The sequence below is a fragment of the Vidua chalybeata genome, chromosome 6 (assembly GCF_026979565.1).
Source record: "Vidua chalybeata isolate OUT-0048 chromosome 6, bVidCha1 merged haplotype, whole genome shotgun sequence".
NCBI lineage: Eukaryota > Metazoa > Chordata > Aves > Passeriformes > Viduidae > Vidua > Vidua chalybeata.
The window spans coordinates 39,261,444-39,546,346 of NC_071535.1; the positions used below are offsets into that span (position 1 = coordinate 39,261,444).

The window sequence follows — 284,903 nt, forward strand, 5'->3', positions numbered from 1 at the left end:
GAGGTCCAAGCTGGCAGCCTGTTCTTTAGCTCTCAGCTTCCCTATCCATCTACATCCCAACTGACATCTGCCTCTTTCCTCCTGACTGCTGTGACACCAGACCCTGATGTAACCTTCTAATCAGAGATCACCTTCTGTTATCCACCTCTGCCAATAGATAGTTCCCAGCATTATCCAAGAGAGCAAAGGAAAGCAAAGGATGATGACCAGACATGATCTTGGGAGTTTGCCATACCACCAGGGACACATTTCCAATACAGAAGCCTGGTTACCTGAGGGCATGAGGTTACTGTGAAAGAGCTGAAGAGATTCAAGACGGAAGTGCTGTGATGGGGATAAAACATGCCCTGCACTTTCAGGCCTGAGCCAAATGTAAGAAGTGTTTCTCTGTGAGTCTGTCCAAAAGCAGGGTGGTAGAGGAAAAAGGGACCTTGCTCTTTTCTCATTGCCCAGAAAAGAACATGGGTGATAGGACTGTGCAGGAGAGACATGAGGTGGCTGACTCTTCCTCTCCTATTCAGACCCATTGGCCCCTCACAATTTTGCTGAATAAGAAGTTTTAGGAATGGGGCTCGCAAATTCAGTAAACTACACAAAAAGTAACAGGGAGATATAGTTTTCCATAGTCCACAAGGTTGGGTGGTGGGGTACCAGAAATCTACAATGATGCCTTGAGCAAAGAAGTAATTCCTAACCCAAATATTTTTTTAGATTTTTTTTCCCTCCTCTCTTACTAAGGAGTTCACAGACACTAACTAATCCACATAATTTCCCTTGGGGATAGCCAGTAACTCTGGGAGAAATCTCTGCTCAGTATTTCAGGGCAGCCTGGCTATTTTCAGTAGTGGAAGGAGCAAACACAGCCACAAATGGAGGAGAGGAAAATCGAGTAGAAAGCATTCTCCTTCTCACTACAACAAGGGACAGGTTCTCAGCAGGTATGCTCCTTCCCAGCTGAAAGGGACAATGTGTAAGAGGATGCTCCTAATTATCTGTGGTTTCAAGGATCATATGGAAAACTTTTCCTTGGGTTAGGTTAGGTTTCTGTCACGTCAGCAAAGTGCCCTGCCACGTATTCACTTGGATTGATGCAAGGGAAGCAGCTGGCTGAGGGTTGTGGCTGACCAGGCTGCCAATGTGCTGGACTGGGTGTAATTAGTAGCTGCCTCCCTAGGGAAAAGTATAACACCAAGGCAGGCAGTCATGTCATTCACTGGCTCCATGCAATGCTTAAGGCAAGATCTAAGATAAGGAGCCAATACAGTATGTGTAGAGTGAATAAAGTTTACAATTTACACAATTTTACTGATGTTGAGGCTTGGAGAAAAGCCAGCAAATGTTGAAGGAACACATAATTTAAGGAACACAACAGATAGGTAACATGAGAGATCTTGAGGAGTGTAGTCATGGATGGCTTGCTCTGATTTGGGGTTGTGTTGCAGCCAAAAGGTCGGTCCTGCTGCACGTGCTCTCCTTTGCACCCAGTCTGGGAAGTGGCAGCTGTGGGCTGAGTTGTGTCCTGAGCCCTGCTCAAACAGCAATTGTCATTGCATTGCTGAGCTCATCTCGAGCTTGTGCAAGCGCTGCATAAGTAAGGCAAGGGCTAGAAGTCTTGAAAGGGAGGAGAGAGGACTGTCCCTTTCAGCTGTGCCAGACAGCGTTGCTGGGCTGCCACACAGAACTGCTGCGGTTTGATGGAAAGGGTGATGGGAGTGTAGAGCCAGGGCAGGAGTGTGCTGCTCCTGAGTAGTTGTTAAGTGAATGTCTGTCTGCATATACATGTGTATTTTCAGGCTTTTGTTATTCTATTTCCAATATTACAATTAAATGTTGATTTGCAAGTGTCTGGTAATATCACCTCTGGCCTGGAAGGTGCTTTGGACCTGGGAAGCTTTAGATATACCCCAAAGTAGGGTATGCTAGCTGATGTGGCCTGGGTTTCCAGGATCTGAGGACTAGTTTTAGATCTTGCTGTTCTGGTCTGTTTGAAGATGTTACAGGTGTCCCTGCTGGAAGCAGGCTGTTTGGCAGGGAACAATCACTCAAGTGATGGAAGACGCACATCACACCACATGGAAGCAAGGTGAAAAACTGAGATATTGGTAGACCCTGAGCTCCCTTCTTTCAAGGGCAGTTGACAGCACAAGCACTAACTTGCCTGAGGTCAGAACCAGCAGGGCTGTCCACCCATCAAACATTACTCTTCCAAAATTTCCAGTAGGTGTGTAATCTCTTCCCTGCAGATCACCCCACTCAGGAGTCTTCTAAATAAACTGAATCCCTCTAGTACAGGGACTAGTTGCCTGCAACCCCTACAAGCATTGGGAGTGTGCCTTAAGCAGAAGACAGTGACCCATGAAAGAAAGGCAGGCAGAGCTGACCAGAAGACAAGGTAATAAACAAGGCAAAATGAGAAAGCTCTTTTGAAAACAAAGGATTTTCAGAGTGGAATTGTCACTGTCTAACAGGCCACTAGGACTGAAGGATTTGGGTGCAGGGGGAGTAGGTAGCTTCAGCTCCATAGGGGGCTGCAATATGTAGAGGGGACGCAGAGACACTGGTGAAAAAAAACATCCATAGAATTATGGACACAGCATACCTTAAGAACCATCTGGCACCTGTGGGGAAGCCCTAAGAGAATTTGAGAGAAAGGGCTACTGTGGTTACAGCTGGAGGCAGTGACTGTTTGGGTATCAGCCTCCTGCTGGAAGCAGGAACAACAGACTCAGGAAGGAGGTAGTGAAGTCACAGAGGGAGAGTGGAGGACCTGGAAGAAGACTTCCAGCTGCTTGGACAGAAAGGAAATGCAGGGAGGAAGGGACCACAGGATGTTTAACTAGGACCAAGTGAACGTGCTGAAACTGAAGAGGAGAGCTTATGGACCCCCACACTAAGGGGGAAGAAGTGCTGAGCACCACTACACTGCCTGTTGAGGTGTCTCAAGCTGCAGCTGTAATTGCCTTAAGCTGAGAGACTGACAAACCAGAAACCTCTGCAAGCAGGGTTACTGAATGATGAAAAACAGGAGGACATGGCCAAAAAATGGATGTGCTGAAAACAGCTGAGGTGATTTGGCCTGAAATTTAGTTTGGAAAAGTTCACTGGAGCCATGTTGCTTAGTCAAGATGTTCTAAAGATAACTAACCAGTTTCTTCCAGTTACAGAACCTACTTCACCCCCACTTCCCCCCTCTTTCAGCAAGGATTTGTTCATCATCTCATATTAATCCTCTTTGATCTGCTAAGAACCTAGGTAGCTTGGTAAAGTCTCACTCCCTTGCAGCCCTGAGTTTTTCAGCTCCTTGTAGCCTGGACCTGGGCAGCGCTTCATCACATGGTTACAAGTTTTTTGTTTCTCCTTTTTTGGTTTTGGGTTGTTTTGGTGCAAGGTACCTTTGAAGACACTTTGCCTTGTATCATGCTGCCTTACTATTCTTGTTTATTTTCCACAACCTTTGCTGCCAGCCTGCAGTTCCAACCACATTTGGAACAGTTTGTGGCACTGGCTTTGTCTCATGTTCAGCCCCATGATCTGTTAGCAACTGGTCTCAGTGCAGTTACTCTAGAAATGATCTCCTACAGGTCTAAGTGGAGTGTTCAAGCCCATTTTGACCACGACACCAGCTTTTTTCACAAGCAGAAGGGATTTTTGCAGCCTGCTGTCCCTAAGCATAATGCCAGCAGCTCACAAATGCAAGGCAGCTCCAGTTCACACAGAGCCTGCACTGCAGTCGGGGGAGCCTGCAGGAGACAACAGAGCTGAGCTCCACAGCCTCACAGCTGTGGCCTTGGGCTGGACCTGCAAACAGGGCAGAAGCAGAGGCAGTGCAGGACAGTTTTTAACAGCATTGATGGGTCTCTCTGCAGGATTGCCACATACTTGCACCTGCCTCAGTGCTTAGTGCCAAGCAAAACAGCCACGAGGACACAGGGGATGGGAAGTGGGATGGAAAGTAAACTGAAGCAGCAACAGCCCCAAGCTCCAGGCAGGGCTGTGGGAGTGCCACCCAGAGCTGAAGGCTAACCACAATTCAGCTGCCATCCCACAGCACAGCTGCCCCGTGGGCTCTGTGACCCAGATTTTGCCTACAGGGCAAAACCATTACTGGGTTAGCCAAGCTCAGCTGCTACTTTGGGGAAATGGGTGTGATCTGTCATAGATAATCTTTCATTTCCTCTTCCTACAAAATTAATCAACAGGAAATCCAAGCTTCGCATGATAGTTCCAAAATTCTTTTCCAGGAAGATGCCAGAACCAAATGAATTATCTGCTAATCACAGGTGTATGTGTTTTCCACAAGGAATGGCTTTATTAAAAAATAAAATATGACTAGATAATTATTCACTGTGTTGCCCATCAGGCACAGAGGTGCGTTTGTATTTTTTTTACAAAAACCACGGGGGAAGAATAGGCTTCACTGGCCTTCTGGAATTCAGGCACAGCAATTAGTTTATGTATACGTGTCTCTGTTCACACACAAAACTTCTGGCATGGCATGGAAGTTTCAACTAGAACCTTTGTGGTTAACAAAACCTCATTTGCTTCTGTGGAAAACCAAGTATCCAGGCAGAGCTATTACTTTAATATAAGATCATTAGATGTAAGTTGGTGTGGGTTTTTTTTCCCTCCTTCCCTCCAGCTGGATCTTTACTACACAAGCTCTCTTTTACTAATCCAGATGGTTTTGGGTAGCCAGGACTAAGTGCCATGCCTGTTTGTGAGGTATAGTCCAGCCACACAATTTTTCATTCTCAATGTATTGTCTGCTGTCCATTACTTCAGCTCTTGGCAGGAATTTCTGATGTGCAAACAGTCCTTAGAGAACTTGTTCACATAAGATACAATATGTCACAATTTCTGGAAACCTTCAAGCAGCCCACTATAATCAGGTGGTCATGTTTTCCTAGGATAAACAAGTCTGTTCAGACTTTGTCCTGTGGAATTTCAGGTTGTTTGTACTGTAATCAGAGGTCCTGTTCACTGGACATTTCTGTCCTTTAGCATGTTATGGCCACACCTAGCTCCATCCCTAATTATAGCCTGACTAGAACTCAAAAGAGGAGTTAAAAGTCAATTTTCCATGTCATCCTCTGTAGCTCCCTTCTACCATTTTTTGACCTTACATGCAAGTCTAGCATTAGTGTTTGAAATATGCAGATTAATCAGGGAAACTTCAGTACTGTTTATAGGAATCTCAGGTCATTTTAGCACTGTTTTAGTCTCAGTTCTCTCAGAAGCCTGGCAGGCACGGCTCTCTTCATATTTGCATGTGCTAGGACAAAGGAGCAACAAATCATTCCATTGTGGGTCAGCAAGTGGAACACTTGCAATTACTGCACAACTCTAATTATATTTTTACTTGAGACACAGAACTGAAAGCAGACTGGATCTTTAAATAAATCCAAGTGCTTATATACCAACACTTCTAATTACATGGCATAAGCTTAGAGGTATCTTCAGATACTGAACCTAGAATACTAATTAAATTCATAGCTAAATCCAGGCATTTTTAATGTCTGTTGCTTAGATATATAATTGCCTTTTGGAAATACTTTATCTTTTATTGAGAAATTACATAATAGACTCTGAGCAAAATGCTTTAGCCTTTTTCTTTTGGTTTGCACGCCTCTTCCCCATTCATGAAGTACATTGCTAGGGATATTTCAAGCAAAACTTTCCAACTGTAAATTTCTGTGGTCTCACAAAAGCACTAAATAGCATTAGTCTCCCATGTTTTTGTCCATGGCAGACTACATTTCAAGACATCCAGTATGCTGTAAAAGGCTAATTTCTGGTGTCAACCAGGCAATGAGATGTTTGTGATACTTTAATCTTCATAAATTAACAGTGCTTGAATATGTCTGTCCCCTCCTCTGTTTTAGTCTACATTTTGGTTTACTAGCTGCTGTTAACACAATACATTTAATCGCATTGTTCATCCATGACTTTAGACTTTATGTGTAGCACCCTTTTTTCAAACAGCTCTGAAGCAGTTCACCCCAAGTGGTTGGTGGAGGCTCGACTGAGTTTTGTGAGTCTGACTGAGCCAGGTCACTCACATCTGCTAGGCCGGAATAAGAATGTCACTAGAGAAGGTTACTATAAACTCAAATGCATTTCAGCAGCACTTTCAAGCAGATGTACTAAGTAAGCCATTTTTAAGCAAACGCTTGCTTGCCTTTGTTTCTGACAATGGGAGCTTTTCCAGTTTTTTGTTCCCTCAAGCTCTTGGGCTTATCAGTCCCTATGCTGGAATATGCAGAGCACTAGGATCAGGATGCCAGGTCTTCCCAGCGGCCTCACAGGCTTTCAAAGGCAGGAGGACAGGTGAGAGAAAGATGTTTGATACATCCTCCCTGCTGAATGGCACTTAACAACTGGGCAGAAGTGCACTTGCAGCAATTCAGGACAAAAAGGGGAGTTATCCCTCTATAGATAATTTGTGCTACCCAGCAGGCAACTTCCACAGTGCAACCCTCATCACAGTGCAGGGGTCTTTGGCAAAGCAGGGAGTGCACTTCTAGCCCTGTGTATGTCAAGAAGATCTTGGAAAGGGAAAAAAAAGGGGTCTCTACTGTGCACTAAGTGCTCTTGAAGATAGGTGTAGCAAAAATAATCTAGATGTGTTAGATTATGCACAAGTGAATTTAGGAATCCTAAGCAGAAAAGCACTGGAACATGGCTGTCATTTTGTTAAAAACAGCCTTCAGCATGTCTCAAATCCATTTTAGCTCAGGGAGCATTCAGTCAACTCCAGCTTGCTGCACAACAGGTCTGTTCAGAACTCATTAGCCTGAACAGCCACACCATGCAAGACAGAAGCTTCTTTCTCCTGTGCCTCAGCTATACAATCATTCATTCCTGGGGTTATCTCAATAAAAATTAGGGCAGTGAAAACAGATGTTCAGGTTGTAGCTGTGTAACTTTTACCAGCTGCCTTATCAGGGAAGCCAACAAGCTTGCAGGTGAGGGAAAACTTATAAAAGACATGAGAGAATAAAGAGCTTTCTGCCAGTCAGCTTGATGGAGCTAAAAAGGGGAAACAATAGTAGAAGTTCCCTATTACCCTGCATATCAACAGTTAATTGAACAGGAAGCCTGGAGGCAGGGCAGACCTCAACACCCAATGCACTATGGATGCATGTGCACTGAAGTCAAGGAAATATGCTTTTTCTCTTCTACAGAGCCCCCTGAAAACACTTACCTCCTTTCACTGAGTGCAAGTCAAAAGGATCTGTTTCTTTCTGCACTCCTACACTACTGTAGTGCTCAGAAAAGTCTTTATTCATCCTTGTTTATTTTTTAGAAAATCCCTACAGATCTAGATGTTTAAAATGAAGCATTAGTTACATGGAATATGTGCCTTTAAAGTCCAGAAGCTGCTGGATATACTGCAAAGGTGGGTTGGGGCCAGGAGTGACCCAGTGACCTCTGCAGGCGATGCTGGTATGGCTGTGAGGCACTGGTGGGGCAGCAGCAATCATGATCCAACCTTCTCAACGTAATTAGCAGGATAGAGTCCAACTTGACCAGTGAGAAGTCGGCCCTTGCACCAGCCCTGCTCATCTTCCTCACTAATCTTCATTAGTTCTTCACCTAAAAGTAAGAACAATCATTAGGAGGCAGTCTTGAGAAAGGCAGCATGGCATTTTTACCCACCTAAGATGACTTGATAAAAAACAAGACTATTGGTCTCAATCATCACACTCTTCTCCCCTTAACACCCCTATCATACTGCAGTTTAATCAAAGCCAGAATCACTGATCTCTTCAGTTTTATACTCCGTACTATCACCTTGACCAAGGAACTTAAACAGACCTTCACTTCTTCTATTCAGCATCAGAAAAGTTTTGTGCCCTATAGTTCTGCCTGCTTTTCTCTCCCTAAGGAACATGCTTACAAACCAGAGTGATCAGACAGATCTGACTTTTTTTTCTTAGTGGCTCCTCTGATAGGCAAGAGGGAAGAAATACAAGAAGCTGCTAAGCTCTGGCTGTTAGGACCCAAAATGCCTATTTCCATGATGGAGTGTCTGGTTTGGCCAGTAAGGCATGAAATCAACTGATTTCTCTGACTATGACCAGGAAAGACTTTTAACATTCCCACATCTACTTTGGGAAGGGGCAGAAAGATCCCCTCCTCGACCTGTAGAAGGTCATACTTCTGCCAGAGAGGGAGGTCTGACTGCATCACTAGGCACATCCCTCATTGGCAGAGTCTCAGAAAGTCACTGCTCTTAAGCTGAAACCTTAATGGTATGCATTGCTCAGAGCAGATTCAAAAAGGAGATGACTACAGCTAACAAGTCATACCCCATTTCATTTGCTGAGTGGAATGAAAGAACCAAGTTCTAGAGCACCCATACTCCAGGATATTTTAAAGCAACAGGTTAGCGTTAGGAAGTTTACTAGCATGGTAACACTGCAGCACAGATATCGGCCTCCGGCACAAGGCTCTGCTACTGAAGGACTTCACTGACTTTCAGTGGGTGTGTTTTGGAGAGGCATAGCACAGAGATACCATGTAAAACTCAAAACAAGCAAGATCAGAGACACTCCCAAGATCACAATGTCCACTTGAAGATGAGAGGAGGGCACATGCAAACTTAAATTTAACTAAAGGAAGAAAAGGAGACAGGTCTGTTTGCTCCAGTGCTCAATCCTCTGCTGCAAGCCAGGATCTCCATTCTCGAGATACCCATTTTGAGCAACAGTTTGTATAGCTGTTTTTTGCCAGCTGACTTCTGCCTTCAGTAGTACATGTCAGTCGGGTGAGCGTCTCCCAAAATATCTATCTTCACATTATTTGAAAAGACAAGGCAGAACACCCATGTAATTTTTATATCAATGGTGCAAGGGAGAAACATTTAATAAAGGCTCAAGGCACAATTCAGCATAAATGCCCTAAGAAGGCAGGGGTCTGCTCTCCCTGCACTCTGACCAAGGCCTAGACCGTCCCTTTCCATGTGGCCTCACTATCTTCTGGTCTAGAAAAAACTGGATTTCCCATTGTGTCATCCACCTCAAAGGAGCTGGCAGTGGTCAGACCAAGGGAAGAATAAATGTCATTTTTCAAGTGGACATGCAATTCTTACAGAGTGTTTCAAACATTCAGTGAGCCCAAGTGAGGACAGTGGAAGGTTAGTAAGAGATTAGTGCTTCTGTACCTGCTTTAAAGCTCAGCTCATCAGCCTCCTGTCCTGTGTAATCATAGAGTGCTCGTACCCGTACACCTGGTACCTTTAGGTCTTCCTCATGCCTGTTGGCATCCGGACACTTCTTGGGAGTGTCCTCATCTGACCACTCCAAAATGTCTTCCTTCCCTCCGCTGCGTGTGGGGAAGGCAAGAGGGGACAAGATGGTTGTTAGTAGATTGATCTTTCACCAACCTCCCCCTGAATCATGCACCACCCTGACTCCCCCTGAGACTGCTCTGCTATAGGACAGGGTGCAAGAGGCCCAAAAGTCAAGCGAGGGCGAACAGGGAAGAGAGATTCCAGGAGACAGTAGATTTTGTTGAAAGCACTCCAGCATTGGAACCCTGAGGGCCAGGAGGATAACTCACTCTCAAAGTATTTTTACACACACACACTCTTTATGACCTCCTCCTACTCTAGCAGATCTTTTCATACAAGGAAGGCCAGTCCTAACTGGAGAGCTCAGCTGCATCCAGAGTTATTCCAGCCAAGAATAAGACAGAGAGGAAAAGCTGTGTTTTGCATCCTGATGAGATATCTGGAATTATGTTTTCCAAGTCAGGGACAAAAGAAGAGGGGAAGAGCAGCAGAAGATAGACACTGGGAACCCAAAAAACCCAGAGGCTATGTTCCATACTAACTTCACATGGGTTGGTGCCTTCAGGGTGTCACAGAAGAAGCTGTTCTGCTCCTCTTGATAGGAAAACCTGTAGATTGGCAAATAGGGCCCCTGAATCCAATTGACTGTGAAATACAGTAGTGGCCTTGAAAAATCTCTATATCCCCATTCTTCTCTGCTCAGTTCACTTTGGCCAGAGTCTACCTTTTAAAGCAGGACAGCTACTGGAACAGTAGGATGAGTCTATTCTGCTTCTCACTATTCTCCCGGCTTGCTTCCTGGTAAGTGAAGCAGCTATACCCAAACTTGTCAGGTACTACTCAGCACCATACCAGGCAAAAACAATAAGAATTTGTTACCTTCATTTAGGAAACCACACAACCCCTAACTCTTCTCACCCTGTCTGGGAGGAAGAACTGGGGAAATGCATGCCAGAATCAGACAGCACTAGTCAGACTGGGCTAAATCTTGTCACTAGAAGGATCTTTACCAGGAAGGCACTTTGTGAGGCAGAATGTGCTTGACAAAAAATTCCAAAAACCCCCTAAAAGCCCAACAAAACAAACCCAAAACCAAACAGCTACCCTAAATGGCATTTTCTACATGGCCTTTTCCAGAGTGCCACAGGTAAGGCCATTGACAAGAGACAGGAAATTAAGGAAGAGATGACTCTTATCAATCCAACTCATTCATGACCCTAGGCAGGACTGTACTTTTCCTAACCTGATGTATCCCAGAATTCAGCCTTTACCTTGTCTGCAGAGGGGTCTGTGAGACAACACCATCTCGTGTAGGCAAAATGCTGGTCAGTGTGACATCATCAGCCATCTTGCCACTCTTCTCCTTCTTGGTGATTTGCCTCTGTGTTTCGAGGGACCATTCCTATCCAGGGAAAACCAGTAATACCATCAAAGCTACTCAGATAGAAAAGCTCTGTGCATCTTTTCTGCCCAATATAAAACAACAGAAGACCAGGCTGTACTTCAGTAGCAGCTGAACTGGTCAGCTCAATAGCCTTGCTGGTATAGCAGGCTCATTTCTGTTGAATCCCAAGGTGCAACAAGAGAGGCTGTGAGAAAATCATCACAGAAAGCTGTCCTACAGCCCTGAGCACCACCTCCTGTTCTCTGACCTTGCAGCTGGATTGCTGGAATATAGCTTGGCAGCCTATGTGTGCCCCTTTGGACAGCAGACAGCTTGCAACACAACAATTTCAAAAGAGCCCAACATCCCGAGCCTGCTGAGCAAAGACATGGTCTTTCCAACACAAGACTAGTAATCACCAATTAGCTGAACAGCTAATTGTTTGGAAATAGCATTAACACACTCTAGACTGCTACCCCACCTCAAACTGAGGCCAGTTCATCGCCATGCCCGGTCCATGAGTGTTGCGCCACCACTTCAGGTCCTCCTGGTTGTCTGCAGCCATGATGACTTGGTGGAGGTCCCGATACAACGCATGAAAGCTACAACCAGAACAGACAGAACCACCAGTAATCAAATCCCTCAGCAGTTTTCCAAAAGCCAAGTAGGAAGGAAGAGATTAACCTCATGCACAATTGTATCCTCAATCCCACAGGATTAAGGATGCCAGAGCACCACCTATTCAGCCCCAGGAAAACACAGCCTTCCTTACTGGAGAGTCAGCCTGGCAAACGGGACAGGCTTGTTTGGTGTGGCAGTGCCTAACAAGTGCCAGCACAGCTCATTAAATGAGCACTGAAATAACTTGGCACATTCTTGCACATGGACAGGGAGGTGGCTCAGATTTATTGCCTCTACCATAAAAGCGGCACAGAAGATTTTTGGCTGCGCCTGTTACCCCTGTGTAACCTCTGCTTAGGGCAACTTGTGGCCTTACAGGCATTACTTCACAAAAAATCTCTCTACTAAAGGCAAAATAGGTGGAATAACCATCAATACTAGAAGGCAAAAGACCTACTACATTCCTTAGCCTGGGATTACATATAGCAACATGAGGCTTTTCATAGGATAGAAGTACACACACAGGACAGTACTGGAGAGTAGTGAAAAAGGAAGGGTTCAAAGGCAGAAAATCCTCTCTGGGGAGCTTGGCACTGCCTATAATCACAGACCCCAGCACTGGTCACTCTAAAGAGACCAAATGCCAGTTCTAATATACACTTGAAAGGGGAAGAAGTGAGATCTGGCTGATGCAAGCAGCTTTCAGAGACACCAGAACTGGCACCCCTCACCAGAGCCTAAGCACTCCAGGCTGGCACAATTCCCCTCTGCATCAGGGCCAGTACCTTTCACTGGTGGAGAGGTTGAGATGCTGGTGCAGATTCAGAAGCATCTCCTTAAAGAAGCACAATCGCTTGCGCTCTGCCTCCTGACAGCCCTCAAACACTTGCTCCATGTCCTCCATGTAGCGGGGATTGTAGCGATTCAATTCTTCCAGCATCTTCTCATACTGATCCTTGCACTGCAGCAGGAACACAGCAGTGGTGAGATGTGTGTTGCCCTGATGGCAAACAAGTAACAACCCTCCCTACTCTGGTTTGGGATTGATAAATTTTTCCCTGCTCTGTTGAACAAATACACCAAAGAATTAAGAAACACCACAACTGATATCCCAGTCCATTGCTCTCCTAATATTCTTGCAAGTTTCCTGTTCTTCCTTACTACTCTCTTTCATAGAGGACCTTCCACACTTTCCCTCTTGTGGACAGACAAATAATTTATTTTTGGTAGCCAAGTCTTCAGCTCTACAGGTTCCACTCCCTGCACCAAGTCCCCTACATTTTTTTCCTTTTTTATTTTAAATTTATTTATAAATTAGGACCTTGCCTAACTTCAAAGACCAAGATCTTATTTACTGAAGTCTCAGTCTAGCTCACTAAAACCTCAGATGATGGGATTTCGCATCGTCTTACAGGCTTCAGCTGAATCATTTCCCTGAGGGACATTACCACCAATGCTTTTTCCTTGAAAGGAGTGTCCTTGTGACCCCCATCCATACAACACACACACACACCTTCTCAGCCTCCTGAGTGCACTTCTCTACACGCTCCTGCAACTTGCGCATCTGCTCCTGTGAGACAGACGAGTCTGCTTTGGCATGGTTCTCCCTTGTATGGGCCGTTTTCTCCTCCTTCCGGGCTGCATGATAGTTTTTCTTAGAAGTCTCCACCTGCAGGAGAAGGGATGCAGAAAAAGCTATGATCCTGCCCACATTGATCCTCCAATACTCAGAGGAGGCATGTTAGTATTTGTTCGAGTCTGCAGCAACCTAACAGGAATGCCAGTTCAGCATTTAGTATACAATGCTTCAGTGGGAAGTGGTACCTTCAAATTATCTCTTTCAGTGCTCACCTGCTGTGCAGGAATACAAAACCTGTTACCAAAGTCTTCCCATATGGGAAGGAAGTTATAAAACCACAAGAACATGAGATCCTCAAGAGATCCATCCCCCTCTGGGAATTCTCTGTTACTCTGGCTAACCTAGTTTGTTTGCCCAGTGGCTCTTGAAATCAGGCAGCCAGCTCAACTACCCTTATCTCTCTTTCCCCATTCACACTTTGCTTACATCTTTCATCTTCTTCACCCAGGGTTTCTGGGCCTTGCGGAACCCGTCCTCTGCATCCTTTGTTTCCTTGAAGCCTCCAATCATCTGCTTGTGGTAGGCCTCCTTCTGCCAGGCCTTGATCTTATCCGAATCTTCACCAGCCAGGTGGTTCCGGACAGCCAGGTGAATTTCACTCAGTTTGTCTGCAGCTGTCAGGAAGGCATGCCAGGCCTTTTCCAGAGTACCATACTGAGGACCTGCAGGAACAAGCATCAGAGAAGCTCTTATACCTACTGCCCATAGAAGGGAATGCAGATTCTTTTCCTCTTACATACCAGTATGGAGTCTAACTCTGCCCCATCAAACAAGTCAGCACTGACTGGTCTCCACAGTTCCACCAGGCAGCATCGTGACTGGCTGTTAGAGCTGGATGAGATGGGCATTTCTTTGGGCAGCTTCAACAGTCCCAGACAGTGCCTACTAGGGAGAAGGTTTCTGTAGAAAATTCTCTTCCCAAATCTGGCTTAGGCTTCAGAGCAGAGAGCAACATTAATTCATGACTGAGGCTAGGTTTCTGCTCCACAAACCAGCAGGTCCTTTGGGACATCTGTCCCATTGTTTCCTGTTACTTTGTGAGACACTATCAGTTTGAGCATACTGGCACTAAATCACAGTATTAGTAGTTATTCTCAGACTGGAGGAGAAGACAGCTAAGCCATCCTTAAAGGGGGGGTATCTCCAGCTTGATTTAAGACATGGACTGCCCAAGGACTTGCCAAACTAAGCACAAATGTTTGGTTTTTTTTTTTTTAATAACCATGCACATGACAAGAGAACACATCTCCAAGTGAATCAGAGGACTGACTACAAAACCAGGCAAATACACAAAAAAGACATCCAAGAAAGTTACCCCCTCCCTGGGGAGGGGAAGCCTGTCCCTCAAGGAAACAGTGTCACCTCAGTAAGATAGCACTCAAACAGGGGAGTGCAATGATTGCTTCCTGTTCCCAGTCTGATATGCCAACTTTACCTCTTTCCACATTGGTCCTCCACTTACGGGACCATTCTGTTAGCTGCTGGGCATAGTTCTTCTCTATCTTGGCTCGCTCCTGGAAGCAGGAGATAAGGTCATTGCAGAGCCGGTAGCCGTCATCCACACGTTTCACTGTCCGCTTGTAGTTTCCAGCCTGAAATGTCACACAACATTATTGTTTATACTGTACTGACTTTCACATTCCTTCAGTACAGACCAGAGCAGGCCCATCATTGCACAGGGAGGGAACATGGACCCTTCTGAAGTCAGCATCTGGGCTCAGACCGTCCTCTGGCAGTCTCATGTAGATACAGCACTGGAGGGAAGAAGCTGAGATGCTTTGCTTGCTTCTCTCACAGCTCAGATCAATGTCAACTGAATAAGGAACTCTCATTCCACAGTATCTATGGAAGAAAGACTCACTACTCCCTGCAGTAACACACAGCATGGCACTGAACCTTCCCACAGCTCCTCCCTTCCACTCCTCAAGGGCAACATGTCACCACAGACCTGGAACTCAACCCAATTTCACCAGTGGGTGGTAAGATGACACTCCTACCTCCCTCACACTCCAATTATCCTTCCTTACCTCCCAGAAACTGCCCCCAGGAGCCTCCCCGCCAGCATCATCTTCTGATGACATCACCCTCTTTTTCTTGCAGCAGAGAATGTTTGCAGATTTCAGTTAACCTGAGAAGAGAGAAAAGTGATTTCCATCATAGCACTAGCTGAGCCTTTGCAGACAGCATAGTTCATGACTCTTGGAGCTGGAGGAGCCCAACTTGCTGCCCTGCAGTCAAGTATTGTCATCAGTGCCCCTCTAGCTGCAGATGGCAAGGTCCAGCAGAGATGCCCAGGGCTGAACCAGCCTCCTCCCTTCCTGCAGACAAGAGGCCTCCTTGGTAGGCCTGTAACACATTGGGAAAGGATGTTGCAGAAGACAATCTTGCCAAACTTTGGCTGTGCAGATATTGGACATGCTCATGAATCCAACACTCTTCAGCAGCACCAAATATTTCTGCAGAGGTTCTGTTCTTAACCAAAGCCCTCAAGAGGGTAACAGAAACTGAGGTAGCCAAAACTATTTAAAATCTGCCTTGAAAGACTTTATTTAAAGTCTTGTGTCAATGGAGATGACTCCAGCTTCCCAGTACGACTCAGGATTACAACAACTGACTGGGGAAAACAAGACTGAGCAGTCAGCAGGCAGGCATGTCTTGAATGGGGAGGAGCCCCATAAGCTGCCCACCAGCTGAACTGTGCTGGAACAGAAGTACAGAAAGGTGCTGGGGCATACCCAGCCAAATGGCAGCGCAACACATGTGCCTGTTACCCAGCAGCACTGCTTCCCTAGAAACATCCCTGCACAGCTGCTCTTTTCACTACACTCACTGCATTAGGCTCAAAATCTAGACTGGAAGGTAAAAGGTTCCTCTCATTCTCTGCTGTCTCAGAACTTTTGCCCATTCCCCTGTGCTAGCCTGCACTGCCAGTTTGTTCCTGATGTGGTACAAAGCCATGAATTCCTTGGGGAGAGGTTCAGGGTTGTTCTTGTGCAAGAATGAGAGAAGGAGTAACAGGACCCAAGCCCAGTTACTTGATGACAAGCCCAGTTCTGTTCAGACAAACACAGGTTAATGCATGGCCTTTGCTGCCACTTCTCCTCTTGCACATTCCTAGTTATAAAAAGCTTCCCTCACACCCCAGAGAGGTATCTGCTCATTCTGCTAGCCCACAGAGCACACAGCAGAAAAGATCAGGTCAAGAGTCCACATCTCCCACCTCATACAAATCCTTCTTGGTGGCATGAGCCGCACAGTGAAGCGCCCCAACCCAGACTTCAGGAATTTCTGACATTTGACTGTTTGCCCAGTGTCATCCCATGGAGTGTGTCAGAAGTATATTAATGCTGTTCTTCTGGCCTTCTTCAGAAGGCTGGAAATGCTGAATTCCAGTCACTGAAGCAAGTTGTTAAATGGGATATGACATTCAGGTACACAAACCTTGAAAAATTAATTCCTCCACCATGCCACCAGCTGTCCCTGCCCTCCCTCCCCACCATTTGTCATCTGACTGCAAAACCATCTTACAGCCTCCAGGGCATGCAACTCTACTCCTGGCCCCAGTAACTACATACCTGAAAGCTGAAAGTGAGATGCCGCAGGGGAGCAGTGGGAAGCTGGCAAGTGTGTCTCAGGCTCTTCAGACTCTGAAAAAAGACTGGAGGAGACAGAAATGGACACGGTCAGACACTTCTTTGCAGGGATGATGCCTGTTCTGATGCACACAAAGGGGTGTCCGTTTTCTACGAGCTACTTAGGAGGGGCACTCTCTGATATAGCAGCTGCACCCACTGTGCCTCCCGAGATGCCATGTTCCAGCACGTAGGAGATGCCAAATCCTTGTGTCACAAGATCTAGCCCCAGCGAGAGTTAAAATAGAAACACTAGGGTGGCTGACAGCACTGTGCAGGAAAGGTAGCATCACAACAGCTGAGCACAGGGAACAGCTTGGGCCAGAAAGGCCTAAAATAGGCACCCAGACACCCCACATGAGGCCTGGTCCCCCTCACTGGACAGTGTCCAGTTTAGCAAACCCCACCGCCTTCATGCCCTTGCTGCATATACTTTTACACATAGCTAAGAGAGAAGGACACACACATACCTTCTCCAGTCTCTTTTAACTAATGATGAAGATTTATACACAAGTCAAAGAACTTGATAACTCTACATAAAGAAAAAAAGAAAAAGCCACCAAAACTCACCAGAATGCATATTGTGGTCTACAGTCCCTTTAGTACAAGAGCACCTAGCACTGCACTGGTAGAATGTGGCCCTCTAGCAGGGGAGCTTTTTTTGTCCCTTGCTTCTGTAAGCTGCTCCAATCACATTCTCAGAAATACTTTATTTTGCTGTATGGTAATGGTCAGGTAATGGTCCTCAGCTTTCCACAGAGCAAAGAGAAGTAAAAGGTCTGCAGAGGCTAAGAGAAGCCAGGCAGAATAAGACATTTTTATTTATCTCATCTTTACATCCCCGGGGATTTACCTCAATCTAAAAAGTTTATTTATTAAAAAAAAAAAAAAAAACCAAACAAAAAAAACCCACAAAAAAACAGACAAAAATAACAAAAACCTCAACTGTAGACAAGCAAAAAAAAAAAATCCCTTCTCAGTCACCAGTATGCACTCAGCTGAGGCTGGAAGGTTAGGGCAACTGAGAGTAGAAAATGCAAAACATGGAAGTGGGAATTTTAGCCAGATGATAAGACCATTTTTGAGAAGAAATGAAAGACGTTAGGGAAAGAGAAGGAAGGAAAGAAAAGCAGACTGGGTTATTGTGAAGTAATGACTTTTGATGAGGAAGGGGAAGACAAGAGGTTGAGGGGGAAGAATTGTGACTGAGTCATCCAGGTCACTGGATAAAAGGTTAAGGCTTCCCAGTACTCCTCAATAAAACCAGACTAAACATTCCTGAAATTGCTATGATTAAAAAAAACTTTGTGAAGGTATGTAAAAGTGTATTTAAAACTCATCCTTTCTTTCTTTCTCCTGATGAAGACATAGATACATGACAAATGAATGCTGTATCACTTTTTCCGCACTACTCCCCCATCCCCACTTTATCAGGAAGCAGTGAATCACAAACATGCCTTCCATCTCTGGTTTCCAATTCAGGCTGACTACATGGTACTGGAATTTAGGGGGTAAATGTGGAAAGCTATTGTATGGCAGTATATGCTTGTTCATTTGAGGGACAGTCAGGCTAAGCAAACATCCCAAACCCTAAATCCATTCTTTCTGCATTTTCCATGTTAGAATTTGAGTCACATCTGCTTGCTTTCTCAGGAGTCACCAACTCAACCAGATTTACTATCACTAACTGGCTCTGAAATATAATAGTAGCTGTGCTGGATCAGACTAAGGTTTATCATGGCCTCATAGCCTTTCTAGACAGCAGCCAAAAGGAGATACTTTCCCTCACTTTGACTACAGAGCAAGCATACATGATGCCTGCCTGCATGCTCTCCAAGCCTCTAACCACTTGCTGACAGGAACATCCCTGAGCTGGATGTGCCACCTATGAATGAGTACTCAACAGATTTCTCTTCATTAATTTCTTCAACCTGCTTTTGAATTCATATGATTCTTCAGCATCTGTAATATCATGTGGCAAAGTATGCCACAGCTTAAGGCGCTACTGTAGTCATCAGCACAGTAGCTGGGGGGAAATACAGTGAAGTGGTATATTTCTACAGGCTAATCTCCATGACCTCAGTAAGCAGTCAGTTGAGTATGTATTTCCATAGCAGTTGTATAGCCTTTATAAAAATCCAGAAAAATCCAGCTTGGTAGAAGCAAAAAGGTCAAAGAATAAGAACGACCCTTTCCTGCTGGGCTTTTTCTGGACTTTACATACTTCACAAGCCCATGTCAGTCAGCAGATCAAATTGGATCTGCATTCAGACATAGGGAAGGTACTTAGTACTGCCCAGAGGGGCTGAAAAGAACAGCTGTTGCTGTCACCCTGAGTGAGCCCTAGACTAGCAAGTAGATTGCCAGTCCACCCCTTCATGCCTATCTATTCCTGAAATACCACATGGTATGAGCCACTAAGTGTTTGAGACCAGGGAAAACCCAAGTTTGACGGGAAAGGTAAATATATATATATGCCAAAGCCTAGACATTGTTTTACAGCAAAATAAAGATGACAGGGATACCTCATGGACAGCCTGGTTTAGCAAGAGCCACCAAATTATTCAGGAGGGCTGGCAGAGCCTATACAGTATGAGCAACATAGCTGGATTTGCATTGGATCGACGAGAGTTTTACGTGGGCCAGTACCACATACAAGACTCCTCCTGATGCCACTGCCACCTCTGCTAAGAGAAGGCTATCTAGCAAATCATATTTGCAGGGCAAAGGAATGTTTATGCCTACCTTCCCACCTTTATTTATCAGCTCTCACAGTTAAGAGCTACTTAAGACCTCACAGCAGCTCCTGCAAGAGGAGGTCTCTGAAGAAGAGGGAAAGAGTGACTACACTGTTATTCATTTCACACCTCCAGACGATTGCGGATAAGGGAATCACAGACACCACCACAACCAGCAATATCAGGCAATCTGAACCATGCAAATGACAGCTACAACTATTTCAGCTTGCTGTGTTAGAAAAGATACCTCCCTTCTCCCACGTACCTGCTCTCACTTAGGAGCCAACATAATTATTAGGCCACACCTGCTATCAACTCCTTGTTAAGTTATCAAAAAATGCTTCTTGTTCTTTAGCTGCAGAAAGATGGAATGGCTCATGACTGTCTCACTGGTATTGAGCTCCACTCAGGAAAATACCCGAGGGCTCATTGTGGTAGAGATGTTTCTACCTTTAAGCCACGTTGTTATTCTCACTCGTGATCCAATCAGGGACGTGTTTCAGACCACAGAGCCCTGCCCTCAGACCAAGGTGTCAGGCTAAAACATTCCCTTTCAAAAACATGTGAAACCCATTACGCATTGTAGGGTGTGCCTTGTTGCTTCATGCTTTCACAGCATCTGTGCAACAGGGTCCTGATCCACAAAGAAAACTTCTAGATCCAAAAGTAATAATAGCTCTTGTCCATTGAAAGCTTTCTCTCAGGCAGGTAAACCACAGAAATTCTCTTCCATCTCTACCACATTCCAATACTTCCAGCCTCCAAATGCCCAAGGCACCACTTCTATGCATTGCTTGACTGCTTCCTGAGAATCCTTATGAGCAACTGTTTTCCTAAGTTCCCCAAGATCTCTGAACTCTGCAAAGGCTCAAAGGGCTGCAGCCCTGCAGGAATTCATCCTCATAAACAAAGTTTGTATATTGCACCAGGCAAGGCCTTCTGCCCAACTCCTCTTCCCTTTCCCAACTATAACAGCAAATGCTGGATACAGACACATGTAGGAACAAATTGAGTTACATTTATCTAGTAAGTGAGGCTTTGGTGAAGACACATTTTTATTGTGGATCAATTTCTATATAGGTGCTAAAGCCAAGCTAAGCAAATGTTTTAATCAGTAATAGGTTGCTACTAACTAATTTCCACCTCAAGACAACTACCACCAGAAAACAGGAATTTGATACTTTCTGCAACCAATTTGTTTGATTCCCCGGTCATTTTTTCTGTACAGCACAGTGGTCAAGGCATTCTTTTCCCTCCAAAAACACTGGCACTCTGGTATAGGTTGCAGATAAATGTTTCAATCTGAACAATCCAATTATACAAAAAGATGGCAGCCCTCCCTTCCCTTACAGAATGACAAGCATGAAATCCCTTTTTTTTTTCCTTCTAACTTGTCAGAATGAAACTAGAGAGCTGAAGGCAGGAGGTTCCACATCACTCCAGCAGTGTAACAAACTTGATTGCTGTTGGTACAACAGAGCTAGGAAGGTCCTCAACAGAAAGAATGAAATGGGGTATGGGACAGGGTGTCCTTTCCAGACTCCCCAGCTCTGGAACTGCACATCCAATAGCTCTGCACCAGTAACTGGGATGATGTCCAGTAATGTGCTTTCCACTGCCATTATGTAGGAGGTCTGGTATTTATAGGCATACTCACCTTTCTGAAGAGGGGATAGTTCTTGTCTACTGCTAGAAAGAATGCCAAGTAACACAAAGATCCCCCAAAATCTCCCTTAGAGGTATTTATCTTATTGCTGTGTCACGCCCTCAGCAGTCACCTGACTGGGAAAGGGACTAAGCCAGTGTTTCCCAGCCTCTCCCTAAGGACCGAAGCCTGCCAGGGCTGTCTAGTACAGTTTCAAGCAAGATTTCAGCTCATTTCTCCAGCCAGGGAAAGGTCAAAGAGACACCAGGCAGAACAGTAACTACACACAGAGGTCACTTCAGCTCTGTGCAAGCTTGTAACAGAAGCCCATCTCCCAGCCCATGACTCTCTAGAGATCATGTGGCTGTCCACTAGCAAAATTCTCAATGATTATACCAAAGTACTAATGCACAGACAAGAATGAAAGGCTGACCCCCTGAATCCTGACCACAGCTTCTTTAGCTTAGTCTTCACATTCAGATCAAGTTAATGTACCAATGACAGACATTCCCCATGTGCCACCCCAAGCTGTTTTCAAAGCGTTCAAGCAGAACTCAATCCTTTCTACTATTAGCTATTCCCTGTCAGCAGCCAAGGCTACAGGACAGACAGACTTATACATTGCTGCTGACCTAGGGGTTATGATTCCTGGCTGACATAGCTTTACCAGACAGAAACTGTTTTACCAAGAAAAGAAAAAAAATCTGCTTTTATTTCCAATATGATGTCGAAGATCTTTAATATTACAGGAACACAGATCTATTCTGGTTAACATGACAGTATGAGACAATGCCAATGAAAGAATGTAGTGGGCTATCAGGGCACATGTTACGTTTTCTTCACAGTTGTTCTTTTTATTAAAAAAAAAAAAATTACAATCCCAAATACAGAGCTGAAGGAGGGAAAAAGCCAGTGCCGAACCATTGTGTACCATACTCAAACAGGGCAATAGGCATTGTTCATTTTTATTCAAAATGGTTGCTGGAATAATTTAAACATGTATGTTGTATCTATGTGTTTAGCAGCTGCAGCTGATAGCTTAGTAAGAAGCCACACACACAAGTTACCAGGAACAGCACTACCCTAGCTGCTTTCTTAGACCTATGAACAGCATCATTCCCATTCTACTCCTTAAGTCCCAGCATGCCCACTTTCTAGCTCTCACACTCTCTGTCTTACCACTCTCTCAGGGCAAGGTTTTAACCCAGGCAGATATGGGGAACCTGTAATTGCTACTGTCCCATTCCCTGGCCTCTTTATTTGTTTACTTCTATGCTGGATATTTCCCAGGGTACTTCCCACCCTGCTGCATCAGTCTCTGCAAGCAAACACCAACCACATGCACATCCCATCTTTTCATCAGATGGGACCCCAAACAACTGAAAGTTCTTTCTTCCTAAATCACTGATAAACAGGTGTTTAAAGCTCTAGTCAAAGCTAGTATATCCCTCCTCAGCAGTCTCAATCCACACTGAATGCAAACATTTTCCAGGACTTAATCTACATCTTACCTGGTAATGTTTTTTTCTGCACTTATTAACTGGTAAGATCAATAGTCCATTCTATAACACAGTTGTCTGGAACTTAGTAAAGATAAGTTATTGTAGTAGCAGGTTGGACCAGTCTATCCTCTCCAACTAGGCTTGGAGTAAGAAGCTTGGTTTGTTTGGATCTTCATGTGAACAACACTGATCCAAACAGAATAAAATGCCCTGGACTCATTTAACCCTGAGTAAAGAAGGCAGAAATAGTGGGAAGTGGTGATCAGGGGTGTTTCCTGTGGTTGTGGATGGGGAGCAGGTAGGGGGGCAAACTCCAGTAAGTTCCTGTCACTGGAATAGTCTCCTGTGATTGAATCACCTTGCAATGCCAAGAGCAGGGATCAAGTTTACATGAATGCATTAGGAAGTCCTAAGGAAGCAGACTGCAGTCAATGCAGTCAAACAAACTTTGTGGGAGCCACAAGCCAGTTAGGTCCATTCTAACAATGAGCTTCTGGTGATTTCTTGCGTCACTAGACTGCACAGCAGTCAGAAGTCTCCAGCCTTCTCTGTTCCCTTCTCCCACTTGGAAGCCACAGTGAGTTTTTAACTCATCTGCAGTTCTGCAGCTTCTGGATTTCCTTTACCAATAATTGTCTTTTCCACTGGCTGCTTTTTGAGAAAGGGGAATGGGAGATAAGAGTTGGAAGAAATTTGTCCTTCAGACCAAGTATGTGACAATCATATGGCCAATTATTTCAAAGTACTGCATTTCTTTATCTATGGCTGCATCAAATAGGTTTCTGGTTTTACATGGTAAAAGCTGATTTACTAAAACTGCTTATTATGTGAATACTTTCCTTCCAAATATTCATATAATGGAGACAAAAACATTAAAGATCATCATCAAGGCATTTCTGAAGTTCATCCAGTTCTCTGCAGAGTTTGAAGTCCCGAACAGTCTGTAGAAGGGAGTGCAACCAACTCCTTGACTTGAGAGCTGAATAAGATAAAACTGAGTGCTAGGGCATCTCTTATGGTAAAGAAGAATGAGGTTAAAGTATTACACCCATTGCTTCTGTTCCAGGTGTGACCAGTTCCTCCACTTTGACAGCAAGGCTCTTTTTTCACCTTTTGTTACCAGAGGAAGGTTTATTCTGCAGGAAAATCTGAACAGTATGAAAATAACTGCAACTTAAGGCAGATTTCAATACTATATAAACTGGAAGGACTGTAGAGTAGCTTTTATACAAAGTCATTTTGCATATTTTTTTATGGGACCAGATGTGGAAAGAAAGCATCATTTGCTCCGTGGACTGGAGAGAACTTATATTTCCTTTGTAGCATCTCCTGGTTCAAGAAGAGTTTGGCAGATCAGCCACTTTGGAGGTACTTCACTTCTAAACATATTCATACACCTTTCTGACAGATTTCCCAGAGATACACACAGGTAACAAGGCTGAAGTAGGAAAGCCATTAGGAACTGGCCTGCACTGTGGAGATTCATACTACATTGAATCATAGAATGGTTTGGGTTGGAAGGGATCACAAAGACCATCTAGTTCCATGCCCATCTCCACGGGTTTGGATGCTACCCATTAGACCAGGTTGTTCAAAACTCCATCCAGCCTGGCCTTGAACACTACTAGGGATGGGGCATCCACAACTTCTCAGGGCAACCTATTCTAGCAGCCCTTTAAGTAAAGAATGTTTTCAAAACATCTAAATCTCTCCTCTAGTTCAAAAGCATTCCCCCTTGTCCGATCACCATCTGCCCATGCAAAAAGTTGCTCTCCCTCTTTATATAAGCTTATTTTAAGTACTGAAAGGCTGAAATTCTTCTACTGAAAGGCCACAAATACTTCACACATTCTTCTTGAAGTTCATTGCCCTGCATGTCATGGAGCAACTTTTATCTGCTTTCATAGTATCTGCACAGAATCTGCTCCTTAGTATCAGTAGTGCCTCTTAAAATAAGTTTCTGGATCTCAGGCTGAAAACCAGAACTATTAACACTTCATATCCTAAATTTTATTCAAAATACTTTAGGAGAACACAGGCAAACAGGGCATTCAGCCCAAAGTGCACACATGACCGGATAGATTTTAATGTTCAGCATCACTGGAATGTCATTTGCTTTCTCAGTCCACTGCCCAAAGGAATGATTTTGGTTTCTGGTCCTCAGGATTCAACCTGACATGTGAGGAAAGAACACTGGAAGGCTTTTTAAAAAAACCACACGCACAACAAAGCAATCCAGTGGGCTTTATTTCCCTGCAATGCCTCCTGAAGCAGCTCAAAACCCTAGGTGTTTACTTGCATTGGAGAAGAAGCCTGCTGGAGTCAACAGCAAGGTTTCCCATGGGTTACCATAGCTCACCAGTCCTCATCCAAGGCAGAGTTGACTGAAAACATCAAGAAGCAGAAGTAAATACCTGTAATTATTCAAGAAGTGAAATATGCTGCATCTTCTCACAATCCTCCATGAAAGCTTCTTGCCCTTGTCAGAAAAGGCAGCAAGGCCACTTCAGAGCTTTGCACAGCAGTACTGCAGCTGGTGCAGTTCAGCACCCTCAGGAGTGGAAGAGGTTTGGCTCAGCAGCAGGGGTACTGTACTGAGGGATGGCAGCAAGTTATTGCCAACAGCAAATCACCAGTAGGTGACTGAAAGGACTATGTCCCTGAGAGCCCAGGAGGCAAGTACTGTATCTTCCTGCAAACAGGAGATACATTGCTTGGGCAAGCTCACAGTAGGGACAGGACTGAGGAGGCTGAAGACTTGCCAGCACTGTTACTTATGGGTTGCCTGCAGCAATTCTAACTCCAGCCTGGAAAAACTTAGTTGCAATAAACAGAGTCCTACCACAGTCACCTATTAAGAGAGCATAAAATCCCATACAAACCTAATGCCTCTGGATCCAGGCCCCCGGTACCATGGAGATCTCTCACATGCCTTTTCAACAAGCTGCAGTGCCCAGTGACAATCACTAGATTTAACACACAAATTCCAACTATCCCAAGTCTCAAAGGCTCATTCCCATCGTCCCACTCACAGCAAGGAGAAACCAGTGAAAGCTCAAATGTGATTAGGATGCCAATCACATTTAGTGCCTTATAGCAGTGCCCAGCTTCAGCCCACATTTCAGCATGAAGGAATTGAGACTAATGTACCGGTCATTGAAACAAAGCTGGATTATTACAGCAGAAGATGCACCATTCTTTGCACAACATTTTTCTTTGTGCTGCTGGAAAAACTTGTGCCAGACAGTCAAGAGTGCATTTTGATGTTAAATTACAGTCATCACCATGCTGCAAGGTAGTGGCAAAAAGCTACCACTTGAACAGCTTCTTAACTGCTTCCAGGATGCCAAGTTCTGTTGTAATTCTTCAAAGAGCAAAATTCTAAATTCTTCATGAAAATTTCCAGATACAGTAGCCACTGTTTTCTGACCCATCCAATAAAGTCTGAGACTAAAATATTAAGGCTTTTTTTAAATCTATCTGTCACAGTTGCCTCTCACAGAGTACCCTCTACACCCATCATACTAAGTAACTAGCGATAAAACAGCTTGCCTGATCACAAAGTCTGCTTTAAAAAGATAAGAGCTCCTTAAAGGGCTTAAACAGCTCTCGTATTGTTCAGGCATTTCCCCATGAACTCACAAGAGCAACCCAAATTCACAGATCACTGATCAGCTGATGGCAAAAACACAGGCAGTTTATTAATGCTCTCTGATCAAGAGTATAGCTTTTTCCACTCAGGTTACAAGCAGATACTTTTAGCTTTTGAGGTCCCCAGTTCAATCCCTGGATGCCAGCCATGATACAGACCAAATGGTTCAAACAATAACTGAATAATCTCCACTCTTGAGATGGCCAGAATAAAGAATATACAGTGTTTGCCATGCTTGCTGATATCATGAGTTCTGACAGAAGCTCACATCACCCCGTTGTGGTGGTAGAGGCATTCTTACAGCTTTGCATCTTCTAAGAAGTCCAATTTTTGTATTACTGTGTATATATATATATTATTACATTATTGTATTATATATACACATTATATATGTATATATATAGTTGTATTATATATATATGCATGTGTGTGTGTAAATATACATTGATTCTCTGATACATATTTATTTTCTTTTTGTTGGAAATTCATGATCATCCAGGGAAGGCCCAGAAGATTCAGGCTAGGTCTTGTAAAATCCACAAAAACCTAAAATGACTAAAAGCACCAGTCATTATCCTGTGAAGAAATTAATTTGGGTCCATAAAATTTTCAGGCTTTTATGACTTGTTTATACACATGGTCTGCCAGTGACCTGCAGCATTTTGGCACAGTCCAGCCACACACAATTTTGTTGACATTTGAGAAAAGAGTTCCAGGTGTGCAGTTGTTCTCAGCCCTATACAAAGGTGACACACTGAAGTTACTGCTTTTTGCAGCCTGAGAAGAAGACAGTCTTCACCTGAACAAGTGCAGGCAAGCCAGAGAAGCTCAAACACACAGATCACAAGAAAAAAATTAAAAAGCCAGTAAAACAATACAATGGACCAGGCACAGAATAGGGAAGGCAGCAGGCAGCTGATCTAGCTCACACATTCATTCTGTTCCAAGCTGCAACTCAAAGGACAATCGAGTAAATATTTTAGGGAACTTCTAGAGAAATACCATTAATTACACAAAACACTATCAAAGCAGACTCCATCTCACAGAAAGCACATTATGGACTTCAGGGAAAGGTGAATCCTTGCATGAAAAAATGTGCCTAGTTATGCAACTCATGGGGAGAAGCTTCACTTTGACTCCACCCAAAGACCAGCTCACACCTGGATCACTGAGTATCTGGACCCTGTCATTTTAGCCCACACACTGCAGTTGTGCATTCTGCTCTGATTCCTTCCCGAGAATGACTTGAGTCACCCACTGTAAGGCTTAGTGGCACTTCAATTCCAGGGCAGAGTGGGAGGCTCTGCTTGGGTTCTATACTGCAATCAATTACCATTATATCAGAAATTTCTTTGTGCAAATTAGACAGGCAGCTGATCTGAAGGGGAGAGAAGTTCATTTCCAGTTTCAGGAAATAGAGAGCACCAGTTCTATAAAGAGGGTCAAAGAGTGAACAAAAAGGCCAGACTACTTCCTAGGGCCAGGAACAAGTGTCTGGCGGTGGTCAGCTAACCTCACCCGCCCCACCAAGCCCTGAGCCTTCTTGCATACCTGAAGAACTGAAGCAAGGAAAGAACACATAGTTGGCACAGAAAGTGGTGGAACAAGTTAATGCGTTTGGGCCACGCTAGCTTCACTTATCGATAGCTTTACAGAGACCATGGAACCCTCCTCCCCTGCCCAGAAACAAATCAGACTGTCTTCTCAAGCACTGGATATTCAGGCCCACTAATACCCTCCCTGTTTATCAGCTTTCTCCTGCCCTAGGCTGGAGAGGACACGGTAACCCCAGCAGCCTGCCAGGGGCCCGGTGACACGGCCACAGGCAGCACCCCTGGTGCCTGTCCCTCGCCCTCCCCACCTTGCTGTCGGCAGCCAGAAGAGAGGAAGAGGACGAACAAGGACATCTTGTTCGGTCCCATCTACCGAACTTTTCCATTCAGCTGCCCGGAGTCCGGCTCACAGACCGGCAACACGGACGCCGGAGACAAGGGACTAGAGCCCCGCGAGCATGGGCCCCGGAGCGGCCCCTTTCCCAGGGGGTCCTGGGAAGCCGCCTTATCCCCGCTCTCCACAGCGTTGTCAGCGCCCGCGGCTCTGGTTTCAGAGTGGGAAGCGGCTCTGCGCGGATCCGGCACAAAGAGGCCCCTGTCCCCGCGGCGGAGCGGAGGCGCGGGCTCCGGAGGGAGGGAGGGAAAGCCTCGGCAGCCCCCAGTGACGGGGCGGCGACAGCGGGCCGGCCCCGGGAGGCCGGCGCCGGGGCACCCGGCAAAGCTTAGGGACGCAAAGGGAGCGAAACTCTGGTAAGAGCTTCTCCAGCCCCTCGCGACCAACCCGCCGGGACCGCAGCCCTACCGCCCTTCCCAGCCCCGCACGCCGTCGCTCCCGCACCTACCGGGGGTCTCCGCTGCGCCTCCAGACAAACCGCCCTGAGCCGCCTCCCAGTCCCCTTCTGTCCACAGCCAGCGCCCAGCCGGGTACCGCCTTCCCCACCCGCCCCCTTTCCATGAGGAAACTTTTCCCTCACAGTTGCCAGCGCGTCCCGAGACACGCTGCTCGCCGCGGGAAGGCGGCGCCAGGACCAGGACGGGCTCCGCCGCCAGGACCCCCAGCACCCCACAGGGCACAGGTCCGAAAAGGCGCCGGGCCCAGGGGAGCAAAGCCCACAGCAGTGACCCCACCGCTTACCTCGCAGGCGGCGTGGCGCGGCGGGACGCTCGGCGGGCAGCGGCCACCGGGGGGTGGGGCCGGTTGAGCCCTCCCCCTATTTCAGTCGCGGACTCGGGGGTCCCGCCCCGCCGGAGCTGTTGGAGGCGGGGCGGGCCCGGGCTCGGGGTGCTCCGATGGCAGCGGCGGGGCTGCTCCGGCACAGCTCCCGCCTCCCCGCCCCCGCCGCCCGGCCCTTGATCCAATTAACGGGAGCGGGCTCTGCCCTGGCAGGTGGGGTCGGAGGAGGGTGCCGGGAGGGCAGCGCCGGCTCCCGTCGTCATTCTCCCCCTACCTCCACATTGGGAAGGGCTGTAGCCGTGGGATGAGGAGGGGACTGAGGGAAGTCGCCTGGCCGAGATCCCCCTCGTGGCGGGGTCGGGAGGGAGGCAGCCGCTCGGCCCAGCCCTGAGTTCGGCTCCTGTCTGTGAGTTCGTTTATCTGTGTGCTGTACTGGCCAGCTGACCTGCAGGGCCTGGAGCCGCCTTGGTGTTGGAGCAGGAGATTCCCCAAGGCTGGCTTCCACCCAGGTGAAGTGCTGTGGTCTCGCTTGTGAGAGTGGCATGGATCACTCTCCCTGGGCTTAGAGGGTGGCATCACCTCAGTTCGTCTTGGCATCCGTCTTTCTCATTCAGCCCTATCTTGCTGTTTTCAGTCACTCTTCCATTTCTCTGAAAACGTCTATCTGAATAATTCAGACCTCATCTTTAAGTCCCCAAGTGCAATATCCCCTGGGCCAGGACTTGTACAAGGAGCACTACCAGACCTTGCTGGCCCACCTCCTCTTGACTACTTCCAAGTGACTTGGAACATAATTCCAAGGACCAGCTGTGGGTTTGTAGTGGTTTTTATTCAATTGGTGGAAAAAGGAAAGACTGAGAGCCTTGCAGAAGGAAGAGAGGAAGGAGCATGCCATAAATCTTCCACTTCTCTGGAGCAGTACTTGGGCATTTTGCCTTTCTTTACAAGTGCCCTAGATTCCATAAGAGCCAGAAAATAACTGTGCTGATGCCCTTCACATACAGTGAAATTCTGTGTTAGAAAGTGGACATTAGAAACTATTCCACCTATTTTCTTCTGAGACCGATCCTCTGTTCACTTTTACCAGCATAGGGTCCCTGGAAGGTGGACACTCATGACAGGTCATTGTCTAAGGTATCACTTTTAAAAAGTGAAGAAATACGCTTGTCTTGTCCTTGAAGTTAATCACAGTTGAGAGTATAAGCAACAACTTTGTCTTCTACTAAAGCAAAACTGATCCCTATTCTTTGGCGTAGATAATCCCTAATTCAATTAAGATCTGAGTTTTTGATTTCTGTTATCAAATTAATGTATATTAATGAAGGTCAGAAAGGCAAGCTCCTGTCATCCTTCATTCATAGTCTATATCCAGTGTTTGTTTGGTGTTATGTTTGCATGCTGATTTCTATATTGATATCCCATGTGCATCTAAGATAGCTTGTCTAAGACAGATACTGCCCATGTGGGACTTGGCCACCACCAATACTGATTGCAAGGTGAGAGTATTAAATAGCATGGCTGTTGCAATCCTGTCCTCCAAGGCTGGAATGGCTTGGGGAAGATAGGGTGTTTGGGTAAATGAGGTCATAATGATAGCGATCTTTTTGTTCATTTTAGTGGTATGGGCAGCTTAGCAATGGTCATGGAAGAGAAGGAGGTCAAATAGCATGATATTTACTCCTTAATCTCTAGGGTTTTATATTTTGTTTTACTTTTTCATGGAATATAGGCTTGTTTTCATATGCATGGCAAGCTAGTTGCTCTAATGATATATACATAGTATATATAATTTATATATGATTTATACATTTGTATATAATTGTATATTTAGCTAAAGTAGCCAAAATTATTCATGCTTTGGACAAAGGTCCTGGAAACAAGGAGGCAGAACACCTAATGGTATTACTACTACCATGAAACTGATCTTAGTTACAATATAGCTTTACCAGATCCAGTGACAAGATAACTTGATTCTGTGGGAGAGAATCATGTCCCATAACTGAGGCAGAACCTCAACAAAATTGTACATCAGAGAAAAGGCATAATAAAGAAAACCTAATATCCTGCCCATGCAGAATTCTACTCCTCTGACTTTGTCGCATACTGCAGTTCTAAGAGACTGTAAATACGTGGAAGAATATTTTTTCAAATTAGTTTTTCTCTTGCTCAGAGTACCATCCAGACACTGAGCTGTGGGACATCAGGCCAGTGGCATTTTTCTGTGCATGAATTGTGTACTGTCTGCTGTTCTTGCCATTAGTGGATAATAATTACAAAAATAACTCGTGATTCTCTAGAGAGAAATCAAACTTGATGTTAGTCATTGACACAAACACTCTATTTAGCATGTGACCTCATCTTGAGTACTTTGTGCAGTTCTGGGACTCAAAATTTAAGAATGGTGTTGAAGTCCTTGGCTGTGTCCAGAGTTTGGCTTGCCTAGGTTGGAGGAAAGCAGACTGAGGGGTGACCTTATGGCTCCCTACAGTTTGCTGAAAAGGGTAAGTGGAGTGGGAGATGCTGATCTCTACTCCTGGGATCCAGTGATAGGATGCATGGGAGTTGTTTGAAGCTGCACCAGGGGAGGCTTAGACTGGACAATAGGAAGCATTTCTTTACAGAGAAGGTAGTGAAACACCGGAACAATCTTCTTAGAGAGGTGGCGAATGCACCAAGCTGTCAGTTTTTAAGAGGCATTTGGACAATGCCCTTAATACCAGGCTTTGACTAGGTCAGCCCCGAACTGGTCAGGCAGTTGGACTGACTAGATGTTCGTTGTAGGTCCCTTCCACAGGCAATAGCCTTTTCTACTCTTTTCTAGTCCATTCCATTTCTAAAAAATGCTAACTGTGACAGCTCCAAGATGGAAATGCGTAGGTTATGCTGGTTTTTGCTAATGGGTACATTTCTAAGAAAAATGCTGTGTATTATAAAAGTGCCTGATTAGACTTTAAGACTTGCTAATTGGTTTGATGTTTATGTCCAAAACCAGATTGTATTAGTGATTATCATTTTTGTGTATGGCATTCTGATACAGCAAGTAATACAACTTTGTTACTGTTCAGGGAAAGAGCATAGAGACTGAGTATTTGTTGTTTTCTGGGGAATTTTTCTGTGCCTTTTCTAGTATGTGAGAAAATCCATAGGTAACTGTGGTTATAGCGCAAAAAATAGTAGAACTTGAAACCAAACCCTACAGAAGGCATGGCTATGTACAGCTATTTTAGAACCTGTATTCATAGCCTCCTGTGTGGATGACTGTACCTTAATTACTCAGCATAGTTACTGGTAGGCCTGAAGCCAGGGACCTTCCTGCTCCAGAGATGAGGGATAAGGTTCCCCACGGGCAGCAGACAACAGCCTCCTTTGCAGGTGTGAAGGGAAGTGCTGGTACCTCCCTTTGTGTTGGTAGAGATCTTCCTTCCCCATTCTTGTCAGCTTCCTCATGTAGGATCTAGTACTCTCTGAGCTGCTCTCGACAAGACTTTGTCATCAGCTTTTGAAGCGCCTTTTGTTGTTGATGGTGTTGATGCTATTGTTGATGTTGTTGTGTTCCAACACCAGGTGAATTTTCTTGTGGAAATGGTGTTTTGAATTTTTCTTGATTGCCGTGTTTGGGGCCCTTACCAAACAGCTTTAATGGGATAATTGGGTGCTCTACAAACTAATGAGGGGCGAATGATTTTACGTGCTGCACCAAATAACCAGGAGGCAGACAAAGACGGATCGCGCGTTTCAGGCCGGCTTGGCCCTCGCAGCCGCCTCTCGCTGCCGGGGAGCCGGAGGCGCTGCTTATGCTGATAGCCGGGGAGGCCGGCAGGGGTAGGGGCTGTGGAGGCGGGCTAGGGCTAGACAAGCACGCCGAGCTCTCCCCGGCCTCCCCCTGTCGATGGCGCTGCCCCTGCCCCTCAGCGGTGAAGAGCGGCGGGGGCCGCCGTGGCCGACGAAATCGGTGCCGCTCCGGCGGCCGGGCCGAAGCCGCTGCCCCCCCTTTCCGCCCCGGTTATGAAACCGCGGGGGAGGGGCCAGTGCCGGCCGCCGGCCGCGGCGGCGCCGGGAGAGCCGAGGCCGCGGGAGCGCAGGTGAGAGCGGGGTGGGCTTTCCGCCCAGGCCGCGGGGGCACTGGGCCGCGCCAGGGGCTGAGGGGTGGCCCCCCGCCAGGCCCGGAGGTGCCGGAACGGGGGCGCTGCCTGGGCAAGAGCCTGCGCAGTGCCCGCCGAGCTATATTTAACACGGGCAGATATCAGTGACGGCCATTCAGGAATTCTAAATAAGCTCAACGTGAACACAGGCTCAGCCTAGGGATGCTGTGCAGGAAGGTGCTGCGGCTGCGGAGGGCGTTTGGCGCACGGCCCGCTGGCTGCAGAGAAGGCCGTGGAAGGCCTGTGCTTTTCCTCAGGGGCCTGGTGGCGTTGTGGCCAGCATAACGCGGAACAAGAGTGGCTGAATCTCACCGCCGTCAGGAGAGCAGTTCCGGTGTGGTTGCCAGGCAGTGCAGGAGCCGAATCCAATTACCAGGTGGTGGTTGTGAGGAAAAGTGGCCATTATGCAGGAAGTACCTTCTGAGCCCATTTGTTGCAAGGCCAGTCAGCCCTGGCCATCGTCATAAAAATTCTGATCTTTTGCTTAGCTGAATCTAGAGAGCTCAGTGTGAGCTACCAGAGAAACGGTTAGGGGATTGTGGTTTCACAGATGTATATTATGCAGATCTGTGGGTTTCAGGCTTAAAAGTCTAGTAGAGGCACATCTGCCAAAAAATATTCTAGTGCTTTAGGATACATTAATTTTTATATGTGAACAAAGAAGATTTTATTGAACCTGTTCCTCTCTTCAGTAGAGAACAATAAAAAGCTAGTGTCACCCAATGAAAGAGGATACAGGTCTAATCACTACCTTCAGACTAACTGGGATATGTTCCATTACAGTTTTCCTCTCTGTCCTCTGGTTAGATGTGTATGACAGTCTTACCTTCCATGCTTTGTTTGCTTTCAGTGGTCAGACAGAATGGCTCCAGTGAACCAGTCAAAGGACAAGAAGCGTGAGAGGACATGTCAGCAATGGCCAGAAGAGGCAAAATCAGCTGGGAAGAGGAAACGGGACTATGGAGAACGAGGGAATGAGAAACAAGAAAAGAAGTTGTTTGTGAGAAAAACATCTAAACCCACAGGGAAAATTGGTAACATTTCGTCAGATTCTTATTCTTTCTCCCTACCAGATTTACTGCAAATGACAGGCATTGACTAGTTGAAGAGGAAGAATGCCAAGAAGCATGTTCAGACATGAGCGTTCAGATGGGGTTAGATGTTGAAGTAATAGGGAGACTGGTGTTGGGGTAGTATATCGAAGTTTTTGTCTAGTGAGTGTGTGTGCATGCCTGAATGTTAAAGTTTTGACACTCTGTACCCCTTGATAAAAGCCTGAAGCACTGAAGATGCTGTTACAGCTCATTTGAGGGTGGTCAAGTTTTATGGAATTCCTGTATTACCACATCTCTGCTTTAGTATGAGACAGACCAGTCTTGGTAATATATTCTTACTTCTATGCAATTCCAAATGCAGTTGTTAGTTTTAAGGTTGGTGTCCTACAGCATCCAGTCTGAACTGGTATTTGAACCCCTTTCTTTCTCTGTTCTAACTTTTGGTGCAGTAAGCAGGAATACTTTCTACCTCTGTTCAGATTATAAAGGACAGAATTTCCTCTAATTACTTCTCCTCATGTGCATTTTTTTCCTTTAGTAACTAACTTATGAAAAAGACCAAATCTTAAAGATTTTTGATGTAATGTGGAGTTGTGATTAATTTCTAATATACTGGAAAGTTTAATGCTTTGCATTTATTGAGGAAGTTGTCTGGACTTTACCTACAGCAACTTCATAGAATCATTTAGGTTCAAAAAGACTTTTAAGATTGTAGAATCCAACTGTGAACCCAGCACTGCCAAATCCACCACTAAACCATGTCCTTAAATGCCTCATCTACACATTTTTAAAAAATATCTTTAGGAATGGGGACTCATCCGCTTCCCTGGGCAGCCTGTTCCAATGATTGACAACTCTTCCAGTGAAGAAATTTTTCATTAAAGCCAATCTAAACCTCTCCTGATGTAACTAGGGACCCTTTTCTCCTTCCTATCACTTGTTACTTGGGAGAAGAGACCAACTCCCTTCTCACTACAGTCTCCTTTTAGGTGGTTCTAGAGAGCAATATGGTCTTCCCTCAGCTTCCTTTTCTCAGATAAAACCTTTATTTCCATCAGTGGTTTAGGAGATCACTAGGGTTACTGCCTTATGTGGAGATACTATGTGTTTTCTGTACAATTTTGGCTTAAGAATCCAGAAATTATTGAAGTGTTTTTCAAAAGTCAGAGATACAGGGGTTCTATGATTTTGCACATTTCCATTGTGTGGTCTGTAGGTCCAAACTTGGAGGAGTTAGCAGGGTGAACAGTGACTGTGGAGGCAAAATGCTCTGCTTGAAAGGAGTTCTGTCTATAATTGTAGATAGTTAAAACATCTTCTGTAGTTAATTTAGCTACATGATTTTATTGTAACTTCGTGACCTGATTTTTGTATTTGGTAAGCATTTGCCATTCCTGTAAGATACTTCAGAAAAATGAGGCTAATCATATTTTTCCCTTAACCCTTTCTTAAAAAGATGAAGACCTTTGTATTTGAGCTTTCCCATTCAGTGTTCCAGTTTGTATGTGTTCAGAATTTTTTTTTTCTCCTGATCCATATAGGACAGTTTCCCTTTCTTACAATTAAACCACCTTTTTAGAGGGTTTCTTTCAGCTGATTCTAAAAAGGCCTGAAGCTTTGTTTCTTAATAAATCATCCTTCATTGCAAAATGGAATCTGAAAAAAAACCCCTCAATTTCTGTCACCTCTGAAGAAGGAACTGTGGATACCAATTCTTCAGTGAAAAAAAAGGAATTAGAATAGAAATACTTTTGTACCTATTTCAACAAGTGTGACAAAGTGTGCTTTTCTCCATCATTGCATTAAAGAAAGATGTAATTTAGGTTCTAATCACATAGGATGATCCACGTGTTTTGAGTCTTCTGTGTTTGTTTTTTTTTTTAATAAGTGTCCTTAAATGAAAATAGCATTTGTGTTTCTTAAGAAATGCATTTGACATTTAAATCCCCTGGAGTGTTACAGGCCATTGTTGTGGGGATGATTAGATCACAGACATGGGACTGAACAGATCTATTTTTTACATAAAGGTCCCCAAAGACAAAAATTTGGAACATGAGCAAAATCTAGAAACAAGTTGTGCTGTCAGCAAAAATCACTCCAAACAGAAAGGTTTTCAGGCAGTGAGGCGTCAGCAAGTCTGTTATCAAAAATAAAACTCGCAGCGCTGTAAGCAGACTGTAGGGGGTATGGGCTACAGCATGAGCAGACAGAAAGTTCTGATTCACAGCAGGCTTTTCAGGAACTGTGTGGGAGCTCATGTTGCCATACTTGGGAAATTTTCAGGTGTTCCTGCTGATTACACATGTGACTTTTCTTTTGCTGTATGCAGGGGCTTACCACCTCCCATGGCATATTTCCATGGGGCTTTGGATAGCAGCATTGTGTTTTGGGTATGAAACATTGAAATTGTATGTTGTCCAAGAGGTGCACCACCCACCTGTGGCATTGCTTTAGTCCTTTCCTGTTATCTTTGATAAATCTGTGGGAAAGAGAGGGAAGGTTTAACAAGAGGAAGCATACACAAATCTTGGGTGGCCTGTGAGATGCACTGGACTCCATAATTGCAGAAGCTGCTGCACCTTGATGTATAAGAATTATTTAGAAGCTTTTATCTTGTGGCTGAAGCTTTTCATGGATATAGCAGAAAATGCAGATGTCTTCCTATATTGTTTATATTGAATGAGCATGACAGGTGTTGCTAATCAGTAAGTTTTACTCTTTTCCTCACTGGCAGGTTGCAGTGGAGGTGGATTTGTGATGAGAAACAAGAGAGTCCTTTCCTCTCAGCTGGAGCGGCGATGCAGCATTGTTCATTATGTCTACCAGAAAATGCTGGGAGGCTCCATTCAGGCACAGCTCAGGCAGGTGAGAAGTGTCTCCTTCAAGACCTGTTGGACATCTCAGCTCCCTACATAAAAAGATCTTCAACACAAGCAGAGGAACTTCAAGGGGCCTAAAAAGTTCCCCATATACACAGTTTGTGGCTCCAAGTCTGGTGCACCCTTATGTTTGTTAATCCAGTAAAATGCAAGAGCTGAGATGGCTTTCCCTTTTGGTTGACCCAGCCCTGCCAATTTTTATCCTCTGTTAATTCTGTACTTCCTTGAATCATATTTAAACTTGTCCACTCTCCCAGATGAGTTATTGCACAGTGATACTTTTGCATGCTGATCTGACTGTTTTGTGATACTGTTCTTGTATCCACTCTACTTTGCCAATCTTGTCAGGTTAAGTGTTGATTTTCTTCCTCTTTACAGACATAGTCTTCAAGTCCATAATGTTTTACTGTTTCGTAGAGCCGAATGCCTTTCATTTGAAAATTAATTCTTCCTGTAACATCCATAGGTGGGAAGCACCTGGGCGAGCTTCGTTATTAAAATATTGTGTGAACTTACTAACATTAATGACAATTAGAAATTGTTATCATTCCTCATTCAGAGAATCTCAGGAATGCTTGCAAAAGTCATAATTCTCTTTACCTTTTTAACAGAGATTGGAGCTGGCTTTTGTGCGTTCTCTTTCCTCATACTGCCTCTTTCGAAGAGCAAGTCCCTTTGACAGGAGAGTGACGTGTCTGGAATGGCACCCAACACACCCCAGTACACTAGCTGTCGGTTCCAAAGGTGGAGACATCATCCTTTGGGATTGTGAAGTACTTGCTAAAACCTGCTTCATAAAGGGGGTAAGCCTCTGTATGTGAGGAATGGGTGGGAGGGAAAACTGGAGTACTATGAAATACTGCAGATAAAAACTGAGGTTTGTGGTGAGAAGCATATAAGGATCTTGGGTTTCAGAGTAGCTAGTTATGGGTAGGACTGAGATGCAACAGCATGTCTGTTCCCAGGTCCCAGACTGTTTTAGCACTGGGGAGAACTGAGGCATGATGATTAAATTCATAATGAAGTAGCACTTGGTCTGTGCTCAGTGGAAAAATATTACAGCAACTGGCAAAACCAAGGGATGCTAGAAACAAGTAAGCAGAGAGGGTCTGTCTGGTTTAGGTCTCGATCTTTTTCTGCTCACCTTTTATTGTGGCAGATAAAGAAACATCTTTGGGGAGAAACAAGGTACCTTTATCTCAAGTGAGAAACTAAGGTAGAATGAATGGTGTGTACATCTGGCATACCCCCTCATTGTTGTATTCAGCCATTTCCATTCCAGCAGGGGATCAAAAACTTTGTACCTTTTATCACCCAAGTTAAGATAGATACACACTGAGAGGTCTATCCTCCAGAAATTCCAGAGTCACCTTTCTCTTTTTGTAAATAGCGTGGTGCCAGATAGCAAAGGAGTACCTTGCCTGGGGACTGAAGGAATTGCAGATTTGTCCTCCAGGAGGGCAGCTCCTGGTTTAGACATGTCAGAGACATGGTTGTCTTTCCTGCTTAGAGGGCTGTGGTGTGTTTCACTTACTGTTAAAGACATAGCAGTGCCTGCAGACTTACAGAACACACTTTTCTCCTTCCCCATCACTCAGTGGATTTTTCTTTTGTTCATCCCCTTCCTTGTAGATGGGAGCTGGAGGGGCCATCACAGCAATGAAGTTTAACCCTTTTAACCCTAGTCAGCTGTACACTGCGTCAGTTGCCGGCACTACCACCCTGCAGGATTTTAATGGCCATACTGTCCGGGTCTTCACCAGCACCGAGGACTGGGAGTAAGAATACAGTAATGCTTTGGGCCTCTGTGTCCTGCTGGCAGAAAGCACTACAGAGAGCAAGAGAAACAGAGAGAGATATGTTTGTCTCTAATATGTGAGAGCTGGGCTTCCTCTTCCCCATATACATGTTCTTTATCCTCTGAATTTCAGGGAGGCTCATTCTTTTTATTTTTCCTTGAAATGGGGTAGTGGGTAGGAAAGAGCTTTTCACTAATTGGGAGGGACTCTTTGATGCTGCTTACTTCCTGTTGTACATGAGTGAGTGGGGATCCAGTGGATTTCCTTACTTGTCTGTTCTTAACACATCACAAAGCTCTGTGCCCTGGGGACTTTCTAACCTCTTCATCTGCTAGCAGTGCTGCTTGTTGTCAGGTGTTTTTTACAGGACAATTCATGGTTCTCGCCATGCTTCTCCACAAATACCACTGACTTCAAGCAGTGCCTGCCATTAGGGTCACGCCAATTCATCCCTCTGAGCTTCTGGTGCTTGTCTAAAATACCAAAATTAAGAATCTGGGTTCCTTCAGTAGTGAGTGAAAAGAGGAGATGAATTGCTAGAAGCAGCTCTCAGAATTATCTTCTCAAGACTGTTGGTTTTTTTATGGACTCATGAGGAAGCCTGAGATCTTCAATTAGTTATTTGAGTTCTGTGCTTGAAGGTAAGTGAGAGAATTTGAGTCAGCTTTCACTTTACTTTCCCCCACCTAATTCTTTCCGAGTGCAGCTTTCATGGTTGCTTTTCAATTTAGCTGTTCACCTGCAACCTTGTAATAGGGCAGAAGATGAACCCAAGTCATGCTGGGATGACTGGTGGGGTGAGATAAAACCGTGAGAGATAAAGGAGAGATAAATTGCATCCTGAAACCTAAGTAGTTGTTCTGTGAGCAGCAGATGCAGTGCACTTGAGTACTAAAGAGTTTGGGGACTCCCTGGTAGCATTCTTTTCTTCTGTCTTTGAGTAAGGTTTCCACTTCTCCTCAGTGGACTAGCTAGGGGAAAACAACATAACAACAATAACAATACAACATAACACATAACGATAGAACATAACATTCCTGCCATGGGGTTAGCAGTAAGATTTGCACTTGGCTTTTCCTGCTTGTTGGTACCTTGAGAAAGACCAGATACAGCACTGGAAGCAGCCTCCTGGGAGCTAGTCAATGTAGTCTCTGTAAGAAAAGCTTGATGCTGGGCTCTAATGAAATTTTACATGGTTTATGCATGGAATGGTGCTGGTGTTGCTTGTGATCTCCTAAGCATGGTCTTAGCCAGGTAGTTCACTGCAGATTAGTCCTACCTCCATAACAGGAGCAGCAGTCCTTGCTGCTAATGAGGTTTGCAGCCCAAACTTTGGAGGCTCAGAATGTGTGTGCTCGGATTTGAAACAGGTTAGGAAAAAAGAGTTCTTGTGTATGTGCTCTGCTAGAAAGCAGTGCTTGTACCTAGAGAAACTGACAGTGTGTACCAGAAGGTGACTGTTAAATTAAGATTTTCATTTTCACTCTAACCTTGATGTCTCTTGGCTTTGTGTGTATTTCAGAAAGGGCCAGGAGATTCTCTCGGAGACATCAAGTTCAGTCCTTATGAGGCAGAGAAGCTTTATGTGGCATCAGGTGATGGCACCCTAAGTCTGCAGGATCTTGAGGGCAGAGCGGTGCAGGTGATCTCTCGTGCCCTGGACTGTGGCCATGAGCATCATAATGTTTGGTGAGAAGAGGGCACTGCAAGGTTAATTCTCTGTTCCTTGGGGTTAATGCTGTGTTGCTTCTTCATCTCTGCCAGTGTTAGGAGACTCTTGGTGTGAATTGGTCCCATGGGGGAGCTTGGAGACAGGGTCCTGGTTGCTAGGCAGCCACAGAGCAGGTAGGCTTTTACATTAGCTGAGCGTGCCACCCACATCTTCCCATGTTACTTTCTGGTGATGCCATCTCCTGTCTTGCAGATACTGATGGCTTTTCACTTTATGAAGTATGAGGTGAGAAGAGCAGGGTACCTTCCTTCTCTTCATTGTTGTCAGTAGTCTGTTTCGGCAGTGGGAGCTCAGGTAGAAAAGCCACACAACATTCCTGCACAATCTGAGTTTCAGTTTGAGTTTACCCTGTGGCCCTTTTGCAGACTTCAGGCTCACCATGTTAGTTTCCATTGCCTTGAATTTTTAGAATAATTTATCTTGCAAGTGAAGCTTTTGCAACAAGTTCCCAAAGGACCCCAGCTTTATTCTCACTGCCCTTCTCCTGGGAGAGCTGGCTTTAAGACATATGTCTTTATCAGATAAGTTTCTATTCAGTTTTGTTTCCTGGAGCATGAAGTTGAGACAGTTTGATGTGCAACTTTTCAGTCCAAAGCTTCTGTCTTTACTGCTGCTTCAGTGTTTTGTGGAAAATGTAATTTTAAAGCTGTTTCTCCACATTTGTCAAAGTCCTAAGGATGTTCTGATCTTTCCCAAGGTATTTTCATGTGCAGGCACCAAGTGGTTCTCCAGCCTCAATTATGTTTCACTGTTGCAATGTGTTACGCTCCACCTAATAAGCACTTCAAAATGACTTAGAAGTTGTTTCACATTCAGTCACAGACAAAGCATTGCTGATAAGCTGTCCTTTTTCCTGATACTCAGGCCCATACCACCAGGCAGGAGATTGCAGTTACAATCTCTTGCAGTCTCCCTTGTCAGGGAGGAGATGTGAACCAGAATTCCACTGCCTTCACTTTCTTGTAGGAACAGCACTGATTTGTGTCTTTCCCTCTAGTTGCTGGTACTGCAGTGTGGACGTTTCTGCAAGCTGCCGTGCAGTGGTGACAGGTGATAATGTGGGCAACGTGGTCCTGCTCAGCACTTCTGGTGAAGAGGTTTGTATGGCTCCATGCAGCATCTCCTCTACAGGAATCTTCATGGTTTATGTGCTTTCCTACTCTACAGGCACCCTGCAAAGAGGAGCAAGTGACTTGCAGCTCAGGAGATGAGTTCACTTATTGTCTGGGTGGTGAGAAATTCTCCACTTCTGCCACCCAGTAGACATTTTCGAGTACAACATTTGACATTGTTGAGTATAATGGTAATAATTTCTAAACAAGGAATTATTATCTGTCATGTGCTGCCCCTTCCTTAAGAGTATTTGCTACTAGCCAGAGTAATTATAGGGTAACCTGAAGATGTGAGCACCCTCTGCCAACAACCTTCACACTTCCAGAAACTTAGTACTGTGATGGGAGTCACTTAGGAGTCATTGCTGTGCACCCTTCCATGACCTGAGGGTAGGCACAGAGCAGTAATGCAGTGAATGGCACTCCTGCCATTGGACACGAGAGGGCAGGCAGAGGCAGAATGTGAGTCTGGAGTGTAGCGAAAGAGGAGAGAATAGTTGGAGTGGGCCCTGCTTCAAGTGCCTGCTGTACTGTCACAGTGGCAGTGCCCTCTCTCCAGCATGTAAAGTAATAATACCTGTAAAAGTTTGCCACCCAATGAGCTGTGGCCAGAGGTAGCTGTGCAAAGTAGTGGGCAGAGTCAGGAGTGCTCCAGGTGACTTGTCTTTATTCAGCATTATTTGCTGACTTAAGTTTTTTTTCCCGTGAAAGAATGTGACAGTCTTTTCTGCAGTAGGGAGATATCCATTATTCTAGGGAGGATGGGCCAGCTTCAGCCTTTAGATTGGAGATAACCTTCTGGCTTTGTACAGAAATTTATTAATGGCTGCTTTGTGTTTATTTATTGTTATTAATTGAAATATTTGTCCTACTTTCATGTTTCTTTGCTGACATGTTTCTAGAAGCTAATTATATCTCTCTCACTTTTTTTACTTAAAGGAAGGCTTTTTGGTTTTCCAAACAAAGCAGTTTTTTCCTTCTTGTTATCTTGGCAGAAGATTTTCTCTACATGTTCCAGTTTGTTTAAATCTTTTTGCAAGTGAAAGGGTGGCACTGCTTAAGGTCTTCCAGATGTGATCTTGCTTTGTACAGTGGCACTGATACTTCCCTCCATGAAGGCCTGGGCTTGTGTTTTCTTTTCTCATAGCTGTAATAAATTGTCAGATCAGAGTTTTTCTATAACGAAATAGTTATTTCCCAAGGTCATTCTTTTCCTTTCTTGTTTCCAGTGAATACACTCTTGTTGTATTGTAGAAGATTTGTTACTCTATAAATGTGAGACCTCTTTATTTGGCACTAGGAGATTATAATTTCATTTCTTTACTCCAGATCTTGATTATTTTTTTCTACATGATTTTCTGTTTGGTGTAGGTCTGGAAGCTGAAATTGCACAAGAAGAAAGTGACTCATGTAGAGTTTAACTCCCGATGTGAGTGGATGTTTGCCACAGCATCTGTGGATCAGACAGTCAAAATCTGGGACCTCAGAAACATCAAAAACAAAACAAACTTTCTTCATCTGCTTCCACATGAGAAACCTGTCAATGCAGGTGAGTTAAGGATTTCATTGCATTGGATTTCTGCAGAGAGTTCACTTGGCTGAGCTTTTATTGTGATGGCAGTGTTAGGTTTTGCTCTGATTCCAAGCTGCATGGTACTTAAAGCAAGGAAGCTGTTGGGAATGTGTGGCCAGAGGTAGGGAGGTGGCTAAGGCAGCTGCAGCACCTTCTTAGGATTTGCCATACAAACTGAGACACTGTACCTTAGAAGTGAGTTTGAAAGCAGCAGTGGCTGAGATTAGAAAACTGAATTTATTGGGGCAATCCCTTTAACAAGAGCAGAGAATGGAACTCAAACCTCTCTTTCTTGGGTGCAACTTTACCATTTGATGGAAGTCCAAACTGCAGTTGTCCATCTCATTATTCTGCTGTCTTTCATTTGAATGAGCAAGTGCCTTTCTTTGCCATGTTTCCTCCTGTGATTCTGAAATGAGAAAACATTTTCTTCTTAGGTAAGCCATCACTGTAGGTTTCAGCTTACATTTTGTAAGAGTTTTGAGTTTGTTTGAGACAGGTAGTCTGTCTTGTGAAAGTCTTACCTATTGGGACACACAGCCATATTCACATCTCAGTTAAAGAAATAGCGATGGATTTTCAGTCAGTGAAATGTGACACATTTCTTGTCAGTCACAGCATTGTGATCTTTAGTTTGCCTTATTGTCCCACTTTGCTAGCTTACTTCAGCCCAACACATGGTGCCAAGCTTCTGAGCACAGACCAGCACAATGAAATCAGGGTTTACTCATCTTCAGACTGGACCAAGCCACAGCATCTGATTCCACATCCACATAGGCAGTTTCAGCACCTCACACCTATTAAGGTGAGTTAAATCTACGAGGAGCACAATGCTTGGTGCTAGCAGCCATCTGCAAATCAAAAATGGTCTGATTTCTGGTCAAGATACTACACTGGTGGGTGGATATTTACACTGCTGCAACTCCCAGTGGAGCAGTGTTCCTCAAGCTGTGGGTGGGATAGAATGAGAGTTGCTCCCAATGTCATTTTTCTGGATTGCATCAGTGCTGAGCTCTGTCCCTTTCTCTAAGCTCTCCGTGACTGTGTTTCCTGATCAGGCAACGTGGCATCCTCGCTATGACCTCATTGTCGTAGGTCGCTACCCAGACCCCAAGTTCCCCGGGTACACACTGAACGAGCTGCGAACTGTGGATGTGTTCGATGGCAACACCGGCGAGATGGTTTGTCAGCTCTACGATCCAAATGCTTCTGGGATCATCTCGGTGAGCTGAGCGCTGCAGCTGAAAGGGCTGTCAGTAACACTGCTCTGTCTCTGGGAAAGAGGCATGGCTTAGGGACTAGAACCATATCCAGTTTACTTATGACAGACTCATGCTGTCATGGGATATGGCTGCCAGCTAAAACTGCTGACTCAAGCAGGGCTAGTCCGTGGTCCTTTGTGGGGTTTTTGTGATACTCTTAGGGAACACTTGTTTTTCCAGATGGGTTGTTGCTGTTATATAAGCTGTGGTGTTCTTATGACTGTTACATAAGCAGTGATGCTCTCACAGATTCTGTGTTTTCATTTTCAGCTCAATAAATTTAACCCTATGGGAGACACACTGGCTTCTGGCATGGGTAAGTAAAGAGAACCTGGGGTACTAAATGTGTGGGTTCTAGTCCCAGAAAAGGGCTGACTTGTTATACCATGCCATCCATGAAGCAGTAGAAGAAAACAATGGAGGGGGGAAAGCCTTTTCCTGCTAGGCTGTACCATTTCCTTTTGTTTAATTTATCTCATTTCCTAGGCTGCAGAGCCAAGTTTAGTCAGCTTTTCACAGGCTGTGTGGGATTAAGTTAGCTGGCTATAGATTTAGGTCTTAGGCCTGTGACAGATGACACTAGGAATTACATATATTTCTTAGTTAGATCAGATTTCCATGGCTATGTGGACACAGCACCTACAATAACTATTTTTCCCTATACTTTGGAAATGTCTTAGAAAAAGTCTTTTGAATTTCTGGCATTTAAGTGACATAGCCTAAGGTATTATGATTGATGTAGAGTTTCTGATTTACAGTATTTAATTTTTCTTCTCAGGCTTTAATATTCTGATCTGGAACCAGGAGGAGATGGCAGCCAAGAATCATGAACATCTCTTGAAAGCCATGACAAACGAGGAGATTGAACCATGAGAGAACAGGGGATTGGAAGCTGGAGTTCATCCAGACGTGGAGGGCAGAGGCAGGCAAACCCTGGCACAAGCAAACTCAAAAGCTAAGTTAATGTCTGGGGAGCTGTAGGAGAGGAAAACAAAAAGCAGTGATTCTAAACCACAGGGAAGGAAGTAAAAAGAGATGGATCTAGAGAACTGATTTAGTATTTTGATACTTTCTGAATCCCAGGGTACAAACTCAGCTGTTTGCAATGGGCAGTATAAGCCACGCAGGGAATTAGACTTTGTCCTTCCTCCCTGGATCTGATGTTGCTTCCCTGATCCTCTTGGCCTCTGTTTCTAGAAAATTGTGTCAATACTTGGTTCCTCCAAGTGGAGTTACTACTTGTTTTCTGAGGCACTAGAAAAACTTCAAAGATGTTCCCAGATCTTGCTAAAGTTGTAGCTTTCAGCCTACCATATCTGTTTGTCATCACTTGTCAGAGGTTCCCATTTCCTGTAGTCTGCAGTGGAGCAGCTCATGACAGGGTCCCCAGCCTGTTCTAGTCCAACCAAGTTGAGAAACCATTTGCTAACAGGATTGACATCCTGAAAAGATAGAATGTTCACAGGGGTGAATTCATAGATAGCTTGGGTATCCAAGGAAACACCAAGCTCTCCCATATGCAGGCTTGGAAAATGTGTTGGTCAAGACATCAGGCTTAGCCTGTTCTCTGCTTGCAGCTATTTAACTGAACCACAAGGAACAGGATGCCAGTGTTCTCTATCACTGATTGCAAGGACAGTACGGAGCTGGGCACCTACTGATTCTGTAGTTTCTATTTTCAGAGTTCTAGGCTGTTTCTTGCCAATGATTAGGTAATTTTTTTCACCTATGCCTATGTGCTTCAAAATGTTTGGTAAGAGTGTTATAAAACAGAAGTGAGGGATTTCTTCCAAATATCCCTGCTCAGAGCCAAATTTCAAGACTGTTGTTAAAGGGTTAAGTTTTGCTTTTTCTACTTTGTTTACAAGGCTGTTGCTGTCCCAGAGGTTGATGGGATGGGATGGGCTCCAGGCCTGTGCAGATTCTCCACATTCATGTTTATAGTTTTGCAATATTAATATCAATAAAATTTTGTACTAAATTAAAATTCTTTGATAGAGTGGCTGCTTTGAGGATACTGCTGAACTGCTTTTGTAGGGGAGAAGTTGGAGACCTTTCTACAGGAGGGCTATGAGACATAGTACTGGGTCTGCAGCAGACCCCTCCAAGTTGGACAGGATGCATCACCAGCTGTATCTATGAATAGCTGCTGCTGTCAAAACCAGTTTATGTCAAATCTCTCTGTGCAGTGTGTGGGATTGTGAAACAGGGAATTCCTTTGGGGGGGATATGCTGGAGTAAATTCTGTCTGCTTTCCAACACTGAGCACACTGGTGCTAACCCTGTGAACTTCTAGAGAAGAGGAGTAGAGTTCAGTGCGAAATTGATTTTAATAATGAAATGTATTGGAACAAGTACAGAAAGTCATTCACAGTCAAAATGTCTAAATCATCATAGAAACCTTTCCTGTGTTATGTGCAAAATTTGGTGCCTTTAAAAATAACAGGTCTGGTCCTCTTAAATGCACTTTCTATTACCTCTTTCTTGTGCCTGTTCTCACAGGCAGTAGCTTTTCCTTTATGACTGTCTTGCTGGGCAGGAGACCTAGTCTGGATCTTCAGAGGACAAAAAGGTGAGGAAGATGCTGAGAACAGCAAGCTGCTTCTGCTGATTTAGGGTTCCCATGCTGGCAGATGCTGATTACGGTGTGGAGAAAAGTCCCCATGGTACTCCTTAGGGGGAACAAAAGGAAATGTTTGTAACCTAAGAATCGGCTTCTGCATCCAAGAGGGGAAGGGAACTGCACCAGAAAGGGAAGTAAAAGTAGGAAGTGAATGTGCAGTATCACCATGTGAAGAGCCTGTGCTTCTGGTGCCTGCTGCAGTCTCTCATTTTCTGCCAAAAACTATAAGGCAGGTAGTGAGCACTTGGTGTGAAGGTCTCTGCAGCAGCTGCAGTGTGCATAGAGGCCAGGCTGGAGAAAGAATCACACTTTGCACAAAATGCCCAATTGTGTCAAATAAAGGAATCCACAGTCACCTGCCAAACCTGGATCCTTAATGTTTGTTGTCTATCCAGTAGGGAAGATAAGAAGAAAAACTATAGAACTTGGTATTTAATCTAATCTTAGGTAAACAGCTCTGCTACATCTCATAATTACAGCATAAAAACATTCTGCTAGTAAAGCATATTCCTTGGGCTGAAATGTGGACTGCCTGGAGTACTGGATACTGCTTTTAATATGTCCTTGAAGTTCAGATGTGCGAAGTAAAATTTAAACTTGGGATCTTTAGACAGAAACCAAGTTTCTTATCTTGGGGGCCTTTCCTTTCTAGAGCCAACATTGCACAAGAAATTGAGTGTGGGTTTGCTTCGGTCACAGGAATTGCTCTCTCTCATGAGAGATCTCTCTCTGATTCTACTGAGCCAAATCCTAGGACTGACTGAAAACTGCTACGTTTTCAGGCTTGTCCTTATTTCAGTACAGTCCTCTCTTGACCCACAATGTGAAGAGGGGAAGAATACCCAGTTGCCAGCAGCAACTACTTGACAGCAACCTCAAGAAACACTTTATATGTCTCCCATCATCTGCAGCAGTTCCCTCTACATGGACAGTAGATGAGTCTTGGTGCATTGTTGGTGAGCTGCACCCTCAGCTCAAGCCCAGCCTTTCTACCGTTAGCAGCCCTATGGTGTGAGGGAAAAGCACTCAAAGTAGGTTGATCCTGAAGGGAAATGCAACTGGATGTGGCAGCTGCTGCAGGCTCAAGCTTCTCTGCCAACAGTCATGGTGAGTGGTAACGTTTACAGTCACTTGAAAGGAGGAAAACTTGAAACTGGCCATGTTGGGAATCCCAGACTGGGTAAGCTGTATGAGGACCAGGGCACCAGACTTCGAAGTTAAGGTCTCATTTCCTTAGAGTAGCTCAGTTCTTTTTCTCAGTTATTTCTAAAGGATGTCACCTTTAGAAAGCATACAGAAATCAAGTCCAGTTCTGTTCTGGGAAGTAAAGGCCAAAATAGAAGAATGCTGCGTAACTGAAGGTGCCCAATCATCCTTAGGGGCAACACAGCTCCTTCCTACTGCCTGGGAAGGAGTTGAAGCAACTGTCAGGCGTGCTCTTCTCCTTCATTGGAAACGTGCCGGTAGCCAGGGGGCTGAGACTGTATGCGAAAGAGTACAGTCAAGAGGAGAACAATAAGGAGAAGGAGAATGGATCCACACACAGCCAAACCCACAAAGAGTTCTGTAAAGGAGAAAATAAATGGTCAGCATGCTATCATCCAGACTTCCCCCTTCTGCCACACTCTGGTCAAGCCTGGGCTCACCTGTGTCGTGCATGCTGCTTGATACCTTGCATTCTTGCTCCCAGTCCTGGGGAACAATAGGATCTGTGAGTTCCAAGAATCTTTGCAATGGGCATTTATGCTGACAGCCAGGGATTGTCAGTGGGAAGGGTTCCTTCCCACTCTCGTTCCGGTAAAACATCTCCACAGAGAAGTTACTGAAAATGAAACAGAGCAAGGTGGTTTCTTTTTGTGTAGTTGAAGTCATCCCTTCCCAAAAACTAAGTGTGTACACCCTTTCCTTTATTCTGGTGATAAGTTTTCCTCATGAGTCTTCCACTAGGAGCAAGCTTGCACACCCCAGGAGTGGAGCCTAGCCTAGGTATCTAACCCTCAAGGTGAAATCACAGCAGATGTCTTTACTGCAGCCCTCACCCATCATCCTCTTGGTACAGTTCAAATAAATGACATGAGGCGTATGGTGCTTGGATCTTGTTGTAGACATCTAGAGCCATCTGCAGTGCCACAAGTGTGGTGTCATGCTGAGAAAGAGGGAAAAAAACCAAATCAGTTACCCTTAGGGATGTGGCAGGGCAGCTCAGACCATACCAGTAACAGACAAGGCAGTGCTGAGGGGATATCACCTTTGTAACTTCCATGTGGAAAATAGGAGAGGAACTGTACTGCTACAACGGTGGTCTGTGATGGTGCCAGAGAAGGAGAGGAAGTGAAACAGCCATATAGATACTGCACTGTTTTTCTGAGAACTAATCTCTAGAGAGCAATTTGGAAGAAATGCTTGGCTTTCCAGGCAGTAGGCTGCTGGAAAGGGGAGACAACTGTATCCACACTTCTGAAACATTGTATTTGAGTAGCATCAACCCATCTAGCAAATAGTGGCTCCCCAAAGTCTGCCACTCTCATGAGCCTGAGCTAACAGGAATAAGGATACATTGGGAATTTTCCTTAGGGATGCCAGAAGAACAATGCCAGATACTGCATCTCCCACCCAGTCAGAGGCAAAGATGCATGTCCTGATCACTGCATGGGCTGTAGGAAAGCTAGAAAGGGTTAAAGCTATCACCAAGTCCAAATCCTCTGTAAGCAGGAGGAAATGGCTAAAAGACAGCCCCAGCTCTAACTTACCGCTGAATAGGCAAGTAGTTTTAGGTTCTGATGGGCAGAAGCATTTGATGCTTTGGTTAAATTTTTCCTTATGTGATCCAGCAGAACCCCTGAGGAAAGAGATCAGCTGGTAAGAGGCAAAAGCCAGGCAGGGCAGCACAAGGCTCCCTCCCCGGTGCACTCACCGCCTTGCAGACGAGCTTTCTCTACCCGATTGTGGATCCCAAACAGAAATTCAAAACCAAAGTCTTTTAGTTCCTTCAACCGAGTCATGACTTCTGGAGTCACCCATCCAGGCAAATCCATTTTGTGTGCTTGCTAGAAAGAGAAACACAATATTCATGTGCAGGTAGCACAGGTCACAGATTAAACAGAGAAGGGGAGGGTGTCTGGAGATCTGCCCACACTGCTGCTGCTTTCCTACACTATTTTAAATATGCAATATGCGCCTTTCCTATTTGTGCTTCTGACCTCACGCTGCTATGCTGCATACAAAGAATATATGTGGGTTTTGATGTTGTTCCAGAAAATAGTAATGAGAAGAATAAAGATTGCAACCTAGGAGCTACATTTCTGTGAAAGCACAGCTGGAATGCAAGGTTATGTTGTAATTGATACAATAATCTTACAGCATTAACTTTACATGTGGCTAATTCTGCCCTGCAGATGGCATGCAGTCAAAGAAAAAAAAACAGATAAGCGAGTGAACACAAACTCAGTGTTTCTGGTGTACCTGCACCTGTTTCCCTGGAGGCTGTGAGGGCCACTGAAAGACACTAGACAAAGTTAGCAAGTGCTCTGTGGACAGAACAGTGGGATGCACCACTGACAAAGCCATGTACTCAAACCCAGGAGCCCGAGAAATGGGAACCAAGAGAAGAACTTGCTTTGCAGCCAACCCATTACATGAAAGGATTAGTTATAATGGCAGACAAACAGCAGTTGTGGTTTCCCAGCATTAGTGAGAACAATTTTCTTTGCCACGTCCCATTAGACTTCCGGAAGTTGAGGCTGAATATCCTTAAGGGCCCATTCTGTCTGAGCAGTTCAGAGAAATTCCATCAGCAGCTTAGATATTTAGTTAGGTCTTCATTAATTTAAAAGAGAATAGCCGGTAAGTTCAGCTATTTCTTGGACTTTTTTTATTGTCTCCATCCAGACAGCAGAATGACTCTACTGGCTCAGGTGAGACAAACAATCCTCTTCAGGGCACTTTCTGCATGACTTACTAAGAAGGAGGAAGACCAAAGGAGCTGAAAATACTAATCAGCCTGAGGGTATAGTTCTGAGTGAGAAGTACCCTTTCCTTAACAACATTCTGGTTTTGCTTTGGGACTGTGGGCTGTTCTCCAAGTTCTTGGGGATTATAGTGGTTGTCAGCTGGCCTTCCAGGCCCAATCTGCAAGCTCATTAAGTGACTCTTGAAAATGAAGAAGATCTGAAATTCTTGATCTCTCTGACCAAAGGATATTTTTTTTTTACCAATACAAGTTGATTCACTGTGATTGTTACAAGACAGGAAATGAGGTTTGTGATACAAAGGGCAGACTCACGTAGTACAAAGCAGCTCTGGACTGGAATATTCTCAGCTTGCAGCAACCCAAGCTGCTACTTTACATAGAAAAGTGCTATTCCCTGCTGATTTATCTTTTACACCCCCAAAATAGTGCACACCACTGTATACCACTGCCAGCAAGCGAAGCAGTCTTGCACACCCATAGAATTAGTGTGACTCAGTTTCAAAATGCTTTGGTTTACTGCATCCATAATTCAGTAATTCACTAGTTTGACATGAAAGATCACACTGTACAGTTATATACCGAGAAACTTGTGTATAACAACTTTAATTATCCTGGATATGTGACCTTTAGTTTAGCGTTACCACAGCACAGCTAACCCAATTTCTGATTTTGTTTAAGTCTTCATGAGATATGCTTTCAACAGAAATCCACTCAAATATAGAGTTTGGTGCCCCCATCCCAAATGGTAAAGGGTAACATCTGTCTCTAGAGTCTTCCTCTGACAAAGGAAAATAGGTCAAAACCAGATGTGAGTGAACCCCACTTAACTTAGGATAGCATTATTTTCTTTTAGATATGGCATTAAAATAAGCACAGAAAGAAAAGTGATTGATTTAAAGAACCAGAGAGGTAGAGGTAGCACCAGGAATAGTCCTAATTAAGGTCCCAACTTAAATAATAAATTTAATGTTTCTTCAGTTTGCAGAGATCTCATTTCTACCCTATTGGACTTAGACTTGTCAACAGACATCTAAAGATTTCAAATTGCAGTAATTTTCTAGTGACTTTCAAGAGATACATATTATGCAGGTGGGACTTTTTCTGACTCGGACATGATATATATCTGAGCTACAGAGTGGGAGGTTATAGGGTGCAAAACCAGGTAATTCTTGGCACATGCCTCTAGTGAGTGCGAGCTGTTATTCTGAAATTAGATCATTACTTCTAATTGTAGGGTGAAAAGTTATTTCATGGGATTTTATAAAATAATTTCCACCAAATCCAGTGAATCCTAAAGACCAGATTCCAGTGGGTGTAAGATGATGGCCAGACTTACTTCACAGAACAGTGTGTCATACACACTCCATATACTCTCAAGAGAGATATCCCGGATCCCAGTCTCCTTTGCCACCATCTGCAGAAATTGCTGTTGGTTGGAGAAAAGAGAAAGGTCTTCAATTTTCTAATCTCATACTGTATTATATGCACTGGTGTTCCCTTCCCTTTTCTCAAAGCTCTGATTATACGGAGGTGATAACTACAAGCTGAGAACCACCGTCTCTCATGTAAACAATCACTTACCCAATTCTCTTTGGTCTTATTTATGTATTCTGCTGAGTGCCGTGTTTCAGTCTGTAGCTGTTCATACCGTGGACAAGGGGCCAAAGGGAACTTCAGTAGCTGGGCAGAGACAAGAGTAGCCAGGTCACCAAGAATGCTGGAGTACAGAATTTGCATTGAACATGCACAACTGTAATGAAACCCTGTAAACAGCCTCAACCCTATGGCAGCCTGCTGACATAGTCCCGATCATGTGTGGTCTGCTCAGGTGTTGCACCTGACATGCTGAGTGAACCTAGCCCCTGAATTCTCTCATCTTTTTCTGAAAATAGGAAAACCTCTGCAAGGTAGGTCCCAGGAGAAGTTCAAGACAATCTGAATCAAGACTATAGCAAATATTTTTGGACACTACAATACTTGAGTAGTCAATACATGTCTTTGAGATGAACTTACCCTTTCGTCAGACTCAGGGACTGTGTGCACAGGGATAGGCTGCCAGGAGATGTTAGGGTTGAACATCTCTTGTCCTCCTGGGGGATACAGGCCTGCCAGATTGGCCTCTGCACTCATCAGCGTCCGATCACAGTCTGTGCTGCGGATGAAGATCTGCCAGGACAGGGACAGTGCACCATTACTAATGCTCCTGCGAGTGGTGATGCTCAGGCACAGGATGATGCACTCGCCCAGGAACACTGCCAAGTGCCCTGCAGCTGCTCATGGACAACAGGGGAATAGGAGTTAAAGGGACCAAGCCTGCTGATGTTGGCCTGGACAAAACTGTAAGGACACACACAAAGGCAATCTGCTGTCTAATACTGGAGCTGTCTGGTCTGGATCAATGGGATACCCAGGTGCAGTGTGCAGAGGTTAGAGATAGAAAGGAGTCTGAGTCTGAGGAAGGATCAGAGAAGAGGAAGACAAAGATGCAGAAAACTATGGGTACAGATCAGAAATGTGCTATATTTGCAGAGCAGGACTGAGGCAAACTCCTGCATTCTGTTGTCGGTTCTAGGAATGACAGACTGTGCTCAGGAAAAGAAATGGCCTCTTCAAGCCTCAATTTTTCCATCTGAGAAACAAAGACAAGAGTGATCTGACTAACAGGAGAGTAAACAAAAACAGGGAGGACTGGGATTTTACCTGATCATTGTGGGCTCTTGGGATTAAGGGGCCAAGACTTGACCATTCTAGAGCTCAGAAGAGAGAGCGCTGAGCCAGAAAAAAGGAGAAATGAGAAAAATATAGCAATGTTCAGAAGGTCAAAATGGCAAAACTTTAGTATTCTGCTATCTGTGTACTGAAAACACTTAAGGGGAAACTGGAGAAACCAGTAATAAAACAAGAGGAACAACAGGAAATCATAAAAGAATGTCCCAGGAAACAGCATGTTTGATCCAAAACAAGAACAAAAAGCCTGAAGAATGAAATATAATGTAAAGATAGTGATTTTTTAAAGTGTTAGGGGAGAAACATAAAATATATATACTCTGCATAATCTCTCTCATGTGAAGTGTACTTCAGAACCTTACAGTCACAAGAAAAAAACCCAACTGGTCCTTTCTCTGACATCAGTGTCTGCCCACTTTTACCTCTTAACAGTGGCTTGAAAAAACTGACCCTGTACTCATTAGACAGATTTACTTTTATCCTTGGTAAGCTCTGAAGAAATGAAATATTTTAAAAGATAAGGACCTAATTCTAGGAGTATCATAAAAAACCCAAGCAATTAAGCTGTGAGTGTACATGCTTTCTTCAGCACCTTTTGCCAGGCTCCAGCTTGTCGCTGAGTCAGGTGACAGACGGTCATATGGTGTCACCCAGAGGCAACACTTCTTACAAGGGAGGTTGCTCAATTTGAGCCAGGGTTCAGGCTTTGTTAGCAGAACAGCTTTTGTTTGCACATCTTGGTTTGTTTTTCTTTCTCAAGCAAGAGAAGGAAAAGAGCTCCAACTCACAGAAGCTGTATAAGAGTGAAGTATGTTTGTAAAGGAAATACTGAGGATAGTTAAAGGATCTGTGTTTGAGCCAATGCTGGAAGTTTTGTTGATGAAGTAAATGTCAAAGAAGGGATGTAATCTGAACTGTGACAAGCTGGGTTCTTACTAGGAAGCCCTAGAAGGGGAGAAACAAGAAAAAGTGTATGGGGATTCTTAGTTTGCCCCATCTGTTCAATCAGCTTAATTGAGCTCAGATAAAATAACTGAAGTAGTGCAGAACCTGGAGTGGGACAAGGAGTCTTGGCTGCCTGCTGTCCATCTGAACCAGCCTCTCACCTGGACACCTGGTCATGTTTCAATTGACTCAGTACCAGTTGATTATTAGCAGAGGTACTTGGGAGGATTTTTGATTTCCTTACTTTTCTTTATCTTTTATAATTTCACCTGTGCTTAGTACACGGTTCCACAAGGGCTCTGTGACTTTTTCCAAAAGAAACCTACCAGTTTCTCAAGAACTATTATAAAGTGTGAGGACATCCTAATGAGAGGGGAATGAATGGCTTTGGGCAACTGTAGCTGTCAATACTTTACAGTTGAAAGGAAATGAGAGGGTCATTGCTGGCCAGTAACTACTACTAATATTTACAGGCTCTGGTAAGATTGTACCTCAAGTGCACTGGCAAGGGCAGGCCCAACACGGGCTGCATTCTCATGAGCTATTGTAACAGGAAAAAAAAAAAAAAAATTCACAAGCTTCAGTAAGAAACAAATACCAGCTACAACAAACATTGCTGTTTAGTTCCCTGGGCTTCAGAGTGGGCAGCTCGAGCAGTCTCACAACCCTGGCTGGATTTGCCTTCACATCCGCTGCGAGGGCAGCGCTGAGAGGGGGCCGATCCGTGCCCCGCGGCCAGACTCAGCACAGAGCCTGCGCTTGGGCCCTTCTTCTTCTTCCTGCAGTGGGAACGGGCTAAGGAACGAAAATACTTGGAGACGAGTCCCGGCGCCGGCGTTACCCTTCCCAAAGGAGCCACCCGCAGCCCGGGCCCGCACGGCGGCCCGGGCCCACCGTGGGGCGGCCGAGAGCGCCGCTCCCCGAGCCGGGAGGCTGGCACTGACCTCCTGCCGCCGGTACGTGTCGCTGAGGAAGTCGCGGTAGCGCCGCCGCAGGGCCTGGCCCAACTCCCACTGCTGCCGCATCCCCACCTGCAACGGCACCGGGCGTCACCGGCGGTCCGGACCCCGGCCCGGCCCCCGCCGCCCGCCCCGCCTCGCACCGCACCTGCGTGAGCTGCCCGAATCCCTGGGGCCAGGCGCTCTCCTGGTACGGGTCCCGCGGGAAGGCCTTGATGGGCGAGCGGTCCCCGTGCCGGTACACCTGCGGGCGGCACCGCGTCACCCCGGCCCGGCCCGGCCATCCCGGCCCGGCCCGGCCCGGCTCCCCCCGCGTACCCCCGTCCCCCTCACCAGCGTCACGAAGCGGAGGCTGCGGGCCCGGGCGGGCGGCGGCTGCAGACACAGCGCCAGGAGCAGCAGGACGGCACCGCCCCGCCCGCCCGCCATGGCGCTCGCACACCGCCCGGAACCGAGCGCCGCCGGCCGCCAGCCCGCGCGGACGGGGTTTCGCAGCGCACAGCCACGGCCGCGCTCCCGGCGCTGCGCCCGCCCCCGAGGAGGAGGTTCTCGGCGGCGGGACAGCCCCGCTCGGTCCCCTGAGCAGCCGCGTCGGGCTCGCCGGGCCGGCGCTGACCTCCGCTGTCAGACCTGCGGAGGCTTCGCCTCGGGCTGCAGCCGCGGAGGCGCTCGGTAGGAGCGGCAGGAATGAGGGCGCAGCGGTGTCACCCCCGCCGCAGCTTCGCTCGAGGACACGAGATTTCACAGTGTTCTGACGCTGTGCGCGTGCTCCTGGGTCAACTCGTGGGCAGAAGTAGGGAAGGCGGGCTGGCACGCACTGCCCGGCAGCCGTGGGTCGCTAATCGTCGCATCCTTCGGGTCAACCTGAGGATGCCCGTGTGGAATGGAATGCTGCTGCTGCTCCTGGCTCTGGGCAAAGAGGCTGCCCAGCGTTGGCGGGTTTTACCCAGATTTGGTTGTTCTTTACGAAACTTGGTCGAATTAGACGAGTGTGAGACGAAACCAGGCTTCTGCAGCCGCCTGTGCGTCCGCTGGATGGTTGGCCGAGGATCTCGTAGGTGCCGTGTAGAGGGAAAAATCACAGGCAGTTGAACGACTTTAGTGCTACTTAGTGTTTATCTCCACGTAGAAGTGCATAGAGGGAGGTGAATGAGGTTCTCGGCTTTCTCTTTTTTAAGAAAAGAAGAAAACATGGCTCTCGCGTTTGCAAAGTAGTCTTGGAGGCATGAGTTTGCAGTGTCAGAAAGTTGTGTGTAAGGTTTCAATAATTCAAACCAAACCCTATCCCAGAGCAACCCCCTGCATCATAAGCATTGAAGCCATGTAACTTGAGGGTGCCAAATTGTTTGTGAAGCAGGGGGGTTATTTCAGGGCAGGGTTGGTGCAATACACGAGGCTCAGCTGGACAGAATAACGTGTTTAATTTGCTCGTGCTCGAATGCTTAGTGAATTTAAACAGAATTATGTTTCCTATTTGTAGGACAGCACGAAGCCGCGTACTTTTTTTTTTTTTTTCTTTGTTTACTGATACCGCACCACTGAGGAAGTCCTTGGCGAGTGCTGGAAGGAAAAGGTTCTCTGCGGAGGGAGAACGCGCGCTGTTCCTGCGGCACCTGCTTTGGGATTGTTCTGTTGTTGCTGCTGGTTTTGCTCCGCCGCTGCGGGCGGGCAGACCGTGAGGCCGGCGGGTGCGGCGCGGGAGGGAGCTCCGGGCCCCCGTGCGGTCCCACCGCCCGGGAATCACCCGCGCCCGGCGCCTTCGCGTCCCGCGGGACCCGCGGGGGCGGAGCGGGGCGGGCGGCGCCTGCACGTGACCCGGGCCCGCGTGACATCACGGCAGCTCCGCCGCGGCGCCGGGAAGAGCGCCGGCAAGAGCGCCGGGAGCAGCGCCGGGCCGGGCCGGGCCGCCCCTCCCGCCCGCGGCTCGGGCACCTGCGCCACGGGGGGCGGCGGCCGCGCGTCGCCGGGAGCCGCGGCCCGCGCCGGTAACTTTTCGCGCTGGCTCTGGGGGCGGCGGCGTCTCCTTCTCGCCGCCCGCGGGGCCGTGACTCACGGCGGGGGACGTGGACGCGCTGTCCCGCCCCGCGGCCTGCGCCGGCCCGAGCGCCGCAGCGTTCCTTGCGACCCGGAGCCGGCGGCGCAGCGCCGCCCGCCCGCGTCGTGCTGCCGGCCGGGCCGGGCGGCGTTGGAAGGTGCTGGAAGGAAGAGGGACGGCGGCGGCCCGTCCCGCTGAGGCACCCGTGGCCTGGCGGGGTGCGGGCCGAGCTGGCGGCGTCACCCGAGAGGAGCCCGGCGGACGGGAGGGAAGGGGTCACTCTCTCGGCCTGGGTCCGGAGCCCAGCGCCAGCCGTGATGCGCAGTGTCTGCCGGCGGGGACCGAGCGGTCGCGCTGTCGGAGAGAGTCCCTTTGCTAAGGGGGTCGGAGGCGTCTGGGGAGCGGTGTCAGTTTCTCGTAGCTGTTGTCGTGCATCTGAAGAGCCCGATTTTCTGTATGCTGTCTCCGGACGTGCTGTCAGGAGATGTTTACTTGCTTTGTGGTAACTTGTTAGCTCTCCTCTATGCTCAACTTTAAGTTCTCTGTGTCATTCACCTGTTGCATCCTGTCAACACGGGTCGTGAGTTTTCTAGGCCAGAAACTTGCCTGTACGGCTGTTAGCTTGCATGGTGCTGTTAAAAGGTAACTTTGCTTACATTGGTGGTTACTCTTCATTGTGCCGTTTCACTGAAACTTATGCTGCTAAAGTCCACAGATCTGTCAAGACAGGATTTCATTATGGGCTGGAAGCAAACCTTGGATCACTGGTGAAAGAGAAATGCTCTATCTCCTGAAAATTCCTTCCCTTCTTTTCTTTTTCCTAAAGGGACAGCTGGGCTCTTCCCTGCAAGGTTTTTTGAGGAAGTCTCCAGCACTGAGTCACGTTTCTGACTAACAGTTTGGATCACTGTGTGTCAGACAGTTTCTGGCTATGACTGCAGGTTATGTTTGTCTGTAGGGAAGAGTCTTCTTGGATCTGCTTCGTGTTCCTAGGTACATGGAGTTGATCTACTGTTCCTGGGTGTCAGAGAGAGGGCTATACCTGAGGTCAGACAAAAGAAAACAGAAAACCTGGGATTTATTTTCTTTACTGAGTGGTGGGCTTGATTTTTTTTAATTGAGTCTGAATGAAAACATAACCCCCTTGCTGAAGTAGAAAAACATTCCTTATATTTTAATTAGGGAAACAAAAACTGTTTGAAAACTTCAGCCAGTTGTTCCCGAGCTCTACCCTTCTATCGTTGGGATTGTGAAATGAGGGCATTGGATGTGGTACACATTGTGCCAGGACCAGGTGGAGATTGGCCTTGCTACACTTCTTTGTCACCGCACCTGTGGCATATTCACCAGAAGATACCGCTGCTGGAAGGCTTATGAGAGCAGACAGACTTGTGGCTTCCTGGTGTGACCCCTTTTTGGAATCTAGCACTTGAAGTGATACTTCTCTCTCATACATGAATATGTCCATGCATTCTTTTTTGTACAGGAAGGTCAGCTTTTGCAGGAGAAAAACCAGGGTGAAAATATTTAACAGCTTTCTTCCAGACCCCCAAAATAAAAAGTGGAGGAAATAAACCTAAACCAGCCTGAGGGGGGGATAGAAAATGGGTCATTGTGGAGCTGCATGGGAGTTCTGTAGCTGCCAGAGGAAACTTGCAGCTACTCATGTTGTGAAGGGGTGCAGGGAGAAGTAGCGCAGCAGGGACTATATATATATAAATTGCCTAATCTAAAAAAATAGGGACAGGAAACTTTTTCACAGAATTAGTGTGTCCTGGCAGTGTGCCTGGGGTTGCTCTCGCTTGCTGTTTCCAGTTACTGCTGCTGCAGCTCCCTGTGTCTTGTCAGCATGTTTTCCTTACCAGCTGGCTGTGCAGGGAGGCTATGCAGGACAAGCGTGCAGCCGTACAAATACAGAGCAGGAGTTTGCTGCCTTGTCCCTGTCTTACACCTGCAGGAAGAGTCGTGCTTCCAGTGTGGTAAAGTGCATTTGATTGCTATGACTTTCTTTTCCTTTCTCTTGGATTAGTCCTCACAACTCGGCATGCTGGTTCTGAGGTAAACAGAAGAAATTTTGCTGTTGTTGAATGTTAGATTAAATGGTGATGGTCTCACATCTTAGAAGTATGTCTCTTGTAATTAGACCTGGCCCGTGATTGTATGGCTGTCAAGACTGACAAGTTTTCAAAATTTCAAGTTCTGAATTTAAAAATTTTTAACTGTTGCTGTTTTTCAGAAGTTGTGATTCCATCTGTCTAAGGAAGAGTATAGAATATAATGTGCTTTGTCTTGGGTGCATTGAAGGATGATCCTCCTTTCTGCTCTGGAAGCAGCTGCTGTGAAAGTCTCATTGTTGCAGATGTGTGGCTCTTTGCGTGTTGAATAGGAAAGCTTATCAGATTGTTTGTCACTCTCCCTCTTTTCCCTCCCCCACCAAGTAATGAGATTCTCACACCTGACAGCCTTGGAGAAAAGTCGGTCTTCCAGAACTGTCATAGGCGTTCCTGCCCATTGTGGTGGGGGTTGAACCTACTTGATTTTTGAGGCCCACTCGAAACCGTTTTATGATTCTCTACAAAAATACCTTGTTTCGTTGGGGGAGAATGTTCTGCTGATCTTCTGTAGGATGTGTTAACTTGTTCTCCTTACAGCATAATAACTCAGGAAGGCAGAGTCACATTCTCTTGGCTGTGGAAACTGTCTCGGTGTGAAGGAATTTCATCTTAGGAGGGAATTCAGGGGAGTGCTTCCTTCTGATAGGTACAGGTTTGCATTAAAGCTTATAAACAGGTTGAACTTGGTCATTAGCTCGTACTTCTGCTAGTATACAAATACTGTGTTTGACTTAACATTTTCATTGTAGTTACTTCAGGTTTGAGAGATGTGTTTAATATTGTTAAATGAAAAGAGGCTGTCCGTGTTCAGTCAGACCTTAAAAATATAGCAGTTAGAAATGATGCAATGGCTTTCTTTAGCATTCCTGTGTCAATATTGTTTTGTGACTTCCTGCTCGTGACCAAATACTTTTTTTTCCTGTATTTGGAACATAGACAAATTTCTTTCTTGTGTTCCCACTGAAAGGGAGACACCCCTAAAGCTAGTGTAACTTGTACTTTTATATTTGGAGATCTCAAAACCAGATTTCCTGTAAGGCAAAATTACTTGCTTTATGGAGTGTCAAAAAGAAAATGTTAAGATGATTTACATAATTTTGGTGTAATACTATAAATCACTTTGAAGTATGCACTGTCAAACTCTTAACAATCTTATTTGGGGAGAACAAAGGTTAACTAAGGTAGTGCACAGAGGAGAGCAGAGCATTGCAGATCTTCCCAGTAGGTTTAAGGAGAGGAAAAAATAAATGTTTATTTAGTGCGAAGTCGGTGAAGAAGTGAAGAGAAAATGTTAGAGGATGAGAAATCTAATTCTTGTTTTGAGCAGACCAAAACTAGTGCCTAAGTAGGAGAACTATCTTGTGGGATGTGAGAATTGAAGCAATATAAAAGCCATGTTGCAGAGTCAGGTTATATTGTGTACTCATAGAAACCTCTCTGAGATGTAAATAAGGTCTTAGGTGAGTATCAGACTGATTGCTAAAGCACATGACTGACAAGAGAGTAGGTGTTTCCCGGCATATAAGGCTTTCTAGTTTGTTTTAAATTTAAAAAATATTGGCAAATATGCTCATAAAATTTCTTGAAATCAATAGGGCATGGAAGTCGTATCCTTTCTCCCTCCAGGGAGAAGGGCACTGTTGGCCCACTGGTCCTCCTGCAGCTATGAGGCAAACAAGGTTGATTGGTTTAAATCAAGGCTTCCCACTTGCTGATAGAAATCATGATTAAAGTCAGTGATTTAAATAATTCATTTAACGTTTGTTTTGCATTTGGTAATTTCTTAAAAGGCAGCTTTAGTGTAATCAGTTAGGCTCATCTATTACTGCTTCTTGCCAAACACGACGATACAGTGTATATGCATACATCTATTTATGCTATTATATCACAGTAAATGTTTACATTACAAAATGGTCAGTTGTAATTACTGGGTGAATTTCTTTCCTCATGACTTGTACAAAACTGCATTTGAATAAAAAGGTCAAATCAAATATGCACATTTTTATACTATAATCACACAAATCATGCACTGGATACATAACAGAAAATATGCTTGCTGGAGTGTGCTATTAAATAACTGATTCTATCAGGGGTATTTAGCAGAATGAACTGGTTAGTTTTGGTAATTCTCTTTCCAGATCTTAGAATGAGCATAACTCATCGTTCCTTGTCTTGATTTCTTTGGAGATTGTAAGAGAGAGGTACCTCCCACCCATTTTATACTGCCTGCACCAGCTTTGAGTGAACTGAACTAATTTAATAAGTGAATTGAAGAAACTAATCTCTTTGCGCTTTTAAGAAAGAATTGTTTTGTACTGACTCTGCGGACTTCGTGACTTTCTGGAGTTTAGGAGTTAGATTTCTTAAACGATATCCAGTAGCCATGTTCTGCTTGAATAGGGTCTGTGTGTGTTTGTTTAAATGGTTGTTTTAGATTTCATCATAAATTGCCATTAACTTAGAAAATAAATTAACAAGTATGATCTTGAAAACTGTGTGTAATACCAATTTAAAGGAAAATGTTTGGAATTTAAGTAGTCTCATCTAGAGCGCTTATGAAATGAGCGTGAGCAGGTAGGCTTCTGTAACAGCTCTGTAGTATGTCTTGGTTGCTGTGGACATACATGCAGAAATGTGCCAGCCCCCAAAGGACTCCACATGCCTTGCAAGAGATTTTTGCTGGAGGATTTCACAGCCAGAGATGCACACATAGTGGCTTTTTGCACATTTCACATGCAGAAGCTCACATGCAGCTTTGTGTGGGCACATGAACTTGCACTGGAACAGCCTTTGGGACCTGCTGTGGTGGTGCATGCCTTGACATGCAGGCACACATGCACATTCAGAGTCCTGTGGGCAGCCCTCAGCAGCGTGCGTTGGCTTGCATGAGAAGTGCCACTGAGGCAGGGCAGCTCAGCTCAGCCAGCTGCAAGCTCCAAGAGTAGAAGGAGAAGCTGTCACCTGGCCCTCAAACAACAACTTTGTGATTCCAGTCTTCTGATTGACTGCTTCCCACCTTTGGCCGTTGTGTGCAGGAAAGGAATAATATGCTGATTTCTGTGAAAGGGCTAGGAAGAAGTTCAAAACGTGGCTTTTGTGTTTGCAGCTGGTGAGATGGACATTCTCAGGCATCTGCATATCTGGACAGGAAGCCAGGTAAGGGTATGATAGGTAAGGATATGATTTAAGGTCCATATAGCATGAGGACAGGCAAGGTTGCACTAATGCACCTTTAAGGAAGGTGTCAGAACCCCTTCCTTAGCAAAGGAAGAGGGAACTTCTATTGTGAGGAGTGTTTTATAATGAAAAATAAAAATGTAAAATGTAAGATATAAAATAATTATAGATCATACCAAGGTAGCCTCTGTTATCAGAGTGTGTCTGAAAAGCAGGGACATAACTTTCTGGCCTGTATGGGACTGAAGAAAAATTGTTCTTTGGTCTGCAGAAAGCTCCCAAGCTGATGTTTGTTCTTGTAGAAATTGAACAGGAGTGGAGAAAGGAGAAACCTTTGCCTGAAGAAAACATTCATTTTCTCCCTATCAGTTGTACTTTGTGGGCATTTTCTAAAGTGCTGCTTTTAAGCAGCAGACTGGGGGTGAAGGTTGAAGAAAAAAACAAGAAGAGACTGCAGACTTTTTTCTCCCTTGTTTCAGTATCATCTTCCACTGCTACTCCCTGATACTTGCTCTGGGTGGTGCCTTTAGCAGTGTCCCAGAATCAGTGGGGCCATCCACACCCTTCTTCCTTGACACAAGGATCAAAATAAGAAATGGAGCCACTTGTTGGCTTAGTCCCATTGCTTACTCCCACACACTTGTACATGTGCTGCATTTTGCAGCCTCGATCTTGGAATTGCACTTATTTCTGAGAAGTCAAGGTTATAGGAGCGCTCTGTAGGATAACGCGTGCTGGCTTCCTGCAGACCTTGCTGGAGCATCAGTCTTTGCAGGCTCACTGGTTTCTCATTTGTCCATGGGTCGTGTGTGATGGCTTCCTTCTTGTGGCAGGGTTGTGCCAGAGTTGGGAATAGACTGCACTCTTGCAGCACGCTGCTTGTGACAAACTCAGATGTTCTGATGGTTACATTCTTTTGCATTTTTCTGTTAAAACCTTTGTGCAGACTTTCAGTCTGTTCTGAGCTGTTATTGGGGCAATAGGAAAACATTGGTCTGTTAGCACCTCTGGTCTCTTTGTACCTTGGTACTGCACTTTGTGCATGGATGAGGGTGAGGCCTCCTGGGTGCTTGGAGACAACCTGTGAGGAGAGTTGGTGGCTCTGTTTTCCCCTCTGGTGGGTGTGCTGGCAGTGCAGCCATTTCACTGGCTGGGGTTTGAGCGGTGGATTCTGTCTGGCTCTGGACTGTTTTTGAGCTGAGTATTTGTGGTGATGTCAGGCAGTGTGAGAAGGGAACATGACTTGGCAGGACAAAGTCTGCAGAAAGTTCAACTCCACATTTGGCCAAGAGCCTTGAAGGCAATGAGATTGACACACACATTCTGCTACACAGCCTGTCACACGCCCTCTCACATGCTCCCTTCCTGTCACACAGATCTCTTTATCTCATTTTCAGACCTTTAACCCTTCCCTCCTAGCTTCTGCTTGGTGGGTTTATAAAACTCAGAGAAGTCCTCCTTATTTTGTTGATACTGTACCTTGTAAGGGTTCAGTTGCAATGACCCCCCCAAAGCAGAAATAGCCTATACAGGCCAGTATCCAGAAGAGTAGTCAAAAGCAGGGCAAGTTTACTTTGCAGCAAAGCTCTTAATAGTCCTTTATTCTGACCTGCACCCCTCTGCCAGTCTTCACTGTGTTTCTTGGCAGCTCTTCTGATCTCTCTCATTGCTCTGCTGCAGTCTTTTGGCTGATCTGTTTGGATATGTGCATCTGCACCCCTGCCTCTCTCTTCCTGCTCTTCTAAGAGCAGTATTAGCAAAACCTGACAAAATAGATCCTGATGATGCTTGAGTGGGGAATAGACTACCAGTCAGGCTTACTCTGAAGCAGTTTAAAACTCTGTTACGGTATTCCTCTGATGTGTTCTATATATGGGTATTTCTGTAGTATGTAATTTCTTCCTGACCTCCGTGCTACATCTAGGGATGATCCTTCTATGAATGGGAATCAGTGCTTTTCCCCTACTGCCCTGAAGGGAATCTTAATGAGTTTCCTGCCTGTTTTGCAATCCAGTACTGTATTTCTGGTTTGCCTGTGAGCGGTAGTATTTGTTGTGATTGATGCTTTTGGATGGAATGGTGCTTGGATACAAAGTGTTATATAGAGACATTACTAAGAAGTTGTTTCCCAGAAGCAATCTTGTATCAGTTATGGTGATGTGCAGTGTGCTGATGGAAGTACTCCTGGGGTGGGAGGAAAGGAGGAAGTCAGAAAAATGAACGAACAATTTTACTGTAAGCAGCCCTCCTCTTCTTTCCTTTTCTGCCTCTCTTCTTCATGACCTCTGATTTCATAGCTGGTAGAGGATGGAGAAGACCAGTTTAAAAGAGAATGTAGTCTGGACAATGCATAGGAGTTGAAGGCTTTTAAGTGCTCTTTTTGGCTTTGCCATGATTTATGCTGTGGCTTTATGTGTCTTTTGTCATCATGTCTTTCTGATAAAATAGTGCAGCTGCTTATTTTTTGCTTTTATCTGTTTTAGTAACTCAGTGCAGTTAGTGGACTGTGCCATGTTCCTGCTCAGAGGAGTCAACAGCAGTTTGAGGTTCAGTGTTGAAGAGATGCACTGGGCCTGGGGAGCAGAGGAGATTTCCCTTGATAAAAAGTGCTTAGCTAGAATAGGCCAATAGGATCATGAAATATCGTTCCCTTACTGCATAGTTGAGATGAAATAATTTTTTAAGGAAACAATCAGGTAAAAAAAACCCAACAGCATGTTGTGGGATTATTTATCACTACCATTTTCTATACATGGAAAAAAGGCCTGCAGTGCTCTTTTCTGGACATAATCTTATTGGTCCTCTTACTCCTTATGGACTAGATTTAGCCCTTTTCCCTGGCATTTCCACTACCAGGATGTTATTTTGGTGTGTTGGTTTTTTTTTTTTTTTTCCCAAAGTTCTGATCTCTTGCTTCAGATTGGAAATAGCATTGGGGTGACATCTCAGATGTGCTGTGAATCAGAGTCATGTTTCCCTGAAGCCGGGCTGTAACATCTGTGGGACTAAGTATCATAAAGGAGGAATGTAGGATCCATGGTAGAGTTTTTGTTCTGTAATATGGTGCTCCCAGGAAAGTCCACAATTATTGAAGAGAGAAGCTTCTCTAATTCTCCCCACTCTGTTCCAACTTCTATGCATCTCCATTTAAAAAAACCCAGCTTTTTAGACCTAGTTGGTTATTGTCATTGCTTCTGATCTTGGTGACACTATTACTTCTTGTGTCTTTTAAACTTTGTTCTCTGTGAAGACAAAGGAAGCTTTGGGTTATAAAACTGTTGCTTCAAAGAATGCCTGACTCTTATGTTTTGCATAGCTATGTATAATTGTGCAGAACAAGATGGCTTGTTGAAGATGGCTGAGTAAATATAGAGAAGGCATCCAGAAAGAAACTGGGTCTGTGGTCCTGTTTTCCATGATGTCATGCAGTGGCATTTAAAAAGAAACAGAGGTGGTGGGGTCAGATTGCATTTTTGGCCTTCAAGTAGGATGTGATGAGCTATCGCTGCATGAAGGGTGTGTAAGAGCTGGTCAGCAGCAGGATTAATGAGCTGCAGACACCTCAACTTTAATTTTCCAAACTGAAGGGGGATTTAGTTAGCAGATTATTTTATAGTAAGAAGTTTTGTTGGTTGCTTGAACACTTTTGACTTTTTTTTTTTTTTTTTTTTTTTTTGTTAGTAATGTGTGTATCTGGTGCTGTGGTTAGAAATGTGAAAGAAAGGCACTGTTAGCCAATACAGAGACCCTAGAAAGAAAAACAGACATGTAAACCAAAACCACATTTGCACAGATACATGTGCTAGGGGAAAAAGGACTTGCTGCTAGGATAGCTAAATTTGCTTGGAGAAATTGAGTGCTACTGGCAAAAGAATGTTGTTTCCAATTTAAAGTGAGTTTCCATAGGGAAAAATTGCTACTACAGGTGATGCTGACACATTCTGTGGACAAGGACCCAGGCTGGATTCCCGCCCTTCTGCTTCCCCAGAAGTGGCACAGAGCTGCCCCTTTGTTTTCTGTTAGCAGGAAGAGGCAGCTGCTCTGAGTGTTTCATCCAACTGGGAGGAGCACAGATGGAATTTTTCCTGTAGGAAGACCCTATCAGAGACTCAGTCATGCTTCCTGCCATCTGAAGGTCAGTGCTGATAGTGGTGTTGAGCTGTCAGTGAGCTGGAGTCATGGCCAGATATAGGGGATTATTGCAGTTCAGCTACAAACAGCAAGTTCTGCTCATGTTCATCCATGTGAGTGCTGCAGAAGTTGGTGTCCCTCTAAAGTGACTCTGCTTTGTCTCCTCCCCATGTTGGGAAACTGGCTACACAGCTCATCTGGTCAGATAGAACTGAGGAGGGATGACTTGTCATTTTACAGGATGGCTTGGAGGGGAGGATGGAGGGATGCTGCTACTGTCACATCTTCCTTGCTGTAAGCCTGTGCAAACCCTGGTTTTGGCCATTCCTGCATACCCTGGTTATAGCCATTCCTGGCTATACGCCAGGTTAGCCAGAAGCTTGAAAGCTGAGGTGACAATAGAAGGCCTAAGAAGGGGTTAGAGATTTTTATTATCCAGATCACTGTTGTGTTGTTTTCCAGAGTTCAAAGGAACTTGTGTCAATGGCCTTTTAAAGGAATTTCATGGCAGCAAGGTGGCTACATCACTCCTGATATGACTTGTTATTCATTTCCAGTTCATTAACAAGGGAAAAGTCTTCTTACCATAATCCCTTCCTCCCTCTCTCTCTTCCCTTCCTTCTTCTCACTCTTCCCCTATCCTCTTGTCTGCCTTTTGCTGTCTCCCGTTGTCAGAGGGACTAATATTTCCTTGCAAACAGGAAGAGAGACGGGAGCAGCCCTGTGTGCAGTGTGAATGAACTCCAGTAACCTCGTCTCCTTTTCCTCCACTCAGTTGCAGAACCAAGGACATCTGGCAATTGGGAGAGAGGGAGGGAGGAAAAATAAAGGCACAGTCCATTTCAGGATCTTACCCACCCTGAAAGTAGTCTCATGTATGCTGTCTTTTCCTCTTGCTCCTTGTGTTGACATGGCTCTCTTTAATCAGACAGAAACCAAGAGTTGAAGGGAAGGGCAAACCCAAAACATCAGCCTTTGCCAGGCAAGGTATAATGAGAGGCAGATGAGAGAGCAGGGAGCACCCGCTTCTGGATGAGGCATGTGAGCAGGAGAGCTGACTTGCAAAACAGTTGCTGTTGGGGGTGAGCTTTGCAGAGCCTGTAGTTCCCTGGGTGGGACTGGAGTCAGTGCATTCTGTTGTCATCTGATTTAAAATTTGGGAAGCCATATTTCCAAAAGGAGGGAGTCCACAGGTTCTGCAGGAAAGCAACAAATATTGTAGTCCGCAGATCATGAAGGAGGAGCAGGTTTGGTTTTTTGGACTTTTTATGTGGAGCAAAGCAGGAGTACTTTGTACTACAGGGTTTGTTCTGCCCTGTTTTGTTGCATTGTGTTTGGTCACACAGTTGTGCCTTAAGATTCTAATCCACTTTGCTAACCCATTTGTTCACTTGTTTAGTCCTACATTCCTTCTTGCCTTATGTAGGGTGAAACTGTCTTGGAACTCCTGTTGCTACTATTGTTTGTTTGTAATAGACACTTCACCCACAAAATAGCTAAGTCATATTAAGTTCAGATTCATAAATGTCCATAGAAGTCTTTGTATTTTGGTTGTAATTATAAGGTCTAATTCGAGAAGGAAAGTTATGAAGACTTCCAGTCTCCCAGAACTCAGCTTTAGGATGTTTTTCCCTTCTCAGTGTTCTTTTAGATATAGTGTCTTTCAGAGTAACACCTTTCAGGAAATCATAGTTACACCTTTCTTCTCTTCCCAGTACTCTTTCAACCAAGTGACATACATCTGTTTATTTTAATCTTTTCAGTTGTTAGTCACTTCTGCTGTTGCTCTCTGAACTTTGTGGTGGTTTCCTTGCCCGACCTGGGTAGGAGACAGCGTGCCTTGTGTTGAGACCAAATGAAACCCAGTGAGAGCTGGATGCTGCAGTGAGCCCACTTCAAAGGGAGAGACAAATGCCTAGGCAAAGACCATGCCACGAATCAGCAAAGTTATGAGTAATAAAGGAGTTGGTTAGCAGCAGGAGTAAAACCCATAGTAAGGTGGGGGATGGGGGGAGGGAGGCAGGCTTTGGAACTGAGCGAAGGAAGGGAGAGGTGGTGATTAAGACCCTTAATTTGAGACTGGAATGCAGCTGCGTAGCTGGGAGTGACTTGTAGGACTCTTCTGCATAGTTGTCAATGGTGGCAAACAACTTAAAAGGCTTACAAAGCAGTGCTACAGTCTTGGACAGCTGCTCATGGTCAGCTGAAACTTAGCTGGACAGCAAATGAAAGCAATCAGGAGGCTGTAGCTGTTCTTTATCAGCTTGGGAATGATGGTGGCTCACAAATTCTTTCCAGTTTGTGGTTGCCTTTATGCTATTGGGAGATGAATATGGATAATGCAATTTCAAACTGTGTCCCTGCAGTTTTCTGAGAGAGGGACTTACAGCAGGAACACTGGACTAGTCTGTTCCCTGAGAGTTGCAGAACTTTTTTCCATTCTTTGTAGACATACTATGTCTACATACAATGTTTGTTCGTATGTTGTTGTATGTTTGTATGTTTGAACATACAGTGTTCAAAATCATTCTTTACAGTATCCTGTTGCACTGCTTTTCACATTTTGCATTTTTGTGATTTGTCTCTCCCATTGTCAATCTGAAGTTATTATTTTTGCATGTGAATTTTGACAGTTTTCACATATAATATTACTTCATTTTCAAAATGTCAGATTCATTTTCTGTCTTGAAAGGTACAAGGTGTATTTTTCAACTTTTCTAATTGAAACGTGTCATATACTCTTGCCTCACTCATAGACCTGCTATCTGTTTCAGCATTTTTTGAGAAATGTGATGATGTAGAGGGAAGGACGAAGAATAGGCCAACATGAGCTGGGAATAATCTTTGTTTCTCTGAAACAGCTACAAGGTAGTACCAAGATCCTATGGAAGATTTGTGAAAATACTCTGGCTGCTACACTACGCATAGTATAGGAAAAACATTAGGACATAAAATATGGTTATTCTGTATGAAAGGATTGGAACAGTGGTGCCTCTCAAGGGGTTTAATTTTCTGCTGGTGCTGTAGAGTCCTGTGAAATCTCAGTATAACTGGTGTTGTTTTCTTTTCTTGGCCATTTAGATCTGCAGCCAGCATCTGATACCCAAGGTAGCATTATCACTGTGTGAGTTGTGCATTTAGGTTTCAGCAGAGGTCATTATGCACTGCCATGGGCCCAGATTTCAGAGATAGATGCTAGCAGCCAGTGTGAATCTATACTGCATGTCAGAGCACATGTAGAAGCCAAAATGCCTACTTATATCCCTACTTTAGTTACCTCTGAAAGATAGCCCTTCCTGTCAGATGTATTTGTTCACCAACAGCCTATTAAGGCCCATGCTGTCCTGTTGACACACAGTGAGCACAGTCATGTTCGCATATGTATGCAAACATGAGGTCTCTTCTGCTGATGCTGACACGCTGCAGTGGCTGCTTGTGACTCATTACAGAACTGAAACATAGCTATATATGTTTGCCTTGGCAGAAACTGTAGGATATTGTAATTTACAGGGCCAGGACTGCGATGAGTAAATTCTGTTTTGAAGGATCACAGAGACTTGAACAACTTCCTAAAAAGCTACTCTTTCCTCTGAGCCTCCATTATTTGGAGGTAAAGGGCTTGTTGTACTGCTTCTCTGATTGTTCATATGTTACACAGTACAGTTTCAGAGATGTGCTTGCATCTGATCTGGTTCCTGATCCTTAAACTCCTCACAGAAAGTGCTAAACTAAGAATATCAGGAAGAGGACAACACTCTTCAGCAGAAGTGTCATACTAACTGCATTTGGCTCATTGGTTTCTGTATATTCTGTGCTGCCCAGTGGTATCTCCTTTACTTGTCCTCAATGAATGTGGGACAATAGTTTGGTATGTTCTGTAGCTTAGTCTGTTGATGACAGGTCAGATCACAGTCTTCCAAAAGAATGTGTAAGTGCTTCAGCTGGCTTAGAGGAGGACTCAGCTGAGGGAATGGGATGAGATTGTTGCTGGAGGAAGTGATGAATGTTTCTGACATTTAGCAAGAGGTGCAAGAGGCAGGGCTGCCATCTTTAGTCTATGAAAAAACAGTACCTTGTTGTAACAGTGCTGACCTGTGACCATCAGTATCTGAGTTGTTCTGTTTTCTCAGAAAAGAAGGGGAGATGGAAGAAATGGAGTAGGGTGAAGCTGATGGTGACACATTTCAGACACTAAACAGAAGTGTTTAGTGTTTCATTTGAGACATGCGTGGCAAGGGCTAGCAGAAATTTGTTTCCCTCAGCCTTTCATCTCTACCTGTTTCCTCACTGGAGTTTGTCTGCTCATCAGGTTGCTCTCTTCAAGATGCTGCATTTGAGAGAAGTGATTGCTTCATCTTTTGTCACATGGCCAGTCCTGGTTTCTGAAACTGAAGGAGTTGAGACAGACAGTGGGAGGCAGCACAGCTGACTGTGTCAAGAAGACAGTGTTCCCTCTTGCAGTTACGGTTTGCATCACCTTTCTGCATTTTTGGTTGAAGTGGTGGTGCAGATTGGAAGGTGTGAATCTCTAATATCGTGATTATTAGTACAAAACTTGGCAAGATTTTTAGTCACGTAAAAACAATCCTCACGCATTTCTGTGAAAACTAACCTCAGGCTTCGTCACACAGCCTCTCACTTGTGTGCATGTGAGGAAAATGCTCAGTAGGCTTCTTTACCTATCACCAGAGTGCTGCTGTTCACAGGTCAGTTTTCCACAGGCTGCAAGTGTTATTATTGCACCTACAAAAGGAAAACTGCTCTGTCTTAGGAGCAGAGAAGACAAGTAACCTTTTCTATCTGACCCATTCTGTTTTGGGAAGGTTGGAGGCTGGTGCATGTAGCAGGAACACATTGGGTAGTTCTACAGTGCAGAAAGTGACTTCTCTGTTGCTGTGTCATGGATGTGCTCGTGGATTTATATTCCCCTCCCTCTTGGTAGCTTGCAGTGTCTCAGACAATCCTCTTTGTACTCCAGATGTCCTCCTGACAGCAAGTTTCACTCTTGCAATGTCAGTCATTGTGCAGATTACACAGTTCTGAAATCCCATCAGACTGTACCCTCCTCTTGTTTTCTGGAATAAGTTTCAGTTGAGGCAGGATTGCACTAAGAATGGGTCTCTGGTACGAAGTACCTTCATGGTACGAAGGCCTGGGCCTGAGCGCTGTTAATCAGTCCCTCAGATAGGTGATCAAACCCTTCCTTTGAAAAATTGCTGCAGTAGTGCTGCTGGTGATTCATTCTGCACAGTAATTAATCTTTGAGTGAGTCTTTTGTGTGGTTTAAAGGAATGTGGAGATGCAGAGGCTTACTCTTAGCTTTGTTGTTTCATGACCAAACATGTCCAGAGACATCTGTGTCAGCATTGGTGGGGAGCTTACATAGGACTAGGAATACAAATTGGGTTTGGATTTATTGCACTAAAGTTCCTATCTCCATCTGATGCTCGATGCTGCTTTCACAAGGTATTCAGTTTCTGCAAGATTTCCTGGGGATGCTTTTTTTTAAAAAGTTGATTGTGGTAGCCACATTGTTCCTTTGAGGACCGTGAGTTTCTTCGAATTGGTTGCAAATCGCATCGGCTAGGTTGTACCTCTTCCGCAGTAGGACTTCCTTCTGTCTGTAGGTTTAAGTCTCATATTTGCTGTCACTGCTTTTGTCCTAGATAGCCTGTTTCTCCAGCTCCATTAGGGGGAAGGGAGCTCTGAATTCCTGATGCAGTCTGAGGCTATGTTTACAGATGTCATGTGAATTAATGTGCCCTGTGGGTTTTAACACCTGCGTCCACAGTGTAATTGGAGATGACAGGATCTCAGCAGGCCTGACAATATGACTTGCTTTTATACTTGATGCCTGCTTCAGAATTCTGGGAGGGGGTTCATTTTTGGGAGCATTGCTTTCATCATTGTTTTTGACATTCTGAGAAAAGTTGTGTGGTCTGATTCAAATACCCAGGAGGAAGGAAGGGACCTGGGACAGTGGTTTTCTGCCTCTTCATGGTCAGCACTACAGTGTGTGAGGCATGCCCCTGCTTGCCTGATGTTCTTGTATCTGGGCTGCTTCAGAGCTTTCTGTCACCTCCTGTCTTTCAGGGACTGATAGGCTTCCAGTCCTGAACTCAATCACTCAAACTGGTACAGGCCTTTCACGTAGTTGCTTTTTAAATCAGTTAATCTCTTTAGCTTGCATTGGTAAATCACTGAGTTAAGATCAACTGACGTTCAATCAGCTTAGGGGTGAGCATTTACATCAGTTTCACTGAATCTGTGCGATCAACCGAGTAGGGTCCTTTCTGTGCAGGTGGGGCTTTTTGGAAAAAGTGGTTGGATTTGCTTTCCAGTTTCAGGTTCTGTAGTGGAGTTAGGGCTGTGTAATGAAGATGCTTTTCAGCATGGTTTCTAGGTTCCACGAAAGGGTGTCCTCAGAAGGTTGGTGGTGAATCCATTTCCTGAGAATGGCATCGTGGCCATTTCCCATAGGGAGGACACATACTTTCAGTTTCTTGCTGTAGGTGAGGGGAGGATTTCTCATCTTAGATGCGTCATCAACCTTTGTCAGTCTTTAGCTACTGATACTATGAGGGAAATTCAATATTTTGTAGTCTGCTAAATAATTGTATAAAAAATGTCTTTTCCAGTTTTCTATATGCTCTGCAATACACACACCAAAATTCAGGGCAGCTGGCAGCACTGAGCTATTTGTTACTGGAAGCTTTAACAAAGGCCACTGGATATAATGCCAGGAATTTGCCTCTTACACACTTGGAGAAATCAGGGATGAAGTGCACTGGTAGTGTTGGCAATAATGAAGACTTGTCTTGCTTTGATAAATCTGTTGGCAATGAAAGAATAGTTTTACACCTAGATATGCTAGTCTTGTACCTTTTACCACAGTTAGTTAAAATATTGCATTTTAAGAGTATAAACATTGATAAAACAAAGCTAATTATGGAAATGAAATCTTGAAGCTTGCTTGCGATACAGCATGTAATAGATTTTGGAAGTTAATAGTCTCAGTAGTTGAACTTGCGCCTCTTTTGCATCTGTTTTTTTTCCACAGGTACTTCCTGACCTTCAGTAGTAGAGAGAAACTAAGGACTTTTAAGATAGATGCCTGTTGCCCCTTGCTTGGCAGAAACAAGGCTGCAGCGATGAGATTATAGTGAGCCCTTCCTGTGTGGCTTCCATGGGTCCCACTCAACTCAACACACAGGATCATGGGAAGAGGGTGGCAAGTGTATTCGAAATGGAGGAGGAAGGGCTTCCGCTCTTCTCTGGCTCAGAGAACCCCCCTGAGCATACAGGTAGGCAAAAATTCTCACTAAATCTATGCAAGATAAAGGCTATCCATTCTTTCAGCTGTAAGCAGAATTGATACTTGGCAAAATTTTAGGACAAGTTCTACTGTGCTTGAGGTACTCAGAGATGATGTTTAAGAATAGAGTCAGTTATTGACAGCTGAAGACTGGGTTTATCTAAGTGGTAAATGCGTTGAATATTTTGCTTATTTGACCTTCTAGAGAATAGATCCATGGCAGTAAGATAAAGTTTTTTTGGCCTTATCGAAAGCTGCTGAACAATAAAGCTTTACTACAGTTGACAATCCAACAAGGGTAGGTGGTGCAAAGAAATCATAGGGTTTTGAAGGTTCATGCAGTGGGAAGACAGTAGGAGTTTCTCCATGTATTTCTTATGCTAACTGAGAATGAAAACTATCAGGCATAGAAGTGAGATTCTGTAGTTAAAGCTGCTACTTATAGCCACAATCCTGTACTTTCAAACTGTAAGAAGACAGTGTAACATCTCTGGACAGGTAACATGAAAAAAAAGGAAAGCATAAGTGCATAGGGCCATCATCTTAATGAAAATATGACACATTAATGCTTTTGCTCAGCAGTGAGGCAGTGGGCAATCTTGATATAAAATGAAGAGATAATCTGAATATTGGATGAGGACTCATCAATAGAGTAGAAACAGAGTAGTTAAAAGGTGATATGAGATTATCCAATAAAAGTCCTTAAAATGGGTCTGAGGACTTGAAAAGAAAGTGATTGATAGATTGATTCCTTATGAAAATGTAAGGAGAAAAGAAACAAAATGTGGAAAATATTTATTAAGTAGGCAATATACTGAGGAAGTAGGACCCTAATGAGAGCTAAAGGTTCAGAGGTGGCATTCGTGCTTTCTTTATACATCTTATGTTATTTCTGTGTTATCTTTGACTACAGAAAATAACAATAATCATCTATATAACTAAAATTCTTCATGCTCAGAGATAGAAAATAATTTGCATAGATCAAAGAATAAGCCTGTCTCAATAAAGCAGTCATAGAAAAGGTAATAAGAAATGTATGTAATGTCTTAAAGACGGCTAAGAAATCCAAAAGAGGGACAGATTTATCTGTGGAAGTCATTGGATTACTCTGCTATTCCTCAGAAGCATATGAACATCATTTGAGGCTTCAGCAAAGTGTTATACTAGTTATTCCACCATTACATGTGCTTATACTAAGTAATCTGAAGTAACTGTAGGGATTGCATAATTTTTACTTGGTAGTTTATTGTGTGAAGAGAAATATAGTTGAACAAGAGAGGAGAATATCAGAAATTTAACCTTTCTGATGACATTTTCTTGCTGTCCAATCTGCAATGAGACGTGCAGGCCAAAATGAGTGACCTCCAGGCCTCTGTAAAGTCAGTGGGATTGAAAATCAGCACCAAGATACTCATGGTTGAAAACTTGTGTTGAGGAACACAAATAATAATGTCTGACCTAAAACTGATTACCATTCAGCAGAATAGTAAACGTAAATGCAAGTAAGGACAGAAGTATTGGAAGGAAGAGTAAGTACAAAAATGAGACCTGCAATTGTAACCCTGATGCTGATCAAGAAATAGGCAGTAGCCTTTTTCTTCAAACTAAGCCGTAACTCTGGTGTAAAGGCTTTCCAGGCATATCTAAACGTTATCTGGAGATTTATCAAGACATGCTGGTTGTAATCTTTATAACAGCTGCCATAGAAGAATCTATAATATGTGACATACAGAAAAATACCTGCACTATGAGTTGTGTAGAATATCGGGTGTCAACATGGCTAGAATTAAATGGATGGAAAAGAGAGAGGGCTAATAGGGAGGGGATGCACATTTAATATTGGCAAGCATTTGATTGGAGTGCTTAAGGTAAGATGTGTTGGAGCAGACCTAAGATGTTTTCAAAATGCAGAGCCACTGATAAGGTTAAAATCTGTCAGAATGATATAGGAGGAGTTGGGAGCTGCTGCACAAGACCATCTCAAGTGTGAGGCAGTAGTGAAGGCCCCATGTTTAAAATAGAGCAACAAGCTTTAGTAAACTAACTGTCACTATGAGTGTTTTTTGGAGTGGGGAGTGCTCTTTTTGAAGAGGAGGTGCTGGCTTCAGGATTCTAAAGGCTCACAGAGCTTGTGAAGTGTACTGTTTGTGTGCTTATTGCAGCTAACTCCACAAGTTGCTGTCTTCTGTTTCAACAGTTTCCCCAAGTGTTCAGTTACAGGGATTGTTTGCTCAGTCTGGTATTTGTAGGGTCACAGTTTCAGCACTAGCTTTCTGTCGCTACTGAATTGAGGAAACATTTTCCCTTATTCTTGTGCATATGTATGGCAGAAAATAGAAGTAAGAGAATTTGAGGTGAGTTCTGAAGAAATTTACTTTTTGCACAGTCTTGGATTTTGACTCAACTTTTTTGTAGTTGAGTCACATTGGTAATGTAACTGTAACATTGGTAATGTAACTGTAATTAGAAAGTGCAGAACACTTGGCTTGAGTGTGTTTTGGCTCTTTCACTCTGTTTTGGAGAGGAATGAGTGGGAAGCTATATTTGTTTATATAGTTGAGGTGAAACCTTGTAGATTATGTCAGTAAGTTTGTTGCAGAAGACTTGCTTGCCCAAAAGGGGTGTGTGGCCGGGAGATACTAGGTTTGAGTGAGGATGTTGGTTGTCAGGAGTAGGGCAGTTGTCTGCAAACAACCACGCTTCCTTCATGTCTGTGAGTTCTCTTTTGTTTTTTTTTTTCCCTCACTACCGTTCGTTTTGGTAGAAAATCCCCCCTTGAAGCGGAAGAAGGGCCCAGCCCCTAAGATGCTGGGAAACGAAGTGTGCAGCGTGTGTGGGGACAAGGCCTCCGGCTTCCACTACAACGTACTGAGCTGCGAAGGCTGCAAGGGCTTCTTCCGCCGCAGTGTCATCAAGGGCGCGCAGTACGTCTGCAAGAACGGCGGCAAGTGCGAGATGGACATGTACATGCGCCGCAAGTGCCAGGAGTGCCGGCTGCGCAAGTGCCAGGAGGCCGGCATGCGGGAGCAGTGTGAGTGCAGGCACCGGGCACTGCAGGTTGGGGTGGAACAGGAGGGCTCTGGGAACGATGGCTGTAGGGCAGGGGGCAGTGCGAGTGCTTGGGGAGGGGGGACGTGGAAGCCGAGCAGGCTGAATGTTGGAATATGTATGGGAAGTCACTGAAAGCTCAACAACGATCACTTAGGGAGGTGAGGCTGCTAGTGGAACGCTAACACCCAGCCCTGCTTTATTTCTTGTAAGAAATTGTGGAATATACCAGCAGAGGAAAGACTCACATGTTCATCAGGGTGCTGTAAAGTGTGTCAGTAACATCACGCTTGTGACCAGGACTGTAAGATTGGTCACCGTGCTCCTTGAACAGCAGGCACTTTTCTTTGCTACCTGCTGTGAGCTTGCAAAAGAGGTCAAGGGCAGCACCACAGTACTGCAGCTGTGTTTGTGTATGAGCTGATCTCATTGCTCCCTTTAGTGATCTCTGCTATTTTTCTCACGCAAGCCATAAGGCTGCTGTTTCTGAATATTCACCAGTATTTCTGCTTGCATATAAGGAGCAGCCCTCCTTGAAGGTATCCAGGTTTCATCCCTTTGCTGGTCAAGACTGAATGAATGCTCAGTTAATGTTAGATCTGCTTGAAGTCTTCTTTTTTGACATTCAGCACCCAGAACAGCTAGGAACAGTGGGTGTTCCAGAAACATAAAATAATTTTGCAAAAATTAAGTCCTAATGAGCTAGGAAACATGCTGTTCAGTTTTTCAGCATGAAACACAGCACATCATTATCTTTGTCTCACTGGTTTGTATCAGTATTACGTGTGCTGTCTTTACCCCGTTTCCCCATTCCCAAGAGCTACAAAACAGATGTATTCGAAAAGCAATGCAGTAAGACCACTTGTTCACTTTGCTTCTCTTTTGTTGCAGGTAGATACAGAGAGCCTCAGTATGTTTCTGCATTTAGTCATTGTTTTCTGTTGAAGACAGCTCAGGAAAATTAGGTCAAATGGAATCTTGGTGTTATTATCAAGAACTTGGCATTTCTTGTTGATGCTGTAATCCCCACTGCAATTTGCCTTGTTAGTTTTGACAGAAACTAAGGGCTTTTTCCTCCAGCTGTTTCACTTGCAAGGTCATTCCAGAACTTCCCCCCTAGTAATTGCTGGAAACATTCTTCTAATTCCCAGACTGAAGTTATTCATGGCCAGTTTATTGTTTTTAAGCCAGTGTGAACCATGAGGTTAAATAATTCCTTCCTGACAAATCAAGTAAGTTAGGTTGCTTTGAATTTAGCGTGGTGTAGGAGCTTGCACATAGGCAGTTTTCAAGATTCATTAATAGCCAAGTAACATGTTACCAGATAATTTTTTTTTTGTGCATTGCAGTCCCAAGATGAGGGACTGTAATCACTTGGATCAATTATTTCCCTCCTTAAACTGATACTGTAAGTAGCAGTCTCTAATCTTACAGATCCCCCTTATTTTGGTAATTGTATTGAATGCCTTTACTGTTAGAATTGTAAATTTTGTGCATGGTGCATGTACTTGTGCACACATCCTCACTGTTTGAAGTCAGGGATAAAGGTTACTCTCAGCTTGACTGTGTTATGTTCTTTGTCTGTCTTTTCAATCCCAAGAATGCTGTCTTACAGCAGCTCTCCAGTTCTTGTCTTTGTTTAACATGATTCTGTTAAGAAGTGCAATTGTATACTTGTTCAGTTTTAGGGCCTGCTTTTCTGTGTAGCAGCTATAGAATCATCAAGGCTGGAAGAGATCTTTTAAGATCATCAAGTCCAAATGTGTACCCAGTAGTACCACTGTAACCCTTAAGCCAGTAAACCATATCACTGAGCATAGATCCAGGTGCTCTTTAAATACCTCCAAGGATGGTGACTCCATCACCTCCCAGGGCAACTTGTTCCAATGCATGCCCTAACAAGGAAATTTTTTTTTAAAATACCTAATCTAAATCTCCTCTGTCTAAATGGCCTGAGAGGCCACTTCTTCTTATCCTCTCACTGTGGGCATGGCAGGAGAGACTAACCCCCCATCTTATTGCAACTACCTTTCTTTTCTATGTTATCTGTGCATTAAACAAATGAGACCAAAGAATCTTTCAGCACTTTTAAAGTCTTATTTGTAAAGTCAAGCTTTGTTTATTTATCTTTGTTCCTGAAGATGCAGAGTGTAGGGTTTTTTTTTTAATTAGTTCCTTTTCTGCTTCCCTCCCTTCCAGAGTGTCACAGCACACAGCCTGGTGCTGTCAGAGCCTTGCTGAGGGTGTGCTCAGTCCCACTGTCCACATCACTGACAAAGGTGTTAAACAGTGCCAGTCCCAGTACCAACACCTGGGGAATGCCACTTGTCACTGATCTCCACCTGGACATTGAGCCATGGGCCACAACTCTTTGAGTGTGACCATCCAACCAATCTTTTATCCTCCAAGTGATTTGTCAAATCCATGCTATTCCAATTTAGACACAGGGATGCATCACTCCTGAGCTTGGAGGAGGTGATCTTTGAATGTTAACCAGCTTTCTTGGGCCCCTCTTCCCTCCAGCATTTTATCTGATAGTACTCTACCGAGCAGATCCCTGAAGAGGCCAGAGTCTGCTCTCCTGAAGTCCAGGCCAGCCTACTTGCTGTGCACCCTCTCTCTGTGATGCCAATATGATCACAGCCCTGCAGGTGTGTGCATGTCTCTAAGTCCTTTTATTTATTCCCTATGCTATGTGCGTTTGCATAGAGGCATTTTAGCTGGGCTCCTGATGAACCTGACTTACTGGATGGAGTGGCAGGAATTCCATTGTGCTGCCCTTCAGGTGTCTCCTGCTGACCTGCATACCCTCTCTAGGCTCTGGGCATCTCTTGCTGGACCTAGCATCGAATTGGATTGGGAGAGAAAAGGGATGGAATGAGGTTCCTGTCCCTAGGCAGCTTTAGTTTAAATCCCTCTTTGCTGCTTGTCAAGCCTATGAGAAAAGATGTGCTTCCCTTTCTCTGAGAGAGGGACCCCATCAGCCCTCTGTAGAGCAGATGCCTTTGAGTTCCTCCTTACAGTGTTACATCCAAATAACATCTCCCCTTTGACTTAACAACTGAAGGAGACATGTAACCCTGTTCCTGAAGGACCTGCCCTTGGTCCTCAGTACATTTACACAAAGTTACTCTTCTATTATTCATCTTGGGGTATGTTACTGCTCTAGAGTTTGCTGCAGATGGCCTGTATAGCAAATTATCCTTTCACTCTCAAACTCCACTCAGGACTGAGTCTGACCTTTGAAGAGGGTTGAATGACACAAGCTGTTAAATTAACAATATTGAAAAAAGACATAACAGTAGTATAATATAAAATACAGTAGACACACCATGGCATATGAAGGGAGCACCTGTTGCAACATGATACTTTAGGGAATTGCTTTTTGGGGAAAGTCACTCTTGTTTTCTGAGATCTGCAGCGCATCATGAGGGGAGCTTCAGACTTTTGTGAACATTTTACATGACACTATGATTAGAAGAAAGGCAATTAAACAACTTAAAGTAGGGAATAGAGGGAGAAACAACTAAGTATCATTGTCTGTGTTGTGTACACTCTGCTATGCCTGGTACAGGCAGCTGTGATCTCTGCCTCTTCATCCACAGCACATTATCCTGTGTTTAATGTGGTTTCCATTGTGTTCCTATGATTGATCATGAGTTATTCCTGCTTTAGATGTTCTGTCTGAAGAGCAGATACGACTGAAGAAGCTGAAGAAGCAGGAGGACGATCAGGCGCGGACAGTTGTGGTGCGTCCAAACCCTTCGAATCCACCAAGCCCTTCCCACAAACTGACGCCGGAACAGCTGAGCATGATAAAAAAGCTCGTGGCCGCTCAGCAGCAGTGCAACCAGCGCTCCTTCACAGACAGGCTCAAAGTGACGGTAAAAACTCTACCAGTGTACCCAAAATAAGAAAAAGTGAAGTTTGGGGAGTTGCATTTTAGGTAAAATATTTGGGATAACAGTGTTACTTTATGCATGGCATCTGTGGGCTACAGCTCTGTAAAGAATAGCAAAAGATGAAGTTCTGAAGTTGTAGTTTTCTTTCCTTGTTCTCTTCATCTTATCTTTCATCTTTGGCTCCATCTTTCACAAATATATGCTGTCTCTTCCCATTCCTACAGCCATGGCCCCAGATTCCTGATCCAAATAACCGTGAAGCAAGGCAGCAGCGTTTTGCTCACTTCACAGAACTCGCAATTATCTCTGTGCAAGAGATCGTGGACTTTGCCAAGCAATTACCTGGATTCCTGGAGCTCACCAGGGAAGATCAGATCGCTTTACTGAAGACATCTACCATAGAGGTGAGGGTTTGACTCCACCCCAGATGATAGTAGCAGAGATGAAAGAATTTTGAGTTATCCACCTAGAGAACTAGTTACATTCCTTTTTTGAGGATGGCAGACTGAAGGACCTCAGCTGTGGGACCATTACTGAGGTGCGAGGTTATATTGGCAGGGTGCCTGGTTATACAGGAAGGGAATGAGGCAAGTGCCTTGGTAGTGGTAAGCAGGGATTTCCCAGAAGCAAGGCACCACAAAGGACAGCAGAAGGCTTTATTTTGGAATTTTTAAGCACTCTGAGAGAAACTGGAATGGTTTCGTTTGGTGTTTTTTTTTTTTTCCAAAGATGCTTCAACAGTCAGCAAAGTACTGATGTTGTAACATTTCTTCCTGCTTTCAAATTGAGTATATCTTACTCCTGTCTTCAGGTGATGTTGTTGGAGACATCTCGGCGCTACAATCCAGAGATTGAGAGTATCACCTTTCTTAAGGACCTGAGCTATAATCGGGATGACTTCGCCAAAGCAGGTGGTGCATTAGACAGATGTTTCTTCATCCCCAGTGTCTTGTGTTCTTACATATTTTCCTTTTTAATGTGGGCAGCTGGAAGTAGTTTATGGTGAGAGGTTTAGAACAGGACCAAACCAATAGCCCTACAAACTTTTTTTTTTTTTTTTTTTTTTGCTTTTAACGTATGGTACCAGCTCATTTCATGTCTTTTTCTAGGTGTCAATTTGCTTGGGAAAATCTGGACTCTTAAAGCATGAAAATATTGCTGCAAGTGTCCACCTGGGACTAGCAGTTGGTAGAATATTCCTTGCTTGTAGAGATGTGACATGGTGGTGGAGCTGTATCAGATCATACCAATCCAAACCACAAGCAAGCATATCACCTGCTAATCCGGATGGACGCCTGGAGTGAATACATTACTGTGATTACATTTCAGTTGATACAAGTCTGTACTGTGCACCGAGGATCCCCAGAGACTGCTTTAGACACTTTATCATCCTAATATATAGTGGCCTGTGGTGTTGTGATCCCTGAAGTGTATTTTTCCAGGAACTATGAGTGTTTGTAATTTCAGATACACAATTCTTGTTACTGCATCTTCAGCATTTCTAAAAACATGACTTTAGCTGTGCTTCAGCTGATTTTTTTTATTTTATTCCTTGACTAGCTATTTAACCATTTATACTTAAGATGGCCTGTATATACAACTTTTCTTTATGACACTTTTCCTGGTAGCCTTTTCTTCAGGTTATTAGAAAGGCAAAAAGCAGGAATCCAGAAAGATTCCATCCAGTTTGTTCTTCCTTCTCTGATGCATTTGTAATGCAAGAAATTAGAAATTTAGATGCTATTTTGGAGGAAAGGCCTGAAGTTTTCAGTATGATTACATAGCACAGAGACCTGATTGGACAATGGTCTCTGTTATAGCAATAAATACCAGTGCATTTTTATCTGACTGCATTTATTAAATGAGGTGATTGGAAGCCTAGGTCAGACTCTGCCTCAGGTTGCCCAGTTCTTTGAGCTGAAGGAAATGGCATAGTTCAGAGTTCTTGGCACCACATATTTTCAGCTCATACATACTTTAGATTAACCTGAAGTGTGGAATTCAAACTTCTTTTGAAATCATGAAGGCTACTGGTGTGAAGGAGGTGATGCTGTGAGAGTGGACAGTATAAATATTGTGCTTGTGACCTTCTCATGTTTTGATGGACTTGTCTGATAGTTCATGTAGTGTTCCTTTAGCTGTTGCCCAGTAATGTGCTGTGGGGCATTTAAGGCTTTAGGAAAACCCAGAAATAATGTCATTTTACAGTTAGAACCTGACTTCTCAGCCACTGTTGTTGGTGCTCACCAGTAGTGGATGCGAAGGGAGGATTCATTAGAGAATAATGTAAGGGTTTTTCCCTGCCTGTCTCTCCTCCCCCCTCTCTGGTGTATAGCAGTGGATTTCTGGCAGCCTTTTCTGTGAAAGGGAGGGGGAGAGAGGGGAGACAATTGTTACTGCTTCACCTTGTTCTCTTCTGTTTGTTGCAGGTCTGCAGTTTGAGTTCATTAACCCCATCTTTGAGTTCTCAAAGGGAATGAATGAGCTACAGCTTAATGATGCTGAATATGCACTTTTAATTGCCATCAACATTTTCTCTGCAGGTAAAAAGCCAGGAACATCTGAAGAGCTGCAGCAGCGAGTCAGAGGGCAAAGGAAATAAAGTGAAGGGATGTTACAAGCAGAAAAGGAGTAATAGAACATGTATAGAGTCTAGTGATAAAGGGAGCCTATGATTCATTATATTCTGAATTTTCTAGGGCCATTTCCAGAGGAAATTGAATTCCTCACTATTGGTAAAGTGTGCAGAAAAACCAGCCAGTATTTATCTTCCTCATTTAGAAATCGGTATTTTACTGCCCCCTTAATGTCCTTGCCACCTCTCTGGTGTGATGCAGGTCCCACAGCATGAGTGACATCTAGTGGGCAAGCAAACATACTTTGGACAAGAGGCAGTATGCCCCGGGCCAGGATAGGGCTGTGCCAAAAAGCCACCTCTACTCTTCTGTCTCATGACCTGATTAATGACTGTTTTTCTTTGTTCTTGTTTTCTAACTGGCTCAACTACTGGAGAGACTTTCCCATTTGCTCTTGAATAAGCGGCTTTGCATTTTTTTTGGGGACAGGAACATGAGACCAACCAGCACTGTGTAAATGTGTTTGGTCTCTCTAACCTCCCCCTCCTCTATAGGAGTCGGATTGGACTCCCCATGTGCAGCGGACATCACTGAGAAAGAGAAGTTACAGGCAGCTGCCACAGTGTCATGGATATATCTCCCATTCTCCCTGGGTGAATGTGAGATGAAGTTTTGGGAAGACACGATAGGAGGAGGTGGGGTTAGAGATGTTAAATCCAGTGAAGCTGCCCGTGGCAATCTGCTTACATCTAATCTGCTTACTTCAACCCTGCTTTTTGGCAGACCGACCGAATGTGCAGGACCAGTCCCTGGTGGAGAGGCTGCAGCACACCTATGTGGAAGCACTTCATTCTTACATTTGCATCAACAGACCAAATGTAAGTGCCTGACCAGAATATCTCCAGGGATGATGCAAGCAGATTTTTTTTATTTATGCAGGCAGAGTTCCTGCAGTATTGTCTCTAACAGGTCTCTTGCTGCCTGTACTGTCAGGCTTGGCCCTTCTGGGCTCTTTGATAGCAGCTGTAAATGCAGGGTTTGTGAGCTGTCACAATCTGTTGTCCTGTATCACGTTCCATAGTTTAGCCAGCATGGAAAGTCTAGAGTTTTGGGACATGATGTACTATTTGTGTTCTTTCATATTGCATCCTCCTGGAGAATGCTGGGTCTAGAGGAAATAAGGATTGTGTAATGTAATCAGTTATGGTAATTTTTTTTTAAACAAAGTTTTAGGTGAATTTACTAACAGCTGTCTGTTTGGCCCTGCAGGACCGTTTGATGTTTCCACGGATGTTAATGAAGCTGGTCAGTCTTCGGACACTGAGCAGTGTCCACTCTGAACAGGTGTTTGCCCTTCGGCTGCAGGATAAGAAACTCCCACCCCTGCTCTCAGAAATCTGGGATGTGCATGAGTGACTGCATGCTCCCAGGGCGCTGACATGCTGACATAATGCCATCTCCCAGCCTTTGCTAACGAGAAGCCAGCCTCCCCTCTCCAAAGCACTGAACCCTGGGCTGGGCATGCAAGGAGTGATGAGCCTGGGGTTTCAGTGTTGTCATGAGACTATGCAGGAGGCAGCTGGGCTAGATCAGATGGAGGGATTGATTTCGATGTAGTGCCCATACCCCAAAGGAATAACGTGAAATATTTGAAAACGGTAGAAATGAAGACCTTTCCCCCTGCCCCTCAACTCCTTTTTCTTCAGAGTCTTTCTCTTCTCTAAGCATATACTGAGGGTTTGCCCCATTGATCCTCTTCTTGCTGATTATGAAAATGAATTTGCAGGAACTTGCCAAAAGCTCTCTGTTGAGAGTAACCCAGCTCAAAAGGCTTCTGCAGGGTCCCCAGTGTACCTGGATCTGAGGAGCTCAGGGAAGTCAGTGTGGATGTTCTAGGGATTTCACTGGGTTTCCTATAAATAAAATATCTTGAATGTGCTGCCCTTTACAATGATTCCAAGAGAAGTAGCTTTTATTTCTTTATTATGAGACTACATCTCTAGAGCTGCCCTTTATTCTGGCCCTCCTTTGGAAAAAGGATTCCTGTAATGTGTAGTACCCTTTGTCTAACAAGGAGGTCCTCTGGGTAGGGAACATTGTGTATCAAAAAGATGTCAGGCATAAAGTAGTGGATTTTTTTAATGTAATGCATCACGGTTTTATCTCATGGTGGTTCTCAGCTCAATTTACCTTTGATTTGCTAGCAGCTGGACAACTTTAGTTCAAAACAAATCAGGGCATAGATTTTATCTTTAGGGGTGGAATAGAAGAAAGATAGGGTAGGCCTGGTACCTAAGTAAGGTGGGTGTGGTGGAAGGATCTCAAAAACTTCCAAGAATCTGGAGCATGTGTTATGTGTTCCAAGGTGGGTGTGAAGATGTATCGACCAAGGAGAGAGGGCAGAGGGCACACTGCATTAAGTGAAATATGTGGGCATTGCATAAGCTGTGGGCTGTACAACTCTCAGATCACAGGCTGCAGGAATATTGTGTGTAATCAGATCCACTTGCATCGTCTTCCTTTTGCCAAAGTCTTTCCAAGGTACTTGCTCAAAGTTTCAGGTCACGGGATATGGGGGCACTCCTGTATGAGGAGTGCCAAATCCTTCAGAAGGACACTTGGTCTTGTATCCTTTCTTCACTTTGGGTATTGCGAGATCCACACTGGATTTATGGCCCAAGTTTTAAGTATCCACATCCATAAGTATTCTAGGATTTACAGCAATATTTTGTCTGACGGAAGAGAAACATATTGCTATAAAAAGTGTTCCTTTTTTTCCAAGAAAAAACATCTTATGGCTGATCTCAGAGATGTAACCTTAAATATCCTGGTAGCTTGGTCTCATGAGTCTTCTCTGTCATAGGGTCTATGTTTGCTTGCCCAGTGAGCATCCCAAGAGCATAGGTTCACATGGCTCGGGGTTTTTTTGTCTGTCTGTTTTTTGGTTCGTTTGTTGTTTTTTTTTTGGCTGTGTATCTGAGCGCTATGCCCGTGGTGAGGGTATTGTGTCCATTTTGCACTTGAGGTTGGTCCCCTGCCACTGGCCTTCACTCTGCACCTTTGTAAAGCACTTGTAACAATCTGTAAAATAATCTGTTGTTTTTTATAACTCATTGCAATTGCAAAAATTCTTGTTTAAATCTGTATTTTTAACTAATCTGTTTGAGAAATGTTAATGTTTATATAAAAGAATAAAGCCTAATACAGGATTTTGACATTCTGTGATGTGCTGTCATGAGACTGGAGGAGGGTGGAATAAGTTCTTGCTGTAACAAGCTCAAAGCTGAGAAGAAATTATGAGTATATGTGTTGGGGAAGAAGCAAGAAGTGGCAAGAAAGAAATAGCAGTGCAACCCCAGGCAGTTTCTTTTGGCCTTTCGTATGAGATTTGTAGCTCAGTATGTGTCTTGCTGTGTGCCAGAGCTGGCAAATAGGTGAAGTAGATTAAGTGTGTATCACAAAGACCATGCATTATGCATACACACCTCACCTCGATTTGTACAGCTGCATTCAGAATGTAACCCTTTTATTGCGTGTGCTCTACTCCATTCCCTGCATTTTGTGGCTCACCAAAACTGAAAGAGGAGTCCAGTGTGCCCCAGCTCTCACGTGGATTTCAGTAGGGCCTTACCTGACCTCTGGTATGCTGTTCATTTCTCATGTATCCACAGGCAAAACACCAGGAAGAGTTGAACATGTGCATTACCTCAAAGGGAGTGGCAGGACCGGGGAATGCAGAGAGCTGTCCAGCATTAGCTGCTTCTGAAGTGCTTGATGATCGCCTGCCCCAAAGGGAAAGGAAAGCAATGGTCAGTTCAGCAAGGTTCCACACCAGAGGCTGTTCTGCTGAAGCCTCTGCGTTACTCTGGAGTATCAAATTCAAATTGGAATCTACTGAACCAGAGGAAGAAGGAATAACAGTAGGCTTATAGGAGACTGGAGCTGGATATGAGAGGGGGAGTAAAAAGCACAGCTCAAGACCTCATCAGTGCTGGGTGGAGTAGAGGGTGGCTGGGTCCTGCTATCAACAAAAGAGCTGCAGCTTAACTTCCAGCTTTATATTCTTTGGGCTGCATCTCCTTAATTTGAAGGGAAAAACTGCATGGGAATTCGAGGGATTCTCAAGGTACAACCTGTAACATTGCTGTGGATGGCAGTGGTGAAAACAGTGATTTTCCTTGCCTCTGTGTAGTGGTTTAACCCAGACAGCCACGAAACTCCACACAATCACTCACTCACTCCACAGCAGCAGGACTGGGGAGAGAATCAGAAGGGTAAACGCCAGAAAATTTGTGGGTGGAGATAAAGACAGTTTAATAGGGAGAGCAAAAGCCACACACACAAGCAAAGCAAGGACTTCATTCACCGTTTCCTGTGGACAATTCACTAATTCACTGTGGACAAGCAGGCATTCAGCCATCTCCAGGAGAGTGGGGCCTGATCATGTGTAATTGTTACTTGGGAAAACAAACACCATCACTCCAAACATCCCACTCTTCCTCCTTCTGCCCCCCTTTATATACTTAGCCATATGGTCTGGAATATCCCTTTGGTCACTTGGGGTCGTCTGTCCTGGCTGTGTCTCCTCCCAACCTCCCATGTACCCCCAGCTTCCTCACCACCATGGCAGCATGGAAAGCAGAAAAGGCCTTGGCTCTGTGTGAGCTCTGCTCAACAATAACAAAAACATCTCTGTGTTATCAACCCTGTGCTCAGCACAAATCCAAAACACAGCCCTATACCAGTCACTGTGAAGAAAATGAACTCTTCCAGCCCAAATCAGCACATTTTTCATTATCATGTAGTCAAATACAATCTCCTTGTTTACATCTTCACATTCTCATTTTTTTTTGAAAGTGCAAATCAGTACAGAAGCTTTTTTTTTTTCTTTTAGAAGCTTCCCAGGTTAGCTGATGTAGCTCAAGTAAGCAGGTGTGGGGGAAGAACCATCTATGAGACTGGTGACCCTTTGTACTTTTATGTTTACAAGATGCTATCTAGGCCTGAGATTCAATCCTGCTGCTCTAAGTCTCTATACCTGACCTGTTTCAAATTAATTTTGCTGATTTGGCTGCTGGAGAAATATTGGAGTGCTTGAATTACAATCCTGTGGGAGGTGTTTCTGGTTGGCGGCACCCTTATTCAACAGCTGTATCTGCTCACAATGCATTCAGATCAATGGGTGGGGAGGAAAGGTATTTCTGAAAACCCAGTTCCTCTACAGTGGGCAAAGTATAGATGACAAATATCAAACAGTGTTTCTCCCTTTTGAATTCCGTGTGTATAAAAATTGTGGGCTACTTGTGGTGCTTTTGGTTGCATTTTGGGTTTATTTTGGTAGTTTTGGTTTTGTTAATAAATGGATTTGTTTGAGATGCATACTGGTTTTTAGGAGCTTGGAAGGAGTTAAAAAACCTGTATCTCAAGCTTTTAATAACCAAATTATCTTGTAATCTTATGAAGCTATTAGCAAATCAGCAAGTGTGTAGATCAATACAGAGGGTGAAAGTACACGGCACTGTGTCTCCTTGCTGCAAGGTAGCGTGTTGTTGTCCGTGTGGAGCCGGGCTTTGCTGCGAAGCTTCAGCTGCTGCTTGCCAGGACGAGGTCTGAAAGCACCAATTCTACGCTTCAAGTGACTGAAATGTTCCCCGTTCTCTCGACGCTTCCTGCTCAGGCAAGCTGCTTCACTCCACGCTCCCTGACACCCCGCCTGCAATCCCGCCTCCAGTCCCACCTCCAATCTCGCCTGCAGTCCCGCCTCCAGTCCCACCTCCAATCTCGCCTGCAGTCCCGCCTCCAGTCCCACCTCCAATCTCGCCTGCAGTCCCGCCTCCAGTCCCACCTCCAATCCCGCCTCCATGCCGCCTGCTCCTCCGCGGCTGCAGCGCCCCCTGTGGGCGGCTGGCGGGGCGGCTCCCCCCGCCCCGGCTGCGGGTGGTTCGCTCCGCCCGCCCCCGCTGCCCCTGCTCCGGCGGTGGCGCGCGCCGCCGCCGGCGCTCGATGCGGAACTGGGCGGGCGGCGCAGAGCGGCGGCGGCGGCGGCGCAGGTGAGCGGGGCGGCCCGGCCGGGCGGGCCCGGTGCCCGGTGCCGCAGGCGGCCGGATGCGTGCACATGTCACAAGCGGAGCCTGCCCCACCGACCCTACATGTGGGTCGGGCTGGGGAGCGCGGAGCGCGGCCGGCAGCGCTGCCTGCGGTTACCCGTACGCGGACAGCTGGCGGCGGGGCCCCCCGCCCTCCTCGAGCGCTGCCGCAGCCGCCCGGCCGGTCGCCGTGGTGATGCTCGGGGGCGGCGAGCCCTTCCGCAAGGTCACGGCCGGCGGCGGACAGAGATTGTGTCCCGCCGCTGCCGGGAGCGGGGCCGGCCAGGTTCGGCTCCATCGTCCCGGGGCGCCGGTGGCGGGCGGGGCCGCGATGTCCCGCTGTGGCCGCGGGGCTCAGCCGGCCGCTGTCGGAGCCGTCCCCGCGCGGCAGCGGCAGCAGCCCCTGCGGGGTCGCTTGCGGGTTTCCAGGCGGGACCGGGCGGCTTTGGGAACAGCGGCGTGGCCGGCCGGGGAGGGGGCTCTGCCGCCGGCGGGTGTGTGGGCGCAGGGCCGGCGCCCTCGGTCCCGGGCCACTCGGAGGCTTTTCCTCGCTCCCTGCCGGGTGTAAGCGGGCAGGATAGTGAGGGAAGGGAGAAGTGCGGCTCAGGGCGGACAGAATCCCTTGGAAAAGGTGAGGCGTGCAGCCATGTGAAGGGGTTGCCGCGGTAATGTGACTGGAAGGTGCTTTTACTCCTTGGTTTGAAAACAGCAGATCCTGTTACTCCGCAAGACAATAGAATAGGAAATCCACCTTATACTGGGCAATTTCTTATGAAGTCGACTATAAACCAAGAGCATTTTCCCCTCAGAAATGGGTGTCACCACCTTGTTGTGTTGCTTGCTTTTATGGTCAGGTGGAGGAGAGGAAGAAAGCTTGGTCTATGTCACTGTTTGTGTGGAGTCACAATAAAGAAGTGTTTCGAGAAATGATAAGCTTTGAAGGAAACTGATTTGTTTCCCGTCTTTCTTCTCTCCCTTTCCCCCTGAACTCCTCCATATACCACACTGTTTTCAGTCATATGCAAAATATGAACTCATATGCATCACAATTTTGCAGTCCCATGGAGATGGGGTAGAAGTGTCATCTGGCAATATGTTGTGCACTCCCTAGACAAGCCAGCCATTTTCTCTACGTCCAGTGCGACTCTGGGTCAGCATTTCTGTTGATGTGCTCTCAAGTGTCCTTGCTGTGCTCCTTGCACCATTGCTTATCTGCAAAAAGGATGCTACTTGTAGACACAAGCAAGCGGAGGGAAGATTTATTATAGTGTGTCCTGAGGGTCACATAATCAAACCAATGTCATCCAAATAGAGGTTATTTGGGAAGTGTCTCTATTTTTGGACTTTATACTGCTTGAACCTAGGCAACTATTTTGGATTGGGCACAAGAAGCACTTGCTGTGTTCAGCACTAATGAAAAGCTGCAATCCTGACACATCTGAGAGAGCACTTCACATCCAACGTAGCTAAAATGCAGTTTTTACAGGATCTAATCTGGCCATCCCTTCACAGCATGTTATGTAACACTGAACTGATAGATCATTCCATGTATAAAATACTATTTTTGTCTTACTGTTGTATTGTTAGAAAATGCACAGCTTTTGAACACAATAGATGCTGTAATTAAATGCACACTTGTTAAGTAACTTACTGTGTTTAACAAAATGCAAAATCATCAGCAAGTCTCTAGAATGCTTTTGTTAGGAGAGTACTACAGCCTTGTCCTCACTAAAAGATGTTGTACCTACCTGTCCAGTGGTGCTGCAGTTGTATCACAAGTCGGGACTCCTGTATTCTTACCAAATTAACAGGTTTCAGGCTGTAAGCTTCAGAGTCCTACTGTGTTGTCTTCCATGTTACTGCCTTTAAAAAAAATTCTAATTCTGAAACAATTCTAATTCTGGATGGGCAAAAAAGGAAGACAGTATCCTCACTGAAAGAGTGTTGTGCATAACATGGCCAAGACACAGTTCTAGGATGTGTGTTATATGCCAAACTTGTGAAACGTGGTGAACCAAAGGCTGTGTGGAAACTGGCAAAAAAAAAAAAAAAAAAAGCTTCTAGTTTAAAGTTTTAATGGAAAAACTAGAGGGCAAACATCTTCTTTAACCACGGTACCTTTCTGTAACTTTTGAAAGCAGACAAGGTGTGTATGTAATAAATCACAGAATCACAGAATGTGCTGAGCTGGAAGGGACCCACAGGGATCATTGAATCCAGCTCCTGGCCCTTCACAGGACCATCCCCAAGAGCCACACCATGTGCCTGAGAGTATTGAGTCCAACTTCTGTCTGTTTTAGAAGGATTTGGGGGTCAGAGGAGTAAAGGTTTTGACGATTTTTAACAAGTAATCCTTGCCCACCTAGCCAAAGTAGCTTTTTAGGTTTTAGAGCATCAGGGCTGATGGCTCAGTAGAAGTGGTAGAAGCATCAGTGCATTTCAGGCCTTACTAGAACACTTATTCATGTTATCTTCCTGAATTAAATTAGTGTTGGCTTTGATTTTATCTGCCTTGGGCTCAGGGGTATAGAGGGTCATAATTTATAGCTTTTCCCCTCTCAAGCCATATCAAATACTCAGGTTCTGTATAGACAGGATATACTAGGCATACCTCTGTCAAAATGTTCAGTCTTGTCTATTTAATATCTTCTGTGGTGAGCCTGTTGAAAAACCAAACATTTATGAAAACTTTGAGTATTAAATTAGAAAGTCACAAGTCCTGCTAAATTCTAAGAGACCAAATTTCTTCAAAATGTTTAATTTCCAGCATTCCAGCTAGTAGGTTTTCTCTGATACTCCTTTCCAGATACATTTGTTAAAAGAATGGCTTTCTTTTTGGGGGGGAAAAACTGGTAGAGATTTAGAATGTGAGAGGGGATAACAAATGGTGTAAAATACTGTGTCTTCCCTGTCATTTCACACTGTCATTTTTAATTGGATTTACCATTATACTCACAAGATGGTAATTGATACTTTTATGTTAAAACTTAGTACAGAGGTGAATGATCCACTTACTTTCCATTAGGAAGGAATTGGAGGCAGGCAATGCATATGTTACAACCCAGTTGAATTCCTGCAATGTCCTTTGGCCCTGTTGTACCTGCATTTAAGCCATACTGAATTAAATTTCCAGGCAGTTGATGTAGTTATTCAGTGTACTGGTAGAAAGTACAGATACAGCTTCTGATTAGGGATTTGCAGCAATGAGGAAAGGATTTAGTAAAAAAGAATGAAAGAGCTTGATATGCAAGATTAATATCATATCCTCAGTTTAAAGAGCTTTCATCTATCTCAAGATATGAATTTTCATAAAGTGAAAGCATTGTCAGTGACCTAATAAGAAACAAAGTGAAATAAAAGTGAGCATCATGAGGCATCAATTAGAAAGGAATGTATTTTAGTGGGATAATCTGTTAATCTGTGGAATAATTGTGATATTTCTTTTGAGGACAAAATGCTTTGCTGCTTTTCCTTCTCTACCTTGAGAGCTATGAAAAACTTCCATTGACCTACTGCTCACTCTCTGTGCCTGAACCTGTATAACTCAGCTGGTCTTTGCTCTGTTGCTTGAGCTGGAAAATAATTCTAGAGCAGCTAGATTCTCTGTCACTGGATCTCCTTAAACCTGTCAAAACAACATGGAAATTACTGTTGATTATTGACAAACATGCTCCTGATTTCTGTCTTGGAACTAGAATAACCAGCTGAAACCCCAAACCAAGCAAACTGGAGAACTGACCCATGTAGTGCCAGGAGCTCTGAAGTATCTTTACACTGGGGAACTCGCAGATGCGGAGGTTGTGCCTGTTGGTGCCCAGAAACCACTAAATTATGAGAGGTTGTGTTCACTTTAGATCACTGCTACTAGCAGGACCCTTGCAGGGATTTAGAAATAAGAAATGCTGCTTGCATATGCCTAAATTACCTAAGCTGAGGCAGTTCTCATGCTGTGATCCCAGACTCTGCAGTTAAATGAGAGATTTGTGCTTCTGGGTTGCTGTGAGAAATAATGCATCAGTGTAGCAGCAAGGAACAAGGTTTTATGGTTTTCTGTTTCTACTACAGCATTCATTATTTCAAACCAACAGCATTCCTCAAAACAGAGCTGGTCATCATGTTGCATTTGATGTATCCAGTAATGTTTGTCAGATATCACCTTTTTGTTTTGTTTGTAACTAATCTCTAAACAGTTGTGACAATCAGGGAATTAACGTTTGCTTTTTTGTACAAGGGAGAAAGATACGTTACTGTCAGATTTGTTATCTGATGACCTCCAGGAACTGCGTGTTATCTTTTGAGCAGAGCAGCCTTTTATTTCATATCCTGTTACGTTGTCACATCTGCAAGATCAGTGCCCTGGTTGTATCCTGCTTCCCATTATATTCTAACTGAATTTCCCAATGTCAGTGTAAAACTTTTGATCACGTTCTTGCCTATACCTTTGACACCAGCTTCCCTGGAACTCTTCTTGCCTGGGTATCTTGTCCTTGCTCTGGAAAGGCCCTGGTGACAGGAGATGAGGAGTTGTGTCTCTGTCTGTTTCCATGTCATCAGCTAGCAGGAAGAGAGGAGTGCTTTTTGTGATACAGATAATTAAGAACCAAAACCAGTACCCACCAAAATTTGCTGCAGCCACAAATGCTGAGCCACTCTGCTGCCGTGTCTGTTTCCTCTTGATAAGCAGTTAAACTGCTCTGCTGGAGCCACAAGCTGGGCACGCTGCTTCTGTCCTCCAGGCCACCTGCTTTCTCCGGTCTCTCTTGTTAGTAGTCTTAAGACATACCCAGCAGGGTGGTGTTTTCCCTCCTTCCTTTGCCGTGGTGACTGTCACTGCCAGTGTCTAGAAGCTCCTCTTGAGAGTCCTTGCTCTGTCATTTGCTGGCTCCAGCAGTCGCTTGAGGCAGTTCCTGTCCCTTCTTCACTCTGAGCTTGCTTCCCCCAATGTTTGTGTGTGGGCGAGTCTGCCAAATGCATGCTTCTCACACCCCAGAGCTCTTGTAGAGAGAAAATGGGCTTGTCTCTTTTATTTCCTTTCAGTTTTGACCAGCTGGTACTATGATTTATCACCAAAATTAATAGTAGGATCAGTTTGAGAGTAGGAATTTCTGATCTCCCACAGTGTTGATGAAGAGAAGGGGAAGGTGTGTAGAGGGAAGGAATAACAAGCAAGTGGCACACGTGGGGAGACAGACTGAGTGCTTCTAATACACCAGGCAAAACAGATGTGGGGCTCTGAGTTCTGAGGTGCTAACAACAGCCAAATGACTGGATTATTTAAAGTACTTTATTTTCTGGTTCACATTATCCTGAACAATGTTTCAGTGTTTCCACACTGGTTGTGAGCATTCCCCCTCCTCTGTCTTACAAATGGCTGTAATTTATTGTTGGGATCCCATTTGTCTGTGTGACTGATTTCCAGGAAAGAGTTGAATGTGCTTGTATCTGGTGGTGGTGATGCCATGAGTGATGTCTCCTGGCCCAGAGCTGCTCACTGTGGCTGGGGGAGGCACCATGGTGAGGGAAAGCACTGAATAATTTAACAGTTGCAGCTGCATCCAGCAGTTCTCTCAAATGTCACATGCTTTGTTGTTTTCTTGTTAATTTTTTTATGGCTGTGCATTTACACTATTTGGTTTTTGGAAAAAAATCTTCTGGTGCCTGCATTATGGGAACTGTGGCCTACTGCTCAAATTCCCAGCAGAGGGCTGGGAATGGAAGCATCTTGTGGGTGCTGGGGTCTGCACTCAGAAGCAGCACCAGCGTTTCTCAGCTCAAAGCTCATACCAAAAGCAGTCTGGTTTGGAAAAAAATTTAATGCTGTAGTGGTTGCAGGTGGTGTGAGGCTAATTGGGCTTGGGGGCATTGTGTGGGCTTTGGTTTGCCCTTCCTCCTACCCCCACTCCTTGCAAAATGTTCAAGTGCAGGTTTGAGGATCAGTGAAAAGCTGATGAGGTAGAGAAAATGAGAAGGCTCTTCTATTTTGTGATGGTGATGTTTCACAAGGAGGGGCAAAAAAAGACAGACTTAAAAGAGTTGGCCTTGTGTTACTGTTCTCTCATACAAATCTCCAGAGATTATTTTTGAATAAGAGATGAATTTAAATTCAAACAGTGTAGAGCAGGAGAACTGGCCAGATTGGGAGAGGGTTTTTATGCCAGAATTTGTTCTATGATTCTATAGTGAGTGGTGCCCTGCACAATGATCCTGCCTGGGAAGGATCATGAGAGAGATGTTTCACACAGTAAAGGAGGGGAGGAGAATAAGGTCTTTAACCTAAATTGAAGTGTGTGAAATGTCCTATGGCTGAGGCTAAAATCTGTCATCTCCTTCCTATTAGGAAGTAGAGTACTATAAAAGGGTGTGCTTTTCCTGCATTAGTTTACTGTTGATAATTTTCCCCAAGAGTGTAATGGAATAAAATGGATAACAGTATTTTCATACTGTTCTTCCTCACATGCTTATCTCTTGTTGCCCATTCAAGCCCTGGTCTTGATTTTTCTTCATGGCTTTCAGGTGGGTGTACAGCAGGCTTACTGGTGGGTGCAGCTGTGGCTCGGTGGGGCAGGTGCTGCTGGAACCTCTCCTTTGCCTTTGCCGCTGCCTGCAAGTTCCAGTTAGGATTGTGTGTTTGTGTTAGCACACTCTGCACGTTCTTTTTGTGCCTGCACTGCGTGTCTGTGGAAGCATCCTGTGGGTACTGGGTAAGCGGATTTTGTCAGCTGTGGCTGGTACTCAGCTTGGCGTGGGCAAGAATGCCTCCTGATTTGTAGTACTCGTGGATATGGAAAGCTCACGGGCTGGGAGGCATTTAGCATGTTGCAGATACTGTGCTGTCATCTGGCCTGGGGCCTGCAGGTGCCAGGAGGGCTCTGTTTCAGTGCTGACTCCAGGCAGTCCCTGTGTCTGGGTGAAGCTTGTTGGTAGTGTGGGCAGTGCTGGGAGCTTTGGTGGTGGAGCAGAGGGGGTGGAGCGCTGCAGCTGCTCTATAAATATACCCGACAGGCTGAAATCTAGGGACTAAAAGATTGGGTTGCTATGGTGATTGATCTGAATCAGATTACCTGTGGGTCTGTTTTCACAGCATGTGCATGTGTGGTGACTGTGTGATCTTGCATGTACAGCAGGCTGCTTTAGCCAAGCTTTGGCTGAAGTAGGGAGGAGAGAGGAAGCAACACTGAAGGGCTGACATATGGCAAGGACGGGGAAATCTGTCACTATAGCAACCGGGAACCTGAATCAGTCCAGCTTCACTCCGTGATACTGCAAAAAGGTTCCCATCTGCGTGGCATGATACTTCTGTTTGTGGAGTAATTCTGGTCATTTTCAGTCTATCTGTCAGCACCCCTACCCATGCTACTTCCATTTTGCTCTCAAAAACTAATGTGGAAGCTAAAGATGCATGGCTGTGTCAGTTCTATTTTCAGAAGGCAAAGAGATAATATTATTTAGTAGGAAAGGAAGAAATCTTTTAATTATTATAGTTATTGAAAAGGCCTTCAAAATAAGTCTTCTTGTGTTGCCAAAACCCGTTTTCCCCATTCATTCTTTAATTTTCTTTTATCTGGTTTGTTCTGTCCTTTCCCTCAAGATCTATTGATAGATGAAAAGTGGAAATAGTTGGGGGTGCATCTGCTGTTTTACCTGTAAGCAACTCTTACTGATTGAAGTGATGCATGTGCTCCAGGATGGATGCTTTTAGAATTTGCCAGCAGTCCTGTTCTCTACTGGGTGATTTCTTATGCTTGGAACTATCCCCTAGGCATTTTGCAGAGCCACACCTGTGTTATAGATTAGCCATACCAGATAAATATGTCATTGTCTGTTTAGGTATGCTTGCAATTCTTTGAAAATGCTTTTTTTTTTTCTCCTCCAGAGTGCAAGTATCTTCTTAGGAGTCACGGTTTTGGCATGCGTTGCTGCCTTGCCAAGGTGCATGGTAACACACAAAGCAGCTGCACCAGTATAGCAAGTCCATCCAGGTCAGATTTTAGAAATTGTTCCCTGTTCTGTCAGGTTCTGGAGAACGGGAGGTGTTCTCATCTCTGCTGTTGTCTGTTTCTTGTGTTAGCAGAAACACTGTAGTATCTGGATAATAGCAATAATGAGCTTTCTAAAATGTTGTATGTTTTAAAGTATAAAACTATTAGCAATGTTTTATATAGTTGCTAAGCAGAGGGAATTAAAAATGGCTCATGTGAAAAGAATACTGCCTGTCTGCTTCTTTAAAAGCTTAGTACAAGCAAAAATAGCATGTGCTATACCAGAGAATGTCTGGCATCATTTGAAACACACTTGGAAGAAGAAGCAACCAAAATTTCAGTGGTAAAGATTCCATAAAGATTATTAAAATGTCTAAAGAAAAAGCTACCATGAACATTTCATACTGGGCTTCAAACCATGTTGTTTCCAGTTTGGCAGTGAGTTAAATGGAGTTCCTGCCCACACAGGTGAGGCTGGCTGGTCCTGAGGTGCTCACACCCATTTCTCATAGCTTAGCAGATAGGTCAAGGTGTGTGATGTGAGAAAAAGAAATATAAATCAACCCAAAAGTGGGCATTGAAACTCCTGGCCCTATTTGTGTTCGTTTCAGCTTTCAGTTTAGTATGATTGGTGAGCCTTGAGTTCATAGAAAACAATGCACTAGGGTCAGGCATAGTGGCTATTAGAGCTGAACTCAGTACAGACTGTCTTGGCTGAGATAAATAGGAATTCATGATGTTCCAAGGAAAGTAAAAATTTAGTTCTTTTTGGGCATTACTGGAAATTTGGTTTTTCACAAGGTGAAATTCCAGTGAACTGTAATTTATGTGGTTTCTGTCCTGTAATTTGTTCTATCTCCTTCACAATTTCCTCTTTGTTCTCTTACAAATGAATGTCCCATGTATGCTCTTTATTAGGTCAGTGTGCAAATTGAATTGTATGATGCTGATGTATATTCTAAAGGTATCCATGCACTGGTGAACTGTGCAGCATGATCCTTTTACCAGGTAAAAGCTGGAGATAATGAAAGGAGAAGCATTTCTGGTCCCATCTTAAAGCATGGAAGAGTTATAAGGAAAGCAGGGCTTAGCACCTTCCTGTTGTAAATTAATCTGGTGTTTTCATACCGTTTTTGCAAGCAGTGATGTAAATACCTGCCAGGCATCATGCAGTTCAGTGTAAGCCTGGTCCATCAAAGCTGGAAGCCTCTGTGTGAGGAAAACAACTGCAGGTGAGTGTAGTGGGTTGACCTTGGCTGGATGCCACTTGTCCACCAAGCCGCTCTTATCACACCCCTCCTCAGCAGGACAGGAGGAGGAAAATAAGATGGAAAAAACCTTGTGGGTCGAAGTAAAGGCAGTTTAATAAAGCAAAGATTGTATTCATGGAAGCAAAGAAGCCCAAGAGATTTTATTATCTACTTCCCAGAAGCAAGTGCTATCCAACCATTTCCTGGGAATCAGAGCTTCAGTAGGCTTAGTGGTTGCTCCAGATTATAAATGTTTTAAATAATGGATTCTCTGCCTTTCTCCTCCTCTCTCTTAGGTTTTTTTTCTGAGCAGATGTTATATGGAATATCCTTCTGGTCAGTTTGGGTCAGCAGTCCTGGCTATGTTCCCTCCCAAGACTTTGCATACTCCCAGCACTGTTGGGGGGAAGATGTTGGAGAGGCAGCCTTGATGCTGTGCCAGCACTGCTCAGCAGTAGCCAAAACACAGATTTGTTATCAGCCAGTTACCAGTACACAGCACATCACTGGGTGGGCTGCTGGGGGAAAATGACCTCCATCTCAGCCAGACCCCATACAGTGACACTAGTTGTGTTAACAGTTTGTTATTCTTAGACTAAATTGCTTTGTTCCTCTAGATTTGTGTCTTGAATGAGAAGACTCTTAACAAAGATTGAGGGCTCCAAGCGATAGATGAAATAGGACAACTGCACAACTCATTAGTCCCAACTCAACTTGGGATTAATGCAGGGCATGGCTCTGACACAGATGACTCTAAATGATGATAGAAAACAGATGATAGAAAATCTGCTGTGGTTCTTTCATGCTGCTCTATCCATCATGTGCTGTGGTGCTTTTCATGAGTGTGTGTGTTTGTTTATATAGACTTTTATTTCTGGGAGGACTTTAAATTGCAGACTATCATGCAGATTGTCCTCTAAGAAGTTGTGCTACAACCTAAAATGTGGGTGTTTGGGGAATTTTGAAATACAGAGTAATGCCAATAATAGAAGTGTTTGTTGTTTTGAACACTTTTTTCATGTCTCAAGTTACTGGTAAGCTGTGGTTTTGTGCTGGTTCTTGCCTTTTGTCTTTATGCCTAGGCTACAATGGCAACTTTTACTTGTGAGTATTGCTGACAGCTGCTACAGTGTGTGGGTAGTGTTAGTTCTCACCAACCTGTTCACCATCCATATAAGTGCTTATTGCAATTTTGGTGTTGTCTGAGACATGATCTGTGGTGCAGTATTTTTCTGTGGTAGGCCTTCACTTCTCTATTTTTCTTCTTTTCTAGAGCTGAAGTAATAAGAAGTCTCTTCTCAAATGCTGCTTGGGGCTTCAGCCTTCAAAGGGCTGGTTCCAATATGTTTGCAAAGAGAAAAGACACTGCACAATACCTTTTCAGAGAAAGCAACCTAAAATTAAAGCAGTTTGAGAGAGAGAAGAGGCTTTGACATTGATATGTGAAAACTTGTACCATCTCAGAGTCAAGATAATCTCTTGGCTCAGATCCAAATACCAACATGAAAGAGGAAAAATTGAAGTATCTCTTGGTTGTTTGATCTATTTCTGTCCTAATGTATTTAATCTCTATAATCTAGGAAGTATTGGAAGGATGATAGGAAATCTCTTTGAAACTACTTTACCTCTGTATTGCCTACAGAGGTGCTGTCTGTAGTTCTGTGATCATGGTGTGTTCAGTCAAGTCTTCTAGGTTCCCTTAAATGTTTTCTCCTACCTTTTCTTTGTGTTTGCACAAGCATTTGTGGGGCCACTTGGTGAACTAGGTAAAAAAAAATAACCTTGTAAAAACAAAAGCGGCAAGGGAGAAGAAGGGAGGGTGTTAGGTTTAGTCCGTATCAATTCCACAGTCTGTTTTGCCCTGTAGCTGCACGAAGTCTTCTGCCAGCACAGGGAATGGAACGATAGTGGCCTGAAAGCAAGCTTTTGGCAGATAGGGAGGGGGAGGCAGGACTGGGATGCCTGTTTGTGTTGCCTTATACACATCATCAACTGTGGTGTCTGATTCCAAGCAGGAGTAGGAAGATGAGTTCCAACAAAAGCTGGTGCAATACTCTTCTAAGTGCTGTCATCAGCCATTGCTAGATCTCTAAAGAAGGCAGAGATTGAATAGAGGAAGGCAAAAAACCTACACTTGGTTCTAATTCTTCTACCTCTTGCTCCAATCCAACAATAAATTATTTTCCCTAAAAGAGCCTTTGTCCTCTTATGTCTGACTGTAACTGTTGTGTTGTTAAGTATAGTAAATCAATAAGGGTGGCTCTGGAAGCCCTGGCACAAAGTCTACATCAGTCTGGTCTCCCTTGTACTTGTGTTGCAATAGAAAGCAGAAATCATGGAAAGTGCTCAGATTTCTTTTTTTAAACTGACAGAATCTTCAGTGTCTGATGGCAGTGGGATGTAGTTTCAGCCATTCCAGGGACATTGTAAGGCCTGCATATGTTCCTTGTACTTGTCTGCTCAGATATTCTTGAAATTTCATGGTTTCTAAGACCTTCATAATGCATACCTTGTTAACTCCTTTGCAGAGCTGTGTAAGGAATTGCAGTCATAAGACAAACAGTGTATTTTCTCCACCTTCACTGAGAGGTTGGGTAGCCTCTGTTTTTGAGGAAAAACATCTTTGGTTACCACTAAGTAGCAGGATTTCCTTGAAGTCGTACTTCTAGGTTGCATTGCAACGGCTTCTTGCTATGCCCCTGTCTGTGACTGAGCAGTTTGCTCTTTAAAGAGATCTGGGGAAAGCCATTTGGAAAGAAAACAGATAAAGTTGTTCTTCAAAATGAAGACAAAAAGGACCACTTGATATCCCAACTTCATCTTGTTCCTCTTCAGTTTTTCTGTGCCAAGATATTTGCAGAATATCAAGGATCAAGAGCTTTTCCAGGACAGATTCTACAATGTTTTCAATAATGTCATTAAAATGTAGAAACAGAAACTTTGCTTCCTGTGTCTGTATTTTCTCTGTTGTTTAGAGAAGATCATTTACAACAATATTACTGCTCAGAGAAGATAATTCATACTGATGTTACATAGGACTTTACAGCGATTATAGTTGAGGATCTACTAAAAATATGCTCCAGTTTCACAAAATGTGGGATTTTTTATGTGCAAGGCTTGAAGTTTCTTTCAGTTTATTATTCCTTTAATAGTACTTACTGACTAGTATGCTTTTTCTTTTTTGTAAATTGCATATGTGCTTTTTTGTTCTTACTATTGTAATGTTTTTGTGTTCTTACTGCTGTTTGGAAGGCTAATGAATAAAATTTCCCTGCTGTGTTCTTGCAGTGTGAAGGACTGGGGAAAAAAACAGATATATTGCTGGACTCTGAGATGTGACAGTTACAGTGCTTACAAATTAATGAGAGAAACATAATGAAAATTACCTGATTTTGCTGAGATTTACAGGTTGTTAGTAAAAATGTTAGACTTTTATACAAATAAAATCTAAACGTTTATGCTGCAGAACTGAAAGATTTTAGTACAGTAATAATAATTCTGTGACGGCCTTAGGGTGTAAACATGAACTGAAATGGAAGCCTTATTCTGAATATACCCCAGAAAGCAATATTTTTTTTTTTTTATATAAAATAACTCTTATTAAAAAATCATTGGAATGCTCAGTAAAATTCTAGCATACTCTGAGCATCTCTAATTTTTAGAGTTTCTGAGACCTTTAAATTTCAGGAAGTTTCTGTTTTCAGGTTGGTTTCAAACACTGTAGCAAACACTGTAATGTGGAACTGTATTCCTTTTTTAAAACTTTATTTTTGTCCCTGTTGTTTAATGAATTCTGTGAACTATGAATGATGGGATTGGAAAGAATTATTTTCTGGGTATAATCTCAGTATAATCTCAGTTTTACCAAGAGGATCTTTCTATCATAAAGCATTCAGAGAAATTAGCTGCAGGAGGCATGGGTATCAAGAATAAGGAGTGACGTTAAACAAGATAAATGGAACTGAATGAAATAAGTGAAAAAACCCAGTATGCTTTACAAGATGCACTTTTGCTATTGCAAACTGCAATTCTGTAGAAATGCAGTTCTGTATCTTCACAGAAAAAGTGTTAGAGATCACAGTCTTTGGGAATTGTGGAGATCATTCCTGCTGACAGCCATTTGCAGGTTTGGGATGGTGGGATGCATATTTTCAAATTGAATTTCTGGTGTTACCCCTTCTTTAGTTGTTCTGTTTATCACACAGCTAAAGTTCAGGTTGTGTTGTTTTTCCTTCAGTCTTGCCAGTTGAAGCTCCCTTCCCAAGCACTCTCAAGATCTTATGGATTTGCCTAAGCAGCACACAAACCATTTAATGAGTAGCTCTGTGCCAGTGGTAGGCAGCTTTGTTTGTCTGTATTCTCCCTTAGAACAGAATCATAGAATCATTTACATTGGAAAAGACCTCGAAGATTGTTGGAATTTCAGGTGAATTGGTTGAATTCTTTCTTCAACCAAAGAATTAATGGTTGAAGTCGAGATGATTGACTCCAACCATTAATTCTTGAGATGCTCTTGTATTTTTTTGTGTGCTTTTCACCTCTCTGCTTTTGTGGGCATATGGCCGTGTTTTTATACTCATGAAGATAGAGATTGTGGATGACCATGACTGCACCAAACGTTGAGGCTTTTTGAGAACATAATTAAGGTCATTAAGTTGCTTGTATGTATTGGATGTTCCTGGTTGTGCTTTTGACACTCTTGCTTTTCTTGGTTCTAGATTGGACTTGGCAGATAGTTCCAAGCAGATTCTGTTCCCCAAGGCAGTGACCACGGCTGATGGGATAACTGACCACTGGATCAATGAACAGGAATTCCTTGAGATGACATAGGGAGGGGCATCAAGGACAATGGTGCAAAAAAAGAAAATCTGCTCTCGGCTACTTGACTATCTTGTGATCATTGGAGCCAGGTAATGCAAAACAGTCTCAGCAGAGCTTTTGCTTGGGCAGCAGCGTGGGGGTAAATAGCCTTGCATCCACTGATGAAGCCTTCCTGATGCTCCAGAAGTGCTGTCTGAAATGTGTGCAGAATGCTCCCCTAAGGGGAGCACTTACTTGAGCCAGGGCACTTCTTGAAAAATACTGGTGTGGTCAGAGTTTTTTTAACTTGTGGTCTTTAGACTTCTTTTCAAGGGTCTGCAGAGGGTGACTAAGAAAAGCTAATTTAACTATCACTCTCTGGTAGTCTGTGTGTCTGAACTTTGCTTCTACTGGCATCAGAACAGAGGGATTCACAAATTGAAAACACTGAAAGCTAAATACAAGTAAAATACAAGTTTTCTACTATTTTTATTACTAGTAATGTGCTAGTAGTAGAATAATACTTCTTTTCTAGCTTTTGAAATGTAGTCTGTAAACTCAGTTAAAAAAAAAAATCTGAAACCTGCTTTACTTGGCTGTTTCTCCCTCTAATACTTATTTATCCTCACAGGAATGACATGAATGCTTTCTGGTTTTAAAGTCTTATTAATAGATAAAATGCTATGCATATTTACATAAAGCTCGTATGAAATGCAGGGTTGATGTGTTCTGTTTGTCAAACATATAGGTGCTCAATAAATGTTACTTTTCCTTATTCAAAGTTTATGCAGCAGCTTTCTGCAAGTTCTATGTAATAGGTGTATCCCTAAGTTTGTTTTGTTTTCATTTCTAAATATCAGTGGTTCATGTGCATCAGCCTGTTGCTGTACCTCTTGCTTTCTTTTCAGAATACTTCGAATGCAATATTTAAATAGGCTGAGTGGAGGAAATTACATAATCCTGACTATTAGTTATTTTATTATTGCATTTTACAGACTGACTACTGTAATAGTTTAATAGTTCTTACTTTCTACTGTCTGTAGAAAAACAACCAAATTTTCTATATGTGTGTCACCAACTAGGAAGAGGAGGGAGAAATGTTAGCTGCCTCCTCCAGTGAAGCTTACAGTGTCTGATGTTCTCACTTAGAAATTTGCTACTATCACTTCGGGACTCCTACAGTTCTCTTGCTTCTTGCCAGCCCATGCTGGTTAGACTGCTGCTGCTGTCTTGTTTGGCACTTTGGCAATGCCTATGATGAAAGATGGAGTTGACTGAAACATCCTCTCCTACAAAGCCCTTAGGAGCTCCACCTGGCCTTTACTGTTGCATCTTGTTATCCACTGTGCACAAATAGCAATACCTTTTGGAACTGTTGAGTTCAAATTTTCTCAGTGTCTGAGAAAACTCTGTCCTTGTAGCTAAAGTTACAGCAAAGGCATGAAGTGGTGATACATGCACTCATACTTTGTTGATGTAATTTTTTGGACCATTTCTTGCCAAATAGACTCTCTAAGTAGTACCAGCATTATTTGACATTTCTTTTTCAGCAAATGATCCATTAGTTGTGTCCATTAACATATAAAAGCATTTTAGTGTTTCTCTTTTTCATACAGTATATCAGTATCTAACTTTACAGGCAGTATAAATCTTGTTACCAGTTTTGTTATGAAAGCATTTTCACTTGTTTTAAATAAAATATTAGTTTGGAAGAATTAGTCAGCAGAGCTATTTACACCAGTGATTTTCTCTTGTAAATTGTGAACATTCTATTACTACTTGTTTGAATTTTTTCACATCTCTTATATGAGAAAAGCAAGTGTAATTTGTATTTTGAAATAGGCAAAAGCATAATATCTTGAAAGAATCTAGTGGAAAATTAGGAAACAACAGTATTGCCTTTCTGTCTCCTTTTTCTATAGTGATTTGTGGTCCAAAGATTAGTGAGTCACAGTGGTAAATAGCTGTGCATGTTATCATACAGTTTTCATATAAATTACAGTTTAAATCCCAATCTGAAAATAAAACACATATGTTTGTGTGGTTGCTAGAACTTTTTAATGAAAGTGTTTTTAGGATGAGGTCCATATCCCCCCACTGTTCATCAGAGTTCTTTCCTTATAAATTCTTGCTTTCCCAGTTAGGAATTGATACTGGATTTCTCATTTAATTTTTCATCTTGTTCATAAATGGCTGAAATCTAGGAGCTTTTCCTCTGACTGTGTATTTGGAGAGGGACAATGTGTTTCATACTAAAGTGTTCCCCAGAGACTTGTGCAGTTAAATTAATTTTGAAAGTCAAAGTCAGAGCAACATGACAATACAGTGTTCTCCTGGGAACAATAGACCTGGAAAGCCTTTTCTTAATCAGATCTGAACAGGCTCCTTGCTAATGATTGTATAGACTTAGACTTCTTTACTGAACCTTTCTGCCTTGTGCTAATGAGTGAGCTTTGTGACTAGTGGCTGAGAAGCTGCACTTTCCCTGGATAGTAGGGAAGAGAGGAGACAAAGATGAAGCTGAGTCCACAGGCTCCTGACACATTAGCAGGAAGTTCCCAAAAATATTTATTATGTTTATATTTAGTTCTATTTAGCTATGTATGGGTTTTTTTGTTTGCTTCTTTTGTAGGCACCCAAGCAGCGACAGTGTTGCTCAGACTCCTGAACTGCTGCGGCGTTACCCTCTGGAAGACCACGCAGACTTTCCTCTCCCACCTGATGTTGTGTTTTTCTGCCAGCCAGAAGGATGCCTGAGTGTGCGGCAAAAGCGCATGAGCTTCCGTGATGACACTTCCTTCGTGTTCACCCTCACAGACAAGGACACAGGGGTCACTCGCTATGGAATCTGCGTCAACTTCTACCGCTCCTTCCAGAAGCGAGTACCCAAGGAGAAGGGAGAAGGCACCGGGGGACATCGAGCTCGAGAGGGACAGAAGATCCCTAAATCTGGGGATGCATCAGCACCCCAGGAGGAAGTGGGCATGGAGAGTTCAGAGAGCGGTTCTTCACTGCAGGCTCCCAGTGCAGAGTCTACCCCTGACGTGAACCGATCCCCGCGCAGCAAGCGCCTGGCCAAAGGCAGCCATCGCTCCCGGAACAGCACTCTCACTTCTCTCTGCATCCTTAGTCATTATCCCTTCTTTTCCACCTTCCGTGAGTGTCTGTACACCCTCAAGAGACTTGTGGACTGCTGTAGTGAGAGACTGTTGGGCAAGAAGTTGGGGATTCCACGTGGGGTGCAGAGGTATGTTGAGAGGGAAGAACTTTTTCCTCCTACTGTTTGTGTTCAGTGCTGCAATTTATTTGCATGGTAAATTGTGGCTGCAGATGTGGTTGCAGAAGCAGCCAAACACCAAGAGTTGGCCTTTTTCACTATTTTAACCCAGGTTCACAGTAGGAAAAGGAAATTTTTTATAACAATTCCTTTAAAACTCCTCTCTCTGATTCTGTAATCTGGTATGATTTTCATTTTTAATGCACGTAAGGAGGCACTACCCTTCTGACTACTGAAGCTGAGTGCTCATGCTGTTACTGTTGCTTTGGCATTTAAACTCTGTGGCAGTATATGTCAGGACTGATTCTCTGGGAAATTAGAAGCAGCCAAGAAATAGCCAAGAGAGAAATTTCTACTTGGGGCAGGAGGGAAATGATGAAAATGTGCTTAACAAGCTTATGAAACAGTCTGAACTTCAGCGTGGGAGAGAAAAGACTAGAGAAGCAGGATCAGCTGAAATAGGTCAAAGTACAGTATTTGAAGGAGTGTGGGAGGAGAGGTAGAAAACAAAGTAGTTGTCTAGGAAACATAGGAATGGTTGTTGGTAACAGCAAATTGACAGGAACTTGGTGTATACTTAATATAATGTAGGAATCTTAATGTATCTGCTGTTGTAGTGTTGAGCATGTAGCAGAAGCCATTGCACTGTAGGGTATGGAAGGACCAATGTCTTTATGCATTTCAGTCAAGGATGTGTGTCTGTGCTACTGTGCCTGACACCTTCCTTCCAGGATGGTGTTTTCCTTTCCAATGTGCTAACTGAATAGAAAAAATATGAAATGAATCTTTGGAGAAGCAGGGGATTATCTCAACAGTTTGAGGGACTGGACTGTGAGATAGTACATAATGTGAGTTAAGTAGCTTGGTACACTCCAAATTAGACTTGTCAAAACCAAAAAATGTCAGGATTATAATTATTATAATTTTTATCTTTATAAGCTCTTTATGTTTTGCATGAAATTGAAAATGTATCCTATTCATAGAGCAGTGGCCTACTTCTTGGGCTACTGCCCTGGAATAGTTCTAGGAGACTGTTCTGGGCTAGTATGACTGCTTTTTGCATCAGCAGATCTATGACTTGAATCCACTGATGGAGAATAAATTATTTTGTCAGAGCAAAACTTCTCCCCCCAGTGGAAGTATGTGTTAAGGAATGTTATTTTGTCACTTGGTTTAGCCTGATAATTACTGAGGAAAAATACTCCACTGAATTTCATGATTTTCCTCAATTTGGTGTTTGAATGACATGTGGTATTTGAAAAATTTGCTCTATAGATATAATTCTTAAAGAGAATAATTGAGTGATGGATGAGGATGGCAAAAGAAGGAATGTTGAGCATACATCTCTGGGAAAAGTAAAGCAGCAGGTTTGAATTACCATGGTGTTTTCTTATGAAAAGTAGAATAGTTTTGAAGTGGTGGCAGAATAAAGGTGAAATTGAATCCTTACAGCTGGCAAAAGTGGAGCACACCTCCTAGCAGCCTAATGTCTTATGCATGACAAGTAGCCGAAGGAAGAGTGGAGGATGAGAAGCATCACAGTTCCTGAGAGGTGTATCATGTACTCAGTGTAATCTCAAATTGCCCTTATTTTGAGCCATCCAAATTTCTCTCATTATTCTGTCTTTGTGAAGCCTCCAGTGACATAATCTTTTTTTCCTTTTAGTTATTTCTTTTTGAAGGTATGAACTGTAAGATAGAACCTTCAATTTGAACCCATAGCTTTCTGAGGGATCTATTACAGTAACTCAAGATATTTATCAGGCTGAAGTTATTTGGAGCGTGAATACAGAAGGTTTGCAGCCTTCATTGTGCTACAGGGTAAAGGGCTGAAGTGAACAAGACTCTATGCTTCCCTTGTCAGACCCAGTTTTGAGTTTTGAAGCCCTGAATGCCCTGAGCAGTGCTGTACATGCTTTTTTGCCAGCCTGTCTGTGAGCTGCAGGTTTGCAAATTGCCAGCTTAGGGTGTGGAGAACTTGCTGTTTGTTTTTCTGAGGTACATAAATGCTTTCTACACAGCTTTCAGAGATTTAGCTGAAATAGATCCATTTTCCCATGGGTTATTCACTTCTTAAGAATGATACAGTGCAATTTAGGACAGAATGATGAAGGGTATTTTATCATGCTAAAACATCTGGGAGATCTTGGATGTGGCATATTTTTATTATCTCAGGTTTAATTCCTATTCTTGCAAAGGTGTGTAGACTCCTAGAAGCAGAGTCCTGCAGTCAATCTGCTACAGTTCTGGGTGAGATAGGAGAGTATCCTGTGTTCCCACTGAGTTTCAAGCGTGAGGGTGATGAGAGTTCTTCAGAGATCTGGACCTGACTGAATCCTTTAAACATGTGACTGAAGTCTGAAGAGACATACTTGTGTTGATTCCTGCCACAGAAAGATTTATTCTTCTTCACATTGTGGATTGTGTCAGTAAACTTAATGCCTATCTTCCATTCCTTTGTATGATCAAAAGTTTGTTAGTTGCCTCTTTTAATCCTTGGTGGATCTATCCTTTCTCTGGAAGAACCTTGTGGAATGGCCATCAAGTGAAGTTCTTGGAGTGTTAACCTTGGCGTTCTCCCTGTCCAGGGACACAATGTGGCGGATTTTCACGGGCTCCCTCCTGGTGGAAGAGAAGTCTAGCGCCTTGCTTCACGACTTGCGGGAGATTGAGGCTTGGATATACCGGCTGCTCCGCTCCCCGATGCCCGTTGCTGGGCAGAAGCGGGTGGATGTAGAAGTCTTGCCACACGAGCTGCAGCCAGCTTTGACCTTTGCTCTTCCCGATCCATCCCGTTTCACTTTGGTGGATTTTCCATTACATCTGCCTTTGGAGTTATTGGGAGTGGATGCCTGCCTGCAGGTGCTGACCTGCATCCTTCTGGAGCACAAGGTAAGAAGTACTTATTATTGATCTTTGACAAGTACGTAGGAATTTCTGCCCTCTTCAAAATCAGGGTAGGCTGGATGTGTAGAACAGCTGTCTCTCTGCACTGCCTGGAATGAATTTTGTCTGTGGAGGATGAGGAGAATAAATAGCTCCTTCTGAGGTTCTTGTTTTGAAGAGTTCTGTTCTCACTCAAAAAAACACCATAAACTTGTTTTCAGAAAGATTTATGGAGGATTACCCAGTTCACAGCCATTGAATTTGAGTCTGTGGAGATCACAAAATCTGTGGTCTCCGTATATACCTGAGGGGAGTATTAGAAGTGAATGGTTGCTGCAGTGCTAATGGGAGTTTCTTTGGTTGCAGGTTGTATTGCAGTCCCGAGATTATAATGCACTTTCAATGTCTGTGATGGCCTTTGTGGCCATGATCTACCCACTGGAGTACATGTTCCCAGTGATCCCTCTGCTTCCTACCTGCATGGCCTCTGCAGAACAGGTACATATTTTTCCTTTATTGGTCTTTCACAAAAGATGTTTCTGTGATGTCTAAAACTCATATAGTTGTAGTCCTTTTTTTCATTCACCATCTTCTCAGAGATTGTATCAAAGTCTACCTTGCAAAGAACATTGCTTGAATGTGACTATTTAAATCATAGGTAACACCACTTATGTAGGATATCTTCAGAGCATGCTCAGTGAATAGAATGATTCAAAGCTGTAGTTCACAAACAATGGACTGAACGACCATAGATCAACAATATTATGATTATATTTACCCCCTCCCCCCTCTAAACTGAGTATTGAAGTTTGTGGAGGAGGGTCCAGAATAATATTTAAGGATGCTTGAGGGCTCTTTAATTCAGAGTTCAGAAACTATTGTCTGCAATCTCAGAAATAAGAAGTGTTGTGTAACTTCATTTGGGAGCCTGGGTTTTGCCAATAGTCAGCTCTTTGCAGGAGCTCATTATTCTGCTTGGAAAGATAGAATTCAGACTGTCTTACTACTTCAGTGCTATCCTGCAACTGATGCTGCAGATTTGTTCTTGTGCTGCTCCTTGGAGGTGACCAACAGTTCTAGATTAAAAGAATAAATTAGCCTCCCAAGCCATTGGTCTCAAGCTGCTACGTGCCTAGTTGATTTAAACCTTTTTCCTCTGCTCATTCCCTTGCCAGAAGCAACCTGAATTTCCCCATAAGTTTTCCACATACATCTGAAAAAATGTATCTATCTTGTACTTCTTAGAGATGTTGTTATTTTGAAACCAAATTGCCACTACAAGCATAAGGGTAAAGTCCTTGTATGTGCCTATTTACAATGGCACAGGCTCAGTTTGAGCTGAGGATGTATTCATCCATGACTTCCTACTTTTCAACTTAGGCTCTTACTCTGAACTTTTTTTTTTGTTTTGGACCATGATAGACATGGCAAGCTGTTTCCAAAGAGCTATGTAGCCATATAAATTATGTCCTGGATGGGAATGGGACATGTAACATGAGAGATGGAAATGTATTTTCTACTAGATGAAAATTGAGGCTTTCTGAACAGGAGCTTTTTTTTTTTTTTTTTTTTTATGCTTTCATTGTATGGTATTAATTACTTATTTATCAATGCATTTTATGTTGTCTACTCTGCTATAAACATACTGCAGTCAATAAATAAATATTTGGGAAGAACATGGTGATATCAAATGCAGATTTTGTCCTTAGTAAAGTCTGTCTTTCTCTCTCAGTTGCTTCTAGCCCCTACACCTTATATAATTGGTGTTCCAGCAAGTTTCTTCCTTTACAAACTGGATTTTAAAATGCCTGATGATGTATGGCTTATTGACCTGGATACCAACAGGGTAAGTGGCATCCATAAGAACTTGTGGCTTTGTTTCCAGGAACTGTGTACTGTCACCAGTGTACCCACTGAGAGTTTAATAAGGCCTGGCCTCAGTCTGTCTTTGTCACTCCCATCTTAAACTTTAGATTCCATTCCTTGTTGTGTCTCAAAGTCCCCATGTCTTTTGCATTAGGCATCCTTTTTCAGTTAATTGATCTGGCTATATCATTAGAAGGTAAATTCTCAAGCAAATGATAGAACTTTCTTCTTGACTAATTGTCAGACTGGCTTATAGCCCTACCTAAGAAACCCAGTCTGTTAAGAACCTTCCCACAGGTTGTCATGATTCAAATGGGGCTATGTATCTCACTTTCTAGAAGGGTATGAGCAAAGCTAATTCAAGGAAAATGTGAATAACATCATCAACTTGATGGAAAGTATGGATTGATTCAAACTTCTCATTTTTGTGGTAAATTATAAAGTAACTCCACTGTTTATTATATTGTAAACAATAACAACATCAAAGAACTGAAGAGCAGATGTCTGTGTCTGAGACTGTGGGTTTTGTTTTTTTTTTTTTTTTCCTTATTTTACCTTTGTGTCTTTTATTCCTCGGTGTCTGGAGTGTTGGAGATATGGGGATTCTGTTTTGGAGCTACAGCTGGGGAATTTTTAGTCTGTTGTTGTGCTTAATTCCAGGTGATTGTTCCCACAAATGCAGAATCTTTGCCAGCACTGCCAGAACCAGAAGCTTCAGAGCTAAAAAAGCATCTGAAACAGGTAATATGCACTTTGGGGAAAGGACTCAGATTCAGCAGAATGTAGCATGTGTAGTGTTGCCCAGCTCCTCTGCTGGAGTGGATAAGAATGCAAGTCAGTGAATGTAAAGCTGAAATGTCCCTGTACACAACAGGTGGTTTCTTATTTTTACTGTTGTTTGAGGCTAACTTGTTTCCAGTCGATACAGAAAGTTCCAGATTCCTCCTTTATGTTTGCCATGTGGGCTTTAAACTCTGACTTGATCCATCAAGCTATGATCATCTTTGTTTCCCCTCCATTCACAGATCTGTGTGTGAAGTGTCAGTCTCTCCTCTCAGGTCCTGCTAAGCCATTAATCAGCTTGGGTCATCCTGGCTGATCGTGTCAAGCAGGTTTTATCTCTTTATTTCTGTTTTCCTTATGCACGCTGCATGCAGTATCTAAAGGTAAAGTGTGTTACTAATGTGATGAGGTTTGCTCTTTCTCTTTCCTCATAGACCAGGAGAGCAAAGCGTGTAACCTCTCTGATATCCCAGTACCTGCTGTCAGCACAGATGGAAGTGATGTTTTGCCTGGAGTTTTGTTAGATCAACCTTCCCCTCACTGCTGCCTCACCCCCTTGCAATTTCAGGCAGGCACCATTTAGCAGAACTTTCTCACTAGTGCAAATGCAAACTCAAGTATCAGAAGAACAAATAGCAATTTTTTTGAAGACACGTTTAAAATTCTCAGAGTGTTCACCCAAATTCAGCTTACATCCCCTGTGTATTCCTATGGACATTGTCATTAAGGGTTTGCCATTGGCAAAGGAGTGATGCTGGTACAAAGCAGACAAATTGTGGCCCACATTATTAAGGTTAACACTTCTGTGTGCCTTTGATTTTTTGAGTCAATAAATGAATTTCAGGATATCTGCTTTTAAACTGCTGCAGAAAGTTCTTAGCTGCATCATTAAGGACAACAGGATTGCCAGTTTCCAAAGTGGCCAGATATGAATGTTTGGGGGTGGGGCAGTTATACCTCTTTCCTAAGATGTGTCTATATTGTGGTCCGTTTTGTTTTCCTCTCATTTGTGGTATTTGGTAGTAATAGATATTTTTTTTCCTTCCATCTGTTTCTCTGTGGTCATGTGTTCGTCTTGGCTCTGATGGGCTGCTGTGGTGTTATCATATGATCTTCCATCTTGCCTCCAGTGTCTGGTTAGCATGACTGCAATCACTCAGAAACAGCTGCTCACTCCTGACAATAAGGTTCTTTATTTTATTATTTTCCTCTCAATTTTCCATCTTACCCTTTTCCTTTGGATTTTTTTTTTTGTTTGTTTGTTTTGGTTTTATATATATATTTTTTTTTTTAAGAGAAAAGATGAAGCCTCAGTGGGCAAATGGGAAAAATTAGGAAGATTTAGGATAGGTCTGGGTGTCCAGGACTGATTCACCACTTGTGCTGCTCCTTGAAGACTTTATGAGGGTTGAAGAGGTAACTTTATGGACAGATGAAGGCTTCATTCAAAAGCAAAGTGGAGGTTTTCAGGGATACAAGCAGACGTTTGCATAGAGGTGTCTCCACATTTTCCTGCAATATCAAATTACTGGTTGGATAGCCACCTTTAAAGGCAAGTTTCAAGGCCTCTAGTTCCCAAGATGTATTCAAATTACAGATGGAAATAACTCTACAAGCAGTAGAGTTATGCAGTGCCATACTACTAGTGGTCCAGCTAGGACTATCTGTTTCATGTCATGAATGATCTAGCAAAGTGGAATTCTATGCTACTCCTTGACTGGCTCCGGGACTGTTTCAGCATTGAGGAGATCATTTTGACAATCAACATAAACGAGGGCTTGGAGATACTTGTTGACTCAGCGTGGATGTGGTTTAAGATTAATTAATGGAGCATGCATAATTGTTGCAATTGCCTAGAGGGCAGGGTAGCTCTGATCATTTGTTCCTTAAATAACTGTTCTTGCTGAATGTGTGCATAATGTCCTTCAATAGGCCCTGGCCAGCATGAGCCTGAATACTCAGCCCATTCTTAATCTAGAGAAGTTTCATGAGGGGCAGGAGGTGCCTCTGCTGCTGGGAAGACCACAGAATGATTTGCAGTCTACTCCCTCCACAGAATTCAACCCTTTGATCTATGGAAATGATGTGGACTCTGTCGATGTGGCTACCAGGTGAGGCTTAACAGGAAGGTGGCATTGAGTCTTCATAAAAGTTCGCACTTGAGGGCAGCACAAACATTTCCATGGGTGAAACAGCATCTGTCAGGTACTATTGTAGATTCTCCTTGACATCATGTGGGGGAAAAGAGCAGTAATTACAGTGTTTATCTCATATCTATTACCTACATGAACATAATGATGTATCTTGCGGGGGTGTTTTGCTTCTTCAATTTTTCTATAGGTCATCCACTTTACCTGGATTTGTCAGTCTGATATTGTATCCTTAGCTTAAATCACAAACCTTAACTACAGAAAAAAAAAAAAGCTGGGGACTTAGTTTTTACCTCAGCTAGTAGAAACAAGAATGATATCCTTCACTGAGTGGGTGTTTGTGTTAAGGTGGTGAATTAGAACGAAGTGATTTCTTGGGTTTTGGTTTGTTTGGATTTTTCTTTTATTTTTTGCAAGACAGCTGTTTGCTAAGAAGAGTTAGGTTACCATTCTTCAAAGGTTTGAAACATTGCCTATGGCATATCTTTTAAGAGGTCTCCTTTTTTGTTATGCTCTGTGTTTTTATCTAATGTATTGTTCTCTGTTTCTTTTTAGGGTTGCTATGGTGAGATTCTTCAACTCACCAAATGTTTTGCAAGGTTTCCAAATGCATACTCGCACTCTTCGCCTCTTTCCACGACCAGTGGTAGCCTTCCAGGCAAATTCTTTTCTTGCTTCTAGGCCGAAGCAAACACCTTTTGCAGATAAGCTTTCCAGAACACAGGCAGTAGAATACTTTGGAGAATGGTCACTCAACCCTACTAATTATGCTTTCCAAAGAATTCATAATAGTAAGTGTTGATCTTGCCTTTCCTGCACTTCGATGTAATGCAGCAGCTTAAAAACCAGACATTCTAGGAAAGGATTTAATTTTATACTGTATTAGCCCTGCTGGGGAGGAAAATCTAGTTCAAGGAATATTTTTCACTTTTTATGTATGGCCTCATGTGTTTCTCCCGTTAGCCCTGCTATTGGTGAGTTGCTCCTCCAATCAATTTTACCTCTTGTTTGATTATGGAGAAGTCCTGTAGGCTTCTTAAAGACTGTCCCTTTGTGCAAGACTTAGTAGAGGGTAGTGTTACTGTGAATGAAACCTTTGACACAGTAAATGAGTTTGATTAATGCTCTTCTTGGTTTTTTGTGCAGACATGTTTGACCCAGCCCTAATTGGTGACAAACCCAAGTGGTATGCTCACCAGCTGCAGCCCATCCACTATCGAGTCTATGACAGCAATTCACAGTTGGCTGAAGCCCTGAATGTCCCAGCAGAGAAGGAAACAGATTCTGATCCCACTGATGACAGGTTAGTGGGGAACATGCCCATAGTCACATGAGAGTTATTTTAGATTACTGGAACTCTCCTACTTCTCATTTGCAGTTTTTTCCTGTCATCTGCCAGGCTGTTGTTTCATTTCTAGTCTGGGCAGAATACTGATGCTGAAGCAAATTTTCTCACTGCTCTGTTATCACAGCAAACCTCTTAACCCTTTGCTAGTGTATTCATTTAATGTGATTCTCAATACTTATTTTCCTGTTTTCTTTTGCTACCTGTTTGCCATTTGTCATTTCCTCACACCCTAATTGTCTTGTCTTCCATACTGTTCTTTCTCTGGTTATTTCTGTTGCAATACTGCAAATACTCCCATCCATCCTACCACTCTTAAATCTCTATCCATAGTTATGCAAAGCTTGTTAGTATTACCCACTGCCTGTGACCACCTTATGTGTTTAGTAAAATGAAAGGAAACTTCATATAGTAGTTTTTGGCCATATTTCTTGGAGTTTTGTGTCTAGTTTTATTACTTTTCATTCCTTCCTGGTTTGTGAGATCTTTCAGCCTTGGACTTGCACATATTTTACATTCTGTACACTACCAGTGGTCCTAACAGAATGGGATTTATCACTAGTGTAAAAAGGAAATGCTTTTACTTGTGATTCCCAGTTCTTTGAAGTTGTCCTACATAAACACACACGTTTTGTGAATGAATACACTATCCTCTATTCATGTTTAGCCTCATAACTTCACTAAGAGATTTTAAATGTCTTCCCATAACTCTTCACATACCTGAAAGTTATATTTTTTACTCTTACCTTTCATGAAGCTGGCCTGTGAAATTTGTTGGTAGCTATTATAATATGAGATTTTTAGGAGGTCCATGAAAACAGTGCTGATTCACATCTTTAAAGCATCAGAACCTGCTGTTGCTTTGATGCTGCCACTCATCTCTCTCTCTCACCTCTTGTGGCAGTGGCAGTGACAGCGTCGACTATGATGATTCAAGTTCCTCCTACTCCTCCCTTGGTGACTTTGTCAGTGAGATGATGAAATGTGACATTAATGGTGATACCCCAAGTGAGTGACTTTTGCTTTTACTTTCATAAGGTCCACATAGGTTCCCTTTCCTAATTCATCTGAAGCATTTTGGGAAAAAGGCCTCTCCTAAATCCCTGAATCAGAACAAAGTATTGTCCCATTGTGGTCTTGCTCTGAGGTAAAAATGTGTGGGTAGACTGAAAAAGGACATTTCTCCTGCTTATAAACAACTTCCTCCAAATGACACTGTGAAGAACAGAAACTGATGCTGCTGAACAAAACTGGTTCACTAGATCTAGAAACAGCCTTCTGCTGCAAGTAAATACTGTGCAATGTGGACAGCAGAGTGTGAGCTCTGTCCTGCCCCTGCATATTGGTTCTTAGTGCTAGCTTTAAAGTATTACTCTGTCCTAGTGGAGACAGAAAAATGCATTCTCTGTGGCTTATATGGAAGCTGCATAAACACTCACTTTTGTTCAATAAACTAAATCTAGAAGTCCCAAAACATTTCCCTTGTCTCAAGGACAAGAGGTAATAATCATAAGCTGCAACAAAGAAACTCTACTTGGACATAAGGAAAAGAACTTAATAGTTATTGTAGTTGAATAGGTTCCCAGGATCACTGTAGAATGTCAAGCCTTGAAAACTTTCAAACCTCAGTGAGACAAAGCCCTGAGCAACCTGCTTTAATTTTGAAGGTGCTCCTGCTTTGAGGAGAGAATTGGAATGGATGACCTCCAAAAGCCCTTTACAAACTAAATTTTTATGCCAGTTGATTCTGTTGAGCAGTCCTCATCTTCTAGCAATATTTAGTTAGATGGGCAAAAGGCTGAGGAAGGCAATGTTGTTTAATGAATAATGATGTGTTTGCAGATGTTGACCCCCTGACTCATGCAGCCCTTGGTGATGCTAGTGAAGTGGAATTTGATGATTTTCAAGAATATTCAGGGGATCCCGATGAGCAGACCATGGACAGTGAGAACTCCCAAGAGAATAACCAGCTTCGTTCAAGTTCCAGTACTACAGCCAGTAGCAGCCCCAGCACTGTCATCCATGGAGTGAATCATGTGTGTACTGAGATGAGTTCAGCCTCAAGATCAGCGTATTAGGATATAAAGAATGGGAGAATGCACGTGGTTCTTTCTGAGAAGGGCAAAAGCTAATAGGACTGTGACACCATGCACAGATTTAATTGCATGCTCACCCTGGACTTTCTGAGCAAGGTGGAGTTTGCTGGTACCCTCTTATACTGGGATAGACCATTTCTGTACAAAAAATTCCAGTGCATTGAAAATGCAGCATTATCAGACAGAAATGGTCCAGGTTAAGACTGTAGGAATTGCTTTTACAGAGTCTGGAAAGACCTGATGTCTTTAGAGGAACAGGGAGTGGGGTGGGAAAACCCATGAATTTGTGGTCTTTTAAGAAGAATGGGAACATGGTAATGGAAAGCCATTATCCTGACCTAACACTTACTTTGTCAGAGCTGTTTTAAAGGGAGGGAGGTCCCTAGAACAATGCACAAATACTGCAGTGTGTATGAAATCCTAGTTTAGAGACACAGGTGGTGGGGGCCCTGTAGCAAGCAGCAAGGACTGTGCAGATTTCCCAGTTTGAAATAATTGTTCTTGTCCTGCCCTTCAGTTGTATGTAACGCAAATTAGCGAACAGATCAATGATTTGACTGGTTCACAGGAGGCAGCAGACTCAGCAGAAATAGAAGAGAAGTTGGCTGCTGGATTTTCAAACCATCTCTCTTCCTTGCCACTGCAATCAAGCTTTCCCAAGATAAGCTTGGATCGTCGTGAGAGTGACATCGCAGTTGGCAGCATAAGCTCCTCAGAAGGGGTGGTGAGGAAGCGAGAGTATGACAATCCATACTTTGAGCCACAGTATGGTTTTCCTACGGAGGATGAAGATGATGAGCAGGAAGAGAGCTACACCCCAAGATTTAACCAGAATCTCAATGGAAGCAGGTGAGTCCTCCTTGTCTCCTGCCCTTCTGTACAGCACTTCTGGGGTTTCTGTCTGCTTCATGTAGTTTAACATTCATGCACTCAAATGTCTTTGGCAACTGAGATGTATTGTTGATCACTTTCATTTAATATTGAAATGCTGTCAACCCTTGAATAAAAGCATTTTTTTAGTCCCTCAGTTCCTTACTTTTATGTAAGCAGTAGGAGCCATGAGAATTAACAATTCTTTCTAGAACATTTTCTAGTATATAATGTACTGATTTCTGGAAACTGTTTTGGTAAATCTTTATCTTTTGGGGGAAAGGTACTGTAGTGATTGGTGGCAATGGGTTTTCTTGTTACTCCTTTCAAACCAGAACCCTTTCACCTGCAAGTCTGCCAATGCCCTTTTGTAGACAAGTTTTCAGCATGCCCTGAAAGGCTATTAAAGCCTGAATGTAAAGATGTTTCAGTTGTCTCTTTTTTTTTTTTTCTTTTCCTTGTTTGTTTGGGTGGTTTTTTTTTCTTTTCCACAAGGTGCAGGTAGTGTGGTGAAAACTGTTTGGAATGAGACCAACATCAGTCTCCCACAGCCATACAATGTATTGATTTAGGGTGGGAAGGGGAAATGCTAATAACAGTTGTACTTAATTTCTTTAAAGGTCTCAGAAGTTACTTCGGCCAAACAGTTTAAAACTGGCCAGTGATTCTGATGCAGATTCAGATTCCAGGGCCAGCTCCCCAAACTCTACTGTCTCCAACAACAGCAGCGAAGGTTTTGGTGGCATCATGTCTTTTGCAAGTATGTACAATGCGTTCATTAAGCTAGTTTTATTTATTGTATCAGAGTGTACAGAGAGATGGAATAGAGGGATGGCTAGTCAAGAGAATGAGTTGGTTGTCAAATTGTTATCAGCTCTCCGGTAGTCATGATGGCTTACTGGCAGCTGCTGACAGCTACTGCTTTATATATTCTTCAGTAAGAAGGACTTTGGTTTTGTGGTTAGCCCCTTGAGTTGTATGGCACTTTAGGGCACAGATCAGAAATTTCTTCAGTTTCATTTAAACAAAGCATTGTATAATTTTATGAAATTGATAAAAAAATCTTACAGTAATATGCCTTCCATGCTGCCATGTTGTGTGGTTAGGTGTAAAATTCAATTCCTTGACTACCTACTTTCAATTATATTTTAATAAAAAAACCCACAGGTGTGGAACATGAATCTAGAATCTCTTAATGGGGGACAGAAGGCATGGCCACTTGAGTCTTGCACTACAGTAAAAAGCAGTGAAAGAAGTTTGTAGCACTGGGGAAAATCTATTAAATGTTTCTGGTAAGATGACTGTTACTAAAATAAGGCTACAAAAAAACCAAAGAAATAAAGAGAATTGAAATAATATGTTTAAACTTTAATAATTTGAAGTGTTAATCAGATCCTTTATCTAAATGTGATGCTTTCAGGCTGTCTGTGGGCTTAAGCAGATGATGATGATGCATAATTGTGTCCTTAAGATCTGCCTGTACCAGGAAGAATGTATGTTTTTTCCTAATAAGTTAAAACCTTCTATTTCAAAGCATGGTTCCATGGCAGATTTACAGTGTTTCACAAGACACAGTGTGCAGTCCTCACTTCAGAGTTACATGTTTTCCAAACCTTCTGTCATCCTGTTTTCTCATGTGGCCCAACCATTCATTTGCTCCCAAAAACAGGATCAAACTAGAAGGTAGACCTAAGGTGATCTGATCTAAGTGCAGGAAGACAGGAAGATTTTGCTGTTACATTTCAGCCTGGAAGATCCAAAATCAATTACTGTAGCACGAATGCTAAGATATGTTTTTGTACTGTTTAGAATAATCTGATTACAGATGTGGTTGCAATGTAAACGAGGTCATGTAATGGTTGTTAGGCTTTTGGGTAATAAAGAAGAACTTAATCATGAAGGATCTGAAATAAGATGGTGAATTACAGGATCTTAGGGTGTGTGCAGTGAGCAGTAGGCATTAATTGTTTTTGTCTTCTGTCATAGGCAGCCTTTACAGAAACCACAGCACAAGTTTCAGTCTGTCCAACTTGGCCCTACCAACCAAAGTTGGGAGAGATAAGAATACTCCCTTTCCCAGCCTGAAAGGTAATAATTTTTCCCTTTGTCTTCTACAGCCTTTTCAATTCTTGTGACTTGGCAGTCTGAGGTCCTACCCCTAACAGGAATCCTGGGAGTGACGCCGTTTGGTTGTTTGGGTAGTACCTGTGTTAAGGAGCAAGACAGTAAATTGTTATCTTATTTCTCAGTCAGTCTTTTTCCCAGCAACTGTTGGGATAGGAGAGTGTCCAGTCTAGGCTGAATTAACAGATAGGAAACAAAACCAACATTCATAGTGTATTTTGTTTCGTTTTATTTTTAAGTACTTAGTATAAAGAATGGGAATCAAGAGGTAGGTCCTGCTTTTTGTACTGCCACTATCTTCATGCTTAGCCTTAGGTAATTTATAAGAGTCATGGTACTGCATTTGTAAATGCAGTATCCTCCCATGGAGACTGCAGATTATGTGAGTTTCAAAAGTGCTTATCTTTTCAGATTGCTAAATAGAAAATCAAATTACAACCATGCTTTCAGTTCTATGAGAGTGAAGATCAATCCCTAGCATATGTGCACAGTCTTTTCAATCTTTTCATTAGAACATCCCCTGTTTGTCTGCAGTGTCATTAGGTAACGTGTCTGAATGGACATTAGAGAAATGGCCCTCACACCATTGGGTGTTAGACAGCCTGGTCATCCTTGTACCGAATGTATCGCAGGGGTGACTGAGCTTGCACTGGTGTCATAGTGTTGAGACCTTTTCAGAAGCTTTATTGAGGAGAGGTTTTATTCTGCCTTTTGAGTTATTCTATCTGATTAAAACTTACTGCTTTTGTTTTAATGTGTTGTTTTTTTTTTATTTATTTTTTCCTCCTCATCACTTTTATCGGTAAAGATTACTTTAATCTGGAATTGGGAAGGGATGTGGATGAAGGTTGGTATGATGTTTTGCTGACCTTTGACCTTATAGAAACAAAGACCAAAAGGTGGATTTTGTGTTTCTGCTTTGGACTTTGTTTTTGAGACAAGTAATCATTCCCTGTGTGTAAAATGAGGAGTAACAGGACTGGTAGGGTGAAAACACTAGCAGAGACTCTGCACAGCTGTTTTTGACAACCTTTTACCAGTTGGTTATGTTTTTATGTCCAGTTGTACTGGATAAGAAACATGCTTCGTGTCAGGGTTGTTTCTATGGGTAAACTTAATGACTGATTCCATGCATTGGAAGAAAACAGTGATGGGGTTTGCCATTCCTCATTCATGCTTTGCGCCTCATGTTCTGCACTTTGGTGTTCTTTTCTTGACTATTTTAATGCTGTAGGGCCTTTAATGTTACTGTGCAGATATGAGAATGGGATTTCCATGGAGTAGCTCAATCTGTTTTATGCATGTGCAAGTGTGTGTGAGAGTGTGTGCGTGTGTTCATTTACATGTGCATGCTGGCTCACTGGGATTCCCACTGGGCACTTCAGTGGTTTTTAGCTACTTTTGTCTCTGTTGTAGAGATAGAAAGTTTCTGCATTAACTTGTTCTTGCCAAGTGTGTAACTGTAATGGGAAATGATGCTGGGACTCCATTTCATTGCTGCTGTTTGACCACTTTCCATCTTCCTTTTTAATTTTTACTTCATGTGCATCCATTGATATTTTTTCCTTGGTGATGCAGATGATTTTTGTAGTGCCATTCAAATACAATATGTGCAATAATGTCCTTGAAGATGCAATACACTGGTTCCACGATGCCAAATTTCAAGTCAAGCACTATCTGTTAAGATAAGTTATTCTGGCCCTTGTGGTCTTGAGCTTTCAAACATCCTTCCTGCTCTAGTGTCATTTGGGTAATTTTGAGGGAGGGCTGGGAAGAAGCTTATAGTTGGACTCTTTTGATGCTGACAGTGGGGAGTGTAGATATTTCAGTACACTACTAATTGTATATTTTGTGTCCCAGTATTTGGGCTAAATACTATAATGGAGATTATTACTGAAGCTGGCCCAGTAAGCAATGAAGGTGGGTTCCCTACAGCATGAGCTGTGCATGATGTAACAATTTCCAGCATTCCCTGTGCCTGACTTCGGGCTACCTTTCTCGCTGGGTAACCAGTACCACATGATCTATACTAGTCACCCTCAATGCATTATGCTTTTACATATAGTGACTAATTTGAAGATGGTTTTTGTTGTGGAACTGCATGCAGAGCAGCCAAAACTTTTCCTGCCTCTCACCTCCTGCTCCCATTACCATCTCTTTTTCTCTCTGCATTACTCCCATTACTGTTTTCTGCCGATGTGTGATGCTAGAATATGATATATGCTGCTGCTTTTTTGGAGTTTCCATTTTGTTTGAAGTCTGTTACCTGTAATTTGAATAGGTGTGCTAGCCAACTTTAGTGTTGCTTGTTACTGTCCTGGGATCAGTTTTTCTTCCCACCCTTTCCTCTCATTCTGTTTCCTCTCCTCTTTAGGAAACAGACGGGCCCTTGTTGATCAGAAGTCTTCAGTCATAAAGCACAGCCCAACAGTGAAAAGAGAATCTCCATCACCTCAGGGACGATCTAGCAATTCCAGGTAATATTTTTTTCCTGCTTTTCAAGTGTACGGTGTAGTTAGAGTGGCCTCCTACCTGGCCAGTGTTTTCTCAGAAGTCTAGCTGTTGAAAACTAAATACTACTTTTCTGTTGCCCTAGACCTGGACATGTTATTGTCTAAAGAAGATTTGGTATGGATGTCTTACAGTTAATAGTGCACATGCTTATTTTTCTGTGCTCCAAAATGTATCCTCCTTCTGTCTGAGATCCAAAATGTTCTAGGTTTCTACTTTAACTCAGTAGTTATTCTTTGTAATTGAGTGTTCTGAACAAGATGATCTAGCCCATTGGAGTTTTAATGCACCATGTAGGGGGATGAGCTGAGTCCAATGAAGAAGTTTGATTCCATAAATTCATGTGAAGTGCTTTTCTCAGCCTTGGGAAGGGCCTCAGAATGGTGCAAGTAAACATTACCTGACCTGTTCCTGTGCTCTCTCCTCCCTTTCTTATGTAGCACTCATGAGTAGAGTGAATTTATTTTGATCTACTGGCTTTGGGGGGACAAGTAAGAACAATAACTGCAGTTCAGACTGGGGAATGCAGTAGGTTGCACAGGAGTTTCCTTCTTACCTTTCCCTCTGTGGCAAAAGAAGCTGAGCAAACGTGCCCCACAAAACATGTGCCAAGGCTGCTGCAGTAATCCATTAGTAGTGCTGCACGTCCTCTTTCAAAGAAAGATGTGGGGGCTGTGGAAGAAGGTTGAGGCATAAAGGATTCCTATGCATGTGCTGTGAAAGTGAAGGGTAGAGCAGTACCTAGAGGAGCTAGAGGAAAGCCTGATTATGGCTTTTTATAGGAAATAAAGGACAAAATAAAGTATTTGATACTACACCTAGGAACAGAGCTTGAACTGTGTGCAGTTACATTAGCAGCAGACAGAGCTAGATGTCAACTACTGTTGATATGGAAGGTACTTCTGTGTGTGCCCTGGCCATAGCTCTCTTCCCATGCAAGGCAAAGGAAGCAGAGATTAACTAACTTTTGCCTGCTTTCTCTTAAACGTATCAGTGAGAACCAGCAGTTCCTGAAGGAGGTGGTGCACAATGTTCTTGATGGGCAAGGCGTTGGCTGGCTGAACATGAAGAGAGTCCGACGACTGCTGGAGAGTGAGCAGCTCCGTGTCTTTGTACTGAGCAAGCTGAATCGCACGATCCAGTCCGAGGAGGATGCTCGACAAGATGTCATACAGGATGTGGTCAGTGCTGAACTCAGCAGGGTCCTCACACTCAGTGTCTGCTGAGGCTCAATTCACAGGAAGTTGTTGTCAGTTGTGAAAAGCTGGTGTTATAGCAGTTTTAGAATTTATGTTCTTGACTTTCTCACATCTGAAATAGCAGCACTAATGGGGATTTGATTGCAGGAGATCAGCCGCAAGGTTTATAAAGGCATGCTGGACCTGCTGAAGTGCACTGTGTTGAGCCTGGAGCAGTCATATGCAAATGCTGGCCTGGGAGGCATGGCCAGTGTTTTTGGCCTGCTAGAGATAGCACATACTCACTACTATAATAAAGGTAAGAAGAGTGTTCATGAGAATACAGTGTTCATGAACCAAACAAGATTGGGAAGGTAGCTTGTTTTATGCCTTTTGATATTTCAGGGCTTTTCCAACACTTCCAAAATGGTGAGAATTGTACCGTTGTTACTGAAGCCTTATAAAGCTTGAAGCCTGTTTTGTGTTTCTTGCATACACGTTACTGGACCAAAGCAAAATAATGGCCATACTGATATTTAATTGAAAATGGAAACTCTGCAATGAGTTACAAAACCTGGCTTCTACAGCTGAAGTGGAAAGTCTGGGAATGGGGACCTTCAGCTAAAACTTTCCCAGCCAGTCTCTTGGCATGTTGTTGCAGGCAACCTCAGTAGGGAGGGAGATACTTGTAATGTGGAGCCATTCGAGACTTAACGTCTCACCAACCACATTGCACTACACAGTTATTCTCATAAAACTAAACACTCTTAGAGAAGAAAGTTTGAAAACATCTATTTATTTTTCAGCTGTTTCTTAAGAAGCTGATTCTTAACACAAAATAAGAAAATGCATTCTAAGGAAGAAAGCAAAAAATGACAAAAAGATAAATCTCTGCTTAGTATCTGACTTTTCTGTAATCTCAAATGATGAAAAGTTACTTATTTCATTGTAGCAGAGGAGTAGCATCTACTAAACCCTTTATAGTTGGTGTTCTGGATCTTGCATCAGAGATTTTTTTATGAGTTGGCTTAGATACACCCCGTGTTCCTTTCTAGTTGTTGTTGTTGGAATGCTGAGGAAGGTAAGGAAGGCTGTGCTAGTGGAACAGTCCTGAATGTGGAGAATGGGCTGATTGTGGTAATGACAAGCTTTTAGTCTGACACTGATTTCTAAGGAAAATTGGAGTGGCTGATGTAAAACTCAGTAGTTTTAGAGTGAAGACCAAATAGCATAATTTGATGGTAAGTAGAGTTTTCCCAGTAAACTAATTGTGGTCGTGACAGACAAAATTTGGTGCAAACTTCTAAAGACTCTTCTCATTATTGCATAATATCTTAATTTGCAGTCAAATTTTAGCTGTTTAGTATGTTTTACTTGTTTTCAATTAGTTGAAATTAGTGTTTACTTCTAGAAATATTTTATAGAGATTAGTCCTTATGTTTACATTATTTAACATATACTAATAAACTAGTAATCCTACAGGACATGATGGATATTGCTTATTTGTCTAGAGTAAGCTAAGTCTTAATAAAGCATGGTTGTGATTAAGTTATTATAATGTGGTCAAACTAAGGACTTGTTTTTAGGAACAAGGATAGTGGGCAATAATAGGATTGGGAAGTATATCCTAGGAAGCAATCTCCTGCTGCTGTATGTGAACTTCCCACTATTTACTGTGTCTGTAAAAACTGACACAGTAGGGAAGGGAGGCACTGTGTATCTGTGAATACACATTTGGAATGCAGATACTGTATAGTATCTTGACGTGTCAGTAACAAGACCCACAAATGAGATAGTGCTTCCAGTTCTGGTATTCACATCTTGCAAAGCTGAGGAGGTTTCTGAAAGATCTGCAAGGAAATGGGGAAACACTTCTGCTCTGAAGGATGGAAGTGTTTGGTCTGTTGAGTGTTAGGTGTTGATTATTTACAGTAAATAAAAAAAATAAATAAATCAGTAAATAGAAACGTTTTACTGATAGCAGAATCTTAAATCCACTGAACAAAGGTATCACAAGTTCTTGTGGTATGACAGATTTAGATAATAGGAAATTAAGTTTTGACTATTAGATTCATCAGGTATTGGAATAGTTTGTGAAGGAGGCTCTTTATGGAAAACCTGGTTTTAATTATTCTTTTCTGAAGGTTTTGCTGTAGTTCAAACTGTGGGTTTTGATACAGAGAAATTATCCAAACTGCCTTTAGGGACATATGGTTATAGGAAGTCTCAGAGACTGATGGAAGAGCTATAGCTGATTGGTATTTTTGTTTTTGTTTTTTTTTTTTTTTCCCAATCTGAAGTTCCATTTATTGTTACCCATGGAACTGATCGTATTTGTCATCTTTACACTGTGAGAGGAATTTATCTTCTATAAATTGCACTCTTGGTAGTTTAGGCAGAGTAGTTTTAATTTTTCACAATTCAGCAGAGGAGATGCTACAGTTACTGTGTCAGAGATGCTACAGTTACTGTGTCAGAGAACATTCCTAGGTTTCAGATATACACAAGTGAGATACTTGAGTATCCCTAAAACAGTGCTCTGGCTTTTTCCTCTACTGTTTCCACCAGTGTCTCAGGCTATCAGCAAGCCATGTTGGCCTTTGGGAACAAATGTGGCACTGAGCTGTTTTAGTGCCAGGCTTAATGATTTAGGTGAGACCATGTGTCTCATCTTTCTTCTCCTGCTCTCATTTTCTTTTTCCTTAGGTTTCTTTCTATTTATTTATTTTCTCTCAACATTGTTCTTTTAATTTAAAGAACCAGAAAAGAGAAAACGAAGTCCTACGGATGGATCTGTCACTCCAGTTGGCAAGGATCCTGCATCATCCCCAAGAGTGGAGCCAAAACCTGCGATGCAGCTGCCGGTACCTCAGCTAATGCCAAAGCCACCGAGCCCTGCAGGCAAAGGGCCAAGGGAGTTTGACACAAGAAGTCTGAAGGAAGAAAATTTTATTGCTTCCATTGGTGTGTATTGAGGTGCATGTGAAGTACAGGGGGGACTTCTGGTTTGGAATTAGGTTCTATTTGCATTCTCTCCATTTTAACGCTCTACATTGCTACTGTAACATGCTCCATTTACACCTTGGATCGCAAGGAACAATCATATGTGTTTTCACCCTACTCTTGGATAAACTATCCACTGCAGTTTTCTCCCAGAAGCTGTCTAATCTTAATTGTTTCTATATTTCATTACATCTTAAACAGCCTTATTTTTTGTTCTGTGATTGCTGTTTTCAAGCAACGGGAAATGGCAAAAGAGGAACAGGGACAGCAGGACTTCAGAAAGGGCAGCTGTGGAAGGGAAATGTGAAACAAAGGTTTTCTGTCATTGCTGGCTACCTGTGAATTATGTAGATTGTATCCTGATGTAAGTGGGATTCAAAATCTGCTGTTTGTTAACAACAGATTTTTCAAAAATATTTTAGTTATAGTGTTACAGTTTCAGTGAGCACTGATGAGGAGGACTGATGGATTTTCCTTCTATGAAAGAGCAAATAGAATGTGTGTTCTTCTAAACAGCATCTGCTAGACTAGTCACTGTAGATTTTCCTGTTTTAATCTTAGATGGCCTAGCTTTTCCCTATGTCTTGGGAAAAAGTTTGAAGTAGGGTTTTCAGAACTGTTTTATTTAAAAAGGGCTTTACAGACTTTTTTAGTGGAGGAGAAAGAAAAAAAATGACTTTGATTGGGCTGTGGGTTGTAAACACGAGAAGTATGATCAGCATATGAGAAATTTTTTGTCAACTGCAAAAATATGTCATGTTAAATTATAGACATTGCTTCTTACAGCCTGTTTAAAATAACATTTTTGTGGAATCACTGTGTGAAAGATTAATCTTCTGAAAGTGTGGTGCTGTGAGGATTTATTTGTAGTTTGTGGCATAAGACAAGGGAATGTGTGTGTTGAGCAGCCAAGTGACAGGAGTACAGACATACATTCTTATACACACATAATAACTGCAGGCTGGGTGCTGTCAACTCCTGAACTGATACTGAACCCCTCTGACTTGATTAAAGAGGTAATCTATGGAGGCAGTTGCTCAGAAACTTGTCTTGCACTCTATTTGAAAAGCTGTCAGGAAGCTGAAAGAGTTGCAGATTCAGATGTCCAGCATTTCAGTTAGTTGTTTGGTTTGCTCTGGGTAATTCATTACTTTTCTGTAGAAGAGAAAAAGGAAAGAATGCTTCTGGCACAACTGAAAATAAACCAGAGTCTAGGACAGTTCTTTTAAAGAATGACGAGAGATCTTTTGATGAGATTGCTAAGATTGCTTCTTTCCCTTTGATGAAATTAAGGCAAAGGTACATTCTCATTGGTGGTTCTGATGTTATGATGGTTTCCACTTGTCTTTTATGAAGCTAAATTACAACAAGAATATGGTTTTACCTAGACTGACCAAAGTTCAAAATATTTGAATGTTTTTCCTGAAGCCTTTTTTTCTAACTGCTTTTGTCTTTCACCCCAAAACACGAACTGGTATGCAAGTCACTTTTTAGGAGATTGCTGTAAAAACAGTGTAGTCACCATGTTCATCTGACTCGTGTGATCTAGAAGTAAAGGGTGTTTCTCTTGTGTTGCAGAGAGATAATTTAAAGCTGCTTGCCTATTTTACTTCCTTTATATTCTGTCATAGAGACTTCAGAACGAGACAGCTTCAGAATGCAGGACTGGCCTTAGTCATGGCGCAGCTGTGAAATGCAGGTGTTCTCATTCAAACGAATTTATTTAGGGAAGAGCATTTGGTAAACATTTACATCTTGCTGAAATACCAACATATTTGTAAGTAGTTCCATTTAAACATGGGGAAAAAATGGTTTTATGTGAGGATGATCCAGCACTAGAAAAGGTTGCCTGGAAAGGTGGTAGGTTCTCCATCTGTGGGGAAAGTGAATACCTGAATAGACATGGTCCTGTGGCAGGCAGCTTTAGTTAATCCTGCTTTAAGAAGGGAGATTGGACTAGATGATGTCCTCAGGTCCCTTTGAACTTCAGCAGTTCCATGATTCTGTGAAGTTTGGAAGGTACTTACAGCCTCAGGTTGCAGATACCTGAGGTTGCAAGTAAAAATTTGAATTAACCTCTTGGTATTGTATAGATGAAATGCAAATTGGGCTGCTACCCTTTTTACCTAGATACAGGAGGAAATACTAGAATGAGAAGTCTTCAGAAGGATGGAGCAAAATAATGTACAGCTCTGTTTGCAGTAGTCATAAGTAGAGTGTATGTTAGTGTGGTGATTAAGCTGCATCTCAAATCTAGAGCTGAATTTATGGTAGCTGAATCTGTGCAGTTTTTTGTTACTACATGAACAATGGCCATAAAGTTCACAGGGTTTCCTGTTTCTGAGGTGAAGTGGGATGGATTTTTACCACCTGAGCTTTGATCTTGACTGTGCTTGATACCTAATTCCTACCTGGAAAATTCAGTGTGAAAATGATGCTTCTGATACTCGTCAATTGCTTACTTCTGGGGTTCTTGTCTTCCAGGGTTTATCACCTGTAGTGTAGGTCATCACCTGTAGTGTAGGTCTTTTTGTTAGGACACTGGTGGCTTTTAAGTTGATAGTTAATTAATTTACCCCTTTATGTTAGTGATAAGTTAGGTTTATTGCATACTTTGCATAACTGTTAATGAAAATGTGAATACTTACTGAAGTTTCCATTACTAGTTTTCAAATAATTGTTTAATCCATCAGATCACTTTATTTTGGCTGTTTTTTTAAACAGAAAAGATTGTGCTACATACTTCATCCCCATCAGGTCCTTTTTAGACCTGCTGTCCTGTTTAGTTCAGGGTCATGTAACAAAGCCATAGGTGTAGTATCTTATGCCCTGTGAGTTTATTTGAAGTTTTGTTTTTCTTCTTTGACTAAGTAATTGAGAGTAAAATCTAGTCTGTTTTTAATGTGCTAGGATATACTCTACACTAAATTAACAGACAAGTCAACTGAAAGTAAGTTAATGGCAGGTGTTGTAGCTTTCAGACTGGTAATTTTTAAAGTAAAGCCATATAGACTGAGCATGGAAGAGGCCAGATGTTTTCAAAGCCCTTTAACAAACAAATTCAGTCCATCTTAGAGATTGCTATCTCTGTCAGTGTATGCTCAGCTTGATAAGCCTGTAGGATGCTGTTTGGATCCCGCAGCAATTTTATCTTATCCATCTGTCTATTTATGAAAATTGAAGGAACATCCATCAATCATGAAGCAGATCTAGAAACTGGTCGGCTAGAAGCTGTCTTTCTAGCTTTTCCTACCTTGTTTTTCATAATACTTTGGAGCCTTCCTCCACAGTTGTAACCTATCCTTTTAATTTTCTTTTTTACAGTGGACATTTTGCTCAATAGAACTTATTTAGAGCTTGTCTTGCTCTTATTTCTGCTATTTGCAGTGTGGAATGGGTTTCTAACACACTTAAGTGACCTTTAATTTGTTCAGGAAGTTTTCTTAAAGAGCAGTAAAAGAACATTTTACTTATTTTTCCTTTCCTTTGACACTTTTCTAAGAGGACCTTCCTTTGTAGCATCCCCAGCTTTAATTATGCTAGTGAGAGAGGACAGTGCCTAACACTTAAGAGTCAGCTCACCATGTCAGCTTGTAATATTTTCTTTGGCCAATGGGCCAGCACCTGGAATGATCTGATGTTTCTGAGCAGAAAAGGTGACTGCATTTCAGAGAGTTTAACAATGTGAGTGATAGAAAAGTGCAAGTGCCTCATCACTGTTTTGTCCCAGGGCTAAGTTTCAAATTCAGTTTTAAGAGAACTTCAGCCTGTTTTGCTGGTCTGTGCATTGTATATTCTCTTATAGAATTCGTCCACTTGAGTGCTGTGACATTGAGTTTTGGAAGTTGGAGTGAAGCATGTCTGATATCCTGCTCATTTTAGTTCTTCATCATTTTCCATTCTCTATACTCTGATAGGAGCAAGTGGATGCAGAGAAGTTCAGCTCTTTACATATAGGACAGGTTCATAGGCAGAGCTAGGCATTTATTGAGAATGTTGTTAGGTCAAAAATAACTTGTAAACTTTGTGATAATATGTAAGATATAATATTGGTTAAATGTTGTGTTAACTTACAGTTTGATATTTTTGGAATTGCTGCCACTGTTTTTGTGTCTTTCTCCTTTAAGTGATATAAACTAGAGACATTAAAACGTTTCTGTTAATTAGAGCTACTGTGATGCCTATGTTTTAGAGGGGTAAATATCTGACAGTCTTAAATCCCCTTCTTAGTAAAGGTGACTAATTATTTATTCATAAGAGGTTGTTTTTCCTTAGTTGTTTAACTGCTGTCAAAGTGTGGCCCGAGGAGGGAACAGGGAGTGCACCACCACCACTGTATGAAGTCATCTCTAATGTTTGAATACTGTTACTAAGAGATGATGCAGTACTCAATACCTAACACAGATTTCTTTTAAACTGGTGTTAACTAACCCTTCACTCAGTAGTTGCCATAAAATTCTTCTTCTTTTTTTTTTTTTTTGGGGGGGGGGTTGTTTTTGATTTTTTTGAGGTGAAGGGGTGGGGTTTTTCTTTGAAATTTTTTTCCCCATTTTCACCTGTCTGACCAGCTGCTGACTCTTTCTCTTTCTCTCCTGCTTTCAATGCATCTTGGGTAGAATTGTGGAACAAGCACCAGGAAGTGAAAAAGCAAAAATCTTTGGAAAAAACGAGTAAGGAAATTTAAAAAAATGTAGAAACTGACTCCTCCAGCCTCCCCATAACTGCCAACTCCCAAGGTGCAGGGTGAGCTTGCATCTCTGGCACACAGGTTTTATACTTGCAAGAAAAAAAATCTATCAAGAAAGTTTCCATTAAAGGACCAAACAGATCTGTTTGCCCTGAGGAAATTATGTTCAAATGTCTTCTCTTCTGTTTTTTTTCTTTTTCCTTTCTTTTTTCCTCCCCCAATTGTTGCCTTCAACGAAGAGGAAGCAGGTGTTCTGCATCCTCACCAATCAGATAAATATGGAAGAATTTTAAGATACTCCATCTCCTTCCTTAAAAGTTAAAACTTGTTTAACAAGTTGTTGACATGGATATATTGATTAATTAAATGTTACTGGAATCAAGAATTCCTGTTTGTTCAAGCTGTGGGATGGTGAATTTTGTTAACTGGCATCAACCATGAGCAGTCAGTCTGCAACAAGAAATACTTCTGAGGGGGAGAGAGAAGGTGTATGTGAATAGTTGAATTTAGTGATGGCTTCTAGAAAATAGCCTCATAATAAGGAATCAACCTGATTTTGTTTTTCATATGCCTTGGTAAAGAAGGAGTAAAATAGTTTGAGGCTGTTGCAGAGTCTAAATAATAGTCTAAATCTACACAAATCTGAACATGTGTTGAAATATGATAATGAATAAAATATTGAATATGTATACTCTGCAAGTGCAATACCAAGCTTTGCTCTTTTGGTTGTCACTGTTGCAAATAGGGACATGTGACATAAGGGCAACAGCCAATTTATAACAACCATGTTGTGGTAGGTGTTTCCTAACCATAAGCTTAGTTTGTACTTTGCAGAGCTGACACTACCTATTTTACAGACTGAAAATTGGGAAGGATTAATAGCTGAGATGAATGAGTGAAGATTCCTAACATTCTGACTAGGTTTGGATTTTTAGGCACCTCAGTTAAATACTTCTGTTAAGTACAAATTAGCATGTGGAGTTGGTTCAGAGGGAATGGGGTGAGTGGGGCACCTCTGTAGTACAGCTTACTGTACTTCAGTTGTGAATCGCTACCTGCTGAGGTAGGAGTCTGTGAGACAGACACACAGCACATGGACACATGCTCTCCCAAACTGAGCCTTTCAGGTGGATGCCTACACTGGGAGGAGTAAATTGAGGTTTTCGTGTTCTATGTGTATTAGACATATGGCTCCATAAAGAAGGGAAAGGGAGGCTTTTAAGTGCATGTAAATTGACTGTGACAACAATGTAGTTGTGTCTGTTGTGCTCCTTAAACTCAGTTACAGCCCTCAAATATCTGAACTGCATCGGTCAATTTCAATTCCTTTGAAAGTCAAACTGTCAGAAACATATCTGAATTATGTGTTGGGACAGGAAACTTCTAAATTGCTTAGAACACACAGCTGAAATTTCATGTTATTGATGTAGTAATGAAATATAAAACTTTTGGCTGTATCAGAACTAGAAATGATGACCACTTAAATGAGTAGATATAGACCTCTAGAAGTGAGCTATGTGTATTTCAGTAGAAAATAATATTCCAAATTCTTAGAAAAGATATTTTTAGTTATTTTTCTTCATAAATTCTTTTTATGCTTTCTCTTTCTTAGAGTCTTTGAGGAGATGATTTACAGCAACTAAGGCATTTGGGTCTAGAGGCAAAATACTGTAGCAAATGAAGAATACTTCCTATAAACACTTCACAGGAAGAATTGGTGGTTCAGTAGTAAGCTAGTATGGTCTGCACAGCCCGCTTATGGCTTTGCTATTCATGAGTTTACATATCATCTCAAACTCACTCCCACAAATCTTTGTATATTATCCTTCTCTCTCTCTCTCCTCCCTTCCCTTTTTCTTTCCTTTTCACTATCTTATCCTCTCTAATATTACATATAATACAAACATATTCATAATTCCCAGGTGGTTGTGATTGCTGGTCACATAGGTAGTGGCATTGTTTGTTTAGAGATAGTGGCTGTAGACATGGGTATATAATACAAATATTCCAGCAGCTGATCATGTCTTCCTGTTACTGAATAGTTGGCAGATATGGCTATGGCAGAAGTATTGCATTCAGTCTCTTCCCCTTTCTGAGAATATTAACATTATGTGTACAGCCTATAACATACTCTTTTCTTGCATTGTTATTTACTTCATTCAGTGCTTATCCAAATTTCTTTTCAGACTCTACCTCTCCATCATTCTCCTTTCCTTCTGCCATCCCATCCGAGGACAATAGATGATATGATTCTAGAAGTGCATGGGAAACTGAACATAAAGTTCTTTATCCTTTCTTTCCCTTTTTTGTTTTTTGGATCACTGGGTTAATGAATGCATGACTTAAAAGCTTGCTGATTTCCTCTCTCTCCTACCTATGTGATTGCCAACTCTGGAGAGCCATTTGTTAATGTAATTGGAGAATGTTGTGAAGTACAGCATCATACAGGTTTAGTCTTTGAAAATCTTACTTGGAAACACCAATTGTCATTGTTTATTTTCTTGTCACATGTTGCCTGATTTTTGCCTAGATAGTTGCAGTGGGCAACCAAAAAAACTCAGTCCAGGACTTTGAGCAATTTAGCTGTTCAAAAAACGATTCTGACTTTTAAGTAAATTGGTATTCTTTTTTATTACCAAGAATTAAAGGAAGTGGCTTCCTAGAGTTGAATGTCAACTGCTCTGCATGTGTTATTGTAACTGGAAGCTACTTGACTGTTGTGTGTCCTCTTATCTCTCTTGAATTGCTAAGAAAGGTACTGTTTAATTGTAGTCACTCCTGGACTTCAGAATATTTGAAATTCAAGCTAACGTTTGAAGATTAGTAGATGTGTTCTGCTGGCCTTGTTGTTTTTTTTTTCAGTACCAAGGAATAATAAAAAATGCATTAAAAATCAAAGAAATGAGAAAGCAAATCTGTTTTCTTGGTACTGTTCATGCTTCCAGTCTGTCATCTGCTTTCTCCTATGCTTTTTTTTTCTTGGTACAGTAATTATTTACTCTTTCCTTTGTTCAGGACCAGAAAGTGTGAAACAATTTGATTTGGCAGAAACAGATGAGAAGAAATCCCAAATCAGTGCAGACAGTGGCCTCAGTTTGGCCTCAGGTTCTCAGGTCAGTGGCTCCTATGTTTGCTTTATTTATGTGGTAAAAGACAGGATTCTTCTATTCACTGCTTAATTATGGGAAGACTTCTAGGGTTTGAGTATTCTTGAGAGGCTCATTTGGTAAAATTTCTTTGCCCCTTTCTCTAGGGCACTGGTCTTTGTAAACTCAATTACAGGACACCATGGCCTTTCTGACACTCAGACAGTAGTTTCTACTTGATTGGCTAAATAAACTAAGGAAGCGTAAGGCATGGGATTCAAGAGCCCAGGAAGAATGGGAAGTGATATTCTCTCCTTATGGTAAAAGCTAATGTGACTCTTCTTGTCTTTTTTATGTTTTGATTGCAGAAGAGTGATTTTGACTCTATTCCCAGTGGAGGACCAGCAGTTATGGTCCGAAGTACAAGCCAGGATTCTGAAGTCAGCACTGTGGTAGGATATGCCCAGAGTGAAATCTGGATGTGATTAACTGCTTGTTAAAGTGGAGAAGGGCATTTCATGCCTACATTTCAAATGGTGTGGCAGCACGGTGTCACACATGCATCATGTACTCTGTGAGTTCTCTCTCCAGAGCCTCTGAGTGGGTAACAAGCATGTATGTCTGACAGAACATACATAGTACTTGCTTTATGAGCAGATTACAGCCTTCATATATAGTGCTCATTGCTGCTACATATTCCTACATATTGGTGTATTTACAGAGCTGGTGGATTGCAGCAATTCTATAAATATGTCTTAGTTTTGTATAAACCATCTATAAAAAATAGAAGTTTAAAAAGGTAACCTGAGAGCAAAAAAGGCAGATTGTTTGATGTATTAAAAATAAGAGCAAATTCTCTGGTGTATTATCTGTTGAAGGTAATTAATTGCTTTATTTTTCTCCACAGGTTAGTAACAGTTCTGGAGAGACATTGGGAGCAGACAGTGACTTGAGTAGCAATGCTGGTGATGGCCCAAGTGTGGAAAATGGTGGCAATTTAGCAGGATCCAGAGGCACTGTGTCAGACAGTGAAATTGAGACAAACTCTGCTACTAGCTCTATCTTTGTAAGGGCATTGCAGACTTCCTTTTTTTTTTTGCTTGGTTTTTTTTTTTTTTTTTTTTTTTGGTTAATAGATCTCGTACAGTAATATTTCAGTGCGTGTGCATGTATACAATAGGATCTCTGATTCAGTTCTAAGGGTTAATCAGCAATGACTTAAAATATTACAATGTCAAAGATGTAGTTTTGTCTGGATCCACATACCTTTCTTCATTTCCTGTGCAATAAATTTTTTTTTGAAAGTAGAATCACATCTTGCACCACTTTAGAGACTTTAGTAATGTTTAATATTAATTCAATATTTCTCTCAACCAAATGGACATTTGATGGGCATTGTTCATCCTTAGCTAAAAGGAAAATTCCCTGTTTCTTAGCAGAAGCTACTTGATAGAGTAAAGGAGTGATCAATTTTAGTTTTAGCAGCTGTTCTGTTTCTTTAAAGTATTACTTTAGTCCTATTTAAAGTGTAATCATAATTTTCAAATATATTTGCCTAGTTGGAAGATCTGTATGCAGTAAAACCCAAATAATTTGTGAGTGCTTCATTTTGTAAAGTCCTTGATTATTGTGTATAACCTCTAATATACATTTTACCAAGAAAATAATTATACACTTGGTTTGGCTAAATCAAGCTCTCAGCAAAATAAGGAAACAACTTGCAGTGCCTTAAGATTGGTCTCACTGTGTTAATTATTTTGTAATCCTGATAAAATTGTAAAAGCCTTTACAGGGCTTCTACTTCTAATGTTAAGAAACAAACAAAACCATTGTGTTTCGTGGCAGATTTCTATAAAAAGCATGAAAATGATTTAACCACGTCTGCTTCCTTAGTTGCAAGTGGGTGTCCTCTCAGTTACTGAAGTTGGACTATTTTTTAACATTTACTTTTCTGTGTTTTTCTACTAAACTAAATAGAGTAGAACTAAATAGAAACTAAATAGAATTCTAAGAAACCTTGCAAGAGATTTAGGACAAAGATGATGGGTGTATATGATGTGCGATTAATACAAATACAGTTTACCTGGTGGTAGAGAAATAAATGGCCAGCTTTGTTGTCACAGTTCCTGCTAGCTGATCATCCCAGCTTACACTCTTCAGGCTAGATGAGATGTAATTATTTGCTTAATGTCACACCTTTATGAATGCATTAGTATGACATAAGGGGGCTGACAGAAGAGGTTCTTTCCTTCAGTGTGGGGCTTGTATTTTTGTTTTGCCTCAGTTTTCCTTCAAGGAAGCACTGTGCCTCCTCTGTATTTTGATTTCTCTGTTTGTCTTTCTTTGATTTTTCTTTGGTTGACTCTGGATGTTTAAGTGTATTCTGCTGCTCTTTGAACAAAACAATTGTTTTGTGAATGTTTGCAGGAGAAGCTTTTTTGAAGTATAGCTTGCAAACTGTGTCTGTGCAACTGTGCTGTTGCACAAGAGAGAACCCTGCAGGGTGCAGAGTTAAACTGCCAATACCTCTTGTATTATTTTCAGGCCAAGTCTCACAACCTGAAGCAGAGTGTGAAGGATAGCAAAGGGAGTACTCCAGGGAGAGGTCCAGAGGATGGGAACCAGCGTGTCTATCTGTATGAAGGACTTTTGGGTAAGGTACTTTTTCTTGTAGGAAGGGAATCTTTCAGGTTGAAGTTCAGATTAAATCATGTCTAGGACAGACAGGAATTTTCACTTCCCCTGACACTCTTTTTAACCTCTAACTGTTGTCCATGCTGGTAGAATAGGAAGGCACATCAGACCACTCAGAGTAAAGCCAAAGCTTTGCTGGGGAAATTGGGTAAGTGTGAGTGGTGTAGTTTGCATAAAATTAAGTCTGTCCAAGTCTCTTGCTCATCTTGAATATGAATTCTTTAAACAGTTTGAAGAAGGGGAGAAGGAAGTTAGCTATGTATGGAAAGCTATAAAATATCACTTATCTTGAAAAAAGATCATTCAGCTTGAGTCACTGAACAGAGGGCTAAACTCAGAATACTAAAGGGCTTCAAGTGTATCCTTGAATTAGGAGTACATTGGCTTTTTTGTATTTTGTCTGGACTTGCTGTTAATCAAAAGCTCTCTCTTCCTGTGTTTTTCATCCTTCCCATTTATCATTCCTACCTGCTTGGAATGGTGCAGGTAGGGATAAAGGATCTGTCTGGGACCAGTTAGAGGATGCTGCAATGGAAACCTTCTCTCTGAGTAATTATCTTATCTTTCCACTTCTCTGTGTGTTTGCTGTGATCTGTGTCTGTGTGAGATATTCCTGTCTCTTTCAGGCAGTGTTAACAGTTTATTGAAGAAGCTATACTCCTTAAAGAATAGAAATGAGAGGTGCTTTACTGTGAGGGATTAAAAATATTGTGCCATTAATTAGAATGAGACATTTGTGTTGTCTTTTCTTTTACACTTTTCTTCAGTTGTGATATTGCTTGTGGTTTACAAGTAACCTTTTTTTTTTTTTTAATATATTTCCATTGTGTGTTGGCTTATGGTATTTTCAAGGAGTGGGAATGAGCAGGAATTAATCGTGAAGTATCTGACTGGAGTAAACAGAATAAATGCTCAATTTTTTTATACATTGCATAGGCAAAGAGCGTTCAACTTTGTGGGACCAGATGCAATTCTGGGAAGATGCTTTTTTGGATGCTGTGATGTTAGAGAGAGAAGGAATGGGGATGGACCAGGGACCTCAGGAGATGATTGACAGGTAAATTCTTTAGTAGACCTTTTTCCTCCTCATTGTTTCACCTGGAGCTGAAATAGTAAAAATAGTAGTGAAAAAAAAAATTAATTCTGCTTAACATGCTATTGTCACTTTGTAAATCTTGCTACTCTACCTGACTGTTCCAAAGGGAGCCTTTTCTCTCTCTGCTGGTCAGTAACTCCTGATACTGAAATACTTGTCCTTAGTTATGACATATATATATTTTACCTCTTGTGGTGAGATATTTCCAGAGAAATGGGTAATGTAAGCATAAGAACAATTGAATGGATGGAATAGACTAGCTCATTAGTAAAGCAAGAGATTTCTGTGGCAGAATGGCTGTATTCTGGAATAATAGTGTGTTGACATACAGTGAAAGAATTAAATAGTTCCAGAAATGGCATTTTGAGCCTTCTTAAAATGCAAAGTAACTTAAAGGTATTTTCACAGCTTGTAGTTAAAACAAACAAAAAACCCATGAGGAAACCACTCTCTAGAAATATCTGTGTGGTTGCCTAAGGCTTGACTGCTTCTAAAATGTCAGTCTTGACTAACTTCCTCTTCCTCCCCCAAGCTCTGTTAACAGCTGATCATTCTGTGCTCTTGTCTACCACCTGCAGCTCTACTGCCTCCATCCATGCTATCATGGAACATGAAATCTGGTAGCCAAAATAAGAACTAGTTTGGGGTGCTACTTTCAAAACCATTATTCCCGAAACTGCCTACCTTACTGGAAAAAGAGAGTGCCTGGTGCACTTCCTTCATCAGCTTTCTTCTGCCTTGCAGCTGTATTTAAGCTCTAGTGCGGGATAGCTCTTGTGCTGAGTTATATATTTCTCTTCTGACAATTGTAATTGTCACAGAGCTGTGACTGCAGAGACCAGGAAGTGGATAAGCCCTGCAGACCACTAACAAATTTCCCACTGAACAGATGTTATTTGCTTCAACTAGTTAATAATTAAAGGAAACGTGAAATTACCGATGACAGTGTTGTACTGGAAAATGCCCATTTGACTTAGTGTTTTTAGAGGTTTTATTTGCTATACACTTTGCAAACAGTGCTGTGTCCTCTGCCAGTGCTTTAGTGAAGTGAGTGAAGAATGCCTGTGAGTCTGCTTCAGATGTAGCTCTTCTTGCAGGTATCTTTCCCTGGGAGAACATGATCGAAAGCGTTTGGAGGATGATGAGGATCGCTTGTTGGCTACACTGCTGCATAATATGATTGCTTATATGCTTATGATTAAGGTGACTTCTTGTTCTTTTTAGTAGATTGCTACTCAGATATAAGCAGTATATTTTGTTTGTGTTGTCTTGAAAACATACATCTCTGTTTATGAAACTCAGAACTGTGGACAATAAGGGCAGTTTCTAGTAGAAACTGCAAAGTTGGAAGGCTTTCTGTTAATAGAAAGATGAATTTATTAGAGCTATCAAGGGAAGCATAATCCTGCAAACCCAACACTTTGGTACTTTAATTTATTTTCTTGTTTTGCATAGCAGAGCCTAGTAGGTTTTAATTTTAAAATATATTGAAAAGTAAAATGCAATGCTTCTTTCATGCACAAAGAATTCTTGTCAAAGGAGGGAAGCAGATTGAGTTTGTTTTATATACTCTCCAACATTAAGGTTATAATGCAAATGTATTAAAAACCAGTGTTTGATCCAGCTTGAAATCAGCACTCAAACATGAGTGTCCTGTCTTTGAAGCCTTTACTATCAATGGCTGGCATTCATAGTAGCCTTTTGAAATGGCAGCTGAGGCAGAAATATTTTGCTTCTGAGCTTGCCTGCAGCCCATCTTCAGGAAGAACTTTTTGCTGTTTGAAGGCTCTCTGGGAGTGTTTGTTAGAGCCACAGCCTAGTGACCAGGAAACACACGGTGAAAGAATGAGAACTCTGAAAGATACCGTGTTGTGTTGAGGGCTCCACAGCTGTGTAACTTGAATCTGTGCAGAAGAAGATATGGAGGAGCTGGTCTGGCCAGTGAGACTCAGAAGTGATAACCTGGAGAACTGAGGCTTCTAGTGTCAGTAGTTGGAAGTGGTGGGTAGTGGAACTGCATCTTGTGCACATGGGCAGGCAGGAAATCTTGTTGTGCGCAGCATCACTTGCACAGTAGCTGGAAAAAGTGGGATATGTGCAATGTGGTCCTGTACTGCTGATTAAAGAGGCCCTTGCATGAGTGAATTAGCATAAATTGTTTTACTTCTTAGCGATGGAAACCAAGATATGTCTGGGAGATTGGAGTTGCTTCCTGTGAATAGAGAAGAGTATGCAACTGTCTGTATATCTGCTTTCTAGGTGAACAAGAATGATATTAGGAAAAAGGTGCGTCGTCTAATGGGAAAATCACATATTGGATTGGTGCACAGCCAGCAAATAAATGATATTCTAGACAAACTTGCCAATCTGGTAAGTAAAAGAGTGATGAGTGATATACCTCTGGGATCTACAGTGGAGGAAATAAATTGCCTGAAAAATCTTATGTATATTCTCTGCAACACTAATTTAAAAATATTAAAAATATTGAATTCATTGAATTCTTAAATGCTGCTCTTCACAAGTACAGAATAAAGACTGTGACTATATGACCCTGTTTATAATGTTTTAATAGTTACACAGTTATCAGAGCTGCAATACAAATATGTATAAACATGACACTTATATACCACAGTTCTCTGCAACATCAATGTTTTCTTAATAACTTTTGTTGGCAGGAACCTTTATGATTACTATGACTGTAAGAAGTGTTTCATTTTCTATCAGTTTCCAGGCCACTCTAAGACTTATAGCAATCAGTTTCTGTACAAAACTGTTCCCAGTATTCATAGAAAATAAACCTGATGTCCTCTAATGATCAATAAGAATATAGGCTAAAGCTTCAGTTAGTAAATCTAGCCTGTTTTTAACACAACCATCATCAGGATAGACACAAGCTAAGCTCTTTTAAAGGTAATTTCTGTCTTTGGAACTTACTTTTCTGCACAGAAAAGACGCAAAATTATCTTATAATTAATTGGGAAAAATCAGACCAGTTTACTGCAATGATACCAGAACTCAGAAACCTCACTTTCCCATACTGAGTATAGTACCACATGAATATTGTATGCTGTGATAACTCTCCCAGTCACACTTGTTGAAACTAAACTTACTAGAGTATCTTGCTTACAGCTTTGTCCAAAATTGTCTCCAATGAGCTCATTAAATACTGTTAAAAATTCTTCTTTCTTTCATTTGTGTCACCTAATGGGTTTTTTTTCAAAGTTCATTGATGATTGCATGTGGGTTTTTTTCTAGAATGGACGGGAACTCCCTGTGAGACCCAGTGGCAGCCGCCACATCAAGAAGCAGACTTTTGTAGTACATGCTGGGACAGACACAACAGGAGACATATTTTTCATGGAGGTAGAGATAAGAATAATACTAATGCAATCATTAGCAGAAGAAATAAGAGAAAAAGCATTAAAAATCTTACATAAAATTTTGTATTCCTAGGTATGTGATGATTGTATTGTGCTGAGAAGCAACATTGGAACTGTGTATGAACGTTGGTGGTATGAGAAACTCATCAACATGACTTACTGTCCCAAAACAAAAGTGCTTTGCCTCTGGCGCAGGAATGGCCAGGAGACACAATTGAACAAGTTCTACACAAAGAAGGTTTGTATCTTGTTTAATAGACACAATACTGCAGGGATAACTGCACAGAAAAAAACAAATCCTTTGCATGTCATATTCCATGTTTAATCAAAAAGTAGCACTCTCTTTCCAGTGCTGGTTACTGAACTGCAATGCTGTTTAGCAGCACTGACATCTGAAGCTGGCATTGTGCCCTCTTATTTACTTGGAGACAGTTGTCCACCAGAAAGTAATTTAAGAAATGACATGTAGCTTTTTTGTTAAAAGAAGTATCAGTAACATCAGTGTTACTAAATATTGTGTGAGCTTGCAGGCTTGTGAAGATAGTAAAAATATTACAGAGGATTCATGGGCAACACCTAAATAAAACTATGCCCTAGGAGTTAATTGTATGATTTTTTATCTTAGAACCATAGAATGGCTTGGGTTGGAGGGGACCTTTACAATCACCTACTTTCAACCCCTCACTGCCATGGGATACATTCCATTAGTCCCACTGTCCATGTCACTGACAAAGGTGTTAAACAGCATCGGACCCAGTACTGATAACCAAGGAACAGCTCTTGTCACTGGTTTCCACTTGGATGTTGAGCCATTGATCTCAAATCTTTTGAGTTTGTCCATCCATCAAATTTGTTCCTTTCTAGTATAGAGTAGCTCAGCCATCTCTGTGTCCTGTATCTTGGGCTATTGATAGAAATTTTTCTTAAATTTAGCTCTGAGATTACGGCTTAATCTCAGAGTTGAAGGAACATTAAGAGAAGAATATGCCATAAGGAAATTAATATGAATAACAAAAAGATAGATATTCTGTGCATGACTAGCAATATTGATTGCTGGAAGCTGAAAGAAAGGGAGGAATTAATTTTGATGCTTTTTCTACAGTAAGAAACTGCATAGGCTTGGTTAGAATGTGCCAGTGCATGAGCTCTTCACTAGCTTTTGTGGTTAAATGCTATGAAATAGTTTATCTATCATCTTGTAAAACAAATATAAATACTGACTAGGAATTAGTTGTACTTGAACTTGAAGAGGCTTTTGGTCTTTGGGCACCACATGGGGCTTGTTCTTTTTGTAGAATCTTAAAATCTTGCTGTTCTTTTCCCTCCCTTAGTAATTTGGAGAAATAACATTGCATTACTCTTCTTGTATCTGTTAGTGTCGGGAACTGTACTACTGTGTAAAAGACAGTATGGAGCGAGCAGCAGCAAGGCAGCAAAGCATTAAACCAGGTACAAGATTTTAAATGTTGGGAACATTTGTTGTTTAATCTGCAATCAGCAATTTTTTTTATTAATAACTCCTTTGAACATAATCTCCTTTTACTTGGAAATCTTGGGGTAACTTTGTGCATCCATGTTCAAGAAGCAGATTGTTGTCTTTAGCATTAGTGTATTTGAAAGGTATTTTAAGAATTGGGCAATAATGTAGAATTAAAAATGTGTTTGAAAAATGTTTGCATTGTGTTAAAAGCTATTCCCCAGAGCTCAGTGGTTCTGCAAAAAATGATAATTTTTCAAAAATAATTTTAAGAACGTACTTTTTAGCTGAACTGAATAATGCAAAAGAAACTAGATGAAAATGTCTAGATTATTCACCTATTAATAACCTCTATTAAATTATTACTTTAATCATATTTTGACATTTTAATTGCTTAAAACAATACCATGCAATGCAGCTCACAAATACAAGCCTCCTTTGTGCTGCTTATGTATCTGTGCTTAAGACTATGCTCTCTATGGTATTATGTAATTGCAGGGTCTTCCTATGTAGAAATTACATATGGCATTTAAAGAAAACAAACAATACTCAAATATGACATACAATAAATACAGGGTGAAGTGACATTGATGTTACTTCATGTTACCAGAATGAAATTTATTACAATTTGTAAAATTCTAGTGGTTCTCAGAAAGCTGTCACTAGTGAACGTACTCACAGAAATGGTCTCTACTATTCTTAGTAGTATCCTTTTGCTATGCACATCAATGGGAATTATGTTTTTACTATTTTATATTCCCCTTCCACATACTATGACTCAGCTGACTGCTTTCTGCGTACTCTCTCTCTCTCTCTCTCTCTCTCTCTCTGAATTTTTGTTTTGGTTTGTTGTTGTTTTTGTTTTGGATTTTTTTTTTCTTTATTAACATCACAGGCCCTGAGTTGGGTGGCGAGTTCCCTGTGCAGGATATGAAAACCGGTGAAGGAGGTCTTCTTCAGGTCACACTGGAAGGAATTAACCTGAAATTTATGCACAGTCAGGTATGAGGGAAATCTATGAGAAGACTGAGCATGAAGCTTTCTGCAGCATGCCTATATAGGTGTTTCCTCTTCCCAGAGTATCAGTAAGGACAGGGCATAGCTTGATGTGGGTAAAAAAACTTAGATATATTTACACTCAAACCCACAAGCATGTATCAATATATATATCTATGTAAAAACACGCTGAAATTAAATATCCTTAGGAAAACTATAGTCTGTTAAAGAAAGATGTTGATACATCTTTCAGCTTCTTGTTTCTTGTGGTCTGAATTGTCTAAGCAGAAAACAAATGTTAGCCTGTATTAAGGGACAGAAAAAGTGATCAATAATAATCTGAGCTGCTATAATGCATCACGCCATGAGCAAATCTTCATTGCATAAGCAGTCAGCCTTAAAGATACAGTGTTTGAATATTGCAGGCACAGAAGGCAACCTTCTGCATTGTATTTAATCTATTGTATTTTAAAATATTAGAAATTATCTACAAGTTTGTATGAAAATAAAATATGAAACTGGCGCTTGATGTAATTCACAAAAATAAGAAAAAAGTACTGATTCCTTTTTCCTTCCAAATAGCAGATATTGTGGGTATAGAGGAAACACGAGTAGAATTGTCATTTCTTCCTTTCTCTGGATGTTGTTTCTGTTGCTTCCTTTGATCCTTGTGTTTTATTTTGCTTTATGTTTTTTTGTTTTGCATATATTAAATGCATGCTATGCTAGACAGTAGAATCAATTTTTAGGGGAGAAGGGAGAGTGTGTGTATGTGTGTGTGTGAGAGAGAGAGAAAGAAAGAAAGAAAAGCTTCTGTCAGTTCTCTGTGGAGTGTTTTTTCCTTTCCTCCTGACTAGACTTTTCTCCCCACACAAGCTTTGTTTTTCTTTGAGGATACATCAGTGTAGATCCCACTGGAAGTGCACGTGCATCTCAAACACACACACTCAGAATCTTTAATACTTCTCCCAAGGTCACAGCAGTGCCTTGTGTCACTTCGAGTTCCTATGTGCCAGTATAAGGAGTGGAGAGTTGTGAACCTCCCTCAGTTTCCTTGCTGTCTCTTACAAGGGTATAACCTGGATTATGTCCAACCTGCTGTAGAGTTTCAGACCTACTCTGTGATGGAACACTCTACTTGACTAAGTTACAGATTTTATCTTTTCATTGGGTGTGCTGAAATACAAAAAACTGTAAGAGGAAGTTATTGGTTGTGCAGAATGAATTTTCATAGTTCTTGAAAATGACAGATCTAACTAAAGCCTTTGAAAATTAAACCCTAGTCTCAAAGCAACAGTTTGATATTCTTATAGATGGATATAATAGAAATTACTTTGTCCTAAGGTAAGAACACAAAATTGCTACTTCACCCAGAAGTCACAAAAGTTCTGCTCAAACTGCTCATCTCTATGGAGACGACTCCATTTCATAAATGAAAAGGCAAGCAAATTCACATTGGCAGTGAGAGGAGACGTATGAAAAGATAGCCACATCAGGACAGCATGGTTTCTTAAGCATAGCAGGCATCTTCACAAGACAAAGACACTCAGTGTTAAGTACATAGTGAGCACACATGTATTTGTGCAAAAGAAAAACTCCAGATGCAAGCCTTATTTTTTTCCTGAGAGACTGGAATGACATTCAGAAAGAACTTAAGGGAAACCTTGTACTGATTTTTAGCATGGGACTGTCTGAAGCATTACTTTAATTTTGTACAACAGGTACTGAGACCTGTGCTACTACCCGAACTCATAGAATACCAGCTTTATCATATCCTTCCTTAGAGAGAATGGTGTTCTAATTTGCTGTCTGTCGTGAAGATTTGTATCTTTTTTCTGGAATGGAGCCTGTACAGGTCAGACCTAGGACATATGCCAGCAATCTCCCTCGCCTGAAGGATTATTCCTTCTCTTCATCACCTTTCCAATGAAGCCAGATGAGTTGCCATTACTTAAGATGGATATTGAAACAAGTGCAGTTCTGGAAAATACACTGCATTTATTCAATAGGTTTAATTCTTGGTCTGTTAGAATATATCGCCAGCTGACCATGGCATTCAGTACCATTGAGGGGATCCAAGATATAACCTTGTTTTCCTTCTCAAAGCAAAGCATCTAGACAGATATCAAACGTGTCATTTGAGGGTATCTGTAGAATGGACAGCTGTAGCAGTTACATAAAAGACTCCTACTAGCTGCACCATGCAAAAAAAAAATCCCCTCCAGTTTCATTATCTTTGGAGCTAAAGGATGTTGGCATTCTTATTCTGACACTCATCAAACAGTCTGTTTTCTTAATAAAAGGTCTGCTATTCTGGGTGATTTTTTTTTCAATTCTTGTATACATTGTGTGAATTGCTTCCTAAGGCGGTTTATTTCAGAATATTTATATAAGCATCATTAAAACCAGGATCTCACAGCTGTTTTTCGGTGTTGAAAATGGCATTTTCTATTTCTGTTGTGTTTGAATAGGGATACTGACCAACAAAAGCCTACAGGATCTCATCAGGCCCAGCTTTCTTTTCATCTTCCTCTCCTTACTTAATATGATGGCCCTGTTCTTGGCTATCTTTCCGAGTATTCTTTTCAGTATTGTGGCTTACTAGTGTAAGGGATTTTTATTGCTCTGCTTGACTGGACATCATAGAATTCATTTAGAACATAGGAGGAGGGGTTTCCACTTTTTAAAAGAAGAATATAAATGGAGTCTATGTGAAAAGACTGAACATACTGCTTCAGTGTGAAGCTTGCTGTTATGAAGCTGTTTCTGAAGGCTCTTGATTTGCGGTGTGTGTACTTTCTTACCGTCTTGTGAATTCCTTAGGCAATGCCTCAGATGCATAGTGGGACAACCAGTTATTGACATGTGAGAGTGGGCTTTAGTGTTCACACTAAAAGTTTAGTTGTCTCACCATGCTGCAGCATATATAAGTTTAAGAATAAAAAATGTTGAAATCTGTCTGTGCCTAGCAGGTTAAAGGATGGTCATTAGAATAGGGAGGAATCAAGTATACCTGTGGCATTGGCAGATAATTCTGAGTTCACATCTACAAACTCTGTTGTAATATTGGGACTCAGTAGCCTGTGCCTGTTGTGAATTCATGTGTGTCAAATAGATGGAAGCTTAATAAGATGCATAAGGCACATGCCCATCTACAGTAGGATCCACACTGAATGCTCTGTCTTGAGGAACCACAGTTTCCCTAGGGTAAGTAACTGCTATTTCCTTTATGTGTGTTTTCTGATGGAGTGAGAGGAGAGTATCTCTGTCCCTTAAACAATATAGCAAGAAATTGCCCTTTAACTCATATCTTCTGAAAATGGATTGTAATTGTGACAAACTTGATAAATTTTCATCTTGCTCATAGGTCTTGTGGAAATGCAGCACTCTGTAACATTAATAGTGAGCACCTGGAGCAGTCAAGTCTCTTAGGCAGTTTTACTCTTCCCAAATAAAATGGCCAGTGTTTTGCCTGAGCCTTTCTATTGAGTTTCTGAATTTTTGTACTTCAGACTATTAGCAAAAACTTTTCTCAGAAAAGATTACAGAAAAATCAGAACTAAGTGCAGTAAAGAAAGTATTCTGCTACTGATTTGTTTATTCTGTAAGTATACCTCAAAAAAGAAAATGTTTTTGACCAAGTAAACTGATATAGAACATGAATGAAAACAGGCAAACAAAAAAAAGATGGGATTAAGTCTCCATTCCCTTGAGTGCTTGAGCGTAAGCAGAAAGAAAGATTTTTGTTTAAGTAAGTGGAAGTTTTGGGTTTTTATGTTGAACAAAAAATATCTTGGGTCTGTTGGTTAGTTCTCTATGAATAAAAATAATAGTAAAATTCTTTTGACTTGAAAATTAGCATGTCTTATCTCAGATGTACACTGGATTTACTGATCTCTCTTGATACAATAAGTCTCTTCAAAAAACTCCACAACAATTTCTAGTGTTGACATCCTTTGTCTTTTATGCATAGCATATAATGCATGACTACATTGGTGTTGCTAATATGGGATTCAAGAGGGTTGCAGTGTTTTCCTTTCCCTTCTTTCCAAGACAATGAAGTTTCTCCAGTACCATTTAATAAAAAGGTCCTGAGATTATGGTGTCCTAAAGGTGTAGGCACTTGAAGTATCAAATCACACAATTGTAATACAGTTTTTAAAGGACCTCTCTAAGGTGTTTGACATAGACACTCCAAATATTAGGGCAATGTTACTCTTAGTGTTTCTCTTGCCTTGAGAAGCAAGTCTGTTAGAAACTGGGATATGGATTAGAGGCTTTATAGCACTTACTGCAGCTTCTTATGTCTGTGTACTGACTCTGACCCTTCTGGACATGTGCACATAAGAAGGGTCTGTCTGTTTTGTATCTTCAAATACATTGGATGTTAAACTCATTATGCAAAGAGAACTTGTTTATTCATGCAGTCTTGGCATCTACGTTCTGGACTGAAAAACTTCGTTGTGTAGTTCAACTGCTTTTGTCTTTTGGGGACCATGTATGTAAAACATGACTTTAAGGCAGGTTTGTTTTCTAAATGACTTGCTCAACTGGCAGAGCCACATGCGAAGTGAGCAAACCATAGAGAAGGATCTAAACTCCCCCATCCTGCTTAAAGCAGAAAACTGGTACTGATTGTTAAAAGAAGATGGTTCCAAGAGTAACTCTGAAGATAATATGTCATAAACTCTAGTAAAATCTTACGTGGCAGAACTGTCAGGGAGAAGAAAGGTTAGTTGGTTCCTCATTGGATTCAATTTGACTGCTTGGTAGGTTAGGAGGATCAGTATCAGGGTGGGAAGTATAGTGCCCCTTACCTGCCCTCTGTGCTGGAGGAGGATGCATGGAGGGGCAGAAACTACCTGGGATGGATCAGAGGCTACAAATAGTGCCAAATTTGGGAGCCAGCTTTATTCTTGTCCCCCTCTTTTGCTGTATTTCAGGTGTGTTGGTATTCTTTTTGCAATAACTCATTTGAGTGCCTGAAGGGGTAGCAATGTTGGATATGTCAGAGTTACTAACTCCTTCGTTTCTCTTCCATGCTTTCTCCTCCTGCAAGGAGCGGAAGGTACTTCATCTTCTGCTGTCTTCGCTTCTTAGCGCTTTTAAGTTTTTTGTTGATTTCTAGCATTGTGGCAAGTTTGTCTTCTGAATATTTATTTCACCCTTTATTTATATATTAAACTGTAAATGAACTGGTAGTGTATGCTATCAAACTTCAGGTTGTACCTGTTGTGATGATGTTTTTGTTTAATTTTGATTTTTGGTTGAAAAAAAACTCCAAACCCAACTAATTTTATGTTACCTTTCCTCCTGTTTTTGTAGGTTTTCATAGAGCTGAATCACATTAAAAAGTGCAATACTGTGCGAGGAGTCTTTGTCCTGGAGGAATTTGGTAATTACATTATTTTGATATTAGGTCTGTACTCACATGGCAGTAACTCAAATTTCCAGTCTTCAGATTCACAGTGGCACTGCAATTTCAAAGATGGGCAAGAATGTAGATTGCCTATAAGGAGTTGCCTGAGAGATGGGTGACTTTACATAAACATTTGCACATTAATTTTTTATCATATTAAGATTTGTGATCTAGGAGCTTTTTTATTATTAGACAGAGAAAAGGTCCTGAGTCTTCTGAAACAAATAAAAACCAGATGTGGATGCGTGTGAGAATTGTCTTGGTATGTTCCTTTTTCATCTGAGAAACCACATTTTTAAAGCAGGATTTAAAGTTGATCTTTCTCAACACACCATGCTTTCATTACAAAGAATTACTGTTAATTGCAAGGCTTTCTTTTTGCTCTAATGTAGTTTAATTTTTGTTGAACGGAGCAGAAGCTGTTTTGTCAAGTTGTACTTTATTTGTCCTGTGATTTTTATTTTAGAGCATGAGTGGAAAAGTAAAGGTTAAGGAGAACAGAGGGTTTGTGCTATTTTGGTCAGTTATTGCTATTGCATATCTGCCTGCACCAGAGTCTGGGCAAAATTTCAGGTTACTCTTCAGTGTTAGTGTCAGTCACAATATTCTTAACTAGGGTCTGAAAAATATGAGTGACTTCAGATTAAGCTCTCTGGAAGGGTGATCCACGTACTTCTCCTGAAACCCAAATTGGCTTATTCTTCCAGCCGTCTTTGAGAGATTTGTTTAGGTCTTAGGAGTATGTATGAAACATAGAAGCTGAAATTTAATACCATAGTAGGTCAGCATGCATACTTTGGCCATTAAGCAGAATCTGAATCAGCAGCTCCCATTATCAAGACTGTCATTGTTCTTTGGTACTGTGAGCAGAATGTTCTGTCTGAGGACTTCTCCCTTGAATTATAGAAGACTATGAACATGAGATTTCTGAAATTAATGTCTTTGTCCATGAGAATGTGTTGTCTCCTTTGGGTGACACAAAGTTCTAAGTGATAAAACCCTTCTGGCTGTTGCAGTTTGCTTGTTGTTTACCGTAAATCTCCCAGGTGTTTCAGAATTGAATTGGTGAACAATTTTTTCCCATTTTTGAAAATATTGTTCATGGTTCATATGATCAGATCTATATTTTTAAACCATGAACATTTTCTAATAGCTTAGATGTTCATAAGTTCTGTTCAATTTCTGTTCCTTTGATATCATGTTTTCATTGTGCTGATGGGCACGATTCATTTTATTACTTACAGAAATTTCTGAAGTCAGTAAAAGATTCTTGATGGGTTTTACAATGATGAGAATTCAGAAGCCATAAAATTAACTTAAAGAATGGCAGCTTCAGCTTCTGAAATCTTTACTAAAAAGAAATTATTTGGATCAGAAAATAATTTTGGATAATTTTTTGAGGTTTTATGCAAATAACTTCTTTTAATAGTTTGTTTATATTGCACAAGAAGAGAGACAGTGTTTGACTTGGTTATTTCTAGTTAATTTGTATTGGTGACTGTAACAGAGCATTTAGCCCCTAATTCATGTCTGTAATAAATGTAAGAAAAAGTACTTCTTATTTTTTTACAAAAGATTTTGTAACTTAGGGCCTATTGCAAAAGCTAGAATTGTCATATGGAACTTATAAAAGGGTAATTTTAAGAAGAAATTAAAAATAAACTAGGAGTTGAAATCTACAAGCAAAAACAGAGAAATTAAACTACTTGAATTAAAAATGTCCTCTCTCACAAAACAGAGGTCACAGATAAGAACCAATTTAGATGTACCAAATGAGATTGACAATTTGCCCATCCAGCTAATATAGAGAAAAAAAGAAAAAGGAGGATGTTGCAGGGGAGCTAGCTTTTCTTCTTATGCCGAGATTAGAGTCTACCTCACAGCTGGTTTTTGAATTGTTATAAAGGTGGGAGGATATGACAATCTGTCCTGTTCAAGATAAATGAACATGTTTGGTAGTAGTAGACTAAAAGCATTCAGCAAAGACTTGCTTGGACTTCAGAAGAATGAAGTTATTTAGTGTTAAACATTGTAAACTTTGCCATCAGATTTATTTTAGTAGGAGCATATTGAAGTAGTAGATTCTCTTTGAAAGGTAGAGTCTGGTAAACTCCAGTGTGCAAGTGCGCAAACTCCAGTCTGATGGGAAGTACTTAAACGCAAGATTTTGATTTTACAAAGCATGAGTGCTCCAAATTAGTGATAGCACAGGAGGAAATTAAAGGTCTGTTTGTGTTAATGCTGGGTTTAGATGACAGCATCACAGCTGGACTTGTGGTTTCAGAGCAGGAAGCAAGCAGAAGTTCAGGAATTGTGTCCCAAAATGAAAGTGTAAACTTAAGTAAGTGAGGAAATATAAGGTTCTTCCCTCTGGAATTTGAGTTACTGCTGTGTACTTGTGCTTTACTTTCTTGTGGCCCCTTCACCGCCGCTGCTATGAAAACCTTCATTCTCCAGCAGGTAAAGTGATCTCCCCTAAACTCATTTTGTGGTAGCACCATATTTTCATTTACAGGACCAAAGGCTGCAGGATGGTGCCTAATTTACTCCCTTCATCCACTCAGTTCAAGAGTTCAAGTTATCAGGAATAACTTCTAATGTTAGAAAAAACATTACAATCTTTCTAGTGAATCTCTCAGTTTGAGGCTTGAATCTCTGAGAGCTTGGGTGTTTTCTTTGTTTTTTTTCTTGTTGTGGTGGGGTTTGTTGTTGTTGGTTTTTTTTTCTTTTTTTTTGGTGGGAGGGCAGTTTCTTTTTTCCTTTCTTCCTTTTTTCTTTGTATTTTGCAGTAGTAGCGCTTTGACTTCTATGTTTGTAAATGCAAACCCACTCTTCTTAATCTTCCTAACTCAGTCCTCTCAGGAGAATTTTCTGCATTGGAAGGACTGTGAAGGAGTACTTTAAGTAAAGACAAGGCAACTTACTGTGGAGAGACAGTACCTTGCCTAGCTGCTCTCCTGTTCCCTGTCTTCCTATTTTCAATTATGATACAGGACTTTACAGCTTCCCTTCTCTCCTTCCCTTGTGGCACAAGGTCCTTACAGCTTTCCCTTCCTGCTTTTTGAAGAGTATATGAACAGTTGTATGTTATCCAGTGGGCAGTGAGATTTACACAGCTGTAAAAGTCCTACCCTATTTGGCTGTGCACCAGCCTCACTCCCACCTTTATCCCCTGGTGACATGAAGTTAATTTGGAACATCTGGTGCGAACGGGTAAGGTAGCTTGGATGTGCACCTCCTTATCTCCCCAGCTTTAGTCTCTGGTATCACTGGGGCAGTGCAGCCTGGGTGTGCACTTCTCTTGTTTCTCAGCCCTTCATGCAACTGCCAACTCCAGGGAGAATGCGAGTTGAAAAATAAAGCAAAAATATTATTTTTTACCATCATATTCTGTACTTTTCAATAGATTATTTTCAAGAATGACAATACCAGAGAATTAGTAGGTACTGGTTTATATTTTGAGAACTTTCTCAAACCCAGTCTGCACTGCCTACTCTTGGCCCCTTAGAGTGTGATCAGTCTCCCTCTCCAGCGTTGAGCTGTGTCATACCATAGTTGAAGAGATGACATCTGCATGGATAGGTTTTGGTGTGGACTTTTCCTGGTTCTTCATACTGAACTCATCTGCCTCTGTTTCTTTTCTTGTCACTAGTACTATGTGTAATAAAACATTTATCCTTCCTCTATGAACCTGGAATTATTTGGTTTTGCATAATTTCTGTACTGCCTCTTCTAAATTCTTTTGTTGTGACACAGAAATTTCATGGCAAATTCCAGCTATTCTGGAAGGGAAGTACTCAGAGTTGGTCTTGGTATTCCCCTGATACTGACGTTTTAAATTTGACAGTTGAATGTTCCAGTGTGGTCTTTGTTCTTTTCTGGTGATTTCTCATGGCATCTGTTCACAACATTTGCAGACCGAGTGCGGGCCAAAGGCACAGTTCAGATGCACTGCACACAAACGGGGTGGTTACAGTTTGCTTTTTTATGCATTCTACAATGAGAAAAAAAGACAAATTTCCTTTAGCTATATTATGCCAGTTTTCTTTCTATCAGCTTGAGGCAGTGCAATGGAACAAGGGCAGATTTTCTGGATAATAGATTTTTTTTTAATCAGTGCCCTGATCTTTTCATACAAAGATTTCTATCAACCAACCAGCTTAGTATTTTAGGAATACATGTCACTGAACTCAGCATTTTATTTTAAGGCAACTCATTCAAAAACTATGAATGTTTTCAGTGAGTATGTCAAGTGAATACCATCATGCACATCCTATACAGGAGAAAGAATATCTTGAGAAACTTAAAATAGAGCTGGAAAAGTCTTCAAGTTAAGAAAAAATTCTCCCTCAGCTCTTTTTCCCCCCTGGATTTTACTAGCTTACTATACAGTATACAGTGTCCAACAGTTCTTTTGAAATCTGTTGCTCAGCAGAGAAGATCTCAAGCGTAAAATCTTTGGGACTTGTTTAGTGACAAATTCCTATGGAATTTTTGGGTTACATTTTATTGTAGTAGGCATTAGGCATATTTTATCATTAAGCATATTTTTTCATTATTTTTACTCTTTAGCTGGAATAAGTAATATGAGAAAAGCCAGAGTCTCTTAAGAACTATCAAATATCTGCTGTGCCAAACAGAGACAGTGAAAATTTTTGCTAGCTTGAGTAATTTATTATGACATAACCAGTGTCTTCCAAGGATATATGTAATGTAAATGAAAAGAAGCAGAAGTATGTAGAAGTGAGGGATAGTGAAGTGCCCTGTACCTGCACCTGCTGTCTGTCTGCCTCCCTTCCCTTTCCCATGGGAACATTGTGCTATTTCTTCCCCATTTGCCTCTCGTTTTTTGAACTTTTTGTTTTGTCTCTTGCCCGTCCGGTTTTAGTTCCTGAAACTAAAGAAGTGGTGAGCCACAAGTACAAGACGCCAATGGTGAGTCTACTGTGATGCCTCTGGTGGTTCTCTAGAGGATGTATCTTTACATTTTCATGTGGAGAAAAGAATTACATTGAGACTGCAGGATTTACAGTGAAACACCAGCTGTTCTTTATGATGTTTTCAGTAGGAGGAGACAGCAAAACTCAGTGATTGTTGGATCTATGAAATTAGAGGAACTCACCAGTAGTGCAGAAAGCACTGTTTTCTTTTTTAAGACAGTTAAAGATGAAAGGTTGCCAATTTGGCATTGAACTTCAGCACAATAGGAACTGGTGGAACTGTTAATTTTAAGACAGTATAGAACACAACCCTTACTCCATAGAACCAATGGAAAAGGAGAAAGGAGACCACTTCGTAAGAATATGATTGTTAACAGTTTACAAAAAATTCCCATCTCCTCATGAGCAATGACATATGAGAGAACAGTAAAAGTATTGATTGCTCCTGTATAGATGAGTTCTTGTTCTGGGATAATGTTCAGTTTTTATACCATTTTTTGTGAACACCAACAGTTGATAATGATACTTAGATACTTACATATAAGCCTGATGATCAGGCTTATATGCACTCATGCGGAAGAAAGAGAAACCAATTATTATCATCAGAACGGAAATTTCAGTTTATGTCTGACGTGCAGTGTGCACATTTGGTGATTTCATGGAAACTCAGTCCTTCAAGAGGAGAGAGAGCAAAATTATTTGAAGAAGCTGTAAATGTTTTAGAACAAAACACTTAGAATATATGTGATTTAAGAAGCAAATAGCTGTATCTGTTAGTAAGAGAAGCCAGTTTAATGGAAAAAAAGTATTTTATGGAAGTGTTTATCTTGTGCTGTAATACAGCAAAACATGTTCTTATGCTTATTACTTTTGCAAAAGTTCTAAGTGTCAGTTTAAAGGACAAGAATTTTTGAGATCATCAGAACAGCTGGTATTAGAACTATATTAGAGTATATAAATTAGGTCTAAGTCTTACCTTCACTGAATTGTGCTGCCAGCCACATGGTAAAAGAGGATTTTTCGTTAAATAATAGCACAGTTAATCAGTTAAATAATTGTAAAACTGAGTAGTGCTATGTGGAACCCTCTCTTTAGTTAAGTCTTTCAACCCCCTCCCCAAAGATATCTTGTAATTTCATGCAACAGACCAAACGCAAATGTGCAGAATGTTTTTTCCAAAGCCAGTTGGCCAACTTTCTAGCTTAGCATACTGTTCTTCAAAATTATTAAATCATACTGTTAAGCAGCTAATTTTTTATCCCAAAGGAATTTTTTAGTTTGTTATATGGCTCTTCTTCTCTCTCCTTCTCAGTTAGAAGGTGGTAAGGGACACATTTTCCTGATTTTGTCTGTAGCCAGAGTAGTTGTCCCATGAAGGAAGACATGCAGGAAAATACAAATGTACAATGGATTTTGTAAAACACTTAATCTAAATTTCAATATCTCTTCTAAATTCTTATAGGCTCATGAGATCTGCTACTCCGTGCTGTGTCTCTTCTCTTATGTGGCTGCAATTCGTGGAAAAGAGGCAGAAAACAAAAGCAAACCACCTCGACCAGTTTCCAGTTGATCAGGATACTTGGAAATATCTACACTTTGGCACACTGATATGCAGTACTCCCAGTTTTACTGCAGTTACTGGAGCTCACTTTCTGTCTTTTATGAGAACTTGATTATTTATGTATGACCCTGCAAGTCTTTCCCCATAGAAAAACCTAAGCCTTCCCTGTTCAGTCTCCTTAATGGAGTTTTTGAATGAGCTTTTAATCAGACAGTTTTAAGCATCTGCATCCACCTGTGAGTGACTTACTCTGGACATTCCTTTGAAATTCCTTTTTTGTTAAGATGACTAACAGTTTGAGTTTGGTTGTTTTTTTTTGTTCTGGTGGTACTTGTTACAATTTGATCCCTTTACAACTGCAGGCTTCTGCTTTCAGATTCTCTGGTATGTGCTGCAGTGGAAGCAGCCTGGTCCTGTATGTTGTTTCAATGTTGTGTTTTTGTTGTTTTTCTTCTGTGTTGTTCATTTTTAATTACCATCACGGTGTTCCTGTCACATAGTTCTACAGTCCCTTTTGGTAGAGATGAGCAATTTAGCTGTCATAATCTTAAAATATCATGTGACAGTTGAAGTTTGGTTATTGAATTGGTCCATCTCTTCTCAAGTGGAGAGAGAAACTTTGAAGGTAGTGTAGTGTAAAAATCCTCAACACTTCATGGGTTCTGTGCATTTTCAAATGGGATTTTAGGTAACATTTGTAGCTACCCCAGCAGTAAGAGTTCACAGATGCAAATAAGCACTCCCTCAAGCAGTTAATCACAGGGATTAGAAAATGAATAAGGCAGTGTAAAACTTGGAAGCATTATTGGCAGAAGCACAGTACAGAAATCTACAGAACATGTTCAGAAGGCCAGAGGATTTTGTTGTCTGTCTCCAAATTTTTTAAACTATTGCTTTTTATTTTGTTTTCAATCTGTACCTGTATATGAAGGGATCTTGAAAATATTGTGTTTATGTATAAAGAAACTCACGTAGTTAAAGTTATCCATCACATTCCTTATTTTAAATAGGCTGGATATGAATGGGTTTTTTGCATCCTGTTTTTGTTCTTGAACTGTACTGCACTTGTCTGGAAAGCTCTTAGGATGCTGGGAGGTGAGACTGTCTAGAGAAAGTAATGTTACATGTAAAATACCAGGAAAAATTGCTCTGACACAAACTGATGTATTGTATGTTTTGAAATAGAATCCTGACTAAATGCACCCAGAAATAACCCTGTTTTGGCTTGGTCAGGGTATCTACCATTTAAAATGGAATATACTAGTATGGGTGAGAATGATGTAAATATAACGGTATCACATCTATTTATAGAAACTGTACAGCTCTCTGAATGTGAAAATAAAATGTCATTCAACCAGCAACTGGTTTTCATCCTCCTGTGCTTTTCTATCATTTGTTATTCTGAAACAAATGTAATTATATACAAAATATGTCACACACATACATGAAATAGTGGAAAAGAGAAGCCTCTAAATGGACAATCTAAATTTCTTTCCACATAAGCAGCTTTAAATAATATGGGTTTTCTTTCTTCTAAAACAACATCTGTCTCATTTGTCTTTAAAATAAAAGTGTTTGAAAAACATGAATAGGGAAAACAGACACATCTGAAATATGGAAATTTCTTTTGCAAGCTTGCAAGTAGAAGTGGTACGTAAATGATCTTTCATCCTTTCCTAACACAAAATTAAAACTGAAATTGGCAAATAATGAAATTAACCTGGTTTGAATTTATTTTCTTTCTTTTATCTTCTGAGACCATAAATTTTCTCACAGCAATACCTGAATTTTTAGCATTTGTAGTTTTCTGCATACTACTGTATTTCAAGTACAGTTAAGACTGAAAGCACTTTGGTCTACAATAGAGGTTCCATTTATGGAATGCTGGGTCCCACTGAGGTAGACCATTTCAATTTTTAGGATGTAATTATGTTAGTAGGCCTAATAAAATAATCAACTTATAAAATTATAGGGGAGAGATTATTAAATGCACAACATCATTTACTATATACAGCTCCTTTTTAAATTACGTAAGCTATCAGCTTTAGGCTGATGAGAAACAGCAGTGCAGAATAAGACTTTTAAAGGACCTGATAATAAAAATGGCTCTCTGTCCCTTTTGACAGAATTTGTTTTGATGAACAAGTGTGGCTAAATATAGTGCTTGCTGTTCCATGGCTGAGATGAATCAGTAACAAGCTCAGCAAGTGCAGACACTGGGCTTCTGCTCTTTAGGTGAGACTTGGCTTCAAAACTGAGGACATTTTTGAAATACATAAAATCTTTCACATACTTGATGTTTTGGGTGTAGCATATTCATCTGAGCCAAAGACATGCTGTGCAGAGTTTCCACCATTAAATGCCCAGTGCTGCTGTCTGCATACCAAATGCAAATGCAAGTTGGATTTTAAATTGTTAACAAAAGCATAAATCTTTTAGAATACAGTCTTACATCTTTCCACTCCATCAGTCCAAAGCACTAAGAGGTAGATAAACTTTATTTTGGATGAAAAAAATTGTTACAGTGATTTGCAAGTGGTTTTAGTTATGTCCCTCTCATTTTGATATTTAGGTAATAATACCTTGGCAGCAGGCAAGAACTTAAAGGCCTCTAAACCTTCCAGAACCAAATGGAAGGCTAACAGACTCATTAGGCTAACAGACTAACTATAAATTGTTCCAGAATTTTCTTAAAACAAAAAGAATAATTCCTATGTTTTTACCACTAGGAGGAGCCTGTGTCTTAGTTTTTAAGAATTTCAAAATTGCAACCTTTTTATTTTAACACTTGTGTTTTTTCTAAGGCTCTTACACAAAAGTGACAAGGAACATAAACTTGCCTTAAAACTTCCTTATGGCTGAACAGGTTTCTTTTTCTGCTACAATTTCTTGTTTGTGGAAGTTGGTTTTCAAAGTGACAGTTATTAAATGTTCACTGCAAATGCTGGAATTTTTGAGTAGTCTTCCTGGCAGTTTTCAAAGTAGAACCTAAGTTACTAATTTATCTGTATTCTGGTTATCAGATCTTCATTGTGATGTTCCAAAAATGCTCTTGTTTTATTCGTGAATGCAGTGTCCACTTCTATTATGAGTGGGTCCACATTTTAAAGGTTAAAATTTAAGCATCAGTGAGTGTCATGATGCTGGTACTTATTAAGTGATATTTGTTAAGGGTATGTCTGGAAAAAGTGTTTTGAAGGTCTGTTGATGGAAAGAGCTCATTACTTTAAGAAACCTGTTGTAAAAATTTCCTACACCCTGATTCCTAACTTTAGATAATCCCTACTAGCCTCTGCATTCAGGATAGCAGAGTAAGATGAAATGTTCATCTGGATATTAAAAAGCTTAATTGCTAGTAAATATAAGTCATTAAGAATTGCAATTCCAACTAAAGTTCTAGCTTAGTAATCAAAGTGGATGGGAAAATTGTCTGTGATTGTAAGCCTTATGAAGCTTTACATTGCAAAAATATTGAAAATATTCCTAGAATCATGCTGGTTATGCCAGAAGAGGGCTTTTGGTTCAGAGTGTGTTTCTAATAAGGATGCAGTTGCCTGCAATGGCAACGAATCAGCTCTTGCCCCAGTGTCAGGCACAGGCTTCTGTTATCACTGAATTCAGAACTAGGCAGAAAATAGAAGCTAAGGTTCTCACAAAGAGCAATATTTACATCCCAGTTCCCCTTGACTGCCAAAGGGATGAAAGACAGGTGATGCTGCCTCCGAGTCAAGATCTTCCTTCTGGGAAAAAAATGGTTTCTGCTTAACTCTGACTCCAGTGGTATTTACAAACTCAAAGTCTCTGCTCTTAGACAAGCCAGGTGTTGTTGAAACAAAACATCTTAGAGCTTCAGAAGAAGTGGGAAATTGGACCAAGAAGTAGCAGCTTTGTGCAAAGGACCTTGTCATACAAAAGGCAGTGCCAAGGAGCTTCTCACAGTTCCAGAAGTCACAATTCAGCCAGAGGCATCTGCTTGTCACAAGGGCAGGACACTCCCAGGCAGCTGAGTGGTGACTTTGCCTGTGCTGGTGGTAAAGGCTTCACACAGAGTCCTACCCTGTGACACCGTTGGAAGGTGTTCAGTGTCAATGAAAACTTTGAGATTCTACAGCCATTCCCAGTGTGGCCATTTCACTAAAATAGTGGCAATGTGCCGAAGCTTTAAATAATAGTAGCTATGTGATCCCTCATTCCAGCACTGTGTCTGAAAGTTTAAAAGCTTGATGTTGGTGACAAGGGAGGTTTGAGTGCAGTTGAGTACATGACAGGCTTAGAGAGGACCTCTTTCAGGCAGGTACTGTACTCAGATATGATAAAAATGATCTCATTTGTACCAAGGTTAGTAAAATTGTAACTTCCTGTTTACAGGTGTACAATGTTTTAAAACTTCTGCAGTATAGTAGCTCTAGCACTGATTTATTTTGTTTTAAAGCATCAGTCCAACAAAGAAGCATATATATGTCAGCAAAGGGCAAACAGTCCTGCTTCTATTTGCAACAGTTACTGTAGTGATAAATGTGGTTTAGGAACCTACATAGACATAGAAATCCCCATCTCCCAAAATAGCTCTATATAAAAAGGAACAAACGGTGTCAGGAAAAACACCAGTAAAACTCTAAATAGTTGCTTCCTTCAAGTATGTGAAAACTTTGGTTCTGTATTCTCATTCTTTGCTCTCATTTTTGCCTCTTCAGTTTCTCATACTAAGTCCAGTGAGTACAAGTCTATCCATAGTGCTCTGGGTATCAAAGAAATCTCCTTCTTCTGTTTTTACACATCGTCCTGCTTGGATTCCTCACTGTTTCCTCACACATCCTTGACCTACACTCTCTTCAGCCAGTCAGGCTCAACTCTGCATCTCAATTTCCCATCAGATCATCTCCATCTGTTTCCCTTTGTAGCTTTTTCATACATTCTTTTTGCCTCTGTGGCCATCATCACCTCCCAGCCTCTTTGCCCAGGCACTTCGACGTATGCTCTTCCCAGTCACCTGCTCAACCAGTCCCTGCCCCTTTGCAGCATCCTGTCATAGTCTCTCATCCCTCTCTCCTGTTCTTACCAAGTGCTCTGTCATCTTCTTTCATTCTCAGCCTAATTCCATGCTTACTCCTCTTGCATTTAAATCAAGTTATTTTTGGTGGAGTGCTGAAGAGTGCTATAGAAGGAAGGGAAAAGCTTTCCAGTCTTAGTGCTGCTGTTCTGTGATAGCTTCCAGCAGCAGCTCTTCCTTACACTGCTTGTTAGAAATGGCTTAACCATTTAATCTGTTATTAAAAATAAATAAATTTGTGTAAACCAGATTTGTAGCCTAAAAATTTTCCTAAATTGTTAATGTTTTTCAGTACTGTAGGAAACAAAAATCATAAAAGCAAATACTATGCTCTGTAAATACACAGTCCAGTAATCCCCCCTTATACCAGTGAGAAAGAACAAGTCCCATTTTCAGGTAGAAATTTTTGAGAACTATCCTGTGACCAAAATCTACTATACTTGGGGGTTTCTTTTCAGGCATCACATGCAATGAACTCACCTACAAAGAAGAAGAGAAGCTTGGATTTTTTGGCCATTTTTCCCTGGGTATATGAAACTGTAAGTAAATAACAAAAGTGTATTTGAGAGCTATATTGATACTTAGTCTTTTTGTGATCATAATTTCCTGGAATATATCTGGATTTCTGGGGCAATTGTTAGCATTATGACAGGTACCAAGGAAATGCAACCTTATTGAAGGTTAAAGTGTTTCCATCCACAATTTAGGTTCATGTATTTGGGTCCCACAATTTATACTTCCAAGCAAAACAATGGAAACTATGTATATGGTTTGTTTGCTACATACATTGTATAGAACACAAAATTGCATTCAGACTATTATCCATGGATAAGAAGAAAAAGGGAACATGCTCAACACTTATTTTTGTTTTACATTTGAATATCCACTGATATTTTATATATTTTAGATTAGCCACTTTTTTAGATTATTTGACTTTGGTACAGCTGTCCTAATACACAATTATTGACTGAAATGTGTTCATCACTATGACACTTATCTGTGCTTTCAGGGCTGGTTATTGTCAGTGTTTCTGTCTGGCACAGAAAGCAGATGCTTGACTATTTTTTCCATATCTGGACCTAGTAAGTGAGGCTGTTCTTATCTGTTTCTTTTAAACTTTCACCAGTCCGTGCTGTTTGGGATGTGTTGCTTATGCAGACTGCTGTGGAGACCATGCCCAATGACAAGTAAAGGATATCTCTATGACAGCTTTTGTTTCCCTAAAATAGAGTTCTCTTGTTAGTAAGCACTTGAAAGGTATCAGTGGGGCTATTTTTAATCTCAGCAGAATGATCTTATAAAATTCATTTGTAAGGAGACAGGAACAGCTTGTAGTTCTAAACCTGCTCTGAGACGAAATGTTAGTGACAAACTTCTCTCCTAAATACATACAAGGATTTTGTTTCAAAGGAAATCTGTAATCAAAGCAACATAAATAATTGTTATGACTTCCAGAAAATTTCTTTTCTCTTGCTACTGTCCTTTGAATGGCCATTGCATGATTCAACTAAGGAAAAGTTCTACCAAATAATATTTTCTTGTGTTTTGATTCATTCTACTCAATTGTAGATCTCTCTTGAAATAGCTAGAACAATAATCCTTTCTCATAAGGAATGAAACCTGCAGGTGAGATGTTCTGAGGCTATCTTTACATGTCTGGCATGTCCTGCACTGAAAAATTTGTTAAAATAATATATAGAAACGTCTTGATCTCTCACTGTAATTTTCAACAAGTAGAACTGAATTTTTTATATAATTTGATATAGTAAGCCTAGAAAAAACTGAAGAAGTTGATAAAGATAACTGTTCTGTCTTACAGAGAGGAAGAGGAAGATAATCTCAAGACAGGTGAGGCACTTTTCATAAACATTCTGTTGGGATAGAATAAATTTAATTTGCATTTTACCCCACTATATTACGTAAGTGTTGTAGCTTAGGCAGCAAAGCTGCTTAAGAATAATAGAATAATAGAACAGTTTGGGTTGAAAGGGACCTTTGAAGGTCATCTAGATCACCTAGGTCATGGAAACATTGGTGACAACATACACTGATGGAAACATAGCTTCTTATTACACAGGTTACCCTTCCTTGGACACACAAGTATTCACCTGCTTTTTGGATGGTATGGAATATATATGAGGAGTTGGCACCCTTTCTGCAAGAATAGCTTTAGTGCTAGAACATATTCTTGGATTTTCAGCGACTTGGGGATGAAATACTCCTGAGATTTTTATTAACCAGTCAGAAAACTAAGGCTCAGGAAAGAAACAACACTTTTATTCTGCAGGTGTCACCACAGATAAGCCTGCTAGTTTTAAAGTAATAGTTGTGGGTCTATGATAGCAGAATACAGAAGAGGCTGCAACCTGAGAAGCTCTGCCAAACAGTCACTGTCATGACTGCTGTGTGGACATAACTGTAATTTCCTTCTTTAGCTTCAACTGACCCACTTGTTATTTGTTAATAGGAAAAAAGAATTATCTCCATGGGGGACCATCCGGTAACTCCCACACAGCCTTTGACAGCTTCTGTATAAGCCTGCTGAAGAGGAAAAGGAGGAAACCCAGCAACTTTACCTTAATCTGCTAGGCTCACACCACAGTTTGAAGAGGTTTTCTTCAGGGCTTGCATCCCTGAGCAATAATCTCTCACAACAAGAGCTGACAAGTGGGTGGGGGGGCTCCTGGCACTGAAGGGGAGAGCTGGTGCTGCAGCACGTGAGAGCTCTTTGGCCCTTTTCTTTGTTATTTTAAGAAGTAATGGGCAGTCATTAACTCCTTTTGCTGTTATTATTTGCTCACAGAATAAGGGTCAGGATCTGAGGACTAAGGCAATCTCAGGGAAACAAGGTGCTCAGATAAGGTTTGTTTGCATTTGACAGTTTAATTCCTGCTGGTGGCTTTTATGAAGTGTATTACATGAAGCTTCTCATTGCCAGGAGCAAGTAAATATTGTTTACTTAGAGTATTTACACAACAGTGCTGAAACAAAAGAATTGATGCTGTGGTGTGGAGCGTGTGCTGTCCTAGGCTAAAGTGTCAGCAGAGGGCTTGTTTGGCAGGTAATGCCACCCTGAGAGAACTGGGCTGGTAGGAGTACTGGAAGTGCTTTTTCCTGTCATAATATTTTAGAGTTGATGTTTCTTACCTGAAGTGAAGCACTGGGCTTTAGTAATGCTCTGCAACACCCCTGTGCTTCAAATGAGTCTTACATAGGTTAATCCAAAGCATCCAAGTATCTCTGTCAGGTATGTAGTTCATAGTCTGAAGGAAGGGCATGTAAACACTGAACAGGCAGCCAGCAGCCTCAATTGATAGGATTTAAATGGAAATTGTGGAAGCATCAAAACTTACAGTCAGTTTCACATCCAACTGGATAGAAATAATTAGCCTAAAGAGGTTATGTTTGTTGAAGTTACATATATTTTTCATATGGAAGGGTCTTTTCACTGGAGCAATAACAGATTTTTTGTCTTGATGGAGAAACTACTGGAAGCACTTCAGTAGGACCGCTGGTTTTGAAAGTAAAAGGCATTTAATGTGCTGAAAGAGAATGCTGCTAGGTAGAAAATTTTAGATTTTATGCCCTATATTAATTCTTTCTTTTACTATTGAACAAACCTTGCACACTTCTAACTTCTAACTACTAAACAACTGCAAGGCAAGAATATTTGCCATGAAATTTAGAGATAAGGCTGATTTTACATCAGAGTAGATCTCACCCAGGAAATGATAGTGTAAACTGTCTTTCATCAAGTAGTCTTTCATGTGTGAGGGGGGAAAATCTGGGAGATACTTTGTTGTTCTTAACCAGGTAGGTCTGGGAGAAGTTTCTCAGTGTATATAGTTTTAATCAGATTGGAATGAAGGTTATTTACTTAATAATTTATTTATTACCAGCATGGAATTAATGGGCAACTCTACTTTTAGGATCTGTGTCAGCCTCTGAACAGATAAAGAACAATAGTATATGCTGGCAAAACATCAATAAACACCTACCATTTTCTGAAGACCTTTCTTGAAATAATTACAGGAAATTGAGACTTTGCAGGTGCACCTTCCCCCTTTTCCTCTTCTCAGTGTGAGGAGTGGTTAGTGTTTGGAACTCAGAATTCTCATTTTTATGAAGACTTTTAAAAACCTAGCTAGAGTTAGTGCTACTCTTTTGTTAATGCTTTGGATTTGCATTTGACTCATTGTCATTGGAAGCTTTGGAAATCAAAACTAATTTGTGTTTTTCAAGTGCAACATTCTTAGAAGGCCCATGGAATTAGGCTCCAACTCTTGCAATTCAGTCACTGCTTTGCAATATGCTTTGTCCCACAGATGCTGGGATGTCCTTCTTGGTCCACTGCATTCTGGTCACAGGTTCTTAAGAATATGGATAATCTCTGTCTTTTATTTGTGGTATGTGCCTTTTTAAAATAAATAATAGCATTGCTCAGAAAATGTAAGCACAAAACAATGTAAACTTGGCTGCATATTTTCCTTTTTAAATTTTATTTATTTGTTGAATAACAACAATGTGCAACAGACAAGTGTTAACCTGGAATAAGTTTGCTTTGGTTTTAGAGGGTATCCTTTTTTGTTCTGGTACCATAATGAAATAATTAAAATACACATCTCATGACCATCAGTGCTTTTATTATGAAGATGCATTAATACATCTGGTTAATAAAACTAACACGCTGTGTCAGCTATGCTTTGCCATCCCAAGTGGCACGTTGGAGGCAGGGGAGGAGTGCTACTTCAGTTCCCTTGTGTAGCTTCTTCCAAAAGGCAATGCTGCCTGGATTAATATAATCTTCCTGCTGACTCCTGCACTGTGTTCATTAAAATGTACTTCCCAGCCAGAAACTATCAACTAGTGCAGAAAAAAGCCTACTCTTCAAACTTGTAGGTGAGAAGCTAGAAATGCTATTGTGTCATTTGCTTAGACAAAATCATCTGCAAAAATGCCTACATATCACTCATAGCCTTTCACAAACCTTCAGGAAGAGTTATGACAGTGAGTTTATTGCATTAATTCCAAGCTTCTGCTTTAAAGTTTTTTATTTACATGCAAATAGTCTCCCTTGCTAGAATTTTTACTGTTTCTTCTGACATGCAAAATTATCCTTGTAGATTCATGTGATGTCTCTGATTGGTAGAAAAAAACATCTAATAACTGGAATTCTATGCTGGTATCTTTTTAAAAGCTAGAAAACAAGTAGTGTTTTCACTAGGACAAAGGAATTATTTCACTAGGACAAAGGAATTATTTTCTATAAAAAGGAGAACAGTAGCTATAGCCAGTGGTTCCCAAGTGGTGTAGTTTGGACACAGTTCTGCTCGAAAGCACAGCAGTGGATATTTCAAGCAGTCACTGACAGCAAGAACAGTAGGAATGAGAGTTACATTCTGCTGTACAGAGACAAGTATAATGATTATATACTGTAAATAATATCTTACTGCTTCATTATTCTGAGCTACTTGTTTCTTATGAAGAATGTCAGAGTTCTGCAAAGAGAAAATGGAGTGAACTGTAGAATTGGGGGATTTATGCTTGTTTCAGACATTAGGAAACGACTAGGGTTTTTTCAGTTTTACATAATTTTACTATTTTTTAAAAATATATTTTATGTATGTAATGGGGGAAACGTTTTATCTTGATTTCTTTCAATTTCTTCATGTGGAGGCAAGGGCAATCTAACTATGACAGATATATGAAAAGAGGAAATATTGTCTGAAAACACACCGAGTAAGCAGGACAATACAGAACACTGCTGCCTCCTTGTACATGTGTATTACGTGACTTCTAAGATGAGCAGGACTCCTAAATGACCAGAATTTATGTTTCATTAATCTCTTCACTTTTCTTCTTTTCAAGTTCCACTCTAATACTGAGACAGAAAATGGGAAGAAGGATTTATTGTCAAATACATTACCTGATTGCTATTATACTACTTCATGCTTTTAAAGTCTAAAATGTACGTTACAAATCTAGATGCATTTAAATGTTAAGTATACTTTCTTTGTTGAAGCAAGGTTATTGATATTAGTTGGCCCTACTTTAATAAATAACAGTCTCTTAGAGGGAGTGCTTGTAGTGAATTAAGAAAAAATGACAACCAAGTATTCTGTTATTACAGATTTTTACAATCGCACAGTATATTAAAGGTGGAGACCCATGAAATACTGACTATTGAAAAAACAAACAGAAATCTAAACAAACACATATCCCCACCAACATTATAAACATTCTAAAAAGTCTCTACCATGAATATTTAATGGTTGTTTATTCATAGATCTGACCAAACAGCCATTGCTCCTTCATCTAGCTGAATTATTTTTATTCTTACCTTGACTTGCAGATCAACTGAGATTCAGAGTTTTACTGAGGTGCTGGAGAAAGAAAAAAAAGTTCAAGATATTATCAGACATTAAAGAATGCTAATTTCAAATTGAGACTTGGTTCTGAAAGTGAAATATGGACGCTCTCTACTAGTTGCTTTTATCTGATGATTCTAAGAAGATTTAATGTTCCTAAAGCAAGCTTCAGATGATGATAAAATTAATCTGTGAGCCCTGAGGGTATTGGCACCCAGCACTGCAAGGTGTCCTGTATGCACATTCCTGATTTAGCACTGAGTCAAATATTCAACTGCTGTGTAGAAATACCTTCAGGCTTGCTGTGCTGAAAATGTATTTCTATCAATTACTGTTATGTAGGTCACTTCTGCAGCTCTTGCTGGGTTGAGCTCTTAAAGTAATGCTACATACATTTGTATTGATAAATAGACACTTTGCTGGCAGCTTTACAAAAAAATATTTAACAATTGATATTTTATATTGTGTTATAAACATGTGACTTTTGTTCCTGGTCCTTTTGACAACCAAAATAATTTGTTACTGTTCAAAAAATGTTTGCGATGTAGCATGCACTACCTTTTACATATGTCTAATAGCCAATGACTTGATTTAAAACCTCCGGTTATAGAATAAACACGAAGTCTAATGAAGTTATCCTCAATGCAGTGGTTGTAGATCGACCTCCCTTCCACTGCTAAGTATCTCCTCTAGAAATAGGAAGTCAGAAGTGCAATAATTGTACGCCATCAGACATGTATTACCTAGCAGGTAACCTAATTCTAGCGTAACGCTTCAGAATGAAAAAACAATCTTGCTGATGCACGTAATTAACAAACTTTTTATATACCACCCAAAAAATCAGGGATAGATAAAGGGGAACAATGATTTAATTTCCTTTTAACTACCCATTACTCTCTCCTCATTGCTGTGTTGGGGTTATCCATAGGATTCATCTGATTACCTCTGACATCCAGCCTGCACTCTATTTCAGCTTCACCACATTCATTCACAGCTTTGCAGGTGTAAATGCCTCCGTCAAAGGGAGTGGGTTTTCGGATCTCCAGGGTCAACACCCCCTGCTTACTGAACATGCGGTACTTGGCATCCCCAGAGAGATCCATTTTGTTTTTGAACCAGAATATCTTTGGCTGAAGAACAAAAAAAAAGAAGATTTTTAAAACAGAAGGTAGAGAATGGAAGATTTACACCTGATCTTGCAGCCTCAATGTAGCCATCAAAAGTTAAATAGTATTATGAGGACTATTTACAAAGAACTGTTAATAATTTTTCAAGGAACATCTCATTCAGTACAAATTCATGAAACCAATAATTCAAAGTTCAGTATTTTTGTTAACTCAAAAATAGCATATAGAAAATGTAGTTTTTTGCCCTGTTTTATTGCAATTTAAAGAAAAAACCCCAATCCCTATTAATTGTCTACAAATTCATTCATTTAGGAGTTATTTAGTTGTGCTTACTAAAATGTATTTGAATGCTACAAGTATATGCCACAGATTATTAGAACAGAAGTGTCGTAAAAGTCCACAGATGCTTAGTAGCCAAATTAGGATGGCAAGGTTTGGTCCAGGAGAGGATTTTCCAAACCCTCTAGCATATCTTTAGAAACTTCAGGAATTCAAAAATGAAGTTCCTGTTGCTTCCACTATGGAATGAAGTGGTTGCTTCTGTATCAGTTCAAGCTTTTATGTTTTGTTTTCAGTACCTGAAAATGTGCCTTTAATTTTTATAAATGAAATATTGAAAATGAAAAATCTGATATTCTGCTTTTGTTTATTTCTAGCTTATTAGTACATACAGTGAAGAAAGTCTTTAAAGAATAGAAAACCAAGCTTTACCTTTATCTGTTTTTCTTTCAGAATTAATATCTTCTGTTTCTTCATCCATAAACCCCAAAACTACTGCACTGTTTTTAGAGTGCATTCAAATCTACTGAATCACTTTTGTCTTTGACCTGTGTTATATCAATCCAGTGCACCCTACCTGCCACTTGCTTAATTTTCTTTACAGATCTCTGCTGGAATTTTTCCTGCCTTAACATTTTTTCCTTGTTTCTCTATAGCCGCTTTATCTTTCTGGGTATATTTCTCTTACTATAATTCATTACTGGCAGGGCATGAGTAATGTCTCTGCTTGCAGTGGTAACTTTTCCATGCCATACAGATCATCCTGAGGTGTGCTTGAGAATCTACAGTTATTAAGAACTGGGAATTTTTTATCCACATAAGGTAATGAGAGCTTTTGCAGAGTACTGCTGCAGGTACTGAACCATTTTATCGAGGTTAATTTGGGCAATGGAAGTACAAAAACATATCTGGAAAAGCTGCTTAAGAGCATTAGGTGTACTGAGGGTTGAGGACTACTTAGATCCTTCAGGCTAATGTGAAGGAGGAGCTAGCATGTCTGCATTCCAAGGCCTTCCATTACTGCACAAGAACAGCTGTAAAATTGAGAAGGTTTTTAAAGAATCTTCTTAAAACCATGGAAACAGAATGAAGTGGATGCAGATGCACAAAAATGTCAGTTAACCAAGAGGGAATATTGTCAATAACACTGTCATTTCTAAGCTGAGGCAGCTACTGGAAGATGGATTTTGCCTACAGTTGCTGGTGTTTATTCTGTAATGCTGTTGTTTTTTTGAAGCTGTTTACATGGATATGCTTCCTTTTGACTTTTGAGTTTTGTCTGGAGTTCCTTCTTCATCCAATGGACTGCAACAAATGATTTTTTAAAATTTGTACTGATTGTTGCATGTTTTGCTCTGTAGCAATCAGATCCTTTCACAGGTATGAGGTAGTGAAAGAAGCTGAAAAGAAGCAGCCAGACGTGAAGGGATTGTACTAATTTAAATTTAGTACAAGATTATGTCATAATATGGTAAATTCCTTCACTGCAGACAAAAATTTCCCTTTTCTGAGAAGTCTAAATTTAGCTCCTAGCTGATACAGTTTTAACTGCTTGTTCCCGATTAACAAAATAGTACATCTGTATGCACCCTTTGATGGGACTTTAATAAATATATTTAGAATGAGAAAATATTCCTGTTAGATTAAAAAACCAAACCAACAAAAACCCCACAAAAAAACTTCACATGAGACCAGGCCTTAATCTACTTAGTTTTGCAAAATAGCTCAGACTGTCAAAAACTTATGTGGATGCATAAACCTGCTGTTCCTCTGTGTCATTTGTTTAGTGGAACAGTAAATGACATTCAGCTGCTGTTTCCTTCAAAGTCTGAAGAGAGCGAAGTATAGATTGTGAGCAGATCATTTTGTCGTTGTTTAGCTTCTCCAGTGAGCAGGTTTTGTGCAGAGCTGGTACATTTCCAGTGGTGTGGTGTCACCACGAGCAGTGAGTGCCCTTCCCTCTGTCCCCTTCACTGTGTTGCCCCCCGGCTGTGCATGGACCCACCCGAATGCTCGCTCCCCTCTCTGCAGCCTCGGGTGTGAGCGTGGTGGGACGTGACCGGGTGGTCTCTGCTGCTCCTTTCTACAGCCATGCCACTCTCAGCCACCCTGAGCTGGCAGGAATTCTTGCCTTGGTGCAACAGCAATCTGAGTGACAGTGGTGGCGTGTACCTTGGGGATTCCTCTGACAGCACAGCTGAGTGTGGTGTTGTATCCTGCAATCACAGAGCGGTTCACCAAAGGGTGGGTGAATTTAGGAGCTTCGGAGAAGTCGTGTTCTTTGTAACAAGGGGGTTTATAAGTGGTGCCTGCAGTTCAAAGAGACAAAATAGTAAGAACTGTGTTGGCAGTTCAGCTGACATATGTACAATCCATCATCATCTATCATCAATCTATCAATCTATCATCATTTATTTTGTCTGTATGGTTTTAAGAAACTTCAAAGCTTTTGGCATTTGTGATATAAAAAGGTCTTTAAATACATTTCATTCTAAAACACATCTCATGTTTAATGTGTTAGTTAAGGTAAAAGGTTCCGGCAGTCACGGGTTTTCAGCTTCTGTTAAAAATATGACAGCCATATGTGTGCAGAGACAGTCTTCACCACAGACATCTTCAACTTTTAACCCCAAAATATAAATATAATTCCCTTGCTGTATTATTTGCTTCAGACAATATAGTTTAAGAAGACTGTGTGATTAAATATTTTTTAATTAACATTTGTATTAGTACAGATCTTCCTAGATAAAGGCTCTTGATGCTAAAATTCTTTATAAGTGCTAGATACTAAATAATGAAAATATCTTTAGGGGTGCAGCTAGTAAAACTGTATTTTCCATTTGCCAGTGTATTACTTCTGGTACTTAGTGGCTTTTGTGATCTTTGGTTTGAAGAATATGTTACCTGTTTTTTGGATATGGGCAGGATTTTTGGTGGTTGCAGCAGTTTCACTCAATCCACACAAATTTTCACTGAAGATTCGAAAAAAATAATCATTTCCCATAATCAGGTCTGACACAATACAGTTTGTGCGACGATAGTGATCGAAAACTGTGTACCATTCCTGTAACAAGACTGTACTGTTTAGAAAGATGTTATGAGAGGTCAGACTGGTGCTACTTCTGGTATGGAGAGAATTTTTTTGCTACAAGGAAAAGATAGGCAGACAGGTATTTAACACTAACCTGTGAAATTAATATTATGTTGCTTCCTGTGAAGATCAGCTGATATATTTTCTGATTTGTATATTCTGGCAGTGTGATAGGCATATGAATGTTTTCATTTAGAGAAAAAAATTCCCTCAACTCCCTACCATATTTTAGCCATACTCTTATCTGGGGGATCTGGTACAAGATGTGTACTCAGAATGTGACTGCTAATGGGGTCTTCCATGAGAAAGATATTTTCCAGTTTGACAGGCATACATACCTCTCCCAGTACGTACCCTGGTATGCCTAGCATCTCACTTCAAATCTAACTGCCTCCCTCCCCTTCAATTTTTTTGCTGCATTTATGAAAAATATAATGGCAAATAAAAAGTATAATTCCATCTTCTAAGGAGAGCTGTCTATGCAGTCACCACCTGAGATTGCACAGGCTTGATCTCTTCCATTTTCTGCTGAGCATTTAATTTAATCTTTCACCTTTTGGGGGTTTTTTAGATTCTATTTTTCAATGTTTAATTGCCTCTGAGGTGCCACAGGACACCTTGGACACACAAATGAGTGTAATGAACTCAGTCATTTCCCTCAAGTCTCTATGTTCCCAGAGCAGGTGCTCTTTTAACTCCCTTCTGAGCCACAGACCCAGCCAAGTTCTTACCATTGTTTTTTTGTCAGCTTTCTGAACTGTGTAGCCCAAGATCTGAGCATTGCCATCATCTTGGGGAGGTGTCCACTCCAGGGCTGCATTAAATCCCCAAACATCTACAAGCTTTATATTCTGAGGAGGACCAGGCTTGTCTGCAGAGGAGACATAAGAAAAACCTTAGCTTTTAGTTCAATATCCAAGAGTTTTGTCATTTCCCCATGCAGGGGAAAAAAATTAGAACCTGATAGCAATCTATAACATTTGATAGCAACATACTTCGTTAATGTAAAGTTAAAACTGTAAACAAGAAAATTGGGAAATTTTCAAATACCCTTTGAATATTCTTTTGAGGCACCTGAATCCTATAGAGAAATAGAAAACACACTAGAATTAGTAACATCTTTAAAATTGAATAAGAAGTTTGTGTTGTTTGAACAGATGTTATTAACTTTTTAACTGCAGTTTTATTACTTACTTTGTTACCTCAGTGCAATTTCTTGGCCATTTATCTACATTGCTATAACAACCAGGGCAATGGGGTATGTGCCTTCCAGCAGAGGAAGGCCAGCCATTTGGGAATACACTTTTTCCCTCTTGGCTCAGTGCTTGTTAGCTTGCCCACTCAGTGATTTCTCTGTATAACTAGAATCTCAAAGAGATAGAGAAATCTGTGTCCTTTTTAAGATGCATGGAAATATAGAGAAAAGCAACATATACCATGTTGTTTAGTCAAATGCTGTAAGATTTAGATTAGATTTATTAAATAATATTTCTGTCTTTTTTAATTTGAGGACACCAGTTCGCCTTTTTGATGTTCGATTGTTGCACCCAGTTATGGGGCCTGCTGGGGACAGCTGGATAGTTCATCTTGTTGTTGAGTGAAAAATAGTTCAAGATCATTCTAGGCAGCTGAAGGGAAACTGTCTCTCCATTGTGTAGCTAAGCTGGAAAAATGAAGTAAATGGTAAGAATCTGATGGATGTAGGTTTGAGAGGAGCAAAGCACAGAGGAATGTAATTAGAGGCGGCTTGTCATTTATTTCCTTAAAGAAGGATACGCAAACCAGTAATAAATCAGCCTTTGTTATTAGGGGAACTGTGACTTTCTACATCAAAGCATAATGTTCTAATTCTCTTTTCACTGACAAACTTTGGAATTGAAAACTGCTTTATAATTAGATTTGACCCCTACTGTCCTCCTTCAAAGTGGTGCCTACTAGAAGACTGCATGATGTCTGATAAGGGATATGGAATGCATGGCTCTCATTCAATTTATCATCCTCTTTCTGCCTATCTTACACTAGCATTTCAGAGAAAAAACCTGCCATCTTCTGTGTTTCTCAGCAGCCACCAACCAGGCAAAGCCTTCTTACATTTTCTTCTCTGTTTCTGAAGTGGGGAATGGCAATATGATGTCAAATGAACAACATTTCTTTTGGGGATGTGGAAATGCATTTGTTGTCAACTTGAATCACAACTTAGAAGAAAAAAAATGCAATTTGTTTTGTTACATATGTATCTTCATTATACAGAAATAAATGAATCTATTCTGATTTAAGAGGAGAATTTTTCATACTACACACCTGTCTGCATATTTGTCAAGAACCTTAAAAAAGGCAGAGATGGATAAATTTGCTACATGGGTTTTTATGTTCTCGATCTTTGTGGTTCAGTGGGATAATGCAATCAGCAAGAAGATCTATCCAAAATTTCCTTGTAGAATGGTAGAATATTTCTTTCTCAGTAATAACCAGTACATCTCTAGTTTGTGGATAGCGAATGGGAAAAGTTACACTTACTGATGCTTCTGACCCAAGTTATTCTCCTTTGTAGGGCACTGTGTCAGAGTGGGGATTTATATTCTGAGGAAGTATTCTGTCTTGCCCTCAGCAAAAGCTCAGCTGAGGAGTATTGCAAACTAATGAAATTTATACAATGGGAAGAAGAGCTAAAGTATGAATTATCTTTCAAAGATAAGTTATAATTTATATTTTCAAATAATACATAATGAGAAAAAGAATGAATTCCTGTTAAAAAAATATAGAACTGAGGTTTGCTTCAGTCAATAGAAGTCATGATGAAAGACATAATTTATTGAGTCATGTAGAGGGTGAAAGAAGTTGAGGGAACCACATTCTCCAGAGATTGGAGATATTTTCATTATCTTAGAACTTTCTAAACGTCTTTAATAAATACTGTATTCCCATAGAAAAAGTGCATATTTTTTGGATCTGTAGAGTAAATGGCAACAACTGTTTTGGCAAGGAGGGAAGGTGATGGCAGTAACAGACTTGTTTCCTCTTGTTTGGAGCTGACCTGGCTCATCACCGCAGCAGAGCTTTTGGCTACCTGCACTCTTGCCTTCCCCCCAAAAAAGATAGGTGCTGAAAACACAAGCATTACTTCTTCATCAAGGAGACTTTTGCCAAGGGAAGTTAGCTGATGAGAAGACACCTCAAAAGATCAATGACTGACTTGTGGTGTCTCTGAAAGCCAGGCTTTTCAGCCTGCTGTTCTATAGCACCTAAAGCACCACTAGGAGTGTAGAAAGAGTGCCTGAATCGCCCATATTTCTGTCATGCCAAGAGAGTATAAAATCTGGGGAACAAAAAGTGCAGTTAACAGAATTGAGAAGAGGTAGTTCTGATGACAGAATAACAGAATCAAGAATCAGAGTAGATGCCCTGGTTGCAGAAGTATCTGCATATGTTACAAGTCCTTTCTCTTCTTGGTCATGAATTAAATGAGATGTATTCCCATTCATTTGACCAAACTGCCCGAGAAGTACAAAATTAATGATTGTCCTCCAACTCTTACCTGTGTGATAAGAGTAGTTCTTTTCTTCAGTCATTCATTTTCTGTATGGTATAACTCTCTGGCAATGGTAGATGGATGTGTTTTTGTGACTTTCTACAGTACCAAACAACTGGCAGAAGATACTTGGTGCTATGGCCTAAGAGCAATGGCCAGAATCAAGAGTCACTAACCAGCTTTAGAAAGATAATTTAGAGTGTAGGGTGCACTACTCCCCTTTACCTGAGTCATAGGGTCAGAGAATGGTTTGGGTTGGAAGGGACATCAAAGATCTTTCAGTTCCAGCCCGTGCCGTGGGCAGGGACACCTTCCAGCAGACCAGACTGCTCAGAGCCCCATCCAGCCTGGCCCTGAACACCACCAGGCATGGAGCATCCACACCTTCTCTGGGCACTCTTGGGATTATTTTTTTTTAGCTACCATTTACTTATTTTGCTCTTGCAGAACTGCAGTCATCCTCTTGAGCAGAAGCAGCTGCTGGTATTAAGACATATTTGCTCCAATTTTTATGCCATTCTTGTTTGCTGTTGGCACCATTGCATACCCATTCTGCCAACATAATTAATAAAACTTTAAGCGGAGCAAAGTCAGCATTTTAAATTCCAAAATATTAGGTGTTGAGCCAAAACACATATGCTAAAAATGTACTGACACACTGGAAGATAACAGTGGGATAACAGTGTGAAAGTGTGGGGAAAGAGAAATAAAAACAGTTATCAAGAATGTTAAAAAGAATGGTAATGAGGAGAAATAGAAAAGCCATGGGTAAACATTAATGAAATCTGAATAGGCAAGATCTCAGAATATCTCTCACATAGTCCCAACAGAATTTATGGAAACTTTGGCAACGCATTCCTTTAAAATGACATTAGAAAAAAGACTGGAAATTGTATAATAGAGAATAAGCCCCAGACTAAGTGGACATTCTTAAAAGAGTAAAGCTTTAAATGTGAATTTTTCAAATTCACAGGAATATGCCTTCTAATTTTTGGAAATGTAGAGGTATATACAGCAATGATTTTATCTTCCTATCCTTATCTAATGAAAAAACCCCATGTAGGAGTACATCCATTCCAAGATTCATATTTCCTCCCTTGAGTACAATATGGCTATGCCTAAGAACACCAGAACTCTGAAATTCTATCTCTCTCAGAGTGATAGAAAGGAGATTGATAAGGATAATCAAAGATATGGAATGGCATCTCTTTGAAAATAATCAAAATGAAGAGAGTAAAAATGAGAAAGTTAACTGAGGCGAGTGGAACTGAAGACTATAAAATCGTGAGTAACATGGAAAAGCTGAATGATTATTCGTGTTTTTTTCTGATACAAAACTGTATGGATGTCAAATGAAATTGTCAGTAAACAGACTCAAATCAAAACAAATAGGTATATGTACTTAAAATGAAATTCTTTATAAAAGGATGCTTGGATTCTCAAACTAGACCTGGATTAAAATACAGACTGGATAAAATTAGGCAAGAAAAAGATCACTAAAGAGCTATGGAACACAAAGAATATCCCTCACACTCTGAAGGTCTTTAGGACACAGATGATTTCAAGATGGGAAAATGAAGTAGGAAAATAAGGTCACACTCCAGCCCTAACATCTGCAAGCAACCATTGAAAGAGAAGGGATTCTGACTAGTTGGATCTTTGGGTTGCCTCAGTCTGGCCATTATTTAGTTTTGTATGATCTGCTTAATTCTGATGTTGTCAGGGTCTTACCTATGATTTGTATTGTTATTGCAACTTTATCAGACATGTTTTCTATCTGAAGAGTGACTTCATATGCTCCTGAGTGATGAAGCTCTGCTTTTCTGATGAAAAGGATGGTGTCCGTGCTGCTGTTCCGAATTCCCACATCTTTGGAGTCTAGAGTTTGACCATCTTTCAGCCAAGTGATTTTGGGTCTTGGTTTACCCTAAATAGAGAAAAAAAAAATGTTAAGGCTTTAGTATTTCCATTTTTCTCTTAGCAATAAATCTAGAAAGCTTAATATAATACACAGAGTTGAGATAGGATACTCCATACATAATTTACAATTTCTCTTTTCTTCCAGACAAATATGTGCTACCATCTGTGTGGTTTAATGGCACCATGCTCTGAGGATGCCATTTAGTAAGAGATTGAAATGATACTGAGAACAAATCCAGAAATACTATACTTGTGCTGGTCCGGTACTCTTTCCCAGGCACATCAGTGAAGCCAACAGGTGATCTGACTTGTTCTGATTGCTATTAGCAGAACTCTTACACACTTGAGGACTTTATTAGCTCTGCTCCCCTTCTTCTCCCTTTCTTAAAACATTTGATGCTCTGTCCCCAGGCATTTTGAAGGTATTTTGAAAAATTATTGTCACCTTGCAGTCTTGGGATGTGAAATTTACTGTATAATTCTTTCCTCACCGGAAAATTATTTTGGTGACTGTCAACCTAAGCAGTCAGTGTTGCTACAGCCATGGAGAATGGCATTGTGGAATCAGTGAGATATCAGTGGTGTGCACCACTCTCATCCGGCCATTTCCAAGAAAAATGGCAAGTACTATTTAATTCTTCAAAAGTTATTGGAGTGCTACTCCAAACAGGGAATCCCAAGAAAACAGAAAATAGCTATAACATATTAATTAGGTGTATTAATATTTAATCCAACAGAAAATAACTCAGTGGGGTTTTTTTAGTTTCTGCCAGATTGCCAAGGTGAAACAGTGCAGCACAGGGCTGGAGTAGTTCAGATGGGTGGGGAGGGAAAGTGGGACCTTGCAGGCCATCAGCCAGCTGTGCTCAGGCTGCCTTGAACTGGAGCCTAAAGAACTGAAATGGGAACACTGCCTCCAGTAAAGAGCACAGAAAGCAGCTCTGGAAGGTTCCTCAAGCCACTGGAAAGACTCTCTCTCACTTTGAAAGACTGTATCTCTTCCCTTAGCCTACAGAGGGAGATCAAGATGCTCAGACTCTTGGTTTTGGTGCCTAAAGGTAGACAGAATAATAATGAATCTTTGTGCATTGCTACACCTTTATTTCAGGTTTTTCTGGTATTTGGTCAGAAGGTCTGTGTACCATCTTTTTTTTTTCAGTGGTATTAGGAAAAAAACTTCATCTTTTATAAGAGTCAGGCCAAGATCTGTAAAAAATTATACTTAAAGGATGTCTCAAACACCTAGAAATTGCTATTTGTTCATTGATGCTCTTTCCTCTAACTCATCAGGTGTATTGTAGTTTATTTTACATCAGGGCTGATATATACCCCTTGAATGAGCAATGGTTTTGGATCTCCCGTTCTCTCTCTCTGGTAAATTATTTTCTTTCAGCTTTCTGCCAAGGAGCATAGTTAAGAGCACCTCAGGTCTGCAGCGCTGAAAGAATAGATTCAAGAGAGTTTTGTCCTGTCCTAGTGTACCTGTACCCTGGTCTCATTTCAGAGTACCCTCACAAAAACCTGTTAGAGCAAGAAATGGCTTCCTCTCTTCAGCTGGAATGTATAGTAGAAATTCTGGAATAAGTGAAAGGGTTTGGGTTGTTTTGTGTTTTATTTTCCATATCTGTGTCTTATTATTGGTGAACAGGCCAAGAACTAACTCTGTTTTACTTCCCACATATGCCTATATTTTAAAGTGATATGAAGATTCTCCTTGAAAAATTTGGCTAGGGAATGCTTTCAAAATAAAAATAATCTGCCTAAATAGTATAGTTCTATGGGCATTAATTATATTTCTACTTTGTCAAGACAAATACTTGGCAGGTTTTCACACTGATTAGATTGTTGCTGCTGGTGTTCTAGTGTGGTTGATCAGATACGTTCACTCACAGCTCCTCCTTTTTTGAGGTGCTGTGAGAGCCAGTGAAAGATTGCAAGTGTTCAAAGTGTTGGTTTTCATATACTCTTATATTTATAGACTGTGAAAAGCATAATCAGATAGAAAGCATGTTCCTAATACATATGTCAGAGGATTAGATTTCTGCAATGTGTAATAGATAATCTGAGAGAGAACAGTGAGTGACAGGGTAGCTAAATAGCACCAGAGAAACTTAGGGAGTTCACAGCCAGGGAAGAATAAATTTAAATGCTCTTAGATATCTATATTCACACATACATGATGGACAAAAAGACTGCTCAGTACTACTGTGAGTTTTATCCACTAGTAGCACATAATACCCTTCCAATCATGTGCCACATAGTTAATTTTGAAGCAAAAATGTGTTGATTCTCTTCCTTTCACTAGAATGTTCCACCTGCTTAACGCACAAAACAGAAAAAAGGTTGGTAACAATGTTTTACTTTCTTTTCTGGACATTTTGGTCTAAAGGTTTAAATAGATCTGCCAGTAGCATTAAACCCAGGATACCTTGACAGTGTATTTCACAGAATTTTACTGTAATGACCACAGAGGTCACTGGAAAGGTTGCACAAAGACTGTAAACAGTAAAAGACACTGACTTCCACTCCACTAGGTACTAGATTCTGTATTTACTTGGAGTCTTCTTCTGCAACATAAATGGCCAGTGACTTAAAGTTTTTCAAAATGTGAAGGGAAAAGTTCTTTTTGATTTGCTTTTTTTGAAAGGTCGCCAGCATTACACATTCTAAATAGCTATAGCCACAATTCTTAATACTGTGAGAACTGCAATTCAACACGATGACAAATTTAATTAACTCAAAGAAATGCTTCTTGAATTAAAGTCTTCTGGCTTTGTTCTCAGAGTAAAATCTGGTGTTGCTGGATAGATTTTAGCATTTTTTATTAGCCTTACCCTTTAGGAAACAAGAGCTTATACCAGCACATGATTTATCAGCTACTCAAATCAGTTTTCAATCAGTTGGTTCACTTTGGGCAAATTTGACAGAGCACTTGAAATCTCCAAGATTAGCTTAGTGCAGTGTGGAAAATTGATGACAGGGTGAAATGCCAAAACCTCACTTAGTGTCCCCACTAAGAGAAGTCAGGGAAAGCTCAGTCTTTTAACTCTTTTGTTTGGCAACAGCTGAATGATGAGGCAGGATTAAGTGAAGCTCTGGATTAGTTGCCAGATGCACTTACCCTGGCCAGGGAACTGAGGATGTGTCAGCTGGGGAGGAGGGCACAGAACTGGCAAATCTCTGGGAATATTGCAGTGGGGCTGCTCTCAGCAGAGGAGATGCTGCATATGCTGGGACAGTGGTGATATGGGGGTGTCATGGCAGAGTCTTGTGGGGAGCAGAGAAGGCCTTGACTCTGTGTATGCACTGCTCTCAGCAACAGCTAAAACACCCCAAAATGATCAATACTCTTTCCAGCACTAATTCAGAACATGACCCCATAGTAACTTCCATGAAGAAAATTAACTGCCCAGTCAAAACCAGCACAAGGGGACGCAAGACACAAATCTCTAAAATGCTAAATTTTATTCCCCTGCTTATAGGACAGCTTGTCAAATTTGTGCAATTTTTCTTCAACTTGGACGTCAAAGCAGGAAAAATATCTGTTTATTTTAGGGATTTTTAAAAATAATTACATAACTCAGAAATAACAGATGTACAAATCTTGAATTTTGTGTGCGGCTAGACGTCAGTAAAAAAGTAATTTTAACAATTTTGGAGATAAGAAATGTGAAAGAAAAAAATGCCTTATGATTATGCTGAAATAATTCAAGCATGCAATTCAAGAAAATTATCCATTCATGGATGTGGAATTGTGTACTAATCAGATGTATCTCAGTGAAAAAAGCAACTTTTCATGTGACCCAGTAACCATAGTGCAAAAAGACATGTACCTTTAAGTTTACATAAATTTTGCTCTAATATTTTTTTTTCTGCTGGTGCTGCTCAAACAAAATACAGGTGATATGTGCATATTTTTATTCCTTGTTGAAAAAAATGTTTTGTATATCTCCAGCATCTTTCATATGAGAATTTCAAAGCTCTTCACTAATAACAGGATTACATTTCTATAAATGTCAATCCTGGACTGTAGAGAAATTTCAGTGTTTTGAAATTTTAACTGAAGACTTGATTAAGTGATATATCTGTTATTAGTGAGGATATCTGTGTCAGAGCCAGAGTCTGTAATTTACAATTTCTCTTGCTATTTCTCCCTTAGAAAACCATTTCCTTACAAACACTAATTTTTGCACTCTATTGAAAAAAGGCATGTAGGGTTTTAAAAATGGTCAGATAGTTGTCTGTACTGCTCTAGAAAATACCAAGATGAGGTAACTGGTCAGGCCAATCTTTGTGTATATTTTAGCAATTTTGTGCATGCCTTAGTGAAATGTAGTTACATACACGCACCCTTGACAATCTTCCAGCATGCTCTGGTTTTTATACCTTCATGCACAGTAATGCCCAGGCAGGTCTTTGTACACACACTCAGGTTCTGCATCCCAGGGCCAGCTGGGGTCTTCTGTTTATGTGCAAACTCTGATTTTTGCAGTCAGCCTTTCAGAAATTAACATACACACTTTTGCCAAAGAAATTGCCCAGTGGCATCATATGCCTTGGTTCCAGAAGAGCAATTAGTTGGAGTCTTACACTTCTGTCTGCTTTCTCTCTAAGGTGCCTCCTGTGCTCAGTAAGCAGAAATGGGCTGGCATTTACTTAGACCACTTTTTTCTTTTTCCCCAAAAGGTTGGATTAAGGAAGAAACTCTGATCATAAAAAAAAAAATTACTGAAAAAAAGTGATTCCCTCCCCTTCTCAAATTTTCAAGAGTGTTTAATGAATCATCAGCCATTCTTGTGTAATTCTGCTTAAGCAGTGAAGCAGTGGGAACTTGCATTAGGGAAACTGCTTTAAGTAAGTAATCATAAATAACCATGACAAAATAGAAGCTGATACATACCTGAAAAGGGATCACAATATTGATTGTCTCACCCACTTTCTTCACCAGAGTCTGTCTGAGGTGGCGTGGCAGCCAGAATTTGGGACGCTCTGCAGTTAAGCATTAGTACACTAAATGCAAAACTTTTGATAATATGCAACATTATTTATAGCAAAAATAAGGCAATGGATAATTTTAAGCATAAGAAAATTGTGGAAACACTGTTTATGCTTCTAGGGACTAGCTCAGTCTCTCAGTAGTTTCAAATGTATTTGTCTACTGGATAAAAAGTTAACATTAAGTCTCAGTTATATATTTACATCTGAGCATGTTTTCAGTGACAGCAGCATTATGAAAATGTGTCGCATCTAAAATCTAAAATCTTGGGTGACTTCTGTTGGATGTGATTCTTTTATATGGACTTTGTTTCTTTGGAGGAATTCTTCAGTTCAGTAGAAAGAATGGGACAAGGGATGTATTGGAGTAAAAGGGTGATTATAGATTATTATTATCTATTGCTATATTGATACTGCAGCACCTTGTAAATTGCCACTGGGAGGTATTTATGGACATACTCAGAAAGCACAGCAACTGATGGATTCCTTTATCTTGCTACACTCATTCAGCTGCAGTTCTTTCTTCAAGGTGGATGTAGTGGAATCTCTTTGTAGCATCTAATTTTTCACTAACAAATAAGGACCTTACTTACTGCATGCTTTTTTCATCTAGTCTCTGCTTTCCTCTACCTCACTAGAAAGCTTTCTAGGCTCTCCTTTTATCCTTAGTCTTTTCCCTATTATTTACAGAAGGAATTTCTTAACATACAGTTGGAGTATCTATCTTCATGACCATTATGACCATTTGGTATTGAGATGCATTAAATTTTGCTTTATGTACATTGGCTCAATTTACTTCCAGTGAGACTCTGGCAGACACTTCGTGTGAGCCAAGGTTGAGGAATCCACTATTACCAGCTCTTGATGTCTTTTGGACTCCAGTCAAATGAATTTTAATCTACTGCTGTTGTGTGATACCCAGGGTGGTAATTAATAATCTGCGACAATGAAGTAAATAGATCTCTTGCCATAGCCAACACAGTCATTTTGCAGTAATATAGCAGCTTTTCAAGCAGAGAGGTAAATATTAAATAGATGTTTCTTAAATGCTGAAAGTGCCATTGCAAGAGGTGAAATGTCCATATTTTGAAAGTAAGAATTAGAATTTTATTTTAAGAGCTATGCTTTACAAATATAAGACCTGGGTGTTGTAGAGATGTTCTCAGAGTCAGAAGACACTGGGCACCTAATCAAAGTGGAAGAGCAGTTTATGTGTTATTCTCAGATAAAGGCAGAATTTTGGCCAGGGGAAATAAATGAGTAAGATTTATTCAGTATAGATACTCACGCAGGATCTCTTGAACAGTAACAGGCTCTTTTATTGTTGCTGCTCCACTCTCACCAGCCAGGTTTACAGCCTTGATACGGAAATAAAGTTTGTCCCCCGTGACCAGATCTTTAATCAGTGCAGATGTGCGCTCAGTTAGGCCAGGAAGAGCAGGAATCCATTCTGTAGCTACATAATTTGCATATTGCAAAAACACATTATTTTTCCAAACTGATGCCTTGTTTGCAATTGAAAGTAAATTTCTATTAGGGTAAAATGAACTCAAGTTACAACACCATATTTAAAAGGGAATAAAATAAGTTGGAAGAAGAACTCTGGATCAAGGAGATATGTTTACATGTGGAGTTAAGCAATCTCTACACTTTGCAACTCAAAATAGCTAAGGATAAAGAAATCATCTTTGGGTAGTACCTTTGGCATTTTGTTTTATAGAGCTTAGAGCTGTGGGATTTCTTGACATTTTTTACTACATGAGAATGGGGAGAATTTTGGAAGTAGCTTTAACAAGAAAGTGAAACCTTAATTTAATTTTTTTTGGAGTAAATATACCTTCTATGGCTGCCCAAACAGATCAGTGAGAACCACATATGCTGAAAACAATAATAGAGCACATAACTGTTGGAATGTATTGTTTAATTCTCAGTTGACACACTAGAACAGAATTCTTAGTGATTCCTTGTTATAAAGCACAGAAATACGACAGATAAAATCATTCTGCTCTGACAATGACATAGAGATTCTGGTAATTCTATAGTGATGTCACATTAAAGACTGTAAATTATTTCTGCATAAATTATCCCCTGTAAACCCCCTAGTTTAGATTACTTGGCAATCAAGCCTAGTGTCAGGGAAAATGTCAATATTGAAGTAACTACAAATTTGTTCTTGGACTTTTATGATATAAATATTATGTTGTAGCATCACAGAACATTGAATTTTGTTGATATGGTGCTGTTACACTCTTTATCACCAGTAATAGTATTAAATGAGGTAAGGTAATGGTTACTTTAAAGTTTGACTGATGTTATTTTATTTGTTTTAAGGAATCTGCAATTCATGAATGATACAGAAGTATAGTAGTGACTATAGAACAGTAATGATATTTTTGTACTACTTATGTTTATTAAAGCTTATGATGATTGTGAAAATGACATTATGGATGTGACTTCCATGGTTTTATAGTCACAATGTAGTGAGTATGGTGATGGTTGGCAAGGATGGTAGGCATTGATTAGAGTTAAAATTTGATCATACTGGACATGGTTAGGTTGTTGGTATTGTGTATTGCAATTGTAGCATTTTTGAAATGCTCTGTTGCTGCTGCCTAGTACTCATGCTTACTTACATCCATCTTTGCAGTATTCCACCATGTAACCATCTAATCCCCCAGCTCCAATCCGCTCAGGGGGCCTCCACTTCAAGGAAACAGTGCTGTCAGAAACATCCTCCACTGTGAAGTGGGTTGGTTCACTTGGAGGAGCTGTAAGGAAATATAGACAAGTAGATTCTGAGAAATAGCAATACAACTATGAGAATTCAAAGGTTATACAAGGAGTGATTAACCACTGATTTATGTACACTGTCTATATTAATAAAAGAAATCTACCTGAAGCTCAGTTGTAAAGTGTAACACCTATTACATCATTTGATAAAAGCAGAGCATAAGATTTCTCTAATAGGATGAGGAACAAGAGGTTAAAAAAATAGTTCCTATTCACATATGCTCCCTTATGAGAAAAACTGCTGAAAAAAGAAGACTTGTAGAAGAGAGTCAAATTGTCATCATAAGTCTGTGAAGAAGTTTAGAAATGAAAATACGTACCTTTTATATTCTGTACTTTTCTATTCTGTACTTACACCCTGGTTGTAACTGGACAAAATTTGCATGGCCAGAGGAGCAAACTGACAGTGGCTGAATTTGACTTCACTCACACAGTGAAAAAAAGAACCAGAAGTTATGACTACATGTTTACAGAAACACTACTTCTGATTTGTAACAGAGACATACTTAAGAAAAATATTTTGGGGATGAAAATTTTTGATTTAGATACAGCTTTTTCATATTTCTTCAGAACAGGTGTGTCATGACTTTTTATAAACCCACAGTTCAGAAAGACCACTAGCTAAATTCAGTCTTCTGCATCATGACTATTTTCTACTAATTTAAAAATAATCAAGAAAAGCCCTTACTAGAGGATTCAAAATACACATAAATGTTACTGTGAAATAATTGATACCAAAAAGCAAACAGAAAACAACTTTTTCAAAATAACATTTAGGGTGTAGGACCATAAAATTTAGTATACATCCCATAAAAACAATTGTGTTAATGATTCTGTTTGGCATAATCTGTATATATGTGTATTATAAACTGAACATCTACTGAATATACATAATAGATTTTACAAGGTAAGTTAAATACAGGATCACATACTGTGGTACAAATTGAAATCAGTCTTTGTTCCCAAAGTTATTGTAAAAAAAAAAAAAAAAAAAACCAAAAACAAACAAAAAAACCCACCTAATTTAATTTCTGTAACTGTCAAAAATTTTTGTATTCACATCATAGCAAGGACAGCACACAGGAGGCAAATGCAACTGGGAGCATACACAACCACACAGTGCACGATCAAAACCCCAAACCTCTTCTCTGAAGAAGTAAGTGTGAACTTTATCCTTAATCAAGTAAAACTCTGCCTATCCCATGAAAACTTTGGACCTTTTTTTTCAGTAGCTCCACTTGATGGTTCTTGTTTGACCTCTTTTGTTGCAGACCAGCCGTTTTGAGTTTGAAATCCAGAATCAAGAGACCCTTCTTGCAGTTCAGCCTTCCTTTCTGACTCCTTCACTGCATCATCTGCTTTTACATTATCTCCGTCAGCAGGCTGTCCCCCTTCACTATTATTTGTAGATTTAGAAACTCTAGTCATTTTAATCTCCAGCTATTTGTATTTCTGTGTGTCTTCTCCCTAAAAGTCTTAGCAGGCAGGCTTCCTGAGGACTCCTTTAGTTTGCTCCTTGTTCAGGGACTGCAGGAGACACTGTGCTGCTGTGTTGGGAGGGATTATTTATAGAAAATCATTCCTCAAATATTTTCTTAATCATCTATCCTTTTAGCTGTGGAGAGGGCCGGGATTAAGGGAGCACTGGACGGGATACTGTGATATTTGCACCCATAAGGGAATGGGAGAAGCTGGGAGGGACAGGGAAATCTCTGTCAATTAGTTCTCCTCCTTTTGAGATCCAGCTTGACTCTCACACTTCTAATTATAACAACTAAAAATTCATCAGCAATTTCATGAAACTGGAACCTCTGTGCTCTTCAGGAAGAGGAATGAGAGATAGAGGAACATTACAAAGGAAAAGATAGATTAAATATAGAATACAGAGACGGTTGATAGCCTCTTTCCTGACACATTCTTTTTAGCTGTAAGAGTGGTTGAAGAGAACAGATCAAAATTGTCCTGTCTTGGTTTTATCCTAGAAATACCATGGAGTTTCAAAACTCACCAATTGGCATGAAGGGTTGTGAGGCAGGGCTTGGCCGGGACATGCCAATAGAATTCACAGCATAAATCCGCATCTCATAAACTACTCCTTCAATCATCCGCTTGGCTTCATAGGTTAGCTCTTTTAAAAGGTCAAAGTTCAGTCTCATCCATCGATAGCTCTTCTTCTTCTTTCTCTCTAAAATATAGCCTGGAAAGGACAGCTGTTATGATGTAAAAGAACTGGAAATTGTTATCTCACATGCAGGAAAAAAGAAAATCCTTATAAGCAAAGGAGAAATTTCCTTGAAATGTCTAAGATGTGGTATAGAGTTAAAATTTTAATTTATTTATTTTATTCTGCTTCAATTCACTTACTTTGACTAACAGCCTAAATCCCCCACAAAGAATTAATTGGATGAACAGTTTGAAAATTCCTTTTATTTTAAATTAATGTTTTATCAAAGAACTGATGCTAGATCTCTGTGTTCTTTGCAAAGTGGTGGAAATACAGAATGCTTCCCAGACAATGCAGATCTCAGCTTGCTTCAGCCCTACAGTGAGTGACATATGGCCACTCACCATTTTTCTTGCTTTGATGTCCTTGGGAAGGAAAGAGAGCCTGTATGATAACAGAGAACAAAGAGAGCCGGGTACACTGCAGACCAAATCTGCAGTACAGCTTAAGGTGTCATCTATATGCCTGGAATCCATGTCTTAGCACTTCTCCAGAACATCCATAGCCTTTCCAACACTACCATGCTGTTTTCCAGAATGACTAAGTGAGGCTGGATTATCAGTATAAAAGATAAACTTCTCATTTCCCAAAACTGGGAATGGAATCTGTGATTCCTGATGCTTAATATGGAGGATGGTTGTATATCACATTGGAAACATAGATGTCAGATATTTTCCAGTTGACCTGCTACAAAGGACTACTGAACTGTTTCTTTCCATTTAGCTATATTAAATTTCTGCTGCTTCTCTGTGTTGCAGATAGAGTGACTGGATGTGATCCACATGGGCTTCTTTCAAACCAACTCTGCTATGAAAGCCATTCATTTTTTAACTATAGAATGAGTATCAGAGAATAGTCATGTACACATGCCATGTATCTGAGTGTGTTGTGTAGGTGTGCTCCTGCCCATGGACTGCAGAGGCCTGTACAGATGTCTGTAACGGGGCAGCTACAATAGTGTAAGTCCGTAGCAAGGACTTATAACTGAGCCATGCAGGAGAGTGATTCAGTCCCTGCTGCTCACCAAGGTCAAGGCTATCAAATTTGCAAAAGTCCCTTTGGTATACCTGGGAAGTATGATTCACACTTAAGGTGTCTCCAGGGATAAGGAGAATGACAGGCACATTTGATTTGCTGGCATGCTGTAGGCACAGACACCATGCAGCCTTTCCTGTCAATGCTGAAATGCAAGAAGAGCATGGGAGTCTACAGAATGTTCTGGGGAAAGAACAGTGGAAGTATCTTCAAGCTGACAGGTTATATCATCACTTGGAATGCATAAAGATGTACTCCTGGCATACTTGTTTTCAGTAGCTTTCAGAGTTAAATGCTGTAAGCGACGAACCTATGGTTCTTTTGGTATGTTCCTGTTTTCTTCTCTCTTCAGCAGGGTCCATGAGACTGAGAAAAGTTTCATCAACTCAGTTTCTGGGGTTTTTTTGCTGTTATAGATAACCAATGTTAAGCACATAAGTGTCAAAATGAAGAGGTTTGCAATTTAAAAAAAAAAAAAAAGCAGGCAGAAAGGAGGTAAAATGAAAATACTGGTCGTATTGGTGACATTTGGTAAAGCAGATTATTTCCCCAAATGCACCAAATGTGTGAGAGTTAAAGATACTGTTTTAGTAATACAAAAAGCACACAAAACCCCAGGAAAGGTGAAGATGGGGTATTTATTTTTTTTATCTGTTGGATACAGCTAATAAAGACTGTATCTGACTGCCTACAAAGCCATCTGTAACAATATGAAGACAGATGAGAATGAATATGCCTTTTCACCCCTGCCTTCTTAACTGGCTTTTAAAGCTCTGTTTCAATGGGTAGTGCTGCATCTCGGCTTTTCCTCTCCCCCTGCTGCAGGTGTTTTATTGGTGCTCTAGCAGTAGTGCAGCCCTGTGCTACCTGAAGGAACCTCCTCAGGTAGTGCAAAGGGTCATTACTGGAACATCAACAAAATCCTTCCTTTGACAGTGAAAACAAAGCAAAGAACTTTTCAAAACATGTGCCCTGAAAATACTACAAAACAAAATGATGGGCTTTTTAAAGTCAGTGAGGTGGGGATTGCCTGTGGTAATGACACAACTACTGGTAAATGTCTTTGCACATAAAATTTTGACTTCTTGCTTGCTTCCTGTCAGAATAGATGAAACCACAAAGCACTGGCCTAGCGGGACCTTGTTTATTCCTGCACAGGTAAATTCTTTGATTTAAATGAGACAGATCTTGTGGAAAAGAATGAAGTCCAAACATCCAAATGCAAATACAAGCTCCTCTCTTCCAGATACTATTCAGGGGATTAAAAGAATTTTAGACATTTCTAGCTCTGGCATCCCCATGGGAGTCAATATAGCTTTCAAATGTATTTTTTTTCAAAGAAACTCGAAGTCCAGAGATCTTTAATAAACAAATTGCTAGATATGAGCTCCAGAAGAATTTTTTTCCCCTAAAATTGGTCAAGACTTTGCATTATTTTCTTTTTCTTCTGAGGATCACAGAGATTTCTATCTAAAACTCGCTATGCTCTATGCAGAACTTAAAATGGTGTCAGTGCTAATCTTGATTATGCCTGCTCATTTACTGCATCACATGGTAACTTTGCATTCTAGTTTTTAGTACAGGTTTTAAGGTCACTAAAATGATTGAAACTATTTTATGACCCATTGTTTTATATGAAGTAGAATTATGAAGTAGTTTCCCACTATAAAACATATATTGAATGAGTGCCTGAGATTGCAGATGTCTGGAGTTGATGACTGAGGTGGCCAGAGATCTGTTTGGATATTCCTGAGGTGGCCAGAAATCTGTTTGGATATTCCTAAGTAAGCACAAAGGCCTGTATACTGACTGAAAGTTTCTACTGAAAGTTTCAGTCTTGAATGAGGATAGTGAGCTTTAGCTATTTTTCATCTCACCTTTTCGTGCTTTGGTAACTTGTTTGCGGAAATACTTCTCTGACTCAAACCGCACAGGCAGGGGGCACTCTCTCCTCAAAATTGGAGGGCCAGACCCTGGCCCGGTTTGAAGGTTCAGTGCATCAGAGCAGCTCCTATCTGAGGGTCAGCCTTCCTTGTGTCTAAATGGAGAATTCTTCTGTGCCATGTCAAACGAGCAGCAAAAAACATATGCCAAGCTGCAGGGGACTTCATGTGTTTGGACTCTTACCAAGTACCGGTTGCCCACCATCATATTTAGGGGGTTGCCAGTGCACAGTACAGTAATCTTCTCCAATGTTGCTGATTGTGGGAGCTTCTGGAGGGTCAGGAACATCTGAAGAAAGTGTGAGAATGAATAACAGTTTTTATTGTTTCAATTTCTTTATGCAAGTAAATTAAATATTTTTAACACTTTTTTTTTTTTTTTTTTTCTGTGTGCTATTGATGTAGTGATGTCCTCCAGGAATCAGTGCTGGGCCCAGTTCTGTTTAATATCTTTAGCGATGATCTGGATGAGGGTATTGAATCCATCATTAGCAAATTTGTGGATGACACCAAGTTGGGTCAGAGTGTCGATTTGCTGGAGGGCAGGAGGGCTCTACAGAGGGACCAGGACAGGCTGGATCATGGGCCAAGGCCAATGGCATGAGGTTCAACAACATCAAGTGCTGGGTGCAGCACTTTGGCAACAATAACTTCCTCCAGCACTACAGGCTGGGGGAAGAGTGGCTGGAAAGTAGTCCAGTGGAAAAGGACCCGGAGGTGCTGGTCAACAGCGGCTGAACATGAGCCAGCAGTGCCCAGGTGGCCAAGAAGGCCAATGGCATCCTGGCCTGCATCAGCAACAGTGTGGCCAGCAGGACCAGGACAGTGATTGACCCCCTGTACTTGGCACTGGTGAGGCTGCACGTGAAGTGCTGTCTGGTTTTGGGTGCCTCACTACAAGAAGGACACTGAGGGGCTGGAGCACATTCTGAGAAGGGCAATGGAGCTGGTGAAGGGTCCGGAGCACAAGTCCTATGAGGAGCAGCTGAGGGAGCTGGGGTGTTCAGCCTGGAGAAAAGGAGGCTCAGGGGTGACCTTATTGCTCTCTACATCTCCCTAAAAGGAGGGTGTAGCCAGGAGGGTTTTGGCCTCTTCTCCCAGGCAACCAGAGACAGGATGAGAGGACACATGCTCAAGCTGCACCAGGGGAGGTTTAGGTTAGACATTAGGAAGAAATTTTTCACGGAAAGGGTGATAAGATTATGGAATGGGCTGCCCAGGGAGTCACCATCCCTGGAAGTGTTTATGTAAGGACTAGATGTGGCAGTCAGTGCCCGATCTAGTTGACATAGTGGGGTCAGACTTGATGAGATCAGAAATCTTTTCCAGACAAATTTATTATGTAATTCTGTGATACAGCTTTGTCAGATAGCAACAATAGGTACAACCAGAATGTATTAACTTAGTCTAAAGGGAATCCTGCTCTTTGATGTTTCTTTGTTAGGTTGATTTCCTTTAAATATCATGGATTATTCATCTCCCTTTTTCTTCCCAGACATAATAATTTTTTTTCAAAAATGTAAGGTAATTCTGTTCCGTAAGATGAGACTTGCTCCAGGGTTTCCTATTTTGTCTAGAATAAATTTTATAAAATATGACTGCATGTCTCACATATTATGTCACTTTGAAGATATTCATAGTAAATATCCTGATTTAATATTCATAGAAGATGGAAGAAAACTTAGCATTTACCAAGGAATTCTAAATTTTAATACCGTAGGTGAAAGTAATTTTCTTTTATCATTTCTGATTTGCTTATAACTTGTTCTTTTGTTATGTGTGTCAGGGTATCAGCAAATTAGATATTATGAAAAATTTATAAAACTTACTGACTCAAAATCATATCCCTCCCTGGTCTTTTGTGACTCATTGAAGAGTCTGTCAATCTGTTCATCTTCTATTGCATACATTATGTTTCTTTATTCCATTAACCATTTTCTGCTTACAGAATGAAGTAATCTCTGCTTAAAAACATAACCCACAACAGAATGACTAAAAACTTTTCTTATTTTTGACAAGCATGAAGCTTGTACTTCAGAATGGATTGTCATCCATAAAATGATAGAATCACCTGAAACAGGGAATACATAGGTTACTACTGGCAGTTCTCTTTTCACCTCTGAAAAAATACTTCTGCCGAAATTATGATTGATAATGTTCTTCTCTTTATGATCCTTTCCCATTTTTCTAAACTTAAAGTCAGAACTTGTATCAGAGAGACTTTTAGACTTTTTGAGAAGGGTGAGCTTCAGCAGACTCAAGATTTTAATGCTCTGGCTGTTTCTTTCCTTCACTTACCAATAACTTTGACTGTGATATCAGCCTTATCTTCTCCAACTGGATTCTTAAGTATAACTCTGTAAACTCCCTCATCCTCTTTTTCTGCCCCTTCAATGATGAAGACACAATGGTCTTCATGCATCTCCACACGGACTCTGCCTTCAGATTCAAACAGGAGCTGTGGGCAGTGAAAGTGACAGATAAAATCATTGCAAGTTGTGCCAGGGACAGCCTGATGAGTCTGTGTATAAGCTGGCAAAAAACTACAAATCACTGAATATTACAATATTATTGAAAAACTGTAAAATGTTTCAAGTTCTTTTTGTGTGTAGAAGAGAGAAAACATAGACTGGTTGGTTCACATAAATAACATTTGGGAAAATTGGTTCTGAAAGTCTGCAGGTTGTTGGGATTGACCACTAGTTACATAAACCCAGTTATGTTTCAAAGAAGTTACTGAGTACTTCCAGAAATTCCTACTTGGGACAACTGCTAGCATCAGTGTGAAGAGTCTCATGGTTAACAGCTGGTTACTGTATAAATTAAAATAAGATTCTTGTAACTGTTAATAGCATCAGTGTGATTTCTGCCACTCAGTAATGTCATATGGGAAAACTTTCTACTTTTTGCTAAAATCTAAACAAAATGACCACAATTTAGTTGTACATATGTAATACACCTCTTTCTTCCTTATGTGCCTATGTACCTTTAGATTTAGAACAGGAACCACTAGAAATAATACATATCCAAATAGTGATTAGTGCAGCAGGATCCTAACCCTGAGAATGGTTTATTGCTGTATAATAAATGTAAAATGTTTTTTACTCTATCAAGAGAGAAGTCATTTATGTGAAAAATGAAAGTTGCTGCAAAGTGAGTCCAGTTTCACTTCTTTATAGTCCATCCACTCTCTTGACCCATTGTCATCTTTCCATGTGTCAAGATTTTGTCCCAGTTATTATTGAAGCTTACAGGTTACTGAGGGAAAAAATCCTCACAAATAAATCTAAAAGAGTTTTCAAATAACTGCTTTGGCTCCTTGTAGCCCAGTCACCATGTGATGGTGATTAGAAAGACTTTGTCAATCAGCTTCTTACTCTAAAATTGCTCACCAGATCTCTTGTTCCCAGCAGGTGATTACCACTGTGTGGCAGGATAGTGGGCCTGATGTGCTGTTTGATTTTTAGTATCTACTGACTTAAATGTTATTTCCTTTTGAGTATGACCTTTTACCTGGAAAACACTAACACTTGTGTGGTTGCATAAAAAATAAGGAACTTACCTTATTATCAGTGTTTAAATCACTGCTGTTTTCTGAGGGAGTCATGGAATCATCACTGTTTCGAAGTAGGTCATTTCTCTAGATAAGAAAGAAACCACAGAAAGTCAGCTAAGGCTGAGCAGAGCAGTAAAGCTGTTTCTGCAAGACAGAGAAGAGTTTGTTAGAGGGGTTGAATATGAAGGTGGGAGAAAAGCAAAGTTAGGCAGCAGGCAGACCTGGGAAGGAAATCTACCAAAACCAAAGTAAAAAGCAGAAATGGAAAAAAAGTATCAGAATGCGGTGAATTAAGGGAAGGATAAGTCAGCAAACTCAGGTTTGCAGCTTAGCAAAGGAAGAAGAATGACATTCCTGCAGTATTGCTGTAACTGGTTGTGAACCTGTCTGTGTCCTCTGGTACTGGTTACACTGTATGTGTAAGTACAAAAATAAGGATTACTTCTCCCTGTAACAATGGATAGTAAATTGATGTAAATATTTTAACACTCAGAAACAGTTGGGTCTGTAACACTCATCGAACAAGATCTTTTGAGGCCCTGCTACTCCTTGGGATTTCATTAGTAAGTATATTCTACACAGCCTTCAATCATGACTGGCTGCTTTTCCTCATGTGTTGAGACCTCACACTTCAGAAGTAACGCTCTATAGAGGTTGTCTGATACCCAATCATCAAGAGTCAATTTCTTGGCTTTTTAAACATTTGTTTCCATACTAATTCTGCATTGAAGGAAGAAAGTTCTGAGTGTTATTAGATATGCTAACCTGAACAAGAATGTGGCATAATAATGAAGAAATAGGAGATTGGGGGAATTAACATAATTGGCAATATTATTTTTTCTGTATCTACACATATGGATGTGTAATGATGCTGGAGAATGTTATGCAAAATATTTCTGTTTTGTGCTAGTTATAGCTCAAAAGCTCACAGATGGTGAGGGGTGGGGATATTTTGAGATACCCAGAAAGGAAGCTCACTTAACATTTTAAGTCTAGCTTCTAAATTCTTTCTCTGATGTTTTGTAATTGCTTTGATAAGGTAAATAGCAAAGTTCCTCTATATTTATTGCGTGAAATTCAGTTTATGCCACTAGTCTGCTAAGATGACATTTTCTTCACAAATGATAGAATCCTTGATAAAGACGAAAAAAAGACGCTGCCACCTCCAGAAAATGTTCATTCTATCAGGTGAAGGTGATGGGGGTGACTCATAATTTATTTATTTTTCTCTGAGGTAGGAAGAGAAAAAATGCGTATGTTATCCTTCTATCTGCATCTACATATATCTACTCATATAAAGTCAGCCTCTTCTTTTGGACTAAAAAAACAGGGAACAGTTCATAAAGAGGAACAGTTCAGGATGAATCACAAAGCCAGCTATGTCCCAGGCAGCTGCAGTCCAGGTATTAAATTTTTTTTTTCTTGAGGTTTAAAAACATAACATTGAAAGGAAGAGGGAAATACTTGTCAATAACTGTAAACCAAGTAATATTTGAGAAGGAAAAATAAATTTGCAGTTGTGACTTGCCTCAGACACTGTGTCAGGTTGCACATTACCTTGTTTACTTTCTGCCAGATGACAGTGGGTGTTGGATCTCCTGACACAGGAACATCCAGTCTCAGTTTGTTCCCAGCCACCACGACAATCGTGTCAGGGGATTGGCCCAGACAGTCAAGGTGGATTTTAGGGGGTTCTATAGTAAAGATGGAGAAGAAAGGTTTCAAATGTAGTTTGAGTAATCTGAATGGAAAATAATAATTAAAATAGAATATTCATGCATTAAATTAAAAATGGAAAAAACTATACTGCTCACTTTGCTGTTGAAAACATTTTTACTTGCCTATAAATAGTGATTGCTGTTCTTACCTTCTCTTGGTACAAAATCTATCTTGACCTCTGGATGGGAAAGGAAAGAGGAGACAGGGAAGGAGAAATCGATCAGAAAACAGAATTTACATAGTATCTGCACAAACAAAGTAATTTAAAAACTGATTGAAACTTCATAAGGCATATTAATCAGCAGATTTATATAATAAATTAAAAAACAGGCTCTGTAAACCCATGTGATAATGGTAATGCAAAATAACAGGGAAAAGCAACGTGCCTACATTGAGGTATCAGAAAAAGAGATCATCATTCTCTTTCCTGGTATAACCATGATTAATGTCATCATTTTATCCCTGGGGGATTCCCATTACATGTTCTAAAATAACTCACCCAAGAACTGAAGTTTGGCAGAAAGGTTATAAGCAAATCCTTGTGGAATGAAGGAATAATCAGCCTCATCCTCTGGTGTTACATCCTCAATAATTAGCTTATGGATTCTGGAAATATGAACAAATATATTGCACTCCCTTACCTTGCCTCCCCAGGAGAAGCAGGGCTATGTCAAGAGACAAGGTGCAGGCTATAGGATACTAGCAGAAATTATTATTTTTTCTTCCCTTGCCATGACACAAGTCAACAACCACCAGGGCTATAGACTGCTCTGCTCTCAGTATTAAAGCCAATCCATATCAGTACATTGTCTATGAATGGATTTTTTTGTCAAGGTAGATTGCTTGAAGAGAGGAAGGAATTTCCTTGCTCTAGTCCAGTCCTTTGCCATCACAAGGGCAGTTGTAACACTGCTGACTGGTTTCATTTGATCCGATTGTGAAACAAACTCTGCCTCAACAAACTAAAAAGTGATTCTCCATCCCTGTATTATTTTAAGTTCAAAACAGAATACAGAAAAGAATACCAGGAAAGACTTCACTTGGTATTTAATGCTGTGTATATATATTGTATATATATGAAAAATATATACATATATATACATACTATATATATATATATATAATATATATACACAACATATACAATATATTTATTGTATATATATTGAAAATATATGTATATATTTTCTGTAGGGTTTACTCATATGTACTATCTTAACACTACTCTTAAAGTTATCAACAATGTGTTTTGAATACCAAAGCAACACGTAATCCTAATGAAAAGTAAGATTTACTTTTGCTGATATACCACTGAAGTAATATATATAAAATGAACCAACTCAGACTGCACACATACCAAAACAAGTCTGTCACTAAATGTTGGTTGCATATGAAAAGCTTTTAAACTTTTTACCTGTTAACTGGAGCCAGGAAAAATTCTTCCTTTATATTCTTAACCCCTGAGATAACAATTCTTATGGATTGCACTGCAATTCCCAAACCTGTACCTGCTTTCTGAGACAAGACTGACCTGCCAATATGGGAGATCTTTATCCTTTCGTCTGGGATCACCTCCTTTCCATTTTTCAGCCAGATTCCTTTCACGTTTTCATCAGAAACTTCACACTTGAAGACTGCCTGGTCACGTGCCTTCACTGTCAGGTCTGCAATGCTCTGATAAACTTCCAGCTTTTTCTCTGATATTGTGAGAATAATCAATATATACATCAAAAATCAGAATAGCTCTATAAGTAGATGATGTGGATTTACTGAGTAGAAAAGGCAAGGGCTGAGCAAGCTGTCTATGGAAGGAGGAAATATGAAGGGAAATAAACAGCCTGCAGGGCTTTAACAGGACTGATAGCTAAGCACCTGCTGTTACCAGAGTATCTGTTATATCCGGCACACAGGTCTGAATGCTCCTTGAAGCCTTTATTATCAAACCCTATATCTCTTATTGCATGTCCCTTTTCCCTGTCAGGGGGATTATGCTATTGCTCTGCACTATCTGGAGAAGGTTACCTTCAGCCTGTTCTCATTTTTCAGCTTCTCTGGTTCTGGGATATTCCCTGTGCCTACCTTGCACAATCAGTTCAGCGACTGATACCCCACCGTTGGTCTTCACAGTGTAGTGTCCGCTGTCCTCCTTGGTTGACTCATTAATAATGAGATACTGTTTTTTTCCATCTTTCTTGAATCGGTATTTAAATGTTTCTTCTCGTGTCAGTTCAATTCCATCCTTTTCCCTGAAATACCAAACAGTGTTGAGTCATTTTTGCTATGGTTGAAAGAGGAGAGTGAGGGTCAGCACAATGTTACTAGGGATTGGAAGATACAAGGTGAATCCAATCTTTGTAGCATTTCAAGCTGGCAAAAAAGGGATTGTTACACAAATGTCAGTGCAACCAGAATGCCTCTATCTTGACTGTTAATTTTCCCTAGGTATTTGACTTCTTGTTCAGGAGAATTCACCACAAGTGATTACTTCATTTTTTCATTACTTCATATGCTATTGATAAACATGAAAGTATGTTAAATGCTATAGGAGATAAAGGGTTGAAAACACACTTCACCAGCAGGGAATTTACTGTCTTAAAAACAGCCATAAAGTAAATGGGACTTGATAGAATATTACTTAAAAGTCTTAATTTTCCTGATGGGAAATATAATTGTTATAAATCCATGATTTGTGGGCATCAGCAAAAGAAGAAAATTTTAGCATGTATTTCAAACGAATGTGTATTTTGGATTTTGTAGCTCTTTCCATTCAAGGATGCCACAGTATACTTAAGGCTTTACTAAATTAAGCTTCACCATCTAGCCCAGGAGGAAATTTAATTATTGCAATTTCCAGTCATCATGAAGGGAAATGCACAGGGAGGACTCACGCTGTTTAATCAAGGTCATACAAAAATGCATAGGGTGTTTCAAGGGTTTCCTGTTCCTAATCATAAATAACATAAACAGCAAATGCTTGCAATTTCTTCAATTTACTAATTTTGTAGCATTACATTTTTCATTATTACTTGAATATATTTCTATTTTGTTACTTGAATACTGCTGCAGTTTGTAAGTGAAAAAGGTTTTCTCTTTGATAGTTACATGGAAAAACAAATAGAAAATATGTGTGATTTTAATAGAGTAAAAATATTCTTTCTACTTTTTTATCATTTCCCTTATTTGTGACTTATCTGTGACCAGTGACTGAGTGACTATTCAGCTTAACAAATGAGCTTACAGAATAAATGGAAATGCTACTTGGGACTCCTTAAAATTCTATAGCACTAATTTCTAAGTAGATGTATGCAAGAAGACCTCTTACCTCTGTCAGAGTCTGCTAAAGTAAATGACAAGATCAAAACTTTACGCAGAGACAAGGAAACTACAACTTGTGATTTAGATGTTCCGGATGCAACTGCATTTCAGAATACCTACAGGTTACTCCCTCATGGCTGTTTGTTACAGCAGAGCTTTCTGGAACTCAGAGCTGGTTTAGTGAAGGACTGGCCTCCCTTCCAGGTCACAGAACAGCGCTAGTAAGGGAGTAAGCAGAGGATGCCTTTAACAACCACTTGAAACACAGCACTTAGTATTATTGTCAGGATAATGTTTCCTTTTCTTTCCTCTTCATTCCTCTTCAGACAAGAGTCTGAGACAACATGTAAGATGATCTCCTAAGGCTGGTGTTGTGATTAATGCAAATTAGTTCTGGAACAAGTGCTACAATGCATTACAGAAACATTTGCTGAGAATTGCTGAGACTGGACTTTAATCCCGAAGTTCAGCATGCTGCTGTCACTAAATGCAAAGCCAAGCACACACTGTGGCTAGACTTTTGGAGCTGAACTTTTAAATTTATTTTTCCAAGTTCTATTTTGATGCATAGCTCATGAAAAATATCTGAATGTTCTATTCACCCATTGTTAAGAAGGAGTTCTCTTGAAATCTTGACTAAATAATGAAAATAGTATTTTGGTAATGATTAGTGTCTTAAATGCCTAGGAGGGGAATACTATCTTTAACTTGTGTTTGTTTTACTGACTAGCACATTGCTGATCCTGTGGATGAGCAGAGATTTTGCAGAGGGGTGTAGTGACAAATAGAGACTGTAAACCTCGAAACAGAACTCCAGATAGCATTTGGCTTAAAATAATACACGGCTGCTGTGAAAAGCAGAAAAGCTATATAAGGTAATATTACAGGCCTCCCTTTGGCAATTGGAACTATAAAATAGAAGAATCTGTTGATGTTAAAGTGTAAGTGAAGCATTATATAGAATCATAGAAATGTTGATTTACAGAACACCAGAGGACATTGGCCCAGCCTCACATTTGAAGCAGAACTAGTGCAGTAATAGGTAGATCAGCTGTGGTTCAGTCTTTCCAAGTCCCAAACATCTGCAAGATCAAATATCTGTTCTCAACTTCACCACTCCATTCCTCTTTGTCTGGAAATGCATTCCTATTTCCTGTTTGGATTCTGAGGATTAATTGGTTAATGTCTTCTGAGATATCACTGATGTAGGTACTATGTGATAATTGGGACACACAGATTTATTGCTATAAATATACATTACCATGGTATATTTTGATGTGGCGCTGATAAGATAGTACATCCAGCATTCAGAGATGAACAAATTAGATCAAAACGATGTATTTTATTAGATTTTTTTCTTGAAATATTATCTGATTTCCAAGACCATCTGAAGTTTAGAAAAAACCTATTCCATAGTACTGCAAGAGTTGTAATAATGTGAAAGCTTCCAAGAGAACATTCTTTTCTGATTGCTCTGAAGAGACCCACGTAATGAATTCTTCAAGCCCTAGTCTGGTGGCTGTGCAAGTCACATAATTGCCTTTGTTCATGTGCTTGTGGTTTTATATCCTGGGTTTGAAGATTTAAGAATTATAACAGGTGCTCTGAGTTAGTGCCTGTTGCTTGGCTTAAACTGTTGATCATTTCCCTAATGAGCCATAAAATTGGAAATCTATCTCCACACTGTGTTTCAAATTTTCCCTGGACACCTTTCTCCCCTGTCCAAAATGCTCCCTTTTGTTGCCAAAGAGCATTGACAGGGTGTCACATAACAAAACCAGTAAAATACAGTGTGAATGTCTAACTGCTCAGTTTTCCATTGCAATGATTTGATGAATTTCTCTGACCACTTGCTGCATTTCAGACTGAGACAGCTGCTGGTTTGCCCTTGTCACATCAAATGCCCATCCCACAGACAGCAGCTCTGCAAGATGTATGGGAGTTGTTCAAAGGCACAGGATCAAAGTGTGGCAGCTGCACTATGTTCTGAGAGGGACAGATCTGGTTGTCCCCATCTCTGGTGACCAGGCATCTGCAGGCAGTTCCTGAACAATAGAATGCATGTCCCTGTGCTTGTGGCTTTAATGGTGTAATGCACACCCTGTACTAGCTCTTAGACTCCATTTAAATTCTCAGTTCCTTCCTTTGGGACAGCAGATCATTAGTTGGCACTTTCCAGGAATGTAATGGGCATTGTGGGAATGCTTGATAACCATGTGCCTGAAGTTGTTAACAAGCACAAGGGAATTTCATCTGGTAGAGAAATGAAGTGAGAATAGTGCGCATGAGAGGTGGCATATGAGCCCTGCTTGTCATGCCTGCCCAAGCAGCATGCACCTTCCAAATTCTGCTCAGCTGGAATGCCCAAGAAAACAAGATCCATGGTCTAAATGTTTGTCATCTTAATCCATCTCGCTGCATAAGCATAATGACCAGCTTTGCAGGATCACCACAGCAGATGTGTTCCCTCTGTGTCTCGAGAGACACTAACTCTTTTACCTAAGAAAAAATACTTTAGAAAAAATACTTTAGAAACCCAAATGCTTCACTGCAGTTGAGAAAATTTCAAAAAGTACAGCGAACTCACCACAGTATGGATCTGATTAGTCTGGGCAATACTTAGACATTGCTGAAGTGTAAACACTGAGCAAGAACTTCTAGAGACACTATAAAATAGCTATACTAAATCTGGGGTTTTGTGTCATATTTTTGCTTCTCGGTTCCTCCTCAATATTTGACATATAGGAGAAGGGACAATCTTTTCATGAAAACAATTATGTAGGATGCGTTCTCCCTTTTTATTCCACACCTCCTGGTATGTTCCATGGAGGAAGATAGTTTCATGTTGGTTTGGTTTGCTTTGTTTTTTTCTTCTATTCCCTTACCATTTCACAGTAGCTCCTTCCTCAGACACTTCACACTCAAATTCCACTCTCTCTCCAACCATCACCATCTGGTCCTCCAGTGGGTGAGTGATCAGGATTGGAGGTTCTGAAAATAAAGAAAATTTTATTAAAACAGTTTTCTGAAATGGTGGAGACCAGAGGTAGATTTTGCCACTCTTTACTCCACAGGAAGAGTCCCTGGACAAAGGAATGGTGATGATCTCTGTCTTAGAACTTAAAATTTACTATGCCAGATCACCTTATCAGAGTTTTCAATTTACATATTTCATGAATTGGAATAAAAAAATTAGGATTAATCAGTTTTCATATATATTCTGAATTTCTAAACGGGGCATTACTTTTCTGTATTATTTGATCTGCTTGTAGACCTTGGAGCATGTGTTTGTCTTGAATGGAATCAAATTTTTAAAGTAAGTTTCTAGCCCCATTGTTGAGATGCAAATAACTTTCTGAATGAGAATTAATGATAACTATCATTGTTCTGCCTTCTGGGTTACTGTTAGGCAAAATTTTCCTCAATTTAACTGTAAGAAAAATACCTACTTCAATAGATCTCAGAATTTGTTAATATGTTTTCAAATTTCCTTTCCTGTAAGATAAATCTGAGAGTAGATGACAGAAAGTCAATGCTAAATGTTAGGGGAGATCTATTTCTTTCTGCTACCGTTGCTCACCTTTTACGAATAATTCTGTGAAGCTCTTCTCATCCCCTACCACACATTCATATGCTGCATCATCAGCCAGAGAGCAGTGGTTTATGGTCAGTATTCTCTTATTCCCAATAGCCTCAAAAATATATCTGAAAAGAGAATCTAAATGTAGTTATCAGGGAAAAACCCTTCTGGACCTAGTCACTGTCTTGTCCTGCCTGGAAGAAAAAAAGATTCCTCCTCTTTTTCTGACATCAGTGGCAAGATTTGTAAGAACTCAAGCCCAATAGTCCTGTCCTGGTGCAGTGAACAGCAGCAGTGTTTGAAAAACTAGCATAGGAAATTGTGGGGAATCTTCCTCCAAGTGTGATATGTAATCCTGTGAATGGTGTTGGATGCTGTCCTAAGATCTAGCATGACTATGATTAAAAATGGCTTCAGCACAAAATCACTGGAAATTTGTTTTACATATAAGTTACACCGAGATATATCCCAGATCAGGAGAAAGTGCATTTGAACCCTGCATATACCCATCAAGAGCAGAATATAATCTCAGGACTTACTTGCTAAGTTGGTAGATGAAGGCATCCAGTCCCACATGTAGATATATAGAGCAGAGGGAAGAAAAAAGAAAAAGTTATGACAGCAGCAAACTGACCCTGAGCCATAGCACTACGTAGATCCTTTCTCTCCTATTTCTCCCTGTTTATTCCTTTCTTTCTAAGAAAAGCTAGATTTTTCACTTTGTCCAAGCTGTAGCTCATTCCTTTTTGGAGTTCTCATATTTCTAGTTTACCTGCCGCTCACTTGGATCTCCTGTCCATTCTTCAGCCATTTCACATCAGCATCCGGATTGGCAACTTCAACCATTAATTTAATCTTTTGCCCCTTGTCTACTTGGTAAGCTGGATCCAGTTTCTTGAGGAATGCTATGATAAAGAATGATTAAACAAAGCCTTATCATTTTTTTTTCTCATTCTGGGTCATGAAATAAATCTTTATTCCCTTTCATGTTGTTTACCATCATCTTCAACGTTCCCCAATTTCTGCATCCCTGTTTGAATTTTTACGCTGTCTGTTCTTCATCCTGTACTGTTTTTCCTAAACGTAGGGTGACAAGCATGTGTTGCAAAGCAAAATAAGCAAAGTAGAATACTCTAAATAAGATGTGAATATGTACTTCAACACATCCTAAGCAGAGTTACATCTGCCCATGCAGGAAAATTATACTTGGTCTTCTCAGTACTGATGAATGAAGGCTGTTGCCTTCTCTGTTCCAGACTTTTTAAGAAGTCATTTACAATTAGGCAATTAATACTTCCCAGGACTGGAAAAGGCTCAAGAAATCCAAAGGTATCATATCAATGAAAATTAAATTGTTTAAATATATCACTGTTGCCTGACATACTGACTAACTGGGGTGGGGGGCAAGTAGGGGATACTGTTTTATGTTCAGGGAAATATAAGGGGCCAAGCTTGTGGAACTGGTGAAGTGAGGATGTTCAGTATGTCCAGAGTTCAGAGCAAGGTATCTCAGAGTAGCTGTAATCTTTGGTAATCAGTATTTCATATGTAAAGGCTGGGTAATAACTGGAACAGGAAATTACTATTTCTCATGATCTTGTATCTCCTGCTGTAAAGAAGATATGAACACTGTATTTGGAAGAAAAGCATCTCACCAACCTGTGCTTTTTTTCTCTTCCTTCTTTATGCGTTTGAGGCGTTTCAGCATCCCACGCAAATCTGTGATCCCATACTGGAAAGCAATTTTCTCGTATTCCGTAGGAGGAGCTTTCCTCAGGATATCCCAGACATCAACATCAGATTGTGATTCAGATTTTCCTTCACCTCTGCCGAAAGGGATTAGAGTCTCTGAGTGCTGCTATTAAGAGTATTTAAAGAAAGCTATAGGGTTGGCAGCTACATATTGTCTTGATGAAGCCATTTCTTTAAAAAAAAATTAACAGTCTAACTTTTTACTATATTATTATGTAAAATAATGAAAAAAACCTGGTGACTTGTTTTAATTTTATTTATATATATAGTGATTAAAATTGACTTCTGTCCTGAAGGGTTTATTTCTAACAACCAAAACAAATACATTTTAACTTCCCTTAATGAGGGGTAATGGAAACATAAGGAAACTTATTTTATTGTCATGGTCAATGAACAAAGCATGGAACATGGTAAGGCAAGGAATTAAATTGATATGCTGGCAACATCTTAGAAAAAAAGGCGCTTAGTTTATGTAGATAAGAGGCATATCCTCTTCTACTCAGGACAATTTTTATCTTCACTGAAAAGAATCACAGGTTATTAAGACATTTATCATCTGTTGTGAAGAAAATTGTTGTCTGTAGTAATCTATAAAGCATAAAGAGACTGGTGAGTAGTGGCAAACAAGACAGTATTTACAATGAACTGCTTATTTTATATTTTAGCCAAAGAATTAGTGATTATGAAAGAATTAATGTTTGGTTTAGTAAAACTAAGGGAAAATTTGGCTGTCTGGCTTTGGGAGAGGTGCTCCTTTTTATCTGCCATCATATCTTTGTTTGAAAGATCATAAACAGAAAAAGAAATTGGCATAACCTTACCGGTTGGAAGGGCGCAGGAAGCTGCTGTACTCCAGAACGACGCAGAGAACCGTGTGGGAAAACACACAGCATCCCAATGGGCAAGAAAAAGGGCAGCATGTATTAGTACAAAAGAGCCATGAATCTCTTCTTCACCCTTAGCAGAACATGCCTGTGCTTCAGTAGTAGGGAGATGAAGGAATTCATGCAAATGCTCTGAAATGGTCTTGACGGAAATGCTGATCCATACTGAAATGAAACTCACTCCCACACTTTGTACGTACAGTTCCGCTGTGGGAATTATATGCTGAGTGCAAGCACTTCTGCTTATTCCTACTTATGGCTGATCACCTTCCAGGGAAACAAGTAACTCTACTTCCTCCTGCCATCATGGCATTTTTGCCTGTCATAGTTTGCATTTTGGTAAATAGAGAAATTATGGAAGAAGTAGCATTTTACTAAAAATTCTTAGGAGAAAGAACTTCCTGTGGCTGTTGTTTCTGATTACCACCAGCACCAAGCAGATTCTGGTGCAGCAGAACACACCCTTATAATGAAGTCATGTTCAGTGGTAAACCACAACAAGAAGACAAGTTATGCAACAGGTGATGCAGAGAAAAGTGGAATGTTACTGGGTGTATTTCCATTTTTTGCAGGAAAATAAGAGTCTAATTTGTTTGTGAGAAATATTGCTACTTAACAGTACTACTGTAGTCAATCCAGACAGCAGATATAACCAAACATTTCTGGTACTCCTTTTATTGCCAAAAAAATGCCTGCTTGCAATAGGAACACTGTGTTTAATAAAGTGCTGCAGACCAAGCTTGGAATTTCCAGCACCTTGTAGCTCTTGAACAGAAAGGAAGCAAGAGAAGATTATTTCAGCTCAGTGAGACTGAGCTGAAATATGGTAGGCAATATCTCATATCTTCAAAGTGGTTTAGCACTCGCTAAGCCTGAAGCCCTCACCAGCACTCACTGAATTGATAGAAGGAGCTGAAGTTTGGAGTGCCTATGATAAGAGCAGCATACTGGGTGTTTGCTTTGCCATAACACTGCATCAACATGAACAAAAAATTTTACCAGGGTTCCTCTTCTATATACTTATCATTTAATTTGAGGCTCCTACAAATAGTTTTTAGTTTTGCTTAGCAGGAGACAGGAAAACTGAACTTATTTGCCACATAGATCAAGATTTTTTTACATAAGCAGTTCTTGAGCTTGTTGCCCTCATGTCAAGGAGTGGCTTTCAAATATTTCTAAATACACGTAAATTAAAATAGGTATATAAGTACTAAATACTAAGTACTATATAAAACTAAAGGTATATAGTGTTTCTAATATGTATTTAATTATTTGTACTAGTACAGTCAAACTTCTGTGGAGAAACTGTATCTAAAAAAAATATTAAATCATAGGAAATTAGAAAGACTTAAGAGATTAAAATATTTTCATCTTCCTTAAGACATTATATAAATATTGGTAGTTTCTCTATCTGCCTACTTATAGGTTTGTCTGTATATACACACTCTATATGTGAAAATTTACAGATAGGACTATTCATGGAGATTTCAGAATGTTTTGTGTGAGTTATTTTTAAGTACATAATGAGAAAAATCTTCCAATTTCAAAAGAGTTCCAAAGGAGTTTAATATCTTTCACAATTGAGAAGACCTCACTAGTTTTTGCTTTAGCTTTTCCATTACTCAGTGTCATCCCATTGTTTTATCTTGCAATACAGTTCTGGTGTATGTAATGTAAGAAGTTTGAACATAGGAAAGGATATAGTCTCTTACTAGTAAATACTAATTTTTTAAAATTAAAAGGCTTTTGAGTTTCATGCAAAATGGGACTAAAAGCTCGAGGCTGTAATTTCTGTTTAACTGAGTTCTGAAAATGGAAAGAAAAAAATGTGTTTGCCTTTGAGCAAAGTTTTCCCCATCCCAGCACTCCTTTTCACTATTTTGCATTTGTTGAAATATTCTCTTTGATCTCAGAAAGACAAAGAGTTTGCCCAGAGAAGCTGTACTCCTCCACTACCCACAGAAACTAAGCAGTGTATGAAAAGTAATAGAGCACTTGGACTCATGAGTTTTCTCCCACTCCTCTGTTCTTCTCCCTGATGCTGGGGATCCTTATTCACAGAGATCACCTCATAGGTTAGCTATGCACTTGGGGGCATCAAGATGCAGCTCAGTGAACCTGCTGTAAATGGAATATGCAGCTGATATGTTTTAAACATATGTGGAGGGGTTAAAAATAGTTTTGTACATCCCAGAAATGGTTCCTTCCTATCCAGTTACTGTCAACTGATTGGACTCTGTCAGCTGTCACCTCCTTCAAGGTCTCTGCTCACTATCCCATTTAATAGTCCTGTGACAGCTGTTCCCTTCCTCTTCCCAATGACCTCTCCTTGGCCCATGACATCTGTATGTCAACACCAGTTAATTAAATTACAGTGATAGGAGATACAGTGTTAAATGAAGCTCTTTATTATAGTGAAGCTATTTATTATAGCATTATCATTACCTGTGGATCGACGGACACTTGTAAAATGGTGTAAGAAAGCAGAAATGGTAAAAGAATAATTCTCCATTCTGTTTGAATCTGCATAGCTCTTGAGAGTTCCCCTGCATGAGATCCCTTTTCCTGTTCTATTTCAATGAAGAATTATTTCATTCCATTATGAGATTTTATGCCTATCTGTTCTCATTAATATAAGTGGTCTTCAACCTGAGGTGTGCAAAGCCTGAAGAGTCCACAAATTACTTCTGAAGTGGCTGTGAAAAAAAAACTAGGAGCAGTGAATTTATGTTCTTAAATTCACTAGGCAGAGATTTGTAATTCAAGAAATGGCAGAAACACTGTTAAAATGCAGTGAAATTGATAAGCTTCTTTTAATAAATTACATTTCTAGCCTAACAAACAATGAATAGTTAGATCAATAAATTTAACAATTCTGTAAATACTTTAGATTGTTATTGCTGTTTTGAGTTTGATTACTGCTTAAAACTAATTATGAGAGCAAAAGAGAAAGGCACAAAAGGAGAGGGGCTCTTAGTACTCAGCACCTCATTCCAGCTGGAGACCCTGTATGCAATTATGCAAATATTTTCATGTTTGTTTTAATTTATTTAAAATTTAATAAAGAAGATAAGCAACTGCTTTATGCCTTACATCTTCTGTGGAAACTAGAGACTGTTTAAAACAATTTGGGTTCATGCTGGAACAAGAAACTTAGATATCAATGTCAGCTATAGAAAGTTGGATAGGTGTCTTTTCTGTCTGATCTGCCTGTCCCCCTCAAGTGTTTGCTTTTGGTGTTGCTGCAAAGCCAGGATTCACCTATGGACAGATGCCCTGCATGGAGTGTAACACAGCGGTTTGTGCACATGTGGCCTTGTTTGCCCCACTGAAGTGAGGTAACCTGAGGCTATTGTGGCTTTATTGCCTTCTGTAGGAAGTTATTTCAGCATGATCCTGTACTCTTTGTGAGGATAAAACTGTTTTTATAAATAGTGATACCACTGCCTGAGCAGAGAGTGAACACAGATTCACAACATTCATCCAAGTAGTTGATTGTGGAAACTTAAACTAAGAAAGTTTAGACTTGCAAAACATGAATCTAAGTGACAAGTTTTTATAGTAGTTTCAGGTGCTGGAAAGACAGAGTGAGTGGCCAGGGTCAGTGAACAGAAAGAAGCAAGCAAAACTTCACCATCTATTTGATAGGCAACAATATTATGCAAATGATTTTTCTGATTCTAAATACTGTGACAAAAGGAATGCAAAGCAGCAGGTTATTGAGAAAATCTGGAAATTCAAGGAAATTTTAGAACTGGTTGTATGAACGAAAGTGACGGTAAAAGCCAAAGGACATTCAGAGAAATACATTGATTGTATGAAATTGTCTTAATTTTAACCTTAAAACTGTTTAAAAGAATTTCTGTCTCAGAAATTAGCAGTCCATAATTGTCTTTCACACTATTTTTGTCATGTTCTACACATAAAGAAGACAAAGATGCATGCATTATTCCAAACCAAAGGGTTCTTATATTGTCTGATCCATGCATTTATAGTACTATTAAATAGAAAGCTTACTCTCTGTTGGCAACAGTGGAATCCAAAACATTCAGATTAAGAGTTTGGTAAAAAGAGAAGAGCATAAGTAAATAGGTTATGAAAACAGATACATCAAGGAAAGATGAGCATTAGAGAAGAAATTACAGCAAAAAAAAAAAAAAAAAGTGAAAGTAAAAGTAACAGAAAGAAATGCGAATTACAGTTGGAAGAGTAAAACATATTTGTCATATTTATGCAAAATAGAATATCTATATAAAAGATAATATATAGTTGAACAGTGTAACAGTTACATTTAGGTATCTAATAAAAAATCTTGGTTCTTAATAAGGCAGCATTATAAATAGGTATTTTAATCCCCGCCCTTGCCTCCATGAAAAGGGCTGCTGGAAACATGTAATTACCTGAGTCCAGGCCTTTTCTCTCTTGGGAAAGATAATTTCTTTTCTTTTTTTCTTTTTTATTTTTTCTCCTATATATTATATATCTTTTCTCTCCTAGCAGAAATGCAGCAAATGCTGTGTATTTCAGGAAGTAGCCATAATCACCTGTCATGCTTTTTCCATTTAGAGCTGCTTTAGGAAAATGACAAGGATTCTGAGTTTGTGAAACTTTCACTTATTCCAGTTCTGTTGTTTCAGAGTTGTTCAACAGAAGCCTTATTTATCTAAGTCTATGGATTGTTTTACTCACCTTTTTTTCAGTAGGGAGCTGAAATTAAACTCTGCCCCATCATCGTGTCCCTCGGTACTGTACAGTAATAGAAAGCCATAATTAGTTTCAGAAGGAAATGGGAATAGCTTGTGAGACTATAGCATTATACAGATGACATATTTTTGTAGGGAAGTAGTAGATGGGTCTATAATGAATTAGAATGTGCATTGACATGGAAGGTAACTTAAGTAGGCTCTGTGTTCATATTAATTTGCATTTAGGTTTAAAAATAAATGTAATGAAATTGTATTTTTTCTGTGCCAATTGATCATGAAGTTATACAGGGTATTAATTTGGTCATTATATTGATTTGGAATGTATTCATTATACATAATAGGTGTTGCAGAAGCTTCCCCCTTTCCTCTATCTTTTAGGAGTGTGGATATTGCTTACAGTTGGGGCAGTATTAATCAAGCTTTGTGGAATGCCTCACAGTCTAAAATCACTGGTTTTACCCTTAGTATTATCCCAGCTGTAATTGTTTCTTGAGGCTCTTTGTGTTACCAGGATTCATTACACTGAAAAAAAGTGTCACATCATTGGTGCTTGGGGAGTTGAAGGAGGAATTCTGTGATCTGGCTTTCAGCCTGAGATGAGGTTCAATATGCCTTTGTTCAACAAGCAGCATGACAAGAAATGTTGTGATGATGAGTTGGTCTGAGAAAACAAGACGCACCAGGCAGGAGTTTTTTGATGTGTTGTACTGCCTGTTGCATATGGTGAACTTGGATGGAATGCACAATGTTATTTTGGTGTTCTGAATCCAGCGGGTTTTAGCTGTGCTTCTGAACATTTGTAATACCGACCTACTCTGGAAACAGCATAAAGTCACTACAATCTCTTCTTTAGATTTAATTCCTAAAGAAAAGGTCATCTTTGCATTCAGACAGGATTTAGAAAGCCTAAATGTATTTTCTTCATCTCAGCCAGTCTACTATCATCAATGGCCAGCTGCTCTTTAACATCTCTGTTGTCTTGAGTGCAAGAATCTGGTGATTCCATCTCACAGCATTCATATTCTTCCAGAAGCAACACCTTGCATTTAGTTCTTGTTTCATAAGCAGAATTTTTTCTTTCCAGTTGTACTGGTGGTAGTTGTAGACCATAATGTTGTCTCTGTCCGCACACAGTCCTAGTTACTTCAGAAAAAAACATTCTGTCTATAGAATGTAAATCAAAGTGTTGGGAAAATTCAGTATTGCAGGAACAAGAATTTTTAGAAGTAAGAAAACAGCTTCAACAGAAAAATGATGGGCATTTTAGCAGTACTGTTAAAAAATAAAACAGAAACAAGTGCCAAGCTTCTTGTGCTGCTGGACAATGTAAGGTTAAGTAACAATTTAGAATCTGTGTAATTTGAAATATGCTGTGAGAAGAGATCTTTTCTTTAAGAAAATACTGTTTTCACATCTTTGGTTACTTTCAGAATAGTACAGTACTGGAAAAGGATAATTTCCTGGGCATAAGGCTCAAACAGAGAAGTGTGGTTTTGGCCTTATTTTCACAAGAATTTGCATGTTTGCAGGCATAAAATGTACATAAAAAAAACTATTGTAATCCCAAATTTGGAAAGGATTTTCTGTGATCAAATATTCAGTAAATCAGATCTACAGCTGGGAGAATAACTATTCACCTTATTGTTTCACAAGTGGTAGTTAAAGTTTCAGGAAAGACCTGCTTTAACATGCATATAGTTAAGTCTAATCTCAGAACTCCTGTTTTTGCTATAGTAGAAAACATTAGGAGCAAAAGGCATAGAGTGAAAAATTTAATGATAATATGATAAGGAGTGTGCCAGGAAACAACAGATTTCCAGTTGTGTTGGTACATTTCTGTGAGCAGCAGCATTTTTAACCACAATGTGCTCAATAGAGAGGAAAATATGTAGTACAGAGGGCAGACATGCATATAATTTAAAGTTACTTTTTTCCTTCTGAAAAAAGGGTGAGAAGATGTCACTTGCCAAACACATGCGTTTTCTCTAGATGAATCTGCCTCTCACTGAACTACCAAGCTACTCTTTTCTTTATCTGTTTTTATCTATCCTTTTATATTCTTATCTTTTAAATTTTTTTTTGTTTTACATTACTCCTTATTTGCATGTATTAATCTCATACAAATACTACACATTATAAACAGTGATTTCTTTGAAATTTAAGCTGCATCTTAATTCTGTGGGGTTGTTTTTTTCTTTTCCTAAGCAGAGAGAGACAGTTCATTGTAAGACTTAAGTTTGTCTGCTGACACAGTCAGTGACTACCTGAGAAAGGCTGAAGTCATCCGTCTCCCCCCTCCTGCTAGGCTCCTGAGTGAGGGTATCAAAGACACAGCTTCAGATTTAAAGAGTTCAGTTCAAAATCTGGCTTCATTCTTACAGGAGAAACTGGCAATCTGAACAGCCTGAAGCTGCTCACACTGCACTCCCCTCGATCTGATTCAGAATTCTTTTAATTGTGCTAACAAGAAGAGAAACTCTCCTTTCACTGCAGTGAAATAACAATGCAGTTATGCACTGAGTGGCCACTATTTTACAATGAGGCTGGTGAGCTACCTACAGATGAACTTAACTGTAGATAAATTCTGCTAGCCTTGTTTAATTCTTTGTGATAAATATTAGAAAAATTCTCATATAAAAATAGGATTTATAGAGAAATACTCAAAGAGTTGCCACAGATGATTTGTGTCCCATGGAGATGTCAGAATATTCTTGGTCTAGTAACTTTTCAAAAATACATATAAAAACTAAAATATAAAGTTATTTATTATTACATGAAGGAAAAGAGAGCACATATTAATGTCTAACACTAAAAAAAAATCCAACCAATTTTGTGAATCTTACTAATAGAAGGGAACATTATTCCATTAAGAGAGATATCAGTTCGGAAAGTATTAAAGATGGGGGGAGACTGGCCTTTCCAACACCAGTCTTTAATATCTAAGACTACCTGAGTTTTCACCACTCACAATATCATTGTCTTCATTCATATAATATAGATAGAGAACAGGAAAACAGATGCAATCAAAATGCTTGCAGGAATGTTATCAGCTCCTTACAGAGCTCACACCAAAATCCACTCTCCTTGTTTAGCAAATGTTTGTACTAAGGTACATGTAATTCCTCAAGCCAGACAAAATCAAGACCAACATCAAACAGTATCATTTCCATCTCTATTGGTCTGTATCTGGAGTGCTCTTTACAGGCCTGGAAAAAAGGTGCTGAAGTTCTTGTTACAATTATACACATTATGGATTGCCTAATTGAAGACAAGCATGATTATTACGCTAGTACAAAGTCCAAACTCTCTTAGGTGATTTCCAGGAGTTGTATAGTATTTTAATAGTAGAAATATTTTCTGAGTAGACATCTGTATCTTTGTGTTTGTTTGTACAACAACTTTGCTTTTAGCTAGTTTTATCTGGGAAAGTAATGAATTCCACAAGGATGTGTAACCTGATCTAGACAGGTTTCTGCTGTGCATACTCACGTGCGGCGGAAGGCAGCTCGAATGTCCAAGTCTCCACTTACAGGTGCTTCTGATGTGACAAAAAGTAATGAAGGAAAATGGGAAAGCAAGCCAACAAAATGCAAAAATATGCTGCTATTTCTAAAGCTATTTGCTTTGCTGATACTTTTAGAAATAAGTTCTTATATTGTTAATTGTGATTAATTGCATATTGAAAGATTAACTCATCATCTTTAATCATGTAGCCTTCACTAATTAGCTTTCAACACCCAGTGGTTTTTTTGATAACTTATTTCTGTCTCATGTTTCATAACAACCTGGAGCCTGATGGACTATCTTATCTCTTGCTTGTCAATTCTCCTGGTGCAAAAATTTAATTTCAATAGTGTCTTCAAAGAGTATTTAAACCCTAATGAGAATATGACTGGACATCAACTGAATACTATTATTAATAATAAATTATAATTTATCCTCTGACAGCAGAGGTAAATTCCTGGAACTATGTAGAGAGGTATAGAAACTTAATTGAGGATGTTGTATAAAGAGAATTTGATTACATTATTGGTATAAATTGGGGTGCTGCTGCTGCTGGGAGAAAAACTGTTCTCAGTTGCTTCTCCTAGGTCTTATGAGTTCCTATCTAGTGAAACTACAAAAATTAACACTGCTGATCAAGTAACATAATAAACTTTTATCTTTACATTAGGTTCACTGGTAGCTGAACACAAGTTAATGTTGCAGCCCCTTCAACAGAATTGCTGAAACTAGAAATGGTCCAAACATTCAGCTCTTTCAGGCAGTCCATGCTTATACTATTTTACTTAAACTTTTCCACACTCAAGGAAAATTTATGTTGAAATGTACTTCCTTTTCAATTTTTATAAACTTTTCAGTATAGCACTTGTGAGGGTGGCACCATGCATTAAGCAAAATGAGTCATCTGCTCTTAAAGCAATTTTATCTCACAAGGTGCTTCTGTATGAGTTGAATTTATTTATATCAGGAGGAAAAAGGAATTGACAATAGTGTCATAAAATATCCATTTTTTCATACTGAACTTTTGCCAAAATAAGAATTAATTTATCTTCTATTCTAGTGGAATTAAACGTCATGAAAGAATGAATCTGAAGCCAGAATAAAGCCAGAGAAAAGGTGGGCAGTTTTGTATCCTTGTGTGTGCTTTCTTTAAGAGCATCACAGTTCTGACTAGAGTGACAACTAAGTGGTATTTCTAATGATCCCAATCCCATTCTCCTCTCTAGATCTTCAGGTCTATACTTCAGGTCTATGATTGTCTAGTAACCATTATGTACCAGAAAGAATTGTTGGTGGACAGGAAAAAAATACAGGGGCAGGAAGAGAAAAAAAAAAAAAATTAGATGGAATGAATTCACCTTACCATTGACTGTCAGGCTGAAATTAGAGCTATCAAATTTGTCCTTGGTAGACACCTCACATCTGTACCCTCCTGCAAAAGTCATGTTTGCTTCTATGATTTCCATTTCAAAAGTGTACACCTAGAAGAGACACCAATGATACAATAATTAAGCTAGAAAATGAAATGGTGAAAGAGAAGGAATATATGGAGAGAAATACACAAAGGATGAATTATGTCTTTGTGTCTTTTTAGAACTAAGAATCTTGTGAGTGTCCAACTCATTACTGTAACAAAAAATTACCTATAATCCCCAATTCAGTAGAAACAGCTGAAGACTGCTGTCAGTACAGGTATTCCTGAGGATACAAAGGTGCATTAGCAAACTATGCTGGGACATACACTAATTGCATGTGCATTGGAAACGGAAATAAAGATTTCACCAAGCAGTTCTAGCCTCTTCCCAGAACGTATGCAGAACATGCCAGAATTCAGCGAAAGGAGTGGCTAATGTGAACGAGCCTGTCCAGTTCCATCCAGGAGAGGGTGGTAGTGGTTCATGTTCCACAGAAGAAACAAAGTCGTGGTACGGACTCGTGTTCCTGCTCAGGTACCTTTGGACAAATTTCTGGTAAAAAATGGGTCTTACTCAGCTACTTAAAGCAGTCTAGACAATCCAAGAGAGCAATGAATTCCAGCACTAATAGCAGAATGACTGACCTGTTAGGACCAAGATAGACTATGCTTAAATAGCTGTCTGATTGTTTTCTCTTAAATATACCAAGTTTCTTGAGAGGAAGATGAAGGGAATCCTGCAGTAGAAAGTGCAAAATTACTCCTCCAGTCCTCCAGATGTTTTCTCATTTCACCATAGATAAAGTATGAAAAAGTCTGTATGTAGAGCTTGTCTCTTGTCTGTGTGGTCAAAACACAGACTTGTGTGGATAAGTATAGCCTTGTGTGTTGCTTTGGGTACCTTAACATCAAAACAGTCCTGTTTCAGTTTATATTTTCCTCAGATTAAAGATTAGTACCTAGAAGACTGAGAACCCTATTCTGCCAATTGTACCTTGGTATTTCGATCATAACTGTCATGTAGCTGGAGATGTTTCCCCACTTTGCTTCCCAGGTCCATCCACTTTCCTTTGAACCATTTCACTGACGGCTTCTTCAGCAGGCTCTCACCTGCAACTTTGGCAGTGAATGTGATGTTTCCACCTTGCAGGAGAAGTAGATTAAAGTAAGATTATCAGTTATGTTTATCTGTTGTATCCCTGCTGTCACCCTGTACTTGAAGAACTAATAGTCAAGCAACAGGTACAGTATACAAACTTCACTTGACTAACATGCACTCACCAACAGTAACTTCTCCATCCTGTGGTCGTGCCACAAAGAGCCCAATGGGGTCCAGAGGTTCTTCTGGTTGTGTTTCAGCAGATGAAACTGAAATAAACATCATAATTACTATTTAGATTTTTTTTTTTGCATCAAACTATATAGTGAACTAGTTAATTAATTTAAAAGTTTCTCAGTAGATTTCTTCTGCCTCTGAGATTCTTTGTTCTTTATGATCTGCTTTCATCTACTGTCTTTATCTCACACTAAGGAGTCCCTGTGGATGTTCTTCCATTCTGCTAACAAACCAGACATTATGTCAATGTTAATTCTCTATTACCTTCTGTGTTTTGGCTCCTTTCTGCTGGTGGAGCAGGTGACTCTGAGGCAGCTGGGGCTGGAACAGCTTCTGCAGGAGTGACTACTGTCTCACTCTTTTCTGGAAATGAATGTAAGCCAAGATTAAAGAAAGTCTATTTCCTCTTTCTTTTTGAAGAAATTTTGCAAAAGAACAGCCTTTAATATATTTTAGGAAATGCAGAGAAATTAGCTGTTGTTTCCTAGAGCTTAGAGGATGTGTTGAAAGCAGAAGGGGCCCACTGAAGCTGGATGATGAGGCTTTTTCTTTTGCTGAGCTCAGAAAGTATTGATGCCTGGTTTTTAAAATTCTGTAGTCTTGATGTGTAGAAACTCATCAGGTGATGAATAATGCTATTATTTGTTGCAAATGTCAATAAACTAAAGTAACTATTGTCAGTTTCTAAACAGAAAAGGTAATGAAAAATGATGTAATTATTATATTTGTAAACAGTTTTCTTATTCATGAGATTTTATTTAACGATGCTGTTGAAATGTAATGTTACAAAGGCTATTGTTGTGTGCAGCTTGGAAAAAGCTCTAGATACTGCTAGTAAACAATATGGACAAAGTATTTTAAAAATCCATCTGTAATGTCTTCCCCTGGCTTATGGAAGTTTGTATCCTCTCAATTAAACCATGACCTCAGAGACAAATTTAGGCAAATGCATTTGGCACAATGCAGAAGACAGAATTGTCTGAAAATGGAGTAGGAGTGAGCAACTGGAGCAGATGGAGGGAGGTAGAATTTCTTGAAACAGATCAGTTGCAGCAAGGTATTTTTTCTCTGTAGGTAGTGGAGCCACTTCCAAATAATAATGGGCAATCCAGTTACTCTGTAACATTACATACTCTACTCCACTATACTCCATAGCATTACTTGCAAGTTTTCTGCCTATATCAGCCTCTACATAGAACTAACCTGAAAGACAATAAGGAAAATATAATGAGTACAATATGGACCAGGATGAGCTAGTCAGCAGGACCATATTTCTGCATGCTCTGACAGCTGACAAGTTGTCCTAATCCATACCAGGATTTCCCTTTACACATAATCTGTCATGTCCTGTCTTTGCATATGGAACAGGACATCTTGAATCACGTTAAACACTCCTCCATTTCTTTTCAGCTGACCAGAAGGTCTCACAAGGTCTCATCATGTTGCTAGAACAAACAGTGATAGCAAAGAAAAGGAAGTGATATAAACAATGTGAGTTTGAGGCTTTTCACCAAGTTGAAAAGCAAAAAGTCAAATACAGAGAAGTGGTAAATGGATACAATTTTAGAGCGGAAAAGGGATCTGGAAGGTCAAAATGTATCAAAAAATTAGTGATTTCATCTATCCTAAGCATCTTCAGATGCTATTTCACGAGAAAATTCCAGGGAATTTGACCCATTATATTTATTCCCAGGAAAAGCCTGGGAAAGTTTTTGAAACTGGTCTTTTAATGTGTACAAAGGTATTAGTAATACATCCACTGTAGCAGGCAGAGGCCCTGCAAGGCCTCCATGGCGGTCACTCGCCTAAGATAAGAAATGCAGAGTCATGATGAGTGGAACAGAGCTACCCCTCTTCCTCCCTCAGACCCCTGTAATCTCTCTGTAAGGCTATAGGTCGTATTCTTCTCAACCCTGGCCACTGGACAATTTCCAACACCCCATAACCCTATATAAATTCCCATTTCTGCCCAGTTCGGCAGAAGAGCTGTCACTGGAAACCTTTGCAGGAGCTGCAATAAAAGACACCGCTGCGGAACTCCACACAGCCTTCTCCTCTCTCCATCCCTGCGTCTGCCGAGGCACTTTGCGAGCACAGAGCTGAAATCACTAAGAGCTGAATTCACCAGAGCTGAAATCACTCCAGAGTTGCTCGCCAAGTCACTTGCAGCTGGGAGCTAGCCCGAGGGCCCAGACAGGCTGAGCTGATAAAGCACAGCGCTATCCAGGACACCTACGGCAGCGGCTGTGCGGGGGGCTGGACAGACCCCTGGGACCCCAAGCCACCATAATACACAAAAAATACAAAGGTTACTCTTCATATTCAAGCCCCTCTTGAAATATGCATTTTTTGGTAGCAGGAGATTTTGGGACAATTTTGATGAATGCATGGACTTCTAGAAACATTACAGTAAAACTTGTGTTTTGTCAATTTTTACAATTTTGTATTTAAATTAAATTATTATAAAAAAAATCTAGTCCTAAGATTAGGCATCTTAGTTTAGGTCAGGTTGAGAGTTAGATTAGCTTTGCTTTGCTTTTCAGTAGTTAAGTGTAAAAGCTTGACAGAGTTCTAAAGATATACATTGATATTTCCCCTATGATCTCTTCTCGGTGGACTTCTGACACCTGGAAAGAAATGTCTTAGCCACTGGAAATGTATTCCTCAGCTTAATATGAATTAGCAGCTTCAAATAATTGGGCAAAACAGATGTATTGCTGGTAGAGAAATTTTACAGTGTTATAATAGGCTAATTTCCATGGGTTTTATCTGTGAAGGTTGCATGTGGGACTGGAAATACTGATTAAACAAGAATTGTATAGGAAATTATGTACCTGGTTCCTTGACCTTGAGTTCAAATTTGACCTTGGAACTTCCAGCTATTACAGCATATGTCACATCATCTTCTTTTCCTACATTATTGATTGTCAGTGAATGCTTGTTGCCTTCTGTCTTGATGACATATTTTTCACTTTCAGTAATTTCTGTGCCAGCTCGCTGCCATTTCACCTTGATGCCAGATTTTTCTGTCTCTGCTTCAAACACAGCTGTGTTTCCGGCTGTCACCTCTGTTGTCTTTGGCTTCTTGGTAAATGCAGAAACTAAAAAAAGAGAGAGGACTCACTAAAATCTGTTTTGCAGTTGTGGCATATCTGGTGTAGTCAGCTGTTGTGGCTGCAGCAGCTGTCTCCTTTCTCTCCCATCTGCCCATGCAAGTTATAAATTACAACATTTTCCACAGAGAAGTTGTGGAATTGTCTTTGAGTTTATCAAGTTCTGTGTCTCACTGAGCTGTCATATCTCCTCCACGTTGTCATGAAATAAAGTGGAATGGATAGCAAGATCACGTCACTTTCTGTCTTCCTCTTTCTTTTTCCCCACATTGAGCTCTGATTTTTCATAAGTGAATGTTTTGGTCTATGGCAAGTCAGCATGCAATATATTCTTACGTATCTAGCTGTCTACATTAATTTGCCATGCACTTTCATATAGAATTATTAATTTTGTCCTAACAGCTGCTTAGTACAGTTGTTACAGAGGATCAGGATCTGTTCTTTCACAACACTGCAGTTTGTGCAGTAACCTGTGCCCTAATACACCACAAGGAATTAATGGTTCATCTTTAGTCCTTCTGTTTTGACTGATCAAGGCTTTAGTGGAAAGGAATTCACATTCCTATGATGACCCTTGTAATTCCATTCCAGCTAAAATGATATCAATTGTTTGTATTCAGAAGTTTACTTCAGCATTAAAAGTTGAAGTACTTGCCTACATGGCACTCAACAACAATTAGTTTTCTAATTACTTTCAAGGTGTTGATTAAAATATTTCCTCAATGTGTCAAGAAATACTTAGGAATCTTATAAGGAGAATTAATGACATTATTTGTATATAGGCTGAACAAGCGTAAGCCAAATGATGTTTTAATTCATATGCAATCGAACTACCACAGCAGAGAGGAAACTGTAAACAAGCAAAGTATCATAATTTTGATCCATGAGTATCTTAATCTCCCTCAAGATCAGGTTTTAGTAAAGTAACTTGTTTTACTAATTTCTTCAACCTGATTTATTTATTTATTTCTATTCCTTAATCCTTATTTTGATTCAAGTTTTTCATTTCATGCTCATGTTTTTTGTCTTAATGAAATCTGTTATCATTTGCTAATTGCCATGAGCTATGTTCATGTGTAAAAATACCAGCAATTAACATTCTGATTCATACACTGCATGGTTTTTCATGCATCATTCTGTCATCTTTCTATTGACTCACCCCTGTATAACTACATTTTTATAAAATACTAGTAATTTCATCACATCTAATTTTATCAGTCACCTCTGTGACAAATTGCCTATGGCTCTACTCCTCTGGCAGCCACAAGAACTCTTCCAAACAACACAAAAATGGTTATAATTAGCTTTCAACGTTTAGTTCTGCTTTATAAAAATGAAAGGAACATGGCATGAAAATGTTTTGAAAGAAAAAGCTTATATTCATATTCAAACAAGTGCTTTAGTTCATGTAAATGGTATATTATTAATAATACCATCTATTCTTTTTATAAAATCTCTATTTGTGTGGCATGTCTTCAAACTGCATAATTTAGTTGACCTTAGTGGAATTACATCTGCAAAGATTTCATCTGATGGCCTTTGGTCTTTAGTCATAACACAATTCATGCTTCTTGCATTGTTTTGCTAGGATTCTAACCTTCTTAAGCAGCAGTTAAAATATGAACTACACTTTTAGAATTTAGTAAAGATTGAATTTTGCTTTTCTTCATTATATAAAACCCCAAATTATATTTTTTCAATTTCTTCCCCCCCACATTTTATATTTCTGATGAAAACATAATTTTAGTTTTCAATGAGCCTAGAAAAGCCTTGACTTACTTCCTATTTTATTCTTCTGCATGCTTTCCTTCCCTGTTAAAAGTGTGGAAAATTTCCCCTGGGAGTGGAATGTTCCTGCATACTTGTAATTGAGGTTTTTTTCTAATCTGGTGCAGTAGTTCTTTTAAAATATAGTGCTTTGTAGAAGATAGGACTATGTACTCTAGTGTCCTACAGTGGGCTGCCTGTTACCAGCTGCACACCTTTTGATACCGTACTGCCCTTCCGTAAATAACACAGCAGGGCAGGGTGTGCACTGATGCAGTGTTTCCTGAATAATTGCAGGAGAGTTGCTGTACACAGCAGGCTGGGCATGCAGGATTCAAAACACCTGTAAAGGTGGCCAGGCTGCTGCACAGTGGGGAGACAGGTCAGTTCTGGCACCCACTCCAGCTGGCTCCTTTCCCTACGATTCTACAGACAAAGCAGCAAAGAGGCATGTTTTCAGTCTTTGAGTGCTATTATCATCATCACTCTTCTATTTAAGCACAAAAGAATCTATAAATATATTAATTACCTAACAGCAAAGTGATTTGTAAAGGTTCCAGCCTACAGTGTCAGGGTTTCATGACACGCATACTTGGAAGTAATTCTGTGATCTGCTGCACACCCTGTAAAGTGATTAGGCTTCTTACATTTGCTTTGTAGATGACTCAACAAGAACAAAATTTTTGGTGAGAACACAGTGAGAAATCTCTACCCCTACATAAGATTTCTGGCTTTAGGAAATGTAAACACATGAAGAAGTTTATAAGTAATGCTCCTTATATTTCCTCCCCTCCCCCCTTTCCTGCCAAAAGACTCACTTTAGTTCCAACTTAAAATGATTGTGAATAGTTCTGGTAAGCACAGTATTGGAAAAGTCCAAAATCTCCCATGAGAACAAAGGCCTGCAAGAACAGTTGTTGGGTACCCACTTTTTCACTGGTAAAGGAGACTTGAGTTTTAATTGAGTTTTTTTTCCAGTACTTGAGATTCAGTCAGGGGAAGTGTTCAGAGTGGCTTCTCTCTATCCAGCTGTATTCTCTTTCATCTTTCACTGCTCTTTTTGCAAAGGAAAACTAAAGATGTAGGGCTGGAGATTTTACAGGAAATTACTTTGCTGCAGAAGAGAGACTGTTGAACAAGCATGTGAAGAGAATACAGTATTTTTCCCTTTTGGGGAAAAAAAGGGCTGCTCAGCAGGATGAAGAGTTCAGTTATTCCCCACCCCTTCATTACTGCTGCTACTTCAAGTAACGTGTAAATCCAAGCTGACCAGAGGTTTTCTTTTTCTCATGCAGTTATACCAATCCAATTCAGGTATTTCCTCATTAGGAATACTCCTAAACAGCACTGCCTAAGACTTCTGGTCTGTCCTGAGAACCACACTTCTGCCTGCTTTTGTCAGAAACACATTCCCCATCTGACTCTCACTTCAGTGTTTGGCTTCTACCCAGGTATACCTCTCTGAGTTCTATATATACATCCCATACTCTTGAATATGACCACCACCATGAGGCTGTGGAAAACCAGTGACTGTGACACCTCTTGTGTGATGTTGTGTCAGCCACTGACAGATCTCAGATGCTGTCCTGTGTTTATCCAGGCTCTAGGTGCCCATGCAGTTAGGATCCATAGGGCTGGGGCACCTGATGTCCTCTGCTGCCCACTGTGTTAACTCTCTGATTCCTGGGATGCTCTTACCCAGCCAGCACAGGGGGAGAGAGAAGTGACATTAGTAGTAGCATACCATGGCACTTCCGGAGAGAGAGCAGAGAGCCATGTGAGTTACCAGTGCTGATGAAGACAGAAAGTGTTGTCAGTGCTCTGTGTGCTTAGTGGGGATGGAGTTGGTGTTGCTTTGGGGATTTAATGGAGGGAGAGAAGAGGGATGTGAAGCTAATAAAAGAAAATGAGCTAGGGTCACTTTGTACTAACCCATTTTTCAACACTTCACCTCTCATAACCCAGGCCTTCCTTATCACTTCTAGCTTCCATAATGCAAACACAATCACATAACTTCTGAGTAACATAAACCAGCAAATTTTACCCCAGGCAGAAGAGGAAACAGTTGTATGTGGTCTGCAGTTATCTTGAAGAAATGTTTTGGTGTTTAAGGCTGCAGCTACCAGAGCTTGCATCTTCTAAAACTCTGGAAACGCCTGAAAATGTACACATCAGCCATAACACTATATATGTTACACAAGTTACAGCTTAATTGGTCAGTAATAAAAACCTCTGTTTGGAGATCTGTGATCAGATTGCATTTTGAAAATTTATTAGTAAGTCTTTCAATCAGGAGGATGAAGAAAAATAAAATACATTTTCTTTGGGCCAAATTAAACTAGAATGAAATAATTCAGTTCTAAAACTAATTTTCTGTAGTAGTCACCTAAATAAAATAACAAAACTAGTATTCTGCCTCATTCTGCTGCCATTTATTAAATCTTCATACTAGCACCTTCAAGCTTTCTCCTTTACTTTCTGACCTGCTTTGAAGCAATGTCCTTCTAACATCCATCATCAAACAAGTTTAGTATTATGATTCAAGTCTTTTTCATACTCTCCTATGCAAACCCCAAGACATGGCTAAGCTACTACAGGGTTTCTATCTATTGTACTAATAATTGTTTCCTTTACTCTCTTGTTGAAGTATCTATTTACTGGGCTTTTGTTTTATGAGTGTTTTGAGGCAGAGACTGTTTTCCTGCTGTTTTTGTACAGCATTAAATTGTTAGTAGGCAGCTGCTAAGTTGTATCTCTAAAAAGAATGAAAATTAGTATTAGAAGCTAGAAGAGCAATTCATATGTTATTACTGTCAGAAAAAGTGGAGGTAAGGTGTATAATAAAATAACGTTCAAATTACCAAAATAATTTCATTTACTATCAACATTCCCTAAATAAACTGGCTTAGAGTCACAAGCATCAGTTGAAAACCTATTCCTGAAATACTGGAATTTCAAAGTATGTGTGAACTATGTGAAATGAAAGTGAGCAAGAAATGTGTTTTCTACAGGAGTGATTTTAACTACATAGAGTGGTAGAGGAGAATTTGTGTTAGATGACATTTTCAGATGATATTTATGCCTTTCTGAAATAAAACCTGTTAAAGGTATACATTTTTGAGGAAAATCTAATGTATCTGGTTGAATGCAGATGCTAGAAACTACAGCAGAAATTTGTGATGAGTGAAATTAGACAAAATAATCACAGCTCAGTTATCTTACTGCACATTTTCTGTATTTGGTGTTAAAATATGTATTGGTCAATATATTTTAATAATATCACAAAAGCAGTAGCTTTTGTAATTATTTAATTTGTTAAGACTTCATGTTGAAAATTGATCTTTGCTTACACTTGGTGTCTAGTTTTGCTTCTATATAATTTGCTTTTCCATTGAGTTAAAAGCCAAACTGAGGATAAGCAGAGTTCAGTAATGGAGCTTGTAAATTCCTTTCTGAGGAACTATATAAAGATGCTGCACATTCCTCAGTCAGGACCTAAGTGGCTTCTTGCAATTACAAGCTTAATCATTCCATGATCCAAAAGCTATTGAAAGACTCAATCTTATCATTCCTTGCCTACTTCAGCAGCTGAGATTGCAAATTCCTGCAACATGAGCAACAGGCAACGAATAGTTTCACTAATCAGTCACCTCTCTCTCTGCAGCCATCACACTTTCTGGAAAAGGGGAATAGTAATGTTCAGCTTGGTTTGAATCTTAACTTACAAAAGAGGAAACAATGTCTGTATGAATTTAGAGTTTTTTCTACATTCTTGTGGTCCATAGAAGTTTGCAGTACTTTGTTGTGCTAGGTGCTTGCAAATGTGAAAGAATTATCTCATATTCAGACTAAAATTCTGCAGTTTACTTTTCATTATGCAACATTATTATTATCTCAATATATTGAATGTTATTATTATTGAAGTTATTTGTAAATACTTGACAAAATTTCCTAATCAGAACTGCAAAATCTAGACTCCCCAGTCTATAAAATATGTGAGTAAAAGCTGACTGATTTTCAGAGAAGGTGAGGAATATAGACTTCTCCTTTTCCAGCTATAATAATGCACACACATCCCATTAAGTCCATTTATCCACTAAATTTGGTGTTTAAAAAATTAACCATTTAATCCTAATGTCATAAAATATTGTTAGGGAAATGGTTGGGGTTTTTTTAACATTTCTGAATTTTCAGAACAAAAAAAAAAAAACGATCAAAATTTCCGAATAGTGAACTTTTGAACAAAGATAAACTACGAAATGTTTAAATCAAAGGGAGAAGAACATAAAGTTTCTGCAACAGAATCCTGCAAAAAGTGGTGCTTTTCAAAGTTTGATTGTTTGCTCTGACACTAAACTCTTACAGGTCTTATACATTCTGTTGCTCTTGTGGATGGTGTAGATTTTCTAGAATGCTAAGACAATTCTTTTGGCATTCTTGAATTAAGTAGGGGAGTGCTTTATCCTGAAGTATTTTAGTTGGGCAGTTGAAAGTGAAAGAATATCTGTTGGAAAATCTACTTCACCACAACATTTTAAGTTTAATGGTTTATTCAATGATTTTTGGTTTTTTGGTGGGATTTTTGGGGGGTTTTGGTGGGTGTTTTTTTTTGTTGTTGTTGTTTATTTCGTTTTTTGGGTGTGTTTTGGTGGTTGTTGTTTGTTTCATTTTACATGTTAAAAGCCCTGTAAAAACAGCAGATACAAGCAGAATATTTCTGATCATTCTTTGACATGAAGAATTTTCTTTTGCCTCTACACCAGATGCACAAATTTCAGTAATACAGACTAGGGACTTCTTTGGACTCTTCAGTAATCTAACTATATGGTGTGTGAAAGACAGGAATTGTGATTTATCCAAGTATGAATTGCCCAATGGTTATTTGGCCCTCCTGAGATGGTGCTCAGCATTATCCCATCTTGAAATGGCTTGAGTTGTATAAACAACATGAAATAGAAAACCAATGGGATTAGTGTCTCCTGGGAGACTGAGAAGATCCTCTCTAAAAGTTGTGGGGCATGTGACTGGTTCTGTCTCGGTCAGAGTGAGTAACAAGAGCTTTTCCTCCCCCTGCTGTGATAATCCCAGTGTTTGGTCTGGTTTGTTCATAAGAACTGTGTAGGACTAGTGATGTTAGACACCTGTTAGATTCCTCTGGAGAAATAAGTTGGAATAGAATTACTCTTCACCATTAGCCAGCAAAAGTGGGCATCTTCACAAACAGAGACATTGCCTCTCACCCACAGAGAATGAAAATGTTAATTAAAAGGCAGTTAAACAATTAGAAATCAGGAGTCATAATGCCAAGGTGTCACTGTCAAGTTTTGCCTACTCTATTGTATTTATTTTTGTCTGCATTCACAACAACGAGACATTTCAATAAAACTTAAAAATCATATGATTTAAAAGCAGAATATGAGTATGATTTTCTCATTTTTGGAGTGATTACGAACCTTTGAGCTTATATTTTCACATTTATGTGTACAATTACAGAATCTAATATGTATTTCTTTTTTATATACAAATCTACTTGCATTAGAAATGGTAGCCTTATGAACATGAAATGATGTTATATTTGTAATACAATGGAAGGATTGCTGACACCACTGTTGCTTTAGGGTTATCATACAGAGGGAACACAAAGAATCTTGTTGGAGTTAACCATGCTTTGGTGCTTTGCAGGTTGTAATGGGGGAGTCTCTGGGTGTGTAATGGGTCTGCCTCTGGCAGTGGCTGATTTCAAATATTTTGGTCAAATGAAGGTCCTTAGCAAGTTCTTTTGTTATTGTGACCATAGGAGATTGTCTCACTGGCCAAACTGAGAGGAGACCAATGCCTGCTCAGGCCTTTGCAAAGCACAAAGGCCATTATTAATAAATCTTCACAGCTGTCACTGGCTAACTCTGGAAACTGCACATTATTAAAAAGGTGTGCACTTTGTACTGTACATTCAGGTAGTGGTGATTCTGGGTGTGCACTGGCATCAATGAAGTGACAGCTCTAAAGTGGAGAATCCCAGATTTAGTACAAGTTTCTCCAGGCCTGACTATTGAATATGTTCACACTTGGCAAACAATCATTAGTTCAGATTTTGTCAGCTTTTTTTTCCAAACTTGTGGATGCAAAGTACTCCTGAGGTGTCTTCCTCTGCAGGTGTCCTGAAGTTAAGTGCCTCTTCCTTTTCTTCCCAGGCTCTCTTCCTCCTCAAAACACTAGATCCATTGCACCTTGCGCCCTATTCTAGGCCTCCTCTATGTGGGCAGCATCTGAGTGATTCCTTATTTGAAGATTTTTAATTAAAACATTCATAAATCTGAAATACTTTCCTGGCATTTTTCTATGTGGCTCTGTGACCTTGGCTTCCTGAAAAGGGCTAGTTATCTTCTGGCTCAGGGGGAAAGGATGAAGGAGGGAAAAGAAATTACATGTATTCTTCACAGTACAAGGCAACAGCCTTTTTTGCTAGAGTCCTATTCTCAGTGGTTGAAAGAAATAGAAAGAATAAACTCTGACCAGGTACTGTTTGCTTTCATTTTCACAGAGATGTCATTCACAATAAATACCATTAAATTTTGGCAATAATACTTCTACAAATTGTCAGGGGAAAAAAACCCCAAACCCAAAATAAAAGCAGGAGAGGTTTATACTATTTAACTGTTCAAGAGATACACTACAAGCCTTTATTTTTTTTTTTTTTTGGAGTCCTAAAGGTGACTAGGAAAGGAAATGAGAAATTAAAAGCATCTGAGAATTAAATGCGTTTCACCTCTATTTTTTCCTCATCCAAAGTCTCTTGAGAAAATTCTGTGGCTGAGGGTTATCAAAACAGTTAGTGATTTCTCCTCAAGATCACTCAATCTCTCTTACATTTATAACTTAATAAAATAAAATTTCCTTTTCCTGTCTATTTATTTTTTCCTTTGAGATATGCCATTTCTCCAGAACACATAATCTACTCACATTTTTCCTGTCAAGCTGTTCTTAGTTTTGTCTGTCAGTTATGATCCTTACCTGTTTTCTTTACAGGCTCTGGCATCTTCACTTTGTTTCTGGTGGAGCTCCCAGCTGCATCTAGAAAGCAGGGTATGAGTCACACAGGAATGTGACTGCAGGGCTTTTGAGACCCCTAAAGAACCACTGGATGGAAGCCCCCATCCTGCTCCTCCCCCTTGATCCCCCCCGTTGTCGACTACGGCACCTTATCAGCAGCAGGACACACTTGACAGGCGACATCAGCTGGGCTAAATATAGCCAGGTTCCAGGAGCCAGGGAGCTCAGGCCACCCAAGAGTGGCTACCACTGATCTGTTGGTATAAACCAGAGCACAGTGTGATGCTGCACATGTGTGCAGTGCATTTTCTAGCTCCAGGCATGTGTTGCATGAAGAATTCCAACACTGCCATGTTTATAGGACATGCAGCAAACTAGATCTGATAGTTACATCTCCTGTGTGCTGGCTCCTGCTTACTCTAAGTGTGCACTTGCTTACATTCTAACTACTTATTTCAGTTTTTGTTTTTGGCATAACTGGGAGCTGAACAGCCCTCACAAACTGGTTTTCTTGTTTCTTTTTTTAGCTCTTCAACCGAAGACTGTATTTGTAGAATTAACTGTGAACTTTAAGGAAAGAACTTTCTTTTGCAGAGACACTTACACAATACTGACATTTGCAGTCACAAGTAGAAAGCATGACACTACTTAAATAGTTTTAGTCCTCCCTCCCTATCCACCCACTTGATCCACAGCATACGTTTCTTGATAACTAGCAAGTTTTTTTCTTCTTTTAAATATTATTTTAAAAATAGTTCCAAGGTTCTGTTTTATACCACTAGAAGTTTCAATTTTGCTTAATCATATAGAAAAGATCTGGGGGAAAATCTCACTAGAAAATTATTCTTGTATGGCCATTTCATGCTCCAATCATTGCTTTTTATTCATTCATATATTTAGCATACTTCAAAATAGTAACTGTGGACAATCATTATTTTATTATTGTGATGGTGTATCAATTTTGAGTTTAAAGCTTTACCAGAAAAACTCTGGAGGCCAAACATTGAGCATATTTTAGTCACTGCTAGTATTGACAAAATAATTTTTTAAACAAAGATGTTGTTTTCAAGCTTTACTATCCTGTAAAAAACTAATTTTTAAATTATTTCATCTTTTAGCATGGAGTTCAGAATAGACCAGTGTACAAGCAGCTCATCAGTCACTGTACTCTGTGTCTGTCTTTCACATCTGACTCTCTCAGTAGGCTGATAGGACAAATGTGAATATGCAAGAAACACTGCTGATACCTCTCCTGATTTGGGGCCAAATACTTCCTCCCCTTCCCTTGAAACAATTTTTTATGGATGAGTGAAGAAGATGGGCAGGATGTCACCTGTGTTTATTTTCTATTACCTGTGTTTCTAGTGGAGCACAAGTTACCATGATATGTATTTGGCTACTATCTTGTACCTGAGGTATTTCACTGGGAGTCAGGAAATCTTGGCTATTTGCTTTGACTTGAAACCTTTCAAAGAGCTTGGGTCTCACTTTATCGCCACAATGAAAGAGAGCTATGAGGATTTAATCTGATGCAGGGAAATGATCCTAATCCAATAATAACTCTTTGCAGATTTTGTGATTTTTAATGTTATTTAAAGTAGTATTTCAAATATATTGCTATGGTCAAGACTGGGAAAAATTAATGTTTTGTCTGCTATTACACATTAAGTTACCAGGTGGCAGCATTTTTGTAATAGTAAACTTTTTTTCTAGCATTTTCTATATATTATATTATATTATATTATATTATATTATATTATATTATATTATTACTATTTTAATAACAAAACTGCTATGCAAATAAAACATATCATTTCAATTGCTACACTGACCCAAAATAGATGTGTAGTGGATTGTGATAACTACTTTCTAGTGCACTGCAACGTTAGATAATTGTTTAGCAAGTATGTGAAGTTTCATCCTGTGTTCAAATGAAACTAATGTACAAGAACAGTGAAGCAACATGTAATAAATGTCTCAGGGCCTGTGCTTAAAAAGTGAGCAGGAGGGAAAATTCTTCCTTGTCAGAAGAATTATTGAAATTATTGCTCTGTGCTTCAGACAGTGTCTTTGACCACATAATTCAAAATCAGGTTCAAAAATGACAGAAATTGGTGGTCTGCAGTGACAGGCTGTGCAATTTTGGATAGCTACAAAGAAAACAAAGGAATTATTATTTATAGCCAAAGTTAACAGCACCTCCTTCTAAAAAGACTGCCCAACTTCTTATTAAAAGGCTATGTATTTAGGTGCTTGTGACTCTGCCCAAATGTAGCTATCCAGGCAGAAAGTCTATATATTACTTTTCTATTTTGGGCTTCTTTTCCTGGTAGTTTCTGTCATGCCATTTAATTTCTTGTCTCTATTTCTGTTTATTTGTTTCTCTGCCTCTTTGTGTGATGAAATTGCCACCTCCTTGGTGGCTCGGCAGTTTCTGAGGACAAGGCAGTAAAATTGCCTCAGTGGCTGCAGATTTACTGCTGTGAATGGTGGGACAGTACTGGTGGGACAGCTGAGGTGGCTCAGTGCAGAGCACAGGCCCAGCAGGACTCATCCACTGAACTGCTCATAGAATCACAGAATAAATATCCTGAGCTGGAAGGGATCCACAAGGATCATCAAAGCTAACTCCTGACTTTGCTCAGGACAGCCCCAGTACTCACACCAGGTGCCTGAGGGTATTGTCCAAATGCTCCTTGAACTCTGGCAGGCTCCTGCTGTGACTTTCCTAGGAGTTCTGTTCTAGTGCCCACCTTCCCTCTGGGTGAAGAATCTGTTCCCAATATCCAACCTAATCTTCACTGTTTCCTTTGAGTTTTTGAATCACAGAGTGCTGGTTTGTACAGAGCAAAGCCACTTTACCTTACTGACAGAACTTGAGTTTACGGGGACTTAGGAGATTTGGATAATGCTGGTCCTGCTTATTTGAGCTTTCCTCTGCACAACCATTTTGTATCCCTACTCTTTGTACTTCATATTTGACTTCTTTCTGCATATTTGGCAGCAAATTGCTTTCATTTCAGGGGTGTTCTTTTAACTGGCTTCATGATAAACAACCTGAGTTGCTGCTATGGGGGAAAAAATGCAGTCTGCATATGCTCAGTGAGAACTTTCTACATTTCATCCTCTGAAGAAGTTTTTTTTTTGGTCAATGAGGTCCAGTGCAGGGGTCAGCAGAGTTTTCTATGCATTTATGTCAGGGCTAATGTGGGACTTGAACTTAATCCAGACACTTGAACCAAAAGCAAGCAGCCTTTGTGTCCTGTGCTCCAAATGTTATCTCTCTCACGCACGTCAAAAATAATGGGTTGGGGGAAAAATAGTTGGAACTTCAGAGAGGGAAGGGATCACACCAATTTGAGAGGGAGGAGGAAATAAAAATGTGTGATTGAAAGATGGACTGGGGGAGAAAATTGTTTTTTCTAGGTAATATGTTCTAGGTAACATATTTCTAGGTAATATGTGAAGGATTTGAAATAGATTCTCAAAGGACAAGAATATTAGATGGGGAGCTGGGATAGAAATGGGGTGGAGGGAAGAGAACTGGTGATAAGACTGAAACCGTAAGAGGATGTGGGATGGAAAAACTATAAATGGCTGAACAAATAATTTGGAACTGAGAACCATTCACATAAAGAGAAGCTGACTGGAGGCATATATGAGAAAAGTTGGCCTTAGAGGAAGCAGTGAACTGTCGCTTTAGTTATCGTGTCATTTGGTGACAGTGAACTACCTGGGCAAAAGTTGAAAAAGGACATTGAGAATTAAGCAGTTGGAATCTACTAAATATGGAGGCATCTACTGGCTGAATCTAGGCATGAAGAAAAGCTGAACAAAGAGCTGGGAATTGATAGTTCAGGCTGGCGGAGAAAAGAAAGCACAGTGTGGGTGAGTGGGAAAAAAGAGAAGAGGGAATATCTAGAGAAGAAATCTAAAATTATGTTTCTGAAAGCAGACACCCAAAACTCAGAAACTTAGGTAAATCTAAAAGAACCCAAACTGATTTGTATACGCAAATGCCCAGCTCAGCACCCAAACATTCTTCACTTTGCATAAGGCAGAGGAATCGAAGCATTCTGCACAAAGGCACCAGTGGTCAAAAGGCTTCTTATACCTAAAGCACTGCTGCTCTGCTGCTGGGGGAGTTAAAACAGAAGCTCAGAGGGAGCCCTTAAGGCACAGAAACTGCATTCCTTCCTGCCACAAAGCCGCTTCCCCAATCCTTTGCATAACCTTGGTCTCCCCAGTACCTCCTCCCACCCTTCTTTCTCCTCCTCCACCTCCTGCTAACCCTTATCTGCTCCACCACATCCTCATTCCCCTCCTGTCCATAGACTGCTCTGCTCATTCTCACGTACTGCTTTGGCCCCCAATAGCAAAAAGTAACACTGTGGGGAACCAAAGGCATGAAGAAGGATGTGGCTGGATGGGTGGAGAGAATGGAAAGAAACACAGAATGGAAAGAAAGTTGCCCTGAAAACCCTGATCTAATAGGCCTGTTTTGAGTAGGGGGTTGGATGGGGTGACCTCCAAACATCCCTTCCAACCCAGGTTCCCCTGTGGTCCTGTGTGCTGATGTGAGGTGTTCAGCTAAGGCAGACATGGGTGAGTTATAAGTGAGGAAATGAGAAACAATAACTCAGCCTACTGCTGTTTTCATGCTCTCTGGAAGAAGTTCACATTCCCCAGCTCTTGGAATAGGACTATGGTTATTTGGTTTATATACAGACCTCTCTAATAGCACAGGCTCAGCTGAGCCAACTGAATTGCAATGTGCAAATTTGTTAGAGAAGAAAGGTGAAATTTGGTGAAGTTCTAGCTACTGTCACAGTTGCTTTAAAGACCAAGCTCTTAATCTACTTGACTGTAATATATTAGTGGGTTCATTACAGTAGCGTTTTTATTACAAGCACTACATGTTTAGTGTCTCAAGTATATGGGTATGCAAATCTGTATGTAAATCGGAGTGTTTCTTAGAAAAAGAAAAGGTGGTGAGATTGCAAGGTAACACACAAAATGAATGAGAAATAAATGCAAAATCTTGGAATTAGTACCACAGTCTGTGTCATATGATAATCTTTTCTATCCATAATCCATACATTTTAAATACACAAGTGTGGGATTTCCACTGAGAACATACTGTTCTGGGCATTCTCAAATGAAAAATGCCTACTGTGTTGTCATCAGTAAAAAAGTCTTTGCTATGAATTTACAGTGTGCAGGTACAAGGAAAATTTTGAACAACAGTATAAATACACTGAATTGAACTGTCATGTGATATATGCACTAGTTATGAAGCTGGCAGTATAGTTTGAATAAAGCTCGATGATAATGAAGTGAATTTTTGTCGTGTGGACATTTGAATGAGGGAGGAAAAAATATAAGGAAATGGAAGAAAGGCACAGAGATTAAGTGATAGAAATAGACAAATAAACTAGGGCAAAAGACTTACTGAGGAAAAGAAACCTGGAAAACAACCTGAGGAAAAGAAACCTGAGGAAAAGAAATGTACAGAACCTAAGCCCTGTTGTAATCACAAGTAAAGACAAACATGGATTGTAAGACTCTGTCAGCGTATGAGTCTTGAAATGAGGGTATAGAGATAAAATTTCATGAAAGAGACAAAAACCTCCAGCAGATATATTGGGATGTATGTATATGCATTTCTTAGGAAGTTTGGAGGATTCAATAAATGTGGGCTTTCAGGCAAAAAATAAATAATAGCACCTTTAGCTGCAGTTCTGTCTGGTGCAGGTGAGTAGTAGCTTACATCTAGAAATGTCTAAAACTCTCTTTGACTGACTAGAATTTAAGAATACATGCTGCCACTGTAAATTATTATAAGCAGATTATCAGTATAGCCAGTGCATTTTTTCTAACTTTGATGCCTCTGATGTACAGCTAGAGGGAGCCTAATATATTGTAGGTGCAGTTCAGTATTTTGAATTTAGCTCACTGATAGTTTCCTGAATAATCTTTCCACAGGAATTGATTAGGAACCACTCAGCAGCTAATAAAGCTGATTTTTAAAGCAGGCTGCAAAGGGCCAAATATAAGTTGAATATCCAGCTGTAGTATGAACACTTGCTTTGAAAGAGGATTGATGATCTCTAACAGCAGTGGGCTGCAAAATGTTCCAATGAACTTGTCCTAATCATGGGTCATCTCTCCAAATAATAACCCCCCCGACCTTTTTTGATCACATCTGCCTGTCTAGTACTTGGCCACCTTCAGAGAAAATGGAATGCTTGCTCCTCTGTAATTTTGCAGAACCTGTGATTTAGTCATATTCATTTTGGTATTTTTGTCTAAAACAGCCAGAGAGCTTCTGCTTGCCTGTGCAGCTGAATGGCAATAATTCAGCTTGCTTAGACTGCCTAGTGTCCCGAGCAGTTGGATTGTGTGGCAGACAAACAGTACTCTGGCAGAGAAGCATCATCATTTGGTCTCCTTCACAGCTGCAACACATGATTATTCACTCTTTATGCCACAGATGAAAAACCTAACCAGAAACAGATGGGGAGTGAATATTTTTAGAAACCGTATTTCAAAGCATTAACAAGAGGAAGAGAAAAAGTTTTCAGCTTTGGAGATAAAATTTTAAGCCTTCTTGTTAAAGTATATTCAATATTACTTTAAAAATATTTTATTTATTAATAATATTATCCCCCCTAAATAATTTTCTCAGAATCTTTGATTTCCATGTTTCTTGTGGTCAAAGCCAGTGTTAAATGCAAATTCTTTTATTCAAGTATAAGTAGTTGCTCTAAATTAACATTTTATAGTAATGCACAGTGCTCAAATAGCTCATTTAAAGGTTCTTGTTGTTTGTTTGAATGCTTATTTTAATTGTCTATTATTTCTCCAGCATCTAATTGGATTTTATGCAAGACTTGCTAGGGAAATGGAAAAATAGGTCTCATAGATCTTAGAAAGCTTTTTAGTAAGCTTGAAATGTCTTTTGTGATATCCTAAGCATCTCCATAATCAACTCACCAGTTGGCTCTTTTCAGTTATCATAGTTTTCCTGCAAGAGGAAATGATCCTTCTCCTCCAAATTACAGTGTCAGAGAAGGATCAGTTCTGCTTTTGAAGCTGTGTTTGTAATAAAGATATTTTTATGAAGAGAGGAATTAGTTCAAGAAAACTCTAGTTTTCTTGAATATCAAATCTACAAGTCTGATGAGTGCAAATTTTTAATTCCAGGCCAGCAGTGGAGAGTCCTCATCAGTACCAAGCAGAGAAGTCCTGAGTTTCTACCTCAGCAAGAAGGAACATTAATTGTGCCAGTGTTGGGTGTTCTAGTCTTCTGAGCCTTCAACAGCTTCCATCCTGAAACTTCAATATGGATGCAGATGGAGTTATCCGAGTCTAATTTAGTGAGTATTACAGTATTTCCTATGGGAAGTAAATCCTTCTAGTACAATTTTAGAAACTAAATGTCTTCTTATTTTGACTTATCCTAACCCTAAGTGAATGAAAAATTATCCTCAAATTGACATGATCCTCAAAGCATAATAACTAAAAGTTGGATTACAAGATTTTTAGAAGCATAAAAGATAACTCTCTGCTAAGTTTTGGCACTGACTGATATATTTATCATGTTCATGAACTGGGAATAAGAATTGGGAAGTAGTACTTTGGGATGTTTTTTAACCAGGAGCTTCTTTCTTGTTTGGCTCCAAAGAGGCACTCTAGGCCATGATGTTACCAGACTTTTCACTTCCACAGTGAGACTGTTCATGCAGATAACACTGACTGTGTTTAGATTTAGTTTTGAGAACTCAGATCTGTAAGAAGCTCGTCACTTTCAAATATTTCTGATTTCAGTGAGGAGCAAGCTCTGAAAAAGTTCAGGCTATTTAGTGATATTTGGCATGTTGTACTGCATTTCAATATTGTTTAAAAGAAACCCTTCTCTTCATTCTCGATCTACCTCATTTCACCTCATCTATTTTGGGAAAGTCCTGATTTTTGAGTGATTGAAACAGTTGAGATATGTTAAATAATGTTAAAAATTAAAATGCTAGTTTTCTTACTGTTGCTTGAATTTAGATTTAATTTCTGTGCTTAGATGTATCGGGTAAATTTACCATGATGTTTCAGGTATTGAATTATCATTTATTTTGCATTTTGAGTGTTATCTATACAGTGCAGTTGTTATTAGTTACTATTAATTGTTTTTACAGTAGGGCTTAAAATCCACAGTTAAAATCTTGAAACTCTTTTGTACTGGAATTCTGCAAAAACATGATTAAACACAACTTATTTCCAAGAAAGATTCAAAAGCGAGACTCAAGGTATCACTGCGGGGGAAAGGAAGACAAAAGAACAGGAGCAGGAAAAAAAGTAAAACCACAGAAGAACATGGTTAATTGATACATTCTAAATGGGATGAGGATATAAATGCAAGTCTTGGTATACATGACCAGAAAATGTTCAACTGGCATGATTTTTGCACAGGAAAAAATAGTGAGAAATATGTACATATATGTATTTTTAAATTTCCTTCAGTACTGTAGTCTCTTTCACAGTAATGTATTTCACCTCTTAACATTTGTCAACATTTGTTACTGAGTTTGACATCATTGATGATGTTTGCAGGTAAATTAAAAAGTAGCTACAGATGGATAAGACCCTACAACCCAGTGCACCTTTTGTTCAAACACCACACAAGAGCTGTATCTGCATACCTGAATGCATAACATTTGTTTGTGAACTAATCATTTATTATGCAAACATCAAAACTTCATTATATCTAATTGTATTAAATATGTACATGTTATTACTATTTAAAAGAACGAGTATCATTCCAAGATCTGCAAACTTCTCTCTAGCTCTGAGAGCTGCGGCAGAGCCTGTATTAATGCTAGTTTAAAAGCTGGAAGCTAATGCGGTGTCACTGTGAGTGACACAGCACCACCTCTGGAGGCAAAACTTCATTGGCTGTATTCTTTAGTTACAATACAATCAAAAAAAAATTAAAAAAAAAAATCTTTCCTGACAACAATATATTTGTACATTGTTTAAATTTCCCAACTCTGTCCAACTTGGAGGATGGAAGCAAAGAATTCTGTCATGATTAGGATTCTCAGATGCTGAAGAAGGGAATTCGTACCAGAAACATCTGATGATAAAGGCAGAGAAGGGGGCACAGGAAGCAAAGAGAAAGATGCGTCCATCTCCTCTGCTGGTATCCAGCCAGGAGCTCTCAATATTTTTCTTGCTTAGGGTCCCATGGCCTCAGTGAGGATAATGCTTCCTATCAGTGGCCCCCCTTCCCATCACCTCTCCACTAAACTGGTAGGTCAACTTCTTCTTAACTTTCTTGACTTCCCCTGTCTTGCCATAGTTTCTCAAAGCCCGTGCCATCTTCTGGTAGGTCATTTTCTTGCGGTTGCCTTTCTGGATGCCCCAGCGATGTGCCAATGCTTCTTTGTGTTTGGAGGAGAACTGGAAAGTGCCTTTCTCTTTGTCCACCCACCAAATGCTGTCCTTCATGTCCCCACTGCGAAGAAGGTCCAGAAGGAACTGATACAGACGTATCTTTTTCTTGCTGCCTGTGTGAGAGTCAAAGAAGAAAGCCCGTGGAGCATTAGTATTTATGTGTAGTTCCTGGCAAAACAGCAGAAAGTATCTAAGTATTTCAGCTAGCTTGGGAGACGCATAACTTTTTCAGTTTGCAGCAATTTTAACAGTAGACAATGTAACAGTGTGAGGATGAACTGTGGGTTGATATACCAAGAAGAAAAAGCAAGATTAAGTCATTAAAATGGCTAAACATCTGAAATTAATTTGCTAATTTGAAGATAATTGAAAAACATTGCTAATTCAAAAGTAACTTAAACCTAATTTTGGTAGGTTATACAGAATGTGACTCTCAGATACTGAGCAAAGAGAGCTAAATATTTTTTTAAATTGGTTCTTCCTTAACTTTCTTGTCTAGGATTTCCTGGCTGTTAATAGAAATTGGAGTAGAAATGGCAAAAGCCATTTCCATTCTAGAAGCCTGAACAGACAAAGCTGAAGGAGTCAGGGGAGTACATTAAGAAATGAGGTTTGAGATAGTTACGGTTGTGAGATTCAGAGGATGGGAGAGTGCAGTGAGGCAGGGAAAGAAAAGCTTTGGCAGTGGCATAAAATACTAGCACAGCAGTTCTACAGTTTTATTCATTATCCTTATGGTAATATAACACCTGCTCAGTTCATAGCTCGACAAAACCCTTTTGTTTTCACTGACCTGTTTCTCCATGCATAATTCCAGGCCCAGGGTCCACACCATCATTCTCCCCATCTGAAACCTCCAAGGGGGGGCTCTGCCTCTCTATGTCCTCCTCATCAGAGCTGGGCTGAGGTGGAGAGAAGTACATCCGGGGCAAATAGGACACCTTTTGGAGAACAGAGTAGTAGAGGGAGAAAGCAGTGATACAGTGTAGGGCAACAAGATTAAAAAAGGAAATGTAATGAAGAGAGGCACAGAGAAAAGGGGGGATGGAAATGGGGGGATGGAGGTATGGGAAAATGTTTAGTGTAATACTGAGTGACTTAGTTGTTGGCATTTATAATAAATGCCATCCTATTAAGAAACACTTTCAGATAACAGTCAACACTTACACATGTACAACGACATACCTTTACCAGAGGGAAGAATGAATAACATTGTGAATGTCAGAACTTTCTCATATCTTATATCCTATCAAGTAACACTGCCCCTCTTCCCCATATCTCCCCAAAGCTTGCTTTCTTCCTAATGAGTTACTGATCCTGGTTGTCTAAACCCAGAGTGAAACTGCTTTTCAGAACAACTTTTTTCCTAACAAAGACCATCTGGAGCTGAATTCGAAAGAGATGAACAGTTCTGCCCTATCATGGCTGGCTTTGGGTCTGTTGTCCTCTTCCTTTCTCAGTCACAGTACCTCCTGACGGCACCGAAACCCTATGGGACTGTGTCCAAATTTGGAGATGGGATTGTACCGGTCCGTCAGCTTTTTCTCTTAAACTTCCCCCATGAGGAGAGGAGTAGCCTTAACATTAAGATAAGGATATATCATATCAGTCCATATTCTTTTTTCCCAAATGGCTATCTGAAAATTCCCCATTAGGGGGGAATTTCTTGTCTGCAAAGCTAGCAAGCCAATTTTTGTGTTAAATTTTCTTTTCCTTATATAGAGGTTTTGACAGAAGCAGTGTGGAATATACCTCAGCTGTGTAAATTCTCAGTTGTGGTCTGGTTTGCTAGGAAACATGACCAGTTGGCATAAATTATTGCATCTTCTTATTTAATAATGTGAAACAGGCCAGTCTGAAGGGCAGGGAATAAGAACCCAGTCCCTACATTAAAAAAACCTAACTAACATCCTCCAAACTCAGCAGCATATCTTATGCAGCTTTCATGAAATGGGACAGATGATAGTCCTAGAAAGTGAGCTCCTTTTGTACTGCTCTTCTCCTTCACCAGGAAAGGATGTTTTGAGCCTGGTGCCCTCCCCAGGAGACCTCAGACGCTGAAGTAGGCAGTGGGTGTTCATGAGCCACTCACCCTGTGCTGGGTTTGGCTGAGTGGGGCTGTTTGGGTGAGCTTTGCACCACCTTGAAATGTCCCAATAAGGCGTGTGCCAAGGGCTGGTTTGGGGGCACAGCAGCTGGCAGTTAATGAGTTGGCAGATAGGCTGCAGCCGATCTGGCAGGAAGGGCAGGATTGGGCAAGAGCACATGTAAGCTTCCTGTCAGATCCCCAGGAGTGAAACTTCAGCCCTCACCACAGCCACCTTCAGATTTTTACAGTTAAGAAAGCTGCAGCCTCAGGGGTAGGAAGGAAGGGAGAGACTGTGCCATAGGGGAAGGGGAATGAGAAGGTGGGACAGTGTCCTAGAGGGGAGGAGAATGGAGACTGGGGCCCCTGTGGAGAAAAGGGCTGTGGAAACCTGGAGTGCTTTGAGAGGTTGTATGGGAGTAAGGAACCACTTCTCTGGGGCTAGAGTGGGACAGTGGGAGGGGACATGGTGTCTTTCAAGCAAAGGTAGCTGCAGAGGCCAGCCTGCGGAGTTGAGTGAGCTTTCCCCATGCTGTCCCCACTTGCCCTGACTGCTGTATCTTTGCTTACGCTTCCTCTGCACCAGTGTCACACAGTTTTGGGACAGAATCACAGAGGACTGGCCCACGTGCTATAAAGAGCCAGGTTACTAATACAGTTCTGGAGAGAGAAAACTTAAGGAACTACTAGCTACTTTCCATATTCTGAAGTTTTCCCAGGGTCTGTGGCACCAGCGTGTGATTTTCCTTTTCTAAAGTTCTTCTTACAGCTTTCCAACCTTCTCTTTCATTCTCCCTTCAGAACAAATATTTTTTTCTTATTTTAGTATTTCTGAGGCCCCTCTTGGCAGGTTAACAAAACTTTTTAAACAAGTCTTGTTCATGAACAGGTTAAACATCAAATTTGATTTCACAAAGTAATGTGATATCCACAGAAAATTAAAGAAATATCTTTGCACATTCCTCCTTTACTGCAAACACTAACTCTGATATTGCAGGACAGGCATGCTAGTTTAAAGCTAGCAAATTTAAGGAGGGTTAAAACTTGCTTCCTGCTTGTTTCTTTGCCTGGGACTGTGACTGAAACACACCAGAAGCTGAACTTCAGAGTGTGCCAAGTACTATTTGCATGAGCTATTCTAGGAATAAAAGTTAAGTAAAGTAAAAAGCCAAAGATCCCTTGCTGGTAAGGAAAAGAAGGGAAGTAGTGAACTCTACATACTAACATCCACAGCTTGGTAGGGTGTGGGACAGGGAGATCACAGCGCTCTTTATCAAGGTTGTAACAAAATTACTTCCCTGCCTTTCATCCTGAAATGAAAGACCATAGCTGAGTAGAATGAACACGGATAAGCAGAAGTTCCCTCTCTTGTTTTTTGGTTGTGCTTCCAAGGGCATCTCTAAAGGGGCCCATTTTCATCCTTTGCCCTTGGGCAGCGGTAATGGTTGGTCATTAGGTGTTAGCAGTTGCAATGAGCAACTGAAACAACTTAAAAGCTTCCCACAGACTGCTGTTCCATGATGCATTTTTTTAATATTTGTAACTTTCTGTTCCTAATTCTTTTTTTTTGTATCTACATCTTATATTCTATTCCTGATTTTTTGATGGCTTGCAGTTTCCTGTTGTCAGTGTTAACTTACTCATACTATTTTTTCTCTTCTTTCTTTTTGATTAATACAGTATTAACATACAATTTCAGTTTGCTTTGAGCAGAGAAACACAAAATGATAAGCCCATGAATGTGGTTTTTCTCACAAAGTTTCAGCAAGGGTACTGTTATATGCAGCACTGTAATCAGCAAACACTCTTTCCTCCAACTTCAGTTCTACACTGTCTAGTATTTAGGACATTTCATGTATATTGGGAAACTCTTTAGCACAAGATCGTCCAGCTTTCTTACTGCTCCCAGTAATGACTTTGGGCATATTCTTGTAGGATCAAGAGTGATTTCCACATCTACTGTGCTTAGTGTCTTTGCAGTATGATGGAACACCTTATAATTTCAGCTTCAGCGAGAATTCACTGGTGCTTTGGTGACTACTGCATATTGGAGTATCTATTTTTTACAGGGAATTGCCTGGCTAAATGTAAAATCTGAGTAAAGACAAGACACCATGCTTTGGCTTGTGACTTATTTACTCCCAGACAGAAGCACAAGTAGGGTCTCCTCAGCCTGTGGTAGAATTGCCAGTGACTTGTCTTTGTTAGCATTTTTCATACAAATCATATAAAACTGTCAGGGTTCCTTGGAAATATTTAAAACTACTTCAAAGCTCAGAATTACTTCTCAATAGTCATGGATACCCTTGCTATGATGATACAAAGTTTCTCAGCTCTAGTTCATCTGCAGAATTGCAAACCAGTTGATTTTCATTCCAAATGAAACAAAAATTGAAATTCCAAACACCTCCACAAAATGCAGTTCTCTTTTTAGACAGTGTGGGGAGCATGATTTCTCATTATCCAGGTAAAAAGAAAGTTTAAAATACATTTGTCTTGAGTGTGAAGAGCTTTACATGCCCTAAGAACCTAACTCTTTTCAAAAATCTCTTTCACTTAATAGTATGCATTTCCCAATGTATTATTTTCTTTACCATTAATTATTCTCTGAAGTTCCGAGCAGGGCTGGTAACCATACCTGATGGTTGAGTCCGATGTGTGTGGTTGGGATTGCAGAATCCAAGACGTGCATTTGCTCAATCTCCATGTGCCTGTAGAGCTGCTGCAGCTGGGGAGGCTGCACACTCTGCAGCTCTGTGAAATGGTTGTCTCCAAAGGTCTCAAATTCACTGTGCATGTGGTGTGGATGATATTCCCAATAATGATCTAAAGAAAGTAAAAATAGATTGTCCATCATGGCAAGATGAAAAAGTATGGTGTTTACCTGGCTTTCATTGATTCTTACTCCTGTCATGGCCCTTTCTGCCCTCTCCAAACCACTCCTGTTGACCTGTTTGTCTCTACTGACAATCTCTGTAGAGATTTCTGTGACTGGGAAGTATTACTTAGGCCACTCTAAGTAGGAAAATTCTCTCAGACAGTGAGATGGATTTCAATGACAATTTAACACGAGATGCAGAAGATGTTAATGCTGGCACCTTTCTCAAGAAGAGACCATAACAAGTTTCAAAACCTTGTCATTCTTGAGACAACAAATTCTACAGTTTTACATATTGTCATATTATTATTACACTCTTCCTCATGGCATGGAAATGAGGAGGTGGAAAAAATGTAAAGATTATTCTGCAGCTATCTTTCGTCTTTATTTTACTGTGCTAGCAAAAATTTAGGAATGCTACAGGAAAGGCACTTTTCTAGATATTTCCTAGATATTTTTGCTATATCACACATTTTTAAGTACCAATACTAGAGAATAAAAGGATAAACACATGTGGAAATCTGGTGTACACTGTATATAGGAAGGCTGAATTCTAATGCAGACTCTTTCTCTACCTTTTTTATCTCTTTAGTACATTTGAAATGTCTGTGATAATTTGGATTTTTTTCAAAAATATAAAGAAGTACTTAACTAACCACTATAATGTTTCCTGATTCATTTATCTTTGAAATTAAATTCTATATCATTCTCAGTTTTAGATTTCTGGCTTTTTTAGTTCAACAAAAGCCTTCAACTTCTTAGAATGTCGTATTTGCTGCTCAAAATTTAAAATTTTCTACAAGAAATGTGAAGTACTGCTAATCCTATTTCTCATATACAATAGCTGCATACATAATTTTGCACATAAATTTGTGTGCTACCTGTTTTTAAAATCGGTGTCAACATTACAGCCTCTGCTCTGACTGAGCTTGGAACTAATCTTCCAGGGTTCATCTTTTTGTGTATCACTGTATGCATGGCTAAAATTTCTTTATGATATTCTGTGTAACAGTTCTAATTTATGATTAGAACTTACTATTCCACATTCTCTTCCCTTATTAATTTTTTTTTTAATTCTGAATAAATTTTTTAAAATGTATGTGTTTTCACGTTGCTGTCATGTACTCTTACAATCTACTTCTAATTATCCCTTAAGCTAGCATCAGCTCTGAGTGTTTCAGTGTAAATCAGTATATTCACCTCCCTGTTCACACTTGTACACTTCTCCAAGCTTCCTCCCAGCTGTTGACATCCTTCCAACAACACAATGGACAGGATTGAACATATTCCTCTAAATGTAGTTAAATTTATAGAGGAACAATTGTCTCATTCTGCAATATATGTTATTGTGCATGACATCTGGATATTAATGTGCTATGAATATTTCTCTTAAATATCAAGTTAGTTCTTTTTCTTATCCCCTATCTCATCATCTTTCCCCATTTGTGTTTCAAACAGTTAAGTGTAATCACACTGAGGATTTGAAATCCAGGGGAGTGACTTTGGATGTGGCTTCCTTTAGAGTGAACTCAGTGATGTGTTTATACCAAGCACACTTGTACCTGAGAAGCTGTAAGCTCTTTCAGCTGCTTTTGCGCTCAGGCCTGTAGAAATTTTTTGGAGGCTCTGTGAGATCATTTATTACACCAGCACTTACTTTTTGGCCCTTTCTGCTTTTCTGATTCATGAATAAACCCCACCACTGCATGTGAAAGGGGTGGAAATGCACTTATAAAAGTATCCAGCGAGCTGCTGCATTGCTTTGTCATTTCTTCACTTTGTTCTATGGCACTTTTCTAGGGCTATGTATAGATTTTATAGCCCTCAGACATGCACAGTAGTGCTTCTTCATGTTGCAGTTCAAGACAAAAATTTCAGTTTCTAGTGTAAAAAAGTGGGGTTTATGGATGCAAAAGACCCAGGTGTTTTTATATCCACATCTACTTCAACCCTGGAAACAGCAGAGTGCGTTGAAATCCATAATTTACCTAAGACTGTGTTCTGGTAGAAAGCTTTGAGCACTTTCAGTGTGAAACCTTTCCATTTAGTTGGAAGACTGAGCCACACTAACTCATGTTTTCTCTGGGTTAAATTAATGCAGATTTCTCAAAGTAGAGCCAACCATTGAGGTCCCATATACCATGGGCAGCCCTGAATATTAAACTGTTGAGAATACATCCCAGGAATAATCTAAACTCTTGCTCCTTAGAGTGGTCTGGCTCTGCTTGCTGTGTGCAAAGTGCTCTGTCAGAGGGCAATGTATGTTCCCAAAGATCCCTTGTCACTGATAATCCACAGCAGCAAATGAGATCAGTGCATAACTGGGAGGATGACAAAGCCCAGGAAAAAGTCTCTGAGGCTGTCAGTGGCAGGTCCTCACCTGTGGAATGTCTTACTAGCAGCAAATATGGTGGCCAAGAGAGAACTAAGAACATTTCCAACCTGCATAGCAATAAACATCTGTGCACCCTCTAGGTGATCAACTTTTGATTATTTTAAAATATTTTTTTTATCAGCAGTAAGGTTTTTATTCTTCAAGATACCGCTTAGTTTTTTGGAACCTATGACAAGGTTACTGTTGCTCCAGAACTGTTTCAACTTTTCCCTTGGCAGATTAATTAACCCATGGAACACTATTTATGCATATTCATGCTAATAACTAATTAGTAATTATCATATTAATTACTAAATTCCTTTTTGATGGAATTAGATGCTACTGTAAAAATAAAGTAATAAAATAATACTATTAACACAGCATATAGGATTTAAAGTAATGACATAATAGTATTACACTACCAAAAAATCTATATCAGAAATTACTTAAACAAAAACTTATGTCCAAATATTCAAGTTGTGATAGGGAGCAAAGTCCGTATTCTTTCCAGAATATTTATAATTCCGCAGTAATGGTTAGGAAAAACAATATTGGTTTAGTAACATTAGAAGAGAAATTACAAGTCTGACTCCACAAGTCCTTCTGCAGTTAACCATCCCGGCTAAGTTATTGCATATGAAAATAAAAAGAAAGATTTAAATATCTCCAGATATTTGAGTTACCAGAAACTCTTTACTTCTATGCTCTTTGTTAGTGTTGTCAGTTACATATACCAATTTTGTTATTTTCTCTAAAACGTGAAGGTGGAAGGAAGAAAAAAGATAGGAGATAAAAATTCTAGAAATGGAAAGTGCCTGTTCTTTGGGTAAAGGAAAATGTCATTAAAAGCCAAGCTGTACCTACACAACAGAGTCATTATGAGAAATTTCATGTGAAGTGAAAGAGGATGTGAAAAAAATTCTCTCTTACAGAGACATGGAGATCATGTTTGTTTTGGTCTTTTATGTAGTGAAAGGTTAGAGGAAGGACAATAATGAATTCTGAACTCCTTCCCATGACAGAGCGGATGTTAGCCTGTTGGGAAGCAATAGCTGACCTAAAGGCATTGTGTTAATATTCGCCGTGGAGGTGAGAAAACCTGACCGAACGTTTTCATGCACCTTCTCATCACTGCAAATTGCTTTGCTCCTTTTAATAGATGAATAATGGTAGAACCAGGTCAGAATATGAAACAGGCTCAAGGAAGATGTTTGTAATAAATGTGGAACAATAGGCTAAACCTGCATAATGCAGTGCCCAAGGTGCAGAAATTCGTGAGGCAGCTGTTGAGGCGGAAGTGTGAGAGCTCTGCCAGCACACGCTCTGCCCTGGCTCAGGGCACAGCTGCTGCCAGGGCTGCTCTGGGGAGCCTGGCCCAGCACCCCTGGGTGCTTCTGCTCTGGGTGGGCTGATTTTCCAACACATGGTGAACTAGGAGAGGGTTTCTTTCACCACCCCACACTGCATAGCTTACAAGTTCCCACTGTGTTTTGCACATCTGAAAAAGCAAGCCAAGGAAAAAACCCATAGAGGAAATGAGAAAAATATTGAAGGACACAGGAAACTCAATGTCTTGATCTGACAATACAGAATCACCCTTGAGAAGAGTTCTGTGGTCTTGGGCAGAGCATCAATCTTATCTAAAACAATATTAGAATCTCATTAGCTTACTTCACAAACTTCGTGACTTTAATTATACCAAATGGCCTATGGGTCAGGCCCCATCAAATCATGAGGATAGCTTTGAAGAGAGGGGGTTTTTAATGAAGTTTGGAATTCTTTCTCTTTTTCCTATAGCATTTAAGACTAAGGTTCACATGTTTGGACATTCCTCCACTTCTATGTGGGCTAATAAAATCAAAGCTGAGATTCCTAAATGGTCATGTTACTCCAGGATGTGGGACAAAAATAAAATCCCAGATCATGAAATCTAGTAAGTTCCATGAGGCTAGCAACAAAGTGAACAAGGGTCAGCACTCAGCTTCATACAAAAAGTGATTTTTACTAAACCTATAATGTTTGGTAATAACATAGAGACAAAGCTGCAGTGGAATTTTGTAATTGCTAAGATTGCATTAGTGTTACAAAATGTGCTGTTACACTTATAGACTTACAAGCTCAGGGTAGGGTGATGGACTAATACATGATCACTCAAAGGAGCTTCTGTCCAGCATGACCATGTCTCTGTGTTTATTACAGTATTTAAAAGAGTTACACTGCAGTACAGAAAATAATCTCACACAATGCTTGTGGTGATGAACATATCATGCTGTGGTTTTGCTTGTTAATCTCAGTGTTCACCTATTGGAAATGATTTCCTAAATATTACTTACTAGTGGCACAGATCTACAGATTTTTTGTGGACTTTACTACCTATTTGTGTAAATATGGAATAAGAGTTTCCTTCAGTACTATATTAGAGGAAAAGGGACAGTAATGGATGTAGCACAAATCTACAGGTTACGACATTGTCATCTCCCTTTCACAAAATTAATTTTCTAGCAGTGAGAGAGAGGTAGTCTGACACTTGAGGAAATTTTTCTATTTCTTTAACAGTCCCTTGTCAGCAAAATCAGAAGTATTATTCTGTCTAGTGGCATTAACTGGTAGTATTGAGGTGCACAGTGGTACTGAGGAGACCTGCAAAATTATTTTTATGTATTGTCAGTGATCTCACTGTACCCCAGAACTCCTCTCTCACAATTCTGCTCTTATTTCTTCTTTTTATCCTCCTATCTAATCAGGTTCTTGTCTCTTTCATTGCTGTCACTGCAGCACCTTTTTATTCCTTTCCCCTCAATTTTTCAATCATTGTACCTTTATCCACTTTGTTCTGAACACTTAGTATATATTTCTAAATACACTTTGTGGCATCCTTTTCCTGCCCTTCTGCATGGCTCTTCTCAAGACTCTATACTTCTGTCACGTAAACAAAATGAAACTCAAAGTTGGGATTTTCAATGTTTATTAGAAAGAAGGTAAGTACAATAATTTGTGGGTTTTAGTATCCATCTGTATTTTTTGGTTGTTCATTGCTCTTTTGGACTGTGAGCGATTCAGGGCAGCATAGGGCATAGATATTTGTACACAACCAACTATATTACAAGTGCTTTCATAAATAAAAAATTAATTGAAATGTGCATGCTGGGTTTAGGTTGCCTCTTCCATAAACACTTACTATAGGAGTTAAAATATGTTTTTGGGGTCTTTAGGACAAGTGCAGCACAACTTTAGGAACAGACAAATTTCTGTTTAAAGTGTGAGTTTAGGTACTGCTTAGGCTATAACCCAAATAGGTCATTATCCAGTTTTTGTTGTGTTCATCATGAGTAAAATCATGCAATTGATCTGAGAAATGTAGCCTGGAGGCAGCCTTTCAGTAGAAAAATGGGCAGTAAACCAGATGGGGTGATAAAATTATGAAAGATAAAGGGAAGTTTTTGCCTGAGGTAGCCTAGACTTAATGACAGAAAAGTTATTTCCCAGTGCTTTTTCCTACATGGCATCTTTTATATTTATTGTTTAATTGTCACAATTGCCTTTTGAGATAATCAACGTTATCCTGTTTTATGAGTGTGCAAACAGGTATGGGGTGTAATGTAAAAACCCTGAATTTCCATGTGGAATTTGCTGGGTTTGATTAATGAGACTTGACAGATGCCATGAGATAACTTATAAAAACTGAATTAATTCTTTGTCTTCAGGTGTTAAGAATATCACAGGTGTTTCCTGGATGAAATGTAGAGAACAAATTTAGGTAGGAGTCTCTTTCAGCTAAATGCTCAGAGAGATCTTACTCAGTAACTCACTGCTCTTTTGTTGCCACAAAACAGTGTTGTGCTATGATTAGTCCATGTCTTAAATTATAACAGCAATGGGTCTAGATGCTATTTCAGTGGGATTCTTTCAGGGAAACTCCAGGACCTGCAGAGACTGCCACCAGTAATAGAGTAGAATGGTGCTTTTCCTTCCTGAGTCAATATTGACTCTGGTATTTCCAGGGTGCTGTTGCTGGACCATTGTATTGTACGGGAGATAAAATTCACAAAGCAACAGTCTCGCCACTGCATTGATTTAGAGTCCAGTGCCCAGACAACATTAAAATATAGACACCAAAGCTTTGAAATCACATATATAAATTGAAGTAATAAATAATCATACAGCATTTTTACATTGAGTTATGTTTATGTACAAACAGCTACAAGGAAGTTTTACATAGATTTAGAGACAGGAAGTACTTGGGTGTACTGGAGGAAGAGTGAAAGTTAAAGTTAGGTGTGGCAGCATGCAATAGAGATCAAAAGAAAGAGAAAAATATATGGAGTTGAAAAAGGCTAAATACCAAAGAAACCTAAGCACAAATAAATTATCTATGACCTAAGTGAAATGGGACTTGGACATAGGAACACAAGAAGAGGAATACAGTGTTGCAAATCCATGTTCTTAAAAAGTTGAGAAGCAAGCTGAATGCTTTTGATCTGCAGAGGAAAATAAAAACGCAGTAAAGATAATGAAGCATAGAGATTGTGAGATCCCACTCTCCTGGGAACTCTCTGCGTCATAGAATGCTCTTTAAAATGCTCTTTCAGAGAAACCATGTTGCAGTTGCTGGGTTGGAACAAATAATATAGTAATATTATATTATTAATAAAATAATTTTTTGTTCCTGATTCGAAAATATGTTCCTATACATTATAGATCACAGCAATAAATGTGTTCTTTTCTTATATGTCCTAAATCCATTTCCTGTGGTAACCCATGAGACTTTATGCTCCAAGGAGATATTTTTTGACTTACCACCATGACTCTCTCCATCACTGTTGAGATACTGGTAATAGTCATGGGGCTGTCGGTAGAGATCTGACTCATAGGGTACCATATCATCAGAGGGCTGTAAAAAGAAGAGGAATTTTTAGAACAGTAAGTTTATACAAATAGTTTCCAAATTATTAATATAGTTAGTGAAGGGCCAATGCCAATCCATTTTATATTGCTTAGGGAAAGAAAAGAGAGACTTCAAGTTATTACTGAATCAGCAGAAATAAAATGTGTGATGCCAAACACTGGTTTTGGGGAATAAAAAAAGAGTAATCCCAGTAGAAAAGAGATCCAGCCTGTGTACCAGAACTTGTCCAGTTGTAATACAGAAATCCCTTGTATCCCACACTCCAGAGTTCTGACGATACTGCTTTAGAGCTGTTGTAAATATTATGCACAAGTAAAGGTGAAATATTTCCTTTGGCAGTAACAGACATTTTCTTTTACTGATGATGATGATGATAATGATGATTATTGTTATTCCTGCACACAAAAAAGAAAGCAGAAACTTGTCTTGCCTAAGCATGTTGTTTCTACAAGTTCTGACTAAATGGTGGCAGTCTGTTGGAGGGTACTGACACTGACTATATCGTAGGGCATAAACACATTTTCTTTCTCAGTTACTGTCCAAGGTGACGTCTCAATATTTACTGGTTCAAATCAAATGCACAGGGCTTTTAGATACACACAGTGAAGACTTTAGAAGTCCAAATGTGGGCCAAATAGTGAGTTGGATGCTTAGCTGTAGAATTGAAATCCTCTCTATCTTCTTTAAACAGGTGACATAGGGTAACTTGCCCATTTCTCCTCCTCCTCAGGCCTAGTATTCCAATTTGAACACTGAGTAAGATCTTATGTTGTCACAATAAAGGTTGTTTATTATTAGTTGTGCACAATTTTCTTACTTCATTTAATGTTCCTTCTTGTTTATTTCCAGAATGAAGAGTTAGAGAAAGACAGTGTCTGTCATGGGGTTTTCTTAAACCTTAGTCCAGTTAGGTTTTTTTTGGTTACAGTATTTCCAAACAAATTCTTGCACTGTCAACAGCAAAGGAGAACCCAACCACCTTCTTGCCTTTTTTTTGGAAAAGAATCTACTTCTAGCATTTCTAGGTGTTAATAGAAACATTTTAATTCTATTAATGACTCCATCATAACTAACTTTGAAGGACAAATATTTAAAATAATATGATAACTACATGATGGGCGTATTTCTTGTGTTTATATTTCATATGCCTATCTGTATGTCCCAAATCCTTTTCTTCCATAAACCTGTCACATTTTTGGGAACATCTGCATTTTTAAAGTTTATGCTGTGGTAATAGCATGACAGAAATACAGGATAGCTTCTCTTTTTCTTACTCCTCTAGACTGCTTGAGAAATGGAACCTAAGGTAGCAGCTGCCACTAAAATCCAGATGGAGGTGGTAGATAAGTGGCTAGCAAAAGGAAAAGACTTTTTTTTCTGTGTTCTTTAATTCTTCTGGTTAACTCCTTCAGTTCATTCTGCTGGAATTTGGGGATTTAAAGATTGTACCTTTCTGAGGATTAAGATGTTAAAACACATATCAAAAAAACCCCAAAAAAACACTTTCAGAAATTACTTTGGAACTTGATAAATCCTTAGCAGCAGCCATGTGTCCTATTAGTGTATCATTAAAAGACACTGGTAAGATTGTCTAAAACTTCAAGACTTTCAGCACACACACTAACTGGGAGTCAGATCCATGGAATATTTAAAGCCTCAGGAGAAAATCCATCACCTGGCTACAAGCTCCAAATATAATTGGTGGTGGTGGATAATTGCTTTGGGGAAATCTTGAGAAGATGATAACCCACAATAAAGACTTTCTAAGGGAAAGACTAAGGAAAAGAGACAAGTCATCCACAGCAGGAATACCAGTGACAGGACTCTTCTCTGGCCTCCAGAGCTATACTGTAGGTACAGTCTCCCTTTCCAAATCTATGTGATTACAGTAGAATTGCCCTTTATTCACACGGAGATACAATGGGAAGTATAACCCAGATTTTCCAGATTGCAGGGGGGTGGTCAAAAAGTCAGTACAGCATGCATTTCCGCAGTGTTTCTGCTTTTTCTCTATGCATTTTCTTGGTGTTCTCTCTGTGGTTATATGTATTTACTCATCTTCATTCCTTCCACCTTTGGTGTACTCTGATCTCTGACAAGAAAAAGTAATAAGACTGTATTTTGCTTTCTTTAGGATAAAGTTCCAAATGGAATTTCTCCTTTTCATTGTCTTTGCAAATTACTTCATCCCGCATTAGTTCATTTCCTTTCCCCAAATATATGCTTCCTGTTAAATATATAAATGTAAGCCTTCATATTCAGAATTTTAAATTATTATAATTTATGTTATAAATTCAAATTTATAATTAATATTATAAATTACTATAATTCAAAGGAAAGCATTAATGTTCTGTGAAAGGGGAAATGTCAACATCTAAATGGAAAATGCATATCATACTTGTTGGGAAAAACAGAGGTTAAAAAGTCATATAAATGTACAATGTTTGAAATAAAAATCTCTGTTTCTTCTCAACTAAAATATTAGAAATTGATAGAAATTATTAAGAAATTAGTATTTAAATGCATTGAAATTTTAAACACTGATAACTATTTAGCCAAAATTAAACTAATTTAGAAAGAAATCAGTATCCTGTCAATCTAGGCTTAATTTGCTAAAATTTCCACTGATACAACAAGGCATCTATCACTCATATCTTTACAGAAGTATAGCTTGGCAGGAAGGCCAAGCATCAGTCCAAAAGCAGATAAACAATACATATTTTAGCCATGGTAAAGAACATTTGGGTTTTCCTAGTTGTGCTTTTCCTTTTGTTGCCTTCTCTCAGTTTCCAAACTCCCCCACTTCAGACAAATATACATTAACAGGCAATAGTTTCTCACAGTCTGACAGCTGGGAATTAAGTATTTTACAAGTCAAAAGCTACTTTTACAGTTCAGATGTATATTCAATGACCAGAGCTAAAGGGAGGTGTGTTAAATGGACTCTTAAAACAATGATTCCTTAATATTTACAGATCTGAATGACTGCAGAGTGACTTGCGGATACTCAACATCTAAAAATTATTTTACATAGGGCATTGGGGTTCTATAAACTCTGGTTTGAAAATCTGGGGCTTAAAATTTCTTTATTATGGATTCTTGGAATTTTTGTCCCTGGATTTGCTTCCTGTCCAGTGATCCTTTTGATAAAATACCTATGTGTTTATCCTTGTTAACTCATGCCACTGGAACAATCCATCCCCACAAAGGACTTGTAATGCCACCGCTTTCTGTCTTGGTGTCTGATCTTCAAGGGCACAGTAACCAACATGGCAAGATGTATATTAAATATTTAAAAGTCTACTTATCTACTTAAGATTACTTACTTAAAAGTAATCATATGGTGGTTAAAGAACATAGAACAACATGTATTCTCTCTGATTATCCTATGGGGAAGTGGGATATTTCCCTCTTAGAGAGGCTATTTTTCAATAACATGTTTTTAATTGCTTTCTGTATTTTTGGTTTGTTGTTTTGGGTTTTTTTTTAAGAAAAGTTTCTTTAGAAATGTTTTCTCTTATGAGAGAGAAGAGGTTTCACCATGTATTGCTGTTGCCTCTTGTGCCAATCTTTACCCACTTGCCCTGTCCTTCTCTGGAACCTCCCCACCCACACCCATTTCATCATCTTACTGGCAGCTCTTCCATGACACTGAACTGTTTTGTTACTCCTGACAAAAAGCAAAGAATAGCTTATGTTTAATAGTTAACTGATGTCAATGGCCATTTGTTCTATCGGTTGTTTCCATGTAAAAGAATGACTGAAAGCTTTGTTAGGATCCACAGTTGTGGTCTAAAGTTGGTATCTCCTTTCACACATGCCATGAGGTGCAGTGCACTATCTAAGACAGTATTCTACCCTCTAGTGAGAGGTCAACAAACAATACTTTCTGTCACAGAGTTTGATAAATGAGGAGTAGCCTCAGTCTTCCATCTTTGCCCTGAAACTCAAGGGAAAAGCCACAAAACCAGTCAGAGAAAGCTCAGTTGGCATTGGTTAAGAGAGACACATTGGACTCAACCAAATAGCAGTCTGAAAATCTTGTTATTCCCCAATACTTTGTCAGAAGATTCCAGGAAATTGTAAAATCACCAAATGCTGATCTGTTTGTTATCCTGATATAACTATTCAATGGCATATGATTCAAAAATACTTCAGACAATTTCCAGTGATGTGCTGCTGATACAAGCTTTAAGGCCAAGATTAACTTTATTTCCTTGGAAAAAAATTACAGTATAACTATTTTAGCAAAGATGAGTAAAAATATTAGCATGATTACTCATTGGGCCATCCTCACTGGGCTGTGTTGACAGTGCAGTTATGTGGAACAGAGTACTTCTGTGGGGCATTTTTGCTCTCATGCAAAAATACTTCATTCAAAGCTGTGATTTCTACAGGTGGCTACTTAAGGATTCATATAAAACTGGAACCCACTTCAGGCAAAGGTGTTTGACTTAATAATTTTTTGACCCATAACACAACTGAATTCTATCATGCACTGGAAGACACAGACCCTGTCTGCAGAATTTTTCCCCACAAAATTTCTAATCTTCAGAGGAAGATGCAGTACTCCTAATTTAAACAGTGTTTTCCAACTGAAGGATAAGAATTTCCTAGCTCAGGCAAGAAAAAGCAGTTACTGACCCACCCTCAACTGAACAGGGAGGGGTGGAGGAAGAAAGTGTTGCTGCGACTCTTGCCTAGAAACAGGCTCGTGTCCCCACTGAAAAAGTCCCAGGAGACACAGACATGCAGGCCTCTAGCTGGCAGTGCTCAAAATGCACTTAAAGCAATTTTGAAAGAACAAACAACAAAATTATTAAATTTTTGACAGTTTAATCACAAAGCAAAAAATCAAATTGCCCTGTCAAGTGCTTCAGGAAGATGCAATTGGGTTTTCACTTCCAGTTGTATCACTCATCTGAACACAGCCCAGACAGAATATTAACTGCAACACAAATTAGAATATGGGCCAAACTGTGTTCGATTTTCACTCAATTTATTCAACATATGTCCTGGAATTCAACTCTGGGGAAAAAAAAAAAAAGACAGAAAACTTGGATATGAGTTAATGAATGGACAGAAAACTAACAACTGGGTTTTTTTGAATGGAGATGTAATTTTCTGGGGTAGCTAAGGACAAGGTTTGTGTTTCTTTTTAATTTTTTTTTTAAGCCCAAAAAGTAACATACTGAGAAATCTGTATATATGTTTTTTTTAGTTTGTTTATATTCAAATTTCTATTCTGTTGCGCTTACATCAGACCCATTGGGAAATTCTGTGCATTTAAGAAAAAGAAAAAATATTTTTAGAGTCTCTTCATGCTTTGGGTAGATAGGTGGTTTCAGGGGCACTGATGATAAACTGAGAAAATAAAGGGTCTCCCCCAAAAATAAAATAAATACTTTCAGTCATCATTAATTCTGAATATGACAAGAATTCAAAGGGTAATCTTTCTGGATGGAAGATAAGAAATGTCTTTAGTCTTCATTAAATGGGACAAGACAAAACCAAAACTTGATACAAGTTTTTGTTAAAAACCCCTTGGATCTGCATTGTCTCTTTTGTTCTCTGACACATGTATAGCAATTACTGTAAGCCATCTACCATATAAAAAACCAAGTGAACCATCTTATCTGACACCTCTTCAGCTTCTACAAACTTAATGAAATGTAATTAAGGCCTCTTGTAGCCATTCTGCTTAGAGATTTCCCAATAAGGCTGTTTCTGAACAACAGGTTAGTGACATTATTTTTTTCACAAAAAAAAATTTTATAACTCACCGTACAATAAGTTACAGCAGTGCGACAATGCTTCAGAGTTAAGGAAAGGATAGACCTGCCCCATAAGCACACAGAAGAATTTGTATCTTAGAAAAAACATTGAAAGACTCAAATAAGGACCGTAGGTTTTTCCCCATGTGCCAATTGCTTTTTCACAGTCAGTGAATTCAAGAGAATTCAAGAAAAGATTAAGTTAAAAACTAAAATGCCATCATTGAAAAGAACACACAGAGTCCTAAAATCTGCAATATGTAAATCAACTTTCAACAACTCTTCTCTCACAGATTAGTAGACAGTTAAACACATAAACTATGTCAGAGACTTCAGATGATTAAGAATTACAATCTGATGAAAGACGGCTTTTATATCACGTAGGTGGCACTGAAGAAAAGAGATTTACTGACTTGCTATAAACACCATGTACAAAAATACCATACATTTAATCAGTGAAAACAAATGGAGATCAAAATCAGATACAAGTTTGGGGAGGAAATGTTAATTTCCCTTTCATTGCAGTGTTGTCACTAGTTTTATATACTGACCTAAGCCAAACTTCCTGACGTTACAAATACAGACCAAACCAGAGATATTCTCAAATTAAAAAAACTGGTTTACTTTGCCTTTTGCTACTGAACCCAGTGATCCATATTACAAATAAATCCATATACTCACAGGGGGAATAAGGGGAAATCCTTCCATCTTGCAAGCTTGCAACATTCAGCCAACTTCTGAGTGAATTTTTCTTAATTCAGTTTTCAAACATCCAGAATAACTGACTTGCAAAAAATCATATTTAAAAAATGGGGAGAAAAAAGGAAAAATAAAGAAAAAAGAAAAGGAAAAAAAAAAAAGAAAAAAGTGAGATCCTTGGACTCCGTGAAGTCCCTTAGCAGTGGTGGATCTCAGGGCAGGAGGACCCTAACAAGTTTTCATAGTTTGCCCTAATAGGTTCTGAGGTGAACTTCTTCCCGAGTTGTATGCGAAGTTCCTGATTTTATCAAATGTCTGTAGAAGGCAGATAGGCCTTGGGTCTATCTGCACTGTGACATCACACTTGAGCCAGTTTGCATAAATCTCATTTCAGGGAGCTGTGGCGCTGCAGCAGGAAGTCTGCCCCAGCCATGGACAGGTGCTTTGCTGTATAATCAGCAGCCCAGGGCCTGCGATCAGCAGCAGAGCGTGCGGGTGCAGCGCTCAGGGAAAGGCTGTGTGCTTCCCACTGCACATGAACCAGAACCATGGTGCTGCTCTCAGCTTTAATGAGAGATCATAGACACAGTCCTGACAACTTCTGTGAGGCCAGAGCAGTGGCATAGACTTGCATCAATAATAGTCCTGTGTTGAGATTTATGTGGCAATACTTAGCAGGTAGGAAAAAAAGAGGATGCAGTTTCAAATACAGAGCCTTAGGTTTATACAAAACACTGAAGTTATGCCCATGAGACTTTTGTCATCAGCTTTGCACGAGAGTAAATTCAGTGAAAGATACTTTGTCCTCTTATTTGTTTCTTGTGAACACTTCTAATTCCTGCAAGGAGAAAGTGAGTGGGGAAAAGGAGAAAGTATTACATGTCCCTCATGATGACTTCCCTCAGGTCCTGAGTGCCTTTAACAGTGAATAGAGAACAAGATTTATAGACTCCTGCTCAAAGAGTCAGGTGCAGAAATACCTTGTAGAGATTTTGTGTTAGTTCTGCTTACTTAATTTTCTCACCTCTCTTTATCCCACTGTTCTGCTGGCATTTGGCTGTGCCAAACAAATGCCCTTCATATGCAGGCTCTGGCAGTGCCAGAGGCGAGTGGGGCATGGGGCAGGACGTAGGGGATGGGGCCTGGCTACAAAGGGAGAGCGCTCTCATTCTGCAAAATGCCTTCTTGCTTTGCAGTTAGTTACTAATGTCTTGGAAAAGTGAAGTTTCTTTGTCTGGTTTGTTCCCCTTCAGTCTATACTCATGTGCCACAGGTTCTGCTTTTGAAAGCAGCCTGCTTACCACTCACCTGTATCTGTGTGCAAGGGGGAATTTCAGCCACTCCAGACTTCCTCCCTTGTACACTGGTAAAACCAGAGGCCACTCACAAGTTCCTCTCATTCCCCACCCTCAGGAACTCCACGAGCAAACCATATTAGCAATGGGATAATATCAAGAACATGATGGGATATTAACTCTTGAAGCCTCAGACTGGATTTCATCAGCATTAGTTGATACATAAGCATTTAATTCTTCCTTAATTCATACCATGAACTCTTGACTTCAGCCTGGGAATAAGCAAGCTGCTTAACAGTCCACTTCTGCTTCTGAGATTGTTCTAAAGTCTCCCCCTGGATACCAGCCTGGAAATGATCAAACCACCTGGGGGAAAAGGAGAGAAGCAAAGTAACACCCTGATGATAAAATTCAGTGCAAACAGAAGAGAAGGGAGTGAACACACAAATCTTACAGTGGGTAATTGAATAATAGGTGATAAAAGCAATTGTGCAAATCGTGTGTCTATTAACAAGGCTATTCAGAGCAAGGAAGATATGCTATCTGATTCACTGCACACTGAAAGATAGCTTAAGCAGCTTCTGCAAATATTAAACATGTGTTTTATACAGAGAGGCTTCTACTAAAGTGGAATGAGACTATATTCCATAGGCTGGAGGACATTTCTGTACTGGCTTTTAACACAGGAAATTGCCTAATAAGGACAGATATTTTGCGCCAGCCTTACTGCGCTCAGGGAATGCTGAATTGCCAACATTATTGACCAGGTCCAAACATACAGTAATTGTAAGTACACCAAGGCAATCAATATAAAGAATTAAATTGATTCTCTGTATGCTGAATCAAAACAAAATTATACGACATAAGGTTTCAGGACGAGCAGGAAGTCCAACAATTGAATAATCTTCCCAGGAAAGAGGTTATCTCCATAAATGGAAGTGCTCAAAGTGAAATAAAACACTTGTTTATCACACTTGTATAAGAACATCACTAGTAACAACCTTGCTAAAGTTCAACTCAATTCTCACAATTGCACAATAACTGGTATTTTATCCTCTGCTTGTAAGCACAGAATCTTCTCACCCCTAAAGCAAGGCCTGCTAGAGGTGATACTTTTGCCCCAGATCCTTGCAGTTGCCTTATTAGATGACTTAAATGAAGAAAATAGATGAAGTTACAAAATAGTTGTGTAGTAGCAAACTGATTTCCAGAGGTATGTGATGTGAACTGCTACTCACAGAGTGCATTTTGACCTTTAAAAATGCTTTTGAATTAGGATGAGGATCCTTCTCCATGATGGAATTTGAGAACTAGAGAAAATGATGAGTTGAAGGATTAAGTTTTTGAAAGATTATTTCTGATAACATTAAACATTCCTCTGAATCTTTTCCCTCTAAGCATCACCTCAGTGTGTGCAGTTTTTGGGAACATTTCTTGCCCTACCTCTAGCCATTTGTTCTTTAAGCTATTTCTAACCACAAACTACCAGAGCAAAAGGGTTTCATCTAGCAGCCACATCACAGAGAGGTCTCGTCACCTCAAACCTTGTTTGGTGCTTGGAAGGTAATTTTCCCCCCTACTAAAACCACAGACAACATCACCCATTCTGTAGTTCTTTAATCAGAAACAGGTATTTACACAGATTCTGCTACTGAGTTTTCTTGTAACAGAAAGACAACACCTCTAAGCAAGGAATTCCCCTGTGTGTTCTATATTCTTCACAGTACTATGTTTTGGCATGGAACTTGTTTTTATCTAGACCTAATACAGCTTGTATGTCTTGTATACCATATCCATTTACTATCCATTGAGATGACATGGGTCTCTGACTGTGGAACCTGTGGGGTCTGGAGGACAGTCTTCTCTTGATAACTGCTTGTTGCATGCACTCCTACTGAGGTGAAGATATTTGTTGAAATATCTTCATTGCATATGTTTATGTGAGAGACTAGGAGGCAGAAAATGGCTGCTGCAAATTCTGGCTGAAAAGATTTTGTTACCTCTTTTTCTCACGTGGACCTGCACCTTAAGAACTTTAACAGACTGACTATACTCTCTCCTGAAATATGTGCTCCTGTTTCTACTGTGGTGGTGTCACTCACTGATGTTCCCTTGTGATACCCACAGGTTTGTTGGCATGTCTATATTTGAATAAAGACTTTTCCTCACTATATGGGTATCCCTTCCCAGAGCTGATGCAGTTCGTACTTGCAAAAAAGAGCTTTTGACAGTTCAGCTTTCATGAGTTCCTGAGTTTTATGCAACAGCATCTGTACAAAGACTTTTGCTAGTGGAAAATGTCATAAAATGTAATTAAAACATCAGTTTTAACTAACTTCAATATATTGGTAAAGATTTTCAAGCATAGACTAGACTCCATCCATATGAGAATGGAGAAAACCACTTTCATTTGGAGGAAGGGAAAACTTCATGGATATTTTAAGAACCATTATGATATTCAATCACTTACAGAAATGAAAAGCATTTATTTTTTTTCATTTGATTGATAACTTTTAAACTCTCCATAAAACAGAATTCAGCAGAGAAAAAATCTCTCTTTGGCAATTTATATGGCTTTAAAGTCGGTTTACATGTCAGCTGCATTTTATTACTTACTGTATTTGGGAAAACTTGATTGTGTTTTAAGGCATTTTCAAATAACTATATGGTTATGATTTTATATGGTTTTTAATGATCTTCTGCATTCTGTGGGCAACAGATTTTCAATTTACACATTTCTGCTCGCTTATTGTTGTCCAATCTCTCAAAACCTTAGTATCATCTCAAGCAATTAACATGGAAGACTGCTTTAACCATCTACTTTTGAAGTCTACAACCAGTGTACATCCTACCTACAGTCAGTAGCACCAGTAAGGTGAAGGCAGAATTGTCTATCATCTCTTCATAAAGAACCTACAGTCCGATAGATGTTACCTTGCCTCTCACCTCCACACAGCCTCCCCACTGACCCCCCCAGAAAATGAGACACTTTAATGGTAAAAAATAAATTATAAGCTTAAGGGGAATCTGTGATTCAGCTTGAGAATATATTTGTAGGGAAAACTACTTGCTGCTGATGGAGGCTCAATATACCCTGTATTTCTTTTGACAAGGTGTCATTTCAGACTGATTCTAGTCTGATGCCATGGAATTCCCATTTGCAGCTGGAGACCTGAGCTACACCTTCAGTTTAATCTGAAAAGAATCCAGTTTATGCATCCTAATACTGCTGTGTGGTGCAAAGTGTAGTAAGTGGAAAGGATCAGGATATTGATTTTAGAAGTGGTCTTATGATCTGAACTATTTTGTTGGTCTACATTCACCACCTAATGTAAATAACACTTTCCAAACTTGCATCTTATTAGGATTACACCTCTTAGCAATCTCTCAGAATTTTAAAGAGAACAAGACTATTCACAAATAAATGTGCTTAGGTAGCTAGTGGATTTGTAGCTGTGCTTCTGGCTCTCTACCACCACTTTGATAAGGACTTTGTGCTTGGAATGTTGCACAGACAGAGGAACTGAAGTACTGGGAGCCAGTGCTGTCTTCCATCCTCCCCATGATGATTGGCTGCATAAGAGCTGAAGTATGTATGCAAGCCCTAGGTCACAGCTTTTTGTGTGTAACTAGGCAGGTGTGTATGACACACTTAGGAGTATATTATCTGTAGAAACTTTTTACCAATTAGAAAAATTGTGTTTTAATTAATTACAGTTCATTCTTTAGTAACCTCAGACCATCTTTACTAAATAAGTCACATACAGTTAGATTATTCAGTCTTCATTTTTACTTTCTTGCCTGTGATTTTTTTCAAGTGTCTTGAAATATGCAGGGTTTGGTGAAAAGCTGAAATCCTTACCTAATCTGGTAGAAAAAATTAACAGCCTAGAGATAAGTAGCTCCATCTTAAGCTCTACCTTTCTTTAGGAGCAAAGTTTGCTTACTGCTTTGACAAATGCCACATCAGCCAGGTAAAGGCTACAGGCCCATTGAAGATGTTGATAAATTTTTATTTGGATACCATTGTTTTGCACTATTTTTTTAGTAACTATGTTTTTTACAAAGTTGTTCTGCTAACAATATGTGGGTTGATACTTTATTTCCTCCCTCCTCTTGTTTGCATGACTGTGGCTATTGGTCCTCTAATGTTGCAACCTTTTCATTTTAATGCAAGCAATTTGCTCTATCTACAGTACAGTAGGTACTGTACTGAACTCTAATTTTTTTGTTGTTGTTGTTGTGCCAGAAGTATTACATCAAACATTAAACAATTACATAACATATTGCACATTAAAGAAAGAAATATTAGGGGGGAATACTTCTGTGAAGGGTCCTAAAAGGATATCAAAATTTGGTTTTGATGTGATAGTTTAAAGGAAAATAGTGGAGAAATACAACAGAAAGTTTTTGAACAGTGATTTGATCTCCCTCTTAGAATGGAGAAAGGAGAGAAAGGAAAAAGAGAGTCTGAAGCCAGGAACACCAGACAGAAGGAGACTTGCTTTTTAAGTGGGCAAGAGTTTAAGCAATAAAAGAAAGTGAAAAATTTTCCTCTTAAAGGTGTTCTGCAAGAGGAAGCTGCACATACATCCTTGATAAAGACAATTGTGTAGATTGGCATAATGTCAGAGACAGCCCTCTAGGACAGCAAGCCTTACAATAGCTTTGCTGATAGAAGGCGGGAGAAGGAAAACCAAGAGGTTTTGTTTTGACCATATTATATTAATGTTAGTATTTTAAAGAATGTTACAGAAGAATAAACTAAGAGGGAGGTATCTTGGAAAATGAGAAAAATGAAATTATCTTCCTGTTTTAGCTGAAGAAACAGTCACAAATCTGAACAAATTAACCATGTGGAGAGCGGAAGGTGTTATTACAAGGATTTCAGTGCAGTGGCAGTGGGGTGCAGAGGAGAAGAATGCTTTGAATGCAAAGTGCCTGTGTATGGCTGAGGGGGAAAAAGGGAAAGAGGAACTCGGGGTATCTTCATTTGTAGGACTGGATCAATTCACAATAATTACCAGAAGGAGTTAAACATTTTCTGGGGTTAAAGTGAATCAGAATCTGCACACCATGTGCTGGAAATTCCCTAAATGATTTCAGTGGTCATTAAGAAAAGGGAAATGGTTCTTTTCTGAGTAGGAGATGATAGGAGACAGAGGAGTAGACACCAAAACAGAGCCATGGCTGGGTATTTATAACTCAGATTACAGGACTCCTGCCAGCTGAGAAGGGGACAAACTTTCTCAATGGCTTTTTCTGTTGAGTGGGGGTCTTTTTGGTAACCACTGTGACCCTCTGTGACTAATAACACAAGAGGCTGAGATACTTACAATTCTATTAGAAATACTACATGCAGTTATGTACAGCATGGGCAAATACAGGTGATAAAATATGCTGATAAAATATGCTCTGCTGATGAATGAAGTTTCATCTCTCCTGCAGTGACCTTATTCTCACTCCCATGCCCCTGGTCTTACTCAAGTTTCTTGTCTCTTCAGTCACAGACCTCACCCATATACAAGGCCTTTAAAATTTAATTAAAGTAGTGGATTGTGTTTTTTAAACAGTGACAAAATTTAACATAGTTTACAGTTGCAGCATACTGTTACCAAAGTTGTTGTTTTCCTTTAATTCAACAAATTGAATTAGCTTAACCAGTAAAAGTATTGTGTTTAGACCCATATTTTCCAGTCAGTATTTAGGGATTTTTCAGCTCATGGTCTGTGGGACTTTGCAAGTCAATGAAGCATTTCTGAGGAATCTGAGAAAAATATAAAAAATAACACTCTTACCAGTGGGCTTAAGCTGGCCATGTAAAATGCATACATGGTTGCACCTACATGATGAATTTTAGAGATCTACAAATAAAAGTATTTTTTAAGTCTGAAACCTAGAGGTACCTCTTTATTTTATTTTCTTTGTATGCCTTTTCTTCTGAGTGTCATTTGTCTCCAGCTAAGATCTTGCCATCTTCCCCCAGTCCACAACGGGCTGTAGGATCTCTACTGTGGTGAGAAAAACTAGAACATGTCTGTCCCAACAGCTTCTCCAGTAAACCAATGGCAAAGTTTGTCACTGGAGTAGCAGGCAGAGTACAAAGACTTCAGGGGTTCTGGTGCTGTTTATCTCACTACCCCAACCCATGGTGTTTCCTCAGTCCTGCTCCTGCTCCTTCCTCTTGCTTCTGCCTGCTTTGCTAGGAATCTCTCCCTGATGCCATGACTAAAGAAAGCTTTTTCACAGTTTCATTCCTAATAATTCCTGTAATCATAATCTTTCTGAACAGCGTTCTACCCACCTATCCACCCTGTCTCTGGTGGAGACTGAGGTGTCTGCTGTCTGAGGAATTTTAAAAATTCCTTAAAAAGGAAAATCTTAATATTGCTTTTTGTTCACAGCTATTGTTCTGGTCATGACATCACTTTGCATGCTCAGTGCAGATTCCTGTCAACCTAGAATCACCCAGTACTACTGCCCACTGTGCCATAGTCTAACCTTCCAGAGGCTGTCACTTTGTGCAGAAGTTTTTACTATGTATTTAGGAGATTGCATTTCCGCTTTTAGCTTATGCTGCATAACTTTGTATATTTAGTGGAAAATTCTGCTTTGAACTGAAATTTTTTTCAATATACAGAGCATTTTGAGTGTTTTCGAATCAAAACTATGGTGGTAGGTACAGAATTTAGAGCAAATCCGGCCTGCAATGAAACACAAACCCACAGCAGTAGCTGCGGGACTGAGCTCACCATGTAGTTTCCAAACAAGCTGACAGCAGTAGGAATCGTGGTTTATAAAAAGCTGCCAGCAGTGCTGAGCTGGTGAAGAGAAAGAGGAAGCTACAACGGGAAAGAGAAAAACATCACAACCAAAGGCAACTTCACTTCTCTGCCTTTACTGTTTTTAAATAGATTTGGCTCTAAGTTGCTGTTGAAATCTTACAAACTGATCCTCACAATATTTATCCCTTTCTAAATACCACCTGCAAATCACACCCAGATTCAAGGGGACTCCTCTGTGTTTTTGTGCATACGTGTGAGAATCTAAGTTTGTGAGTAGGAATACACACCATGTTACTGAGGCTGTTGCTCAACAGCATGCCAGTAAATAGAAGTTTACTAGAACAGCCTTTGCCATTTCATTCCTCCTTTGCACGATTTGCTGAGCTGTTCTCCTGAGATTGTTTCCTGATGTTTACATCCACTTCATTCTGTGAATTAACTTGATTATTCTTCTTGTCCTATGAAATGTTAAAAACTGCTTCTCATTCTCAAATCACCAGTATCAGAAAATCATCCAAGGCACTACTGACCGAATTGTCTTGCGCTGGGTGTGGGGACTGTGGGAAGGTGGTCTTGAAGAGCTCAAGCTGGGAGTGGGACACAGGCTTACTACTTCCACTTTGGTTGCTACAAGCGCTAAGCTAGGTGATGGAAGATATGCTGCATCAAAGTGGGAGAGTAAAAGGTAAACTCAGAAAGATGAGAAATAATGTGAGAAAGGCTGATGCTTAAAATTAGTTGCATTAGTGACTCCTTTGTTTTGGGCCATTCTGGGTTCATATCTTTGATTCTGTGTATTTTAGTTGAGATGGGATTGACTTTTTGTGGAGCAAGCCAAAAGAAAACATTGGAGAGGGAAAGACCTTAGGGCCTTTGCAGGTGAACTGCATTTTGTTTTACACTGTATAGCGCTTGAAAGAAGGACCTGACAGAGTCTCTCTGCATGTTTACTGCTCTGAATCTGAACACAAAGATTCAAAACAAAAGCCATACAAAGATGGCTTTTGTCAGAGTCTGTTTTTAGTGGCTGTGCTAGTCCTAGAGAGAGGTCTGCCATTGGCATACCCTGGAAGAATTGGCCATGACCCGTGAGGATAAACTGAGCACAGTCAATCTGCAATCAGTTTGTCAGTGAGAGGCAAAAGGTAGCAACAGAACACATGACTCTCATGATTTCCCATCAGCTAAAATGCTGAGCATAGTTGCAAAGGGTTAAGTGCACAAAAATTATAATAATTATTTCTTTTCCTTCATCATTGCTTTTTTGGCTCCAAATGGATGAGTACACTTTCTTGCAGGGCCTGAGGTATCAGTATATACAAAGGTGTTTTTAGCTCTGATGCCAGAGCCCTTTATATTTAGCAAACAGCTATGAGTGGGTACTGGGATTTGCAGTGCTTTTTTTTCATATTCTTGCTGAAATATTAACATCAAATCTTCAAGAGAGTCAACACTAAAATTACTTCTTTTCACAAGCTAACTCTTGGTGATGTAAGAATGGCCTAATAAAAAATTATTATCTTCCTCAGAATCTCCTTCAGAGAACAGTCTCCATTTTCTCCATTCCCATTTTGTAGGAGGTCAGAAGAGACCAGGCTTTTCTTCACATCCAGTTTGTGTAGGCTTGGAGAGAGACACTGTGTAGCTCCCCTTCCATCCAACAAATACACTTCATTCTTCTACAATGTGCACAGGCCTGGGATCACTCCCAGCTGCCTTTCACCTATCATGGAAGAAAGTTTCTTAAATATTTTTCTGTTTATTTTCCTGATCCTATCTGTTCTTAGAAAGATCAAACTGAATGCAGTTGTTGTACTTACTCATAAAACTGTCGTAGTTGAGACGGAGACAATACAAAGCAACACACTCCATTTTCAGAAGGCTTCAAACCTGTTTTTATTATAGCATGCATGCTTTTTATACATTCCTACAAAACTCATAAGTTTACGCTTTACTCATTGGACACGTAAGACAAACAAAGTGCTTGTTGGAATAGGCAGTTGCAGGTTTCTCTTACTTATCCTTCTTTCTTTCTGGGTTTCTGTGGCTCACAGAAGTCAGTGTAAAACTCCTTCCACATAAAACCATGATTCCTGAGACAAGGATATTTTACAGATCTTTCAAGGTCAGTCATCATCAATGTCCTAGACAGGCTTTCAAAGAGCTAAGGGCAAACTTTTCACCTTGACCACCAAATACTATATCAGGCTTGGTGTTGGGAATGGCACTGATGAAAGGTGCTTGGCTGAAATATGAAAAATAACCCAAATCAGGAAGTCATCACTATACAGTTTCAACAAAATTAAATGTAAAACATTTTTCAGTGTTTTTTTTTCAATAAAATCTTAATCCATCCTAAATTAATTTTCAAAATCTTTATTCTTTAGTCCTTAAACAATCAAGACTTAACTTTTGAAACTAAATATCTTAGCCTGTAGTTCTAAGTTTAAAAGGCATTACATTTTTATTAAACCTGATTTGTGCTTATTTTCCTATAGAGAACCACCTCCAGTTTGGAAATCTGATTAATAGAATTTGTCAAATCTGTGATAGTCTGTTTATTTACCACTTTTTCATCAAAAATTGTTTATTGTTGCTGTCACTCCAGAAAAGGCAAGATGTCCAAACATAATTTCTCTTGACAGATCCTCCTTATAGTGTCATCTTGGACACTAGGACAATAGGACCTCATAAAAGAGTAGCTAAAATAACGGTTAATTTAAATGTTAGGGAGTTTACAGGGATTTTTCTCTAAACTCAATTCCTATGTGTTAGGACATTAAACACTCACCTTAGGCAATAAGGGCCTTCTATTCTCAGAATAAGACCACATAGTTTGGAGGGCCCACAGTCAGACCCCAGAGTGCAGCAGTACCTTCAAGATCCTCCAGATAAACAGGTACACCTGGGCACTAAGGCACTAAAAAGAAACTTCAGCTCTGCCATGGGCCTGGCCATGCCACTGTGTGTCACAAACCTCCCCCAGGCATCAGTTTGAAGATTTCTGCACAATAATATTTTATTCAGGGAAGACATGCTTTGTGACAGTCTCAATCCTTGAACATTTTCTCACAAATCCTGTCAGCCAGCAGGACCTTCCTCTTCTTTTAGCATTTTAGCACACTCCACTGAGGCTAAAACTGTTTTCTCAGCCTGTCTTAGATGTAATACATTTACATTACATTACTTTGAGTAATGACTGAGAGATTAAATGCTAGATTTTGCAGGAGATATCTTCTAGAATCTGTAGTGGAGTCCTTATCATCCTAGCAATCAGAAATTGCTAATTTGTCATCAGGGAATCCACCTGGCAACAGTATGAACAAAACATCTGAAATAGTTTTAAAGCGATTACGTACTCCTGCGGTTTCTGGTTTTGTGTGCATTGCTCCCCAAGCCTCTTTCTTCCTTCACATTTGTTATGTGCCTTTTACCAATGAGATGTTGGAACATATGGCTATAAAGACAAGGTACTAATTTGCTTCATTTTTCTTCCAGCTGTATAAGGATAAAGGGCACACAATTCAGTACCAATTATTTGACAAAAAAAAATTAAGGCCTTTCACACGTGCAAGTTTACTACAAATGTATTCAATGCTTACCAGCCTTGCACAGGTGAGGAATATTATTTGTTACAACAGAACTTCTCTGGATAGTGATAAATCACTACATTACTTATCTCTAGATTTTCTGCATATGTTTCAGGGGACACCAGGGGACTTTTTCTTCATATGTTTCATGTTTATTTTATTTGACTGGACTGGAAATGCAAAGTATTTTTTTAGTAATTTCCCCCCTAGGTCCAGTTCCTTCAAATTACATAAAAAATATTCAGAAAACAATCAGAAAACATACCTTGTAACAGTTTTTTTGCTAAGCTTTGCTACTCCTTTCATATTTTGAATTGGCTTTGGTTGTATCTGTCTCCAACATTCACTTAGGTTCATATATAGAAGGGAGTCAAAGAAGTTTGACCCAGGCCAAGAAGATTTTTATTTTTTTAATAGCTTCTTATTATAGTGATGAGAGAATATTACATGTTTTCCCAGTTTGATGAGGAAAGGAACCCAAAAAGCAGGACTGAAAACAAAATTAAGAACTTTTCTTTTCTGAAGTAGTAGTATTTTTATGGGCCTCTTACATGAGAACAGAAGACCTTGTTCTTCCATATTCCATACAATTTTATCCAAATTAAAAAAACCTGTAGATTTGATATAAGCACATAGCCTTGGTCCTGAGCAGACAAGAGAAGTTACTTGGAAAATGAGTATTGGGCCCTGCATTCCTAATTACTTATTTTTGAATTGTCATCCAATCCAGCTCTGCAACTTCTCATAAATATGTTCTTTTATGCAATGACACAAATCTTTTAAATTCTGGGAAATGCTGTCACCACAATTTTTTCCTCTTTAACAGACTTAAGACTTATCTAACTGATAGTTGTAAGTTCAAGCTTGCATTTGTCCTTGTGCCTGCTGAACACCTAAAGTGTTTTGTGAAAGGACAGGACTGCAGAGCAGCAGTGCCTGTACTCTGCTGATGATTACCTGTATGGGAAAGAGGTTCTGGAGTGTCCAGCTCTGCATATGCATTATTGCCCTAGAATTCCCACATTCCAAACTTTGCTGCTGCTGTTTCAATTGGTGTTGATCAGTCTGTGTTTATTGAGCCTTGAAAAAAGAGTGGGATTGTTTTTAGTTAACCTGCTCAGGGGTTTCTGTGGAGCACAAACCATGGACAAGTGCACTGCCTGTTACCATAATGCAATTTAGAGGCTCTTTCTGTAAAAGCCTGCTGTTATTTCATGTATGTTCTTGCTGCTGATAATCAGTGGATAAACAACTTTCATAATATGCCTGCAATGCCCCCACCCAGCAGCCTGACAGTTGACTTGATGGTTAGCCACGGACTTGTAGCAGCCCTGGCAGCCAATTTGCAGATTGCAGCCTGCCTTTCAGGCCAGCATGGGCCCTGCCACTCACAGCATGTGCTTTCAAAGGGCTGGGCAGGTTCAGCACACAGGTCTGCAAAGATCTGCTTCCTCACACAGAGGTTTTGGAGCTACTGCAGTCCATCAGTAATTGCAAAGTGATGGGATTTGATCCTCTGCATTAGTGTAGTTCCAGAAAACAGTGCAGGACATTTTTGGAAAGTTAGTATCACTCATCATGTCATCCAAACTGACGAACACTGATATATCCACAGATGATAGAACTCTAGAGTTTCTCTTTTTTTACCACCATCCACATTTGGTTTTTTACACCATCCATGTCTTTTACATTGCCTCTCATGTTCCAAGACCTGTCTGCACCTCTCTACACTGCTTCTCCAGTTTGTGAACCCCTCAGCTGAGGTAATAAATAATTGCCTTACAATAACCATGCTAGCCCCATTTTGCTGCAGACTGAGCTGCATGCCAGACTGTCAGAGCTCTGTGTGATTAATGGCTGCAGTCATTCTGCTTTTAGAGCCAGGAAGGAAAAATAAATAAATAATTTATCTTGTAGTGCACTATAGACTGATTCTCAGAAATATTTTGCTCAGTCATATGGTAAGGAAACTGGGAAGTACTCTTTCTTATTCTAGAGTTTTATATGCAAAATCCTGTGTAGATACTACTAAGAAATCTTGATGAGATTTTCAGAAAAAAAAAATTAATTAAACGAAGGGATGCTTGAAGGTGGAGCCACTGATACATCTAATGAGGTAGTATAATATCTAATGAGGTGTGCTCATTGCTTGCATACTCCAGCAGCACCAAGGTCATCCTATGAACTGGCAACTCAGAAACCCTACACTTGAGCTCAGAGAGAGATTCTGATTAAATCAGTGAGTGAAAAGAGGAGAAAGTGAAACAAATGCAGTGTGAGGAGAGGAACTCAAACTCTTTCATATTCACTTCTCCGTGAAAACTCAGGGCAGGCCCATGACAAGAATTCAGAAAGCAAAGGGATACTCACCCATATAAAATATTTATGTAAAACACAGTCTAAGATTGTAAGGCACCAGGCGAGAATAGGACAGTATGAGGGTCCAGGAAGTGGAAAATCAGATGCAAATATTTTCAAGCATTTTAAACAAGGTAGCATGAGGTTCAAATAGATGGTCAAAAGCAGAGGTGTTAGCATACAGGTAATGGAATATAAAAGTATTCTTGAGTATGTTAAATGCATCTAGACCAAAGTAAACATTTGACAGTAAGTTGGGTTGAATATACTTTGAGGCATGAACCTTACAGTGAGATCAAGGAGAAATAACAGAGCTACTTGGTTTAAATAGTAGTCTCTGTTCCTTTCTGGGCTGGCTCCAAATATCAAGAGTGACCACATATACCTCACCATGAGGGTTCCCCCCAGTCCCTCCTTTTACCATCACTCCCTTCAGCCTTAAGAGAGATCTTTTATGGTCTTATTTTCTCACTATCTTCTTCTTTCCATTTTGCATAGGTCTTGTTTCCAAAATGTAGACCTGGGCTGCTTTTGGGCATGGAACTTATGACAAAAGCAATGTATCAAGCCTTTAATCATTAAACAGTCGGGAGAACGCTGGGAGCTTGGATATGAACTGAAACAGATTAAGAAAAAATCAGTTTGCCAGAAAGATCTAGTGCTATGATGGATAACAAAGCATAGAGGAAAGCCTAATATTTAAATACGTGAGCTTAGTGCATGATAAAATGCATGCTGCCTTGTCTATACAAGATTTCTCAAGCATGTTTATTAGCATATATTAGCAACCAAGTGTTAGCCTCAAAATTTCTAGGCAATCTAGGGAGTGATATGAGTCTGAAGCTCTAAGTACAGTATTAATTTGACTGTCTTTTTGGTTTTTTGGGTTTTTTTTTGGGGGGTGGAGGTGTTTGCTCTTGCAAGCAGGTTCTTTAAATATTCATTTCAGTTTTGAGAATGTGTCCTACTCAGGGAAGCATCTTCTGTGATCCTGGTTATATTATAGTTATTTGTAAACAGTTTTGGGGGAGCTCCCATGTTGATACTAAGGTTTTGATAATAATGACCAGGTAATATTGCACCAGGATACATTTATTCTGCATCTTTTATCTTACAGAAGAAGATTTTTCTTTTGTCAATTTATTTTCTCTTCCTTTCCTGTCTTTTACTAAAGATTTATCTTCTTTTACTAATAAACTGAATTAGTGTACCCTTGAACCCTTCAGTGGTTTGAATATTCATTTTGTTTTAATGCTTATCAAAACCTGCATAAAACTAGTTCTGTGTTTCAGTAATCTTTCTGTCCATCTATGGCTACTGACTTGTGGTTTTATTAAAAGTCTCATGATACTTCATGATTTTCATATTAAAAAATTAAATATTTCTTGCTTTTATTGCAGAGAATAGGATGTAGCTTAGAATATGGGAATTCAGTGAACAGAGAAAATATATTCCAAAAGTTATATGATTTTTAAACTAATCTCATGATCTGTTGTGGTTTGGCTCTTGATTTTTGACACTTTGGTGTTCTGGGCATTTCCCACCCTCTTCTCAATGAAAGAGCAGGTAGCCCAAAGCCACAGAGTTCCAACTCTGGAAAGATTCGGGATTTTTCTATAAGAACGGGATGATGATTCATTCTGTGCTCTCACAAGACAATCATGCATCTGCCCCTGTTTCAAAATCAGCAGCCCCGCCAGCTCGTCTCCATCGGCCTTGAGAAAACAGGAAGCAGAACACCACAGGAAGCGGTGCACTCTTACACCCACCCCAAAACTTAGCTGCTGAACCTATTGCAAAATGCTAACAGAATGCTGCAGGGTACACTGAGAAAGAGAGGAGAAATCTGCTGACCTTCGGGTGCCTGTGCAACTCCTGGCTCCAGTTTCTCAGGCCCACAGCCTTTCTCAGTCACCAACATGTCCTGTGTCTCTCAGTTTGGATCCTCTATTATAGGATGCTCTTACGCAGAAAGCAAAGGCTTTTCTTAATTATTTTGTTTCATCCCGCAAATTTTACAAAAATGCAATATGAAGCTTCTTGTCTGGAGGGCTGACAGACTGAAAGATAGAAATAGAGAAGGTGGAGAGGACTGTGTGTTGTTGGCCGTGATTAACTGTGTACTCATTTCCTTGGCAACATGGAAGAAATGGGTGTTTTTAGAGGAGAGATTTATCAGTATATCTTGTGATTTGGATGTTTTTCATACTAAAAAAGTAAGATTATTTCTCACACTCATGGTTGCAAAGAACAGAGTGTACCATAAGTTTTCAGAGAACAGGAAACAATTCCTTGGATGTACTGTGGGGCATGGAGTAGAACTAGGAAAGGCTGAAAGAGAAGAACAGGATATTCTACAACAGACAAAAGAGACAAAAGATATACAACATGAAAAAATGTTTTAAATTTGAGAGCCTTTTTTGTTATTTTTTAATACTAAAATAATCTTGAAAATTTATTCTGCAAAGCCAAAGGGGGAAAATGCAAGTTTATATGCTGGATGATGGGCAAGTAAAATTTTAGTGGAGGATGAGACATTAAAAAAAGCAGGATTTCTTAATTAGAAAAGTTGCTTCAAAAGAAGTCCAATAATAAGAAGGCAGGAAAGGGTCAGGAGTGGAATTTGATGTTAGCTATTTAGACTAGATCCAGGCATTATATTTCTGTTAGATGTTTCAGTTGTCCAATAAATGCAGATTTGAGAATCTGGTCACAGAAACGAAACTATTTCTAAATTCTTGTTCAATTCTGTGAATTTTTTGGTCGATATTTAGAGTGAAATTGAATTACCTAGCTTTCTTTCCTGTTTTTGTTTTGGTTTTTTTTTGTTTTTTTCATTGTTGTTGTGTGTGTGGGTTTTGTTTGTTTTTGTTTATTTTTTTTTAATTCAGCCAGAAAAAGCCAATTATTCCTTTAACTTCAACCACATTGAGAAAAACAGATTCCTGAACCTAGTCTTCATCATTATTTGGAGCTGAAAAGCATTAAGAGCTATATTGCAAGAGTGCTGAAAGTCCTCTACAGACACTAAATGTAGATTTGAAGAGAATGTCTTCAGATCATGAAACAAATATCCCCAGGAAGGTGGCTTGGTTTTAATAAAGCAGCAAAGCTCTATGTAGAATCTTCAAGTGGTCTTGCCTGGATGTGGATTTTAGACAAGTATGTTATTCAGAATGGATGAATGCTCTCTCTCTTTGTCACTAGCTCCTAAGTCTCTTCTTTCTCTGTCACAGTTCAATTGGACTTAATCTAGAACAAATGGAAATGTAGCTCCACTGAAATGAAATTTAATATTTTACCTTCTGCTTTACTATGGAGAGACTTCTATCCAGATTTCTGTTCTCCAGATTGCTTTGGAATGGAATTTGTAACACTTCCAGCACAGGTAAATTTTGAAAACACCTAATCTGAGATAAAAACTTCATTATACTTATTTCTGAAGCAACTCATTCTATACAGATTGCTTCTGTTTTGCACAGTCATTCAGCAGGCAACGTCAGTTTGCCTTGTAACTCCCCTCATTGCATTAACTCTCTTAACAACACACACTTTGGAATTTTTCTAAAGATCACAACCATGGGTTTTGTCTAGCCATAAATACATTTTAATTTCAAATATGCTCAGAGATTAGTAACATGACTAGTTCCAAAATTAGCATATCCATATTTTTCTCTCTCTTCCTGCTGGTTATTCTGTCTGTGGGCTGTTTTCAAACTTCTAAAGATGTTATTAAAATCTTGACATGTACTGGACAGAATTCTGCCATGCTGGTCATTTATTTTCTCCTCCAAATTATGATAGTTACCATTTCTTTAGCTATCAGGCTAAGCAAAATGTAAGATTGATCCTGTTTGTTTCTACTAGAATGTCCTGGTTCACACACTTGTGGATTTTGCATGGAGAGCTTTGCAATTTCTTGGGGGGGTGGGTGACAAATCAGCATATACTCAAACTTCAAGATATGTCTTATCACTGTGCCTTCATACTAAAAAAAAATAAAAAAAAACCCACTGGCTCACTAAATTTTGAGGTCAGCATTGAATTCTATACCTTTGGGAATATTATGCATATCCTTAAGGTTGGACTTCTGGAATTCCTAGCCATATAAAGATGAAAATTAGTATATTCTGAGTAAGGAAGATATTATTATAGTGTCCTTTACTGTGAAAATACATACTGGATTTCCATATGGAAACCAAACATTTAGAAAAAAACTATTCCACCAGTTCTTCCTTATTTATTTTATGCAACTTTCACTACAACTCACAATTAGCTTTCAGCTTCTTTCCAAATTTCTGATGATTTGTCTAAGGCTGTTTTGTGCTTAGTATTTATTGAGATTTATTTTTTTCTTATGAGCTGTCCAAACAGAGTGTTATTAACTTCTGCAAAAAGAAATTTAAGTCTGGGTGGAAAAATCACACATTATTGTTAATTGTCATTGCACTAAAACATAAAGCTAATGAAGATGATGTGGGAAACCACGGGGTTTCAGTCCTAAACTCTGTGTGCTTATTAGACTAGATCATGCTCTCTGAAATTTGTGCCTTATTAGTAGTCTAATACGCAGTATGAAAATAATCTGATGTGTGAGGCAAAAAATAGAAGGAAAGGGGTGCGTTTTATGCAAATAAACCCAGAAAGTGTTCAGGGCTAGTGAGTTTTAAGTGCTTTGCAAACTGTCAGACCCCTTTTGTCAGACTTTTTCCATGTCTCATTGGAGAAAGCATTGATTTTATAGGATTTGACATTGCCCTTTGCAAGTCAAAAGCTAGAAAAGAGGCCCTCTGTGAAGAAAGATATGTGTTATAGATACTGTGTTATACTGCATCATGTGGGTGCAGATTGGAAAATGGAAAGCAGTCTTTAAAATATGAACATAAGTGACTTGGAGAACACAATCTGTTCTACAGGAGGCTACAGTAGTTACATTTGATGGGATTTCAATCAATTACTTCTTACTGTTTTTTCAGAGAGAATTTTTCGAAGTTGCAAGGTGCTGCTATCCCTCCTGCCTATGGCTCTGCCTGGGCAGTCTCCAAGCTGGCTCCTCTGGTTTTCCTTTCAGCTGTTACTACCAAGAGTATAGGAGGCCTTAAGTAAAGCCCATAAATGCTTTGATTTATGGACCTTCACTGAGAGGAAGAGGAAGTGCCGTTTCTCCAGTAGCTGTTTGTTAACACAAATCTCTTACTTTAAATCCATCTGGGTTTTTATTTAAAAATCACCCTGCACACTTCATCCTGCCCCTTCATTTGTTCTCTTAAATTCACTGGCAAGGTTTTTACTCTGTTTTTTTGGTATCTTTACTGTATTATCACCAGTCAGCAGCTTCTTTTAACTCCTCATTACCTAATTTTGCTAAGCTAGAACTGTTCAGATCTCCTTTTGTGAAATATGTTTCAGATTTATTTGGTCATTCCATTGTTTGTTTGTTTTTATTCATTGACAAAACTGAAAGACCAAAAAAAAAAAGAATTGGAACAATAGAGAAAGAGAAAAACAAAAGGAAGGCTGAAAACTCAAACCACAATTTCATCACTTTCAGCATAACATATATTTTATTCCATCAATTTATCAATTCAACCTTAAATCAAAGCATAATTTTATTACATCAATTGAAGCATAATTTTGTTTAATTTCACTATTTATGTTTCTACAGTGTGAAAGGCAGACAGTTTGTTCTTCTCTTACATACTTCAAACTTGATTTTCATAGTTCTTGAGCTCTATTGATTTCACCTGTGCTTGTTGGAACATTTAGACTACTAGACATTTTACCAATAATATAATCTTCAGAGCTGAATATGATCTACAAAGAAAATCTGTAGTATCAGTAGTACTTTATTAGCTTTAACAAAATCAGTATCTAAAAGATGCAAACCCTATGTTTTGAATTACAGTGTTTCTACATGCCAATTCCATTCTGGGTCCACCAAATTTTCTTAGCTGGAGTAACTTCCTTATGTCAGGATTATGTGACAGAGCTAGAGTGATGTTCAGGACAGAGATGACCTCAGAGGAAAAAGAAGATTTTTGTTTCCCTTCTTTGTGAAAATTTCTATCAGCTCTAGACTTATTTAACATTCTGCTTGCCTCAGGTTTCAGTTATACAGATGCCCACAGTACTTTTTCTCTTTGAGCAGTCAGCTTGAGTCTGAATCAGATGACAGAATGGACACGGTTGTCTAAGGACAATGTCTGTTCTACTCTGGACATTGCAAAAGAAGAGACTGCAGCTGCCATAGACCTGCCTGGTAAACCCACCCTTGCTTATTCTATAGAACTCAGGACTGTAAGATTTTTCTTTATTGCATAGAACTTCCGAAAATCAGGTAGAAGATTTTTTCTTAAGACAGGCTAACACTTGGAGAATATCAAATCAGATATTCTATGTTTTTCCCATGCTTCCTGACTTAATTTTAATTATTGTTTTCCACTGAAGAGTTAAAGATTGATTTTGGTGCATCACCTTCCAGAACCATTATTTTTGTTCTCTAGTCTTCAAAACTATGGCTCAATCTCTATTGTTATGTGCAATGAAGCTTTATTTAGGATTTTTATTTCCTGTGAACAAAAATAATTAAAGTTTGTGCAAAGAGAAAAAATAATTAAAAAAAAATTTAAAGAGCAACCAAAGCATTTCTATTTGGCATTTTTTTCCAGTTGGTGATAAGCTTGACTGTCTCTCTCCCCCACCCATGCAAACACTGAGCTTTGTTTCTGTAGATCACAAATGGCATGATTTTGCATTTCTGCTTGCTGCTTTGGGTGAAGTAGAGCAGTGGGGCTTTGCAGAGTGGGACAGCTGAGTGAAATGTTTCTTGCTCTCTTGATTCTTTCTTTCTCTTTCAAAGTGAGTTGTACTAATCCTTGTGGGAAGGAAGAAGATGGTGGTTTTGCACAAACATTCTCAGCAACTATTCTTTACTTTGGCAATCTTGGAATTTCCCTGAAGGCTTTTTTTTCTTGCAAGTTCTCTGATACATGTTTTTCCTTCAGTTTATTTCCGAAGTCTCTGAGCTCCAACCAAACCTGGTCGCTGTCTTCCAGTAATATAGTGGAAAACTAACCTTTGACCCATCCAGACCCTTTGGAACACCAGGACTGTAAAAAATTACAAAAAGATGCGGAGGTATGGCTGCTGCTTGCCTCTGGTAGATGGATTTTATCAGAAAAGGTAGTGCTGATTTGTATCACTCAGCCACACTAAGGTTATACAAAGAGCAGCAAAGCCCCAGGAGCATAACAGTCGGTCTGCTCTTAACCTCAGACCTTTATCTCTCACAGCCAGCTTCCTTCCCACACCACAAGCACCACGTGTTATTTTACACTGAGGCAACACTCAGCAACTGGGGTCTATCTGCCCAAAGAATGGGACAGGAAAAGGAGGATGACATGAACATAGGATGGGTGGGCACCACAAAGACTAACAATCATGGAGCAATACTCTCACAAACCAGTGCCCATCTACTCTCTGCCATAGTGTGTGAGCTTTGGAGTGCTCAGAGGGGCTTTTCATCAGTAGTTTTTTGTTTTGTCCCAAGGTGTTTTCTTTACCTCTGGGTGATGAGAATTGAATTTGACTTACGACTGCTGAATGAGGCGAGAGAAAGCTGAAGCAATCAGAGGGTGATAGCACCTGCTCCAGTCTGCAGGAAGGCACCCATGACTAAAACCAGTGTCCCCCCAGTCCCAGGGGACAATCTGTATTGCACTCAGACATATATGTGTTGCTGGGAGCAGCCCCTCTGAAGTTCCATTACTACACAGTCACATCACCCCATGTATGAACTGAAATTTGTTGAACGCCACAAATAAGTAGGGAAACTGTTTTACCCTTTTATGCATTCTCTGTAACTCATCTCTAAAGGAGGAAGAGAGGCATATTGGAGTTCAGCAGACTGGGACCTTCTAAAGCCTTTGGCAAGGGACAAATCCCTGAACGTATAAGCCTGGAGAACAAAAAGGAAACAAAGGAAAATCTAAAGCCCGTGGGTAAAGTTTTGTCTGTAAGAATGTGTTGGTATTTACTATTTAGTCGCTAACAAACAGGAAAGATACTTGGCTGTTGAGGATTTCATGATCAATATGTTGCAGGAATCAGAATAGTATTTCTTACTCTTCACTTCCCTGATATACAGCATAAAATGATAAAGTGTCTATAAAGATGAGATGGAGTAGGCAAAAAAAAAAAAAAACCCTAAACCACCAGAGACAGCTGCACAGAATAGCAGCTGTGACACACACAGGAAATTTGGATGGAAAGAACCATTAGTGCATTGAGACCATCTCCTTGTCTGTTAGCAGGGCCAGCCCTCTGTTAGCAGACTTTGAAAAAGCAGCTCCTCCATGATACATATGGGTGGTTTTAAGATTTTGTCCTTCTTAAATAGTTTCTCAGGCAAAAGGCCTTTACATACATCAGTCTCTGCCTCACCTTTTCTAATTTGAATTTGCATCCATCCTGCAACAGAAACAGGTCTATTCTTTGTATTTGAATGACCTGTCAAGCTACCATTTTGCTCAGTGTTATCCAGGTAAATTTCCTATGCTGTTCTACAGCAGTTTCAACTGCATGACAAAACCCATCCTAGGATAGGCATATGATGTGTAGGAACAGCTGTTCTGCAGCCCTTTCATTGAGTGATGGATGCGTGTCTTAATTATTAGAGGAAATAAATAGCAGGCAAGATTGTACATGTCTCTTGGCCAAAATGCACATCTCCCATCAAGCCTCAAATACTACAGTTTTGCTTTGCAGGCCATCTGCTTATTCTCTCAGTCCCTTAGGAATGGAGAGTATTAAGCAGTTGATAAACACAAGCTCAAATTTTAGAGACTTTATGACAAGTCTGTACTTGGGCCATCCTGATTTCCTGCTCATAATATGATCGATTTCAAATTAATTCTGAGGGAAAAATCCAAAGTAAATGATGCATGCATAACTGGATAAATTTCATGGCAACTCAGAGGGGAAGACTATTCAATCCAAATTTAAAACCTTTTATTTTACCCTGTTATAAACTACCAAAGGTACACAGTGGACGTTTTTTGAAGAGCTGCAGCTGGAAAACAACTAATTGCATTGGCAAATTAGAGGTCTTCAGAGGTCTGAAGACTCCTGTGGCTCTTAAGCCCAGTCAGTCATCTTCTCCATATTGTAAGACATAGAAACCATGTGTTTTCTGTCAAAGTCCCACAGCAAACCATGTGGAAAACAAAGAGCTATAAAAAACTCCTCCCCAACATGAAAGGTGACTAATCTGCTGCTTCCAATAATATCACTCTTCAAACCCCTAAATTTTTCCTTTGTCTTTACCTGTTTTTGTATTAAAGCCAGATAATGTGGCCATCACTGTGCTCTTTCCCTGACCACCTCTTGTACTACTTTGGTTCTCTCTTTCAGTCTTCAAATACTTGCAGAAATGTCACTTTAGCTAACTGTAATGTCTGAATTACATTTCTGGAAAGGCAGATTTCATGAAAGAAAATGGAATAGCAAATGCTGACACAGGACAAGATGCTTCACTGTTTAGGGTCTGGCTTGTAATCTAGGATATTGAGTTAATTTTCTGACTCCTTGACTCATTAGCTGGCCACTTACACCCCTCTATGCTTTTATTTTCCCTCTTGGTCATGGCAGGCACATGTTTAGTGCCTTATTTGAAGTAAAACACTGTCTAAAGAAGAATTAAATGTTTTGAGACCTGTTAATTTTAAAAAAGCAGCAATACCAGCACTAAATGGTCTTACCACAATGAAAAGTCAGCTGAAACTGTGCTACAGACCTTAAAATCCATGCAAGTCCAGGAAAAAAAAAGTACAATGAATGACTTCATCCCTCTGTCCTTGCTGCCACTCACCCTTTATCAGGTATGGAGCATAAATCACCCACTTGGTCTTAAATCTGCCCTACATTTAATGGAAATGCAGTGGCAAAAGCGGTGTCAACTTTACTTAGCATGGGCTAATGTAATGGGCTAACGTGCAATGCAAAGACATTGCAGTCCAACAGCCAGTGATATTTCAGCACAGTTCTACAAAAATTTGTATAACCGTGGTACAACAGGATGTTTTCTCAATAGGATTGGGATGGATATGTTTGAAACTATGAAACACATAAAGCACATGATAGGGAAGTTTATGCAGAGTTTTATGGTCTGTTTTTAACTAGACACTTAGTAATGACTATGCAAGTATTTTTAATTTTGTCCTGTTTTAGTGTGTTATGAGCCAAACAACGGCAGCTGAATTGAGCAAGAAAGATTATTTCATTTGTTGTTAAATTTCTTTTTCCACATGACCTAAGTCACACAGTTAATGTAATTCAGGAGCATTTTTTTTTTAATTTTCTTTTCTCTCCAATAAATTCTTTTATAGATTCTGGCATTCACATTTTGTATTTGATCTAGGTTACAATATTTTTTCTTGCACAGGTATAATTTCAGCCAAATGTTGTTCTCTCCTACTTCTACAGTAATAGGAACAATAACAATTTTGTAATGCCTTAAAAGTCAATGATTTGTGTTGGCTACATTATGTCATAATTCCAGGCTAGTTTATTATTTTGAATTCATTATGCATTTTGATAATCTTAGAGTGAGTCATAGTTGGTGGGGAAGACCCAGTAAATGAAGAACTGAAATTTTTATTGCTTTTCCATATTTTCTTTTAGAAAATCAGATCAATAGGTATCTTATCCTGGTAAATTTTTATACAGTAAAAGTCTGGAAGTTTCCCCTGAATACTTTGGCAGCTCTGTGTGGGGTCTGTGTATTAGATTAAAGTAGGAAAGTTAAATCTCACTGGGCTATGAAAATGTGGCTTTGAAAAGTATTTATCTGCACATAAAATTTTTAAATGCTTATGACTTTATACACAGAAAATTTTGATCATCATGAAGTTTTTGGACAGCTTGCTAATGATCTGGACAGCTTGCTAATGATCTCTTCCTTTCCTTGTGTTTTGCCTGGCCTCTCAGGCTTCCCCTTTGACATAACTTATTCTTGTTCCCTGTGTACTTTTAATGTTTTGGTAACTTCTTGTCATCAGTGTCTCCTCCTGCCTCTTTCTTGTCTTTTTTTTTTTTATGTCCTTCTTGTGTCTTTCTATGATGTCTAAAGCTACCAATACATCCTGTTCCATGCACCTCTTTCCAGACACAGCACCATTTTCTCTCCTCCACACCACATTGTTGGAACTCCGTTACAGGGCTAAAAAGGCAAACCATAGTTCAGCTCCATCTACAGGCTTGTGAATAAATCTTGTTGCAACTAAGTACCCTAACAAAATATTTTTGTAGTCCAACTAAGCCCTCTGTGTGGGAGGTCAGCTTTTCAAACACGCAGTGGTTCATTTGAAAAACTCCCTTGGGGCTCTGACCTTGTAGGCAAATCTCTTAGAAACTGGTACCAAATGGCTTTTCATGGTGAGCGGTCCAGACTGTCTGCTCAGCAAGGCTATCTTTTCACAGGCCATAAGCAAATCTTGGTTGTGTCTGTACATGGATTTTATCCCATTCAGAGCAGAAGAACTCAAAGTACTTCATCTCAAATGCCAGTGCAGGAGGAGCTAGGACAAAAATCAGTGACTCCATTTTGACACAGGCAGGAAACAATGAGAGGGAGGGGGCCTTGTTTCCACAACATAAATAACATTTTTGTGACTCCCCTATCATGATTCAGCAGCTCTGATGTCAATTTACAGTAACAAAAGAGATGGGAGATGGTCTATGTGGGAAGGAGTGTCGACAAAAGCATCTTGTACAACTTCCTCTGGGCTCCTCAGCTGTGTTATCAGAGGTGGGCAGCTGTGTAAGACCAGAATTAGGGGAGCAAAGCCCCAGACTGCTGAGAAGAGGCCTGCAGTAGAAGCAAGAAATGAGGGTGGTAGATAAACTTTCAAACTCAGGTCCGTGATCTTTGTGAGGCCACTGGCTCTGCCAACCAGCAGATGTATTTCCATGGTGTACTGACCTAGGAAAAAAACACACAGTGTTCAGAGTATAGCCCATTTCTGATAGTGCAAAATTTGTGATGCTCAGAAACATGGGATGAGCCTAAAAATGCCATGGCTGGTTAAAACATTTTTAGATCCTTGCAATATTAATTTGGAGTTCTTATTTTTGTGTTCAGTTTTTTAAAATTTTGTCCGTTTCGTGTTTCAACATTTTTCAAGCTGCCTAATTACAAACTTCTGAAACAAAAAGAGACTGAGATTCCATGGGACCTCTTGCTATGCCAAGAGCTTTGGCTTCTGAGAACACAAAATAAAGATGAAATACAAAACACAGTATGAAGTTGTGGGTTGAAAAGGGATTTGGCAGTACTGTGTCTCACAACTTTTCTCAGCTATCTTTATCACTATTGTATCTGATACCACCTCTATCCAACTAAGATCAGTTTTACATACCTTGTCTATGAGATGCTATGCCTTTATGTCAATTTTCTCCTCCTAAGCTTACTTTGAGTTGGACTCTCACAATCTTTCTTGCCCCAAGCTGCTTATTTCCTTCTTCTACTAGACCTGTTGATTGTCTGCTAAATTTACTCATGCTTGCACATTTCTACCCTTGATCATAGCACCAGGAAACCATGCTGTGTACTGGATTGCTCATCTTGATGGTGCATGTGAATTGTTCTGTTTAACCAAAACATCAAGTTTCCTCTGATTACTGGTAACATGTTCTTATGAATGTTAGTTGTGATTCAGTGACAATTCCCTTTGCTATTCTTCTGAATCCTCCTCCATAATGTCTGCCACTAAGTTTCAGTCTTGCCTGTGACACTCCCACTATTACTCCAGTCCTGGGCTTCTTTGTCAACTAGAAAAGAAAATAAAAAGGGCTTCCTCCACCTACTTTGAGTACCTTGGATGAACTTAGCTATCAATTGCACTTTTTTTAGTGCCAGCTTTATACAACTTCTGTCACCTTAGACAAACAGAAATGGAAAAACCCTGATCTCACAGTTTTCTTCCGTCTTTGAGAACTTATTTCATAATGCAGGATGTCAGACTGAAACACAGCAGGAGATGTCCTCCTTGGTCTTCTTACAGAGCTATTCATACCAACCTGCAAATCTGAGTAGTTATGTGTTTTACCCAAATGGAGACAGCATAGATTCATCAAGAGTCTGGACAGAGACTGTAAACCCCTGACCTCTACACTGCTGTGACTTCCTCATTAGAAAAAAACTGGACTATGCTGC

The 284,903-nt window shown here is 40.3% G+C and overlaps 7 protein-coding genes and 2 long non-coding RNA genes across 19 annotated transcripts; 4 read left to right on the forward strand and 5 right to left on the reverse strand.

Annotated features, from left to right (window-relative positions):
- Positions 1-2,977: 2,977 nt before the first annotated feature.
- On the forward strand, positions 2,978-4,344 carry LOC128789080 (uncharacterized). Its single transcript, XR_008431313.1, has 2 exons — positions 2,978-3,066; positions 4,242-4,344. It is a non-coding gene; the product is annotated as an uncharacterized LOC128789080 (long non-coding RNA).
- PACSIN3 (protein kinase C and casein kinase substrate in neurons 3) lies at positions 4,286-28,987 on the reverse strand. Of its 3 annotated transcripts, none has more exons than XM_053944559.1 (12): positions 28,797-28,987; positions 16,515-16,597; positions 14,967-15,067; positions 14,375-14,531; positions 13,366-13,601; positions 12,814-12,969; positions 12,086-12,261; positions 11,161-11,281; positions 10,567-10,697; positions 9,838-9,903; positions 9,167-9,327; positions 4,286-7,596 (listed from the first exon to the last, which is right to left on the reverse strand). In XM_053944559.1, the coding sequence occupies exons 3-12, from the start codon at positions 15,018-15,020 to the stop codon at positions 7,481-7,483; spliced, it is 1,374 nt and encodes a 457-aa protein (XP_053800534.1). In that variant the 5' UTR covers positions 15,021-15,067; positions 16,515-16,597; positions 28,797-28,987; the 3' UTR covers positions 4,286-7,480. The 3 variants fall into 3 exon arrangements, with proteins under 3 accessions (XP_053800534.1, XP_053800535.1, XP_053800536.1); XM_053944560.1 differs by lacking the exon at positions 28,797-28,987 and adding an exon at positions 28,504-28,568; XM_053944561.1 differs by lacking the exon at positions 9,838-9,903 and having other exon boundaries at positions 28,797-28,986.
- Positions 28,988-31,206: 2,219 nt separating this feature from the next.
- DDB2 (damage specific DNA binding protein 2) lies at positions 31,207-46,384 on the forward strand. Its single transcript, XM_053944558.1, has 11 exons — positions 31,207-32,917; positions 33,828-34,011; positions 36,767-36,897; positions 37,523-37,714; positions 40,233-40,399; positions 41,440-41,539; positions 42,926-43,103; positions 43,787-43,932; positions 44,186-44,350; positions 44,660-44,705; positions 45,168-46,384. Exons 1-11 carry the CDS (start codon positions 32,630-32,632, stop codon positions 45,260-45,262), a joined length of 1,692 nt encoding a protein of 563 aa, XP_053800533.1. The 5' UTR covers positions 31,207-32,629; the 3' UTR covers positions 45,263-46,384.
- LOC128789082 (uncharacterized) lies at positions 43,346-43,780 on the reverse strand. Its single transcript, XR_008431315.1, has 2 exons — positions 43,652-43,780; positions 43,346-43,536 (listed from the first exon to the last, which is right to left on the reverse strand). It is a non-coding gene; the product is annotated as an uncharacterized LOC128789082 (long non-coding RNA).
- A 316-nt stretch (positions 46,385-46,700) lies between the features above and the next one.
- ACP2 (acid phosphatase 2, lysosomal) lies at positions 46,701-56,239 on the reverse strand. Its single transcript, XM_053944563.1, has 11 exons — positions 55,947-56,239; positions 55,762-55,857; positions 55,599-55,685; positions 52,996-53,148; positions 52,564-52,662; positions 52,319-52,408; positions 49,927-50,059; positions 49,763-49,851; positions 49,052-49,158; positions 48,659-48,834; positions 46,701-48,576 (listed from the first exon to the last, which is right to left on the reverse strand). The coding sequence occupies exons 1-11, from the start codon at positions 56,040-56,042 to the stop codon at positions 48,440-48,442; spliced, it is 1,263 nt and encodes a 420-aa protein (XP_053800538.1). The 5' UTR covers positions 56,043-56,239; the 3' UTR covers positions 46,701-48,439.
- Positions 56,240-57,510: 1,271 nt separating this feature from the next.
- On the forward strand, positions 57,511-87,126 carry NR1H3 (nuclear receptor subfamily 1 group H member 3). 4 transcript variants are annotated; one of them, XM_053944565.1, is made up of 9 exons: positions 57,511-57,598; positions 74,131-74,374; positions 77,150-77,416; positions 81,109-81,317; positions 81,560-81,739; positions 82,147-82,246; positions 83,765-83,878; positions 84,695-84,789; positions 85,181-87,126. In XM_053944565.1, exons 2-9 carry the CDS (start codon positions 74,257-74,259, stop codon positions 85,325-85,327), a joined length of 1,230 nt encoding a protein of 409 aa, XP_053800540.1. In that variant the 5' UTR covers positions 57,511-57,598; positions 74,131-74,256; the 3' UTR covers positions 85,328-87,126. The 4 variants fall into 4 exon arrangements, with proteins under 4 accessions (XP_053800540.1, XP_053800539.1, XP_053800542.1 ...); XM_053944564.1 differs by lacking the exon at positions 57,511-57,598 and adding an exon at positions 57,741-58,290; XM_053944567.1 differs by lacking the exon at positions 57,511-57,598 and adding an exon at positions 57,741-58,150.
- Positions 87,127-89,972: 2,846 nt separating this feature from the next.
- On the forward strand, positions 89,973-158,812 carry MADD (MAP kinase activating death domain). Of its 5 annotated transcripts, XM_053944395.1 has the most exons (38): positions 89,973-90,283; positions 103,945-104,136; positions 106,659-107,273; positions 109,892-110,195; positions 110,556-110,687; positions 111,922-112,035; positions 112,716-112,796; positions 113,969-114,025; positions 114,771-114,949; positions 115,544-115,779; positions 116,135-116,291; positions 117,238-117,341; positions 118,176-118,369; positions 118,947-119,278; positions 119,920-120,059; positions 121,286-121,387; positions 122,232-122,270; positions 123,284-123,343; positions 123,798-123,900; positions 124,929-125,115; positions 125,281-125,431; positions 127,870-128,076; positions 132,732-132,785; positions 135,818-135,915; positions 136,257-136,340; positions 136,796-136,954; positions 138,433-138,541; positions 139,069-139,131; positions 139,519-139,639; positions 140,776-140,881; positions 141,938-142,048; positions 142,934-143,041; positions 143,132-143,296; positions 144,435-144,507; positions 145,431-145,537; positions 150,857-150,926; positions 155,839-155,885; positions 157,353-158,812. In XM_053944395.1, the coding sequence occupies exons 2-38, from the start codon at positions 104,075-104,077 to the stop codon at positions 157,458-157,460; spliced, it is 5,139 nt and encodes a 1,712-aa protein (XP_053800370.1). In that variant the 5' UTR covers positions 89,973-90,283; positions 103,945-104,074; the 3' UTR covers positions 157,461-158,812. The 5 variants fall into 5 exon arrangements, with proteins under 5 accessions (XP_053800370.1, XP_053800371.1, XP_053800374.1 ...); XM_053944396.1 differs by lacking the exons at positions 89,973-90,283; positions 122,232-122,270; positions 123,284-123,343; positions 132,732-132,785 and adding an exon at positions 97,871-97,976; XM_053944399.1 differs by lacking the exons at positions 89,973-90,283; positions 122,232-122,270; positions 123,284-123,343; positions 139,069-139,131 and adding an exon at positions 97,871-97,976 and having other exon boundaries at positions 118,998-119,278.
- Positions 158,813-168,214: 9,402 nt separating this feature from the next.
- MYBPC3 (myosin binding protein C3) lies at positions 168,215-229,484 on the reverse strand. The gene is made up of 35 exons (XM_053945335.1): positions 229,460-229,484; positions 220,403-220,669; positions 217,833-217,931; positions 217,514-217,600; positions 217,227-217,375; positions 216,182-216,299; positions 214,804-214,852; positions 213,579-213,623; positions 211,298-211,354; positions 210,626-210,628; positions 206,546-206,569; positions 205,632-205,798; positions 204,745-204,877; positions 204,512-204,514; positions 203,973-204,097; positions 203,278-203,383; positions 199,157-199,323; positions 198,609-198,774; positions 197,577-197,683; positions 197,226-197,255; positions 196,916-197,052; positions 195,365-195,442; positions 194,101-194,260; positions 191,987-192,091; positions 188,609-188,797; positions 186,444-186,578; positions 185,099-185,266; positions 183,716-183,804; positions 178,627-178,822; positions 174,098-174,237; positions 173,180-173,339; positions 172,448-172,584; positions 169,813-169,999; positions 168,842-168,884; positions 168,215-168,382 (listed from the first exon to the last, which is right to left on the reverse strand). Exons 1-34 carry the CDS (start codon positions 229,482-229,484, stop codon positions 168,874-168,876), a joined length of 3,819 nt encoding a protein of 1,272 aa, XP_053801310.1. The 3' UTR covers positions 168,215-168,382; positions 168,842-168,873.
- Positions 229,485-237,971: 8,487 nt separating this feature from the next.
- On the reverse strand, positions 237,972-259,288 carry SPI1 (Spi-1 proto-oncogene). Of its 2 annotated transcripts, none has more exons than XM_053946889.1 (5): positions 259,210-259,288; positions 251,081-251,174; positions 243,670-243,857; positions 239,739-239,886; positions 237,972-239,058 (listed from the first exon to the last, which is right to left on the reverse strand). In XM_053946889.1, exons 1-5 carry the CDS (start codon positions 259,210-259,212, stop codon positions 238,742-238,744), a joined length of 750 nt encoding a protein of 249 aa, XP_053802864.1. In that variant the 5' UTR covers positions 259,213-259,288; the 3' UTR covers positions 237,972-238,741. The 2 variants fall into 2 exon arrangements, with proteins under 2 accessions (XP_053802864.1, XP_053802863.1); XM_053946888.1 differs by lacking the exon at positions 259,210-259,288 and adding an exon at positions 257,645-257,955.
- Between the last annotated feature and the right edge of the window lie 25,615 nt (positions 259,289-284,903).

Bases quoted from the DNA above. Each gene is read 5' to 3' on its own strand.
- PACSIN3 (XM_053944559.1), bottom strand. From the start codon at position 15,020: ATGTCATCAGAAGATGATGCTGGCGGGGAGGCTCCTGGGGGCAGTTTC. The intron at 12,970-13,365 runs GTAAGCAAAGTG...CTTCTCCTGCAG, and splicing joins GGGTGAAGAAGATGAAAGAT to GTGGAGACTTCTAAGAAAAA. The intron at 11,282-12,085 runs GTACTGGCCCTG...TTCTGGTTGTAG, and splicing joins AACCTCTCCACCAGTGAAAG to CTTTCATGCGTTGTATCGGG.
- DDB2 (XM_053944558.1), top strand. From the start codon at position 32,630: ATGCTGATAGCCGGGGAGGCCGGCAGGGGTAGGGGCTGTGGAGGCGGG. The intron at 32,918-33,827 runs GTGAGAGCGGGG...GTTTGCTTTCAG, and splicing joins CCGAGGCCGCGGGAGCGCAG to TGGTCAGACAGAATGGCTCC. The intron at 43,933-44,185 runs GTGAGTTAAATC...TTTCCTGATCAG, and splicing joins AGCACCTCACACCTATTAAG to GCAACGTGGCATCCTCGCTA.
- ACP2 (XM_053944563.1), bottom strand. From the start codon at position 56,042: ATGGCGGGCGGGCGGGGCGGTGCCGTCCTGCTGCTCCTGGCGCTGTGT. The intron at 55,686-55,761 runs GTGCGGTGCGAG...GTGCCGTTGCAG, and splicing joins GATTCGGGCAGCTCACGCAG to GTGGGGATGCGGCAGCAGTG. The intron at 48,577-48,658 runs GTGAGCCCAGGC...TCTCCTTTACAG, and splicing joins AAGCAGCATGCACGACACAG to AACTCTTTGTGGGTTTGGCT.
- NR1H3 (XM_053944565.1), top strand. From the start codon at position 74,257: ATGGGTCCCACTCAACTCAACACACAGGATCATGGGAAGAGGGTGGCA. The intron at 82,247-83,764 runs GTGGTGCATTAG...TGTTTGTTGCAG, and splicing joins GGATGACTTCGCCAAAGCAG to GTCTGCAGTTTGAGTTCATT. The intron at 84,790-85,180 runs GTAAGTGCCTGA...TTGGCCCTGCAG, and splicing joins TTTGCATCAACAGACCAAAT to GACCGTTTGATGTTTCCACG.
- MADD (XM_053944395.1), top strand. From the start codon at position 104,075: ATGGTGCAAAAAAAGAAAATCTGCTCTCGGCTACTTGACTATCTTGTG. The intron at 119,279-119,919 runs GTGAGTCCTCCT...ATTTCTTTAAAG, and splicing joins CAGAATCTCAATGGAAGCAG to GTCTCAGAAGTTACTTCGGC. The intron at 120,060-121,285 runs GTATGTACAATG...CTTCTGTCATAG, and splicing joins TGGCATCATGTCTTTTGCAA to GCAGCCTTTACAGAAACCAC.
- MYBPC3 (XM_053945335.1), bottom strand. From the start codon at position 229,484: ATGCCAGAGCCTGTAAAGAAAACAG. The intron at 205,799-206,545 runs GTAAGGTTATGC...CCCTTTCGGCAG, and splicing joins TTCCTGCGCCCTTCCAACCG to AGGTGAAGGAAAATCTGAAT. The intron at 195,443-196,915 runs GTAATGTGCAAC...TTTCTTATCTAG, and splicing joins TCTGGCAGAAAGTAAACAAG to AGAAATGACCTACTTCGAAA.
- SPI1 (XM_053946888.1), bottom strand. From the start codon at position 257,689: ATGTTGCAAGCTTGCAAGATGGAAGGATTTCCCCTTATTCCCCCT. The intron at 251,175-257,644 runs GTGAGTATATGG...TTCTTTTTACAG, and splicing joins GATTTCCCCTTATTCCCCCT to CCCTCTGATGATATGGTACC. The intron at 239,059-239,738 runs GTCAGTGAAAAC...ACTCTCACACAG, and splicing joins AATTATGCATGGAGAAACAG to GCAGCAAGAAAAAGATACGT.